At 37.7% G+C, this 288,358-nt stretch overlaps 1 protein-coding gene, 1 long non-coding RNA gene and 1 pseudogene across 5 annotated transcripts; 2 read left to right on the top strand and 1 right to left on the bottom strand.

Moving 5' to 3' along the window:
* Nucleotides 1-98,648: 98,648 nt before the first annotated feature.
* LOC119516801 lies at nucleotides 98,649-183,016 on the bottom strand. The gene is made up of 3 exons (XR_005213376.1): nucleotides 182,910-183,016; nucleotides 182,727-182,814; nucleotides 98,649-98,775 (listed from the first exon to the last, which is right to left on the bottom strand). It is a non-coding gene; the product is annotated as an uncharacterized LOC119516801 (long non-coding RNA).
* Nucleotides 183,017-183,282: 266 nt separating this feature from the next.
* FBXO25 (F-box protein 25) lies at nucleotides 183,283-260,343 on the top strand. 4 transcript variants are annotated; one of them, XM_037812596.1, is made up of 11 exons: nucleotides 183,283-183,363; nucleotides 190,906-191,046; nucleotides 201,614-201,717; nucleotides 202,742-202,791; nucleotides 206,441-206,533; nucleotides 227,164-227,257; nucleotides 227,966-228,150; nucleotides 236,980-237,162; nucleotides 243,573-243,716; nucleotides 254,582-254,608; nucleotides 255,947-260,343. In XM_037812596.1, the coding sequence occupies exons 2-11, from the start codon at nucleotides 190,913-190,915 to the stop codon at nucleotides 256,034-256,036; spliced, it is 1,104 nt and encodes a 367-aa protein (XP_037668524.1). In that variant the 5' UTR covers nucleotides 183,283-183,363; nucleotides 190,906-190,912; the 3' UTR covers nucleotides 256,037-260,343. The 4 variants fall into 4 exon arrangements, with proteins under 4 accessions (XP_037668524.1, XP_037668526.1, XP_037668525.1 ...); XM_037812597.1 differs by having other exon boundaries at nucleotides 183,287-183,309; XM_037812598.1 differs by lacking the exon at nucleotides 254,582-254,608.
* Nucleotides 260,344-262,757: 2,414 nt separating this feature from the next.
* Nucleotides 262,758-265,489, top strand: LOC119516663 (annotated as a pseudogene).
* The last annotated feature ends 22,869 nt before the right edge of the window (nucleotides 265,490-288,358 follow it).

Raw genomic sequence — 288,358 nt, 5'->3', positions numbered from 1 at the left:
ATATACATTTGCTTTTGAATCAGGACACACTCACATTACTACAAAAAGATGATCTCACCACATATTTAGCCAATATCCCCTAAAAAAGTGAACAACTTCATTCCACGAGAGGTACATCATGACGTCTAAAACGGAGGAAATCTTTCCAATGTCAAACCTCAATCCTTTCTGCTTCAGAGTAAGCCTTTTACTCTTGAACACGTATATTACGAACAACTAAAGGTTTTTGTTTTTGTTATTAGGTCAGAAAACAATGAGAGGACAGGCTGCCACACAGCTTTCTGTCTAGCTAAATGACCACAGCAGAACAGAGGGTTGACAGGGTCCTGGAGACGGGAAGTTCTACCCAAGTCTGACAGGTTACTTAATGCAGAACAATCTGCTCCCGACACCATTCTTCAAGAGCTTTGGCCTTAGGTTTTCTTGTCTCTGATCTCCCTTATACTTGAATTGCCGTAACAGCCATTTGGATCAAATTTGAGAGGTCACAGTTGTCGAAGATTCCAAAGACTTGCGACTTAAAGAAATCCTTACCTGAGGAACTAATCTAGTTCTATGAAAATACCTTTTAATTGTGACTTAACACTAAAAAAAGGAGTATTTTCTTCCTAACTTTTAACTTGAAAATAACTCAGCATGAGTACAATGACAGATCTGGGATAACTGCCATGTTGACATGGTGAATGTGTTGCTCAAACATATGTAGATCTACAAGAATATGTCAAGGAACGTCATGGGTCCTGAGACTTCAGTTTAAGAAATGTATTTTCACATGATTATTCTTGTATCCAGGTTCATTTCTCTCCAAATAATTCTACTTCCATTCATTAATGTATCATTTCTTTTATGGAATAAATTCTGAATGCCAACCATTATCCATAGCATTCTCGAGCTAATCTGCCTTGAACTCACCTTTCTTCATTTTCTTTCATGACTCCTTGTTGTATACAGAATCAAACCTAAACTCCTATACTTGGATTTCATAATTATCCAAGAGTATTTCCTACAAATTCCCAATTCTTACCCATTGATCTAGATCAGCCTGGTGCTAAAATCCCAAGAAAACTCCATTAGCATGGAGTTCCCTTCATTTACTTGATTTATTCATTTCTTCAATAATCCCTGTTGAGTTCTATTTTCTGCAAGGTACTGTGCCAGCCCCCTCATAGGTTCGGAAAAATGTCCAACAAAGTCCTACTTCATGCCAGATGCTTCCATTGACACTGAAAATGTTCCCTCAAAGAACTTATTGTCTGATATAACATCATGGTTAAGATCACAGGCTTTGAATCAGAGGTGCATGAATTTGCATTTTGGTTTCACCACTTAATGAGGAGTCAGGCAGATCACTTAACAATAACTGGACCTCAATGCCCTGAGTATAATAAACTCCACAGTGTTATCTCAAGAATTATAACATATGTACTTGCAGGTCATAGTGCCTATCTCATGTTAGGTACTCAAATAAAGGATGCTACTAAAGGTAATAAAACATGGAAATAACTAACTTCAGGATAAGGCAACAATGGATACTAATAGAAGTGAGGTGTTACTTAAAAAGAAATGGAAATATTCATGAACTTTTCTTTTACTTGGTTCGTCCTTCCTTCTTCCCAGCCATTCAAATTCCATAAGGGCCCAGCCCATGTACCTCACACCCATAAAAACCTTCTTGACTCTTCCAGACCTCAGTTCAATTTACACTGATTACTCAGAGTTCTACCTTGTGGCAGACCCTGACATTGACACTGGATATCTATAAACATGATCCATCTATTCCTTTGAAAAGCTCAAAGTCTCTTTTTACATCCATTCATGTAACTGTCCTCCAGTCTCCCACAGATTTAGTCTGTGCCAAACTTTCTCCATCTCTGTTCCACTGATGGTGGAGAAAAGTGTTACTGCCTTGAGCTCACCACTCCCTTCTTCACCTGCATCCTCCCTGGGAACATAGTCCTTTCTCCCTAACCTCTTCTACTCTGGAGCCACAGCTAGGCTCCAAATAATTTATTAGTCAATGCCATTTGATTTAGCACTTAATTCTGGACACGCTTAGTGTGTTCCAAGGAGCACTAATCTCACAAAATGTTTCTCCAAGATACTGATTCTATGGCCAAATAATTATGGGAAACATTGTTCACTACATTTTCCCCTTGGAGAATTAAAATGCATATTAACTCAAAAAATCTTGCAGTAAGGAAGTCCATCGATTTTTGTGTTCATTTACACATTTCCCAAATTTATTTGACCACTGAAGCCTTTTACAAGTAACAGTTATGCACAACAATCTGAACTAGTGGTCAATGGTAACATGTTTTGGGAGATGTTCCCATACATACACACACACACACACACATACATTAGTTCTGTTTCTCATTATTTTATTAGTCTTGACTGCAGCAAGACTGAAGGTACCTTGAGAGCAGTGACTTTGTCTTTGAATTATTTAGTAGTGATAATAGCTAATGAGCATTTTTAAGCAGAAGAACATAGAGTAGGTGCTTAAAAGTGCCCTCAGATGGCTCAACCTCCCTAGAATGATCATTTTTCATATCTGAAACTTACCTGAGTCATAAAAATATCAATTTGCTTTGGATTTATGGGCTTCTGGACATATCGCTTTGATCCATTTTTGATAAGTTCTCTTAAAAAATGCATTAGAGAGAGCGGGGCAAGATGGCAGACTGGTGAGCTGTATGTTTTAGTTACTCCTCCAGGAAAGTAGGTAGAAAGCCAGGAACTGCGTGGACTGGACACCACAGAGCAATCTGACTTTGGGCATACTTCATACAACACTCATGAAAACGTGGAACTGCTGAGATCAGCGAAATCTGTAAGTTTTTGCGGCCAGGGGACCCGCGCCCCTCCCTGCCAGGCTCAGTCCCGGGGGAGGAGGGGCTGTCAGCTCCGGGAAGGAGAAGGGAGAACTGCAGTGGCAGCTCTTATCGGAAACTCATTCTACTGATTCAAACTCCAACCATAGATAGACTGAGACCAGACACCAGACAATCTGAGAGCAGCCAGCCCAGCAGAGACGAGACATCCATAGAAAAAAAACAACACGAAAAACTCCAAAATAAAAGCGGAGGATTTTTGGAGTTCTGGTGAACATAGAAAGGGGAAGGGCCCTGAGGCGCATATGCAAATCCCGAAGAAAAGCTGATCTCTCTGCCCTGTGGGCCTTTCCTTAATGGCCCTGGTTGCTTTGTCTCTTAGCATTTCAATAACCCTTTAGATCTCTGAGGAGGGCCCGTTTTTTTTTGTTTTTTTTTGTTTTTTTAATCCTTTTTTCTTTTTCTAAAACAATTACTCTAAGAAGCCCAATACAGAAAGCTTCAAAGACTTACTATTTGGGCAGGTCAAGTCAAGAGCAGAACTAGGAGAGCTCTGAGACAAAACGCAATAATCCAGTGGCTGAGAAAATTCACTAAATACCACAACTTCCCAAGAAAAGGGGGGTGTCCGCTCACAGCCATCATCCTGGTGGACAGGAAACACTCCTGCCCATCGCCAGCCCCATAGCCCAGAACTGCCCCAGACAACCCAGTGTGACGGAAGTGCTTCAAATAACAGGCACACACCACAAAACTGGGCGTGGACATTAGCCTTCCCTGCAACCTCAGCTGATTGTCCCAGAGTTGGGAAGGTAGAGCAGTGTGAATTAACAAAGCCCCATTCAGCCATCATTTCAGCAGACTGGGAGCCTCCCTACACAGCCCAGCAGCCCAGAACTGCCCTGGGGGGACGGCACTCACCCGTGACATAGCACAGTCATCCCTCAACAGAGGACCCGGGGTGCACGGCCTAGAAGAGGGGCCCACTTGCAAGTCTCAGGAGCCATACGCCAATACCAAGGACTTGTGGGTCAGCGGCAGAGACAAACTGTGGCAGGACTGAACTGAAGGATTAGACTATTGCAGCAGCTTTAAAACTCTAGGACCACCAGGGAGATTTGATTGTTAGAGCCACCCCCCCCCTCCCTGACTGCCCAGAAACACGCCCCATATACAGGGCAGGCAACACCAACTACACACGCAAGCTTGGTACACCAATTGGACCCCACAAGACTCACTCCCCCACTCACCAAAAAGGCTAAGCAGGGGAGAACTGGCTTGTGGAGAACAGGTGGCTCGTGGACGCCACCTGCTGGTTAGTTAGAGAAAGTGTACTCCACGAAGCTGTAGATCTGATAAATTAGAGATAAGGGCTTCAATTGGTCTACAAATCCTAAAAGAACCCTATGAAGTTCCGCAAATGCCAAGAGGCCAAAAACAACAGAAAATTATAAAGCATATGAAAAAACCAGACGATATGGATAACCCAAGCCCAAGCACCCAAATCAAAAGACCAGAAGAGACACAGCACCTAGAGCAGCTACTCAAAGAACTAAAGATGAACAATGAGACCATAGTACGGGAGATAAAGGAAATCAAGAAGACCCTAGAAGAGCATAAAGAAGACATTGCAAGACTAAATAAAAAAATGGATGATCTTATGGAAATTAAAGAAACTGTTGACCAAATTAAAAAAATTCTGGACACTCATAGTACAAGACTAGAGGAAGTTGAACAACGAATCAGTGACCTCGAAGATGACAGAATGGAAAATGAAAGCATAAAAGAAAGAATGGGGAAAAAAATTGAAAAAATCGAAATGGACCTCAGGGATATGATAGATAATATGAAACGTCCAAATATAAGACTCATTGGTGTCCCAGAAGGAGAAGAAAAGGGTAAAGGTCTAGGAAGAGTATTCAAAGAAATTGTTGGGGAAAACTTCCCAAATCTTCTAAACAACATAAATACACAAATCATAAATGCTCAGCGAACTCCAAATAGAATAAATCCAAATAAACCCACTCCGAGACATATACTGATCACACTATCAAACACAGAAGAGAAGGAACAAGTTCTGAAAGCAGCAAGAGAAAAGCAATTCACCACATACAAAGGAAACAGCATAAGACTAAGTAGTGACTACTCAGCAGCCACCATAGAGGCAAGAAGGCAGAGGCACGATATATTTAAAATTCTGAGTGAGAAAAATTTCCAGCCAAGAATACTTTATCCAGCAAAGCTCTCCTTCAAATTTGAGGGAGAGCTTAAATTTTTCACAGACAAACAAATGCTGAGAGAATTTGCTAACAAGAGACCTGCCCTACTGGAGATACTCAAGGGAGCCCTACAGACAGAGAAACAAAGAAAGGACAGAGAGACTTGGAGAAAGGTTCAGTACTAAAGAGATTCGGTATGGGTACAATAAAGGATATTAATAGACAGAGGGGAAAAATATGACAAACATAAACCAAAGGATAAGATGGCTGATTCAAGAAATGCCTTCACGGTTATAACGTTGAATGTAAATGGATTAAACTCCCCAATTAAAAGATATAGATTCGCAGAATGGATCAAAAAAAATGAACCATCAATATGTTGCATACAAGAGACTCATCTTAGACACAGGGACACAAAGAAACTGAAAGTGAAAGGATGGAAAAAAATATTCCATGCAAGCTACAGCCAAAAGAAAGCAGGTGTAGCAATATTAATCTCAGATAAAATAGACTTCAAATGCAGGGATGTTTTGAGAGACAAAGAAGGCCACTACATACTAATAAAAGGGGCAATTCAGCAAGAAGAAATAACAATCGTAAATGTCTATGCACCCAACCAAGTTGCCACAAAATACATGAGAGAAACACTGGCAAAACTAAAGGAAGCAATTGATGTTTCCACAATAATTGTGGGAGACTTCAACACATCACTCTCTCCTATAGATAGATCAACCAGACAGAAGACCAATAAGGAAATTGAAAACCTAAACAATCTGATAAATGAATTAGATTTAACAGACATATACAGGACATTACATCCCAAATCACCAGGATACACATACTTTTCTAGTGCTCATGGAACTTTCTCCAGAATAGATCATATGCTGGGACATAAAACAAGCCTCAATAAATTTAAAAAGATTGAAGTTATTCAAAGCACATTCTCTGACCACAATGGAATACAATTAGAAGTCAATAACCATCAGAGACTTAGAAAATTCACAAATACCTGGAGGTTAAACAACACACTCCTAAACAATCAGTGGGTTAAAGAAGAAATAGCAAGAGAAATTGCTAAATATATAGAGACGAATGAAAATGAGAACACAACATACCAAAACCTATGGGATGCAGCAAAAGCAGTGCTAAGGGGGAAATTTATAGCACTAAACGCATATATTAAAAAGGAAGAAAGAGCCAAAATCAAAGAACTAATGGATCAACTGAAGAAGCTAGAAAATGAACAGCAAACCAATCCTAAACCAAGTACAAGAAAAGAAATAACAAGGATTAAAGCAGAAATAAATGACATAGAGAACAAAGAAACAATAGAGAGGATAAATATCACCAAAAGTTGGTTCTTTGAGAAGATCAACAAGATTGACAAGCCCCTCGCTAGACTGACAAAATCAAAAAGAGAGAAGACCCATATCAACAAAATAATGAATGAAAAAGGTGACATAACTGCAGATCCTGAAGAAATTAAAAAAATTATAAGAGGATACTATGAACAACTGTATGGCAACAAACTGGATAATGTAGAGGAAATGGACAATTTCCTGGAAACATATGAACAACCTAGACTGACCAGAGAAGAAACAGAAGACCTCAACCAACCCATCACAAGCAAAGAGATCCAATCAGTCATCAAAAATCTTCCCGCAAATAAATGCCCAGGGCCCGATGGCTTCACAGGGGAATTCTACCAAACTTTCCAGAAAGAACTGACACCAATCTTACTCAAACTCTTTCAAAACATTGAAGAAAATGGAACACTACCTAACTCATTTTATGAAGCTAACATCAATCTAATACCAAAACCAGGCAAAGATGCTACAAAAAAGGAAAACTACCGGCCAATCTCCCTAATGAATATACATGCAAAAATCCTCAACAAAATACTTGCAAATCGAATCCAAAAACACATTAAAAAAATCATACACCATGACCAAGTGGGGTTCATTCCAGGCATGCAAGGATGGTTCAAAATAAGAAAATCAATCAATGTATTACAACACATGAACAAGTCAAAAGGGAAAAATCAATTGATCATCTCAATAGATGCTGAAAAAGCGTTTGACAAAATCCAACATCCCTTTTTGATAAAAACACTTCAAAAGGCAGGAATTGAAGGAAACTTCCTCAACATGATAAAGAGCATATACGAAAAACCCACAGCCAGCATAGTACTCAATGGTGAGAGACTGAAAGCCTTCCCTCTAAGATCAGGAACAAGACAAGGATGCCCGCTGTCACCAGTGTTATTCAACATTGTGCTGGAAGTGCTAGCCAGGGCAATCCGGCAAGACAAAGAAATAAAAGGCATCCAAATTGGAAAAGAAGAAGTAAAACTGTCATTGTTTGCAGATGATATGATCTTATATCTAGAAAACCCTGAGAAATCGACGATACAGCTACTAGAGCTAATAAACAAATTTAGCAAAGTAGCGGGATACAAGGTTAATGCACATAAGTCAGTAATGTTTCTATATGCTAGAAATGAACAAACTGAAGAGACACTCAAGAAAAAGATACCATTTTCAACAGCAACTAAAAAAATCAAGTACCTAGGAATAAACTTAACCAAAGATGTAAAAGACCTATACAAAGAAAACTACATAACTCTACTAAAAGAAATAGAAGGGGACCTTAAAAGATGGAAAAATATTCCATGTTCATGGATAGGAAGGCTAAATGTCATTAAGATGTCCATTCTACCCAAACTCATCTACAGATTCAATGCAATCCCAATCAAAATTCCAACAACCTACTTTGCAGACTTGGAAAAGCTAGTTATCAAATTTATTTGGAAAGGGAAGATGCCTCGAATTGCTAAAGACACTCTAAAAAAGAAAAACGAAGTGGGAGGACTTACACTCCCTGACTTTGAAGCTTATTATAAAGCCACAGTTGCCAAAACAGCATGGTACTGGCACAAAGATAGACATATAGATCAATGGAATCGAATTGAGAATTCGGAGACAGACCCTCAGATCTATGGCCGACTGATCTTCGATAAGGCCCCCAAAGTCACTGAACTGAGTCATAATGGTCTTTTCAACAAATGGGGCTGGGAGAGTTGGATATCCATATCCAAAAGAATGAAAGAGGACCCCTACCTCACCCCCTACACAAAAATTAACTCAAAATGGACCAAAGATCTCAATATAAAAGAAAGTACCATAAAACTCCTAGAAGATAATGTAGGAAAACATCTTCAAGACCTTGTATTAGGCGGCCACTTCCTAGACTTTACACCCAAAGCACAAGCAACAAAAGAGAAAATAGATAAATGGGAACTCCTCAAGCTTAGAAGTTTCTGCACCTCAAAGGAATTTCTCAAAAAGGTAAAGAGGCAGCCAACTCAATGGGAAAAAATTTTTGGAAACCATGTATCTGACAAAAGACTGATATCTTGCATATATAAAGAAATCCTACAACTCAATGACAATAGTACCGTCGGCCCAATTATAAAATGGGCAAAAGATATGAAAAGACAGTTCTCTGAAGAGGAAATACAAATGGCCAAGAAACACATGAAAAAATGTTCAGCTTCACTAGCTATTAGAGAGATGCAAATTAAGACCACAATGAGATACCATCTAACACCGGTTAGAATGGCTGCCATTAAGCAAACAGGAAACTACAAATGCTGGAGGGGATGTGGAGAAATTGGAACTCTTATTCACTGTTGGTGGGACTGTATAATGGTTCAGCCACTCTGGAAGTCAGTCTGGCAGTTCCTTAGAAAACTAGATATAGAGTTACCATACGATCCAGCGATTGCACTTCTCGGTATATACCCGGAAGATCGGAAAGCAGTGACACGAACAGATATCTGCACGCCAATGTTCATAGCAGCATTATTCACAATTGCCAAAAGATGGAAACAACCCAAATGTCCTCCAACAGATGAGTGGATAAATAAAATGTGGTATATACACACGATGGAATACTACGCGGCAGTAAGAAGGAACGATCTCGTGAAACATATGACAACATGGATGAACCTTGAGGACATAATGCTAAGCGAAATAAGCCAGGCACAAAAAGAGAAATATTATATGCTACCACTAATGTGAACTTTGAAAAATGTAAAACAAATGGCTTATAATGTAGAATGTAGGGGAACTAGCAGTAGAGAGCAATTAAGGAAGGGGGAACAATAATCCAAGAAGAACAGATAAGCTATTTAACGTTCTGGGGATGCCCAGGAATGACTATGGTCTGTTAATTTCTGATGGATATAGTAGGAGCAAGTTCACAGAAATGTTGCTATATTAGGTAACTTTCTTGGGGTAAAGTAGGAACATGTTGGAAGTTAAGCAGTTATCTTAGGTTAGTTGTCTTTTTCTTACTCCCTTGTTATGGTCTCTTTGAAATGTTCTTTTATTGTATGTTTGTTTTCTTTTTAACTTTTTTTTCATACAGTTGATTTAAAAAAGAAGGGAAAGTTAAAAAATAAAAAAATAAAAAAATAAAAAACAAGGAAAAAAAAAAAAGATGTAGTGCCCCCTTGAGGAGCCTGTGGAGAATGCAGGGGTATTCGCCTACCCCACCTCCATGGTTGCTAACATGACCACAGACATAGGGGACTGGTGGTTTGATGGGTTGGGCCCTATACCACAGGTTTTACCCTTGGGAAGACGGTTGCTGCAAAGGAGAGGCTAGGCCTCCGTATGGTTGTGCCTAAGAGCCTCCTCCTGAATGCCTCTTTGTTGCTTAGATGTGGCCCTCTCTCTCTAGCTAAGCCAACTTGAAAGGTGAAATCACTGCCCTCCCCCCTACGTGGGATCAGACACCCAGGGGAGTGAATCTCCCTGGCAACGAGGAATATGACTCCCGGGGAGGAATGTAGACCTGGCATCGTGGGACGGAGAACATCTTCTTGACCAAAAGGTGGATGTGAAAGGAAACGAAATAAGCTTCATTGGCAGAGAGAATCCAAAAGGAGCTGAGAGGTCACTCTGGTGGGCACTCTTACGCACACTTTAGACAACCCTTTTTAGGTTCTAAAGAATTGGGGTGGCTGGTGGTGGATACCTGAAACTATCAAACTACAACCCAGAACCCATGAATCTCGAAGACAATTGTATAAAAATGTAGCTTATGAGGGGTGACAAGGGGATTGGGAAAGCCATAAGGACCACACTCCACTTCGTCTAGTTTATGGATGGATGAGTAGAAAAATAGGGGAAGGAAACAAACAGACAAAGGTACCCAGTGTTCTTTTTTACTTCAATTGCTCTTTTTCACTCTAATTATTATTCTTGTTATTCTTGTGTGTGTGCTAATGAAGGTGTCAGGGATTGATTTGGGTGATGAATGTACAACTATGTAATGGTACTGTGAACAATCGAAAGTACGATTTGTTTTGTATGACTGCGTGGTATATGAATATATCTCAATAAAATGAAGATTAAAAAAAAAAAAAAAAAAAAAAAAGACATAATGCTGAGCAAAATAAGCCAGGCACAAAAAGAGAGATATTGTATGTTACCACTAATGTGAATTCTGTGAAAAATGTACAATGTTTTATACTGTAGAATGTAGGGGACCTAGAGATACCAATTAGTGGAGGGGGAATGATAATCTAATAAGAACAGATAAACTATGGAGGGTAATCTCAATGTTACGGGAATGCTCAGGAATGATTATGGTTTGTAAACTTTCTTGGATATAGTAAGATCATGTTGGAAGCAATAGAGTTATTTTAGGTTTTTTTTTTCTCTTATTCCTTTGTTTTCTTAGGGGTTGTTAATTTTCTTGGGGTATGGTAGGAACATGTTGGAAGCAATGTAGTTATTTTAGATTATTTGTTTTTCTTACTCCTCTGTTTGGACATGGTTTATTAATTTTCTTGGGGTATGGTAGGAACATATTGGAAGCAAAGTAGTTATTTTAGGTTATTTGTTTTCCTTAATCCATTGCTTTGTTTGAAATGTGGGGTTTTTTTGGTTGTTGTTTGCCTGTTTGTTTTTAATTTTTTGATAAACAAAGTTAAAAAATTGAAAAAAAATCAGTAGAAAAATGGGAGTAAAAACTAAATGACAAATAGGGTGGGATGGGGGGATGGTTTGGGTATTCTCTTTTCACTTTTATTTTTTATTCTTATTCTGATTCTTTCTGATGTAAGGAAAATGTTCAGAAATAGATTGTGGTGATGAACGCATAACTATATGATCATACTGTGAACAGTTGATTGTATACCATGGATGACTGTATGGTTTGTGAATATATTTCAATAAAACTGAATTAAAAAATAAAAAAAAAATGCATTAGTAGATTATCTGAACAAAGAATTAAAAGGGGGGCATTGAATGTGAGCACTAACCTACCTCCTAACTTGCTGGTTGACACTGAAAGAGTACTTTAATTTCCTTATGCCTCAGTAACATTACTTCTAAAATGAGGCTTCTGAGGAAACCGTTTGATCCAGATGCTGGGTGAATTATCTAATTCATGACTTTTAAGTAGTCTGAATGTACAGAGAGACACAAATAGGCAACTAACATTTTGCTTAATGGTATGAAATCTTAGCATATGTATTTCGAGTATATTAAGAGAAAAGGTGGTTTTGTGTGTGTTTCTTTAAACAACTCTCCAAAGATTACAAACTTTCATGAAAATACGGGAATTTTCAGGTTCAAAGAATGCAGTTCAAATTTGTTCTGCTTTGTAGGCTACTTGATCCAAGCTGAACAGAAATGGAATGGAGTTGGAAGGATGCCAACTTAAGGGATGACTTGAATTGAATTGAGAAATTTGGGTGTTGGCATTAGAGAGGTGTGAATAGCTGTCCCATAAACCATTCTGAATCTGTCCGAGTCAAGTCCTTCAGCCAAGGACTGTCCTTGACTTAGTTGGTTCCTGGCCAGATACCTATTACAATGCTTTCAGGGAAAATAGTTTTGGGTTCCGAATGACTTCTGAAGTAACTTATCAGTTTCACTGGCATCTTGTAGAGCCTCTATTTTTTCCCATTCTAAAATGAATCTCATGTGTGACTGAGGTGAAAAAGCAAGCAGGTTCCCAGCAGACTAATTAACATAAAACGTCCAAAACAGGATTCAACCAAATCACTTTCAGAAAAGTTGTTGGAAGCATTGAAAAAAAATAAAATAAAATAAAGAGGCAGCTTAGTGCATCATTTAGTACAAAGTACAGAAAAGCTGGAGGTTTGTGTTAAATTTGGCTCTATGATCTGATGCTAGAAGCTGTAATTCAAAATTTTCTTATATGTTTATATGAAGCTAGTAATAATGTTTGCTCTTCCAAATTCACAGTGTAATTATGAGAACTGAATAAGGCCCTGTATAATAAAGAGTTCTGTCAACTTCAAACTATATCATTGCAATCACCATCTGTCACCATTACAGTTATAAAATGCCAATTCCTGGCATCTAGATTTACCTACAGTATTTCTTGAAGCCATTCATACAATATTTTGGCTCTTCTCATCCTGACCATCACCACATCTAGGAATGTCTATCTACCTATTAGCTTTCAATTAGATAGTAACATTCCAAAGGGCAGGAAATATGAGTTCTTAATTTCTGTATCCTCATTGCCTAACAGATTGCTTAGAACATAGTAAATACTTGAACAGTGTTTACTGCTTAAGTGACTGTTGGCTTTCAGTGGAATTTAGAATAAAATCTAATCTTATCATAGCTGTCAGTCCCCTCCTATCTCTTCAATACTATTTCTTCCCATGAGATTTGAGGTCTGGTCTGTTTTATTCATCACAGTGTCTTCATCATCAAGAGTGATAGTCAGGGGCTTCCGTGGCTCCATCCCTGGGGAGACTGGGCAAGGCTGGCAGAGGAGCATCCGTCGGAGACTCTTCTTGGCAGGGCTCCTCTGCAGGTCACGTGGATAAGACTGACTCTCCCACCAGAGGAGGTAGGACATCCTGTGTCCAGGGGCCACTTCCTGACCCTTGAAATTCCACGCATATCGCGATTGAAGCAAGAGTTTCTGGACCACTGACCACCTTGAGTCTGGCAAACAAGGTCCTGCAGCTGTCTGCACACTGGGCCTGTGTCATGTCCATTTCACTGCTGGCTGCCCAAGGGCCAGACATTGAGCCCTCCAGTGTCCGTCTGGCCTACATGCACCCCATGCCCTGGGTTGAGTGAGGGCTGGACGCAGCTACAGAATAGCCCCCATTTCCCCACCCATGATCAGCTCTAGGCCTAAATCTTTGAAGAAATGATGCTTCTCCCAATTTATTCTGCAAGTTAGCCATTAAAAAGAAAACAAATTAAGCATTTGTGCTGCCTTTTTATAGAAATAATATTTCAAGGTAACTATCTACAATTGATGGAGAAGACTTCTAATTTACAGAAGAAATCTGCTAATAAATGTGGAAGGAATGTGGAATTAGAAAAATCACCATTTTCAAATGATTGATCAATTGAAGCAAGAATCATCAATGGACAAAGCCAGGATGATGGCTGATGGAGAACTTCACAATGGAGAAATCAAGCCATCATCACCTGACTCCACTGAGGAATCTCAGCACCATTAAAAGGGGCACAACTGGACACTGTGTAGCTCCAGATGTGATACCATCTGAAGCAGTTAGCACCACCTATGAGGGATTCTTGCCAAATAAAGAAACAAACAAACAAAAATGAACATGACTCTAAGCAAGCCTCTAAAGCCAACTTGAACAGGAAATACAGGGGATGGAGGGACAAATTAAGGGACACAACAAGGAAGCAATCAGACATATCCAGAAGATGAGACATTCAGGGAAAACTGACCCAGTTTCTTCAGTTACTCAATGACTAGGCAAAACAGTGAGAGAGGACTTAAAAAGACATATCTACTAAATGGAATATGTGGACGTCATTTGGTTCCTGATTTGGACAACCTAAATTGTAAAAAGACATTTTGAGATAGATGGGGACATTTAATTATAGATTGGGTATTTCTGATGCCAAGGAATCAGTGTTAATATTGTTAGATATGAAAATGGCTTTGGGGTTATGTAAGAAAAGTCTCATTTCCTAGAGATGCATGCTGAACTATGGAGCGAAATGACATTTTTAATTTTAAATATCTCAGCAAAGGGAAAAAGACAGAAAGAAAGGAGTACAATGAGCAAAGGTGGCAAAATCTTAATAATTGATGAATCTGCATCATGAGTTTATGGGGGTTAACAGAACAATGCTCTATACCTTTGTTTATATTTTAACATCTTCCTAATAAAAGTTTTACATGATAAAAAAAAAAAAAAAAAAAAAAAAAAAAAAAAAGTGTGATAGTCATTAATTACATGAAGCTACTGAAATTAATTAAAAATAAATAAAATTTAAAATTCGGTTTCTCAGTAACACAGGCCCTATTTCAAGTGCTCCACAGCTACCTATGGCTACCATATTGGAAAACACAGACATAGAAAACTTCCACCATTACGGAAAGTTCTACTGGATGGTGCTAGTCTAAAAGAGTGCCTGGCACATAATAAACACTCAATATATAATAATTGAGTGAATGAGTAAAGCAGGAAGAAAACAGCCCCTAACCTCACTCAAAACTCTAACCTCACTCAAAATGGTTGCTCTAGCTCTTTTGAGCTTTCCTTCCATTAGGTTATTCAAGATATATAAAGTCCAGCAACTTCGCTACATATTCAGAGCTACTACAGCCCTTACAGATCATGCAAGATACATGGGCAAATTTTCTGTTTGCCATCATTTTGTTAGCCTTAACTGCAACTAGACTGAAGGTACCTTGAGAGCAGTAACTTTGTCTTTGAATTAATAGTCATAGCTAATCACTATTAAATAAATTCCATGAGATCCAGGGCCTGGAGTTGAAAGAGCATACTGAGTGTCACAAACAAATGAAAGAACCAACCCCCTACTAGGTCCAGTTTTCTACTTTATAAACTTATAGAGACTGCTATAGCTCTTTACAATACTCTATTTAGTTTTTCTTTTTATTAAAACCTTCGAAACTTACATGATTCCCCACTTACTTAAAAATCAGTGTCCTAAGTTAATGTATAATCATTATTCACCAGTGTCTGGCCTGAAACGGAAAGCAATTTCCATTCCAAATTAAGAAGTCACTATCTACCAGCTGCCTCCACTTCTCTATACCAAAGATGTCCCTGAACCGTGGAGGGCCAGAAAAGGTTGTTTTAAGGCTAACCTTTGTTTGGAGGCCCTAAATTTCATCTATATTTGAAGAATTACTTGGAAATTTCATATTATGGAGGGTTATGGCCTTGGGTTTTCAGGATGCAATTTTACCTCTGACTTCAATTCACCTTTATGGAGCGTCTCTAATGTGCTGGGCCATCTTGCGGCTGCAGCTGCAGAGATGAATGTTGAATGGGGGAATGTTTTTGTATTAATGGAGCTCAATGATATATACAGTAACTATTACAACAGACAGACCAGGAATAAAGAGAGTCATGGCGTCTTCTAGGATCATGGGTGTTGCGCAGCAAACCCAGGCTGTAAGAATCTAGGTGGAGGAGGCTGGTGGAGGAGTTGAAGCCTAAGCTGCATTTTATTAAATAAATACATTTGTAGGGCAAAGAAAATAAGAGGTGAGACTGGGAGTGGGAAGGGGCTCCAGGGAAAGGGAACACAGTGTTGAAAGCACAAGGATGAGAGAAAGTGTGTGGATGGAAGGTAGGATGCACAGGGGCCAGTGGGACAAATGAAGCCACATTAGCCAGGGATCAGATCCTGAAGGAAACCAGCCAATTGCAGCAAATGACCGAAATGAAGCAATGAAATTAAGGTTATGATGAATAATTAGAGGTGGAAAAGCAGAAAAGTTAACAAATTATGAAGTTGCCATCTATGCAGGGGGATAATACAGAATATAGGTGCAAAATGGACACCCCTCCCCTCTTTCTGATTTCAACTCCTCTACCTTAGGAGAGTTAGTTATCAGTGATCTCACTTGGTGAAATGATGGAATCTGATTAATCTCATTTTAGATCTATACCAATATGTTCAAATAACTTGTGCAAAATTGAGGCATCACAATCTCTTAAGCAGGGGGCCATTGTGCTTCTTATTTGTATAGATAATGGAACATTCTTCAGGTTCTTGTCTTAGAATCACACAAGTATCCCTGAGTAGAACCTGCTGCTAACAGTTGGGACTGTACCTAAACAGTACAGTCATCACCTTAAGAATAACATACTAGAAGATCTTAAATTGTTCACTGCCTGGTATCACCCACGCTGGAGTCCGATTTAGTCATTGTTGGCCTTCAACATTTTTCCTATTCATGTTTGTTATTCTCTGTTTATTGATTCACGTAGGAAGACATCTATCTAAGTTTTCTGTTTTAATGATACATTTACATAAGCCTGATATCATTTCAAGCACCTTTTAAAAATAATCTACTTAATCCTCAAAAACCAAATATGTGGAGAAATGGGCAATACTCTCTTTATAGATGAGAGAATGAGACTCAGCTGCAATAGCATAACAAAGTCAGTGAGTGATTAAGATGACAACATACAACTTCCCGGTGGCCAAGATAACCCCCAGATGCATTATCTCATTCTGTTTTTCAATAATAAGGATGCAAGTCACCCTTTCCTCCAGCCCCAATGTATAAACAGGTTTAGAAAAATCATGCTTTTTAATCCTAAACTCCTCAGATCACTTTCAACAAAGGAAGCTCTGAAAAAGGAAACTCTAATCTGCCAACCAGGAAAGAAAATAACTACTCATTTATACAAAATTGTCTCCACAGTGACTGTGCAGGTCATTGTGCCAGGGCAAAATATAGCTGCCTGTTTTCATGTGCCAGCCTGCCTAAAAATTTGGCAGAAAAAGCGCCCCATTAGTTGGAACATCATTACTAGTAAAAAGGAAATCATATGATAAGTTATCTGGCCACGCAATTGTTAGAAATGGTTATGGTTACTGGGCAGCCCAGAGTTTTCTGGAAAGCCCAGGTTTTAATTATTCTATCACATCCTCGGATCCTATATAAAAATTTGTGCATTTGTTGTACAATGTGAAGAGAAGTAGTCAGCAGCTGCTGAAGTTTCTCCTATGCATTTGTTATGTTCATCAAATATGTTTTGGATATTGATTATGGGGAAATTGTAGGGCTGATTATGGTGAGAGACCCAAATCTGAAACAGGCACACATTATGCACTTAAGGAGGTATAGTCAAGGAGGATGATCAGAGATACACTTTAATCACTGGAAGTCAAAATTGGAAAAGAAAGGTGTGGAAGGAGAAGTAAAGATGAAGGACTCTGGTGCCCCTACAAGGGAAGAGCTATAAGGTGGCTGGCATTTTGGATAAGATTTGAAGGATGCATTTGATTGGGGCATGGAGCACTGGGGGAGTAGGTGAGGGACTCCCTGGTTATTGTAGACCCTGGCATTGGCCTCTTGCACCCACTGACCTTTAATGCACTTCAAGCCATAAAGCAAAATGTTGGCCAGTTTTTAAAGCCTCTTCTAGGAGCTTCATGAGCAAAATCCACTGTCACATTCAAATATTTGACAAACACTTCCTGTTTTCATGACACTTAGGATTTGACACCAACCACTTGGCAGTGGATAATCATCATTTGCACAGTTGCTCACTTTCCTATCACTTTAAATTGTGAATACCTAAGAGAGTGAGGTATGAATGCTGTTTCTCTTTTCTAACAGGCTTGGGATGATACTCCTTCATCTGGTCCTACAAAGGCACTTTGAGTTCCCTGCCATCATACATTCCTTATTTGCTTTCTGCCCACTGCCTCTCCCAGACTTCCTCACCCTTTGTTCTGTTGCCAAGCAAGAAGTTGAACAGATTTTTCAAATTGGGAGCAGACATCTTTCATGTGCAGAACAGCTAGTGGAATATAGTTTCTTTCTCTTCTCCCACTTTCAGGGAAATGGAATTGGAGTAAGTAAAGCATTAGGTTTAGTGTACCAAATGTATGAGAAAAGATATATTCCTTTCCTGGGAGAAATAGCATTCTTTCATTCAGAAAGTATTACTTAAGCTTCAAGTATGTTCCCAGTACTTTCAACAAAAAAATTACAGAGGTCATTCCATACATAGGGAAAAAATGTTTAAGTAAAAAGAAATACAATCCAAAGGTCTCATTTTAAAATGAAGAAACTCAAGTCCAGAAAGGATAAATGAATTATCCATGGTTTTAAGTTACTTGGCTAAGTCCCCTGATTCCTAGTCCGAGGTTTGTTGCATACTATTTCTTTGTTTAGTGTACATTAAGCATGTACTACATTCAAGTATTTCTGGGGTGCTTCTGATACGTTAGTTTTTTAGCTCTCATGGCAAATCTGTGATGTAGGTATTAATGTCCCCTTTACAGAATGGAAAATAGAGGTTCATCGAGTTAAGTGTCTTTCCCAAGGCTGTGCTCTAAACCAGTATTTCTCAAACTTTGATGTGTGCTTGAATCACCTGGGATTATTATAAGAAGATCTGGATATGGCAGACTGGTTTGGGAACTGAGATTCTACATTTGGAACAAATTCCCAGGTGATGCTGACATGGTTGGTTCCCAGACTGTATTTTGAATAGCCAAGCTCTGAACCAGCATCCTCTGCCTGTGTCCCTAGATGCTCACAGGAAAATACAGCTGGTCCTCTCTTGACTACATGATGGCTTTGGTACGTAGGTACAAAGATGCAAAACACAATGCCTATAACTGGTAAGATCTCCACAACATGGATGAAAGCAACTTGCATGATCTTTCCCGAAACTGACCCCATTACACAAAGACTAACAAAAGAATGAAGAAACTGTGACATGTTCTACTACCATCCCCTTAGGGACAGCTGAGGATCTCTCTGCTCTAAGGCCTCCCTCTCACCCTAGGCAGAACTACATCACTTCCCTGGGGCTGGAGAAGGGTCAATGGTCCACCTCTAACAGAATGACACCCTGCTCTATGAGCTGGCACTGGGTGGGAATGGTAACCCATAGTCTTCTCAACTTACCCCACCAGGCATGAAATCTCCACCTTTTGAGCATGCTGGAGTGGGGGCAACTCAGATCCAGTATTCTCAGCCTGCAACACTGGAGTTAAGGCTTCTCCATTGCAGGCCTGGGCTGGGTGGGGAAGGGAGAAGTGAGCCCTAGTCCTCTTGGCAGCCAATACTTGAATGCAGCTTCAGCATTATAAGTTGTGAGGAATGAGAGATACTGGTTACCTGTCCTTCTAGGGTAAAACCATAACCCTAGTCTAGGATCTGAGTTTGGGCACCATTTTCTTGCCCACAATTTCCTGGAGTACAACTTTCATCACATGGAGCTTTGCGTGGGGAGGGAACGGAAGCAGGTCATGACTCAAATACCACAGACACCTGCTGTTCTTATCATGGACTCTTGCTTTTTTTACTGAGATTTCATATATTTTCTTTAATAAATATTTCTCCATTTGCTGTATGACTTTATGACAATTTCTAGCATTTTTAAGTGTTTTTTTTAAAAAATAATTTTCAAGGAAAAGTTGTTTCACTAGGTAGTGTGTCTTCTAAGTTTCTCACACAATCATTCCAGAAGCTCTTTCCCTGCCACCTCTTCTCGTAAATAAAGTCTTATTGGAACATAGCCACACTCATTTGTTTCAGAATGTTTAGGTCTTCTTTCATACTGCAACAGCAGAGTTAGTAATTGTGACAGAGAATGAATGACCCGCAAAGCCTAAAATTCTGATTATCTGGTCCTTTACAGAAAAAGTTTGCCAATCCCTGTCCCAGATCAAAATTTGACACAAAATATGTACTCATTTTTAAATTTGAAATTTCATAACTATTTACATGCTGGTATGAACCCAAAACAGACAAATTTCCATCCCTCATGGAACTTCTAAGCTAGCAGGAAAGATAATCATTAATCAAATTGGCCCATGAGTACAAGTAAGATTACAACTATGATAGTTACTGCATGAGAGATACATGAAGCAAGCAAACCATATAACCAGGGACTGTATCTACTTTGGGATAAAAAGAAGGCTTCCCCAAGTAAATACACATGGAGGCTAAAATCTTAAGGATGAGCAGGAATTAACTTAGGCTAAGAAAACATGTTAGTTTGAGGTCCCTCAGGAGCTGACCCTAAGATAAAGATCTGAGTGTGGGTGATCTGTTTGGAAGGTGAAAGGGTCTAGCAGTGAGGATATGAGACAAGAAAGGTCAGATAGCCATTAAAGTGTGGGTTTTAAACCAGTTACCACTGTGGTAGTAAAACATAAGCCACTATGGACTGAAGCCAATGTAAAAAGAAAAAAAGTTCCTCGGATTTATGCAGCCGAAAGTGGGAGAAGCTGGGACAGCTAAATCTAGTCAGTGGAGGGCTACTCTGAGAGGCATTAATTCCCCAAAACTTGTCCTGGGGGTGGTGTGGATTTGCAGCAAATTGGCTCCAGCTGCAAGACAAAGGACTCAGGCAAAGAAATGCAGGCACTGGAAGTTGAAAGTTGGCCTGTGGACACTGCACTGTTAAGCACTAGAGAATATGGGCAAGGCCCCAACTGGGTCTGCTACCAAGGATCTTTCAGGGGAGGGAAATAGCATGAGCAAAGGCCCTGTGGTAAGAGGAAGCCTGACATATTCAAGGGTCTGAAAGCATAGAGGGTGGGGAAGGCTGGGGTACAATGCTTGTGCAGAGCTGTAAGGCCTTGTCAAATATCTGCCACTCCTTTCTTGGCACATAAGGATGTCTTCCCCATTACGTTTTCATCCTGCCTTAGAATATACTTAAAGTTCCCATAGCACTTTCTATTTATGTCTGACATACCCCTTAGCTATATTGGACACCGACCTGATACAGGGTCCTAACTGTGAAATAATCAAGGGGGCAAAGGAAGCATCTCTTCTTTTGGGGAACCACCTCAGTTACTCCATGTGGTACTGACGTGGAGCCCTGCTCCCTGATCAGGGGCGAGGATGGGTGGTCCAGAGTGAACAATCAAATTATTCCATCACCTGGCATGTGATTTGTTCAAATGTTGGCAGGTGACCCAAACTGGGCCAAATAAAATTTTCCCTGAGAATTTATGAACATTGGGAGATAATTTATCTTTCTTCCTGTTGGTATCATGTTATCTTTCCTAGCTGCTTGCAGGAAGCCATATGAGCAGAGAATAATGTGAGCAATATACACAGAGAAGCAGAGACAAGAAGAATGAGAAGTGGATGATGGATGGATGGATGAATGGATGGAAAGCAAACGATCTTTGACAACATTGTTTAAATTCCTAATCTAGCTATGACTGATGGTACTTCTCCCCTCTGGGTTTTTAGTATATGTGAGCAAACACATTCCCTTTTTGATTAAGCTAGTTTTCATTAGTTTTTCTGTCACTTGCCCCCTGCACGCCCCCCCCCCCACATACACTAAGTGGTATAATATATCTTCCTCTCACTTTTGAATTCCCTTCACTATCAAAATCCACTTTCTGCCTGCTCAAATTATATCTAGGACCTTCTTGCTCACTCCTAAATATCCAACATCCTATGCTTTTCTTTAGTCTCCATGATCCATATCACTCTTTCCCTATAAAAACTGTCTTTTTTTTAGGTTCCATTTTCTTGAGGCTATGCTAGGTAATATGAGCAGATCCAAAACTTATTCACAGCACAGAAGATTTATGTACTGTAACAGGAACATTCCGTACCTTAATTAAAAGAAGTGACTAATGGTTTGCTTACTTTAGCTACATATGATTCCATTCTTCCTACTCTTGCCCTTTAAATGTCAGTCTTCTCCCGGATCTCCATATTTATCTCCATCTCCTCATTACTCTACACACTCCCCCTGGTGGATCTTTTCCATATCCATGACTTCAACAGGCAGGCACACACTGATGATTCCCAAACGTTTGCCACTAGCTCTTCTCTTATTCCTTAAATGTATTTCCAGCTATACCAAGATTTCACTGACTTGTTTCACAGGTAATTCATTATGACCTACCTGACTTTATCATCTGTCTCCTTGACATGCGTCTCTTCCTGTATTATTTAATATAATTAATAACACCACCATTTTACCAGGCACCCAATCCAGAAATCCTTTCTCCCCTTCAGCCATTGTCTCACACCTGTCCCTTATCAATTCTTTCTTGAGTCACAGTGATCATCTCTTAACTTATATTCTCATATCCTGGCCTCCCATTTTATCTCTTTCACACTGTTGCAAACTGATTTTCTCTAACAAATCTGATCACCTCACCCCCCCATCCTTAAAGTCATAGAGGTTCCCCATTTCTTTAATGATAAAGTCCAAACTCTTTATTTTGGCATACAAAGCTCTTCCTGATCTTCTCCTGACTACTTATCAAATCTTATCTCCCAGTATATTTCCCAGACACTTTTCATCCTTCAGCCATATAGCTTCTCAATCAAGGCAAAGAGTTTTATATCTTTAATATTATCCCATAGGCAACTCTGCCCCAAATGAAGCTGTATGCCTAGGAGCAGTCAGTTAACTTCTGTGATCCTGTTTCCTCATCTATAAGATGAGAAAGTTAGACAAGATCAGCTTTATGGAGCCTTGCTCCTTTGCCCCATCATTTCTTTTCAATGTATTTAATGATATTTAAAACATACTTAAAGGCACAAATTCTGGGAGGGGGAAAGAAATGGCAAAATGCAAATCCTGCTGGTTCACTAAACACAATTTAAATCTCCTTCAGTAGCAGGATGTAGTTATCTTCCACCCTAGGCTTCCCAAGAGCCTACTTGCAGAGCATAATATACAACAGTAAAGTGATTAATTATACACAAATGCACTCAGGTGAAGCAGGAATCCTGGCACCCTGAGGAAGCCAGAAAAAACCTGTTGGAGTCAATCAAGTGAAAAGCTAAGACAGGAATGATGTTTTGTTAGGTTAGGAAAACCAATAAAACACTCATGAAACATAGAAAATTATTACCAAGTTGCTAGTAAGTGGTGAATGGTTTCTGAAAAATATATAACATTTTCCTTAATGAAACAGTCATAATAGGTAGTACTTTAGCATTGTTTTTATTTTGACCCACGATATCTCCTAAAAGAAATTAGAATAATAAAAATCATGTATGTTATAGACAGTATGTAAATGGCTTTAAAAAATTATGGAGAGCTGAAAAGAACTTGGACAGGACACTGAGTCCATCCTGACACCTGTGTGCAATTGGAATCCCACTTAAGGGTCAGCTGTCTTCTCATTCTCAACTACTACTCTGACGGAAACAAGGGATCATGAGAAAATAGCAATAAAAAAGCAGAAGAGGAAAATTGGAGAAGTGAGAAAAGAAAAAAATGAGAAAGGAAGAAATAGAGAGGAAAGAACCATTCTCACCTCTCAATACCCTATACCAGATACACAATGAATTAATATTTGTGGAATGTAGGAGTAAAGCAACAGTGTATGCTGAGAAGGGGTGGAATGGGTTTGTGATGGTTTGGAGGTTTTATGGATCCCAGAAAAGATCATGTTCTTAAAGCTAATCCATTCATGTGAGTTTAGACCTATTGTGGGTGGGAGTGGGACCTTTCAATTAGGTTATTTCAGTTGAGGTGTGCCCCAGGTGAGTCTTAATGCTCAAATTGGAGTCTTTTATAAGATGATGAAACAGAAAGAAACAAGCTGAGAAGGACACATTCAGAAACTGAGAGAAAAAGACACAGAAGCTCAGAAAGAAAGCCACAGATGGAGAAGCCAGGAGCTGAAAACAATGAAACCTGAGAGAGAAGGACCAGCAGATGCTGCCATGTGCCTTGTCATGTGACAAAGGAGTCCAGGATCAGTGTATCTCCTGTTGTTGACTTGATTTGGACATTTTCACAGCTTTAGAACTGTAAGCTTATAAACTAACAAATATCCATTGTTAAAAAAGCTAGTCCATCTCTGGTATATTACATTTTGGCAGCTTTAGCTAACTTTAATAGATTTTGGTACCAGAAGTGGGGTTCTGAGATTGTGAATACCAAAAATGCTGGAACAGCTTTATAAATGGGTAAGGGGAAGATTCTGGAATACTTATGAGGTGCTTGACAGAAAATGTTCTGAAGAGACTTGTGCTGGTTTGAATGTATTATGTCCCTTCAAATGCCATTATCTTTAATGTAATCTTGTGTGGGTAGAACTATCAGTGTTAATTAGATTGTAATTCTTTGAGTGTTCTCTGGAGATGTGACCCACCCAACTATGGGTGATGACTCTGATTGGATAATTTCCATGGAGGTGTTGGCCCACCCATTCAGGTGGATCTGAATTAAATTACTGGAGCCATATAAATGAGCTGACAAACAGAAGGAACTCAGTGCAGCTGAGAGTGACATTTTGAAGAGGAGCTACAATCAAGAGGGACACTTTGAAGAATGCAAAGAAGCTGAGAGAGTAGCTGCAGATGAGAGACAGTTTGAAGACAGCTGTTGAAAGCAGACTTTTGCTCCAGAGAAGCTAAGAGAGGAAAAATGCCCCAAGAGCAACTGAGAGTGGCATTTTTGAGGAACCGCAGCCTAGAGAGGAACATCCTGGGAGAAAGCCATTTTGAACCCAGAACTTCGGAACAGATGCCAGCCATGTCCTTCCCAGCTAACAGAGGTTTTCCGGACACCATTGGCCATCCTCCAGTGAAGGTATTGCTGATGTGTTACCTTGGACACCTTATGGCCTTAAGACTGTGACTGTGTAACCACATAAACCCCTTTTATAAAAGCCAATCCATCTCTGATGTTTTGCATTCTGGCAGCATTAGCAAACTAGAACAAGACTGTTGGTAGAAATATGGATGTTAAAGGTACTTCTGATGAGGCCTTAGACAGAAATAATGAATGAATCATTGCCAACTGGAAGAAAGGTATTTCTTGCTTTAAAGTGACAAAGAACCTGGCAAAATTGGTGCCTGATGTCAGATGGAAGGCAGAATATGAAAGTGACAAGCTTAAATTTGGCTTAGGAGATCCCCAAATTGAATGTGAAAAGTGCAGCTTGGCTTCTCTTTGCAGCTTACAGGAAAATATGAGAAGAAAGGAATAAGCTGAGAACTGAACTCTTGGGTACAAGGAAACCAGAAATTGAAGGTTTGAAAAATTCTGAGTTTCTGGAAAACAAGTCCCCAGAAAATAGTGCTCTATGTGAGGATTTAACTGAACATGGAATGAGTCAGTCATTTCGGTACAAGTCAGGATTGGAAATGCAATTATCCAGAAAGGATTTCTAGATGGTTCTACTGTCTGATGGTTTCAACCCCTGTGTACTGCATGTGAAACTGACATGTTTTTTGTGAGGTATGTATGAATGGAACCACTGCCACCCTGGACTAAAAGGGACAGTAAAAGGACAGACTGAAGGAAACATGACTTCAAAGGCAGAACCATGGAAGCTGAGGTCTAGAGTGAAGACACCTCGGGCCAGCAGGGTGGACCCATCCATGTACAGGGAAAGGGTGAGTTTGCCCCAGAGCTTTCAGAGGGTGGGTCTTCCACCCCATTGTTCAGGAAGAGTGTTACCACCCTAGGGCTCTCAGATGCCCGGGGGATTGAGGAGAGCTGGACTTCCCCATTGTTCAGGAAGATTGCTGCTGCCCCAGTCTTCAGAGAGGGTGGAGCACATTCCCCAGGGATTGGGGAGAGTGTGGCCACCACCCCACTGTTCTAAGGGGGTTAAGCCTGTGCCCCAGAGATGGGAGAGAGTCTGGCTACCACCCCACTGTTCTGAGGGGGTTTTTGAGCCTATGCCCCAAAGTTTGCAGAGAGTCCTGCTGCCACCCCATTGCTTAAGGAGAGTGGGGCCTAGGTTCTGGCCATTGCTTCAGTGCTTGGAGATGATGGAGTACTCACTTCAGTGTTTGGGGAAAGCATGGCCACTGTGCAAACCTTTGGAAATGGTAGGGCTGCCACTATTTCAAGGCCTGAGGACAAAACATCATTCTATAGATGACTCTCAGACCTTGAAATCTAATGGAGAATACCCTACACATTTTTGAAACTGGGACCCGTAACCTGTTTTCCTTCCAATTTCTCCCTATGGAAATGGAACATTTATCCTATGACTGTCCCTCCTTTGTATATTGGAAGCAGATAACTTGTTCTAAGTTTTACAGATTCACAGCCAGAGGGGAATTTTGCCCCAGGACAGACCAGACCTGAAACTGATTTTGATGAGATATTGTATTAATATTGTTATGGAAATGATTTAAGGCTTTTGGGATATTGTGATGGAATGAATATATTTTGCATATGGAAAGAACATGTCTTTTTGAGGTCCACAGGATGGAGTGTGCTGGTTTGAATTTGTTACCTATCCCAGAAAAGATCACGTTCTTAAAGTGAATCCATTCCTGTGGGTGTGGACCTATTGTAGATGGAATCTTTTGATTAGGTTATTTCAGCTGAGGCATGCCCCAGGTGGGCCTTAATCCTCTTCTGGAGTCCTTTAAAAGAGGATGAAATAGAGAGAAAAAAAAAAAAGAAGCTGAGAAAGAAGGACTGTTACGGTTTGCTAAAGCCACTGGAATGCAAAATACCAGAAACGGATTGACTTCTCAATGGTAGTTTATTAGTTCACAAATTTACAGTTCTAAGGCCATAAAAGTGTCCAAACTAAGGCATCAACAAGAGGATACCTTCACTGAAGAAAGGCTGATGGCATCTGAAACACATATGTCAACTGGGAAGGCACATGGGTGGCATCTCCTGGTCCTTTGCTCCTGCGTGGCATTGCTTTCAGCTTCTGATTCCAGTGGCCTTTTCTTTACGCATCTGTGGGCTCTCACTTAGCTTCTCTGGGGCAAACTCTGGATTTTGCCTCTTAGCTTCTCTCCTGGTTCTGGTTTCAATGGCTGTCTCCAAAACGTCTCTGAGCATTTCCTCTCTAAGCATCACTGAGCTCTCTTCAAAATACCTCTGCCTTTTATTCTCTCATACAGGATGCCAATAAACTAATTAACACCAACCTTGAATGGGTTGGGTCACATCTCCATGGAAACCACCTAATCAAAAGATCCCACCCACAATAAGTCTGCACCCATTAAAAGAATATGGCTTTTCTGGGGTACATAATACATTCAAACCAGCACAAGGACACACACAGAAGCTGAGAGAAAAAGACATAGAAACTCAGAAAGAAAGTCACAGATGGAGCAGCCAGAAGCTGAAAGCAACAAAACCCAGAGAAAAGGACAAACCAGCAGATGCCACCATGTGCCTTCCCATGAGACAGAGTCCAGAATCGGTGGATTACCTATGAATGCCCTGATTTGGACATTTTCACAGCTTCAGAACCGTAAGCTTGTAAACTAATAAATCCCCATCATTACAAACCAGCCCATTTCTGGTATATTGCATTTTGGCAGCTTTAGCTGACTAAAACAAGGTTTAACAAGTAATAGAATCCCCCTACAATTCTCAACACCCACCTAAATCATCCTGGGGACCCGGTCTCTTCTGTTATGAAGACCCTTTGAGATAGACTTTTATAACCTCTCCTCAGATAGACACTTTCTTCTGGTACATGTACTTATATAGCAACCAAATCATTGAAACTTCATTTAAGGTGCTTTCATCTTCATAGCCTATAATTAGTTACATAATTTAATATTTATATAATACTTTAAACTTTTCAAAACAGTTTTAATTTTATCACTTTATTCTTCTCAAAAAAAAAACAAGGGAGGCATTTTATTGCTGAAGAAACTGAGAACAAAATGGAGAAGTGATCTGCCAAATTCACAGAATGTGTCAGTGAGAAGAAGGGGAAAAGCACTTAGTGTCCTAACTCCCACCCCTTCTTACTTCAACATACTTTGCCTCTTCTATCAGAACATGTTTAAATGCAGTCCTTGAATGATTGTCCAAAATTAATGTGTCAGTTATGTTTAAAAATTCATTTTAAAAATAATTATCCAGTTGGGAATCCTTTTTTATATAAAACAAATTCATATTCTAGGAAACTCTTAAAATTTAAATGCCTGAAAATATGGAGATATCCAAAAAACAACCCCACATAATAGCTGGATGGTTCTGTAACTAAACCCTAGATAAATCTTTGGAGGTAAGGGGAGAGCTTGCCCACTTAGCATGTCCTCGCCAGATGTCCTCATCAGTTTCATTAACAACACCCAATTGAAGTAAGTCAACTAATCAATGACAAGTTGCTGTTTATGTAATGAAACCCACAAATCTTTCTGGCTCACTGCTTCAACATAGATTTATTTCATTCATTTATGTCTTCTCAAGAAAGATAGAGATCAAGTGAAATATTGTGGTTATTATTGTAGAAATAGTCAATACTTTACATTTGGGCAGTGCTTCCCTTGATAAAATACTTTGACACCTATCACTTAATTTAACTATGTCACTGAAGTTTCAACAACCTCTCAGAGGTTAACTGTTTATGTCACCACTTTCCCTGCCTCATTATCTATGATCATATCTCATTGTAAAAGATACATGTTTGCAGATCATAAGATCCCAGGTATGATGGAGCTAAATATGCACCTGAATCTCTAGAGGACAACCCCCCAAAGCTGAGTTCAGCCTATCCATCATTGTGGCATTACACACTACAATTACTACAGAGATTGTCTTTCAGTCACCTCTTTAAATATTTAGGAGATGGTTGAAATGGATAATGATGGGATGTAAACTAAGATCATCCTTTTCAAATTAAGAGAAAAATGTTCTCCCTGACCTAACAGGTATTATCATGGGGAACATCCTACCAGCACCCTGTATTCCTGTAATCAATCTATTCATCTGTGCTGAGCAGATTAAATACTGCAATTGCATCCACAAAAAATTAAGTAGCATTCAACCCCGGTACATTAGCACTGCCTTGCAAAGAAAAAGTTTTGTGGGATTAAAAAAAAATCTTTCAGCAGCTTGTAAAGCTCCTCAGCCAACCATGTGTTTTCCAACTTATCCTGCACTTAGAGTGGGAAAATATTAGAAGTGGTTGTTGGAGATTGTCTTAACCAATGCTCTCATTTTACTGCTGGGTAAACTGAGGCCCAGAGAGGCAAAACATCTGGTCTATACACTCACAGTGTAATGACAGAACACAGATTAGAATTTCAGGTCTTTGGATGTCTATAGCAAGGCTCTTCTCTCTACCCATGGTTTTCACAGTGTGCCGGTTTGAAACTGCTACAGATTCCAGAAGAATCATGATCTTTTAATCCAATCTTGTTGGGTAGAACATTTGATTGAGTGTTTTCATGGAGATGTGACTCACTCAACTGTGGGCGACCTTGCCCATTCAGAGTGGGTCTTCATTAGATCACTGGAGTACTTAAGGGAGCTCAAGAGCCAACATCGACACTGGCACTTACAGAGGCTTGGAGATGCAGACAGAAGGATGTTTGAAGATGCTAAGCTAAGAGATGAAGCCCAAAGTTTGCCCCGGAGAAGCTAAGAGAGGACCCCCAGACACTTGGAGAGAAACGCTATGAGAGAAAGAAGCAAGGAAAAACTGGAGCTGAGAGAGAGGAACTAAGAGAGGAGCTGAGAGACACATTTTGGAGAAAGCCATTTTGAAATGCAACCTGGAAGCAAAGGGGCCAGCAGATGCCAGCCACATGCCTTCCCAGCTGACAGAGGTGTTCCTGGGGCCATTGCCTTTCTTCAGTGAAGGTATCCTCTTGTTGATGCCTTAGTTTGGACACTTTTATGCCTTAGAACTACAAATATGTGACCTAACAAAACCCCTTTATAAAAGCCAATCCATTCCTGGTGTTTTGCATAATGGCAGCTCTAGCAAACCAGAACACATGGTTAGAAAGTTGTCTAACTTTCTAACTTGTCTGGAGAAGATATGTTTACACAAAACATATTGCAAAATCCCGACCATGTACAGAGTAGAGCATTTTCTTATACTCTATCTTTGAACCTACAAGTAAAAGCAAGGCCCTGAGCAGTCAGTGAGTGAACATTGTGCTATACTGTAATTGCACAATTGTAATGACCCTCACATGAACAAAGCAACAAAATGTGGAACCATAAAATAGGGAGACATCTATTTACCCCGCATCTTCCCCTCAACTGATTAGTGTGAGGACAGCTAGGAACAAGGGTTCTGAGCTCTGCAGCGGAGAAGGAGATGGCCTATCCAGAGTGCCATGTTCCTTGGCTATATTAGGACCTGTTTTCCCCAAATTGACCCAATTTTAGCATAGAAAGTCCCGTGTCCCAGGAAACCTCTCAGTCCCAAGGAAACCAGAATGGTTGGTTACCCTAATCATGAAGTAAATGCAACAGAAGTTTATTGTTGCCTGAGTAGGGGAAGACAACGGATCAAAGTATCACCAATTGTATGTGCCTGATGTGCTGAGACATTTTTTAAAACTTCAATTAAACAGTAAATGACCCCATATTGAAGTCAACACAAGTTGTTCGTGCTTCGACTAGAGTGTCAGAATTGATAATTCCATGATCCATCAAAGAGAAATTTTAATTTAATTTAATTTCAAAAGGACTGAATTTTATGTATGTTCTTGAAGACTCCCAGTAGGAGAATTCTGAGGTTCCCCAGACTTTAACTGTAAGTATCCTCAATTGTTAGTTATTATTCATAATGAGAATGCTTTTCAGACCTTTTTTTATTTTTAGTATTTTTTTACACTTTCCTTTTTTCCTTTTTAAAGCAGAGCCCACAGGAACATTTATCAGGGAATATGGCATCAGATCAGCAGCAATGACTCAGGAAAAGCCCTCTCGGGGAGAAAGGCAGGGGAACATTCCCAGAGCTCCTGCGTAGTAACAGTCAACATAAAACAAGCAGCGTAATCCTCTCAGAATCTAAAGCATCCGTGGTGCAGCCCCTCCACAGCCTGTGCTGCCTGACAGACCCCCACAGGCTGGCCTGAAAATTATGATGCTCCTAAACCGCTCCCCACATCCTTTTGCATGGATTTACTAGGAAATAGAATTATATGAACAAAATCAGATCGTACATGCAAAGGCTGACAATGTGCATATGTATACAATGTAATTGCAATAATTTATTATGAATGTCCTTTGTACAGAGATTCTTTCATATCAGCCTGCATTTATAATGACAGTCAATGAGAACATTGTCACATTTCTTTGGTTAATAATGGTCGTATATTTGAAGTTTCCAACCTTTTTACTTCTCACAAATTCTTCTTTACTGTGTACAAAGTGTGACAGATTAACCCAAATTGTATGAGTTAATCACAAATGTGAATAAGACATAACTCTACTTCAAGAATATTTATAATCACCAAGGGTCCTATTTCTCACCTGCATCCTAAAAAGGTGTATTTTCTAAATAAAGCAGAATAAAACTCCTCCTGGGTTTCCCTTCCTGATACTTTCCCAAGATTTAGGAGAAATTTACTGTTGTGGCCAAATGGTCCTCCCTGGATGATGAGCTATGGGTTGAAGCATTGCTGTGTACAGCTGGTCCTGAGCAACCAGCAGGGAGCACATGTGTGTTTCAAGTACATGTGCAGCAGGATAAACGAGCCAACAACATCCCAACCCACTTCAATCGAAGGGAAAATTTTTGACTTTTCCTATCTCCAATTAAACTTCTAAGATTCCCTTTGACATTTTATCTTAACCCCAGGCTTTAGCAGACTGTTCAAAGATTGGTCTAATACGCAGAACTGTGCTTCAGAAGAATCGAATCAGAGTTTAATTCCTAACACTGTCTCATCAACCCAATCCTGGGGTTGGTGTCACAGTGAAAATCTTCTGTGGGTCAAGAAACCAATACTATTTAGCACAAATGCCCCCCTCTGCAGAGAACCGTCTGTGTCTCTCCCCACACTCCCAACCTACCTCTATGATCCCGTAATACTCTGCAAATGCCTTTATCATAGGACTTATCAGAACATATTTTAATTATCTGCTTGTCTCAGCCACTGTGGGAAGTTTCTTAAAGGCAAGAATTGCCTTATTTTATTTTCACAAATTCCTGGGTATTAAAGAAAGACTAACCATAAAGATGAAGGCATGCTCATTATTTAAGACAAAGCTAAAAGGTCTACCTTCTCCAAGAAGACTTCTGGGACTCCCTCCTCCACTGTAGTCCCTTAACACTAATTAAGTGTATTACAATCATCTGTTTGTCTAAGTTCTCTTCGTTAGAGTGTGAGCTTCTGGGAGCCTGGACCACATCTTAAATACCTTTGAATGTCTGGGTGAATATTTACTGAATAAATGTCAACTCTGATGAATTACTTGCTTTTTCTTTGCCTTTAGTATTCCACTTCTAATACAGAGTTGATGGTAACTTCTTGCATCCACTTATTTTCTAACCATGAAAAAAGTAAAATGTGTTAAAGGACCTGAGGTTCTTGGATGTAGTGGTTTGGAGCTATTAACCCCAGAAAAACATGTTCTTAAACTTAATCCATTCCTGTGGGTGTGAATCCTTGAGAAATAGGACCTTTGGATGAGGTTAGTTTGGATAAGGTGTGGCCCAGGATGAGTCTTAATCCTATCACCTATAGGAAGGGTCAAAAAGAGAGAAAAAAGCCACAGAGGAAGCAGCCAGAAGGTGGAAGTCAAAAGAACCTTTAGGAGAGGTCAGAAGGAGATGGTGGCATAGAGAGGAGTGGAAACTAGTTAGTTGCCCCTGGAACAACTAATAAACAACCAGAACAACTAATAAATAATCTGGAATAACTGCTGGGGACAAACGTGACGCCAACACATCATACACCAACCTGGATTGGGAAGAATGATGGAGATAACAGCATAAAATCTGTAAGTAAAAACTGTGGACCTCAGCCGAGAGCCCCACCGCTACGACAGCCCAAACTGCAAAGCCTCACTGTGCTACAGAGCAGCACTCTCTGAACAAGTGAATATACCTCAGCCCAGCTCAACTCAGGCTTTAATTAACAAATGTTGACTGCTCAATACAAGCTACAAATCCCCATCAAACAGATAGAGGATTTTGGTGACGACTGAACTTGGAGAGCCAGAGGACCTCTCTGGGAGGGAGGGGGAGCCCAGAGGACCAGGTGCTATCTCTGGCCAATGGATGAAACTGAGGGTGGCCATGGACTGGCCCTGAAGGAGGCTTTCTGTTCCTTTTTCAGCTCAGTGGAGAAAGCCTCAGCCATGTTCAGTTTGCAGCTCTCTGACCCAGACAAGGGTGGAGATAGCAGAGTCAGAGAGACTACTATTCAAATGCAAATGATATCTCCCCAGGGGGTGTATCTTCCCTAAGAGGAAGAAGGTAGGGCCCAGCTCTACTATCTACCTTCCATTCAAAACCAGACCCCAGAGCCTGGGGGAAAACAGTCATGGGTCACATCTCCTTACACCAGTCTGGAGTGACACACTGACAGGCACCACCTGCTGGGCAGAAAAGCACAGTGGCTTGAGGCCTCAAAGGGTGTATGACTTGTCTAAGACACACCCTCGGGGAGACCTGATACTGAATATAGCCCCCTTCTGAGATCTGAGCCCATTCTGGTCTGGGAAAACCTGATTGGGGTAACCAAGGAAACTAGATCCCTAGACAACAGAAAACTACAACCTACACTAAGAAAAATGAAGTTATGGCCTAGTCAAAGGAACAAACTTACACTTCAACTGAAGAAGTGGGGTGATATATTTAAGACACTGAAAGAGAAAAACCACCAATCAAGAATCCTAGATCTGGAAAAACTGTCCTTCAAATATGAGGGCAACTGAAGAAGTGGGGTGATATATTTAAGATACTGAAAGAGAAAAACCACCAATCAAGAATCCTAGATCTGGCAAAACTGTCCTTCAAATATGAGGGAGAGCTTAAAATATTCTCTGACAAACAGACAATGAAAGAGTTTGTGAACAAGATATCTGCTCTACAGGAAACATTAAAGGGAGCACTACAGGAGAAAGGAAAAGACAGGAGTGAGAGGTTTGGAACACAGTTTTGGGAGATAGTAGCACAGCAATATAAGTATACCAAACAAAGATGAATGTGAGTATGTTAGAAAGTGGAAGGTTAGGAGCATGTGGGGCACCAGAAGGAAAGAGGAAAGATAAAGACTGGGACTGTATAAATCAGTGAAATCTCGCGTGCTCAATGATTGTGATAAAAGGTACAAATATGTTTTTACATGAGGCAGAACAAATGAACTTCAACATTGCAAGGTGTTAAAAATAGGGTGGGATTAGGGGAAAAATACAATCAATGCAAACTAGAGACTATAATTAACAGAAACATTTCATTATCCTTCATTTATTGTAACAAAGGCAATATACCAAAGCTAAATTCATAAGGGGGGGTCATAGGGGAGGGGTAAGGAACTCTTGGCATTGGTGATGTTGTCTGACTCTTTATTCTATTTTAGTTTAATGCTATTTTTCCTTTTCTTGCTTCCTAGCTGTCATTTTTTTTTCTCTTTCTTTTTTTTCTTTGCCTCTCTATCTTCTTTGACTCTTCCCCCTTCTTTGTGGAAGAAATGGAGATATCCTTATATAGATAGTGGTGATGGTGGTGAATACATAAATATGTGACTATACAGGGAACCATCAATTGGTTACTTAGGAAGGAACGTATGGTGTGTGAACAAAACTGTCTTAAAAAAAAATGGGTTGATGAAGAAACCTTGAGGGCACTATATTGAGTGAAATAAGACAGACACACAAGGACAAATATTGCAGGGTCTCACTGATTTGAACTAGTTATAATATGTAAACTCATAGACATGAAATATAAGTTACCAGGATATAGAATGGAGCTAAAGAATGGGGAGTGGTTGTTTATTATGAGCAGAATGTTCAACTAGGGGGAACTTAAACATTTGGAAGTGGACAGAGGTGACGACAGCATGTTGTGAAAATGTCTAACAGTGCTAAATGGTGTAGGAAGGTGGTGGAAAGGATAAGCTCAGGGTCACATATGTCATCAGAAGGAAAGCTGGAGGTTAAAAGATAGGAATGTATAAAACAGTGAACCTTGTGGTGGACAATGTCCGTGATTAACTATACAAATATTAGAAATCTCACTCATGAACTAGAGCAAATAATGATGCTATAACTAGAAGTTAATAACAGAGGGGCATATAGGACAAAATATGTACCTATTGCAAACTATATATTACAGTTAGTAGTATTTTAACATTCTTTCATCAACAGTAACAAATGTACTATACCAAAACTATGAATCAATAATGGAGGGGGAGCGGTGGTTAGGGATATGGGAGGATTTGAGGTTCCTTTTTTTGTCTTTATTTCTTTTCTGGAGTAATGAAAATATTCTAAAAATTGAAAAAAAATAATTGTGGTGATGGGTGTACAGCTGTATGATGGTACAATGGGCAATTGATTGTATACTTTGGATCTTTGGATATTTGCATGGTTTGTGAACATTCTTAATTTTAAAAAAATTACAAAAAAAAAAAGAACCCTTAGGAGAAGGGAGAGGGAAGGAGAGGCTGCCATATGTACTGCCATATGACAGAGGAGCCAAGGACAAAGGATCACCAGCAACGAGCCTCAGAATGCCAATCTTTGGGAAGAAAGCATCACCTTGATGACATCTTGATTTTGACATCTCCTAGCCTCCAAACTATGAGCCAATAAAATCCCATTGTTCATGCCAGCCCACTGAATGGCATTTGAGGGAGTGAAGGGTGATTGTTTGTACCTTGCAGTCAAAGCAGCTTCTTACACATGTTTATAATCTACCCACTGTACCTAGTAAAAGAGCTTGCACATTGTTGGCAATCAATAAATTGTTGTTTAGTCAATTCAAATAAGGTGGTGCATATAATTTTGATATTTTGATCTAAGTATGAACATTACATGTTTTTGCATACCCACTACAATTAACATTACAATTACAGAACCCTTAGAAATATTTTCCAATTGCTTAAACAGATTCGTTGGATAAATTTAAGAGTCATCTCCTCTTTTTTGCTGCGTGTGCCTCAAATTTCTGCTGCAAAAAATAACTAGGATGAAAAATGGGCCAAATAATAAATAACTATAGAAGACAGCATCTTATGAAGCTGCAAAATAAATCTGCTATCGGTTTGTTGTCATGTCCTATACTTCATCCTCTTTTGCTTCTGTGCGTGTAACACTGAGTATTAACTGCTTTTTTTCTAGTTTTCATTGTCTATTAAATTTTATTAATCTGGAACATAGCATAAAGCTATGAATACGCATAATAATTTTTTCAGTTTATACTGCGAATGTCTGCTTTAGAAAAATCAGCTAAGTACAGTTGTATATATTATTGTCATTTTAATTTTAAATTTATCAATCTGAAGAAATCACACTTCATTTATTCTAAGAAAATTGTACTTCATTATTCATCATCAGAATCTCTTTATTTCCCTTGCTTGAGGGATTGTTAATTTCTGACAATAATGGATGATGAAATGCGACACCATTCTCACAGCAGAATATGTAAATATTTCATTCTCCTATTCCAGTTTTGATTGCCATCTTGAGATAAAATAGCAAGAAAAGAAATATGTTTCAAGAAATGGAAGAAAACTGTGGGTAAGGGAATACATCCTTGTAATTAAGGAAACTAATTATACAAGGGATTTAATCTTAATTATGCCAAACTAAAATCAGAATAAAATTTCCATTTAAGTTCACACATGCTTTTAACTTTATAGTGGGTACTATATTCATACTACTGTGGAACTTTGGATGATTCAAGCATTTTCTCTATTTCTAATCACCATGTGTGTGTGTGTGTGTGTCTGTGTGTGTGTTTAATTTCTCAATGTCCTTGCAGTTAACAGAAAGAGCATGAGAACAATATAATAGAGTCAACAGACCTAACGCTAAATAGTTGGGAGGGCTTTATAAGTCACTTACACTCTTCTGGGCCTCAGTATTCACATCTTTAAGGTGATGGGGTTGGTCAGCAGGCAATCAGAACCCACAGTCCATTAGAGCTCTAGCATGCTTTGTAATATTTATGATGTGTGCTCAACCACATTTCATAACTGGTGTCTCATCATTCACACTTCAGACTGAGCTTCCCTCATCCCACACTCTCATGCAAGCCCCAAGTTTCATATACATAATCCAAATCAATTATAAAATAGTTTTGCCAAATACTGGTATGGTTTTCATACTCCATTTGCACAATTATAGCTTTGAGAAACTAATGGGGAAGGGAAGTAAAAAATATATATATATGAATAGAACAGGGGAAGGCAATAAAGAGAGAAGTATTGATAGACAACAAGCTACCCAAGAGGAAAAAGCAGAGCAGTGATGAGAAGGAGAACAGGAGGTTTGGGGGGTGGGGCGGTGGAGTCCCTGAGATATCCCCAGGCTGTGACAACTTGCCAACAGAGCTGTGAAAACTGAAGTGATGCAGAGGGTAGTTAAAGCACATCTACTCTCTATAAAGTTAAAAATCTGGTAATTTTACCATTTAAAGGGACCTAAAGATAATCTGCTTTGAATCTAACGGAGAGAAAAATGGGATAGGGTTTAAGTGGCTTGTCCAAGGTCATGCAGCGGGTGAGAGGATTCACTTCTCCATATGTGAGCCATTCCATGCCTTCACAGTCCCTCAGCAGAAGCTTTTTAATACCCTATTGTGTGACAATCCACCGGTAGATTGTCCTCAGTCATTCATTACAAAAGACAACATGCTTTAATTCATAAATGATTTATTTTTAATAACAACTGATTAAAGAGTATCCTTATTATGTCACGCTTATGCACCTGTATCCCAATAGGCAATTTTTTTTTAGTGTGGAAAGAAAAAAGGAGGTTATAGCATGCCTACACCTAATCCAGCCTTTTTCATCTGTGCCTCTGCCATCATCTGGTTTTATATATACCCCTCAACCAGCATGTGTTTCACAGCATAAATAAAGTTTGAAAATTTCTGGCCTATATACTACTATATAAAATTTGAAAATAAAAGGTACTTCCAAAAATCAAATTATATCTAAGGGCAAAAAGAAGAGAAATATCAAGATTCTGTTCAGAATAAGAAAAGAACTTTTTGTTCCTTCTGGGGAAATCATTTGAAGAGAGCTTCATCCACATTAGAGTGTTTGCTGCATGAATATCAGAACTGCATCATGAACTCCTACAGGAATGGTAGACTTGCAGGTCTGGTAAAGACCTTGGAGATCACCTTGACTAACCCTTATTGGACAAATGTGGAAGCATTTCTAGTGAGTGTGGCTCAAACTGATAGCACTGATTGACATATAAGCAAACTCCAGACATCTAGTTCAGGCAAGCTTCCATTGTACTTCTGTGAATTTATAGCACTAGTTTCCAAAGATTCTGAAATACACCCCACCTCTCCCCCCCCACCAAAGCCCCTGGACCCGAGACCAGGTCAGATTTAGAGGCAACATTATTGAAAGCAGATGCGGTAGGTTTTGCCCCTTGTTAAATAAACGGATTCCTGTTCTGTCTTCCTAATCCATGTCCCAGAATCTTCAATTCCCATAAAACACTAATTCTTGGCTTTGTTTTAAAACCTAACACCCTCAAGCATGATGAGGAATTTTTCCATTTCCCCTTGTTGACTATCTTCTTTCTAAGTAATGTTCATGGATTTCTGGCTAGGTCTAATGTAGCTTCAAGAAAGCTGCCTTTTTCTGAGCAGAGCTAGCAGAGCAGACTACATAGTCCAGCCATACGATCAGATAGAACTAACCTCATGTTTCTAGGATTACATTTAAGCAAATCTGAGGCGCTCTTGTTGGGTCTAGTGAAGCAGAAAATAGCCTCTATGGCCATTGGCCCATAACCTTTATTCAATTTCCCAACTCACAGCTGGAAGGGTCCCCAGCCAGCCTTGGCTCTTCCTGCAAGAGATGGGCCTGCTGTGGAGTTAATGTCTGTGAGGTATGGAGGCTTACACAGCTGAGAGCCATGGGCTATTTTCAGCCAGAGCAGATCTTTTGTTTTGGGATGAGGTTCATTTCCAATCAGAAGGAATCATTCCTGCATCAGTTAATGAACCCTCCGGCAAGCTCAAATTTTCCATAGACTAAATCAGGACTTCAGAGCTCCACCTTTCCTATATCCGTTTGGCTTAGTGTATTTCTCAGTCTCATGCTGTTTTTGTGAATGTTTGACATCCCACATCTCTGAAATGCTTTTAGTCATGAAAATAGAAATGTTTCCATCTAAAAATAAGGATATTAAGAATACAAAGTTCATTTAAAAGGATGAGGAAGTCACTTTAAGGTCATCAAATCCATCTCCCTACCTTTAAAAATATTTTCCAATAAAATTCATACAATGATTTTTTCCCCTAACAAACTCTGAACATTTTACAAATATTTATGGAGAACTAGGTTCACACAGAATACAACATAAAGTGATAGATGTAACTCTGGCTTGGGAATACATATAAATCTATATACCTAATGTAAATAACTGTAAAAGAAATACTGATTGAAGATCTGAGTCAAGCGCTATTGCATTTCAGAGAAATATAAATCACCTTGAAGTAGCCCTTGTCTTCCCCAGCTAGAAAAGCTGATGCTTTCTAATGTGGCCCCACCAAATCCCCATCAACCCTTACTTGGCCAAGAAGTATAACAGCAGTCTAAGTCCTGGAAATCTGGAATTATTCTTGCTGTCCTAGACCTCATGTCTTGGGCCTGGATGTTCATGATCCCACGGAATCAGCTTCCCCTCCCAGCTCCTCCCACACTACTTGTCCCAACAGTCAGATTCCCCTTCTAGGACCCCAATTCCCTGTCAGGACTAGAGTTGAGCTGAGGTTAGTCCACTTGACTAGGGCCTTGAATCTGAACCCAGCACTTTCATGTCCCTTCCCTAATGAACCTACAGTTGCTGTGAGCAGACTGATTGCCTGGAGTCAGGATGACAGCACTTGCCTGTATTTGAATATCATCTTTTCCTGGAGCACTGTCACAGTGGCTCCCTTCTGAGATTTGACCTTACTGAGTAAGGATGCCCAACCAAACCTGGTCCAAGTCATCCTCTCTGCTTAGTTGTGCTCTCCCAGGAGACGGACTCTTTGATTGGCTAATTTTCCCAATATTTCCTCCAGTTTTTGCTTCCTCGTTGTCATCACCAGATCGCCTCATGTTGAAGCCTGGGCTCTGGAAAGTGGGCTCAAGTGCAAAAAAACGAAAACAGAAACAAAAACAAAAAAACTTGCCAAAGACCTGAGGCTTGATACGAGTTTTGAAGGATGGATAGATTTGGGGACAAGGGCAAGGGAATGAGAGTGTCTCAGTAAGAAAACAAGGTGTTGGGACAAGCTCAGAGGCAGGAGTGAAATCACAGTTTTTGGAAGAGCGATAAGTAGGTGTATATGAAACATCCATGTCATCTAATTTCAGCACACCTCTAAGCACTGCAGAAGATGCAAGCTACACACTGCATTTCCCAGACTCCCTTCCACTATGGTTTCTGATTAGATTTAGGTTCTACCAACTAAATGGATTCATGCAAGTCATCAATTCAGAACTGAGTTAAATGAGGGGAGAGTAATGGGAGGAGGCCTTCATTGACTGGTGTCAATCATATAAAATGCAGTGTGATTCTACAGATGACAGAGGAAGTGGTCACTTCCTAGTTTTGTGGACTGCTTCCTTATTGCAGCAGGAACATCATATCCTTTAGTAGCCCTGTTCTGTGGTGAAGCTTTGGGAATTATTCCTGGATGCTAACCACAGTCTTTATCTTCAACCCTCTCAATAATTTTATTAGCCTATTAATATTCTGTAAAACACCCCTTTCTGCTTAAATTAGCTGGGTGGATTCCATTCTCAACAAATGGACCCTCACTAATACTGTAATTTTGATTGATATGTTATTTTCCCAGAGGGCAGCTGTGGGGCCCAAGGGTGGAAAGACAGACCAGAGTCAGATTTTTGCAACAATATGAATGTCAGGATAAGAAGATTGGAGTTTTTCTAGAGAAAATGGAGAGCAATTAAAGATATTTGACTAACTGAATAGCATTATGAAAACACTATTTAATAAATACCACTGGGCACTGATAAGGCAGGGTGAAGTGGTGGGAGACATGACTGAGGTGAGAACACAGTCTATGCAATGAAACAAGAACAGAATAGTACCAGGGAGGCAATAAAGAACGAGTGGACAATTTTTATTATGGCTATTATCACTGATGTAGTTGAAAGATGTTGGCCACTTTAATCAGGAAATTACCATTCTGAGGAGCAGAGTCTTCTTCTAAATACCAAGACTGTAAAAAAGACTCTTCTGACCAAAAAGTGCTAGATTAGTATTAGGATCGTGGAGGAGGAAGCACAGAATGGCCTTTCTCTTCTAGGATCCTTTGTTCTCAGTGACTAGGACCATGTTACCTAATATGGTAGCCACTAGCCACACGTGGCTCTTTAAAGTTAATTTTAAATTAATTAAACTGAAATAAAATGAAGAATTCAGTTTCTCAGTCACACAAGCCCCCATCCAAGTGCTCAAGAGTCAAAATGGCTAGTGGTTACCATATTGGACAAAATGGGTATATAACATTTCCATCATCACAGAAAGTTTGGAGACCACAGATCTAGTAATTAATAATGATGGCACCCTCCAGAATCAGGCCAAGACTCAAACATGAAGACAATCCAACAAGGGATTCTGACTTCCCATATAGGGACAGAATTTAGGAAGAGAAGAGAACCCCACCCTCCCTTCTTTATTCCTCTCCATTGCTTGTGATTTAATATTTGTAATATGTACAATTCTATTAATTAAGTTATTGTCAATAAGCTTGATGTGCTAGCAAATGAATTGCTCCTTGATGTTTTCTATTCTTCATAGCAAATTTGTCCATGGGTGCCGAGTGAGTGTGTCTGTGTGTGCGTACACATGCAATGAGTGTGTTTTGGTGAGTGGGAGTTGGCGAGTGAGAGATGAAGCAGGGAAAGAGAATATATTCCTAAATTGGTGGCCAGAAATTGTATGGGAAATGTACACCTGACACAAATATGTAATGATAAGGGCCTGGTTTAGCACCTGGTCAGAGAAACCCGCAAAACATAACACAAAATAATAGCTTACAGAATTTAGAGATTGAGTATTAAAGGTAAAGGAATTAGGACTTCATAGATGACCCAAAGACTTTGAATATTTTGGTTAGGAAATGAAGGTATCAGTGAGAGAAATGGGAAGTGCCATGGGATCAGATTTGTGAAAAAAGATATTCAGTTTGATTTTATGTAAGTTGAGTTTTAAGTGAAAGCGAGAAAGATAAGTGGAAATATCCAGTATACATGTATAAAAAAGTCAAGAAAGGAGTCAAAACCAGAGATACAGATGTGAGAGTTATATCCATAAAAATTCTAGTTCAAGTTATAATAGTAGGTTTTTCTATAAAGCAAAAAATGTGAAGAATTTTCAGAGCTGAGTATTGCACTCTGAGAAATAAAAAAAAAAAGTTAGAGATAGAAATGGGCACTATTAATTAAATCAGAGAGAAATAAGTAAACATGGGGAACTAGAGAAATTAAAAATTTTTTTTTGAATATCTGTATGTATGAAACACTGTTATGTACTGAGAAATGTGATGACGAAAAATGATCAAATTTTCTGTTAAACATGGTAGATTGAACAGAAGCATTTACTTCTGCTTCCTCTCCAAACCTCACTAAAATGAGAATACAAGAATTTCTTAAGCATGTAACACTTTAAGGATAAAAGTGACACAGCACCAGCAACAGAATTTTGGAAACTAACAAGCAGATGGAGGAATACTAACTGACTTAGCTGATGAGAGAAAGCTGAAACATAAGCAACAAGTGGGAGTAACACAGAAAAAAGTCTGATGAATACTAGAAGGCTTACAAATTGGAGTCACAATACTTTTAAACATGGATAGTGCAGGGTAAAGGAGGAGGAATAATTGGAAGTTTCTCTAAGAAGCAAGGTTCTCTCCCATATCCAATCTACCTAGGCATTTGTCCTACTCCATTTCAGCAGCAGAAAAAGACCTATGGCTTTCTGTCTAGAGACGATAAACAATAGAGATGCTAGAACTAGAGATCTCAGCATACTGGAAAGTAGGGCATCTACTTAACTCATATTAAAATGGGACTCTCCTGTCTCAACTTTGGTGCAAGACTTCCTTGCAAAGGAGATGTACAAAAGCTGCTACATGACTTTTGAGCTACTCACTCAAGTAAGAGTATATAATGATCAGCAGTGGGAGGTTATTTTAAAGAAGATTTCTTTGGGGAGAGGCAAACTGTTAGTTACACCCCACAAGAAATTCCAACCTACTGAGAATGAGTTTAAGAAAATGATTCAGAGAGGTTATGAATCCCTGGAAGCTAGGGTCCAGAGCGCTGATGTATGAAACATGCTTGAGTAACCTAAGCTGTCAATATGGCTTACAGAACGGCACAGAAAGAAAAAAAAAAAAAATTAAAAATTCCTGGGTCATTATTTTACCAATAGCAAAGCCAAAGATTAGTGAATATTCCCCATGGATAGATGTGGGCCATTTAGGAGAAAAAGGCAGAGGGCAGCCACTATAAATTCTGAAGTAGGGAAATTATTCAAACAGGGGTACTACCAGATGCCCAGGATAAAAGAGGAATAAATACTCAGAAGAAAATGTCTTGCCTACTATATAGAAAGTGCAGGTGAATATTACCAGTGCAGGCTCTGAAGGACATGTGGAGCTGTTCAGGTGAGATTCAGCTTTAAACAGCTGCCTTGTTTAGAAAGACTGAAGTCAGTCTGCAAGAGACCCGGTAAGTAAAGTCTGTCTTGGTCAGCATATCACTCCTCCCTCCCTCTCTGACTCAAAAGGAGTCAGAAAGAGCAGCTAATGAATTGAAAGAGGCAATGTGCAAGGAAAAAAGAAGTTGACCATGTACAGAGCCCTACAGCAGGCTCTGACTGGAGGAAATGAGAAGTTTAAAATTAAAATCAAATTCAGAGTATTATTTATTGTAAAGAATTGAATAATTTTAATCACTGAACCATATTTGTGACTTAAAGTTGCTGAAGAACATTTTTTTAATATAAGAGATAGATGAAATGTCCTAGGCCTGCTCATGTTTTTAACCTTGGAAAGAGAATTCTCTCCCCCACAAAGCAAATTCAAATGGGCAAAAATAAATTTGCTTTCTAATTATATCTTATAAATCAAGCTTGCCAAGGAGATGTCCCAAACCAGTCATAGGAGTCTTAAACCAATTAACCATATGAAGAGTTTATATAATACCAAACACAAGGAAGTTAGTATGTGCACCTCCCAATTAGATTCTGATTTAGCTGACAGCTAGCTAGGTAACCCACCTCACCTGTATCACAGTCTAGAGAATGGAGAACTCATCTCTGCGAAAACTGACCAGCCTAAGAGCAAATATCTGCAGATATTTAAGAGAAATAGCTCTGCCAGATCACCACACAATAAAGCCCATCTCATAATGCCATGCACACAGAGCTTGCAGCCAGTTTGAGAGTGTTTCACTCTGAAATTTGAACAGACATTCAAGAATCAACAGGTATTTTAAGAAACTTTAACATGAATGGCAGAGACTTAAACAACAAAAAAGAAAAGAAAAGAGAGAACAAACTGGATGAAGACATACAGAGAGCAGAAAGGAATTCAAATAACTATAATTATTATCCTCAGAGAGAGAAAAAAGGATAATACATTTATGAAACAAGAACAGGAGGTTATAAAAAATGAACATTCAGTTAACACAAAAAAGGAGTAGTTGGAAATTTAAAATAAGATACAAATTTTTAAATTCCATAAAAGTTGTACTAGATGAAGTTTATAAAATTCATGGAAAGTAAAGCAACACACACAAAAAAAAGACTGTAAAAGATGGAAATTAGGAGAAAACTATATGAAAAGTAAAGAATCAGTCTAAAAGTTTCAACATCAAAGTAATGAGTTCAAGAAAAACTGAAAACTGTGAGAAAAAAATTATCAATCAAATAATTCAAGAAAATTTCCCAGAATGAAAAAACCATGTTTCTAAATTGAGGCAGCACAAGAGAAGGAAAACAGGCCTACAACATATTTTAGAAATCTAAGAAGACTATGAATGAAGAACAGATCTTAAATGCTTCATTCAGGAAATGAAAAGAAAGAGAATAAAAAAGAAAAAAAAGGATGGGGGATCAGATGAGCATTGAACTTCTGAAGAGCAATGCAGGAAGCAAGGAGACAATGGAGTAGTACCTTTAAAATCTTGAGGGAAAATTAAATTCCAAAATTATCTTCTATAACCAGTGAAACCTTTAATCAAGTAAAAGGTAAAGAAAAAAACTTTTTTCTTGTGCATTCCTTCTGCTGAAGGACTTACAACAAGAAAGAAAGATAGAATCCAGGAAACAGCACTCCTACACAGGAGAGGGGTGAATGGAATTTCTAAAATAAAGGTAAAGACAGATGGCAGATCTGTACAGTAGTCCTGGGAAGCTAACTGTCACTATTGGAACAGGACAGAAAACTCAGGAAGGCTATCTCCTAGAAAATAATAAGACAGATACATTATCTGATGTGTTTGCCATTGCAAGATTATGTTTACATATGAGGCAAAGAGTTCAGGAATAAATTAGTGATGGATATATAATACATTAAACCCTCCCATAAGAAAAAGATTACTTACCTGTAAAGTAAAATGTTGTAAAAGAAAGGAAATATAAGAATATTTGACTGAATTTGTGGCTCAGTTGTAAATAGTATTTATAAAGTAGTTGTAAGTTAAATATTCATCAAAAAATTATGATATAGTTACATTTGGAGGATGGGGGTAGGTATATGTGTGACAGCAAAGAAGGGAGCAGCTATAAGAAAACTAAATTTTTATAGCTTAGAAAGCCATAGACTATATCTAATATGCAAAGACAAAAAAAGAAATCAAAGAGTAGTAGAGCCATGTTCTTTAAAAATTTGGAAGTAAATACTGAAAAACAGCTAAAAGTTAAACATGGCTGCCTTTGGGGAAAAGTATTAGGCAGTAGTGTGGAAGGGTGGGTTGTTTTCTATGTTTTTATTATAAGCTTTATACATTTGACTTACCAAACTACACAGATGTATAATTAATAAAACTAAATATTAATTTTAAAGCATTATGGAAGCAATTATGACTAATTTATAAGAATGTGTTAAACTGAGGAAGGAGCTGAACGTTTCAAGGAGTTGGGAGAATAAGAGCTACATTTATGGAGCATATACCATGTTGCAGAAAGTCTCCTAAGTTTGGGCTTAAGTCATATTAATCTTCATTATGATCCTAATGAGGTAAGAACTATAATTATCCCTGCTTTGCAGGTGAAGAAAACAGGCCAGAAAGATTATATAATTTGGCCAAGATCATAGCTACTGTGTGACAGAGCTAAATCAATCTGCACAGTCGGGTTTGAAAGCCCATCCTTTCATCACTGCTAATATTCAAACAGTCCACACTGGCACTGCACACCAGCTGACAATCTGATTGACATATGTTCTGATTCTCTAGATACTGCCTGGTTCTGTTATTAAATATTGTGGATATCTTCCCTAGCTATACTATGTTGAGTGCTACCAGAAAGGTGAGAAGAAATGAAGGCTGAGAAACAGATACAATTATTGCCATGCAATGAGACTCCATACTGTCTTAATAAGTTGTTTGTGTACCTCACAGTTATCCCTTTATATAATCTAAACTATTTTTGCTACAATTCAAGCCAGTGTTTTCTTGCTCATTTCTCATGAAGACAGAAAATAATTGCCCACAACCTCCTGCAACATTTCTTTATATAATGCAGAGAGAAACCAAAAAAAAAAAAAATTTTTTTTCTTTAAGATAAATAATCTTTTTGTAAACTCTAAACTTTAAGTCAATCAGAAACTATCTACCGAATGCCTCCTTTGTGCTCAGCAAACTTTAGGTCTGTGGATGGTAGGCATGTATCTCTTACCTCTCCTGACCTCAGTTAGCTTGTAGTCCAGGATGGAGGGGAAAAAAAATTACACTGTCAGAGAAAACTAAGAATCTATGACAATACTGACCAAGAATCCAGGGGGAAGGTTGGAGCTGGGGGAGGACTGAGAGAACGGTTATAGCCACGACTAGAGCTGATCAGAAGAAAGAGGGGTTAATAAGGAAAGCCTTCAAAGAGGTCAAGTGCAAGCCCATCCTTAAAGAAAGAACAGGAATCCACAGAGGAGGTGAAAAGGCAGAGCGGATCAGGCAAGGGGGGTAGAAGTGACTGCCCAAAGTGGGGATCAAGGAGGAGGGCAGCCAAGCCAGAGAGGAGAGTTTGTGTCAGGGGATAGAGGTAAGGCTGGATCATTAAATTGAGGATGATGATGGCAGAAAGGCCCTCAAAGCCAGAAGAGGGGCTTAAACATCGAGTACTTTTCCTCATAGGCTTTACTTCCCAGTGTCTTTATGATTGTTATGACCCTTCTCTGAGCCCCTTGCAAGTTCTCAGCATTTACGTCAACCTGTGGTGCTTAGTTCCAACAAGGCTGAGTCAAACAAAAGTGAAATGAAAGGCATGCTTCATTGCTGCTACAGTTCCACATAAAGCTTGTGTTTCAATATAGCTATGTTAACACAAAATTGCTGGTTTCAGATCAGTTTCTCTTGGGACTGAATTCAACATAATTTCCTATGTATAAATCTAATGGCAACACCATATTCTATCTTCCAGGTATTGATTAAGATGAACGTTAATTATAATCTAGGTGCTGATTACATGGGTATGTTTAGTTTGTTAAAAATTCATTGAGCCATACCATGCACACACACACACACACACACACACACACACACACACACTCCTTTTTACATGTATAAATGCTTCAATGAAAAGTTTCTAAAAATACTAATTAAAGTGACTTCCGTGTGTAAGTATCTATTAAGTGCCCAGCTCAGTGGCCGGCATTTTCCATGGAGAGTAGGTGTTGTGGGGTGCCCTGCATACTCCAAAAGACGTGCCCACATCCCAACCCCTGGAACCTGTGAACGTGACCTTTTTGGATATGAGAGAACATCCTGGACTATCCAGTTGGGCCCTGAGACACACACAGGTTAGACCACAGGGAGAAGCAGAGAAGGCCATGAGAAGGTGGGTTGGAGACTGGAGTTACAGAGCCACTAGCTGAGGACCGCCTGGAGCCACTGGAAGCTGGAGGAGACTGGCAGGGGTCTCCCCAGAAGCTCTGCTGGGACCACCACCTGCTGACACCTTGATTTCTGACTTCTGGCCCCCAGAACTGTGAGAGAATAAATGTCTGTTGTTTTACCTGCCAAGTTTATGGTAATTTACTCTGGCAGCCCCAGGAAACTAATGGAGTAAATATTTTTTACAGAAAGACCATGGAACCTGAGAGAATTTAGACGATTCTAATGGCTAGAAAGTGGCAGAGAAGGGAGTCTAACCTGGGACTCTCTAATTCCTAAACCTGCCCTATTTTCACTACACTGTGCTGTGTCTAACACTAAATAATTCCTCTTGCCACTGGGCCCAGAGACTGATGTTGCACTTCTTTGAATGACCTTCCTAGCAATATACAAATTGGTTGATTGATTGCTTGGCTTCTCATAAAAGTTTTTCTAGGTAAGAAACATACACCATAGCAGTATGATGACATTATCTTGCAAAAGATGACACTTGGTGATGCTGTAATATTTCATCATGCTTATTATTTCAATGTTATATAATAAAAAGCTTTTCCTATGGGAGAACTTCAAAATCTTTTCACAGGATATTTTTTTAATGTACAAGTAAATGCTACAGTGTGTAATGGGATAAACGCCATGATCACACGTGGGTCAAACCAAAGTGCAGTGATGCTTATGCTTGAGGATTAACATAAAACAGTCTCTCTTCACTGCTGATGTCATGCTTAATTAAACTACAGTCCTCCTCCTACAATTTTCCTGACAAGCTTTACAGTTCTCATTAATCATGAAGTTCAGATATCAGCAATGGATGTTCCACGGGCATGCTCATGGGCATGAGATACTTCCATGACCTTGGCTTCAGAGATGCTTGGCCATGAGCCCAAACAGAGGCCAATGACCATCACTATCACCATGAGATTATTTCAGGTCAGAGTCTGGGCCAAGGAGAAAAGGCATACCATGGAAGATGCACATTTATAATCAAGTTAATGATTTACTTTGGTTCAGCTTGTTATAAACCAGATTATACAGAAGTATATAACGTTACTGTTTCTACTACTACATTTTACTGCTGCAAATAGGAAAAGGAGGTCAGTATTGGAGAAGTTTCCCTACATCTTCACTTGTCTATCAAAAAAGATTTCCCAGACCTACTACGAGAAGCTCTGTAGGTAAATCAAGCAAATAAATAGTTATTACTCATGAGTATCCTTTAGGTAAGCAAAGTAAAGAGATCAACACATGCTAAGTACTGGATACTTAGTGTGTATTCACCAATGTTAAGCACTGTGGGATTTTTGAAATATGGACCCTACCACAAAAAGCTGACTGGCTTTTTAAGGAGTGCATAAGTCTATTTATAAACTTACTTAACTAAAATTTTAGGAAAAAAGGTCTAGATTCCTTTATGAAACTTAAATATCCTCTAGAGCTATCAGGTAAGGGGCTGCTGAACACAACACTGGTAAAGGGTGACTTAATTTTGTGAATCTTCTGCAGCCAGGTTGAGGGAGTTCCAGAAAACATGTTAGGCTAGAGCCTGGGGACCATAGAAGCTCACGTGGAAAAATAAACTTGAAACAAAAAGCCAGCAAAATACTAAAAGAGAAAAGCTTCAAAGGAAGATGAGCCCTATAAGATATTAAAACAATATAAAGCCTCTATTAAAACAGTGTGATAGTTACTGGCCCAATCACAGGTACACAAGTAGAATATAACAGAAAGCCAAGAAAATGACACAAGTTGTTCTAGTTTGCTAATGCTGCGGAATGCAAAACACCAGAGATGGATAGGCTTTTATAAAACGGGGGTTTATTTTGCTACACAGTTACAGTCTTAAGGCCACAAAACGTCCAAGGTAACACATCAGCAATCGGGTACCTTCACTGGAAGATGGCCAATGGTATCCGGAAAACCTCTGTTAGCTGGGAAGGCACGTGGCTGGCATCTGCTCCAAAGTTCTGGTTTCAAAATGGCTTTCTCCCAGGACGGTCCTCTCTAGCAAGCTTGCTCCTCTTCAAAACGTCACTCACAGCTGCACTCCGTTTCCTCTCCTTGAGCCAGCTCATTTATATGGCTCCACTGATCAAGGCCCACCCCGAATGGGTGGGGCCATGCCTCCACAGAAATATCCCATCAGTTATCCTCCACAGTTGGGTGGGGCGCATCTCCATGCAAACAACCTAATCCCCACTATTATGTCTGCCCCACAAGATTGCATCAAGAATATGGCTTTTTCTGGGGGACATAATACATTCAAACCGGCACACAAGTACATATGGAAATACAGTCTATGATAATGACGGCATCTCAAATAACTTATAAAAATGGAATTTAATAAGGGGCAATGGGCAAATGGATAATATTTTAGAAAATTTAAAATAAAATAAAAATAAAATAAGAATAGAGTAGTAGTCTACACATCATGCCATGTATAGGAACAAATTCTAAATGGATCAGAAACCTTAAAGAAAATAATGAAATCAGAGTAATGACAGAGTAACACTGTAGAATTAACCTGCCTGAAGATTACAATTATAAAATCTGGGCAGAATATTTTAAAAGTAATATTTTAAAATATTAAAATATTTTAAAAGTAATCCAAGAGGCAGCAAAAACTAGAGTGAAGTCTTCCCTTCAAAGACAGAAAATGCACTCGGTGAGACTTCTAAATCTGTGGCTTTTTGTCTGAAGGTACTCCAAAATTTGTATATAGCTGGAGGAGACAGAAAGCTACTGCCATACCAGCTGGAAGTGCCATAGGGCAGAGGAAAGGGCTGGAAAAGCAGTCAAACTTGAGGGAGAAAACCTTGGAAGAGAGGGAGCTGCAGAGGGGGAAAACTCACAAATCTACATACAGCTTCCCAAATCCTAGCTGATCTCTCAAGTGTACATGAGTGAGACTCCAAAGGGCCCAGTGAACGAGCTGCAGCTAAACACTAAAAGAACTGAGCAGAGACTGTAGCTGCTGCTGACCATTAGGAAGGGTTTGAAGCCAAGCCAAATGATTTAGAAAAAAATCAATTATGTTAACCATGCACACACACATATGAGAGAGAAAATTGTAAAGTAAATATGATAAATTAACAATTTGGGAATACAGGAGCTCTTAGTATTATTTTTGCAACATTTCTGTGCACTTGACATTGTTTAAAGGTAAAAAGTTATGAAGAAGAAGAAGGAGAAGGAAGACATGGAACATAGGCTTGGAACTCTGAAAATTTAAATAAAGAATATGAGAATACCTTAATTAATAAGCAAAAAAAATTGCATGAATATTACAGAAAAATATGTTCTTAAATTTAATCCATTCCTGTGGGTGTGAACCCATTTTAAGTAGGATCTTTTGATGAGATTACTTCAGTTAAGGTGTGGCCCACCTCAATCAGGATGGGCTTAATCCTATTACTGGAGTCCTTTACAAGCGGAATGAAATTCAGACATAGACTCTTCCTAGCTTCCAAACCATGAGCCAATAAATTCTCACTGTTTAAGCCAACCCATTGTGTGATATCTTCTTTCACACCAAGGAAACTAACCACACATTATTTTCAGATGCATAAATATATTGTAAAAATTTAAGAGATACTTGGGAACAATATGTGCATGTATATGTATATATATTATGTATGTAAATATATGTGTTTGTATATAATTTTTAAAAAAAATCTCTAACATAAAAGGGCTCTCTCAGTCTACCTAAGTATTTTCTGGACCAAAGCTAAAGTTCAGCGTTTCCAGTCAGAATAAAAGTATTTAGGCAACTCTGGTTCACTGGAAACCAAATAAGAGATAATATGTCAGAGTATAGTACAGTTAATAATTTGGGGAGTATTTGGGTTATTCCAAGGTTTTATTTTCTCTTTATCAAAATAGGCTTTAAGGCTACATGCTATGTTAAAATGAAAATTCCATTTGAATCAAAAGCTCCCCCTGTCCCCCCATCTCTCAGCTTTTGATCATCCCTCCTTCTTCCCAGAAAAATTGAGGCCAAAAGTAGTAGCAACTTCAAATAGCCACCAGCCCTCCCCATCTTCAAACTCCTCCACAAGTATCTTTCCACATACTCTTCCTTCCAGTTTCATGGTTCCTATGCTTTCTAAAGAAAAGCTACTTCCTGTGTTCTAGATTCCCATTCCTTTGTGACTTTGGGTTGGCACAATGGGCACATAGATGAGGTAATCATAGTGAAAGCAAAGATTGAGCTTATGCTTGGACTTCTCAAAATTGGCTCTCATTTACCAAGACTAATCTTGCAATTGTTACAACCTAACCTGCTAAAATGAGGTCAATGTTGAGTCCCCAGTATGGTACCATCCCTCAAGAAGACTAATAGGTTATTTGGTGGCAAGTTGACTAAACTGAATTCCTTCCAGCTTGGGAGTGTCCACAATTTATTTTGACAGGAATAGACACATCTTCAATGTATGAGCTTGCTTTTCCTGCCTGTAGGGCTTTAGTCAGGATTGCTCTCCAAGAATATCTGGCACAAGATCCCATATATTACAGAATATTTGACCCACTGGCACAAGATCCCATATAACATTGTGTCAGATCAAAGGACTCACTTTATGCAAAGGAAGTAAAGAAGTTGGTCCATCACAGTGATTTCATGGAGTATATCACAAATCACATATCCAGAAGCTGCTAGCCTGAGAAAGCACTGGAATAGCCTGCTGAAGACACAGCTAAAGCACCTGCTTAGAGGTGATACTTTATGAGGATGGGAGCCATCTTTCAGGACATTGTATACAGTTGGGATCAAAGAACTTCATATGGTGCTGTGCCCCCAAAAGAAAGAATGCATGAGTCCAGGAACCAAGGAGCAGAAGCAGGAGTGGCTCTCCTTTACCATCACTCCTTGGAACCCTCTTGGGGAGTTTGTGCTTCCCTGAAATTGTGGGCACTACATGTTTGGAGGTCCTGTTTCCCAAAGAGTGAATGCTTCAGCCAGGGGTAACATCAAGAGTTGCTTTGATTTATAGGCAATGGCTGTCACCTGGATACTTTGGGCTCCTTGCAACATGTGACTAGCAGGCAAAAAGAAGAGTCACCATATTGGCAGAGGTTGACCCTGATCATCAGGAGGAAGTAAGGCTGCTGTTAGACAATAAGGATATAGCCACTGTGACAGTGCTTGCTACTCCCTTACTCAATTTTTTTTTGAGAGTGCCAAGTGTTGGGGTTGTGGGTAAATTGCCTAACTAAGTGGTCAGAATAAGTCTGTGAGATTTGTGCAAAGATTTGCAGGATATGATGAAATTAGCCAAGTGGATATGTGGGGAAAGAGCATTCCAGGCAAGGCCTTGAACAAAGGCATGCATAAAGACCAGTGTACCTGGAGCAAAGTGAGTGAGGGAGGGGGGAGAGTAGAAGGAGAAAAGGTCAGAAAGGATCCCTTACTCAATTTTGATGGTAAATAGACAAGTGCAGCAAACTGGCTGGAGAATAGTACAGTGGCCACCTCCACTGCCAAGAACAAGGGCCTGGATCAGGCCAGCACATAAGCCATGAAGATCAAATGAGGGGGCTAGCTGAAGGTGAGTGTAGTGGCTTGGAGTTAGGTACCCAAGAAAAACATGTTCTTAAATTTAATCCATTTTAAATAAGATCTTTTGATGAGGTTACTTCAGTTAAGGTACAGCCCAGGATGGGTCTCAATCCAATTACTAGAGTCCTTTAAAAGCAGAATGAAATTTAGACACACAGAGAGAAAGAAACAGGGAGCAGACAGAAGCTAGAAGTCAATCGAGCCCAGAGAAGCCAGGAGAGGCCACCATGTGCATTGCCATGTGATAGAAAAGCCAAGGACCAAGGATTGCCAGCAGCCAGCCCCAGAACACCACAGTCTTCTGGGAGAAAGCTTTGATGACGCCTTGATTTTAGACTTCTCCTAGACTCAAAACAGTGAGCCAATAAATTTCCATTGTTTAAGGCACCCCATTGCATAGTATTTGTTTTAGCAGTCAGGAAACTAAAACAGTGAGGGATTCTAAAATAGGCAGCAGAGGAGGGAGAATCTACAACCAACTGCAGTGGTGAGGGTGACAGTCAATTCCACTAATCCTCCTCTTCTCAGTTTCCCCCATAAAGAGAAGCCCATGGATATCCTGGAGGAGCTGCTCCCAGAATTTATATGAAGAAGAGTACACAAGGGGTTCAAGGAGAGGGTTGTATTGGTTGTTGTGATGCACTCTTCACAGACTCTTTCAGTAAATGCTGGGGGGTTACCTCAGCTGAGGAAGGCTGCTTTGTTTCCATCCAAGGATAGATGAAAAGCCCTCTGTTCCAGGTCAAGAAAGTTCTGAAGGGTCATCCCATCTTCAGAACGCCTAACAGGACTAACTACAGCTTCTGTTGTAATTGGATCAGAGCTAAATTCCTCCCTCAGCCCAGCCCTGCCTGCTTCTTTTTCTTCTCATGGGTGTTGATCTCAAGAACACTCCCTAATAAACTCCTACAGACTATTCTCTATTTCAGAGTCTGCTTCCAGGAAATGCAACCCTGGAAGGCTTTTGAGATAAACATACCCTCTCTACATTATCATCATCCCCACACCTCTATTGGTTCTTTCCCTTTGGCCCATAAAATTTTCCTATTTGTCCAATTATTTATTGAAAAACTTTTATGTACACATAAAAGTTAAAATACATTGGATTATATATGTAACTAAATTTCTTTATTGAGGAGAATAAAATTATATGAACATAGAAATGTCCCAGAAAATCTGTGATACATCATCACCACTTATGCCATCAGGAGTAATGTTTTCAAAGCTGAAGTTAAATTAATTTAACAGAACCAATTTACAGTCAACCATATAAAGTTTGCTAACATGATATCCTAAAACAATTTTTCTCTGTATAAAACCAGCTTTAGTTTAACTGCAAAAGATTGGATAGCAAAACTATGTCATCAGAATCATGAGATTTGGAGGTTCTTTAAAGAGATTTTGTTATATGCTACTGTGTCAAAACTTTGGTAGAGATTCAGAATGAATTACTGATATACTCAACAATAGGGGATGAATCTCACACTAATTATGTTGACTGAAAGAAGCCAGGCAAAAAAAGAGTACATGCTATATGATTCCATTTATACAGAGTTCTAAATAATGCCAACCAATCCAATGTAACAATAGGCAGATCAGTGGTTGTCTAGGGACAGGGGTGGAGAAGAAGTGATTAAAAAGGGACATTCTTAAAAAGATGATGGAGTGTGATGCTTCAGTCTCCATACCCCCATAGAAGCTTTGAACAACCAGCAAGAACTGGCAGAAATATCTTTCTCAAAGCTCCATAAAATAGTTAATGGCTGCAGTAACAGAATGAACACCAAATCAAGAAAAGGTTACTTTCTTGAGTTGAATCACCTGGCACCCTGGGTTGCTCCTCCCCACCACTCATGGGCTCAGGGCAGAGCTGGTCACATTCCCAGTCGTGGATCCCTGGTCCCAGTTCCAGAAGGAGCAGAGTAACTGTAATGCACATACTGAGAGCATGTATGTCTGTCCTAATCTGTCTGGTTCCAATCTGTCATAACACTAGCCTGATACATGCTTAAAGAACAGATGCCCCAGAGTCTAAATTCCATTGATAACATATTAAAATATCAAAATGTCCACATTTCAACAAAAGGTTGCAAAACATATGAAGAAACAAGAAGTGATGTCCCAGGCAAAGGAGAGGGTTAAAGCATTGGAAACCATCAGTGAGGAGGACCAGACCTGGGACTTAACAAAGACTTTTTTTAAAAATGGTCCTAAATATGCTCAAACAGCTAAAGAAAAACATGGACAAAGAACTAAATGAAATTGGAAAACACTAGATGAACATGAAGAGAATATCAACAGAGATGGAAATTATGAAAAGGAACTTAAAAGAGCTGAAGTTCACAAGTAACATAAATTAAAAATTCTAAAAATCTCCTAGAAGGTTTCAACAGCAGCCTGGAACGGGCAGAAGAAAGAATCAGAGAACTTGAAGAAAAGACAATTGAAATTATTTAGCCTGAGGAGCAGAGAGAAGAAAGAATGAATAAAGTGAACAGAACCTGAGGAACCTGTGGGCCACCATCAAGTATACCAATATATGCATCATGGGAGTCCCAGATAGAGAAGAGAGAAGGGGGCAGAGGGAATATTCAAAGAAATAATGGCCGAAAACATTCCAATAATGGCTGAAAACACTGAAAGATGTGACCAAACGCATCCAAGATGCTCAACAAACTCCAAACAGGATAAACTCAATAAACTCACATAGAACCACACCGCAGAATATTATAATCAAACTGTCAATGCCAAAGATAAAAAGAGGATTCTAAAACCTGCAAGAGAGAAGCAATATGTCATGTACAAGGGAGCCTCAGTAAGATTAAGTGTCAATTTCTCATCAGAAACCATGGAGACAAGAAGGCAATGGGAAGATATATTTAAAGGGCTGGAAGCTAAAAATTGCCAACCAAGAATTCTATATCCAGTAAAATTGTCTTTCAAAAATGAGAGGGGGGTTAAGACATTCCTAGATAAGCAAAAGTTGACGGGGTTCGTCACCACTAGATGGACCCTACAAAAGATACTAAAGAGAATTCTGCAAGTTGAAAGGAAAAGTCAAAATGTAATAGATCAAAGCCACACGAAGAAAATAAAGATCTCCATGGAGGGTAACAACATGGGTAAATACAAATGCCAGTAGTATTGTATTTTTGGTTTAGTTCCATTTCTTATTTCCTACAGGATTTAAAAGGCAAATCCTGAAAATGTAATGATAAATCAGTGATTTTGGACTCATCATGTCTAAACGTATAATTTGAGACAAGAAATAAATAATGGTGGAGGACAGAGCAGTATAGAAATAGTTTACATATACCATTGAAGTTAAGTTGGTATCAAAGCAAACAGGATTGTTACAGATTTAGGATGTTAAATTTAACCCCATGGTAACTACAAAGAAAATATCAGAGAATATTCAAGCTCACAGACACAGAAATTAGAGTACAGGTTACCAGGGCAAGGGGGCAGGGAGAATGTGGAGTTAATGCATAAGGAGTATAGGGTTTCTTTTTGGGGAGAAGACAAAATTTTGGTAATGGGAGTTGATGATGGTACCACAATATTGTGAATGTGATTAATCCCACTGAATGGTATCCATGGGAGTGGTTGAGGGGGCAAAGATTACGTTGTATGTATGTTCCCACAATTAAAAAAAAAGAAAGAGCAACTAAACAGATGATGACAATTACATGCAATACATGACCCTGGATGTGATCTAGAAGGGCAGTAAAAAAGGCTCAAAGGAACATTACTGGAACAGATGAATAAATTGGAATGTAGACTATAAACTTCAAATTCCTTGAATTAAAAAGTTCACTCAAGAATGTTACATAGGTGAATAGTCTTGTTCTTTGGAAACATGCATGGCAGTATTAAGTGTTCAAGGATCATGATGTATACAACCTGCACTCAAGTGTCCAGAAAATGGATTGATTAGATAGATGATAGATAGATAGATAGATAGACAGATAGATAGATAAATAACAGAATGACATGGCAAATGCGGCAGAAGTTAAAATTGGTAGATCTGGATATGTGGGGCAGTAGAGATATATTGGAGTTCTCTCCATGGAGTTTGTATTATTTTTGTAACTGTCCTGTAACTTCATAAGTATTTCAAAATAGAAAGTTTCAAAAAAAAATTATAAAGAGACACAAGGAAACCTGGGAGGTGATGGATGTGTTCATTATATGACCATGATGATAGTTTCACATGCGTATACATATGTCAAAGCTTATAACACTGTATATGTTAAATATGTGCAGTTTATTCCATCTCAATTATACCTCAATAAATCTATTTTAAAAATAAAGCCTAGAAAACAAGCAAATTATCTGAGGTTACACTCTAGTAAGAAACAGACAGGATGAAAAACGGCACCTCCAGAGTCCTACTCAGTGACTCAAGGATCTTTCCAGCCCATCAAAGTGATAATATTTCTGGAGAAGGAATGATCAGTTTACCTCTATAGATGAAAAAACTAAGCCTCCAACTTACATGACTAAGAATTGGCAGTGTTGTATCGTCCTTTCTAATGCTCACAATACACAAATAATATATGTGATACAGTAGGTACTAGGACCTAAAAACTAGAAAATATGTATATGATTAGAAAGAAATAGTGCTGGGTATTAATAAGTTTTGGATAATTTTTCTTTCATCTCAACAAAAGTGGATCTCTGCAATATCTACCATTTAGTGGAAAGGTTGCAATTATTACTTAGGCAGTTTTATCATTTTGGTTTTGTTTTAAATGCTAGATAAAAAAAACAAAAGACTAACATTTTATTTTGCTAACACTTTGATATCTTAACTTGAAAGGTAGTTTGTACCTTAAAATTGGAGGTATTTTTCAGTACCCAACTTCTGTGAATAGTGATGGTAGTTTCTTAATTGGATATTAATTGGATATTTCCTACGGCACTGCTAGTTTTCCTGAAAGGATTCACAGTAGTCATTAAGTAAGGCAAATCTCAATTATTTTAAAATATGAAAAGATCACACACAACCTGAGATTATAAATCTGTGGGACACCAGGTTTATCAAAAATAGTTAGTCTTTTAAGTTACATCATTATTGCAGCACAGCCAATTTCATCCTAAACTGGTCACGTGTTTCTTTAAGGCTGCTAGCTGAAAGACCTAAAGCTCACTCCAATTCATGCCATCACATGCTCACCCAGGAAACACAATTTATCCAGGCAAATGTAAAAATGCACACTGTTTACTTTCAAGCTGCCTCAGGAGAAATTTTCAAATAACAAGGAAGTAGCTTCATTATAAATGAGTATGTCAGCTTTTCATTGGTGTTAGCTTCAACTAGAGCAACTAAAAAAGAAACTAGGTTCTTACAGGGTATAGAAAAATAATCCTGTTTTCTGTTACACAATGCAGATTGGAAATCTGAGCAATGTGATAAAAAATGATATGAAAAAAACATGAGTTTCACGTTGCAATATTTCCCAAGAATGGTATGGCAGGAAGAGCCCTAGGCTTGGAGTTAGGAAGTTTACATCCTAGCGAAATTCAATTCAACAAATATTTTTTAATGCAATATCTTTGCAATGTAAATGACGAGTAAGCCACAGTCCCTTCCTAAGGGACTTTATAGCTTAGTAAAGGAATAATGTAAGCATAGAAATTATTATCATGCAAAGTATATTGCAGCAAGCACGAAAGAGAAAAGTACACGAGAGTTCAAAAAGAGAAAGAGCTAAAGTCCAAATATGGGGGCTGGGGCAAGATCATGCAGAGCTTTTACAGAGAAGACGGTGTTTAAAGTGGACCTTGAAGGTACTGTGTGTATTCTTATGAATTGCCAGTGTTTCATCATTTTTGACCCACCAAAAAAAGGGGAGCAATTTCATAAAGTTCAAAGTATGTGCTAGGCAGCAGGGTAAGAAGGTGGGGATACTGAACAGGAGGGGCATGAGGAAAGATTGGACATGGGAAAGTAGAGGTGGGCCTGAGGGACAGAGAGTCATCAGGGAGAGAAAAATGGAAAAAACAGGGAGAGAAAAATGATGAAAGCATATGAGGCACATTACTGTGAAGAAGTTGAGTGTTAGGGTTTGATTTAATATTCCACAGTTTCCTCATAAGGATATGATAAGTCCAGAGCTATATCTTATTAAAACCAATCTGGCAATCTAGTGTATTACTGTACGGATGGCTAAGGAGATAATTTGAAATCTACTACAACAGCCTGGGCTTGAGGGACCAAACTAGGTTCGTAGCAGCAAGAAAAGGAAGGAGGTGATTGCAGGAAAAAGGAAGAGGTAGGATTCAGGTTGTCTGGCAATTAATTGGATATATGATTTAATGAGAAAGAAGTGTAAACACAACTCCCACACTTGGAGCACAGGTGATTAATGGAAGTCGGGAAGGGAAAAGGAGGTGCTGTGTTTCCTAGAAAGGTGGTGATCTTGGGTTTAGACACGTAGAGTTTAAACTGTTGGCAGGATATCCTAGGGAAATTGGTGAAAAAAGAGATCTGAGCTAAATACAGAATTTAGGAAGTGGTGCATTTATTCAATTGATATTTGTTGGGCACCAAAATTTATCAGTTGCTGAGCAACTTGCTAAAATTTAGCAGTGAACAGATGTTAAGATTACAGTACAGGAACATGAATGTGATCATGAGAATCACAGGAGATAGTGCCATCTCAAAGTGAGAAGAATGAGAACACAGCATTAAGAATAAGAGTAGAATGAAAACACAGCATTATGTTCAGGATAAATCCTTGGAGAACAATGATTTTTACATGGTGGTAGGAAAAGAAGTAGTCATCCAAAGAGAAAGGTAAGAGTGGAACAATGATTGTATTATGCCTCAGAAACCAAGAAGGAGATTCAAGTAGGAAACTGTAGCAACACTACATAGATATATTAAGACGAGAATTTAGAATCATTACTGGTTCTGATATTAACTAGTTACATAACCTGGAAGAGTCCCCTAATCTCTCCTGGGCCTCACTTGTTTTCCTTATATGTAAAATTATCTGATTGTAAGTTCTAAGCACACTTTGCCTTAAACTTCTAGATCTCTATATGAACATTAACACAAATAGATGTGGGATTAAATTTTTATCCAAATGAACCTGTGCAACTGGCTCATTCAATTTTTACACAAGAGTATGTTGGAGGCTTCAAGAGCTAACTCACCCTAAAGCATGTTATTTTTTTATATCAATTAGTCTCCCTGAATTCCTTTTGTGCACCCCTTAATCTTTAAAATGTTCTTTATTTTAGAATCTTCCTGGGGTGGCTGGAACTGGACAGGCCACTACTTTTTCAGCAGGACCTTGGAAATGGCAAGTGGACCCAGTCTACTAGCTGGATTTTAAAACTTGATTCCACTTCTCCAGCCATCCTATATGAGTATATTGCCCTAAAGTTCCGCCACCCTGCCTCCTGGAAACTGGCTGTACTATCCCACAGATTCAGCAGACAAGGAAACTAGGAAGTCAATAATTAGTGTTTATGTGAGATCAACCCTAGGGATTAAGGTATTATGGGGTTGTATGGATAGATCATGTAACAATAACTATCAGGTGTTTTATCTTAAGTACCAATTGCATACTAAAGACTATAGGGGTTGGAGGAGCATAGGGGAAAAGCAACTCCGGCATACAAAGTTCAAAGGTGTTCAGAGCTAAATGCTGGCCATATTTAAATGCTCTGTGAAGGAATTTTCCCTTTATCTCATAGATAACAGGGAGCTATTAGAAGTTTTGGATCACTGCCTTCTTTAAACTAAATAAAGTAAAGATTAGCAAGTCTCCTACCCTAGCCATCTTTGAAAAGATGAATGATTCATAGTCCTATGTGTCCCGTCTATAAGTATTTTCTCAGATCCAGCCTCTACTCTTCCAACTAAGTCGTCAGGTCAGAGCCCCCCCTCCCGATTCTGCTTTCTCTATGAGGCTTCGAGGTCTCTGCTCAGTGGTGACCCTCCCTAACCCTGTCTATAGCATTTCTAGCTTGGGGCTCTTATAAGTACAGAGTTTATCAGCACCTTTGGTAATGTTTAGCTTGGAAAGCTGACCAGCTTGCTTACATTATTGCTATGGGAAAAAGTATCCTGATCTGCAAGAAAATGATTTACAAGGAAACTTTTGGAACAACCTGTTCCTAAATTGGGCACTAGCTACACGCAATATAATCAAGTCCTAAGTGGAAAGCATAACCTTGCCCAAAATATGCCCCCTTCCCATTCATCCTTTATATGTAACTAAAAGCTTCTAAATATATCAGGTTTTAGAGAAGACAAAGGCTTTCGTTTTTGGTAACATAAATATGTTCTACTGAAGTATTTGGTAGACACCATCCATCCTCACAATAAAAAAGTATTTATTTTTGGAACAGTATTTATACCTTCACTCCTTCCCAAATTGGAAGCACATCCTATGTAACCTGTTGGGGCTTCCAGGACAAAACTCTCTTCTCCCTCCTCTGAAGTGAGAACCCATAAAAATAAGAAGGCAGATAAAAGGAGATAGTAATGTAAGCCTTATTGCTGATAAGATTGAATTAGACCCCAGGAAAATGGGCTTTCTATTACTCCCCTTGTTTCCAAATGCAGACTGACTTACTCTTACCATGATAACCGCAGATTCATTCCAGAAGAGTTAGACCCTACCCTGACGAGCTTACCTTATGGAGAGAAGACTACACAATCTCAGAAAGCAGGCGGATCTGCCATAGACAGAGGAAAGGGCTAAGCCACACCTACCAAGTCCCTTTTCCCAAATGCACCCACTGGGAGAGTTAGGTTTTCTCCCTTGATGAAGTGTGAGTGAGGAATGGAGAGAGGCTGGAGGTGTTTCCTCCATACCCTCACCACTGGGAAGAAAGGAAGAAAAATCTCCCCTCTTTGAAAATAAGAAGAGTAGGGAATAACTGTTTCTCCTTAACAAATTCATTTAGTTTTACCTTAAAAGATAAATTCCAGTCTCAAATAAATGCTCAGGATTCATCTTATCATCAATGTTTCTTAGTTCCCTTTAATTCATAGAATGGAACTAAAACTACAAGTCAGAATTAGGAATTTTTCATTTCATAAAAATGGCTGCTCATAATGGGGTGCCATTTTGAAATAGCCACAATAAGACAAGAACAAAAGATACTTAGGGCCAAATGACTATCTTTCTTCTGGTTTTCAAAGCAGTGGAAAGATATTTTTCTAAAATTTCCCTGAATCTACTAGAATCTGAGTGATCATAAGGCAATTATGCATTGGATGAGCTCTTAACTGATGATATTCAAAAGTGTTCCTACTATGTGATCGCTCTGAGTCTTGTGCATTTCAAGGGGAGCAGAACTTTCGGGGAGAGACTTGGGAAGGGAGTGGGTGCGGAAGAGGAAACAGGAGGTTGCACAGCTATTTAAACAGGTCTCACCAAAGCAACGAATGCAGGACCAAGACTGGTCACCAAGCCACAGTGTACCTCCTTCTACGTACTCTCGATTGTAGGCTGCCCTTTTGTGAAATGTACTTTTTTTTTTCCTTTTGGGTTGTCTTGGTGCTTTTGAATCTGACTTCACCTGTATAAAATGTCATAAACAAAATAAGAGGGGTTAATTTGCCCTATAACCACGTCTTCTTCCTTGACAAGATCTTGGTTTTAATGGAGTTCCCAGAGGATTGAGCCAAATGCTATTCAAAAAGGACTTTTAATCTTTGTAATTCCATAATTTCAGGACAGTTTTTAAAAAAATTCGATATCAAAATCCAGTCAGTCCCAGTCTTTGTTTCAGGCAGAAAGACTGGGAAATGAGCAGTTAGAACTCAGAGCTAATGGAATCCAATCCATTCCAACTATGACATCATGACATTCCTGATGCAAGTAAGATATACTGAGAACCTTGTTGTATTGCCCCAAAGCAAAGGAAAGGAGCCAAATGAGAATCGGGTTTTGGATGAATCTTCACTATTGAGGATATAATGTTAAGAAGTGGCCTGGCTCTGTGACGGTTTCCTAAATGAAGAGAAAGTGATTTAATCGAATCACTCTTTATTTTGATTCTTCAGCTACTCAGTGATAAATATCTAGAATGTTCTTTAACTGAGAATGCTTTACAAGTGCAAACCTTCCATTCTCTGCCTCATTTTTCAGTCATATCTGCTGTCATTAAATGTGCCACATTTCTAAATAATCTCAAAAAAATAAAAATGCCAACCACATGGTTTTAGGCAAGGTAGGCCACTTATCCATTATTCTTCCACTTCCGGCCGGTTTGAAAAAAGGATTTTCTGAGACTTTTTATTTGCAGTTGTCCAGACTGATTTTGATACAGGCTTAAGAATTACTAACGCCAGAAAATTTTGTCAAGTAATTCTGGCATCCCCTAGATATGGTTTCATCAAACTCTAAAAGGGCAGTATCAAGTTTAAAAGTCTTTAAATTTGATATTGGTTCACTTAACTTTTACTGGAAAAACTATCTACTTCCCTTGGCCTATGAACAATTTACAAACACATGTATGACACGTTCTTTTACCTTCCCAGAGGGATGAAGTGTCCCTTTGCTCTGTGGTCTCATAATTCTCTGTGAATAACTCTGTAACAGTTCTGCCTACTTAGTAATAATATTAATAGGAGAATGAAGACATCAACTTGAACCTAAGCACTGTCTGCCCTAGGACTCAGGCATGTCTGGAGAATGGTGAAATGGATATTATGGGGTCTACAAATGTGATAGATCAAGGAGATTTCTTGGAAAGAATTCAACCTCCTCGTAGAAAATGAATGAAGAGCACAAATGAGGTGCATAAACAACAGGCCTACATCAGTGGGGATCAGGCGATGATTCCAAATAGAGAACAATAAAAAATATTCCTATCATCTAATACTGGGGTCCTGGTACAAAGCAGCAGTAATAAATATAGTAAGTAAAAACTCTTAAAAAGGACAAATACGTCACATCAAATTGACATTTTGAAAAAATATTTCCAATTCTAATAACCAATAATGGGTTAATAGCAATAATATCAATGATATAAAAGACATCTTAATACAGAAAGAAAATTAAATTGACAAGAAACAGACAAGAGATAAATGTGTAAAGCTTAAAAAGAGGTTATTCACAGAAGAAAAATACAAATAACCAATAATCATATAAAAACATATCAACAGATGCCCATCCCATATAGAATTTAGGGAAAATTAAAATTAAAATAATACCTAGCTGGTTGAAAAATATTTAAAAAGTGTTATAAACATCTGCTGCTGCCAGGCATGAAGGGAAAGGGAGTCCTTACACATTCCTAGTGAAAATATAAATCTTTATGGTCTTTTGAAAGCTGTGTGGCAAGATATACTTAAATAATAAATGCACATACCTTTCATACCAGTAACCTGATCCCTGGGAATTTATCCCAAAGGAATAAAAGTACATAAGGATATGGGTACCAGAGTATCAAGTAGCTAAGAGTACCAAACTAGTTAGCTGTAGAACTTCTAAGACTAGAATTTGAGTCTGGATGAGTAATTCTAAGACAAAGATAAGTCATTTTGTCATGATCACCAGAATAGTTCGTGGCTGAAACTTCTAGAACTAGAACTTGGGTCTCCTGATTTCCAGTCCCACAGCGGTTCCACTATACCAAGGAGTCTTAGTGTCAAATGGTAACATTCCTCTATTCGGCCTTGGGAGAATGGCTTAAGGTAAAGGCATGGCAGTGACAAAGCACAGGTGTGTCCAGGAATAGTGAGTGCCACCAACTGGCTAGCGGCGCACACATAAACAGCATTCTCTGAACAGAGAAGATTCTTTGGATTTCGGCTTGTTTCAACAATAAGTTTGACCCACAATAGCTCTATAAATCCACAGTCCTGTGAAAGTCATAATGCCACCAATTTATTTATCTCAATAGATTGTAGACAGAACAGGTCACCTACTCCATCCCTCTCACTAAGCAAGATTATTCACACTAATATATATCCTGTCATTGCAGGCCATCAGCAAGGTGCATGTAATATGCTGCATCCCCTAGGGAGAATAAAAATAATGACAGTTGTCAGCACTTCCTTCCTTCCTGAGCCCAAGATGCAGCAGCCAATGTCAATCCCAATGACAGCAGGAGACACCAACATTTACGGTGGCACAGCCCATTATTCTAGACTGCCTCTCTCTCTCTCTCTCTCTCTCTGTGAGCTACACAATTAAATTTCTGTGACTCAATTTCCTCTTTAGAAATCCTATAACTCATACTTCATGAAGAGAAGAATGAATTTGTGTGAATCACATCAAAAGAAGATGAAAGTTATGTAAAGAGAAAATCATACATTTTTTTAGAATGCTATCTGAAATTTTCTCCTCCCTGTTTCTCCTCCTCTCTTGTAACACCAGATATTAGCTTTTACAAATCACTGGCTTTATTCAATGGCATCCTGGTGTTAGGAGCTGAGAACTCCCTTAAAGAGAGAGAATGTGGGGTTTGGGAATTCTTCCCCCAGCTGCAGCACTGATCTGCTGTGTGACCTCAGACAAGTTTCTATGAGAAACTTAGAGAAGATGCTCTCTGAGGTTACTATAGTGTTAAAATTCTATGGGCATCCCTCCCCTCTACATGAGACCCTGACTTCCAGGGGTGGAAATCTCCCTGGCAACGCAGAATATGACTCCCAAGGATGAATCTGTACCCAACATCGTGGGATTGAGAACATCTTCTTGAGCAAAAGGGGAATGTGAAATGAAACAAAATAAAGCTTCAGTGGCTGAGAGATTTCAAATGGAGCTGAGAAGTCACTCTGGTGGATGTTCTTATGCACTATATAGATAACTCTTTAGGTTTTAATGCACTGGAATAGCTAGAAGTAAATACCTGAAATTATCAAATTCCAACCCAGTAGCCTTGACTCTTGAAGACAATTGTTTAACAATGTAGCTTACAAGGGGTGACAGTGTGATTGTGAAAACCTTGTGGATCACACTCCCTTTATACAGCGTATGGATGGATGAGTAGAAAAATGGGGACAAAAACTAAATGAAAAATAGGGGGGAGGGATGATTTGGGTGTTCTTTTTTACTTTTATTTTTTACTCTTATTTTTACTTTTTCTGATATGAAGAAAATGTTCAAAAAAATAGATTGGGGTGATGAATGCACAACTACATAATGGTACTATGAACAGCTGATTGTACACCTCAGATGACTGTATGATATGTGAATATATCTCAATAAAACTGAATTTAAAAAATTCTCTGGCATTAATTTAATGGGCTGAGCCCTCGATTAGGGGGCTTTTCCCTGTGAAGCTAGTTGCTGCAAGAGAGACTAAGCCCACTTAAAACTGAGCCTAGGAGTGCCCCCCAGAGAGTCTCTTTGTTGCTCAGATGTGGCCCCCACTCTCTCTAAGCCCTCTCGGCAGGAGAACTCACTACCCTCCCCTCTATGAGGGACATGACACCCAGGGGTGTAAATCCCCCTGGCAACACGGGAAATGGCTCCTGTTGACGAGTCTGTACCCAGCACTGTGTGATCGAGAGGATCTTCTTGACCACAAGGGGGACGAGAGATGAAACCAAATAAGGTTCCGGTGGCTGAGAGATTTCAAACGGATTTGAGAGGTCACTCTAGAGGCTATTCTTATGTGCTATATAGCTATCACCTTTTAGTCTTCAGTATATTAGAATGGCTAGAGGGAAATACCTGAAGCTGTCAAACTGCAACCCGGTGACCGTGATTCCTTCAAGACGAATTGTTTAACTACGTAGCTTGCACAGTGTGACTGTGTGGTTGTGAAAATCTTACGGCTCACACTCCCTTTATCCAGCGTATGGACAGACGGAAAAATGGGGACAAAAATTAAATGAAGAATACGGTGGTATAGAGGGGATGGAAAGAGTTAAGGGTTCTTTTTTGCTTTTATTTTTATTTTGGAGTAAGGAAAAGGTTCAAAAATTCATTCTGGTGATGAACGCACAACTGTATGACAGGGATGTGAATGACTGTACACTGTGGATGACTGTAGGGTGTGTGACTATATCTCAATTGAACTGTATTAAAAAAAAGTAAATGAGCAGTGGGGGAGGAGGAGAATGGGATGTTTTGGATGTTCTTTTTAATTTTAATTTTAATTTTATTTTTTGGAGTAATGAAAATGTTCAAAGTTTGATTATGGTGATGAAAGCACAACTATATGATGATACTGTGAATAAATGGTTGTACAATTTGAATGACTGTATGTTATGTGATTATATCTCAATAAAATTGCATTTCAAAAAAAGAACAACAAAAATTCTATGGGCATCATCTTCTGTCCATTCTCCTTCACTGTTCCACTTTCTATCACTTAGTCCTAAAACAACACATCACTTTAAACCACAAGGACAGGTGCCACATATACATGAAAGTATTTTTCTTAATTTGGTGGGATAATGTTTTTTAATATGAACCCCTGTTTTCTACCCTGGCTTTTCTTCCTCTCCTCCCACTTTGACCCTCCTCACCATTTAGTCAGCTAGATCATTCTGAGTTCACTAGCTCAGAGTAAAGATATGTCTGTTGAGAGAGACTGAAAAAAAATATGAGCATCTTCCTGGCTTTTGGAGTTCAGAATCCCAGGGGCTCAGAAGAACAGGAAAGCTTCAGAGCATAGGGAAAGACTTGGGAGGATATCTGAGGAGTTAGACTTCCCACTCCTCCACCCTCAGATTAGAACAGAAGTGCCCAGCTACTTAGAAGAGGGGAATAGAGGGAGTAAGAAAGAAGTAATATAAGGTTAGAGATCCCCAGAAACTCATGTGCTCCAGGTGCCATGCTGTAGACATCAGGAGCTTCAGAACGATACCTGTGCAACAAAGTCAGAGGCAGCAAACAGCTACTGGGACCAAACATGCTTCTTCAGATGGGTGAGAAACATCTCCCAGATGCCACAGGTGACCAAGCCCCAGATAAGGAAAAGTGGACACCTCAGGGGATATGTTCATGTCCAGGTCACATAACAAACCAGATGGGACCACCTGCTATTGCCCTGATGTTATGTAAGCCCCTCAGAATGTAACCCCAGGGAAAGTACAGGAGGGTATAACTTACTGAGATATAAGTTTCCAGCACCCTCCTGTACATGGGTGCTCAAGAGGGAAATCAAGTTGAATTTCATAAAAGTAAAGCCATATTTGTTGTACACCTGCATTTGTCCACTGAAGTTTGTATTCATCACTAGATATTTCTAAAGGCTGTGCTTTTCTTAACAGTACTATTCAAATGAGCTGATAAAAGATATTACTTTCCAAAAATGCTACTGTTTCATGATCAAAAATGTTTAAGAAACTGCTGGGTAAATAAAGTAAACAGATATCTTTACCATAGAGTTTATCACAAATTGTAATAAGGTTTTATACGGCGTAACTCTAAAATAGGGATATGGTGTGATGGTTAAGTTCATGTGTTAACCTGATCAGGTGATGGTGCACGGTTGTCTGGTCAAGCAAGCAATGGCCTATTTGTTGCTGTGAGGACATTTCATGGACTTAAATCATCAGTACATCAATTGCATTTTTGGCTGATTACATCTGTAGTCGGTTAAGGGGATTGTCTTAATCTAGTCAGTTGAAGGCTTTTAAGGGGGAGGTGATGACTTCAGCAATCAGAAGAGAGAACTTTTGTCTCTACTTCAGCCAGCCAGCCTCTCTTGAGGAATTCATCGAAGACCTTGATGGGAGTGCCAGCTTGCAGCATGCCCTACAGAATTTAGACTCATGCATCCCACTCAGTTGCATGATTTTATAAAATCTCATGCTATTTACAAATATCTCCTGTTGGTTCTGTTTCCCTAGAGAACCCTAACTAATACACACGATATACAAGGTGTTTCAAATTTATGGAATACTTTTTAAGAATTACCCATTAATGTGTTTTCCATAAGGCATAATTTGAGAAACATTAATCAACTTAAAATTCCTCATTTTATAGATATGGACAGCCAGACATAGTAAGATACTTGCACAATGTCATACAATAGCAGAGGTAGGACTAAAACTTTCTATTTCTTTTTTCCATGTCATGTAAACTAAAGTTTTACAAGGGAGAAAAAACTACTTTAAGACTGGCTCCCTAAACAATACAAATATTCTACTAAAATATATCTCTAATCCCACAGCCTGTAGAGTTGATGAACTGTTGGGTCAGAGTTCCAAAATAAATCCAACTGCGCTTTTTTTTTCCCTTTAGCATTTCTGTCACTCAAATGATCCCAGTGCACTTACTGCACTGTGAATTAATTAGATTGTGGGTTTGCAAGGACACTTGACTGGCTCATCTACTTGGTGATAAATAGTATACAGCCAGCAAGAAGTTTTAAATTCAGGTTTGTTGTTTGGATACTAGACAGATGCCTCAGGCCAATTCCCCAAGAAACAGAGCTAGAGACTTGGATACAGGAAGTTTGCTGGCATGTGCTGTTAGGAACAACCCAGGGAGAGAGCAGGGATGCAGGGAAAAGTTGAATTGCAATGCACTCACACAGTAGTTTCAGCCAATGTGGGATGGCTCTTCTGTGATGTGATGAGATGGTGAAAGGGGACCAAGCCATTTACCCCTTTATTGACCATTCATTGGCTACTGGTTGCTCTGGGGAGGAATTGTGTCTTTTGGGGAGGCAGCTCCACTCCTCCAAGGGACATTCCTGGAGACTCACCTGTGAGCAATCATCGGGCAACATTCCCAGTATCTGGTGAATAAATGCCTTGGTCTTGACAAGGCATGTGAATGGCACATCACAGCATCCACTACATTAGGGGGAAAAAAAAAAAAAAAAAAATATATATATATATATATATATATATATATATAGAGAGAGAGAGAGAGAGAGAGAGAGAGAGAGAGAAATAATTTATTCCCCTTGCCCCATTCCTTCAAACTAAGACTCTTGTACTCTCGCTTTGTCCTGCTGTCTTAATTGACTAATGTCCTTGGCATTCTTTCCACACCTTGTTTTTTTTTTTGTTTTTTGGGGGAGTTTTTTTGGTTGTTGTTTTTTTTTCCCTTCCTGTATTTTGTAATCTTTCTGTGTTTTTACCTCAGTGCTTTCCTACAATATTTGATCTTTGCAGCACGAATGTATTTCAATTTCTATATCCTTTCCAGTTGCCTTTGAGGAGCCTATTAGAAAACAGAATTTCACAGAGATGACAGTTGTGATGGAAGTCAGTCTGGGAATCAGGCCAGACTTAACGAACACTTGTTCTTGCTAATTTGGACAAATTTTCATAACTTCTCTAGACTTTGGACTTCTTGTTTTTACAACAAAGATTCTGGATTGGTTAATTGCTTGGGTTGCTTCCATTTGAAAATTTTGTAAAATTTTACAACGCCATCTCTCTTAACCTGAATTTCTTGTATGAATATTTGGTCTCCTTTTCTTGGTTTTCTTTTTCCAACACCTGATTTATCTGTAGTGATCAATGCCATCACACCTTATTTGTGTTCAATTCTAAATCCCAAATCTCATATAATCAAAATTACATTTGAAAGCCCCTGAAATCACCCATAAATGCAGTGATAATCTCCCACCCTAGGAGGAAATCTCTTACATCTCCCATAAATGCAATGGGAACTGACTGTGAGATGAGCTGAGTCTCCCCTCCCCTCTCACACTCACCCTGCAGCAAGCACTCACTAAAGGTAATGGCTAGAAGAAACACCCGCACTACTTACATTACTTTTTTTCTCTCTCTCTTTTTTTAACCAACCAAGTATAATCAATTTTGTGACTATTAAACTTTCCTTTTAATATCACCCTTAAAACCACTAGTTTCCATATTATTCAAAGAAAATAATAGCTACTTTTATTAGGCATGTATTAGCATGAGTAAGAATATATAGTGTGTTGTGAATTATAATGGAATTGAGATCTCTTGAAATATAGACTGATGTCTTTTGGGAAGAGTGATTCAGTAAAGACTGATACAATGTGAAATCATCTGATGACTAGATTAGTATATTAAATAATTTTATGTGTTTGCCAATAATCATTTCTTTAAAAATACGGATAGAGAATCAGGAAGGATAGGAATAAATAATAGAAAGTAAAAATCTACAGAGAAGATTTGGATTGGCCAGAGTTTTACAGAAGAAGCCTTATGGAGAAAAAGAGAGAACACAGTCTATAGCAAGGATTTACAATGATTTCAACATAGATTGTATAGCATGTGAAGGGCCTGTATTCTTGGTTAGGGAGAAACTTTATATTGGGCCAAGGAATAGTCTTCCCAAGAATAATCTCTTCATGAAATAAACTCTAAAAAATGAGAGCAAAAGATAAAAACATATTTCACAAAGAAAAAATACAATTGTGCAATAAAAACATTGAACAATATTTCAAATCATTAGTAATAAAAAAGGAAATGAGAAAAAAACTAGATGCCATTTTTTCAGCATGACATTTTAAAAATTATTGTAACAGCCTGAAAAATAATGGCCACTCTCATACATTTCATACACTCCACATTCTAGGTAGTGAATAAATTGATACAGAATTTCTTGAGTTCTCTTAGGTAGTTATATCAAGAGTCATAAAAATATGCACAGTGGTTTTTGGGTTGGTGGAAATGTGTGATTGTTCTTTTTTTCTACTTTCTTTATATTTCAAATTTTCTAAAGTGACCACATTTTGCTTTTATAATCAGAAAAAAAACATTTTTTTTTTACTATTTGAAAATTTCAGAAAAAAACTTGAAAGCCTGAGTCTTTTAAGTAGAAGTTACTGCAAACTATAAGATACTGGAATTGCAGATTGACTATAGAAGGGATGTGATTTATTGCTAAATAATTTCTTAGAAAAAAAGGGGTTAGTGAGGCTCAACCATACAAGAGAAAACAAAACCTAGCCTTCCTGTATTTTGCTGCTGGTTATTCATATCCAAAATGGAACGATTGGGTTCAACATGGGAAAAAGTCTAGGCATCACTTGCTAGCACCAAGTTTTCTTACTTTTCTGCTGAAGCAATCAATAAAAAGACTGATGGGAAGACTTTTATAGCCAAACTACATCAAGAAATAAAAGGTTAAAAGCTATTTGCAGGTACTGGTTAAAGAAGTTTTCAAAAACTGCCTAATTAAGAAAATCAATCCAGGTTCATGTAAAACAGGTTGAAAAGTATTTTTCTAATATTTTAATGGGATAGTATAGTCAAGGTCTAATGATCATCTGGTCTACCTAATCATACTACACAGGAGAAAACTGAAACCCAGAAATGTTAGGTAACTGGCTTAAAATCACAAAGCCAATTTATAGCAGAGCTGAGATGCTAACCAAGTCACTAGATCCCAGAACACCTCTCCATCCCACATTCCTGCGATTCAATCCTCTTTTATAGTTGTCCCAGTTTCCTCCAGATACCCACATCCAATCCATCATCAAATGAACACCACCTCCAAAATATGTTCTGAATTTGCTCCCTTTTCTCCATCTCTACTGTGAACACCTTTGCCGGCTTGCAATGCTCTTAATAGCCTCCTAAGTGGTTTTCCCACTTCCATTTATTGCCCTCCACCAATCCATTCTCCAAACAGCAGGTAGTCCGTTCAATACATAGTGTTACCTGGCTGTTTAAAACTTTTAAAAGACTTCACATTGTGCTTAAAATAAAAACAAAACTCATTGACCTGGACAAACTTGTCCTGTGTGATCTAGACTCCCTGCAAACTGGTCCCATCCTAATGCTCACACCTCATCTTGCACCCCACTCCTCAGGGCTCACTGATGACACACACCTTTCCCTCCTGCCTTTGAGCATTCTATGCCTTTTCCCGGGAATTCTCTTCTTCCTACTATCCTCATTCTTTAGGTTCCGAGAAGCACGGCCAGCCCACTTTACATGAAGTGGGTCTTTATTCTTCTCATAGGACCAATCTTTGTCTTCCCATCAGTAATCTCAACTTGAAAATTGGGAAGACAGCACCTCAAAGTGATTGCAAGACAGACTACCGGGGTTCCCAAATCTGGCTCTGCCATTTATTGGTTGCATGGCCTGGGACAAGTTAATCTCCCTCTGACCCAGTCCTCATCTGTAAAATGAGGATTAAATGGGTTAATATTTATGAAGACTAGAACAATGCCTAGCCCATAATAAGTACTATACACATTTGCTTAACTAAAAACACGTTAAATAAGAATATGTGTTTGCGTTTAATATTTCTCTCTCACACTTAACAGTTGATTGATAGTTCATAGGTAGAATTATAGATTCTAAATCATTTTCCCTTGTGAGATTATTTTTCTCCATTGTTTTCTAGCTTTCATTGCTACTGTTGGGAATTCTGATTCCATTTGATGACTCAGGCTATGTAGGTAGGCCACATAGAATATTGCAAGCATTAGTAATTTAGGTTCTACAAGTATTCTGAGGCCCTTCTATGTAAACAGAAACTTCATGCCTCACTTAATTCAAAGACCAACTCTGTCGATTGTTATTCTCACTTTACAGAGAGGTGACTGCCTGCCCCAAAGTCCCTCAGATTCAGAAAACTAGAGTCAAAATCAAGCACTGGTGCTCTAATTCCAAAGTGCACTGTCATTTCATAGGTTTTTATAGGGTTCCAGTGGCCCTGAGTGTAACAGCAGGAAAAAGCTTCAGTGTCACTGAGCAATCATGGTAGGAAGAGGCTTAGGGCGATCCACCAGGAAATGTTGAGGAATGTCATGTATCAGTGACAAAGGAGGTCTTCAACTAAAGGGGTTATCAATAGCAGACCATGCTCAATAAATTATTAGTAGAATGACAACATGAAAATTAAACATATGGCAGTTGAAGTAAAAATACAGTAGAAGGGTTAGAAGATAAAGTTGAGAAAATCTCCCAGAGAATAGACCATAAAGACAAAGAGATAGAGACAAGGAGATAAAAGATAATTTCCCAGTTTTATAAGGCTGTTATCTTCCATTAAGTGCCACATAACAAGGATTCTGATAACCACAGTGACCACGGGCTCAATCAAAAAAATGTGGTTTGGCTACAAATTGGCACAATTAACAGAGAACCAAGGGCTTAGGGTCAACAGAGAGGGCTGACACATGAACAAACCACTATGACATTATAAAGGATCTCTGAATCAATTCCTGTGGGACGAACAAGAGAGACTGGCTAAATCTCATAACGAAGCCAGCCTCAGAAAAGAGGCAGGATTGGAGCTGAATCTTAATTATTCCGTGGTGTAAATGAACCCTCCCAAGGCTGTCTGTCAATTTCCTTACGCATACATTAGCAATGCTTAAAGATCAGTTTATGTTTTATTGCTCCTCTCCTTGTGTCAACTACTCAGAGACCTGTATTTTCAATCAACTCATCAGGTCTTCGCAAATCAAATCATCTTCCTTCAGTGTGCCAAATAAAAAAATGGTAGTGGCAAGTTGATTTATCTTTACTTCCCATATTAAATTGTATTAACCATGAATGTTCTCCTCTGCATAGATTATCTGTTTTATGTGCTCTCTGTTATTGGTGGCTTCAATGTGATAGCTTTCAATTTCAGTAGAAATCAAATGAAATGAAATTGAAGACGTAGTTCATGTTACATTAGGTCACAAGCGGCATCGGCTTGAGTACTCCTAGAAGAGAGGATTCAGCAGCCATAGACAAGGGAGCAGAGCCATATGTGGAATTCCAAAGTCTACGTGATGTAACATTTCTAGAAGGCATGGAATCAAGTAGGGAATTTATAGAACTAAAAAGGCTTTCAGGTACAACTGTAGCAATTGGAATAGTATCTGCAGATTTTAGACATTAGGATATTCACATAGTTGGGAATAGGAGAAAATGCAGGTTCTGTGGCACCTGTAGCTCAGGCAGTTCAGGGAGCCCTCTTCAAGAGAAAGAATTCAAAATACAATACACAATTAGGTATAGGTGCCCATGAAAGTGAGAGACCATGAAGCTTCAGCTAATTAGCTTCACAGGAAATCCACTTCTGGACAGGAGAATAAGAGAAAACTCTTGAATGGGGAGCCTGAAAAGAGGAACATCATGTTTCTGTAACTGAATTGCCATTGGATTTTTAATTTTTTTTTTAAATAAAACTTTCTTCCACCTCATTATAGTCTATGTGCTTATAAATTCAGCAGTTGTGCTAGCTAAAATCATTCAAAGGAACACTGAATTCAAGTTTCTTGATAGAAGCTCAGACAAGAGAATAGTGGTACCTCCCCCAAATAACCCTGGCTGTCTTACATAAGCGTCTCTGACACCTGGTAACATGCAGAAATGTCAGAGGGGAATGACAGTGATTCTGTTTTTCATTAAAGCCTGGCCTTCCCCATTAGGGAAGGAACTCTCAAATCTCTTCAGAGATTTTCTTGGTGTATGTAACTAGAAGAACTTCCATCTAAGAAATGGAAATAAATCTATGAAGCAAACAAGGGATACAGTTGGAAGGATGGGACATTGGGCTGAAAAATCAGGGGCAAATTTCCACCAGGGCTATTAACTCAAGGCAGGTAAGCCTTTTTTTGTAGAAGTTCTCTGAAAGAAATATTTCAAAATTCAAATGGAATATAGGTACATATTGTTTATACAGCTGTAGCATGTTTAGGCTTTGTATTTTATAGTCAGACTTCTTTTAAAGAAAAAAAATTATTTAACATTTACATGACTCCACTAAATGTATATGAAAATCCAAAATCCAAAACCCTTGGAAAGTAAAAAAAAAAAAAAAAAAAAAATGCCTTTCATTGCAGTCAATCATTCCCTACTTAGTGAGAACTTTTTCATTCATATGTTTTTCAATCTTATTTGAGAATCCAAAGCATTTGGGTAGACAAAAATCTTTCTGAAAGGAACACAGATTAACATGAACATCAAAACATATATCTGTACATATTCTCTTAAGCTGCATGATATCATAACTCACTGATTTTACATGAACTCCAAGGAAAAAACGATAACCACAATTATGCATCAAAATCAGTGTCTGTGCAGGAAACCGGAGACACCCCACAGCTGATACCTGGGATGACACTGAGCGATCCTACTGGAAAAGGATGACATTGGTTCTTGGGGACTACGGGGACAGGCTTCTGGCCAGGGCTGAGACTACACTCCAACTGTTAATGTAGATGGCAACTGCAAAAATAATGGAAGAGATAGTGCACGAGCAGGACTTGGGGTCTACCGGGGCCCTGACAATCCTCTAAATGTAAGTGAGAGAGTTTCTGGATGGCAAACAAACCAGAGAGCTGAACTGCAGGCAGCCCACACAGCAATCGAACAAGCAAGGAGCCAAAACCTGGATAAACTCATTTTTGAAACTGATAACAAGTTTGTCATCAAAGGAATGACAGAATGGATTGATAAATGGAAAGAAAATGGATGCAAAACGGCCTCCAGAAGGGATGTTGTCAACAGAGCAGATTTTGAGAAGATTGATCAGGCTTCCCAAGGAATGGATATTCAATGGAAGTATATTCCTGGTCGTTCTGGCATCAGAGGCAATGAAGAAGCTGATAGATTGGCCAAAGAAAGATCTAGAAAATAAGAGTTCTCTTCATAGGAGTTACTGTCCTCTTGGAGAGCTATATCTGCTGACACCCATTTCCAAAACCATCTTCCCATGAGCATCTCTATGTGTAGAACTTTTCTCACTCTTACTTGTTTCTACCTTTTTCTTTCACTGATATTACCAAGATATTACCAACTTCTTTGTCAAGTATAGTATAATAAAAGCAAACTTCCTGCTCAAAAAAAAAAAAAAAAAAAAAAAAAAAAAAAAAAAATTCAGTGCCTATGCATAAAAATGTGCCTGTATAAAATTAGTTTTGTATCTATCAATCATGTTAGGCAACAGAAAAGCTTTAGTTACCTGGCCGTTAAAATAAATACCATACAATGGGTTGGCTTAACAACAGGAATTTATTGGCTCACCATTTCAGAGGCTAGAAGCCTTGCTTCCTCCTGTGGTCATTACCTTCTAGCTAGCCATCAATTCCTGGGGTTCCTGGCTTTTCAGTCCCATGTTGTACCGGTTTGGACGGCTAGAAGCCTTGCTTCCTCCTGTGGTCATTACCTTCTAGCTAGCCATCAATTCCTGGGGTTCCTGGCTTTTCAGTCCCATGTTGTACCGGTTTGGACGTATTATGTCCCCCAAAACTCCATGTACTTTGATGCAATCTTGTGTGGGCAGACATATTAGTGTTGATTAGATTGGAATTCTTTGATCGAGTGTTTCCATGGTGATGTGACTCAATCAACCGAGTGAAAATGTGTGATTGGATAATTTCCATGGAGGTGTTACCCCACCCATTCAGGGTGGGTGTTAATTAGGTCACTAGAGTCATATAAAGGAGTTCACAAACAGAAGGACTTCAGAGCAGCTAAGAGTGACATTTTGGAGAGCAATTGAGAGTGACATTTTGGAGAAGAGCTGTAGCCTAGAGAAGAACATCCTGGGAGAAAGCCATTTTGAAACCACAACTCCAGAGCAGATGCCAGCCATGTGCCTTCCCAGCTAACAGAGGTTTTCCAGATGCCATTGGCCATCCTCCAGTGAAGGTACCCAAATGTTAATGTCTTACCTTGGACACTTTATGACCTTAAGACTGTAACTGTGTAACCAAATAAACCCTCTTTTATAAAAGCCAATCCATTTCTGGTGTTTTGCATTCTGGCAGCATTAGCAAACCGGAACACACATCAATACACATGGCAGTATCTTCTCCTTCCTCTTCCGGGTTACAGTGACTTCAGCTTCTGGCTGCTCCTTGTGGCTTCTTTTTCCTGTATCCAATTTCCTTGGCTTATAAGGACTTCAGCCATATTGGATTAATGCCCACCCTCCTTCAGTCTGGGCACACCTTAAATAGCAATATTCTAAATGGTCCTATTTACAAATGGTTCCATACCCACAGGACCACAGTTGGGACCTGGACATGCCTTTTGTGGGGGACATGATTCAATCCCCAACACATCTCTCTAGGAACAAAATAATTCTTTCAAATATACTAAATAATATTCTCATTAATTTTTCAGGATCTGGTACACTAATATCTCATGAAATATTTACTATTATTATCATCACTATATGAGAGTGATTGAGAGGCAATTTTTTTCTAGAAAAAAAGAATGCATCATAGTTCAAAAAACATGGATTTCAGTCCTAAGTACATTAATTTCTAGCCATGAGAAATTAAAAACATAATAAAACAGGGGTAGCTTGGGTGTGTTCCATTTTTAATGTCCCTACAATTTTTAACTAGAGCGTCTGTCATTTGATCCCTACAACTGTTCCAATTTGGATTTATAGTTTATGATAGCTCTCATTTGTTTTGGCTCTTTTCTACCATTGCACTGAATGAAACATTTTTAGCTACTCATCTGTATGGTACAATCTGAAAATGAAGCACCCATTCTGAACCTTGCCAGTTAACTGTGTTGCCAAATTTATATAAAAAGTGTAAGCTTTTATGAAGAATTCAGTTGTGTCCAAATGTGTTGTATTTATGTTAAATTGTCTAAAAACATCCATTATATTTATAATGGATAAACTGAGGGAGGAGAGGGAATTTCAGCTTGAACCTCAAGTTCGCTCACTGTGGATTTAAGACATTTCTGGGTTTGTCCAGAGTCTACTTGCATAAGGAAACAAAAATTGGTTTTTGAGTGATGAAATCACCTTAAGGACCAGGTCAAGAAAGCAAGCATTCTCCCCACTTCAGAACATAGAACAAAGTAACTATTGAGGATACTGCACCTCAAGGACTCAAGCAAATCAGCAGCACCTCCTGGTGGTGATTTCAGTCCAGTTCAAGACAGCAATGCAAAGAAGACCCTAAACTAATAACGCTCAAGGGCAAGAAAGAGGGCATCCAACTGAAGAAGACAGCTTTGGCAGCTTTGGAGGCATCCAGAAGATGAGCCTTTGAAGGAGATATCATTCCCTCAGTCGATGCAGAAGTGGTGAATTCACTGTGCCACAGCACCTTCAGATAACAGAATCATTGAGGTAAACATCCTCAAGAGAGGCTTTAAAAGAGTAGAAGGAAATGATAGCTGCTGTTGCGTAGCTTGAGAAGTTCCTGTGAAACACTCAGATGTAATTGAAATGAAGGAGGTCTTAGCAGGAAGCTGGAAGTCTGAAAATAGCAGACAGGTACTAGTTAAAGAAATATTCTACATCACAGTCAATATTTTCCTATTTTAGAGGCACTCTGCCTCTTTCAACCCAATATCCTGCAGCCTGAGTGGCATGTGGAAATGGGTAAAATAGCAAATTTAACCAAGAAATGAAAGTCTATGCAGAGCCTTTTAAGTTATGTCAGTTTAGAATGGGAGGTATTGTATGCAGGAACTCAAGAGAAGTGATACACTGACGGGGTTTTGAGAAGAAATGATACATTCTTTAAGAGAAACTATACTTAGGCAGTATTTCCCCATGTTAATTGAGCAGTGGTATACCTATAAATTAGTTCAGTTAACAGACAGATCACGAAATATACCCAAGTACATATGAGAACAGAGTCTGTGACAAAAATGCATTTCAAATAATTGGGGAAAAGATGGATTGCTCCACAGTTTGGGGACATTTGGTTAGTCATTTGGACACAAAATAAGCTGAATCATATTTCACTACTTACACCAAATTAACTTATGATACATAAAGTTTTAAACAAATAAATGAAATAGTAAAAAATATATTAAGAAAACACAAAGGAACTGATTTTATAATCTAGAATTAGAAAAACATTTTCTAAACATTCCTAACCTATGGAAATTAAAAAGGAAAATATTTGATCTTCCAGAAATTTTAAATTTCTATATGGCCTTTTAAAATACCATAAACAAAGCTAAAATAAAATTGGCAAAAACTATTTTTAAGATATATGACAGAAAAATGATGAATTATGTTAATATGCTGTCTCAGTTTGCTAAAGCTGCCAGAACGCAATATACCAGAAATGAGTTGGCTTTTTGAATTGAGTTTTATCAGGTTACAAATTTACAGTTCTAAGGCCATGGAAATGTCCAAATTAAGGCATCAAGAGGAAGATACCTTCTCTGAGGAAAGGCTGCTGGCCCCTGGGGGTTCCTCTGTCACATGGGAGGACATATGGAGACATCTGCTGGTCCTTCTCTCCTGGGCCCTGCTTTCAAAATTGCTCTCTCAGTTTCTGTGGGTCCTTTTTACTTCTCCCAGGGCACTTTCTTTCTAGGCTTTCTCTTTCGGTGAGCTCACTTAAGGGACTCCAGTAAAGGATCAACACCCACCTTGAACTGAAAACAACCTAATCAAAAGGTCCCACCCACAACAGGTCTGCATCCACAAGAATGGATTAAAAGAACATAGCATTTTCTGGGTTACATAACAGCTCCAAACCAGCACATAGGCAAAGAGCTTTTTAAAAATCAACATGAAAAAGAAAAACAAAAAAATGAGCAAAGGGCAGGAAGGATAAATTCATTGGAAAAACGTCAAATGCAAATGACGGTTAAGCATATGAAAAGATGATGAAATTTAAATGTTTAATAAAGGTGGAATATAATTTTTCATCAATAAATTGTTGCTATAAATGAGGTTGTAGACAAATAACCTCTCTTACCTATTGGAAATACTAGAAATGTCCATAAAAAGAATGTTTGTCAAATAAGATATTTCTATAAAATGGAATAGGGAACAGTTATTACAAAGAATGAAGTAGATCTTTGTGCATGAATATAAAAAGATTTCCAGAATCAATTGTTACATTTTTAAAGTCAAGATAGTAAATACAGAATGAACCCATTTTGATTTTTTAAACAAATAATGAATAAAAATAAGTATGTGAATGTGTGTGTGTGTGTACAAACATAAATATGCTTGGAAGGGCTGATAGTCATGGTGTCCACAAGTAAGGCCATAAAAGTGGCTTACTGCCAGTGTCCACTCCCAATGGTCACTGATGCATTCTGGTTACTCAGTGCCGTTATTAAAAATGTTTAATATCACTCATAGTGCTTGGGGCATGATAAATGATAATGCTTGGGGCGCGATAAATGAAAGTGAAGAGGTTGAGATTGAGATTGAGATTGAGAGAGAGAGACAGAGAGTAAGAGAAAGAGAAGACGACTGCAAAAGCATCAGTTGTTACCTGTGGGGACTGGAATCGAAGCTCATAGGGTGGAAAGAACTTTTACTATTCAGTTTCTATCATTCTGTTCTTTATTAAATTTATTGCCATGACCATATGTTCCTTTCTTGACTGAAAAATACTTTTAGAAGTCATACTAAAGTGTTTAGGGATGATATGTTTGAGATTTGCTTTAAAATATTTCACTAAATAAAGGATGGGGGAGGAAGAGATAAACATGACAAAACAATGAGAGTTGTTGAAGCTGGATAATGGATGGTAACATAGAGATTCTTTATGCTTTCCACATTTGTGAATGTCTGGAAATTTTTCAAAGTTAAAAACCAATTTAACAAAAATTTGTAAGACTACAATTTAGGTCAACTAATAAAGAGTTAAAAGAATGTATTGTTGTTTTGGAGAGTATATTTAACACTGGGCAAAATTCATTCTAACAGGACAGTGACAGGTTGGCTTTGAGTGTTGGATTGATTAGGCTAATACCTGAGAAAGCACTTCTTAGAATCAATTAAATGAAGTAGCTACCATAGCTAATTAATAATTAATTGATTGATTTGCAATTTGTATGCCAACTACTCCCATAGAGAAATTGAGACAGTCTTATGAGACTTATGTACACAAGATGGTCAAACTGCATATGTAAATGTGAATGCTTTTACTGCAGGATTAATATTACTTTACTTTGTCATGTTTTCATTTTAGTTGCTAGCATTTCCACTAATTTTCTTATTTTTTACTTAAATTTTTATTTGTATGAAATCATAAAAATATCCAGAGCCTGATTTATATTGCATTTGTTTCTTTTAATTTAACTGTGGTAGGTACTTTGGACCTTAATAAGTGACTAGTGAGGAATCACAACTGCGTATTTAAGTATTAAGTTAGGAAAGGTGATACTAAGCTCATATCTAGAAAAAAAAAATCATGATAAAATAAAATACTGTTCAGCACCATAAACAAAAACGTTTGCTGAGGTTGACTTCTTGTGATGGATGTACCCTCTTAATTACTCTGTTTTTTTTTGAGATTAACAAGTGTTTGAAATATAATTGAAAAGAAGGTATTGTAAATCAAGACTGGCAGGTTTTAGCAGACTGCCAATCATTCACCTAGCCATCACCAGTGATGTGGCTGTTGTAGTAGGCCCAGAATGGGTACGGCCCATCTTAAGGATAAAAAAGAATCACTACAACCCACGAAAGTTCAGTTCATATATAAAAAAAGATGTTAATTGTTGGCGAAAGTTTTATTTAAAATTGTTAGTATGGCTAAATTGCAGTTTAAATAAAAATTCATGTTTTTTACAGATTGAGAAATCCATATTGTATCTATCAGCAGAAAAGATATATGTATGTCCATTTTAGGGAAGTGGGGGAATTTCTGACACATTCTATCCTCTCCTTGCTAAAATGTTTTCTACCTGTTAAAAACATAAAATCCCAAGAAATGTAAATGGCAATAGTGAATATAAGGCAATATAAAATGTTTCCTTTAAAAAAGCATTTTCTGCTTTCACCTGCTTTTAATTAATCATTTAGTAGCTTCATTTTATTTTAATCTAAGATCAATTAACCATATCCTGGAAATGCAGAAAGCAGTAATCTTTATGAATATCTGAAATATATATGCACATATGATATAAAGCACATGTGTGAGGCACCCCAGACCATCCCCCCTCCCCCCAAGTAACCACAGAACTTGGGCTCTTGGAAAAAAACTCACCGATGACATCCACACAATTCTGAATTGTCCAGAATTTCCGAATATGCTCCAAACCAGGAGGCCAAGCCAAGAGATGGTATTGCAGATATACCAATTAAAGGACTGCTGTACACCATAGCTTGAAAGGAGGAAATCTTGAAAGAACCTGAAGATTTGGCTGGAGCTGCAAGGGGATTTATCTGCAGAAATTGCAGTTAGAGTCATGGAGAAGAAGAACTTCCTAGTCTCCTCATGGAAATAAAAAGAGTCCTTTTTATCAGCCCTTCACCCTCACTCCACCCCTGCTAGCCTCTGGGAAGGAAAAGAGGAAGAAATGATAGCCAGGCTCTAGACTACTAGTAAGTCTCTCAGACTTAGAGGGAAGGCAAAGCATGCCCCAGCCTCTAAGGGAGTGTCTCCTGGTGAGCAAAGAATTCACCTTAGTCGGGAACAAACAAAGCTTGAACTGCATTCTGGGATATTGTTCACTTTGGCAGGTAAGCATAATTTTGAATGCAATGCTGGTTATTTTTCTATATCTTTCACCAACCTAATCCATAGAAGACATGTTCACATATTCCTACATAAAAGAGACGTTAGAATTTTAGAAAAAGTTATCTCTTGGAAGGTTAATGCAGAGCTGTTGTCAGTGACAAAGCAGATCTTCCAAGGTTTAGCCAAAGGGTTGTTCTCTGGCTGAAGCTGTGAGAACTCAGCAGTAAGTATCAAGATGGGAAAGCGATGCCTGACTAGGACAGCAAATCACAAGAACAAAGTTATGGCGATGGCTAAGAAAACACTGACAGTAGTGGTGGCAGTCATTTTTTTTCCATCCACAAGTCTGCAGGTGAGAGCCACCAATAGAGCAGCAATGACAAGGAGAGTGAGACAGTGGAAACCACTTTCCATCAGTGCAGGGGTCTCTTGAGACCTAATAAGAAAGGGAAGGGTATTAGAGATCCTGGGGGCTGGAGGGTGGCGTTTGCCAGTAGGGGAATGTCTAGTAATCTGAAGCAGTCATTAGTCCTGGGATCTGTGCACAATAATCTGGATCCTGTGGAGGCTAGAGTGCTCAAGTGAACACAACTGGCAGAGTGTATTGCATGCTTCATATTTGCTGACGGAAGTGAACAAAACAGACAAAAACACCCATTTAACATCCTCGTATAGTCTTTTATAATTAAATTCCAAAATTCAGAGCAATAATGATCCACAGTACAGCATAAAAGATAAGTAGACTGATTCTTTACTTAATTTAGAATTAAATAAATGCCAACCTGTAGGTGCCTAGGGAGGGTAAGTTTATGTAACTTGTGAAAAACAGTTCTCTTATTCAATCGTGTGTCCTGTAACATCTTTGCTACATTTAACAACGCAAATGGAAATCTATCAGCCCTGTTAATAGCAGTTGACACAGATGGGATGGAGGAAAGTCAAAGCCAAGAAGAATATTAAGGTTGCTTATTTAGGAATTGATCATTCTGACCATAACACCATGAATAGCCAGGCTTCAACTACCAACAGGAAAAAAAAAAAAAAAAAATTAGCATTTTGGTCCAATACAAAAATGATCATGATCTAGTTCAAACTATCTTTTAGCCAAAATATTCAATGTTCTAGGAGTACTCACTCAAAATTACACTACCTGCTACAGAAAGAGTATATTGTAACTGCTAAGGCAAAATTTTTCTTGCTTTGTAATAAATATGCCTACTTCTGTAGCTGAAATGGACTTCTGGAAGGAGCAATGGACCAAAAGTTGGAAGATGCTGTGCAAACCCAACTTCAATCATTTTCAAACTCAGTATTCGTGGGTGAATCATTTCACCTCCCAGTTTCCTGGGAATAATAAGAACTGTCATTTCTACCTTTGAGGGCTGTTGCTAGGATCATTTGATATAATGTAAAATGAAAGAACTCTGAAGATGTTAAAATTATCTACAAGTGAAAACTGTTATCCTCATAATCGTAATTTAAAACACTCTGTGAATGAGTGCTCTGTAAAAGCAGAGGCACTCTGCTGAAACATTTTTATTTTACATTTTTAAAAGACTTTATTCATAGACAGTGTATGCGGAAGATACTTTTGCCTGCATTAATGTCTCATTATGAACATACCTTCTTATGGTTAAAAATGCAGATGTAGATGGCATAAGGAAAAGAATGATTAAATAGAAGCCTTCTAACTCTCGATCATCCTCAACTACCCTACCAGCAGTAGCCCCAGAACTTGCTTTATTGTAAGCAATCATTGTTTTCAGCTGGTTGGAGTCATCGTAGCATGGCTCACTTAGGGTTAAATTGCTTTGGCCTCTTTTTTTTTTTAATTGGATTATCATTCTTCTCACAAATACTTTTATCATTGTCCAGAAAAGTATCTTTTTTCACTGTTACTCTCAGTATACTGAGACTTAGCAGCAGCATTAAAAGATTATCATCGCTGCATGACCAATACAATGGCTTTCAGACATCCCCTTATTATCGTGCATCTGGTCTCCTATTTCTTCTATACTGCAAGTTGAAGGGAGTGAAGGAACAGTTATACACCTCACTATTTTAAAATTTTCAGCTAAGGTGGAAAACCCAGAATAAATAAAAGTACCAGTGGTGTCATTGTTTGCAAAAATTGTCCACCTGTATTTAAACTCATAGTCAGTTGCTATACAACATAGAAATTGGCCAGCATAGCCACTATATACTTTTTAGAAGACAAGTTACGTTCAGAAAATATTTATCTGAAAAATCCTGTTTGGATGTTATTTGGCAGATCTAAGGCTGTATGTTTTATATGTATATATTTCAATAAATAGCAATTTCTCATTGAGAACAACCATCTAAAACAGTTAACATTGGACCAGAAACAAAGGCATGCTCTGTGGTCCTTACTGCAATTAGTTGTCTAAGTCCAGGTTCTCTAATTTAATTAAATACAGGGGACCACTCTGCTGTGTGGCTTTATCTGACACAGAGTCTGAAAGGAAATTGAACAGCTGTCCATCTCAGCCTGGCACCAATTTACATCTTTTGGGTCAGGGCTCAAAGAGAACTTCCTAGATGACCCTAACTAAAACGGCTACCACACTCCCCCAACACAGTCACTTCCTGTCCCCACATCTGTTTTCTTTTCCTCCAAAGAGTTTGCTAATAACTGAAAGTACATTACCTGCTTAATTGTTTATTATCTATCTCCCCCCACAAGCATAGGACTTAGTATATAGTGAGTGCACCTATAATAATTTGCCTATGATGACTATCAGTGCTGATTATGCTAATGCCTCATGCATAGTAATTAATACTCTGCACTGGTTGCTCCTAAATACAGATCCTTTACTGGAATGGGAACAGCTGCATAATAATAAACTGATAACTTTTTAAACACACACACATAACAGATTCTAACCCTACTTATCCACCCCCTCCATCCCCTATCTCCTTTACCACACTACTGTGATTCAGCTAGTGTAAGCCAGAAGCTGAGAACCTGCATCTTAATAAGCTCTTCAAGTGATTATGCCATGTAGTCAGGCTGGGAGAATACATGCTACATTGTTCTGGGATTTATACCAAAACAAACAAACAAAACAAAACAAAAAAAAAAAAAGGAAAAAAACAAACAAGAATCCTTTTACTGTTTGTTTTTCCAAAATTTGATTCTAAGTGTTGCTTGGTGGGTAGACTTGGTGGAATGCTGTATTTATTTCCTTTTCTGAAATGCCCATGGCTGCTGTGCTTTAGAATATTTTAATTAATGGACCTGGTTGGACTAATAACCAGGGTGTTTTTAAATAGTGGGTACAATACTCTCAATCTCCCAACAAAAGGAGAATAAATAAGTATTATTGGAAGGTAATTAAGATATTTCCATAGCCTTGTATATGCTCTTACAAAGCTTTGCAGGTAATTTCTCTCTCCAGCAACTGACCATTTCTGTCAGTCAAACCTGTGATTTATTTATAATCAGGGAAATAAACAGCTAAACTACTACTCAAGAATCTAAGTTCCCACTGTAATCTCTTCCCAATAAGCCTAGGCCTGTTACACAGATTTAAAGGCAAGACATGGCATCTTCATTTGCTACCTATTTGGTTCAACAGCTACTTTCAGTAAATTTTTACTTTTGGTGAAACAAAAGTTGACTTTTTGAGAAAATGCTATTTTGAAGTCCAAATCGCCTCCCATGCACAGTATTCGTTGTCAGTATAATTATGTCCCAGGAAGAAATTTATATGAAACATGAGTCACTGTTTAAATTAGGAAAGTTGGCAAATTAATAAAAGAGAGGTTTCCAGGAGAAACTTTCTGCAAATTATTCACAATTGCTGCCAAAACCCTTGCCAACCTGTTTGATTCTGAAATACCATTAAATATCTTGCTTTTCATACAGCAAGATACACAAGGCCCGTACTTCAGTCATTATGTGGGATCTAATGTATGTAAGTGTGGGGTGAGGGAAGGGAGCACGGCCTTCGCTCTAAATAAGTGAAATGAGGGTCTCCATGCACTTCCCAATTCAGAGAACAACAAATTAACTAAAAACATAGTATGAACACATTTAAAATGGGTGAGTCACTTCATATTTTTATAATGGTGAAAGTTGAATTATTTCACAGCTAGAGGCATGCATGCTAAATAGGTGCCTTTACAGACTGGGGCAATCCTTTTATGGCAACAACTTTTTAAATGTACCTGGGGCATTGTTTGCTTTGGTCGGATGACTGAGCTCTCGTTAAGAACAACTGTCAAAAAGCATGTTCATTTTTCAAGGCAAACTTTAAAACGCACTGGAACCTTTCTGAAGCAGCCTGGACTCACATACAAATTTACAGATGAGTACTCCTATTGGGCAAAGGCCAGCTAAGACTTGAATACAGAGAAATATTCAAGGCCATTCAAAAATATTTGAAGGAGCAAAATATTTTGAAAGATTCTGTTTATAATGCAAATGTCAAGTTATTCTAAGTTTGATGAGCACAATACACAAAATCATAAACCACTTGAAGGTATGGTTCTTGAAGGTGTTCTAGCTTTAAAGATATTTGAGAGATGGTGTATGAGTGGGGGTAGGATGGGGGTGGGGGGTGACTGTGTTTTTGTTTCCCAGAGGTTGCCAAAAGAAGCAGGCAGAAGCAGCAACTATTGAGTAGAATATAAAAGGCCTCCTATTTGCCCCTCCAGGTCCTCCTATCAATTCTCAAAGCAATCTACTTTGTTCCCTGGTATTCTGCTTGGCAGTGGTTCCCCATCCCCCTCTCCTTTGCCCTCCCAAGGACTTTAGCTTTCTGCCTAATGTCTGGCAGCTTACCATTTCCATCCTGTTCATACCCACCAGGAACTGTTTCTACCAAGTTTCAATCCACATAAGATGCTAACTTAGATATTAAAAGTGAAGGGAAACTTGAAGACATAATTATTTCAAGTCCTAATAGGAAAAGGATGGAAGAACAGAGTAGCTGGTCCATATTAATTCAGCTACTGGGTTGTAGACCTTGGATTTAATTCCAAATATCCTAAATTCTAGTTGAATACTGACTCCATTACAACAGTCATCTTCTCTGGGATTCAATAATTTGCCTAACACTTTCAAAAAATAGCAAACAAAACAAATATTTAGCTTAATGATTTATTTATAAGGGTAATTCCTTCGCAGTGATATCACCAGCCCTTCCAAGTACCAGTTACAGTCCCAACACCCTCCCTCCCTTGAAAAGTAAACACTATCCTGACTATTATGGTAATTGTTCCTTTGTGTTTTTGATAGGTTTACTACTCAAATATTCAGTCTAGACATTGTACTTTAATTCTACCTGTTCCTATTTTTTACTTTGATATGTCTTCAAGTCTCTTTGAATCTGCAATTCTGTTGTCGTCTGTGCTGGCTGGAGCTGTCATGTACCCCAGAAAAGACACGTTCTTTTAATCCATTCTTGTGGCTGGGACCTCTTGATTAGGTTGTTTCATTTGAGATGTGACCCAGCCCATCAAGGTGGGTCTTAATCCTTTACTGGAGTCCTCTATGAGAGGGTAAAAGGCAGGGACATTTGGAAAGAACTTAGAGAGAGAGATGCCCCGAAGACGCTGAGAGAACCCACAGATACTCAGAGAGAAAGCCACTGGAATCAAAAGCTGAAAGCAACAAAACCTGGGAGAAAAGGACCAGGAGACACCAAACTGAACACTAGCCCTTTCTTTCTTTCTTTTTTTTTTTTTTTTCTTTGCAATTATCCATTGAAGACTTGAAGACTCAGGCCATTTGACCTCTTGAGTTTTCCACAGCCTAGATTTTGCTGATTGCCCACTCCGGGCGGCTGTAATTCAAGTCAGCCAGTGAATACAGCAGTTTCATTGGACTCACGAACAATCTCTGACAAGACCATAAGTGGTGCTGTGTTCTTTCATCAGGATGCACATAAAGCCCTCTTATCTCTTTTGAGGATGTTAACCACTATTGAGGGTCAATTACTACATCCATCAGTTCATTCAAAATGCTGATAGAGTGGTCCCTCACTAATCATTGTTAATTGGTTCTAGGAGGTATGAAGAGTACCAAAAATGACAAGTACCAAACAAAATTTTCCCATAAGAAATAACATAAATAAATTTAATGCATTCCTAAACCAAAGACAATGCACATTTTTAAGGCGATATGTAAAAAGATATGGTTGTATATCATTAGTTTACATGAGAATTAAACCTAAAAATTAATAAATACTTAGATTAAATCAAATAAAAACTTCACTTTACCTGTACTGAGAAGAGTCCATGCCTAATGGGATGGTGAGAGGAGAGGGGTGAGGAGGAGAGGGTAACATGGAGTGCTGCTTGGAAGGAGAGTCCCCCTCCGATAGAACATGGGGCACTTGCACTTCAGGTGTTCTTTCTCTTTTCTGCCTTTTTTCAACTTGCACAACAGGCTCTGACACACTCTATGTCACCTTCACTAAAAATTTATCCAATGAGGATTGCTTCTGTCTTCTTTTCAGAATTCCTCAAAAATGTGAAATTCTTTGCTCATTCACTAAATTAACATTTCTGCTTGTCAGAGCTTGTCTGGATGGTACTTCTCCACAAAGTTTTGAACTTCTGCCTATTTTGCACACATTTCTTTTATCAAGGAACTGGGGACATCCTCCCTTATCTCCTCCTCACCTGAAGAACCCTTTTCAGCCACCTCTTGTTGCTGCTCCTTCTGCAGTTCCTGCAGCTCCTCAATGCTGGGCTCTTCGCGATGTTCCTCCACTAACTCCTCATCAGCCTTTTTTATCGCTTCTTTATTCTTAGTGATAGTGACTGTTGTTCTAGGCATACCATATTTCCTAGCAGGATCAGTAATGCAAATACTGCTCTCCTATTTGTCTATTATCATTTTTTTTTTCTCAACTGTGGTGTGAAGTAATTTTCTTTTCTGCTCAGCACTCTCACAGCTCATTTTCTTAGGACCCATGATGAGAAATAAAAGGGCAAAAATGCACAAAATGACCACAGAAGCTAAGATAAGAACACAAGGGGCTGTGCCCAGGGCAAGAGCTAATGCATAACTGACGCATGACCCTTTCTTTTGGCTGGAAAGGGTAACGACTCGTGAGGCAACAGATGCCTGTGCATTGAGTACTAAACAAATGACGAGTACCAGGACAAAATTTTCATATCAAAATGCATTGAGTACCAAATTCCAAGAGTTTCAAAGCAGTCAAGTACCGAGGTGCATTAGTTAGGGTTCTTTAGGGAGACAGAATCAACAACAGATATCTGTAAATATAAGAGTTTATTAAAAGCATCTCACACAACTGTGGGAATGCATGAGTCTAGATTTCGTATGGCAGGCAGCAAACTGGCAACTCCAACGAAGGTGTTCAGTGAACTCCTCAGGAACTGCTTTGCTGGCCAGCCTAAGAAGAAGTGAAGGTCCTCTCTCTTTCTTCCTTAAAAGTCTTCAACTGACTGGGTTAAATCCAGCTGATTGAATTCTCTCATTGAGGAAGACACGCCCTTCGGTGATATAATCAGTCACAGGTGCAGTCAATTGAATAATGATTTAATAAACCAGCCTTCTGGTTTATTAACCAACCATAAATGTCCTTGCAGTAACAGTTGGGACAGTGCTTGATTAACCAGATACCTGGATACCATCACCTGGCCAAGGTGACACATGAACTTAACCATCACAGTCCACCCCTTTTCAACTTGGCAGTTACACACATCACCTTAAACCATACTTTATCTCTAAGTAGAGCACAATAACAGACAAACACTTCACCTAACAATACTCAGTTGTCCTGCATACAACTGGAAATGCACTAAATCTCTCCAGAGTAGGGTGCAAATCCTTGGGTGACATTAACTCTTAAAATTGATTTCCTTTAACTTAAATATCATAACAAAACAAGGAGAAAATATTCATAGTCCTCATTTCTGTAACTGGTCACATGGCCATAGTTCAAACTTATCAGTACCTTCTTTCACTACCCATTCCATGTTCCCTTTACCCTCAGTAAGCACTTCAGCTGGCCGTGGTTCTTTGCCTTGGTGGGGTGACCCAAACCTTCATTCCTGAAGTTTCTTGGCCATTGGTAGTCCTGCTTGGATTGGGTTGTTGCAGTTTTCCATTGACTTTAATCACAGGGCATGGTAGTACTAAGAGATGCCCTAGGGAATCTATTGTATTCCAGGAAAACTCTTCATTACCTCCAATGTGTAGCTGCAGTGCTATTTCTCCTTGATAGTCAGAATCAGTCACCCCAGCCAGTACAGTAATCCCCTTCCTTGCCTTTTGATTCAGAGGCATGAGAACTCCAAAGTGGCCAGGTGACAGTCTGAACTTCCAGTTCAGTGGGATTACTGCTGTGTTTCCTGGTGGAAGCACTCCTCCTTTTGGAAGTAAGACTTTTAGACCAACAGAGCTTAAGGTTTCAGGGACAGGAAGCAAAAATTTTCCTAGTGTATCACTAGGAGTGATAGTGAGTGGTGCCACTCCTGTTTCCACCCCTTGATTCCTGGACCCATGAATCCTGGCCATGAGAGAAACAGCCCCATAGAGTGGACGCTGATTCAGAGCATACACAGCCTCCTGGAGAACACTGCCCCAGCCCTGCAAAGTATTGCCACCTAGTTGCCACCATAATTGAATCTTCAACAGGCCATTCCACTATTCTATCAATCCTGCTGCCTCTGGATGATGGGAACATGGTAAGACCAGAAAATCCCATGAGCATGTGCCCATTCCCTCACTTCATTTGCTGTGAAGTGGGTTCCTTGGTCAGAAGTAATGCTATGTGAAATACCATGATGGTGGGTAAGGCATTCTGTAAGTCCACGGATGGTAGTTTTGACAGAAGCATTGCATGCAGGGAAGGCAAATCCATATCTGGAGTATGTGTCTATTCCAGTGAGAACAAATCGCTGCCCCTTCCATGACGGAAGTGGTCCAGTGTAATCAACCTGCCACAAGATAGCAGACTGATCACCTTGGGGAATGGGGGAATGGTGCCATATTGGGGACTGAGTGTGGGTCTCTGCTGCTGGCAGACTGGGCACTCAGCAGTGGCTGTGGTCAGGTCGGCCTTGGTGAGTGGAAGTCCACATTGCTGAGCCCATGCATAACCTCCATCCCTTTCTCTAGTAAAATTCCCCTCTAGCTGTGGACCTGTGAAACTTACAAGTTATCTGCTTCCACTATAAAAGGAGGGACAGTCATAGGATAAACATTCCCACTGCCACAAGGAGAAACTGAAAGGAAAACAGGGTTCACAGGACCAAAACAGTTCCTAAAACCTGCAAGGAAAACTCCATTAGATTTCAAAATCTGAGAGTCACTTAGAGAACGATGTTGTGTCCTTGGGGCTTGAGAGAGCAGGAGTCCAACCCTTTCCAAGGGCCTTCATGGCAGCCCTTTTCTCTCCAAATGCTGGGGTGAGTGCTCTGACACATCCACACATTGGGGTCACCAACTTCTCAGCCCCACCCTTCTCAAACACTGGAGCAGCACCTGGACTCTCCTCCATCTCCAGGGCACACATTCAACCCCTTCAGAACAGTGGGGTGGTGGCAAGGCTCTCCCCAGTCCCCAGGGAATGTGTTTTACCCTCTCTAAGGCCTGGGGTGGCAGCACACTTCCTGAGCATCCAGGCGGAAGGCCCACCCTCTGCCTCTGGGGCAAACTCACCCTTTCCACATGCATGGGCCTCTCTGTTCTCCATGCTGGAGACCTCTTGACTCCAGATCACAACTCCATGGCTCTGTCCTTGAAGAAATAATTCCTTCAATTTGTCCCTTCTCTGTCCCCTCCAATCCAGACCAGCAGCAGTTCCATTTATATAGATCTCACAAAAATTCTGTAGGCTTGGCATGCAGTTTATGGGTCAAAACCATCAGAAAATAGGACTTTTGAAAAGTCCTTTCTGGATAACTCCACCTCCAATCCTGGCTTGTACTGAAATGGCAGTTGGGTTCCATGTTTGGTTAAATTCTCATGTGGGGCTGTAGCTTCTATGGTCTCACTTTTGGAAGTCCAAAATTTTCCAAACTATCAGTTCCTGGTTTCTTTGTATCCAAAAGTTCAATTCTCAGCTTATTTCTGTTCTCTTGCATCTTACTATAAGCTGCAAGTAGAAGCCAGGCTACATCCTTCACACATAGGCTACATCCTCCACACACAGTCTGGAGATCTCCTAAGATAAGTATCCCAGCTCATCACTTTCAAATTCTGCCTTCCATCCAACCCCAGGACACAATTTTGCCAAATTCTCTGCCACTTTAAAACAAGGATTCCCTTTCTTCCAGTTTGCAATGACACATTAATCATTTCTGTTCAAGGCCTCATCAGGGTGATCTGTAGAGTCCATATTTCTACCAACAGTCTCTTCAAAGCAACCTAGCCCTTTTCTATCAAACTCTTCCCAATTCTTCCAGAATCTTCTCCTTATCTCTTTAAAAAGCCATTCCAACATATTTGGTATTTGCAAGCTCAGCAGCACCCCACTCCTGGCACCAAGATCTGTTCCGGTTTGCTAATGCTGCCATTTTGCAAAACACCAGACATGGATTGGCTTTTATAAAGGGGGGTTATTTGGTTACGAAGTTACAGTCTTAAGGCCATAGTGCCCAAGGTAACATCAACAATAGGGTACCTTCACTGGAGTAAGGCCATTGGCATCCGGAAAACCTCTGTTAGATTGGAAGGCACATGGCTGGCTTCTGCTTACTCCCAGGTTGCATTTCAAAATGGCATTCTCCAAAATGTCAGTGTCAGTTTTCAATGGCCAACTTCAAAATGTCTCTCAGCTGCAGCATTAAGCTCCTTCTGTCTTTGTGCTCTTACAGGACTCCAGAGATTTAATTAAGACCCACACTGAATGGGTGGGGCCACACCTCCATGGAGATAATCTTATCAAAGGTATTACCCAAAGTTGGGTGGGTTATGTCTCCATGGAAACAACCAATCCAAAGATTCTAACATAATCAACACTAATAAGTCTGTCCCCACAAGACTGCATTAAAGAACATGGCATTTTGGGGGACATACTACATCCACACTGGCACATGAGATACTATTATATATCTTTTTTTTCAGGTATTAGTTGGAACTTTTTTTTAAAAAGAGATACTGTCCCTCATTTCCTAATGGTATAGTTCATATAGGAAAGAGGATGGGTTCATGATGACTCTTTTCCTTTATTTTCAGTTTTGAAGATAATGAATTCATACTTGATTCTTTTATCGTGACCAAATACCACTTTTAATATCATTTTGAAGTCATGGATTTAAATATATTTAATGAATTTCAATCAATTGCAATTATTACCTTTTTTGAATCTTAAATTGTCCCAACTTGGCTGGTGAGCCCCTTAAATTTTGGTCCTGGATCCTTTTAATATGACTAGAAAAGACTTTGCTAGTATATGATGTGACAAAATGTTCCATGTCATCTTACTATTGCAAAATCACAAATCTGGGCACTAAAGGTACTCATTACTTGTGGGTTAGTCATTGTTTCTGGGCTTATACAGTAAAAAAATATTTCATGAATTTACACTGACACTTCCAAATCAAATTTTACTTATCCTCTTCTGTACTACATCTATATCTCCCTCCTTCCACACAAAGAATCCAGTTTTCAAGGACACAGAGATGACAGAATATCTCACAATTACTCACTTACTTTACCACACATTACATACACAGTACTCTCAGAATAACAATAAAATACTACTATCACCAATATAATTATTTTGAACAGTTAAAATTGAACATACTCTTAGCAATCTCCCTCCATTTTTACAGTTGTAGTATATCTCTATTTTCTGAGCATACAGCTATCACATACTATATTCTCTTTCTTTAACACTCATTTGTCTTAGTTCTACAAGTAGTTACAGCTTTAACGTTCACCACCAATCTTTAAATTTATATATCTCTTGTCATTTTGGATGTCTGAAATGGGTTCTCTAGAAGATTCCTCAGGAAGTGTTTATGAGAACAATATTCCCTGAGTTATTGTGGGCTGATAGCAGTTTTCTGTGTCCTCTATACTTGAAAGAAAAAGAAAAAAAAAAAAAAAAAAAAAAAATATATATATATATATATATATATATATCTCCTTGCTTTATATGTTCTTGTTAAACTAATTTTTCTAATCCCGATTTATTTCTTCTTTAGTCTTCTATCATTTTCTTAATGTATTTTAGCTCGTTCTGAGATAATACGTTACATTTTTGATCTGCTCTGTGGGCACTGTCTATAGGGATTTTATATTGTTCTCTCTTCTCTATTTTTTATATTAACTTTGTGTGAGATTTGACTGCATACTTTTCTAATGTTCACTTTTATGTGAAACTAGTTTTCTTGAACTTTTAGAAGAGGTGGGATTCTGAGTAGATTTTTATAACTTCAGAGAAGTACCTCTTCAGTTGCTTTCCTACAATGTTCACAAATATGAAAGCTTGATTTCGGAGATTCTTGACTCTATTACTTTCCTCCACTTTTTTTTCTGGACCTTCTCTTCACTTATCCTATATTGTCGCTAAGCTGCCCATTTTTTATTCCACCTCCAAGAATTTCTCCTCATTCATAGATGGGAGCTCTGTCTAGTCAATAATGAGAATCTATAGGAGTTAAACTGCCCTTTCTGCAGATCCATTTTTACTCACTGGCTAGTGAATGAACAAACCTCACCCAGTTTACTCTGCAGTTCTCAAACTGCCCCATTGTGCTTTCCAGTGAATAACAGTTGCATATTTGGGGGTATTCCTGTTTTAAAGCTCCATGTCTTCCCTCTGCTTTCCCCTACTCGCACAGATGCCATGTGGTCTTACGGCTGTTAGTGATTTTTCTTCACCTGCCTATAGTTTATGGCTTATAAAGATCCCTAGTCACTTAACATCATTGAAAATGTTTTTGTTTTTCTATCTAGCTGCTGTCTGTTTTTATTTGGCAATTAGAAGAGATTAAAAACTATGCTGTTACTATTCCCCCAGAATCCCACAGCTTTGAGAATTTTGAAAGATCACAGGATTTTTATTTTGCTTATCTTAAATCGAACCCACTTAATTTGAACAGCTTTAAGAGACCTCCCACAAACTTAGGAAGACCCTCACGCAAATGAGGCAAGTGGCCTTCACCCACTCCTCTACACCCCCCCACACACACACAATACACACACACCCATATACACACAATTCACCATTGTCTCTTAAGTACTCGACCTTAAGAGCAAGGGAAAGGACATCCTTGACCTTCCCTGAACACCTAAAATTTCTCCTCTGAAGGTGTTTATGCCAAATCTGATTTTCAGAGGTAATCTGAACACTTGTTTGCCCTCACAGAGACCCTATTTTATACACAAGCAATAATGAGACTGTCTTATAATTTTCCTCCTTCTTCCCAGGTGGGTGAGGATTATCAGGTCTGAGCCAAGTGAAACCATCTTATGCTACCAATAATAATTCTTCACCCAAGTGCCGAGCTCTTGCTTTATGTCATCCATACATCTTGTTAATAGCTCTCATGCTGCCACCCACCTCATCACTTTTCGAGGTAGGCAATTTTCCTGCTTTCCAAGCACATACCTAACTACCCAATTTATACTGCCTTGGACTGTTGACACTGGCTTCTTTTTAGTCATTTTCTTTTATTACTCAGATATTCATCATTCACTGGTACTATCTTATGAGAATGAGAAAGATTTCAGTTTACAATTTTTTTCTAAAATTTGGTGGTTTTTTTTTCACTGACTTTGTAAATGTACTTCCTTTCAACATTTTACCATTCACTGAATATGAATGAATATATTGTGGAGGAAGTCCTGAAGTTGTGACTTCCAACATCAATTTTATCCCCCACTATAAAAGCTGGTAGAAATCTAGAATCAGAAAGAACTTTAGAAATCATCTATTTCATATCTCTTAGTTTGGAGATGAGAGAACTAAGCACTAAAGAGATAAAGCTCCCCAGCTGATTATAGGATCAGAAACTATAACTCCTTGTTGTCCAGTCCCAAACATTTTCAATGGGCTATTTCTCAAAGTTGTCATATGAACTCAACAAATTATATCCCATTTCTGTTTTCACCTTTATTAATTGAGTATCTTTAGGAGTTACATTAGCCTTTAAGGTCATAGAACTATTATAAGGACAGTACAACAAATAGAGATATGGAATCTATAAATGACACATGAAGGACTAGCCTAATCTTGAGAATAAGGTAAATATAATTATTTAAACAGAAGATTCTCATGGAAGAATAAAAAGGAATTAAGATTGGTATTAATAACAAAACCATGATTACTATATAAAAACAGAAATTTTTAAAAAAAGGAGAAGCATGACAGAATTTGCCAAAAACTTTAGCATCAAATCTGAAAATAAAGTCTCCTTGAATCAAAGGCTCTAGCACTCAACTTCTAAAACATAGAATTGATGTCCTCCTAAAATGCAAATTTAATTTATTGATTTAACTATACAGGTACAAGCTGCTCTACATATAAAGATACTCTTAATCTCTGATTTTCCTGGAAACTAGAGTCTAAAAAGTCATGAAAAATGACCCTGTTAAGAATCTGAGTATTATTTGTTGAAATTTCTTAAATCTAACTCTTTATACACTATGCAACAGGTGTTAGACTGATATATCTGTACTAATCTTTCACCATGGTATTATTTTTAATGGAAATATTTGCTAAGTTAGGATTCCCTGGCTACAAAACCCCAGAACTGTTAAGGGAAAAGCCACTAGGTCAAAGCAGAGGGTTTTCAGCTTACCAGTGTCCACTCCAGCGTTGGCAAGCAAACCAAATATTCTGAGTCATGCAGGATGATTTCCACTCCCAGGTTTCCCTTCCCATATCTTACAGGAATTCAGTCTGCAATGTTTTTTAGAGTGACAGCAGCAGGTGCTGACCTACACATGAAAAAGCAAACAGTTGGGTCATTAATATATCCCCAAAAAGAAGAGGATCCAAATGTTAGCATTCTACTTGCAAAAGCTTCTGAGCCTTGCATTCAGAAGTTGATAGGACTGTTGTTACCTGTCCACTTGACACTGAACTTTTCTGCCAGCTGGACCAATCAGCTCACCAAGTGTTCAAAGATCAATAAAGCCAAGCTATCCATACTCCTGCTCTGTCTACAATAATCACTCATGACCTGCCTCATTATCATCTATATTTACATCAGAACCCTGACCTTCTAGCTTTGTTTCCCAGTTTCTTCCCTGTTCTTGCCCCCCTTGACTTGGTTTTGATCCTTGGTGCTCACAGATTCCTTTGGCTCTAAATTCATCTGCCTATTCTGTTTCCAAGCTATGTTAGAGAAGAAGTTATTTGGACTGAATCAGCCTGCTTTGACAGATGTAGAACCTTTGGAAAGTCAAATTTTTAATATACCCAAGCCTCTGTTTCCTTATCTGAAAAATAAGGATTAAGAAAGAAAACTTCATGTGATTTTGTGATATTTGGATAAGAAAATGCAAGAAAAGATTTTAGCACAGTGGCAGATACATAGTAAACTCTCAACAAATATTAGCCATTTCATTATACATTATCGTATGAGAAATTCAGTAAAAGATAGAAGGTAGCTCACTGAATCTCTGGGAAGGCCAATACAATCAGGCTTTAAGGATACAGAGTGAAGAACAAAGCCCAAATCATATCCTTAAAGCTCTGACTGCTTTCACCACTGGGGACAGGAACAACAGCTCTCTACAAAACTGGACTCTTCCCTGTAGCCTCTGAAAGCTGGACGTGTCTCCTTCCCCATGGCACTGTCTTCTTCTCATCACATCACTCTTTTTAGAACTGAGTTCTCAAATAGGTGTATATAAATGGAAGCAGCTAGCTCATACCTAGATCCAAGGTGCCAAGAAAAGCTTGGAAAATAGTTACTGACTTCTGTCTGGGGGAGGCCACATTCATCAAGTGGGAAAGTCCCCAAACTAATAACGATTTTCAGATGTTAACAGGTAACCAGAAAGCATTATGAATGTCTACTACACCATGGAGAGTTAGGAAGATCTTTCTCTGTGCCTCATAACAATTCAGCACTGTGCACATTACTCAACTGGACCCTTAATAACATTACCTCAGTTATTTAGTTACTATGACTGTTTCTTATCATTAGACTTTGATTCTGTCAAGAAATAGATTTAAGTTCTAATAATTTTTTTTTTTAATCCCCTGTATCTAGGGTGGTGCCTCGTACATGGAAAGTACTTAATAAATGATTACTGAACTGTTGGTTGAAAACATGCATTCCTAGAGGCAGGACTGCCTCCGCTGGTTTTGTTCTGTCTCCATTGTCATGCACCTCGTGGAATTCACTAAGTGCTTGTTGATTACCTTACTGAACTCAACTCTCATATCTTCTCAATTTAAGGGACTTTTTGTTACTGTTGTTGTTATACAAGAATGTTTATGTTGCATGTCACACCAACAATGGATTCACAATATATTTAAGAATATTATTTGTGCACTAACTGTCTTGCCACATTAATGAATACAGTATCAGAAAATGTTCTTTTCTTGGAAAATTTGACAGCTGGGAAGCATTCAAAGCACTATCTGTTCTGTGCCTGGATTTCGAAGGAGACCACAAATGGGTTAGCAATTCTTAAAATACCACTACATGTGATTTTGCACCTTGAGTGAAAGCTCTTCAGACAGATTATAAGAACTCAGCACAAATGTGTTAAGAATGCAAATGCATCACAAATTTCTCTGCATTTCTACTTTGTTACCCTGAAAATGTGAAATCTTTCACTATTTTGAACCCCATAAAACAACTTAATTCACCTTTATAATTGGAAGAGCTACTAACAGAAGAGTAGTTTTGAAATGAGGCCTATAAAATGGCATAGCTGTTATGTACAATTGATGATATAATACCAATCTCAAATATATTTATCATTCATATTTAATGCAAAAAAATGTTTTAGAGATCTCTGCATAGATTTTTTAGGACTTTACAGTAACCCAAATTTCCAAACATAATGACAATAGAAGGTAAATCTTTCTATTTCATGGAAAATAATTTCTCCAGAAATAGGAGTGCCCTAGATTTGACACATTTAAGAATGTATAACTTACTTAAGGAAACCTTTCATCTCTATCTTGTATAATAGAGAAAACTAAGTCATTATTCTGGAAGAATATTTGAAATATTTTACATAAAGACTGATTTAATTAACCTACATTTCAATTTACTCTGTAGCCATTCAGTTTCCAGACAAACCTGAATGTGGGATTTAGAGTCATCAGTACCTTAAAATCCAACATATTTACAATCTGCTTTCATTTCTATGTCATTTTTCATAATTTGCCTTTTAAGATGTGCCTCCTCACAATTTTTGGAGGCCTCTGTCTACGTGATCTTTCCAGTTAATTTACATTTTCACAGTCACTTGAAACACCCAACACTTGGTATGAGAAAATAAGAATAGTTAAACTGATTCTGACCCAAGTTCTTTCCATATATGTGTTCTATTAACAAAGAATCCTCTGTGGAGGCTTGGTTGTCCTCCTTGGGGTCAATACAAAAGCTGGAGATTACTTGTAGGGGATATTATAGAAGAGATTGAACTGGATTCAATTACTTTTAAGTCCCTTCCAACACTGAAATTCTAAGATTCTCTCATGGATAGAGTCTGAATATTAGTGGTTTAATTACTTACAATTTATTACCACACCCAACCTACTCTAAAATTGTTTGTTGGATTGCATTATGAGGCTATTACCTGTATATTAAGCTAAGACAGTTACTGCAATTGAGCCCTAAACTTTACAGCTTTTTGCATTTGAAAACAATGCAAAAGTAGAAGTGGGGTAAAATTATTCCAAATTTTTAAAAAGTTTAGAGACAAGTGATGTTAGCAAGATGGCAGGGTAAGACACTCCTGGAAAACACACCTCCTCCCTCCCCCAAGAAACACTGTCAGAACCAACTTCCCCAGAACTCTGGAAAACAATCAAGGGTTAAAATGAAAAAAAAAAAAAAAAAAACAAGAAAATTCTGAATCAGGAAAGAAAACAAAAAATGGTAGGTAATCTGTGGTATGCTGTCACTTGCCTGGTCCCTCCTTCTCCACTGGCTCAGCATGACAATCTCTGGGAATGATGGTGGCTCGGTGGCCCACATTCCCAGTGTGGCAGCTGGCATTCCTAGTGTAGGTTCCTGATATCCAGTTATTAGCACACCTAATGTGAACATTTAATGTGTGTGGATGTCTGCTCCAGCTCACTACCTGAAAAACTGACTCAACGTGCTCATTTGGGTCACTTAACCCAGAAATCACCTGGGATGGAGAAGTGGTACAGAGAAATAGCATGGAGCCAAGCATGCTGCAGCCACGTGGGGTAAAAGACTGTGGCTGAGAAATCTTTTTTTTTTTTGGAGGGGAATCTGGGACACCCAGGAGCACCACACACATTGGGGAATGTTTGAAAGCTACCAAGCGTGCACAGAGGAATATGCATGCTCATAAAGACTTGAGAAGAATCTAACTGCTCAGAGTGGGCTGATTTATAGGTTCAGTATAAACTGGGCTGAATGTTGAAGGGGAGTGAATCCACACTATAGCCTTAACAATCAAAAGATAAAATCAAAGCAAACTTTTGTGAAAGGGGATAATTTGACTTCCAGAGTCAGCATACCAAAATATTAAAACGTCCAGATTTTAACAAAAAATTACAAGGCAAACAAAGAAAAAGGAAGAGATGGCCTTTTCAAAGGAACAAAATAAAGGAATAGAAATTATATCTGAAAAATCCTAGATACTGGAATAACTAATCAAAATGTTAAGTTAATCTTCCTAAATAAGTTCACTGAACTAAAGGAAAATATAGAGAAGTGACTAAATGAAATCAGGAAAAATGATACACAAAAAGAAGGAGGAATTAGAAATTTAACAAAAAAACAGGTAGAAATGAAAAGCATAACTGAAATTAAAAATTAATTAGAGGGGTTCAACAGAAGATTTCAGCAGGCAGGAGAAATAATTAATGACAATGTATATAGGAATAACTGAAATCATTCAATCTGAGGAGCAAAAAGAAAAAAAAGAAAAAAAATTGACCAGAGCCTTACAGACCTATGGGACACCATCAAGTGTACCAAAATCCACATTACAGGAGTTGCAGATGGAGAAGAAAAAGAGAAATGAGTAAAAGTAATATCTGAAAAAATAATGTCCAAAAACTATCAAAATTTGATAAAAGAAATGACTATACACATCCAGGAAGCTCAATGAACTCCAAATACAATAAACTCTAAAATATACACGCCGAGATTATTTGTAGTCAAACTGCTGAAGGCCAAAGATAAAGAGAGAATTGTAAAAGCATCAAAAGAAAAGCACTGTGTAACATATAAAGAGTACTTAATAGGATTTATAACCATGAAGACCAGAAGGCAATGAGATGATATATTTAATGTGCTGAAAGAAAAAAATTGTCAACCAAGAATAACGTACCCACCAAACTGCCCCTCAAAAATGAAGGAGCTATTAAAATATTTCCACACACACAAAAAAGGTGCAGGAACTCATTACCACTGTGTCTTCCTGACAGAAAGTGCTAAAGGGAATCATTCATGTCAAAAGAAAAGAACACCACACGGTAAATCAAAGTTACATGAAGAATAAAGACCTCAAGTATAGTTAACCATAAGTGTAAATAGGAATCCCTGTATTTTGCATTGTTCATTTGTATTGCCATCTTTACTTCTTATATGGCTTAAAATTCTAATGCATAAAGATATTCATAAACCACTGATACTGGGCACCCAATGTATAAAGTTGCAATTTGTGACCAAAAAAAAAAAAAAAAAAACAACATAAAGAGGAGAGATGAGGGATATAGGAACAGAGTGTGTGCAGGTTATCGAAGTTAACTTGGTATCAATATAAACTAAACTGTAATTGATTTAGGATGATAAATGTAATCCTAATGGTAACCACAAAGAAAAAAAAATCTACAAATCCACACCAAAGAAAATGGGATGTGATACAAAATGGCTCACTAAAACAGACTAAACAAAATAAAGGCAGTAATGGAGGACAGGAGACACCAAAAAAAAAAAAAAAAAAAAAAAAAGGGGGGCAAGGCAAAAAAATTACCAAACTGGAGTAATTAAGTCTTGCCTTATTAGTAATTATATTAAATTTAAATGGATTAAACTCTAGAATCAAAAGGCAGACATTGGCAGAATGGATAAAAAATCATCATCAAACTATATACTGTTTACAAAAAAGTCATCTTAGATTCACAGAGATAGGTTGAAAGTGAAAAGATGGGGAAAAAACATTCAATACAAATAGCAACAAAAGAGAGACTTAGTGTCAGAAAAAATAGACTTCAAGTAAAAACTGGTTACAAGAGACAATGAAGGACATTACATATTGATAAAAAAGACCAATTCAATAAGAATACATAATAATTATAAACATATATGCCCCTGCCAACAGGGCCCAGGAACAATGAAGCAAACATTGACAGAATTCAAGGAAGAAATAGACAGTTCTACAGTAAAACTTGGAGATTTCAATATAACACTTTCAATACTGGGTAGAACATCTAGACATATGATCAACAAGGAAATATAGGACTTGAATTACACTATAAACTAACTGAATCAAGCAGATATGTACAGAATATGAATCCTTTTCAAATACAAATGGATCATTCTCTTGGATAAACCATATATTAGGGCATAATACATGTCTCAATAAATTTTAAAATACTGACATAATACAAAAGAAATTCTCTGACTACAATGGGATGTAGCTAGGAATCTATAAACGAAGGAAAAATGGGAAATTCATAAATAAATGGAAATTAAACAACACACTCTTAATCAATCAATGGGTTAAAGAAGAAATCTCAAGGAAATAAGAAAACACTCAGAGACTTAAGAAAACAAAAATACAACATACCAAAATTTATGGGATGCAGCAAAGGCAGTGCTCAGAATGAAAATTTATAACTAAGAACACCAATATTAAAAAATGAAGAAAGATCTCAAATCAATAACCTAACTTGACATCTTAAGGAACTAGAAAAAGAAGAGCAAAATAAACCCAAAGTTAATAGAAGGATAGAAATAATTAAGTTTTAAGCAGAGATAAATGGAATAGCAAACATAAAAATGATTGAGAGAATCAACAAAATTAAAAGTTGGTTCTTTTATTTAAAAAGCAATAAAATTGTTAAACCTTTAGCTAACCTGACAAGGAAAATAAGAAAAGCACAAATAACTAAAATCTGAAATGTGACATCAATAATGAATTTATAGAAATAAAAATGATTATGGGGAAATACTATGAAAAATCATATACCAACAAACTAGAGAGTTTAGATGAAATGGAAAAATTCCTAGAAACACACAAATTACCTAACTGACTCAAGAAGAAATAGAAAACCTTAGCAGACCTTAACAACTAGAGATTGAATTGCTAATGAAAAACATTCCACCAAAGAAAACTCCAAAACTAAATGGCTTCACTGATGAATTCTAATAAATATTTAAAGAACTAACACCAATTCTTCTCAAACTTCTTCAAAAATTCAAGAAGAGTTAACATTTCCTAATTCATTCCATAAACCAGCATTACCCTGACACCAATGCCCAATAAAGGCATCACAAGGAAAGAAAATTACAGATCCATATCACTAATGAATATGGATTTGAAAAGCCTTAACAAAACACTAGCAGACCAAACCCAAAGGCATATTAAAAAGATAATACATCATGATTAAGTGGAATTTGCCACAGGTATGCAAGGGTGGTTCAACATACAAAAATCAATCAATACAATACACCACATGAATAATAAGAGGGGGGTAATACATGATCATTTCAATTGATACAGGAAAGGCATTTGACAAAATCCAGCACCCTTTCTTGTTAAAAACATTCAGAAAACTCAAAATAGAATGGACCTTTCTCAACAGATAAAGGGCATTTATGGAAAACCCACAGCTAACATTATATTCAATGGTGAAAGACTGAAAGCATTTCCCCTAAGATCAGGAGCAAGATAAGGATGCCCACTTTCATCGCTACTATTCAAGATTGTACAGGAAGTTCTAGCCAAAGCAATTAGGCAAGAAAAAGAAATAAACAGTATAAAATTTGGAAAGGAAGAAGTAAAAATATTTCTATTTGCATTTTATATAACACTATATGTAGAAAATCCAAAAGAATCCATAAGAAAACTGTTAAGAGCTAATAAATGAATTCAGCCAAGTTTCAGGGTACAAGATTAACTTACAAAACTCAATTGTGTTTCTATATATTAGAAATGCACAATACAAAGGAAAAATTAAGAAAACAATTCCGTTTACATTAACATCTAAAATCTTTTAAATCTAGGAATAAATTTAACTAAAGATGTGTAAGTAAGACTTGTACACTAAAAGCTACAAATCACCACTGACAGAAATTAAAGAAGACCTAAATAGGTGGCCAGACATCCCATGTTCATAGATTGCAAAATAATAATTGTTAAGATGTCACTATTATCCAAAGCAGTGTACAGATTCAATATAATCCTCAGCAAAATTCCAACAGCCTTTTTTGCATAAATGGAAAAGACAATCCTCAAATACATGTACAAGTGCAAGGGGCCTTGATATGCCAAATGTGTGTTGAAAGAAGAACAAAGATGGAGGTCTTGTGCTTCTTGATTTCAAAACTTACTACAAAGCCACAGTAATCAAAACAGTGTGGCACTGGAATAAAGATAATGTATAGACCAATGGAACAGAATTGAGAGTACAGATTTGAAAATCTGTACAGAGAGTACAGAGTTGAAAATCAGCTGGCCCACATGTCTATGGCCGACTGCTTTCCAACAAGAGTGTCAAGTAAATGTAATGGAGAAAGAATAGTCTCTTTAACAAATGGTACTGGGCAAACTGGATATCCACATATGTAAAGGAATTAAGTTGGACTCCTGCCTCACAACACATACAAATATCAACTCAAAATGGATCAATGACCTACAAATAAAAGCTAAATCCATAAAATTCTTAGAAGAAAGCATAAGGTAAATCTTCATGACCTTGGATTTAGCAATGATTTCTTAGCTATGACACCAAAACAGTGGGCCACAAAAGAAAAAATAATACATAAAATGAACTTTATCAAAATTAAAAACTTTTGTACATCAAAGGACATTAATACAATAGTCAAAAGGAAATACACAGAATGGGAGAAAATAGTTGCAAATCATATATCTGATAAGGGCTTACTCAGAATATATAAAGAACTACCAGAATTCAACAAGACAAACAACCATATTTTAAAATGAAGAAAGGATTTGAACAGTTCTCCAAAGAAATACGAATGACCAATATGCACACAAAAAGATGCTCAACATCAACAGTCATCCGGCAAATGCAAATCAAAATCACAATGATATCACATCATACTCAGCAGGTAGGCTATTATCTGAAAAATGCAAAATAACAAGTATTGGCAAGGATGCAGAGAAATAGGAACCCTAGTACATTGTTGGTGGGAATGTAAAACAGTACAGCCACTGTAGAAAACAGCTAGATGGTTCCTCAAAAAGTTGAACATAGAATTACCTATATGACCCATCAATCCCACTTCTAGAATTAAAAACAGGTCCTGGAACAGACATTTGTACACCCCAATGTTCATAGCAGCATTATTCACAATAGCCAAAAGGTGGAAACAACCTAAGTGCCCATCAACAGATGAATCTATAAACAAGATGTGCTATATCCTTGCAAGGAAATACTCTTCAGCTATAAAAAAGGATGAAGTTCTGATACATTCCATGTGCTGGACGAACCTTGAAGTTATGTTGAGTGAAATGAGCCAGATACAAAAGAACAAATATCGTTATGGTTCCACTTATGTGAAATACCCAGAATGTGCAAATTCATAGAGACAGAAATTAGATTACAGGGCATGAGGGGCTTGAGGAGTTTGGGGGAAGAGGAGTTATTGCCTAGGGGATACAGTTTCTTCATGGGGTGACATAAAAGTTGCAGTAATGGATTGTGGTACCGGCAGCACAACATTGTGAATGTAATTAACACCATGGACTTAACACCATGGACTTAACACTTGAAAGTGGTTTAAATGGTAGAGTTTGAGCCATACATATATCACCTCAACAAAAAATTATTAAAAAAATTTTTTTAAGTCATCTCAAATTCTTGTCTTCTACAGAGCACTTAGAGGAACTTCCTATGCAAAGGGTCTTGCATTTGTGTTTCAGACACAAAGCTGCTTTATTTCCCTCCAGGGAAGAACCTATATGTTCCTCTCTGATTTTCCTCTTTAAGTCAGTGTTTTGTTCTTGTTTTTAAATCTTAGGTAGACCACAAAAGAAAACCATCCCTTTTATTTATATATACTTACATGCCCTGGAAAATCTAGGGTGATCAGGCTGCAGTCCTCCAACAGCAACAACATTGCCATCTCTCCACTCATTTGCTTTTCAGTTATCCCACCTTGTGGAAGAAACCACTTAAGAGAATGAGACTCACCAATACGTAATTCCCCAAATTCTCTCAGGAATGTTTCAAAGATCTACTATTTATTGCAGGTACGGAGAGATCCTTGGCAATGCCTGTTCTTGGTATTCAGTGCTGTAGTCTGTTCTGATCTGTATCTGCCTGCATCCATTGCCTCCCTGTGCTCTGAGCATCTTAATGTCAGGAATCAAACTTTATTCATCTTATTGCCATGTTTGCTGAAATAATAGTTGATGAATGAGCGAACAAATGAATGAATGGATACCCTCCATTGCCATACCTAGGGCAAGCTCTGCCACTGACTTTTCTTGATGACTGTATCACACAGGATAGGCTAAGTTTTACCATGGTAACAAACAACCTCAAAATCTCTGTGGCTTAAAAAAACAAGCTTTATTATTTTTTCATGCTACTCATCCATCATGGGTCACTGCAGCTCTGCTTCACATCAATTTCATCCTCAGGCCCAAGATGAAAGACTATTCTATGTCTAGAACATAGCCAGTCTCCCAGCAGAGAGTAAAGATGATGCAACATTGCAATGGCTGTTAAAGTTACTGAGTGTAAGTGATATACTCACGTCTACTCTTATTCCATTGGCCCAAGGCAGATCACACAGCCAGGCCTGACATCAAGAGGGCAGGAGGCTGTGAACAACTGAATGTACGCTTTGTATGACTGCATGGTATGTGAATATATCTCAATAAAAATGATTTTTTTTAAAAAATGGGAAAAAAAATAAAATAAAATAAAATAAAATAAATAAAAAAAAAAGAGGGCAGGAGGTATATAACCTTCCCAATAAGGATAATCAGAGAATATTTTGAACAATAATACAATCTATCATACGAATACTAAATACTGGAGTTAAGCCTAGAAATTCATAAATACTAAGAAACGAGTGTCTAACTAGGTTTCTTTTTCTAGACAGAATCATAGAATCTATTGCTGGAATACACTCTTATGGATTGAATTGTGTCCCCAAAAGACATATTCAGGTCCTAAACTCTGGTCTCGTTAATGTGAAGTCATTTGTAAATAGGATCTTTGAAAATGTAATTGGTTAGGATGAGGCCAAACTGGATTAGGGCGGGCCTCAATCCAGTATCATTGGCTTCCTTATAAGGAGAGGAAATTTGGACACAGACAGGGAGACAAAGACAGGGAGAGAGATGGCCATCTGATGGAAGCAGAGACTGGGTTATGCCACCACAAGCCAGGGAGCACCATGCATGGCCAGCCACCCACTAGAAGCCCGGGGAGGGGTAGGGAATGGATTCTCCCGTTTAAGAAGAAGCATGGCCCTGCGAACTCCTTGATTTTGGACTTCTCCTCTCCAGAACTGAGATGATAAATTTCTGTTATTTAAGCCAAGTTGTGTACGGTTCATCGCTGCAGCAGCCTCGGGCAAACTAAGACAGAGACCTTGTAGATTAGGCAGTTCAGGGGACACAAAATTAGAAGCTTGGGGTGCTAGCAGATAATATAAAAGAGTGCAGTGGGCCTGGTGAATACAATAGAGAATGGTGGGGGCTGTGGTGACCCCTAAGGCACTGTTCCATCTAAAGGGAGGAGCTATTCCTCATTCCAGCAACTATTGCCTTAGAGAAGTGAATACAGGCTCAGTGTTGGCATATATACCAATCTGAAAGCAACCAGAAATCCAAATTTTTATGTAAAAGTATTCTAATTTTTAAAACATTACTCAACTAGAAAAAAAATGTCTACAGTCCAAAGACCACCTATTTTTACAAAAATTTATTCCAAACCCCGACTGTATGCAAGTTTGTGAGAATTTATCAAAGCTAGGAATACTACTTAAAGCTTCAGACATGCTTGCATTTTAGCAGGGGTCTTCAACTTCACTAACTATAGGTACTATACTTTGAAAAATCGAGCTATCATCCCAGGTCAGTGAAGTAAATATTTTTGTTGTGTGACCCACTTTGTACCCCAAAAGCATGTTTTGTAGTCAAATAGTTTGTTTCAAATAGTTCCAGTTAACAAATTGAATTCAAACCACCTGTCCTGCTAAACTTTGAATTCCTTGAGTCTTTCATCATTCTCCTCACATCACTAAGCATGATGCCTGTGCGGGTTGAACAGAATTAAATGATATTTAAAATCTCTAGACCAGAGATCAGCAAGTTATGGCCCACAGGTCAAATCCAGCTGACCATCTGTTTTGTAAATAAAGTTTTATTAGAACATGGCCACACCCATTCATTTATGAATTGTCTATGGTTGATTTCCTGTTACAACCGCAGAGTTGAATAGTGTCCAGAGTCTGCTTGGCCTGAAAGAACTTCCATCCAAATATAACATCACCATGCCTGGGTCTAAATCTTGAAGAACACACTAGATTCCCCTTGTTAGTTTTCTTCACATAAATTTTGATGAAACTGGATTTTTATAACTAAAAAACAGATCATACAAAGCTGTTCTTCAACACCTTTATACAATTACCATTGCAATTTCCTGTGCATCAGTGAATAGAAAGCAGCAATCAAAAAGATGCATTTCTAATTGCATTAGCTTCCTAGGGCCTCTGGAACAAATTTCCACAAACTAGGTATCTTGAAACTACAGGTATCTCTGGTGTCACAGTTCTGGAAGCCAGAAGTCTGAACCCAAGGTGTCGGCAGATCCATGTGCCCTCTGAAACTGGCAGGGAGAGTCCTTCCTTGTTTCTTCTTAGCTTCTGGTGGCTTCCTGGCCGTCTGTGGCCTTCCTTGACTTGCAGCTGCAGCATTTCAGTCTCTGCCTCTGTCATCACATTGCTGTCTTCTCCCCTATCATATCTGTCTCTTCCACCTCCTTATAAGGAAAAAACTGTCTATCTCCTTATAAGGAAACAAGTCATACTGGATATGGGCCTATCCTACTCCAGGATGACCTCATCTTAACTTAGGTAATTTTATCTGTAATGACTCTATTCTAACTAAGGTCACTTTCTGAGGTACTGGGGATTTGAATTTCAACATATCTTTTTTGGGGACACAATTCAAACCCATAACGCTGATACATATTTTATGTACCTTCTCAGAATTGAGGATTAGGATCCTCATTCTGAGAAAAAAACAATCACAGCTTTTCAAGATTAGCATTTTTCTATGTAACAAGGCCAATTTTGAGGTTTAATTTTGTTTGATACTAAGGATAGTAACTACCAACATGTCTTTCCAGACCCGGAATATTGTCAGTGACTAAATTTTGAAAATTATAAGGATTGATATTCAGTTTCTAACTGTAATTGCATGCTTTATAATTGCAGCCCATAATCATTGAGTCATAGGAAGGTACAGTCAAGGCTCTATGCCAGATCCTGAGTGATACAGAGGAAATTCTCAGACTCAGTTTGTGCCCTTATAAAGTTTATCTTCTGGTTGACAAAGATCACTCATTGCATCAGCAGGAAGATTCAAACACCAAATAAGTGGTGTACACTGTCAGTGCAATAGGACTGGGGGAAGGGTTCAATCCAAAGTGGAATGGTCAAGGAAAAAAACAAGTTAGAATTTGACCAGGGACTGGAAAGCAGGCTGGAATGTGAGTGATTAGAAAGGAAGTACAGAATTAAAGAATTTAAAGAAGGAAGAACACAAAGGTCCAGATGGTTCAAAAACCAAGAGATTGAAGAAGTCTTGCCCAAGAGCCTCTAATGAACCAAAGAGCTTCAACCAGAATTTATTAGATATCAACGTTCAAGTCACGAGCAAAACAAATGACTCTGTCTTGCTGTATTATTCCATCTATTCCTAGAGCCTCAAGGACGTTGTTTCTCCATGAAACTAGTGATTTTTCCTTTAGAAATCCAGTTCACTTACTCTAGGGTTTGTGTCACTTTCTGGCCATTGATTCTTTTATGCTTGAAGAGTACGTACCCTTACTTGCATTGTTTCTAATGTAGGCAAATTTCACAGTATAAGTAAAAAAGAAAAAAAAAATCTTCGCATATATTAGGTACTTAATAATTATAAGTTGAATGAAAATTTAATGAACAACTGACTCTCTACATCTTAGCAATACAGAATTAAGGAATATTCTGAAGTTGTTTATAGCTAGCTCATTTGAGATCCTGGAAAGGGCTTCTGAATTCTCTGAGTTTTAGTTTCTTCATCTAGAAAAGGTGGACTTGACCATTAATCTCCCTTCTAAATCAAAGATTCTCTGAGATTCCATGAGTCTACCCTATTCCTTGCTAGCTGAATATCTTTATAAAGAGTAAACCACCCTCACCCCATTCCTAAACTTTATATATGCCCCAAACTCCAAAAGACACATAACTAAGAGGATAGAGAAACAGTAAGCTTCAGCTTCAGCACACAAAGGCATACTAAACAGCTAGGCTTGGAGTATGAATGACTGGAGGAGGAGATATTCGCTAGTTCTAATTAGCTGCTCAAATTGTGCACAAAGTGGCAAACAGGAAAAATTCTTTAGTATCACTGGTCTCTGCAACTCATTATCTCTCCATATGATGTATCAATGGGACCCCTAAATCTCTTGTTCACATTATCACCGTTATAAGTTACTCTGGTCAGAACCACTTTTATTTTCTCAAACTGTTTTCTAAAATATTCACAAATTTGAGAAAAAGAACCATTTTGAGCAATTCTTGCTATAACTAACATCTACGTTAGCATTTCAGCTTTACAAAACATTTTACAGTTACATTATCTCATTTAATCATCCCAACAGCCCCTTGAAATAGCTATTCATCCATTTCATAGAATCTAAGACATCATATTTTAAAAATCACAGCATTTTTTTTGACATTGAGAAAAATAATAACTCTACTGTTTGAGCTATGATTCACTGTGACTTAGAATTGATGGAAAGCAGTATTTCCCACATTTTTCAAATGAGGAAATTGAAGTGGCAAAGGTCACTTAGATAACAGAGGCAAAGCTGGGATTTTAACCTTGATCTTCCAACTGTAAATTATGCACACTTTACACTATACAGCAAGGTCCTTTTAATGCACACAGCAAAGTACACGCAGTATCTTTTTGCACACCATGATGTGTCAATGACGTCATACACCACAGAGCTTCTGAGCTACAAACTGTTAATTCCCAGTTGTGGGAAGAAGAAAACTCTTCCCTTCCCTTTCTTCTGCATCCACCCAGACCTCAAACTCCCTCCTGTCACCCGTCTTCCCACATGTCACCACCAAAGAAATATCCTTTCCCATGGTGTTTCCAGGAGTTGACAGCAGTCTATTCCCTAGGAGAACAACAGGCAAAGATTTGAAATTCTCAAAATTTCTAGCACAGTAGAGTCTCCTATTTAAAGGCTCTTAGAGAGGGGTAGGGGGACGGAATCTTCTGCATTTGAATTGTTGATTTCCTGGACCACACTGAGGTAGGCAGTCTCTTTAGACAGACTGGTAGACACTGTTGTACAATATATTCTGTCTTGTGAGTGTGATTCACACCCTGGCTTGGGAATGGGTAGAGGGAGTCAAATCATATTAAGGGTGATGCTGAGAAATCAGCAGTGCCCTCAAAGTCAGCCACTCAGTCTGCCTACTCTCACAAAGGGATGTTGGTGTCATTCAATTCTCTGAGAAAATGAGGAATTGATTGTGGTCATTATTCATATAGCCCATCAGATGTTTCCAGTTCTCCATCCCTTCAGGGCACAGGGTGGAACTGCATTTTCCTGCCCTGTATCTGTCCATGAGACTTCGTTCAGCCAATGAAATGTAAACAGAAATCACACAGGCGTCACTTCCAAGTGGAAACTTAAGAATCAGTGAATGACTTGCCAGGTCCATTTTGTACTGCCCTCAGCATAAAGGAACACAGAAATCAAGCCCAGGGGTTCAGGGTCCTTCAGTGAGGATGCTATAGCATAGAACCCTCCAGTTGAAACATAATTCATATGTGGCAAGAGCAAAAAATAATCATTTTTGCTTCAAATCACTGAGATTTGAGTTGTTTATTACCACAGCATAACCTAGCCTAACTTGACTCATACTTTGATCACCCGTGCCAAGAAATACCATCACTTTTCTGCGTGAAAATTTCAAAATCTGCACTTGAGCCTTTGGACATGTTTCAATTAGCCTACAAAGACAATAAGAGCAAAAACAAGCATTTGGGATCATGCAAAAATATTTAAACAGAAAATGTGTATGATGCCCATGCTGCTACATGCAATAAAAATAATGATGATAACAGCTAACACCTATATATTACTATTATCTCCAAAATATGAACCTGAATGATTTACATATATTAACTTATTTAATCCTCACAGAAACCCTATTACAACTTTTATTTTTAGCATTTCATGAGGAAACTGTAGCACAATGAGGAGAGGGATTTGCCCAGGTTACACAGCAAGTAGGGTTGCAGAGTGTGAATTTAATACCCAGGTAGGCTAGATCCAGAATATAGCTCCTAAAACAACCTCTGCGTATCACAAATGGGTACAATGGGAATAAAATACCTCCAGGAGAAGCTATTAGGAAAATCTTGGACCTATCGTTTGTACATATGCTACAGTGTGTTTTTCAGTTACTGAATAGCAACCAGTGTACATATTTCATTGTCATTTTATTTATTGATCTGCTGAGAGCATTACAGGATTAAATGTTCCCCAACGACTCTTCACATCTGCTAATTAATTCAATAAAACATTTATTGGTGACTTCATATGGCTAATTGTGGTAATAACTTAATATGATTAAACTTAATCAAATACCATGTCAGTAAATGAAGCAATGTCTTTTTCACTAATGAAATTCATAAATAAGACATCATTGCCCACATGTTCACTTTAAGTAACTTTCCAACATACTTCTATTGATGTTTCCATAAAGTTACATAATTGGGAAAATTAATTGCCTGGCATGTTCAACAATTTTGAAAAAATCATCAACTTGTGAACTGAAAGGCAATTGCAACCACTAGACTTGATCAACACATGTGCAGGAGCTGCCTGTTACTCTACAGTCACCTTCTGTCACAGAGATTATAGATGAAACATAGGCTGCTTCCTTTTGCTATTCTTATATTAACTTGTTAATTCAACCTCCAAAATAGCTTTCAAATCCCAAGTCCAGTCCAGGCATCATTTTCTCTTGCATTGCTATTGCCTTGTTCTACAACAATAATACAGTAACAATTGGTCTTGACTTACAGTAAAAGACACATATATGATAAGTATGACTAAAATAAGAATAAATGCTAAGTAGTGATATGGGGTGAGGCAGAAGGTTATATCAAAAACCTAGACTGAGTAAATTTACAGATATTAGTACAAACTTTAATTCTGAGTTTCTGGAAGCAAAAAATAAATGTAAACATCAGAGAACACTGTGTGTTATAGTTTCATTATCTAAGAAAGCATACTCATTCCTTTGGAGAGAGTTTTTATCTGGCACAAAATCCTAAAGATTATATCACGTGTCTTTTTTAAGGAAGGAATAGTGAACATTATAATGGGCAGTATGTTCAAAACCAGATTCACTTTCCTGTCCAGTGTATCTGAGAATATGTCCATTCTCCCTTTGACCCCTTGCACCCAATGCTAGTATAAGTGCTGCCTTGAAAACTGTGAACAGAGTTTACCACGTTAAAATTAGGCAAAAGTTATGATTTTGTACTCCGAAAGCACTTGTTTCAGTGTTTCTCCAAACCCAAGGATTCCCTAAAACTTTGCTGCCCTTTCCGGGATGTACCTCCCACCTAGAGGAAATCTAGCCTTGTTCTCATTATTTTTCAAGCTCATTGCAACTGGAGAATCTCACTCAAAAGAATCTAGAATTGTACCTGCCTCTGAGATATCCTCTGGGACCCAGTGGGAAGGTACTTCCTGCTTTCCTTCCTCACAGAGTGTCTCTGTCCGTAAACGTTACAGTCCCTCAGCTTCCACAGGTCTCTAACCATGGTTAATATACTCTAGTCTGATAACAGAATCACTACTTTTCTCTGTGGTAAGAGCTGACACATAAAGTTACAAGAGATTAAAACACATGAATTCTCCAAATAATCCATGTTTTTTATGCTTGACTTCAATATTTCTACCTCCGTAAGTCACATGAACACCGCAAGGATTCCCTCTCCACCTTAAATTCCAAATTTATCCTCTTTGTACCCTCTCCTCCACTCACCCCACCCAGATTTTCCCAGAGGACAAGGAATCTCCCAAGAACAAAGTTACCCGCCCAGCCCAAGGACACCATCACACTACCACCAGCTTCATAACTCCCCACAACACTACAACATAAAATATTTTTCCTGAAAGTGCTGGGAGAAAGAGGCATTCAGACAGAGAAAGAGAAATGGAGAGACAGACACAGAGCAAGAAGGCAGAAAATGCCTCTTCTGTGCTCCATTCCCCCTCCTGAGATAGGACATTTTCCCAAATTTTTCTTTTTTTGGGTGGAAATTCATCATCACTATCTCCACTGTCAGTTTCTGATGCATGCCCTGGTATTCCTCCCCCAAAGAACAGACAGTGGGGAGAGAAAGAGAGAAGACACTATTTACTGGCTGATAGAAAGAACTTAGCAAGATAGAGAAACCATAAGCAGGCCCTAGTGGGCAACTTTATATGCCACTTAGAAGATGAACCTAATAGTAAATATTGAGCTAAAGAATGACAAAGCTTGCATATACATTATGACTCAGAAATTCCCATTCCCAGATATTTACCCTAGAAGATTTCTTACTTAGGTGCACTAAGACACATGTACAAGAATATTCATGAATATCAGCATCGACTGCATTAGCAAAACTGGAAATGATTCATGTATCTACAAACAAGAGAAGGGATAGATAAATTAAATGAATGAACTACAGTTAAATATAGCAACATGGTGGAATCTTAGAAATAGAAGGCTGAGTGAAAAAAAAAAGCAAGTCACAGAACAATACACAGAGTATGATAACATCTTTATGAATTTTTAAAGCTCTAAAAAATACATCACATAGGGCATTTAAACTATTTTTTAAAATAAGGGAATAATTTTAAAAAATGACAGAAAGTGTGTACATTGGGCAGGAAAACAGATGCATACAATCAGAGAAGAGCACACAGGTAGCTTCAAAGATATTGGGGATATTTTATACAATAAGATAAGTGATATCTTCACAGATGCATGTTTCATCAGTACGCATAATAATTTCCATATAATATTATAGTACTTACCAAATACTTCATAATAAAAAAAAAAGTAATAAAAGTTACTTTTAAGGTTAATATTACCAACACCGTAGATTTATGTAACATCCTAATAAGCTCAATGGGGCATTATTATCATCAGATCATCAAATTATATTCAGAAAGTAGCTTCCACTTAAAATCAAAGAGGCCCTGGATTAGCACACAGATGGGATGAGAATCAAGGGTCCTGGGAAACCAAGGTAGTTCTTCTAATTCCAAACCAGTGGAATCTTATACGATCTTTCAGAAGCTATTAATAAGTAGAATGGCCTCCTCTGTAGAACCTATCCAAGGACTCACCCTGCCTCCACTGGGAAGGGTCAGCCCTTGAAAATTCAAAAGGAGCTTGATACACTATGATTTAGGAGAGTTCAATTCTCATTAGCACCCAGCTTCCCAAAGCTGGTAGTTGTGACTGGATTATCCATCCAAAAGAGGGTCTGTCAAACTCCAAGGAAACCAGCTGGTTTTCTTTGTAAAACCAAGCCTGAATCATTCAAAGTTAGCAATACATAGCAAATCCTATGTATTAGTCAACTTTGCTGTGGTAACTTACAACCCGAACATTTCGGTGACTTACAAAGGCTTATTTGACATTGACACTGAACACAGATGACCGTGGTTGGTTGTGGCCCTGTTCCATATGTCTTCTTGTTCCAGGGCCCAGGCAGAAGGAGTAGCCCCTATCTGGAAGATGCAATTCTTGCAGCAGAAGGAAAAAGCAAGAGCCAAGCACAAAAGGGCTCTTAAAGGTTCTGCTCAGTTATGGCATATGACATGTTGGTTCACTTCCAACTGGTCGAGTCCAAAGGTCAGTTGACCGTTAATGGGGCAGAAAATTATACTCCCCTCACAGAAAAGGTGGGGAGTCCTTTGCTTACTGAGATGGGTAGTAAATAATTGGGGATAATAATATAGTCTGCCACACCCTCATACTCTAACTCTGCTGTTAGCATTTAGGATAATTTTGATCACATATAAGATTCATCAGATGCTGAGAGCCTTCTAAATAATAGACATCTAGCATCAAAATTTAACAGCCTCAGTTCAAATCCCAGCACAGGCAATTGCTAATTGCATGCCCTCAACCAATTATTTAACTTTTTAAGGCTGTTTCCTCATATATAAAATGGGGATGATAATAATAATAATGATAATAATGACGAAGAGCCTTGTAAAGTGTTGAGAGGAATCCTTAAATAAACAATATAAGGTGCTTAGCCAGTAAATGCTGGCTATTATTATTATTGGCTTCTTAGTTGAAACTGTTCATCCACATCTAAGAGAGATTGCAAAGCAGATGAATTTGACTATATTAAGATACCCAATGGATTTCTTTACACAATGTTAGCTGTGAAAAGTCAATTTCTACTTTCCCTGTTATCATCTGTATAACTTGTGGTACTTGCTGGCAGTATCTTTCCTTTCTAGTGTCCTGACTTCATTTTTTTTTTTTTTTTTTATGTCTCATAATGACATTTGGAAATGTGGCTGGCTTTCCATCAAAAGACTTCCTTAAATAAATATGTACACTTATCTCCCCCCACAGTATATCCATAAGAGATTTTGGTTTTCAGGAGGTTCAACTAATTGGAATGTTCTATGATCACTGGGAGAGATGCACCATTTAAAAGGATTAAACAGGGTTTGTTTTAAGTCTCTTTTATATATTGCTTAAATACTCCTTTGTATTTACTTTAGATTTCACAACATCTCTCTTGCGTGTTTAAACAGATGATAGTCAAATAGGTAGTTTCAGATGCCAGCTGCTTCCTGCTTTTAGATCCAAGCTCCACAGAGTTTATTTATATAAGATGTTTTCTAAACCTATGAAACACAATTCTGAATTCACACAAGAAAAGTGACATTGACTCTTCATTTAAGTTTGTGTATAGCCAATTTATTCTACAGGAGTTGAGCTACAGGAAGAAATTTTCTAATAAATGCCACCATTCTTGTGATATATGGGGATTAATATTGTCAAATGAAAAAAATACTAGAGGCTTGAAGGAGAAAAAAAGTTAGTTACTTTAATTTTGTATGAAAAAGAAACAAATCATAAATAAGAAAATAAAAATTCAGTTTCATCACCAATGGAAATATTCTAACCCAATAAAGTAGGCTGAGAAAGATCATCAGGGATATGTGGAAACTGTGATTTCTGACATTTTATAGAAGAAGGATGAAACAGATCCAAAAGTCCTTCAGGGAACACTCCAGCAATGAGGGCTCAACTGAATAATTCCTCTGGCAATTGTTTGCTGACACTAACTTTTAGTAAAATATATAGATTTTTAAATGGAGAAAAACATGAATATTAGATTGTTGAACTTTGCAACAAATAATACTATATTAGAAGTCCAAAAGAAAGTAAACTAGATTTGAGGTCTCGCTCTTTCTCTAGTCAGCTGTGAAATGCTGGAGAAATGAGTTAAACCTCCTGCTCCAATCTTGTAGGTAAAATGAAAGACTGGGTCTGCTGATCTCTAAAGTTCCTTCCAGCTTTTTCATTCTGATTCATTCTCATCCAATGGAGAATGTGCAGAAGTATAATCAAGCTACTCAAAAAGCAAATTCTGCCCGATCTGCCAAGTCAGCTACCTTTATTTGATTCCTTCTAAATGAATCACCTCTATTTTCCTAACTGAGGCCCATGATAACCAACCTGCCCACTCTGGGTATCAGGCCACAAGCAGACTATAAAGGATTCCCTCTCTCCACCTGGTATCACCTCAGGCTATCATCCCTGTTTCTGGCTTCCAAAGAAAACGTCCTTCCCATCTTGTCCACCTCTGCTGCAGACCCTCCACTTCAGACCCTGGTCTTGAATCTCTGCCCAGGGATTTCTACTTGATGCTTCAGAATGTTCTTCAGTTCTTGAGCCCAAAGCTCAGAAACTGGCTTGATTATTTTTGCTTTTTCCTGGGACTGGTTCCCAACACAAACCTGCTGACCTGAGAACAGAGTTTAGACATGTAGAACACAGTTTATGTGGAGACCAAAAGAGTCAATCAAAATACATTTTTCTCCTATAATGATAAAAATATAAAAAAAAGAAGAAAGAATATGTTCAGCTGTAATCCCCACTAAAAATATACTTGGTTTTGCTACGCCACTGCTCAAATAAGGGTAAATTAAAAAATAAAATAAAAAGGAAAAGTCATAGTAAAATAGATGTACCCTTCAAAGGACTTTATAATAAAAGTAGAAAGATAATCTACTCAGTGACAGAGAATATTTGAAACCACATATCTGACAAGAGTTTAATATCCAGAATATATAAAGAAATCCTACAAACCAACAATAAAAAGACAAACAACCTATTTAAAAATTGACAACAGACTTGAATAGATATTTCTCCAAAGAAGATATGCAAATGGCCAAAAAGCACATGAAAAAATGCTCAACATCATTAGCTATTAGGGAAATGCAAATCAAAACCGAAGTGAGATACCATTTCACACCCACTAGAATAGCTACTATTTAAAAAACAAAATTACAAGTGTTGGAGAGGATGTGGAGAAATAGGAACACACATTTACTGTTAGGAATGCAAAGTGGTGTGGCCACTGTAGAAGACAGTTTGATGGGTTCTCAGAAAGTTAAGTACAGAATTATCATGATCTGGCAATTCCACTGCTAAGTATATAGCCAAAAGAATTAGAATCAGGGACTTGAACAGATATTTGCAACTGATGTTCATAGTGGCATAATTCACAATTACCAAAGGATGGAAGCAACCCAAGTGTCCATCGCTGTTGAATGGATAAATAAAATGTGGTATATCCATAGAAGGGACTATTTTTCAGCAATAAAAAAGGAATAAAGTCCTGATACATGCAACAACATGGATGAACCTTGAAGACATCATGTTGAGTGAAACAGGCCAGATGCAAAAGGACAAATACTTTATGATCTCACTGATATGAAATAATTAGAATAAGTAAACTCACAGAGTCAGAATCTAGAATATAGGTTACCAGGGGCTGGGGTAGCTGTGAGAATGGGGAAGTAATGCTTAAAGAATACAGAGTTCCTATGGAGTTGATGGAAAAGTTTTGGTAATGGATGGTGGGATGGTAGCACAACATTATTAACATAATTAACAGCACCTAATTACACATTTGAATGTGGTTAAAAGGAGAAATTTTAGGTTGTATACATGTTACTAGAATAATACTTAAAAAACCATAGGACTGTACAAACAGTGAACTCTATTGTAAATGATGTATATAGTTAATAGTACAACTATAAAAATGTTCTTTCATGAAGTGTAACCAATGCATCACACTAATGCAAGGTGTTAATAATAGAGTGGTGTATGGGAACTCTGTATTTTATGCACAATTTTTCTGTAAACCTACAAGTTCTCTAATAAAAAAAACAGATGCACCCTAAGAACAAAATAATAACTCAGGGAGTTTGAGAGAAAAATAAACCATATTTGAAAAACATAGAAATTCATTAAATGTTCCACTATATTAGTTTTATTCTAAACAATGTCTAGTACAATAAATATACATGGTGAGATTACTCTGTGAAATTTAGTTTGGAAAAAGTAGAATACCCAGAACTAAAAAGCATACCTAAACAGAAATACAAATTCCTGCACTTAAATAAAATACTGAAAATAAAATTTAGCAGAAAATCAAGCTGTTACAAATGTCTTTTGTGATGCATTTTGGCATGCAACAAGATGCCAAAAATAAATAAAATTTTAAAAAAGAAAATCCAGCGACTGTGATATTTTATCTACTTAGTATCTATTATGAGAGCATATGTAAAAAAATAATTTTCTGTTAGACCCAATGATTTCATGTGCTCTCAGAAGTCAATTCAGTCATTTCCAGATGTGCTACTTAAAAACAGACTGATTGGCTCAAAGCTCTTAGTGAGGCTGTCCAAAGCCAAGAGTTTGGAAGAAAGAAAATATGGTAATAATAATAGTAGATACTTATTGAGCATTGTGCTATGTGCCAAGAACTGTTTTAGGAGTTCTTATATGTATCATCATACTTAATAGTCACAAGAACCCTATGAAATAGGTGTTGTTAATACATTCATTTTACAGACAAGGAGAGGAGATGCAGTAAAGTTAAGTAACTTGCCCAAGGTTTCACACGGTACTATTTTCCAGTATTAAGCTGTAGAGGATTTCGGCATTTTATTTATATTAGTAAAGAATTTCTCTCATCACTCAAATCACATTCACAATCTATAACCAACAGGCTTCAGAGCCATCCCCCAACTTATCTATCCAGTGTTTCCCAAATATGTACCTCTGTTCCAGCCCAGTATAATTATTTAGGAAAGAAAAAGGAATTGCCCTAAATAAGAAGAAACACAAGCAGAGGCAAGAAGCTCTTCCTGAAGTAAAGCCCTCATAAACCTAATCTGAGGGCAATCGTAGGTCTTATCTAAAACTATTATAGGCAGAGGCTCAAACAATTTCCTAGAAGTAAGGCTTAGTGGAAGAGATAATAACAGATCTCTGTCAAGATTACTGTTTGAATGTCTTCCAGGAGGAAGGGTGATGAATTAACCAATAAAATGATGCCTTGGAATAAAGGCTTTTTTTCCTAGTTGCTTGTGTATGTCCTCAACTGGCCTGGTTTTCACTTCACAAACTAATAATTTATCTGTTGAGATAAGCCTTCCCCTTCCTGCCTGTCAAAGTCCTCCCAGAATTGGCACAGCCTGTTTCTCAACTATTCTAATGAATTCCAACAGGCACCTTCTACTCTGAGTCCCAGCAGCAGGCTCTGGAGATTCCCACCTCATTGTCTTTATCAGGCTGCTCTGTTAGCCTGTAATTCTTTAGTCTAAACATTCTCACTCATAGGCAAGGCCAGAGAGCTGCATAAAAGTCCCTAAATGTATGCTCCAGCACTTTAGGAAATCTCCCTAAGTTCTACTTCCTAGACACTGTTCCAGGGGTTCCAAACCCCAGTGTCCTAGCCCATGAATCTGGTATCCAGCACCCACCACATAATTCTACAGGGATTCAGAAGTCGGGGCTTTTAAAAACCAGGCTGCTTGGGTTAAATCCTGGTTTCATCACTTACTATGGGTATTACACTGGGCAGATTACCTCATCATCCTGGGCCTCAGTTTCCTCATTTGTGAAATAGGAAAAAAAATAATGATCATCATACCTACCTCTTAAGATTGTTGTGAGGATTAAATGAGTTAATATACCTGGAAAACTTAGAACAGTGCCTGGCAAATGGTAAGCACTGAGGCACCATTAGCTATCATTAATTTGACTCAAATTTTCCCCTCAATTCAGCTCTCTCAGATCGCATGCCTCACTTGGGCTATATTCTAGACTTTCTGGATTGAACTTACTCCCTGACCTACTATTTAGAACTTCTTTGGCTCTGCATGCTACAGCTTAAAGGCCAGCTTCAACTCCTGATCAAGCTCACACTCATTGCAACTTCACTGCCCTGGCCCCACACTTGCCACCAAAGAGTTCAAATCCCTCTCCTCTCTACTCCATTTATCCAAATTTTATCCAGCTATCCAAGTTCAACTGAAGTCCAACCTTCTCCATGAAGCCATCTTACTCTTTATGACTTAAATTCCAAAACACGTTGAGGACATATCATGAAACTTTGTATTTAGTCATCTCCTAAGTTTCATTGGCACATCTTATTTGTGTATTTAAGTTTATCTCCCCAAGAGGCTGTTAATTTTTTGTAAGCATTGACTCTGTTTCTTCTGCAACTTCTTCCAGTACCCAATGTCTCATGAGCCCAGCACTGGTGCCTAACACAGACTGGAACATAAAAAAAATAAGGCAAACCTTGTTAGTTGCCTGCCCAACAGCCATTCTCCCCTTCCTCATTGCTACTAGAACCCCACTTTGTTCTGGGAAGCAGTCATGTTGAGACTGAGCGAATCCTACCAGTCTGTTTCCCCTTGCAGGATAGTCCTTCATGTGCAGGGGTTCCTATATAAACTACTTCTGGCCAATAAACACAAGGAAATTCTACTTTCAAGCATTCTAGGAAACATTTTCTCCCTTTTAGGGCCTATACATCTTCCTGCCTTGAAAATGGTTGTGTGATAACATGATGCTTGGAACTATGGCAGCCAAAAGCTCACTTGTTGAGTATGACAGCAGAAAAATGGACAGAACCTGGTTCCTTGTTAACATGATGACTCAGTACTCCAAACCTGGAACACATACCTCCAGACATGTTGTTATGTCTTCATAGCTTAAGCTATGTCAGGTTAACTGCAGCAGATGCAATCTAACTCTAACTCAGCAGCCTTTAGTAAGGATATAAATGACTATAACATCCTTGAAGAACAGGCTAGTTAGTCCTCTTCATCTCGTATACTCAGGGTACTAGCTCAGTGCCCAAGTGGGCATATTTTAAAGGATTGTTTGATTGAATTGAATTTGTCTTTCTGTATTTCTTAGAATTGGCTTTAGTTTGAATTTGCGCACTAAATTTTCCTATTTAAAAAATTTTCAAATACAGTAAAATTAAGTTGTTTTTATTAATAATTATTTATTAATACGATGTCAAGTTTATTCTTTCCTTACTTGTGCTGCAGAGTGGCATCAATGCACAGTATGCTTTTCCAATTAAAATGTTTATAATAGTCTTTCACTATTTTGAATGAATAACTGCTTTTTTGCATAAATGATACATTCTTATTATTTTAAGAAGTCAACTGTTATAAATGTACTGAAATGTTTTAAAATCACCCAGAATCTCACCCTATAAGATTTAAGCTTTATTAGCAATTAGAGAACAACAGCATTCAAGACATTTTCAGAAAGAGGGAAAGAACTTCTTTAAATGCCATAATATGTGCATAATTATATTAAACATAACTTACTTGTATTTAACAAAAGAAAAAAGCACTTGAAAAATTCCTGAATTGTAATACATGTTTCCTTTCAAGAAAATATAATGGTTCCTCAACAATCCCTACAAAGTTAAAAAAAAATTGAAAACCTTTAAAAGACTAGGGTCAAATTTTTTAATTTCATGTTTCAAATCTATGTTTCAAATAGATAAAATCTATTGACCTCCTGCTATTAAAAAAAAAGTACACTTATTCTCCTTCTACCTTCTCTACCACCATCACATGAGAGTTTAAAAATTATCTTATGTAGGGTGTTTTCTGGTGCAGTTAGAGTTTACAACTTAAGGTAGCAAAATCAGTTCATTCTGTAACTCAACCATGTCAGTTTCTCTGCAATTGTCTCGGCTTTCCCTCAGAGTCTTCAGCTCCATCTATCATGTCCTCATACAACAGTGGTTAAGGTGAGAAGTAAATGGAGGGTTTCTCTTCATATGACTAGCAGGGAAGAAAATCTTTCCCAGAATCCCCAGAGATTCCACTTCTATCTCATTGGCCAGATCATGAAAGGAGTAACTAAGACTGGTTTAGAACAATCATGATTCATGTCCTGGAACTGGCCTTTCCACATTGAGTTTATATCTGAATAGATTCAGGATTCATGGGGCAAGGAAGAAAGTGGAAATGGCTGTTGGATAAAGAAGGAACAATACCTTCATTCAGTCAAATTCCAATTTTTAATTCTCAAGTTTCATAACATTTACATTCTATTTTTCTACGAGAGACATTTATATTTGTTTAGTCCTATTTCTGTCTAAGTGAATTTTAGTCTCACCACCAGTTGTTCTACCTTGGCTTTTTCATCCCTGATTTCTTTACTTTACCTGTTTTTCTTTTGTTTGGATGGATTTTCCTTGGGTTTTTTGATTGCTTATGAAATTTTATCTGTTACTTTTAGACTTACAGGAAATCTTGTCTGGTTAAAGGTCAAACATGCTTTGTTTCCCTAAAAACCTTAGAGATATTGTTCCCCAGTCTTCTGGCTTTGAGTTTTGCTGTGAGGTCTATAGCCAGCATAATTTTCCCTCACCTTGTGTGTGCTATGCTTTTTATTTCTAGATCCCAGAAGGTTTCTTTCTTTAACCTTGAAGTTGAGTTACCTATTTTATGCTATTAGTCTTTCTGTAGTAATTTGTTTCTTGGAACAGAAAAATCAAAAGACACAAATTTTCATTTTTTAAAGATACCTTTATGTTATTATATCTTTGAGTTTTTACCCTTCTATTTCTTTCTTAAGAGCACCAATTATACATGTATTATTTTTCCATTGTCTTCATAGTTATCATCATCTCTCTAATTACTTTTATTAGTTGGCTGTTTTGCATGTTATGATGTGTGATTTATTCAGATCTATCTCACATGTCAGGGACTGTATTTTCCATCAAATTTATTCTACTTTTGATTGCTTCTATTTTAGCGTAGAGCTCCATAATGTTTCTCTTCCATTTATTTCCTAAGAAATAGTGGCTTGCTCTTTATCTCTTTGTTTTACAATCTCCTCTTTGAACCCCTGTATCTCTTCTTCCAAGTTTTTTCTTGAGAACTTATCTTGACTAATTTTTTGCGTGATTCTGTTGTTTCTTTCAGTGATTTCTTATTTCTTTATCCTTTCCAATTTTGAAAAACTTAAAAGGTACAGAAAAAGTACAATGAATTTTATTTTTTAAAAAACAGTCTTGAGAAACCGGCTGGGATTCCGAGGCATAGAGCCGGGTTTTGTAGTCCTGAAGCCTCTGTTTCCTCCTTTGGAAAATGGGTTTGATGACCAGAATCCGCCTCTCAGTCTTGTGAAACTGCAATGGCACCCAGATAGGTTTGTGAAAGGTACCAGGAGAGAGGCGGGGCAAGATGGCAGACTGGTGAGCTGTATGTTTTAGTTACTCCTCCAGGAAAGTAGGTAAAAAGCCAGGAACTGCGTGGACTGGACACCACAGAGCAATCTGTCTTTGGGCATACTTCATACAACACTCATGAAAACGTGGAACTGCTGAGATCAGCGAAATCTGTAAGTTTCTGCGGCCAGGGGACCCGCGCCCCTCCCTGCCAGGCTCAGTCCCGGGGGAGGAGGGGCTGTCAGCTCCAGGAAGGAGAAGGGAGAATTGCAGTGGCTGCTCTTACCGGAAACTCATTCTACTGATTCAAACTCCAACCATAGATAGACTGAGGCCAGACACCAGAGACTCTGAGAGCAGCCAGCCCAGCAGAGAGGAGACAGGCATAGAACAAAAACAACACGAAAAACTCCAAAATAAAAGCAGAGGATTTTTGGAGTTCTGGTGAACACAGAAAGGGGAAGGGCGGAGATCAGGCCTTGAGGCGCATATGCAAATCCCGAAGCAAGGCTGATCTCTCTGCCCTGGGCACCTTTCCTTAATGGCCCTGGTTGCTTTGTCTATTAGCATTTCAATAACCCATTAAATCTCTGAGGAGGACCGTTTTTTTTTTTTTTTTTTTTTTTTTTTTTTTTTTTTTTTTTTTAAATCCTTTTTGCTTTTTCTAAAACAATTACTCTAAGAAGCTCAATACAGAAAGCTTCAAAGAATTGAAATTTGGGCACGTCAAGTCAAGAGCAGAACTAAGAGAGCTCTGAGACAAAAGGCAATAATCCAGTGGCTGAGAAAATTCACTAAACAACACAACTTCCCAAGAAAAGGGGGGTGTCCGCTCACAGCCACCATCCTGGTGGACAGGAAACACTCCTGCCCATCGCCAGCCCCATAGCCCAGAGCTGTCCCAGACAACCCAGTGTGACGGAAGTGCTTCAAATAACAGGCACACACCACAAAACTGGGCGTGGACATTAGCCTTCCCTGCAACCTCAGCTGAATGTCCCAGAGCTGGGAAGGGGGAGCAGTGTGAATTAACAGAGCCCCATTCAGCCATCATTTGAGCAGACTGGGAGCCTCCCAACACAGCCCAGCAGCCCAGAACTGCCCTGGGGGGACGGCACTCACCTGTGACATAGCACAGTCATCCCTCAACAGAGGACCCGGGGTGCACAGCCTGGAAGAGGGGCCCACTTGCAAGTCTCAGGAGCCATACGCCAATACCAAAGACTTGTGGGTCAGTGGCAGAGACAAACTGTGGCAGGACTGAACTGAAGGATTAGACTATTGCAGTAGCTTTAAAACTCTAGGATCATCAGGGAGATTTGATTGTTAGGGCCACCCCCCCTCCCCGACTGCCCAGAAACACGCCCCACATACAGGGCAGGCAACACCAACTACACACGCAAGCTTGGGACACCAATTGGGCCCCACAAGACTCACTCCCCCACTCACCAAAAAGGCTAAGCAGGGGAGATCTGGCTTGTGGAGAACAGGTGGCTCGTGGACGCCACCTGCTGGTTAGTTAGAGAAAGTGTACTCCACGAAGCTGTAGATCTGACAAATTAGAGATAAGGACTTCAACTGGTCTACAAACCCTAAAAGAACCCTATCAAGGTCAGCAAATGCCACGAGGCCAAAAACAACAGAAAATTATAAAGCATATGAAAAAACCAGACGATATGGATAACCCAAGCCCAAGCACCCAAATCAAAAGACCAGAAGAGACACACCTAGAGCAGCTACTCAAAGAACTAAAGATGAACAATGAGACCCTAGTACGGGATATGAAGGAAATCAAGAAGACCCTAGAAGAGCATAAAGAAGACATTGCAAGACTAAATAAAAAAATGGATGATCTTATGGAAATTAAAGAAACTGTTGACCAAATTAAAACGATTCTGGACACTCATAGTACAAGACTAGAGGAAGTTGAACAACGAATCAGTGACCTGGAAGATGACAGAATGGAAAATGAAAACATAAAAGAAAGAATGGGGAAAAAAATTGAAAAACTCGAAATGGACCTCAGGGATATGATAGATAATATGAAACGTCCGAATATAAGACTCATTGGTGTCCCAGAAGGGGAAGAAAAGGGTAAAGGTCTAGGAAGTATATTCAAAGAAATTGTTGGGGAAAACTTCCCAAATCTTCTAAACAACATAAATACACAAATCATAAATGCTCAGCGAACTCCAAATAGAATAAATCCAAAAAAACCCACTCCGAGACATATACTGATCACACTGTCAAACATAGAAGAGAAGGAGCAAGTTCTGAAAGCAGCAAGAGAAAAGCAATTCACCACATACAAAGGAAACAGCATAAGACTAAGTAGTGACTACTCAGCAGCCACCATGGAGGCGAGAAGGCAGTGGCACGATATATTTAAAATTCTGAGTGAGAGGAATTTCCAGCCAAGAATACTCTATCCAGCAAAGCTCTCCTTCAAATTTGAGGGAGAGCTTAAATTTTTCACAGACAAAGAAATGCTGAGAGAATTTGCTAACAAGAGACCTGCCCTACTGGAGATACTAAAGGGAGCCCTACAGACAGAGAAACAAAGACAGGACAGAGAGACTTGGAGAAAGGTTCAGTACTAAAGAGATTCGGTATGGGTACAATAAAGGATATTAATAGAGAGAGGGAAAAATATGGCAAACATAATCCAAAGGATAAGATGGCCGATTCAAGAAATGCCTTCACGGTTTTAACGTTGAATGTAAATGGATTAAACTCCCCAATTAAAAGATATAGATTCGCAGAATGGATCAAAAAAAATGAACCATCAATATGTTGCATACAAGAGACTCATCTTAGACACAGGGACACAAAGAAACTGAAAGTGAAAGGATGGAAAAAAATATTTCATGCAAGCTACAGCCAAAAGAAAGCAGGTGTAGCAATATTAATCTCAGATAAAATAGACTTCAAATGCAGGGATGTTTTGAGAGACAAAGAAGGCCACTACATACTAATAAAAGGGGCAATTCAGCAAGAAGAAATAACAATCGTAAATGTCTATGCACCCAATCAAGGTGCCACAAAATACATGAGAGAAACACTGGCAAAACTAAAGGAAGCAATTGATGTTTCCACAATAATTGTGGGAGACTTCAACACATCACTCTCTCCTATAGATAGATCAACCAGACAGAAGACCAATAAGGAAATTGAAAACCTAAACAATCTGATAAATGAATTAGATTTAACAGACATCTACAGGACATTACATCCCAAATCAACAGGATACACATACTTTTCTAGTGCTCACGGAACTTTCTCCAGAATAGATCATATGCTGGGACATAAAACAAGCCTCAATAAATTTAAAAAGATTGAAATTATTCAAAGCACATTCTCTGACCACAATGGAATACAATTAGAAGTCAATAACCATCAGAGACTTAGAAAATTCACAAATACCTGGAGGTTAAACAACACACTCCTAAACAATCAGTGGGTTAAAGAAGAAATAGCAAGAGAAATTGCTAAATATATAGAGACGAATGAAAATGAGAACACAACATACCAAAACCTATGGGATGCAGCAAAAGCAGTGCTAAGGGGGAAATTTATAGCACTAAACGCATATATTAAAAAGGAAGAAAGAGCCAAAATCAAAGAACTAATGGATCAACTGAAGAAGCTAGAAAATGAACAGCAAACCAATCCTAAACCAAGTACAAGAAAAGAAATAACAAGGATTAAAGCAGAAATAAATGACATAGAGAACAAAAAAACAATAGAAAGGATAAATATCACCAAAAGTTGGTTCTTTGAGAAGATCAACAAGATTGACAAGCCCCTAGCTAGACTGACAAAATCAAAAAGAGAGAAGACCCATATAAACAAAATAATGAATGAAAAAGGTGACATAACTGCAGATCCTGAAGAAATTAAAAAAATTATAAGAGGATATTATGAACAACTGTATGGCAACAAACTGGATAATGTAGAAGAAATGGACAATTTCCTGGAAACATATGAACAACCTAGACTGACCAGAGAAGAAATAGAAGACCTCAACCAACCCATCACAAGCAAAGAGATCCAATCAGTCATCAAAAATCTTCCCACAAATAAATGCCCAGGGCCAGATGGCTTCACAGGGGAATTCTACCAAACTTTCCAGAAAGAACTGACACCAATCTTACTCAAACTCTTTCAAAACATTGAAAAAAATGGAACACTACCTAACTCATTTTATGAAGCTAACATCAATCTAATACCAAAACCAGGCAAAGATGCTACAAAAAAGGAAAACTACCGGCCAATCTCCCTAATGAATATAGATGCAAAAATCCTCAACAAAATACTTGCAAATCGAATCCAAAGACACATCAAAAAAATCATACACCATGACCAAGTGGGGTTCATTCCAGGCATGCAAGGATGGTTCAACATAAGAAAAACAATCAATGTATTACAACACATTAAAAACTCGAAAGGGAAAAATCAATTGATCATCTCAATAGATGCTGAAAAAGCATTTGACAAAATCCAACATCCGTTTTTGATAAAAACACTTCAAAAGGTAGGAATTGAAGGAAACTTCCTCAACATGATAAAGAGCATATATGAAAAACCCACAGCCAGCATAGTACTCAATGGTGAGAGACTGAAAGCCTTCCCTCTAAGATCAGGAACAAGACAAGGATGCCCGCTGTCACCACTGTTATTCAACATTGTGCTGGAAGTGCTAGCCAGGGCAATCCGGCAAGACAAAGAAATAAAAGGCATCCAAATTGGAAAAGAAGAAGTAAAACTGTCATTGTTTGCAGATGATATGATCTTATATCTAGAAAACCCTGAGAAATCAACGATACACCTACTAGAGCTAATAAACAAATTTAGCAAAGTAGCGGGATACAAGATTAATGCACATAAGTCAGTAATGTTTCTATATGCTAGAAATGAACAAACTGAAGAGACACTCAAGAAAAAGATACCATTTTCAATAGCAACTAAAAAAATCAAGTACCTAGGAATAAACTTAACCAAAGATGTAAAAGACCTATACAAAGAAAACTACATAACTCTACTAAAAGAAATAGAAGGGGACCTTAAAAGATGGAAAAATATTCCATGTTCATGGATAGGAAGGCTAAATGTCATTAAGATGTCAATTCTACCCAAACTCATCTACAGATTCAATGCAATCCCAATCAAAATTCCAACAACCTACTTTGCAGACTTGGAAAAGCTAGTTATCAAATTTATTTGGAAAGGGAAGATGCCTCGAATTGCTAAAGACACTTTAAAAAAGAAAAATGAAGTGGGAGGACTTACACTCCCTGACTTTGAAGCTTATTATAAAGCCACAGTTGCCAAAACAGCATGGTACTGGCACAAAGATAGACATATAGATCAATGGAATCGAATTGAGAATTCAGAGATAGACCCTCAGATCTATGGCCGACTGATCTTTGATAAGGCCCCCAAAGTCACCGAACTGAGCCATAATGGTCTTTTCAACAAATGGGGCTGGGAGAGTTGGATATCCATATCCAAAAGAATGAAAGAGGACCCCTACCTCACCCCCTACACAAAAATTAACTCAAAATGGACCAAAGATCTCAATATAAAAGAAAGTACCATTAAACTCCTAGAAGATAATGTAGGAAAACATCTTCAAGACCTTGTATTAGGAGGCCACTTCCTAGACTTTACACCCAAAGCACAAGCAACAAAAGAGAAAATAGATAAATGGGAACTCCTCAAGCTTAGAAGTTTCTGCACCTCAAAGGAATTTCTCAAAAAGGTAAAGAGGCAGCCAACTCAATGGGAAAAAATTTTTGGAAACCATGTATCTGACAAAAGACTGATATCTTGCATATACAAGGAAATCCTACAACTCAATGACAATAGTACAGACAGCCCAATTATAAAATGGGCAAAAGATATGAAAAGACAGTTCTCTGAAGAGGAAATACAAATGGCCAAGAAACACATGAAAAAATGTTCAGCTTCACTAGCTATTAGAGAGATGCAAATTAAGACCACAATGAGATACCATCTAACACCGGTTAGAATGGCTGCCATTAAACAAACAGGAAACTACAAATGCTGGAGGGGATGTGGAGAAATTGGAACTCTTATTCATTGTTGGTGGGACTGTATAATGGTTCAGCCACTCTGGAAGTCAGTCTGGCAGTTCCTTAGAAAACTAGAGATAGAGCTACCATTCGATCCAGCGATTGCACTTCTCGGGATATACCCGGAAGATCGGAAAGCAGTGACACGAACAGATATCTGCACGCCAATGTTCATAGCAGCATTATTCACAATTGCCAAGAGATGGAAACAACCCAAATGTCCATCAACAGATGAGTGGATAAATAAAATGTGGTATATACACACGATGGAATACTACGCGGCAGTAAGAAGGAACGATCTGGTGAAACATATGACAACATGGATGAACCTTGAAACATAATGCTGAGCGAAATAAGCCAGGCACAAAAAGAGAAATATTATATGCTACCACTAATGTGAACTTTGAAAAATGTAAAACAAATGGTTTATAATGTAGAATGTAGGGGAACTAGCAGTAGAGAGCAATTAAGGAAGGGCGAACAATAATCCAAGAAGAACAGATAAGCTATTTAACGTTCTGGGGATGCCCAGAAATGACTATGGTCTGTTAATTTCTGATGGATGTAGTAGGAACAAGTTCACTGAAATGTTGCTATAGTATGTAACTTTCTTGGGGTAAAGTAGGAACATGTTGGAAGTTAAGCAGTTATCTTAGGTTAGTTGTCTTTTTCTTACTCCCTTGCTATGGTCTCTTTGAAATGTTCTTTTATTGTATGTTTGTTTTCTTTTTAACTTTTTTTTTCATACAGTTGATTTCAAAAAAGAAGGGAAAGTTAAAAAAAAAAAAAAAAAGAAAGAAAAAAGACAAACAAGGAAAAAAAAAAGATGTAGTGCCCCCTTGAGGAGCCTGTGGAGAATGCAGGGGTATTCGCCTACCCCACCTCCATGGTTGCTAACATGACCACAGACATAGGGGACTGGTGGTTTGATGGGTTGAGCCCTCTACCATATGTTTTACCCTTGGGAAGACGGTTGCTGCAAAGGAGAGGCTAGGCCTCCCTGTATTTGTGCCTAAGAGTCTCCTCCTGAATGCCTCTTTGTTGCTCAGATGTGGCCCTCTCTCTCTGGCTAAGCCAACTTGAAAGGTGAAATCACTGCCCTCCCCCCTACGTGGGATCAGACACCCAGGGAAGTGAATCTCCCTGGCAACGTGGAATATGACTCCCGGGGAGGAATGTAGACCCGGCATCGTGGGATGGAGAACATCTTCTTGACCAAAAGGGGGATGTGAAAGGAAATGAAATAAGCTTCAGTGGCAGAGAGATTCCAAAACGAGCCGAGAGATCACTCTGGTGGGCACTCTTACGCACACTTTAGACAACCTTTTTTAGGTTCTAAAGAATTGGGGTAGCTGGTGGTGGATACCTGAAACTATTAAACTACAACCCAGAACCCATGAATCTCGAAGACAGTTGTATAAAAATGTAGCTTATGAGGGGTGACAGTGGGATTGGGAATGCCATAAGGACCAAACTCCACTTTGTCTAGTTTATGGATCGATGTGTAGAAAAGTAGGGGAAGCAAACAAACAGACAAAGGTACCTAGTGTTCTTTTTTACTTCAATTGCTCTTTTTCACTCTAATTATTATTCTTGTTATTTTTGTGTGTGTGTTAATGAAGGTGTCAGGGATTGATTTAGGTGATGAATGTACAACTATGTAATGGTACTGTAAACAATCGAAAGTACAATTTGTTTTCTATGACTGCGTGGTATGTGAATATATCTCAATAAAATGATGATTAAAAAAAAAAAAAAAAAAAAAAAACAGTCTTGTTCCCACAATCCACACACCCAGAATTAACTGTTAATATTTTGTCATGTTTGTTTCTAGTCACTTTTTCTTAAGAGTACATGACAGCTATAGCTAAAGAATATTTTAAAACAGTACACAGACCCATCTGCACCCATCCAGTGGCAACCAGTTTGGTGTGTTCAATTTTTAGTTTTCTATTCCTGTTTTGTTTTTTAATTTGACATATCTACATATTTGCATTTATCCATTATATGCAATCATTTATGAGAGTGTTATTTTTCATAAATGGCACATGCTGTATTTATTATTCTACCCTTTCCTTTCTTCATACAATGTTTACTATCACAAAATCATAAAGCTACAGCTGCATTTTATTCTACCAGTTCTTTGATCGTTCACCTTTAGGGTTTTGTTCATCTAAAGGATCTTTTTGAGGATAGCGTGAAGTAGGAATCATGTTTAATGGGTTTTCTTCCATCCACCATATACAGATTCACTCTCCATACATTATATATTGAATGTCCATTATCTCCCCCATTGACTTATAATACCACCTCTACCATATTACCAAATTCCTAAATATACATGGGTCTGTTTCTGAGCTCTTTATTCTTTTCCAATTGTTTCATTTTTCTACTCCAGCACTAATGTCACATTGTTTTAATTTCTGTACCTTTGGAATATATTTGCTTTCTTGTAAATTCTCCCAATTTGGCTCCACCCCCCCTGAAAAAAAAAACAAAAGATGTTTTACGCTATTTCTCCTCCTCAAACTTTTTTTAACCTTGTATTATAGAAAATTTAAGGCATAAAAAAAGTAAAGAAAATAGGATAGTGAACTCCCATGTGCCCATCCCCCAGTTTCAACAATTATCAATTCAAGTCCAATCTTCTTTCATCTACCCCTCTTAAATCCTACCCCACCCCGACTCCAGATTCTTTTGAAGAAAATTCCCAGTACTATGTCATTTCACCTGTGAACATTTCTTTACCTATTTCTGTACATACAGTCTTCCATATATGCTTTAGAATCAGTTTGCTAAGTTCCACATATATTTTGACGGAGTTTTTATCAAATTTCCATTGACTTTAAATTCACTTTCTTCAAATCTTTTCCATGGACAATGATGTTTCTCCCCATTTATTCAGTTCTTTTGTGTCTTTCATAAATGTTTACAGTTTTTTTCCATAAATGTCTTGCACATTTTTGCAACATTCCTCTGTGACTATCAATGCTACAGATTTTTCTGTAACTATGAATGACACACTTTTTAACTGTATTTCCCATGTGGTTATTGCTGGTATAAAAAATGCATTAATTTTGTACATTTCTCTTGTTCTCTATACTCTTGCTGAAATCTTGTATTAATTTTGATAGTTTACTTATAGATTCTCTTGGATAATATATGTAGACAAGCATATCATCTGCAATAAGATGGTACTTTTCCTCTGCTTTTTCATTCTTTATAACTCTTATTGTTTATTTTATTTTATTGCAAAGGCTTGGAACTCCAGTGCATGGTTGAATAAGAGTCGTAATAACTGGCAGCACTGTTTTGTTCTTAATTTTCATGAATAATGTGTGTTAAGTCTCTATCTAATGTCCTTTCTCCATTTAATTTTTTCCAGTATCTCCACATTGACCTATGCTGATTTACACCTGATTATTATTCATCTTTGAAGGAGAGTAGTTCTGCTGAGCCAGCTATGTCCTTAAGATTAGGAGGAGGGCCAGGGGAGTGAGCTGTGGAAAAGCTCAACACTGATTTGAGTTTGTTGTATTGTACACCCTCCCAACACACAGTTGTTATCCCCTCCACTCCAGTGGCATGTCCTTCTTCAGGCTTTGGTGTTCTGAGGTTCCTTAAGACAGAATCTCTCTAAAAGAAACTGGTATGGACTGCCTCTTCTTCATTCTATCCACCTCAACTCAGACAGCATCTCTTGGCTAAAAAGCTAAATCATGGGCGATAAAAGTAGCATGTAGTTTCACCTTCAATTTTACTTGCTGCCATTGGAGATTGGCCCATCCAGTTCTGGGTACCCATCTGCACCCCAACACTGGGATAGAAACTGTCTTTTGGGGCAGATGATCAGTATTCCACCAAATAGGTCAAATTGGGCTGGGGTATTCCAGGCAGAGTGACAGATGGGTTTGCCCCAACCTCCCCTCTTCTATGCTGCGTCAGGGGTTCCCAAGAACACCACAAAGGATGGGTCCCTCAGGTATCAGAGAAGAGAAGGCACTTACTTGGCTAAGCCTGTTCCATGTCACCTGCATGCCTCACTCTTCTTCTTTCTTTGCCCTGCCCTTGCTCTTTGTCTTGAGTCTGTACAGAGGTGAAGATTTGTGAGGGACAGAAAATGCACAGTGGAGGGGCAGGTGACTCTAGTTAAGAACAATGGGAAATGGAAGAAGATGGTGGAATAGACAGGAATGGAAGTTAGTTAGTCCCCCTGGAGCAACTAATAAACAACCAGGAATAACTAATAAATGATCTGGAATAACTGCTGGGGGACACTCGTGACTGTCCACACATCACGCACCAACCTAGATTGTGAGGAATGCCTGAGATCACAGTGTGGAATCTGTGAGTAGAAGCTCGGACCTGAGCCAGGAAACCCTCCCCCCATAGCAGCCCGAACTGCAAAGCCTCACTGAGATAAAGAGCAGCACTCTCTGAACAAGTGAATATACCTCAGTCCAGCTCCAACTGGGGTTTTAATTGGCAAACATGGACAGCTCAATTCAAGCTGCAAACCCCCAATAATCAAACAGAGTCTTTTCGTGATGACTGAACTTGAAGAGCCAGGGGACTTCTCTGTCCCGGGAGGGGGAGCCCAGAGGACCGGGTGCTATCTCTGGCCAACTGGTGAAAAACTGGGGGCTGTGGACTGGCCCTGAAAGGGGGCTTCCTGTCCCTTTTTCTCTCTCTCAACCTGAGCGGCTCAGTGGCGAAAGCCTCAGCCATTTTTAGTTCGCAGCGCTCTGCAGTAGAGAGCGCCTCAGCCATTTTCAGTTTGCAGTGCTCTGACCCAGACAAGCATGGAGATAGCAGAGTCAGAGAGACAAAGAACCTATTTAAATGCAAATGAAAACTCCCTACAGGATGTATCTTCCCTAAGAGGAAAGAGTTGGTGCCCATCTCAACTACCCGCCTTCCATTCAGAACCAGACCCCAGAGCCTGAGGGAAAACAGCCAAAACAGAAACGAAGGAAGCCACACCTCCTTACCAGTGAAGAGCTACAGGCTGACAGGCGCCAACTGCTGGGCAGGTTAGGAAAAGCACAGTGGCTTGAGGCATCACAGGGTGTGTCAATTTTCTAAAACACACCCTCTGGGAAATCTCATACTAAATATTTCCTCCTTCTGAGACGTGAGCGCCTTCTGGTCTGGGAAAACCTGATTGGGGTAACCAAGGAAATCAGATGCCTAGACAACAGAAAATTACAACCTACACTAAGAAAAATGAAGTTACGGCCCAGTCAAAGGAGCAAACATACACTTCAAGTGGAATACAGGAATTGAAACAACTAATGCTAAATCAATTCAAAAAGTTTAGGAAAGATATGGCAAAAGAAATGAAAGCTATAAAGAAAACACTGTGCATACGTAAGGTAGAAATCGAAAGTTCAAAAAAACAACTGGCAGAAATCTATGGAAATGAAAGACATAACACAAGAAATGAAAAACACAATGGAGACATACAATAGCTAAACTCAACAGGCAGAAGAAAACACTGAGGAATGGAGAACAAGACACCTGAAAGCCTTCACAGAAAACAACAGACAGGGAAAAGAATGGAAAAATATGAGCAACGTCTCAGGGAACTGAATGACAACATGAAATGCATGAATGTATGTGTCATGGTTGTCCCAGAAGGAGAAGAGAAGGGAAAAGGGTCAGAAGCAATAATAGAGGAAATAATCAATGAAAATTTCCCATGTCTTATGAAAGACATAAAATTACAGATCCAAGAAGTGCAGCATACCCCAAACAGAATAGATCTGAATAGGCCTACACCAAGACATGAAATAATCATATTATCAAAAGTCAAAAACAGAGAATCCTGAAAGTAGCAAGAGAAAAGCAATTCATCACATACAAAGGACACTTGATAAGACTAAGTGAGGATTTCTCAGTAGAAACCAAGGAGGCAAGAAGGAAGTGGTGTGATATATTTAAGATACTGAAAGAGAAAAACCACCAACCAAGAATCCTATATCCAGCAAAACTGTCCTTCAAATATGAGGGAGAATGTGGAATATGACTCCCGGGGAGGAATCTAGATCCGGCATCATGGGATGGAGAACATCTTCTTGACCAAAAGGGGGATGTGAAATGAAATGAAATAAGTTTCAGTGGCTGAGAGATTCCCAAAAGGAGCCGAGAGGTCACTCTGGTGGGCACTCTTATGCACAATATGGATAACCCTTTTTAAGTTCTAATGAATTGGAATAGCTAGTAGTAAATATCTGAGACTATCAAACTACAACCCAGAACCTTTGAATCTTGAAGACAGTTGTATAACAATGTAGCTTATGAGGGGTGACAATGTGATTAGCAAAGGCATGTGGATCACACTCCCTTTTGTCCAGTGTATGGATGGATGAGTAGAAAAATGGGGCAAAAAAAAAAAAAAAAAGGTACCCAGTGTTCTTTTTCACTTCAATTTTTATTCTTATTACTTTTGTGCATGTGGTAATGAAAATGTTCAAAAATTAATTTTCCTGATGAACACACAACTATACAATGGTACTGTGAACAAGTGATTGCACACTTTGTATGACTGCATGGTATGTGAATATATCTCAGTAAAATTGAATTAAAAAATATGAGGGAGAGCTTAAAATATTCTCTGACAAGCAGACAATGACAGAGTTTGTAAACAAGATACCTGCTCTACAGGAAATACTAAAGGGAGCACTACAGATAGATAGGAAAAGACAGGAGTGAGAGGTGTGGAACACAATTTTCGGTCATGGTAGCACAGCAATGTAAGTATGCTGAACACAGATGACTGTGAAAATGGTTGAAAGAGGAAGGTTAGGAGCATGTGGGACACCAGAAGGAAAGAGAAAAGATAAAGACTGGGACTGTATAACTCAGTGAAACCTAGAGTGCTCAACAATTGTGATAAAATGTACAAATATGTTTTTTAATGAGGGAGAACAAATGAATGTCAACCTTGCAAGGTGTTAAAAATAGGGAAGTATTGGGGGGAAAATACAATCAATGCAAACTAGAGACCATAATTAACAGAAACATTGCATTATGCTTCCTTTAATGTAACAAAGGCAATATACCAAAGCTAAGTGCATGTAAGAGGAGGACATAAGTGAGGGCATTGGGAATGTTGTCTGACTCTTTATTCTACTTTAGTTTAATGCTATCTTTACTTTTGTTGCTTCCTAGCTGTCATGTTTGTTTGTTTGTTTGTTTTCTTCTCTTTCTTTTTTCTTTTTCTTTTGTCTCTCTGCCTTCTTTGACTCTTACTCCTGCTTTGTGGCAAAAATGGATATGTCCTTATATAGATATTGGTGATGGTGCTGAATACATAAATACGTGACTATATAGGGAACCATCGATTGTTTACTTAGGACGGAATGTATGGTGTGTGAACAAAACCGTCTTAAAAGAAATGGGTTGATGGAAAACCTTGAGGGCACTATATTGAGTGAAATAAGTCAGACACATACGGACAAATATTGCAGGGTCTCACTGATATGAACTAATTATAATATGTATACCTATAGACATGAAATATAAGTTACCAGGATATAGAATGAGGCTAAGGAATGGGGAGTGTTTTCTTATTATGAGCAGAATGTTCAACCAGGTTGAACTTAAATGTTTGGAAAAGAACAAAGGTGATGGTAGCACGTTGTGGGAATAACTAACAGTGCTGAAGGGTGCATGAATAGGGTGGAAAGGGGAAACTCAGAGTCACGTATGTCACCAGAAGGAAAGCAAAAGATGGGAATGTATAAAACAGTGAACCCTGCGGAGGGCAATGTCCGTGATTAACTGTACAAATATTACAAATCTCTTTCATGAGCCAGAACAAATGTATGACACTATAACTAGAAGTTAATAATAGAGGGGCAAATAGGGAAAAAAATATACCTATTGCAAACTATATACTACAGTTAGTAGTATTTTAACGTTCTATCATCAACAGTAACAAATGTACTATACCAATACTATGAGTCAACCATGGAGGGCGAGTGGTTAGGGGTATGGGAGGATTTGAGTTTCTTTTTTTTTTGTCTTTATTTCTTTTCTGGAGTAATGAAAATGTTCTAAAAATTGAAAAAAAATGAATTGTGGTGATGAATGCACAACTGTATGATGGTACCATGGGCAACTGATTTTATATTTTGGATCTTTGGATAATTGTATGGTATGTGAACAATCTCAATTTAAAAAAAAAAATTAATCGAGAACTGAAAAAAAAAAAAGAAAAAAGAATGATGGTTAGAGGAGGGGAATGTTGGAAACCTTGCTCAGTTTATTCAGTATTAGCTTCTCCCCTATGCCTCATACTAACCCTATCTTGGTAAGAGAAAGCCATTGATTTCCAAGAGAGCAGTTTACATTTTACCTTCTCATTGTCTACACAGTTTAAGTCAAGAAAACCCAGTAGTCTACTTTTCTATGTTAACACCTCAGGACATTTAAACAATTAAGAATATGCCACCAACATAAGTAGTGAGTTTCTCAATTAAAAAGCAAGCAATGCAAGAAAAGATATTTTAAAAAGAAGAAGAAATAGTGGGTGGTTTGAGTTTGCTATCTTTCACCTGGTAAATTAATGACTGTATGTCATCACAGCAACAGGCTAATGTTTTCAAACACAAAGACATATGATTAAATCTCTTTTGATGTTTTCTGCAAATTGTTTCTCTAAGCTCTGCTTCCATAGGGTAGCTCTCTAATTACAGTCGGAGATTATAGTGGAGTTAGCAATCACTATCTCTTGCTTCTGCAGCTGATTTATTTTTCAAAGCACTAATTAGCCATAATATAGCAACTTGTATAGTATCTGACCTTCAACTTCTTGTTCTTTTCTAATTAGAATCATTTCTCCTCTTGCCTTTCCAATAAAATGAATAAATTGTTCTGAGGTTCTTCGCCCCTCCTTCAAAGTCCCCCTGTGATCCGCCACAAGCCAAGGGAAGAACTACAGCTACAGCTTTCGCAGTCTCCCAGCAATTCAGTCTTTTCTGAATATTGATGCTTCAATGATTTCACTTCAGCAAATTTACAAATACTTCTTTTAAAGTACAAGGTAGTTCACCGGCTGGCAATTTGTTGTTATTATTGAAAAGGACTTTAAATTAGGGTCAAGAATACCTCAGTTGATATCTAAGGGTCATTAGCGAGCAAAACTAAAGTGCAAAAAGTGAGGGAGTTGTACCTACTACATTTATACTTGGTAAGATCTGAATAGGAAGAGTGAAAGAACGTGGGCTCCATCAGTTGATATATTTAATAATTTATTTTGTTTTCTCCTCTCTCTTCTCATGTAATGTTCACATTTTTTAAAAGGGGGATTAATCAAGTGACATTTTATAAACCACATTGACATACTTATTCAAAATACAAAATTTCCTTCCCTCTCTTTTCCTAGTGTGCTCCACTTACTGGTTATTATGGACTGAATTGTGTACCCTGAAAAGATATGTTGAAGTGCTAATATGTAGTATCTCAGAATGTGACCTTATTAGAAATAGGATCATTACAAATGGAATTAGACAATTTTAAATGAGGTCATCCTGGAGCAGAGCAGGCCCTTAATCCAATATGACTGGTGTCCTTATAAAAAGAGGAAATTTGTTCACAGAGAGAGCGACAGACAGAAGAACGAACACCATGGACTGCCAGCAAGCCACGTCCAGAAGCCAAGAGAGAGGCATGGAACAGATTCTTCCCTACAGGTTTGAAGCGAACACTGCCCTGTCGATACATTTTGGACTTCTAGCCTCCAGAGCTGTGAGACAATAAATTTCTGTTTCTGTAAGCCACCCAGTTTATGGTATTTTGTTCCTAGCAAACTAAGACACTGGCCAAGAGCCTTAGGGTAACATTTGTGCCATGGAGAGCATCTGATAATAATGGTGACAAAAAGGATCAGATACAACTTTTACCAAATGCTCAGTATGCACTAGGCCCTGCTCTAAGTCTAAGAAAAATGCTCACATCTCACTTAGTCATCACAACATTGCTATGAGGTGAGTTACTATTATTATCCCTGTTTTACAAAAGAAGAAACTGAGGCATACAGTGGTTAAGGAACTTGCCTGTGGGAGAGGTGGGACTTGACTCTAGGGTCTGTGCTCTTTACCACTACATTATGAACAATCACTATTGATGAAAATATAGAAGTTGCTTGATCCTGCATCTTGATAACCTGTCAGCCATAAGTCATTAAAGTGGTGACAACATTGCCTGTGAGGACAAGTCTCCCACCTGACAGCTCTATCTCCTACTGTACATCATCTATTTGTAAGTCCTCCATTTCTGTCCAGACTTCATTTGCTGACTTGTTCATTTAATCACTCATTCCACAAATATTTATTATGTTCTAAGTGTAGATACTATATCAAAGCTTCAATGCAGAAGAAAACAGGGCTGCCCTTCCCCTATAGAGATTATAGTCTAATTTGGAGAGACAGACTTTAATTGAATAACTTGGTTAATAATAAAAAGTTATAACTGAGATGACTGCTAAAATGGAAAACTATAGGGAGCTAGAAGAGTCCATAGTAGGGGACCCTGGAAAATGCAAGAAAATGAATCCTCCCTTAGAACCTCCAAGAAAGAACACAGCCATTCCGAGACCCTTGATTTTAACCCAGAGAGACCTCATTCAGTCTTCTGACCTCCAGAACTTTAAGAAAATAAATTAGTGCTGTTTTAAGTTGTTACATTTGTGATCATTTGTTAAAGAGCGATAGAAAACTAATACACCACTAGTTTCCACGGATACATCACCAATGCACCAAAACACCAAAGATTTTCTCTCTGAATATTTCACTTATCACATATGATGTATGTGAAATAATAGGTTTGACTATTAAAATACTGCTGTTTTACCTAATTCTCCAGACTGTTATGTCTAAGTGCATTTCTAAATAATGTCCAATGTGATGTTTATCATTTTAAGTTTTTTAAAAAAGCTGCTATTAAAAAAGTATTAAAATTATGTTATTGTTTTTCCTTGGAATTTGGACAAAGATGTATAGGATTTAGCATCTCATTTTACGTTTCTCTGTTTTATGCAAGATGAAATATTCTCAAAGCTGTCAAAACCATAGAGACATTCTACTTTTTCTGTTATTTTTTAAGTCATGAAGTAAGCAGAAATCCTGGCACCTATGTTAATAAAGAAACAGTAGAAAATCATGTCTAGCATCAGGGGACCTAGTTTGATCATTTGGAGATCTTTGCTGGTTTGGTCATTGTTCGATTACATATCACCCAGGAATGACAGTTTGTAATCACTTCTTTACTATGGCCTTTTAAATAAAATTTTCTATATAAAAATTTTTATAAAAATACTAAGGTTCTTTTACATGATTTCTAAAGAGTAATAAGATCAATGTTGCCAGAGGAGAATAAATCATGGTTTCTTAAGAAAGACTATGGGCCATAATTTAAATTCTAGATCTCCGGTTATTCCAGTGACACATATTGTATGTCATCATCTCAAAGATGCTATTGATTGTAAGAAACACCACTATTTCAGGTAAACCAAGAAAGAAAAACAGTACTTCCAGTTAAACTATTATAAACCATGTAATTAAAGATATATTCTGCTTCTAGAAATGCTAAGATGTGAAAACAACATGTGTCCTAGAATCTTTAAAATATAAGTCTTTAGTAAACACATGCAGAGGAACCAACAACAGTGGGCTATTCTCCTAGCAGAATGGAATGAGAAGACATTTTGGACAGGCTGGTAAAGCTTTTAGAGCACAGGCTTTCTCTATGGGTTTGACAGTCCTGTGTCTGTCAAGTAAACAGAATTTTTATCAGTCAAACTTTTTAAGGCATTACAGGAGAATGAAGCTTAAAGAAATCTTCCTGTGCCCCAATACATGCCTAAATCTCCTTTCCTGGGCTCAAGGACATCCTCCTCCATCTTTCATTTCTTAAAAACATCTAGCAAACCTAAAACAAAAAAAACAGGTTGCATAGGTTGCATGTCATCACCCCATTCAAAACCTTCTCTAGTGAACCTTCCTATTGTTTTTGTAACAGTTCCCAATCTTTTCAGTATGAAAATCTATTTTGCCTGAATTTTTCATAAACCCATACTTGATATTATTTTATTTACAAAATATATTTATTGGGAAAGGACATAATGACAAAAAAGGTGCTATTTGTTCAGTAACATTTTAAACAAATTTGTATTTTATTCATTAAAAACATCTAAATGCATTAGCAAAATAGAAGCCATCCACGGAAGACTTTGTTTTTAGTTTTCAGACATCACTTAGAATGAGAGTCCTTATATTAGCTCTAATGTTCCCAAGGATCCCAAGATCCCACATCTCCAAAATGAAGCTTACAGCCCTCAGCTTGGTCTGCAAGGTCTTAACTTCTATGGCAACCTCCAAAATGGGAACCTTATTTAGAATGATCCTGTAACCTCCTTGAGTGTCTGACTCTGAACTTCCCCCAATAATTTATTGTACTGCTGTATAATATCCTTTTACTGTTCTTAAACTGATGTTTCAAACCTTCACAGTCATTTATTCTACTCATGTGTGTATGCTTGTGATCCCAATGATATTTAAAATTGCACTGAAGTAAATTTAATTCTACTTTACTTGAAGATTTGTTAAGAATCCTTTGCAAGGTATATTATTACCCCCCATTAATCTTCTGTATAAATCTAGATTTTATTTATCATCTTATTTATTTATTTAAACGACAGCAAGCCTGTATTGCAGTGTTTCTTTTTTGTTTTGTTTTGTTTCCCTCTATCTACTGTAGATTGGTAAAAAGATTAGCAGGAAGGAGTTTGCAGTAAAACAAATATTTTCCCTCCTCTCTAGGCTGTCTATATGGGCTGTCTTAACCTTATCTCTTGGCCAATAGTGAATTAATCAAAACCCAAAAGCTGCTCTGGAATAAGGATAAACAAAGCTAAGAAGCTGCTGATAATGCTCTGCTAGGTGACCCTATTTCTTTTTTAAAAACTACTTTGCTTTATTTGTTTCCACTGGATTTGTTTTTCTTCTAGGGGGACATTGCAGTGACGATTGGATAAGGGAAAGAGTAATATGATCACAAAGATGAATGCAAAGGCATCCCTTTTACCAGGTGCTTGTCATGCCAGTGTTAGAGTGGCAAGTAGGTGGCACAGGATTGAGTAGTGAGGGTTCTCTGCTGGGAAGTCTGCTAATTGAGAGAGGGGGCCATCAGTACAGGTAAAAACTCAATCCAGAGCTCAGGAAACTGTCAAAAACAAGAGGCATCAGTGGCTACCAGAAGGCTGAACAATTTATTACTGGGGTTTTTACCCTCCACTGAATGTAAACCAGTAAGATCTACTCTCTGCTATGTCCTTTTCTGCACACAACAAAAGGTATCTCTCTTCCACTGCACCACGATCCTCCTAAGGCTCCCAACTTCCTTGCCTCTACCCTAACCTTTTTTCCTTTGCTCCATCTCCCAAACTTTCCACTATGTCCTTTGATACTGCTACTCCATACTCAGCAAACTCTTTCACCCTACATTAGTTTCCTATTGCTGCTGGAACAAATTGCCACAAATTTTGCAACTTAAAACAATGCAAACTTATTATCTCATAGTTCTGGAGAACAGAAATCCTAAATCAAGGTGTCAGAAGGGCTGGTTTCTTCTAGAAGATCTAGGGGACAATACATTTCCTTATTCTTTCCAGCTTCTAGTGGTTGCTGGCGTTCCTTGGCTCATGGTCCCTTCCTCCATCTTCAAAGCCAGCAATGTAGCATCTCTCTCTCTCTCTCTCTCTCACCTGCGCTTCCATCACCACCTTTCCTTCTCTGCTTCTCACCCTCCTGTGTGCCTCTTATAAGGACCCTTGTGATGATATTGGGAAACCCAGGTAATAAAGGATAATATTCCCATCTCTTCAAGACCTTTAACTTAAGCACATCTGCAAAGTTCTTTTGCCATATGCAGTAACATATTCACAGATCCTAGGGATTAGGACCTCAATATCTTTGGGAATGGAGGGAAGACATCATTCTGCTTACCACACATAGTCTTTGCAATGGAATATCAGTTACCCTGCAGCCCTTCAAGGGGTGGAATTTATTACTAAGACCTTTATATATCAACCAGGGTCAGGAAGTGAGGTTGCCTTCCTCCTAGATCCCCACTGCCACTTCCAAATCATCACTGTCCCCTACACTTGTATGCAAATAACAGCCTGTTCCTTCTTCCACGGTATTCTGCTGTATCATTATCCTCCATACACACCCATTAGCTCTCAAGTACAGACCTCTCCTACACTCTTCATTAGTCAGAGACTTCAGCACCTGGCTCAAAGACGGGTGACTTCAGTAACCACATGAATGACCAGAACTTGACAGCTGCATCTCTAATGACATCTAATAACATCCTGCGCCTCTTCAGTTCCAATCCAATATCTCCACCCTGAAGTTTGCCACCACCTGAAACTGCTCTACCTAAAAGAAATTTTAAATATATTGAAAGAAATTTTAAATTCAAGAAACCCCCTTTCTGTCTGCAGCCATCTCACCTCCCAGCTTCTCACAGACCTCACCAGGGCAGCCCTCTGATCTCAAAGGAGCACCAATCCATTAGCCTTCTATCTTCCTGCTCCTCCTCATCCAACTTGGATTCTTAGTCCATCAGGTCAGTAACACTCTTGTAAATAGCATACATTCCCTTAACCTTTTCTCTTTCTATAATATAGAATATGAGCCCTTACCTGAGATACTGCCTTTAACTGTGTATGTCTACTGATTTTATTTAAAGCTCAGGAAAGTTCCTTTCTTTAGTTATATTTTTGCATATATTATCAGTATGGGTTGAGAAATGCTATAAAACATATACATACAAATCATTATTGCATTTTTGTAAGGATTCTACTAAGGACATTGTGCATTACCTTACTCAGAATTGCCTATGTAAGAATACATGTAAAAACATTTATTTCAGACTTAAATACCTTTGTTCTCTTAAGAAACAGTACACATTTGAACAAGAAGGAGGGAAGGAAGGAAGGGAGGGAGGGAAGGAGAGACGGAGGGAGGGAGGAAGGAAGGAAGGAAGGACAGAAGGAAGGAAGGGGTACACCTTGTGCCAGTTTGAATATATTATGTCCCCCAAAAAGCCATGTTCTTTAATGCAATCTTGTGGGGGCAGACTTGTCTTTTGATTGGGGTGGACACTTTTGATTTAGTCTTTCCATGGAGATGTGACTCACCCAACTGTGGGTGAGACCTTTGATTAAATTATCTCCATAGAGGTGTGGCCCCACCAATTCAGGGTGAGTCTTGACTAGTTCACTGGAGTACTTAAGAAAGCTCAAGAGTTGACACAGACACTGACACTTGAAGACGCTTGGAGATACAGACTGAAGGATGTTTGGAGATGCTAAGCTAAGAGATGAAGCCCACAGTTTGCCCCAGCGAAACTAAGAGAGGACCCCCAGAGGACTAGAGAGAAATACCCTGGGAGAAAGAAGCAAGGACACACAGGAGCTGAGAGATAGAAGAGCAAAAACAGACTCCCAGAGACATCTTGGAGAAAGCCATTTTGGAACACAACACAGGAGCAAAGGACCAACAGACGCCAGCCATGAGCCTTCCCAGCTGACAGAGGTGTTTTGGACGCCATTGGCCATTTTTCAGTGACGGTATCCTCTTGTTGATGCTTTAGTCTGGATAATTCTTTGGCCTTACAACTGTAACTTTGTAACCTAATAAATCCCCTTTATAAAAGCCAATCCATTTCTGTATGTCAGCAGCTCCAGCAAACTGGAACAGATTTTGGTACTAGAGAAGTGGGGTGCTACTACTGAATACGCAAATACCAAACATGTTGGAACTGCTTTTTAAATGAATAAGGGGAAGACTCTGGAAGAATTGTGAAGAGCTTGATAGAAAAGACATAGATTGCTTTGAAGAGACTCTTGGTAGAAATATGGACTCTAAAGATATTAGAGTCCTTAAACAGAAATGAGGCCTTAAACAGAAATTATGAATGTATCATTGCCAACTGGAATAAAGACAATGATTGTTTTGAAATAGCAGAGAATTTGGCAAAATTGAGTCCTGGCACCAGATGGAAGGCAGCATTTGAAAGTGATGAGCTGGGATACTTAGCTGAAGATATTTCAAAACTAAATATGGAAAATGCAGCCTGGCTTCTCCTTGCAGCCTATAGTAAAATCCAAGAGGAAAGAGATAAGCTGAGAGCTGAACTCTTGGGAACAAAGAAACCAGAAATTGATGGTCTAGAAAATTCTGGGCTTCCAGAAAGTGAAACCCCAGAGGCTACAACCCATGTCAGTATTTAATGAAACCTAGAACCCGACCGCCATTTCAGTATAAGCCAGGATTGGAGAAGCAGTTATCCAGAAAGGATTTGTGGAAAGTCTTACTATCTGAAGATTTTGACCCCTCTATGCCACATGCCAAGCCAACAAATTTTCTGCAAGATCTGTATAAACAGAACCACTGCCAGTCTGGAATGGAGGAGACAGAGAAGGAACAAATTGAGGGAAGGATGACTTCAAGAGCAGAACCATCAAAGTTAAGGTCTGGAATCAAGAAACCTCGGGCCAGAAGAATGGATCCATACAAGCACGTGGATAGGGTGCATTTAAGAGGGCCCCAGAGTTTGAGAGTGCTGCTGCCTAAGGGTTCTCAGATGCCTGTGGAATTGAGAAGAGCTTTGCCACTTTGTTGTTCAGGAAGAGTATTGGTGCCCCCCTGCCTCAGAGAGGGTGGAGTATATTCTCCGGGGACTGGGGAGAGCCTGGTCACCACCCCACTCTTTGGAGAGGGGAGAGCCTTTGCCCTGGAGATGCAGAGTATGGTGGCACCCCAATGCTCAAGGAGGATGGATCTGAGAAGAAGGTGGTCTCCCCAATGTGTGGACATTTTGGAGCACTCACCCAGCATTTGGAGAGAAAAGGGCTGTTGCCAAGGCCTTTTGAAAGGGTGGAACTACTGCTCTCTCAAGCCCCAAAGATAAAACATCATTTGTTAAATGACTCTCAGACTTTGAAATCTAATTAAGTATGCTGGGCGGGTTTTAGGAACTGTTTCTGTCCTGTGACCCCTATTTTCCTTTCAATTTATCCCTACGGCAATGGGAACATTTATCCTATGACTGTCTCTCCTTTATATATTGGCAGCAGATAACTTAGTCTGAGTTTCACAGGTCCACAGCCAGAGGAGAACATTAGGACTTTGTACTTATCTATATTGTGATGGAATGGATGTAGTTTTGCATCTGGAAAGAACATGACTTTTGGAGGTCCAGGGCATGGAATGTGCCAGTCTGGATATATTTTGTCATTTTGGAGAATTATGACATTTTGGAGAAAGCTATTTTGAAATACAACCCAAGAGCAAAGGACCAACAGACACCAGTCACTTGCCTTCCCAGCTGACAGAGGTGTTCCAGACCCCATCGGCCATTCTTCAGTGAAAGTATCTATCATCTTGTTGATGCCTTAGTCTGAACACTTCTATGGTCTTAGAACTGTTATTTTATAACCTAATAATCCCCTTTATAAATGTCAATCCATTTCTGGTATTTTGCATAATGGCAGCTCTAGCAAACTGGACATACCTTTTGCTAATGGACAATGGAAATCATGAGTTCATGGTTCAGTTCTCCTTTCTTCTTTAGCTATCAAATCTCAGTCAAATTTATGACTTAACTTCATTAACAATGTAGAAGCCTATGGGGTACTTGTGTGCATATGTGCATCTGTGTGTATTTCCATGCTTTTCCTTCATTTGCTCTTCTCTTCCATTAATTCTCCTCAATTCTGACTTTTATGTGTTTATATTTCTTAACTGTTGTACCAGTTTGTATACATTATGTCCCCGAGAAAAAGCCATGTTCTTTGATGCAATCTTGTGTGGGTAAACATATTAGTGTTGATTAAGGTGGAACGTCTAGATTATGTTGTTCCCACGGAGATGCGCCCCACCCAACTGTGGGTGATAACTCTGATTGGATAATTTCCATGGAGGTGCGGCCCTGCCCATTCAGCATGGGCCTTGATTAGTTTCCTGGGGCACTGCATAAGCTCAGACAGAAGGAGCTAGCTTGCTACAGCCAAGAGGGACACTTTGAAGAATGCACAGGAGCTGAGAGAGGAGCTGCAGCTGAGAGACAGTTTGAAGACTGCCACTAAAAGCAGACTTTTGCTCCAGAGAAGCCAAGAGAGGAAAAACACCCCCAGAGCAACTAAGAGTGACAATTTTGAGGAATTGCAGCCTAGAGAGGACGTCCTGGGAGAAAGCCATTTTGAAACCAGAACTCTGGAGCAGATGCCAGCCACATCCCTTCCTAGCTAACAGGTTTTCCGGACACCACTGGTCATCCTCCAGTGAAGGTACCCGATTGCTGATGACTTACCTTAGACACTTTATGGCCTTAAGACTGTAACTTTGTAACCAAATAAACCCCCTTATAAAAGCTAATCCATTTCTCATGTTTTGCAATAAGGCAGCATTAGCAAACTAGAACAATTGTGTTACATATATTCTTAATGTTGTCTCCAATCCTTTGTGGGATGTGATAAAATATTAATAGATTCTCCGAAGATGTTCATTCCTTCTCTCCCTCTCCCTGCTCCCCTCCCAGTGGGAATGTGCTATTTTCTGCACAGCAGTCATTGCATTCTTCACTCACTGCCTCTTTTCTGCCCTACATTTCCCCAACACACTATGACAACAAAAAAGGATGAGGGTAGAACTATATTTATCTCCTTTGGGCATAGAAAAGCAGCATTTTAATTGGAATTTCAGTAGTAAGTGGACCTCCCTTTGGGCAACAACATTAATTTCAAGACACTTTCTGAACATCCACTTTAATTGTAACAAGTATCTCAATGGCCAAACGAGATCTAGTAGGAGGTTTTAAAATTATTGTTATCTGTATCTTAATTATACAGTGCTTTACCAAACTCTATCAAGCAGGATAACTTGATAACAGAATGTGCTTAAAATATCAACAGAAATATTATCATGAACATCAAAATTCATGGAAAGTATCAATATTTAAATGTTTCATTCATGAAACAGCACTACAAACTCTGGTTAGAAGTCTGGGAGAAATTTACGATGGCCATTTAAATTTCTAGCTGTATATGTACTGAATGATTCATTTATATGACATTCGGGAACATAAAAAACTAATCAATGGTGATAGAAATCAGGACAATAGTTGTCAAGAAGGCTGGGAATTGACCAGAGAGGATCACATGGGAAGTTTCTGGGGTGATGAGAGTGTTCTATATCCTGTCTGAGTGTTTGTTACATGGCAGAATACATTTATCAAAACTCATTGAATTTTTCACTTAGGATCTGCTACTTTTCTAACAGGTGTTGAAGAGGATGTGGAGAAATAGGAACATTTGTTCATTGTTATTGGGAATGTAAAATGGTGCAGCTGCTGTGGAAAATAGTTTGGCAGTTCCTTAGAAAGTTAAGCATAGAATTACCATATGTCCCCGCAATCCCACTTCTAGGTATATAACCAAAAGAACTGAAAGCAGGGACTTGAACAGATATTTGCATACAATGTACACAGTGGCATTATGCCCAATGGCCAAATGATGGAAACAACCTAAGTGTCCATCAACTGATGAATGGATGAATAAAATGTGGTATACACATATAATGAAATATTATTCAGCTGCAAAAAGGAGTTACATTATATTCAGTAAAAGAAAAACTGGAATACAGGGTACCAGGGTTGGGGGTAGGGAATGGGGAGTTAATTCTTAATTGGTGCAGAGTTTCTGCTTGGGATGATGGAAGAGTTTTGGTGATGGCAGCACAACATTGTGAATGTAATTAACACCACTGAATTATAGATCTAAATGTGGCTAAAAGGGGAAATTTTAGGCAGTATGTATGTTGCTGAAATAAAAATTCATAAAAACAACCACAGGACTGTACAACACAGTGAACCCTCATGTAAACTAGATTATTGTTAATAGTACAATTCTAATAATATTCTTGCATCATTTGTAACAAAGGCAGCACACTAGTGCAAAATATTAAAAATGGGGATGGGTATTTGGGAACTGTATTTTCTGTATCGTCTTTCTATAAACGAGCAACTTCTCTAATTAAAAAAAAAAGATGTAATTTTTCAGAAAGTAGACTAGAAGGCAATCAGTAGTATTTAACAAGTGATGTAATAATATAGTTTCTGGAGACTCTGGTAGATCTTCAAACTCTTCATGTTACAAAAAGCACATTCCCTCTGATATTAGCAGTCTGCTAGCATGTGATGGTTGAGCTGCAACCTCTGTCACCCCAGTACCACTGTGACAGTGCCTCCCCCTACCCCACCACCACATATATATCCATTCTAAAATTTCACACTCAAAGAGGATAATCTTCCTGGAAAGCGAATTGAGAAAATTGTCCTTCTAACAGAATAAGAAAGTTTCCCTTCTAAAATTTTCAGTCAAGATTCCAAGGCTTAAAAGCAAATGGTCCAGGTGTGCATGTTATTTATTTGCATTCATATTCTTTCCTTAAAAGTTAAAAAATTACAAACATGTCTAACTCTTTATATCCATAAGACATTTACATTTACATTTACTCCTTTTATTGTTCCTACATCAGAGTTTGGGCTTTGAACAATTTGGGTTCAAATCCCAACTCCATACTGTGACAGGCTGAAAAATGGCCTACCCAAAGTCACCTATTTTCTAATCCCTGAAACCTGTTGTTCTGGTTTCTGCAAAACACCAGAAATGGATTGGCTTTTATAAAGGGTTTATTTGGTTACAAAGTTACAGTCTTAAGGCCATAAAGTGTCCAAGTTAAGGCATCAGCAATCAGGTACCTTCACTGAAGGATAACCACTGGCGTCTGGAAAACCTCTGTTAGCTGGGAAAGTATGTGGCTGGCGTCTGCTTGCTCCTGGGCTGCATTTCAAAATGGTGTTCTCCAAAATGTCTGCAGCAGATTCCAATGGTTGTCTTCCAAATGTCTGTCTCAGCTGCAGCTCCTCTTCAAAATGTCAGTGTGATGGTTAGGTTCATGTGCCAACTTGGCCAGGTGATAGTACCCAGCTGTCTGGTCCAGCAAACACTGGCCTAACAATTGCTGCAAGGACGTGTGTGGCTGGTTAATAAACCAACAGGCTGGTTTATTAAATTATCAGTCAACTGGCTGCAGCTGTGACTGATGACGCACCGAAGGGCATGTCTTCTGCAATGAGCAAATGCAATCAGCTGGATTTAATCCAATTAATCAGTTGAAGACTTATAAGTGAGACAGATAGAGGACCTTCATTTCTTTCGGTGCCCAGTGAAGCATTTCCTGAGGAGTTCTTCGAAGTTGCCGGTTTGTTTCCTGAGGAGTTCATCGGACATCTTCCTCAGAGTTGACAGTTTGCTGACTGCCCTACAGAATTTGGACTCGTGCATACCACAGATACATGAGTCACTTTTATAAATTTCATAGCCACAGATAGCTCTCATTGATTCTGTTTCCCTAGAGAACCCTAACTAATACAGTCAGTCTCAGTTGCTTTGAACTCCTTCTGCCTATGAACTCTTTATATGGCTCCAGTGATTTAATTCAGACCCATCCTAATAGTGTGGGGTAACATCTCCATGGAAATTATCCAATTAAAATTCTTGCCTATAGTTGATTGAGTCACATCTCCATGGAAACACTCAATCAACAGGTTCCAACCTAATCAACACTAATATGTCTGCCCCCACAAGATTGCATTAAAGAATATGGCTTTTTCTGGGGGACATAATATATACAAACCAGCACACCTGTAACTATTACCTTAATACCTCCCTTGCCCATGCAAAAAAAAAAAAAAAAAAAATAGTCTTTGTAGGAGTGATTAAGAAGTGACTAAGCTAAGGATCTTGAGATGGAAAGAAGATTTGATGATTCTTCATTATTTGGATGGACAATCAAAAGTTTCCATACAAAAGAGAGGCAGATTGTACACAAATAGAAAAAGGAGATGGCAATGTGAAGAGAAAGGCAGAAACTGAAGTCATGTAGCCACAAGCCAAGGAATTCCAAGAGCCACCAGAAGCTAGAAGAGGCCAGGAAAAGATTCTCCCTAGAGCCTCCAGAGGAACTGCATCCTTGCCAACACCTTGATTTTGGTCCAGTGATACATATTCTGGACTTCCGGCCTCCCAAACTATAAGAGAATAAATTTCTATTGCTGTGAGCCACTAAGGTTGTGGTAATTTGTTACAGCAGCCACAGGTCATTAATACAACTTTCTTGTATCCACTTGCTCAATTATTAAGCTTCTCTAAGCCTTATTTCTACATCTATGACATAAGAGGACAATAACAGTAGGATTCACTTAGAATTAAATGAGATGGTGTATAAACGACATCTTGCATGGTTGACTTGTATATAATTGCACAATACATATTAGCTATTGTCTTAGTCTGCCAGAGCTGCTATCAGTAATACCACACAATGTGTTGGTGTGAACAACGGGAATTTACTGGCTCATGGTTTTGAGGCTAGCAGAAGTCCAAAGTCAAGTTATCAGCAAGACTTGCTTTCTCCCCAGAGACTACTGTTCTGGTGCTGGCTGCCAGCAATCCTTGGAGTTCCTTGGCTTGTATTTCTGCCTCTTGTCACATGGCAATGTCCTCTCCTTTCCTGGCTTCTGTGACTTCTAGGTTGTTTTCTTTTTTACAAGACCTTCAGTAATCTGGATTAAGGGCCACTCTGCTTCAGTCAGTTCACACCTTAACTAAAAATAATATCTTCAAGAGGTTCTATTTACATGGGTTCATACCCACAGGAATGCAGATAAAGATTAAGAATAAGTCTAAGTTGTGGTATATAATTCAGTCAAGCACAGCTATGTTAATAAGGAGGAGGAAAAGAATTTATCTTTGATTCCTCTCTTAATCTCACTCCCCTACAATCAATCCTTCAGTGATTCTGGTTGACTGCATATCTAAAACATATTCCAAATCCTTAATTTTTTTCAGTTTCATTACTATCATCCTGGACTAGGCTACCCATCACCCTTCACCTGGCACACTGTGATAACATAGCTGGTCTCTCTACAATACACATAGCAGCCACAGAAAACTGATCACACTGTTATTGGTTATCTATTGCTGCATAACAACTTTCTGCAAAACTTAGCGGCTTAAAGCAGTAATCATTTGTTATCTTGTGGTTTCTGCAAGTCAGGAATTCAGGAAGAGGGTACTATGCAAGCTATGGCATGGGATATTTTGTGGGGTGTCATTTAAGGTATTGGCCAGGGCTGCAGTCTAGATGGACTATCACAAGTTTCCTTACAAAAGAGAGGCAGATTGCACACAAACAGAAAAAGAGACAGCAATGTAAAGAGAAAGGCAGAGATTGAAGTGATGTAGTCACAAGCCAAGGAATGCCAAGAGCCACCAGAACCTAGGGGAGGCCAGGAAGAGATTTTCCCCAGAGCCTCCAGAGGAAGGGCATCCTTGCCAACACCTTGATTTTGGTCCAGTGATACGATCAGACCACTTGACTGAGGCTGAAGGATCCACTCCCAAGGTAGCTCTCTCATATAATCAGCAACTGACTGTTGGCGAGAGACTTCATTTCCTTGCCACATGAACTTCTGTATAATGCAGTTGGTCCCTCCCAGAGCATGTGAACCAAGAGAGCAAGGCAGATACATCTGTATTTTTCATGACCTAGCCTTGATAGTCTCATACTATCACTTCAGTTTTAACTAACATTGATAGGCGAGTCAATTCTCCATAAGCTTGATTTAGTCATAGCTGATTTGAAAGTCTCTGCTGAATAAATACAGGAAAAAAATAACAGTGGTGAGATTTGAATCATGGATTTTCTCTCCTAGAATATCCAGCAGCTGCCACTTTATCATCCGCATCCTCCTGGCCTTCCAGCAGCCCTGCAAAACTACTGCCCATACAGACCAGGGCTTGCCCGAGTAACCTGCCCAGGACAGATACAATATCAGTGGGAGTGGAAGGGGCAGCCAGTCACATATCCCCAGTGAGCCACTGAAAGTTCATACATTCATTCAGCCACTTAGTCATTCGACAGTTATTATTCAACACCTACTTTAAACGGACCAGCATGAGGATGCAGGGATGAACACAGTTCTATCCCTCCATGAGCTCATGGTATTCTGGAGGAACACAGAGAATCACAATTCAGTATGTAAATAAAATGATACACAGATGCCTAAGTTCAGGGAAAATACAACAAAAACTTGGATGCTGCCATTATGTTGACTAATTATAAAGAATAAAAAGTTGAAGGAAATATTAATAAGCATAAGGCTGGTAACCATCAACTGTAAACCTTGGCACACAACTGGTTGTTATTAGAGTTATACGGTCTCTTCAATAGTTTTTACCATGGATTGAAAAAAGGAAAACCATTTCCCTTTAGTGATACTTCCCCCAAAGAAAAATCTAAATCAAACATCAATCTACTGCTTAAATTGCCTAAGTAGTTCTTCCATCGTGGTACCCAGAGGAGGCACTAATAGAACATGCTATGTCTTTTGAGCTCCCATTCTATCAAGCAGGAGTGGGGAAGTAAGGAAATTTGCCTTCTTGAGCTCATTTTCATGACTAAATTTTCTGGTGGGAGACACAGTTTGGCCACTAAGATATAACTGAACTTCATGGAGAACTGCCTTGCTATGTTAGGGTTACAGAGGGCTCAAAGGTCTCTAAACTCTAAATTAAATTGTTTAGTTATACATTTAACAAGTCACCCTCATGACAGCCCTAAAAAGAACCAAAGTTCACATGCAAAGAAACTGTAAGCAAACTCCTATCTTTACTCATCATCAATGAGGAAATGTGGCCATGTTTCCATAATATTCATAAACTTGTTTTCCTGGATTATCAGTAAGTTTTCTCTTTCACAATGAGGGTATGGTAATTCAGACCGTCCATATCCTGCTTATGTATCCCTTTGAATTGTTTCTGATTACTAGTGCCAACACAGAACTCATCTCTCCCTATTATCAGCCCCGGTACTATACTATCCTCTGTTGTTTCTGTAAACCCTGCTCCTACCTTGGCAAACAGTCCCAAATTTAAATTTTCCATCAGCTTCCTATTGAGATCCTGACTGATACATTGGGAAGGCAGACAAGGATCAAGTATGTAACACAGACCTCTTTCCATTCCCTTTGTTATAATAAATATGCTGTGTAGTTCTTCAAATAAGCATTTGGCATTCTATATCTTAATCTGGATGGTAGTTTCATTGAGCTCTCCTTCATCTCCCCTTGGGAGAAAGCTAGAAGATAGAAGAACAATTAGAACCCCCAGGAAGCTGGAAGACCTGGGAGGATTCTGCTTTGTCACACTTTTGGCATAACTCTACCATAGAGTGTGAATTTTTAATTATTATTTCTGCACTTTTGCAACCAAGAATACAGTCTGAAATACTTTTATCAATTTTTCTGTTGCCACCATGTAAAGTACTGTTTGGAAATTGACCTTGGGTCAAGCATATAAAATAATGAATATTTAGTTTTGTCTCAAAAATTATGGTCATTGTTTGTTTATACCCTTTAAACAAACATTGTTACTAGGATGTCAAGAAAATGTTTTCCATGCACACAAGATGTTTATATAGTAGAGTCATTAGCATTTTGATTTGTCCTTTTGGTGTACAGATTTTGTAATCCACCTTGGGGCAAGTTCAAGAACTCAGTGAACATCTGAGTGTATGGTTTTGCTCCTCTTATACTTCATTTGTTCCATGTTTATGGATATGTTTATGGAATGTTTATGACATAATTACTACATGTCAGACTCTCTGCTATGTTCCCTGTTTAAGGTGAAGAAAGTGAATACAATTTGGTCCTGTATTTGAAAAGTCAGTCGGACTATAAATGTGGATCTAGACCATGTTGGACCTGGGGATTAGGTCCTAAGACACATCACCTACAGAAGTCACCATTTTACCAGGTAGTGGTTTTTAAGCTATGACCTGTGGAGAACCCGTTAGTACTAGTGTGGGGATTGAGGGAAACAGAAGCCCAAATATCTCTGCTCTGTTTACTCTGATTCAAACGGAACTGTGTTTTCATTTGTTTTACATATTAATTAAAAGTCCAGTCATTGTTACAAAGGGTCTAGCGCTTAAAAATATAAGAAAACCTCTGTTCTCAAGCAAGGGTTCCCAAACCTGTCTACCCATCAAAATCAACTGGAAAGAGTTTAACTGAAGAAGTATACAGGTTTTATCGTAATTAAATTGAACAAAATCTCCCAAGGATGGGACCTAGGATTCTATATTTTTAACAAGCTCTTCAGATAATTATCACGCATATAAGCTGGAAACCATTCATGTAGACTATAGGCTGAAAACAATATAAGCATTAGAATCACTGGAGTAACTTTTTATAGTTACACTTACATGCCCAGAAATTCTGATCAAGTAGGTCTGCAATGAGGCCTGGACATCTGCAATTCAATTAAGCAATACAGATTTTTCTAATACAAGTATTCTGAGGACCACATTTAGAGAAATACTTAACCAGAGGATCCCTGAAATACATGTGCAGTTATAGCATATGTGCCTCAGCGCCTGGAGTTGTGAGATTGATGGCTGTCTACTTTCACAGGTGATAATTTCCTTCACAACAATCTGAAGCTTAAAAATGGGACTGTACTTACAAAGAACTGTGGGGATTTCTGACTGGTGGAATTATGAGTGATTTTTAAATGTTTCTTCCTCATGCTTCTCCGCATTTTCCATTTTTTCTATCTTCATTATTCATTAAAAATTATGTATTAAGCATCTAGTATATGTCACTTTCTATACTGTTTCAGTAATAAAATAATAGAGTTTGAAAATTTAATAATATGCTAATTAAAATAGGAATGCAACTGAGAAATCTGTCTCCTTTTTAAGGAACAATTTTAGAAAGGCATTCTTTCTCTTTTTATTATAGTCTGGTTCTTGGCCTCCTCTTTCATAGAAAACATATTAAATATACTTCCCAGGAGCTCATCAAAGTCTATTTAATCAACAGCAAACTGACATAAATTTATTTTCTATCTCTGAGTTGAGCCATCTAATTTATCGATTGACAGGGTATATCTTCCTTCTCATCCTTTTGTCCTGTCCTTTTCCTTCTTCTCTTCTTTTAACTTTTTGCCACATCTTACTGTTCATGCTCATCTTTCTCTTGTGCCTCATCCCTGACAATCTGGCTAATTAGGGAAAGCTTCTTGTAAAGTATAGACTATGGGAGCAAATTAATATCTTAACATTCTACAGCAGTATAAGAGAAACTCAGGAGAATGTCAAACTTTAGCAAGTAAATTAACAACCGAATCTGAAAAATCACCATTTACTAGTATACTCTTTCAGTTATATTGTGGGATCAGCAGAATCTTCTGGCTTAGAGCAATTAACAACATGTTTAGATAACATTGTTTATATGAGAAATGTGCTCCATTTATTTGTTTATTCATTCATTTACATCTGGCTAAGTTTCTACTATGTACCAGGCACTGTTCTAGGAGGTTGAGAAACATCAATGAACAAAACTGACAAAAATTTCTACCTTGGTGAAGTTTATGTCCTGGAGGTGGATAGAACAATAAATAAGTAGAATATATAGTATATTAAAAGGCAGAAAAATGGATCAGTATGAGGGGATTCATGAGTTGGGAGTAGGGTGCAATTTTAACTTCAGTAGTAAGGGTAGGTCTAATGAAAAGGTGACATTTGAGCAAAGACTTGGTAAGTTGAGGAAGCCATTCATATGCAAATGAAATATGCAAATTAAGGGGACTTCAATTGAGAAGTGTCTGTTCTCATACCAATTTTTCCATTCAAAAGGTACAGCTTTTGCAAGACACTGCAGAAACACTGTCTACTGGGCAAGTTCCTTCCATATCGGTAGGATAAAAGGAAAAGCAAGAGGGCACTTCACTAGTAACAGCAGGAATCACAGTAAATCTGTGTTTCCTTTTCATTATTGCCCTTTTAAAGTCTGATAGCTCTAACAAGTATTGTAGACAGCACAATTGTCCTTCAGTCAAAGAAGAAACATCTGTACAAAGTACGTTATTTATTATCGTCTCACAATTTTTCTTGAAACACATGCCATTTTCCATGGCCTTCTGAGACTTCATGTTTCATAATGCTAGCAGTATTTTCTATCAGTGCAATTTTTCTCCTGGTAGAGCAAGATAATATCTTGAAATATTAATATTCCTGATTTTCTTTTATCTACTTTCTTGTACATGACCATGACTTTGTACTAGTTGGATAAATATCCACATTACCTTGAAAAGAAGCGGGATTTTTAGAGCTGGAATGAAAAGAGGAAAAAAGGGTAAATGTTCAGTTTCTTTTGCTTCCTAGACAGGGAACAAGTCAACATGAGAAAATGGAATCAACACACAAAGAAACAAAGTTAATGTCTTCAGACTTTGCTACAACATTTGAGTAGCTTGGCTGAGTTGTTCAGAAGAGTCACTTCAGTTGTTCCTCTCCTTTCCATGAGCTGTGGAATTTCCATCAATAGCTGCTTACATGTTACCCATGGATAATAAAGCAGAAAGACTGTAAAAAGCCTGTGCCTAAGACTTCAGCAGATCCCAATCAAATAGTTACATATGGAGCCTTCCATTTACCTTGGGCCAGAACACATGGAAAGCCCTTCTCAATAAGAGAGGATGGGACATTTGACAACCTGGTGAGTAAAGGTGATTTAGAAGGAAGGCCTAGGCAGTAGTACTCAGATGAGACTAGACAATGTTGAAGCACATGCCTGATATACTATAAAATATCCATCTATAGTTTAATTTGAGAAAGAAATAATTTCAGTTTCTAAACTCCTCTGCATTTAAAAATCGTCACAGGCAGGTTCACTGAAAATTCTATTAAGTTCATGTTGAAACATTCACATTTTATTTATTATTCATCCTCTTTTCAGGTGGATTTTAGAAAGCCTGAGATTATATTACAATTGCTCTGCCACGGTTCTCTCCTAGATGTTTAGAGAATAAACTTCCTCACAGGTGGATTGCAACATTATTGCTGAGCAGAATAAATTGTGTGTGCTTGCTTTCCTCAAACAGATTTCCTAAACATGAATTAATATGGTTTAATTTGCCAAAGGGGGTGGGAAATAAAATCAAGAATCTGAAAACATTTCCATAGCTGAACTGTTAATAGCTGGGCAGCTGACCTCATTTCTACATGTCCAGAGGGAAACCTTCACTTATTAATTAACATTGTATGTGAATAGCTTTATATAGCACTGAGAATAAACAGTATTATTATTATTATTATTATTAAACCAGAGAAATGCATCTGATCATGTGCCTGGACAGAGTCTCTCTGGCCATTTGAGAACCAGAAAAAAAGATTTATATGCAAAAAATAAACTTATATTGTCTTTTATATTTATCTATGTAGTTACTTTTATTACATATTTTTTATTTCTTCATATGCATTCAAGTTACTGTCTAATATTCTTTCCTTTCAGCCTGAAGGACTGTCTTTAGTAGAGCATATTTAGTAGAGCATATTTGCCAGTGATAAATTCTCTCCATTTTTGTTTATGTGGAAACATCTAAAATCCTCTTTCATTTTTGAAGGATTTTATTAGAAACAGAATTCTTGGTTGACAGTCTTTTTCTTTTAGCACTGTGAATGTCACACTGTCTTTTGGCCTCCATTGTTTCTGATAAGCAATCAGCTGTTATTCTTATTGGGGATCACTTGTAAATGATGAGTTGCTTCTCTCTTGGTGCTGTGAAGAATCTCTTTATCTTTTGGCACTTTGATTATAATGTATTTAGGTAAGGTTCTCTTTGAGTTTATCCCACTTGGGGATAAAACTTGGATATGTTGAGCTTCTTGGATGTATAGATTAATGTTTTCCATCAAATTTGGGAAGCCATCAACCAATGTTTATTCAAATACTCTTTCTGCCTCTTTCTCTCTCTCCCTCTTTCTGGGATTCCCATTATGCATGTTAATATGTGTGATGGTTTGGTACCCCAGAAAAACATGTTCTTAATCCATGAAGTGAAGTGTTTGGATGTGAAGATATTGTAAGCAGGATCTTTTGATGAGGTTACTTCAGTTAAGGTGTGGCCCAGCCCAATCAGGATAGGTCTAAATCCTGTTACTGGAGTCCTTTATTAGCAGAATGAAACTCAGACAGATGGAAAGAAAGCCACAGAAGCTGAAACTGATGGAACCCTAAAGAGAAGGAGGAAGCCAGGAAAGGCTGCCACATGTGTTGTCATGTGACAGAGAAGCAAAGGATCAAGGATCACCGGCAGCCAGTCCCAGAATGCCAGTCTTCAGGAACACAGTATCACCTTGATCATGCTTTGATTGGACTTTGTCTCAAAACCCTGAGCTAATAAATTTCAATTATTTCAGCTGACCCATTGCATGGCATTTGCTTGAGCAGCCAAGGAAAACTAAACAAAACTAAATGAAAACAAAATGCTTAATAATGCCCTGGGTCTCTGAGACTCTGCTCATATATCTTCATTTCCTCCTCCTTTTGAAGCAAAGTATGAGCACAGGAATGAAATGTAAATGGAAGTATAGTGTGGGACTTTCAGAAAATCTTAAGAATGAGGAAATACGTCCTTCTTCTCTTCTTTCTTCCTGCTGCCTGGAAAGGTTACAATCACTAGAGTTCCAGCAAGTACCTTGGGCATTAGTTGACTTTGAGGATGAAGATCATTTATGGCAGGTGTCTGAGGCCTGATAAGTTTTTGGAGCTTCCATCCTTTTGAACTGCCATCCTCTGGACTTTCTATCTCTTGTACTTCTTTTATGTGTGAGAGAAATAAACTTTTATATGGTTGAAGATATTCTTATTTTGGGTTTCCTGTGATAGAAAAATCTATTCCTAATTAATATGTCATGTAAGCAATAAAATAGAGTTTCATACAAGTAAGTGAGACCCACTCATCACAGAAATTTAAGTGTTAAATTTTTGAGGGAACTGTGATGACAGAAAAATAGTCCGTGGCTTCCAGTTTATCTCAAAGAGACAAATAAAATTGCTATTCCCACATATTGGCCTATAGAAACTACAATCCAGTTATCTGCAAATATTGGAAAGCAACAGTGCTTCATAATCTTCTCTTGGACATGATAATCTGACTTGTTTTTCAAGAAGATTTTCCAGGAGATTCACCAAATTTTTAGTAAGTTCAGATCACTACCTCTAATTATTACTCTGTACAAATAATGATGTCCATCAATGGAGATCCTTCACAGAGCTGCAGCTAATTATTATATCCCCCTAGTAATTACTTGACTGAGCTATGCCTAATTAGCTTCTCTAATCTAATGGTGTAACTCAGTTTCTGAAGTCCCCTCCTCATTTTAGTTATGCCTCAAAGTTTTTCCATGAAATCTGTAATATATGCAGCCAGGATTGTGCTCCCTGCCTAAAGATGTTTCTTACTTTGCCATTTCCTCTCCTTTATTTCATTCCACTAAGACATAGCGGAAAAGTTCTTCAAGGAAGAATATTTTCAATAGAGAAATTGCAAGCCATTGTTTATTATTCTCTTGTACATAGTCCCAAAATATTAGGCATTCAGCAATTTTTACACCCACTGCTGGCTGTCATTTATATCGCCCCAGGTGTTACATTGGAATAAAAATAAAGGAAATTTGTGAAGAGAATGAGGCAAAATTGTTGCTCTTTTTTTGTTTCTCTTTGCTTTTTCTACCCATGGAGGCAGATCAAGACACCTAGAAAGTGGACTCTGGCTGGGCAGGTAAAGTAAAGGCGAAGATGTTACCAAGCCAGGAAGTGCCTCCCTCGTTTATTATTAACCAGGGTGCACTGAACTCAGCTGTCCCTATGAGTTTTGGTCCTGTCATATTCAAAAATAAATTCTGTTGTTTGTCAATGGGATTGTAAGTATCAGAGCTGTACTGAAGGTGAATAGGAATGAAAGGGGTTGTTTAAAGGCATGTTTCCCATAGATCAGCACTGCAAATATAGATAGGTGCTTGCATGATATACTTCTAAGGTATGGCACTGGCACAGAGAATTGACAATAGAAGCGTACATGGGAAAAATCTACATACTAAGGACCATAATTAATAGGAATACCATACTCTGTAAAAGTTTCACTCACTAAGTTTATTCATCAGAAACTTAAATTCTTCAGAGTGCCCCTATGCGAGCTAAGCCCCAAATCCCAGAGGCAACAGCGTCTTCAGAAACATCAACCAGATGTGTTTCCTTTGTTCATAAAGTTGACACCCCTTTTCAACATGAATAGGTTAGGGTGGTCACTGCCTAGATATCCCTGAAGATTGGGAAAATGATTAAACTAGAGGAATGGGTAGCAAAAGACAAGATGGAATTTAACAAAGGATTATGAATACTGAATTTTTATACATTTTTCTTTTCCTTAGTTGCTAGGGTATTAGAATACTTGGAAGGAAAATATCGAAATGATAGACCCGTAACCCATAGTATCCTTTGAAATTTATTATATAGCTACTTGTTAAATTGTAATTTGAAAGCTCTACCTTTTGTGTATGTATGTTAGATTTCACAATAAGGAAATGACTGAAACTATGGTACAATAACTTATAATCACTTTGGAAATACCCTATATATCTTACTAGCTAAATCATACTTTGAAAGATATTACCTTTTTGTATATATGTTATATTTCATAATAAGGAAACAACTGAAACTGTGGAATTGTAACCCATAATATTATTTGAAATTTGCTCTCTAATTACTACTTAAACACTTAGAAAGTTATCACTTTTATGTACATAGGTTATATTCTACAATAAAAAACATAATAAAAAAATAAATTATGGACCTTCTACAAAGTTTTTCTACAAGCCATGGTTGGCTTTCATTGGTTCTGAAGACTGGGACCTCCAGATGGCATGAATCCAGTTCTTCTTGTCTTGCTGCTTCAGATCAAGCTGAGATTTTTATCTGAACAAAGTTCCATGTTCTGATCTTATCTTTTCTATTAAAAAAAATGTGTACATTAGGCATTTTGAGTTTGTGTTGATGTTTTATCCATTCAATTCCACTTCTCTTTTCTCACTTAGTAAGGATCCCTGCTAGCTTGGTTTCCCTTAACTTTTCTCTCAAAAATTATTAGAAAATGTGGATATTTACCTTACATTCAAAGATGTTTGATTTCTACTCCATTATTCAGAATAATGAATATTAAAAAGAGTTCAAAACTCAACTTGCAGGATTCAACAAGAATGGTTAATGCAGCCTATTAATCATTTCATTATTTTATTGTTCACAACCAAATCACAATTGATTTTCCAAAATTATACAGCATGTTATCATAATGATTACCAAATCATTACCATAATGATTTACTAAAAGCCAGATTCATTAAAAATACGCCTTCCTATCATCATTGAAATTTCTGATTATAAGAACAATAAACTTCTGTGGACAAATTGCTTGGAAAAATACCCAGGCTGTTTAACGCACAATTTTGCTGTCTTCTATTTTTTGGGTTTTTTATTGTAACCCTGATGAATAATATCTGTGGCAGGTTGTCATCATCTGTTAGACTAGTAACCCTAATAAAAACTTAGAAAATTCCTACCACTGGACAATCTGATGCTTAGAAACACTTTTATCAAAATGTGTTAGAATGAGGTCTTATTAAGAAATGGAAAATATCAGCAGTATCATAGTTTCCAACAGAGGTAGGCACTTTGGTCTGCTGGAGCCGACTGAATTAGCTTGATTAAGTGCATCTCTTCCAAGCTCATCATTCAGTGACATCACATTAGCAGCTTGAAATTGGTCATGTTGAGAGTATTTATACCATAAAAATTCCCCTGTCCTCCTCTGAAGAGCTTGATTATCAGCACAACACTGAACATATCCCAATTGGCTACGTGTGCCATGATTTCTCAGAACTTGATAACCTTTGCCCTCTCATAAGGACTACTACTTAATACTCTCAATTCCTACTGGTCAGTCCCTAGGGTTCATCCCCATGTAGGCGTGGAGAGAATCACTGCTACAGTGATCCATTTCCGACATTATCCCATGTAGTGGATTTTCTCTCCTGGCTTCCCTGAGGCCTACCACCTGAATCTCTAACCAGTGGCATGGCCTCTTCACTCCTCTCTATTCAAATACTTGCATTTCTCCTAGCTTCTGGCTCTGCCACCCAAAGCCCCTCAGCTCTACTCATGCTTTCCTGGGACTCTCCCCCACAAATAAGGTTCCCGTTAGGAGACTCTGCTTATTCATCTCCCAGCGGCTGGGTATTTGTGCTCCCTTCCAGAAGGATATGATTGATCATCCCTTAGTGAAGCAGTGGGATAGACTGACAGAAGGCCAAGAAACAAGGGTTACCTAAGGTGACAGGAAGTTAGGGACTGTCTCAAGGGCCAACCCAATAGGTGCCCCAGAGATTGTATTGCATGTTGAAAGGCTGCAGATACCTTAGTTACCAAGTCCAAAGCATTTGGTGAAGATAGGGAGAATGATCTAAGAATTCAAGGCTCAGATGACAACAGAGACAGAAAAACATCTGCAGTGTTAGGAAAAGAAAATTACATTTGAAGTCAGGAGGCTTGGCTTTGATCCAAGTTCTGCTAACTGTACTAGCCGCAAGCCAATCATTAAGGCATGGGCTTTATATATTATGAGGGGATTAGTCTATAGTGCAAAGGTCCCTTTTACTTATAACCATCACTGCTAGCTTTTTTTTTTTTTTCATTGCTTATATCTCACATAAAGCAATCAAGAAGCAAAATTAGCATGCCATCATGGAAATAACCATAAATATTATGCTAACATTGACTCCATATCTGAAATGACTCGGAGGCTGGACTTATTCCCAGCATTTCAGTAAAGGTTGTGTTATTTAGATTAAATATTTTCAGCTAGGATAGGCAGCCAGTCTGTTGCACCTCTATCTCTTTACCTTCCCCACAGTTAGAGATTTAGAATTTCAGGACTCCAAAAAGTATAAGACTTAGTCCCTTCATTTAAGGAGATTCAGAAAATAGAAGGCAAGGCTGGGCTGAGATTTAGGTAACTAAAAGAAGTCACAAGATACTGCAATTTTCTAATGAATGGTAAGGACGATAAGTGCACTGGAGGCTGAGAAAAAGAGAAAACACTTAAAATAGGCCTGGTCTGTGAAGAGCTTCACAGGGACAGCAGAAGAGCAGGGCTGAAAGGGCAGAGTCTGGGTTGGATCGGCTAGGGGCCACCCCTGTACCCAATACCACCTACCTCTGTGGTCTGAGAAAAAGTTATTTAGCTTCTCTGAGACTCCAGTGCCTCATCTGAAAAAACACAGGATTATTTTCAAGTATAAATCAAGCAGAGCATTTAGCACAATACCTGGCACGTAGTGAACACTGAGTAAATATCAGCTCTGGTTATGGATTAAATTGTGTCCCCAACAAAGTCATGTTCAAGCCCTAACCCCATCTGTAAATAGGATCTTTGAAGATGTTATTTATAAAATGAGGCCAAGTTGCATTAGAGTAGGCAGAGGAAATTTGGACACAGTCATTAGGAGACAGATGGGGAGAGAGACAGCTATGTGATGGAGGCAGAGATTGAGCTATGGATTGCCACCACCAAAACACTACAGACTTTGGAGAAAGCATGAACCTGTCAACACCTTGATTTTGGACTTCTAGCCTCCAAAACTGTGAGACAATAAATTCTTGTTATTTAACCCAACCATTCTTTGGCACTTGTTATAGCAGCTCTGGCAAACTAAGATAGTTTGGGGTACCTTATGTGGGGTGCTGCTATAACAAATACCTGAAAATGTGGAAGTGGCTTTGGAATTGGGTAATGAGTAGAGGCTGGACGAATTTTGAGGTGCTTGATAATAAAAGCCTAGACTGCTTTGAAGGAACTGATGGTAGAAATATGGATGAGGTGATTCTGGCGACAACTTGGAAGGGATTTTGCCTCAAGACTATCCCTTTCTGCCTCGCCTTCAAACTCGGACTACAGGGTTTAACACCACTTCTCCCAGAATTTCTAATCTCCGGTCTGCCATATAGAATTTGAACTTGCCATCCCCATAATCATGTGAGCCAATTCCTTATTAGAAAAGTCATATACATATGCATATCCTGTTGGTTCTGTTTCTCTGGAGAACCCTGATAAATACACCTACTAATATTGCTATTCTTATTATCAATGTTATTGTTATTATAATTATATAAATAGGTGGGAATTTATCTGAATCTTCAAGAACAGGGTAATTTGAATAGGCTAAGAATGCATCAGCTAGTACAAGTTTGAACCCCATAAAGATGCTCCCTTGTAGTTGTGGGGGGAATTTCAGGCCACTAGAATTTGGAAATACCTTGGAGATCTCCCATTCTTATTATTTCTAGGATGGAATACCTGTTACCTAGTATTTATCATTAGATAAAAGTGAATGTGGCTCCAGGAGGTGTTCCAAAAATATCTGCTCTGTTAGGTGTCATACTAAATTATGAAACTATGCCTTTAATCTCTTAGCTCCCAAAATGAATTTTAATATCTTCCTATGACTACCCCAACATAAAGTGATTTCTTCACACCAATGACCTTCTATAATAATTATTACAACTTGTGCCACTGATTTGGCACTTAATTTTTTTTTTTGAATTGTTATTTAAATCTTTGATTGCTCTTTAATAGTTCTTAAATATAATTCCTGGCTCCTGAATCATAGAGTGCAAACTCCTGGAGGTTAAGGATGGTTTCCCTTCAACATTTCCTACACCTCTGAATATAATTCTGGTGCGGCGTAAGCACTTATTATACACTTGTTGGTATTAAACATTGCTAAAACTTGACTAGGAAAATTTCAAGTAGAAAAGAATTTCTCCAAAGGAGAAAAATGTATATTGATTTATTTAGGAATAATTTACATAGAGTGAAGTGTTCAGATCTCAATGGCACTTCTTAGTCCATTTTGACACATCGGCTCACGTAACACAAACTATACAGAACATTTATTTGCATGCTTGTTTGTTTGCTTGTTTATCCACACAACTTCACAGAAAAACATAATTAAAGTAACTTTAGAAGAGAGAATTATAACTGTACACATACAGTAGGATATATGTCCTAAGGACCAAAAGAAGTTCAAAGAAATCTTAAACTTTACCTAGACAGCATTTATTTGTGGTATTTATAGTAATACTCAAACTATTTTGTGTATTTTTATAAGATGGTCTAAATGAGTAAATAAAACAGAGGTAGTGGGAATTTGAATTCCTACTGAGAGAGAAGGAAGATGCAAGTATAAAATGGAAGGTGAGAAAGCAAGGTGTGGTGTTGGATTTAAATTTAAGTTGTTAACATGAACCCACATTAAAAATACTTTTTTGTTCTCTCTGGGTATTGAAAGACCCTAGAAGCAATGACACCCCAGTAGAAATAGGGACACCTAACACTCAGAACATGGTTCTAAATAAATTCCCCACTACTAAAAAAAAAAAACAAAACAAAACAAACAAAAAAAAAAAAAAACAAAAGCCAAGGAGTTTGGAAGAAGTGGCTAATTCCATGTCTGAAACAGGAGAAATACAAACAAAGAAAGCTGGAACATCTTATACCAGAAAGCAAGTAAGTGTTCAAAGACTAATTAAGACATGCCCTAAGGAAGGCCCCTATTGGCTAAATCTGGGACAACTGAAGCATCAAAAATAATATTGATGATGATGGTAATGTATCATAGCACCAAATAAAACAAAAACTTCCAGAGTCCAGAGTAATACTCAGAAAGAAATTAACAAAATAAAAAGAGAAAGGAATGAGAAAATATACCAGATAATAAATGTAGAAGAGATTGTAGAATAGGAAAGTCACTGTTTTGCAATCACTAATGGGATAATTCAGTCAAGGATCATCAAAAGATGCTAAGCCATTGGGTAAAAGATTGGTAGGTCCCTATAATTGTGCCTAAGAGCCTCCTCCCGAATGCCTCTTTGTTGCTCAGATGTGGCCCTCTCTCTCTAGCTAAGCCAACTTGAAAAGCGAAATCACTGCCCTGCCCCCCTACGTGGGATCAGACACCCAGGGGAGTCAATCTCCCTGGCAACGTGGATTATGACTCCCGGGGAGGAATGCAGACCTGGCATTGTGGGACGGAGAACATCTTCTTGACCAAAAGGGGGATGTGAACAGAAATGAAATAAGCTTCAGTAGCAGAGAGATTCCAAAAGGAGCCGAGAGGTCACTCTGGTGGGCACTCTTACGCACAATTTAGACAACCCTTTTTATGTTCTAAAGAATTGGGGTAGCTGGTGGTGGATACCTGAAACTATCAAACTACAACCCAGAACCCATGAATCTGGAAGACAATTGTATAAAAATGTAGCTTATGAGGGGTGACAATGGGATTGCGAAAACCGTAAGGATCACACTCCCCTTTGTCTAGTTTATGGATGGATGAGTAGAAAAATAGGGGAAGGAAACAAACAAACAAACAGACAAAGGTACCCAGTGTTCTTTTTTACTTCAATTGCTCTTTTTCACTTTAATTATTATTATTATTTTTGTGTGTGTGCTAATGAAGGTGTCAGGGATTGATTTAGGTGATGAATGTACAACTACGTAAGGATACTGTGAACAATCGAATGTACGATTTGTTTTGTATGACTGCGTGGTATGTGAATATATCTCAATAAAATGAAGATTAAAAAAAAAGATTGGTAGGGATCAGGACAGTTACACAGTCACAATGTTTGCTGTGAATCTAATCAAGAGAAATCAGACAAATCCACATTTTGGGGGGATTCTAGAAGAATTCTGGTCTGCACTTTTTAAAAATATCAATATCATGAAATTTCTTTTGAAGGCAGTGAGACAGTTCTAGGTTTTAGGAAGCTAAAGAGACATGTGTTACTTTTCTTTTGCTGTGTAAAAAATTACCATAAACTTAGTCGTATTAAAGAACATGAATTTATTATCTCACAAGTCTTTGGTTCAGGAGTCTCACAGTTTATCTGGGTATTCTGTGCAGGGTTCCCTAAAGCTAAAACCAAGGTGCTTCCCAGGCCAAGTTCTTGTCTGGAGTCTCTGAGGAAGAATCCACTTCCAAGCTGCTGCTTCTTGTTGACGAGTTCGGTTCCTTCAGTTTTAGGACCAAGGTCCCCATCCCTCTATCTCTTAGTGGCCACTCTCAGGCCTTTTCTACATAGTCCCCTCCATCATCAAGCCAGCAACATGTCAAGTCGCTCTTGAGCTCCAAATATCTGACTTTATTTTCTGAGCCCGAGAGGCTGGATTGACTTCTGGGTTCCCCTGATGTTCACACCACAAGAAAAGGAAGGGCTTTGACTCTTGGCTACTTGGGAGTATCTGGGTCCTGATGACCCATCTGGATTGCAGTCAGATGCTCAAATCTACTGACTCCAACACATTAAAACTTTCCAACCTCAAATTGCCCAGGAAACAATCTGGGTTTCAGGAACATAGCTTAGGTCTGCTCTCAAACCTTTTGTGCATCTAATTAATCCATCAACAAGCTATATATAGTGTCAGTGACTGATCCAGGTGACAACTGACTTGAAAACACTGACTTTTTTTCAATTAAAGGTATCCTTTATACTTAGCTTTAAGGCTCAAATAGTTTATATTTATAAACAATTTAGATATTGTTCAAATCTTTCTAGAATGTTAGAAATGCCCTGGAGAATTGAGTTTCAACATTGTGGGTTTTTTCTCAATTAGGAAAACAAGAATGAGGAAGTTAGGGGATGAGAGGGGAGGAGCAGGTTGACAGATCAGAGTAAAGAAAACAGTGGGTAAGAGCCCAAATTCTCCAGCCAGAATTCTGGGGTTTGAATCTAGAAACTGCTATTGATTAGGTGTGTGAATTGGGCAAGTCCTTAATCACTCTATGCCCCAGTTTCTTCAGTGGTAAAATGTAGACATTAATGGTACTCACTTTGTGGGGTTTTTATTATAAGAATCAAAAATGAGTTAACATAACTAAAATATTTAAAACAATGCCTGGTATATACTAAGCACTATATCAGTATTTGATCTTAGTATATTTCTTTTTAAAATGTCTGTTCTTATAGTTGGAATACAATGTAGAAGCAGATAGTAGTTTTTCATATTTTGGAAAAAATATTTTGCAAATTCCCTTTGATGTGCTTATTATAATAGTGTTAATACTTGATATTAAAATAATCTTAAAGAGAGGCTAGGTCTCCCTATAATTGTGCCTAAGAGCCTCCTCCCGAATGCCTCTTTGTTGCTCAGATGTGGCCCTCTCTCTCTAGCTAAGCCAACTTGGCAGGTGAAATCACTGCCCTCCCCCCATGTGGGATCAGACACCCAGGGGAGTGAATCTCCCTGGCAACGTGGAATATGACTCCCGGGGAGGAATGTAGACCCGGCATCGTGGGATGGAGAACATCTTCTTGACCAAAAAGGGGATGTGAAAGGAAATGAAATAAGCTTCAGTGGCAGAGAGATTCCAAAAGGAGCCGAGAGGTCACTCTGGTGGGCACTCTCATGCACAATATAGACAACCCTTTTTAGGTTCTAATGAACTGGGGTAGCTGGTGGTGGATACCTGAAACTATCAAACTGCAACCCAGAACCCATGAATCTCGAAGACAGTTGTATAAAAATGTAGCTTATGAGGGGTGACAGTGGGATTGGGAAAGCCATAAGGACCACACTCCACTTTGTCTAGTTTATGGATGGATGAGTAGAAAAATAGGGGAAGGAAACAAACAGACAAAGGTACCCAGTGTTCTGTTTTACTTCAATTGCTCTTTTTCACTCTAATTATTATTCTTCTTATTTTTGTGTGTGTGCTAATGAAGGTGTCAGGGATTGATTTAGGTGATGAATGTACAACTATGTAATGGTACTGTAAACAATCAAAAGTACGATTTGTTTTGTATGACTGCGTGGTATGTGAATATATCTCAATAAAATGATGATTAAAAAAATGTTAATTTAAAAAAAAAAAAATGTAGCTTATGAGGGGTGACAATGGGATTGGGAAAGCCATAAGGACCACACTCCCGTTTGTCTAGTTTATGGATCAATGAGTAGAAAAATAGGGGAAAGAAACAAATAAACAAACAAACAGACAAAGGCACCCAGTGTTCTTTTTTACTTTAATTGCTCTTTTTCACTTTAATTATTATTCTTGTTATTTTTGTGTGTGTGGTAATGAAGGTATCAGGGATTGATTTTGGTGATGAATGTACAACTATGTAACGGTACTGTGAACAATCGAATGTACGATTTGTTTTGTATGACTGCATGGTATGTGAATATATCTCAATAAAATGAATATTAAAAAAAACTTAAAGTAATTATGGACTAAGGTAGGCAATATTACTTGCATACCCACAAATTAAGCATTCCTTCTTCTTTTTTCAGAGAAACTCAAATTTATTGAAATATACATGCTGCACATAACTCTAGGTGAGTCCTCATTTCCTTGTTATGTGGGACTCTGAAATATGGCAACTTTGTTTCATCAAAACCAGTATGGAAGAGTCTGCAAAATGGAAGTCGTAATCTTATGTGGCCTAATCAAAGATATGACATCCCATCACCTTCACCACATACTATTGATTAGAAGCAAGTCACAAAGCCGACCCACATTCAAGGGGAGGGAATTACACAAAGGCATGAATACCAAGAAGCAGGGACAACTGAGGCCATCTTAGAGTCCGCCTGTCACACCAATCATGGCAATCTCATTTCTATTTATAATGTTTGATTTAGGGACGGGTATAAAATGCAACTGCGGACAACATAACACAGAGAGATTTCTTCCAGGATGTTCTGGTAAAGAGCTGCCCTGATTAAGAAAACACACTTCCTTGATTAAGGAAACCCAACTTCCTCTCCTATCAAATATTATCAAGCTTGTAAATGATGTCTGGATGTGTGGCAGCCGTCTTGGTCCTCAATAGGAGCAAACAGATGGATAGAACATGAATCTGATATCATGAGCTGATGAATTAACCAATACTTGGACTGCCCTATTTTAGGAATCAAATGATAGACTTTTCCTCACTGTTCAAGCTTCTTGAGTCAATGGTTCCAATACTACCAAAAAACAAAAGGCATTCTGAGAGATAAATATAGAATTTTTAGGCCATTAGTTCAAGTAAGGAAAGTTATACTTCATCAGAACCTGCTACCATTTTGGAAAGAAGGCATAAATTGTAGAGAATTTTTAGCAGCATTTAGCAATTTCTAGTCAAGTTCCCAAGTATACTGCTTTGGCCATAAACTAGCATCTCTGGAGGCAAAGACAAAGGGAGAAAAGAAAGGTCACTGTCTTCTGTCCATGTGAATATTCTGTAAAATGGATTCTAGCCTAATTTTTACATTGTGAAATGATAACATGGTCATCAATAACTATAATTGAATAAGCAGAATAAAAAGAGTTCATTAAAATGTCACTGCAGGACCTCTGGGGAAGATGGTGGAAGAACTTCCAGGGAAGATGGTGGATTAGGGAGCTCCAGAACTCACTCCTCCTCCAAAAACTGCTAGTGGACAAGCAAGAACTCTCTGAAACAATGGTTCTGGGACTCCAGGGGCCAGGGGAGCACTGGACAGCATCCAGGAAAGAACAGGACAAAGAGACTGAGAAACTACAGTAAAGAACTATGAGTAGCTTGCCCCGCAGTGGTGGTCAGTGCCCATCTCCGACTCTTGAGGCAGGCCACTTCACGGTCTGGTTCCTGGCTGGCTGCTGTGGATGGAGAAGGACATGGAAGTCCTCTTCCCCAAGGAACAGGGTGGGCATGGTCGAGCACTGATGACAACTTGTAATCAGCATATTTGGATTGGGGGTGGGGGTGGGTACCAGCTCTGAGCTGCTGTTTTAGCCCACCCTTGACAGGGACCGCAAAAGCCATCGTTTCAATCCTGCCCTTGACAGGGGAAGAGCTGGTGGAGGTTTAAAGGCACAGTACCTCCTTGGGGCTGCACAGTACATTTTGTTGAAGGATACAATCTGCTAGGCAGTACAGTAAAGCACAGCTTTGGGGAGCCATCAAAAGCTTCTTGGCGTCTTTCCTGAACCTCTCCCCCGGGCTCTTTGGAGATGGTCTGTGCCCCATTCACGGGTCCCTGGCCCTGTTTTGGGTGGGAAATACTGATTTGGGTAAGTCCTCTCTGGGATAACCCTCCTCCAAAATCTGCCCTCCAGGCAAAAGCGGCTAGAGGCAATGAAAGGAGTGTAAAAAATCTGTAAAAGCAAAACAAAAACAAACAGAACAGAACAAGATTTCTGCAGAAGGAACACAGGAAAGGGAACTTTTTCTTGGAGGTGAAACAATTGCACAAATAGTACAATCTTAAAAATTGTACTGCATATCCAGGAAACAATCAGATGAAAAAGAGTTCAAAAAAAAAAAAAATCTGATCAGTTAAACACAGGCCATTGTCAAGGCCTACAATAAATTGAACAAAGGGTCAGAGAAGAGCCTCAACACAAAGCCAATCAACAATACAACTCTAGGCAAGAGAGAGGAACTGACCTTCAGAGTAAACTCATTAAGGTACTCAGATGCTTAGAAATCAGCAAAAAATTACAAGCCATACTAAGAAACAGGAAGATATTGCCCAGTCAAAGGAAAAATTAAAACTTTGAGGAGACACAGAATTTGGAACAACTAATCAAAGATGTTCAAATAAATCTCCTAAATCAATTCAAGGAAATGAAAGAATATATGGCTAAAGAGATAAAGGATATTAAGAAGATATATGGTGGGCATAAAGAAGAATTTGAAAGTAAGAAAAGAAACATAACAGAAATTATGGGAATGAAAGGCATAATGGAAGAGATTAAAAATATACCAGAGGCATACAACAGTAAACAGAATCAGCAAACTAGAAGATAGCACAATCTAAATCTTACAGATAGAAGAACAGATAGAGAAAAGTATGGAAAAAAATTGAGTAGGGTCTCAGAGATTTGAAAGACAACATGAAGCATGCAAACATACAGATCATGAGTGTCCCAGAAGAAGAAGAGAAGGGAAAAGGGGCAGAAAGAATATTTGAGGAAATAATGGCCCCAAATTTCCCAACTCTCAGGAAAGACATAAATATACATATCCAAGAAGCACAACGTACTCCGAACAGAATAAATCCCATGAGACCTACTCCAAGACACACACTAATCAGAATGTGAAATGACAAAGATAAAAAAAAAGAGAATCCTGAAAGCAACAAGAGAACAGTAATTCATCACATACAAGAGAACAACCGTAAGACTAAGTGCCAATTTCTCTTCAGAAACCATGGAGTTGAGAAGACAGTAGTATGATATATTTAAGGTACTGAAAGAGAAAAACTAACAGCCAAGAATTCTTTATCCAGCAAAACTATCATTCAAAAATGAGGGAGAGCAGCCCCGAGGATCTGGGGGAAGGTGCGGATGTGTTGGACATCCTCACCTGGACTGGTGTTGATGTTGTCACAAACATTGGGACTGGCGGTTTGATGTGCTGAGCCCTCGAGCATGGGACTTGCCCTTATGAAGCTCATTACCACAAAGGAGAGTCTGAAGTTGTATGTAATGGTGCCTAAGAGTCTCCCCCTGAGTACCTCTTTGTTGCTCAGATGTGGCCCTCTCTCTCTCTCTAACTGAGCCATCTCGACAGGTGAACTCGCTGCCCTCCCCTCTATGTGGGACCCGACTCCCAGGGGTGTAAATCTCCCTGGCAACGCAGAGTATGACTCCCAGGGATGAATGTGGACCCGGCATCGTGGGACTGAGAGTATCTTCTTGACCAAAAGGGGGATGCAAAATGAGACGAAATAGTTTCAGTGGCTGAGAGATTCCAAATGGAGTCGAGAGGTCACTCTGGTGGACATTCTTATGCACTATATAGATAACACCTCTTAGGCTTTAATGTATTGGAATAGCTAGAAGTAAATACTGAAACTACCAAACTCCAACCCAGCAGTCTGGACTCCTGAAGACAATTATATAATAATGTAGATTACAAGGGGTGACAGTGTGATTGTGAAGACCTTGTGGATCACACCCCCTTTATCTACTGTATGGATGAGTAGAGGAATGGGGATAAAAACTAAAGGACAAATGGGGTGGGATGGGGGGATGATTTGGGTGTTCTTTTTTCACTTTTATTTTTTATTCTTGTTCTGGTTCTTTCTGATGTAAGGAAAATGTTCAGAGATAGATTGTGGTGATGAACGCATAACTATGTTATCATACTGTGGACAGTGGATTGTATATCATGGATGATTGTATGGTGTGAATGTATTTCAATAAAACTGAATTTAATAAAAAAAAAATGAGGGAGAGTTTAAAATATTCACAGATAAACAGAAACTGAGAGAGTTCGTCAATAAGATGCCTGCCCTATAAGAAACACCAAAGGGAGTTCTGAAGGTTGAAAGGCTTGCAGTAGAGTGTAGAAATTAAGATTATCAGAAGGGTAAAAAGAGAGACAAAAAAAATGATATGACATATAAAATCAAAGGAGAACATCGGTGAAGTGAGTATTGCCTTACAATAATAACTATCAATGTTAATGGATTAAACTAACCAATCAAAAGACACAGATTGGTAGAACGGATTTTAAAAAATATGATCCATCTATATGCTGTCTACAGGAGACTGACCTTAGACCCAAGGATACAAATAGGTTGAATGCAAAAGACTGGAAAAAGATATTTCATGCAAACAGTAACCAAAAACAAGAGCTGGGATAGCTATACTAACATCAGAAAAAAATAGACTTTATATTCAGAACTGTTATAAGAGACAAAAAGGGTACCACATATTAATAAAAGAGTCAATCCACCAAAAATAAATAACAATTTTAAATATTTATGCACCTAAACACAGCACGTCAAAACGAGACAAACACTAGCAAAACTGAAGTCAGAAATAGTCACTGCTACAATAATAGTTGAAGACTTCAGTACACCACTTACATCAACAGACAGAACATATAGACAGAAGATCAATAAGGAAAAAGAAAACTTTGAATAATATGATAAATGAACTAGATCTAACAGAGATATAGAGAACATTGCACCCCAAAATAGTAGGATATACCTTTTTCTGAAGTGCACATGGATCATTCTCTAGGATAGATCACATGTCAGGTCACAAAACAAGTCTCAGTGAATTTAAAAAGACTGACATTATACAAAGCATCTTCTCTGAGTATGATGGAATGAAGCTTGAAATCAGTAACAGGTTGAGAACGGGAAAATTCACAAATGTATGGAAGTTAAACAACACGCTCTTAATCAAATCAGTGGGTTAAAGAAGACACTGCAAGAGAAATGAGTAAATACCTTGAGACAAATGAAAATGAGGACACAACATATCAAAACTTACGGGATGCAGCAAAGGCAGTGCTGAAAGGGAAATTTATAGCCCTAAATGCTTATGTTAAGAAAGAAGAAAAAGCTAAAATCTAAGACCTAAATGCACACCTGAAAAACTAAAAAAAGAAGAGCAATCCATATCGAAAGCAAGCAGAAGGAAATAATTAACAGAGTAGAGCAGAAATAAATGCATAAGAGACATAGCAAATGTAGTGAAAAGGTCTAATATAAGTGTAATTAGAGTCCCAGACTGAAAAGAGAAAGAAACAAGAACAATAATTGAAGATATAATAACTGATAAATTTCCAAAACTGATGATGACATTAAGTCCCAGATTCTGGAAGCACAGAAGCAGGTCCATGCCTACAAATATAAGTGCTGTCAGAAAAGCAGCCAGAAAAAAAAAAAAAAAAAAAAAGATATACTACTTTCAAAGGAACAACAAGATTAGTAATCTATGTGAAATGATTGGGAAAGTTAAAAAAGCTCTATAAATATTCTTTATACAACATAAAATTTTTAGCATCTAACTATATACCTACTATATACCAGATACCATGCTAGGCACTGGCAATTTTATTTTTATTCCTGCAAAGGTTGGTCAGTAAAAGTTAGACATTCTGGTTCATTCAAGAACGTCAAATTTCGCTAAAACCCCTGCACTGGCGTTGACTTCCTCTTACCCTCTACAGGTCTATTTCTTTGTCCTGTATCCCTAAATAACCCTTCAGTAAAATATTCTGTGTTGCTCAGAAACTGCCTGGGACTGGCTGTTAGCCATGGCTCTTGATAGCAGTGTTCCTCAGACAGGAATGAAAATTCACTGAATGTGGTATTGGGAAAATAAACTGGGATGAAAGTGAGAAACGCAAGGTTTTAATCCTTCTGAGCTTCAATTTCTTTAACTATAATATGGTACATCTTCTCATATGTCCTGTACATATGATGATTTTGTGCAAATTTAAAAAATTTTCCTAAGTGGATGCATTCCTAAGTCTTGACCAACAGAGTGCTGGCTGAATTTCAAAGCCCACTACCTCATTTATTCATCCTGGCTGAATGTAATCAACATGCTTTGCCAGCTTCCTCTCCTTCCAAATGCCACCATTTGAACTTAATTTTATACATATTTTGGGAGGGGGAGAAAAAATATCTAAGTCTTTCTTCAATCTTTCAGTTTTTGGTTATTAAAAAACAATACATCACTGGGAGAAAGCCACAGAAGCAAGAAGCTGAAAGCAACAAAACAGGAAGAGAAGGGAGAGACCAGCAGATGCCATCATGTGCCCTGCCATGTGACACAGAAGGCCAGGATCACCAGCAACTGTTCTTCGGGAAGAAAGTATCAGCTTGATTCCTTGATTTGGGCATTTTCATGGCCTCAAAACTGCAGAGTCAGGACTGCTACCTCATTCCTACTTCTTCAGCACACTTGGACCAGGGCACACTTCAACTTTAAGAGCCATGCCTCATGGCCCAACTGTCTCTGCAGATAAAGCATATAAAACGAGGCACAAACTCAGATTCTCCAGCAAGGAACTCAGTCTCTGCTACTCTAGAAGAGGGCTTAACAACCACCAATGGAATCAAAAAAAATGAAGATTCTGCTGGTAACTCTTGTACTCAGTCTGGTTTGTGCTGACCAGTACGACCCACCTGAGAAACAGGTGATTAAGATTACAGGAGAATGGAACACCATTTACGTAGCATCCAATAACATAAACAAGATAGCTTATAATGGCCCACTTTGGGTAGGATGGATACTGATAATAGAAGCAAAACTCTCCTCTTCACTTTTTACATCAAGGTTAATGGTTAATACCAAAAGGACACTGCAAAGGGAGTGAGAACAGAAGACCAAAAATACAAACTTGACTTCGATGGAAAAAATTCTCAAAAATTGTTTATTCAAGTAGTTCGTACCTGATATTTTATATTGTCAATGTGAATGAGAGCAGTAAAACCATGCATATGACTATCCTCAAGGTAAGAGGCAATGATGTCAGTGCCCAAGAATATAAGAAGTTTGCTGAAGATACTATCAAAATGGGTATTTCAATAGAAAATATCTTAAAAGTCATTGATACATATACCTGCCCTAAAAACACTGATCAGAAGATAATGACATGAAGAATAGAAGCTACACCATCTTCTGAATAGCATCACAATCATCAATGAGAACATATACAGCCTTTGCTTTCAAATCATATATTATTCTATCCAAGGAAGCCATGATATTTACCCCATGGCCTTCTTCCACTCAATTATTAAGCTCTGTTTTGTTACTTCTAAGTGAATAAATAAACCGATTTAATGCATATACCAAAAAAATAATACATCACCGTAAAATATTCAAATAACAGAGATGTGTTTGAACAATGAAGACTCAAAACTACATAAGTAGAGAGAACAATGTGTAAAGATGTTAGGTTATATTATTATACATATTTCCTATGACTATACAAACACATAGATTGTTGCTATTATTTCACAAAAGTAGGATTGTACTATGCATACTGTTCTGCAACTTTCTTTGTTTTCCTTCCAATATATCTTCTACATCCTTCCATGTTTGTACATATGTATATACCTCATTCTTTTTCATGTGGTAGTCCGTTGTATGGAATATACCATATGTTTACTTAAAATATACCAGAATTTATTTAATCATTCCCTTGTTGATGGACACTTGTTTTATTTCTAACTTTTCACTAGCAAACATTTTATTATCACTATCAAAAACAGTACATCCTTGTACTCTATTTTTGTGCACTCATATGCATATTTTCCAACCATAAATTCCTAGATGTGAAATGCTGGTTTCCAAGGGTTTGAACACCAAAGAACAGACACCAGCAAAATGTTCTTCAAAGAATTCTATCAATATACACTATTCATACAGTATTTCTTTAAATTCTATAGATAGATGGGGGGTGGGGATGGCCTTTAAGGATCTTAAGTCAGTATAGATCCACAAAGACTGTAAATGGTGTTATTATGCATTGTGAGACTCACCAGAACAATAACGAATGTAAGAGCAGGAAATACAGCACACCTTCAGCAGTATCAGATTTAAGGGTCATATTTCACGACTTCCCTCAAACTGTTAAAACATAAAGGATAAATGTAAGGGCTTCTATTTTGGTCACTCTCTAAGTAATGATAAATTTCATCAGCATTATTAATCATGAACCTGACCTCTTAGAATACATGAAAAAGGACAATCCTGGGTGTGAACCAGCAGCTTGGCCATGTACCTCACTGTTGGACACAGACAAGCATTCCAACCCGGAATTTCATTCCTGCCTACTCCCAGGAAAGTCCCAAGTCCAACCTCAACCCCGCGCCCCAACCCCGCCCGGAATGATCCCAATGTCTGCCTACTCCCGCTTTTCCTCCCCTGAGCAATCAGGGCACGCTCAGAGCTGAGGCGGGGCAGCGATCACTGAGCATGCGCCCAACGCGCAGGCCGGCCTCCGTGACAGAAGTAGCGAGCCTCTCGTATTCCTCTGCCGGGGTAGCAACACAGCCACGCGGAGGCCGCGCCGGCCAATCAGCGCGGTGCGGGGGCGGGGATTTCCCTCTCGGCGCTCCCAGGGTAAGAGCTGGTGACTTCCGGCAATAATCCCGCGACGCGGTGGCCGCCTGTCAGGTAGGGACTTAGGCTGCCTCGCTGCTGGAGAACGCGGGGCCTCTGCAACCTACCCTCGGGCGCTCGCTTTATGGCCTCTGCCTCCGCCAGTAGCCGCATCTCCTGCGCGTCCTCGGCCGCCTCTGGCTCTCCGTATCATGCTGGGAGACCCCTCGCCATCCACCCCCTCCCGTCTGGGTCTGGGTCCCCACCCCCTCCCTCTGCCCCTACGCTGCGCCTCCATCCCCTGCCTACTTTCCCGGGACCCCACCTCCACCCACCCCTCCGGGGCCATCTTCCTCCCGGTGCTCTCCACCCGCGCTTCCATCTTTGTGTTCGCCCACTTCTGTTAGTGACTCCCTTTGGGCAGCTCCGGGGCGTTTCCTCCCTTCCCTCTACCCGGCGACCTTCCCGGCTGCTGTGCCCGGGCCCATCTCTGCCGGCTCCTTTACGTCCTCCGCCCACCCTTCGCCCCTTTCTTGTCTTCTCTTTCTCCCGTGGATACCTGACTCGTTACTCCCGCCCCCTGCCCTCTTCCAGTCCACTTTGTCCCTCGTCTGTTTTTTAAAATCAATCTCTATTTCTCGACTCCTTTTCTGCAGTTCCAGCGTCGTCTTCTTCCTTAAATTTTCTCTCTTGTTTTTATTGAAACTGACACTTCGAATTTTGCCTCTTTCCCCTAACACGAAGCTCAGTTTTGGCCTTTACTCCAGTTAGATTCCATCTCTACCCTTGGGCCGATTGAAACACGTCTTGAAAACCCAGAAATCTAGACAACTGTTTACTGCCCTGTAAAGCTCCCTCTTTGCTTGCCTTTCCAAATCCTTACCATACAGCCCTCATTAAAATACAGATTTCTCTTACTCTTTCATATTTCATTTTTTCCTCTCCTTTGTGTGTTCTCCATTTCCATAAAGCATCTGCGATTATCTCTCAGGCCTTCTTACAAGAGATCCCTTTCCCAAGTCTCAGCCCTAAATTTGCCATGTCTTAATTTCTGTGCAAGGGACTAGCCTTTCTGATCAATAAACAATTGATCCTAAATTGTTTGACCCTAACTTGCTTGGAAATATTGTTAGGAAAAGAAAGAAAAATTAAATGCTTCTCTAATTGAGGACCATTCTTTATTATCCCAGAATGATGAAAATTATTTTCTCAAAATCTATATTGAAAAAATATGAAATAAAGGGGAAAATAAACTCATCTGAATATGAAATTGCCTTGCTATAATATTACATTGTAACTTTAAAAATTTATGTTATGTATAGCTCATGCTCTATACCTATAGCTATTACTGTTTTGATGACCAATTTATTAACTGCCATAAGCAGTGGTTACTCCATTTCCTTTCCATCTACCTTAAAAACAAATAGCAAAACACATGTTGCCTTTAAAAATGTATTAGTTATGTTTCCTGTCATGTTTTCCTTGTCTTAGTGCTTTTATATTGAGTGATTATTACTTTAAATCATATCTAGTGATATGTGTAATATATGTGAAAAATTTTAAAAACTATAATTTTATGGCATCTCTTTTCATCAGGTGTTAAACAATTATTTTTATAAAAATATGGTGGTTAAGAGCATAGACCCTGTAATGACAATGCATGATTTTAAATCCCAGCTCCACCACACTCTTCATCTCAGTTTCCTCGTACATAAAATAAAGAATTGAACCTGTAAAATGGGATATTTCCTACCTTATAGGTTAATGTGTTTGAGGACTAAATGAGATAATACATGTAAATTGTTCAGAGTAATGCCTAGCCTACTGTAAGCTCTAGTAAAAGTTTGCCATTATTATTATCATTATTTAAGAAAAAGTAAGCCTGTTGAAGGAAGGACATTCCTTAGTTCTGATTCTTTCATGCCAGGGGTTTCCACTGGCCGATAACTTCATAAGTCCTGTTCTGCCCCAGTACCTCACCCCAATGTCCTGCCATATGAAATAGAGAATAGGGAAGATTTAAGATAATTCAGCCTTATATGATATCTGTCATCAGTTGTCGTAAAATGTGCTTAAAAATGGGAAATTATACAAGCTGTTTCACAATTGAATAGATACCCTTTGAGTGGTAGCTCTTACACATTTAATAATTTTTGGGAGTAATTTCTAGTTTTTATTTTTGTATTTGGGAATTCTCAAAACAAAAGTTTTTTTTTTTTTTTTTTTTTTTTTTTTTTTTAATAATCATTTTATTGAGATATATTCACATACCACGCAGTCATACAAAACAAATTGTACTTTCGATTGTTTACAGTACCATTACATAGTTGTACATTCATCACCTAAATCAATCCCTGACACCTTCATTAGCACACACACAAAAATAACAAGAATAATAATTAGAGTGAAAAAGAGCAATTGAAGTAAAAAAGAACACTGGGTACCTTTGTCTGTTTGTTTCCTTCCCCTACTTTTCTACACATCCATCCATAAACTAGACAAAGTGGTGTTTGGTCCTTATGGCTTTCCCAATCCCATTGTCACCCCTCATAAGCTACATTTTTATACAACTGTCTTCGAGATTCATGGGTTCTGGGTTGTAGTTTGATAGTTTCAGGTATCCACCACCAGCTACCCCAATTCTTTAGAACCTAAAAAGGGTTGTCTAAAGTGTGCATAAGAGTGCCCACCAGAGTGACCTCTCGGCTCCTTTTGGAATCTCTCTGCCACTGAAGCTTATTTCATTTCCTTTCACATCCCCCTTTTGGTCAAGAAGATGTTCTCCGTCCCACGGTGCCAGGTCTACATTCCTCCCTGGGAGTCATATTCCACGTTGCCAGGGAGATTCACTTCCCTGGGTGTCTGATCCCACGTAGGGGGGAGGGCAGTGATTTCACCTTTCAAGTTGGCTTAGCCAGAGAGAGAGGGCCACATCTGAGCAACAAAGAGGCATTCAGGAGGAGACTCTTAGGCACAAATACAGGGAGGCCTAGCCTCTCCTTTGCAGCAACAGTCTTCCCAAGGGTAAAACTTATGGTAGAGGGCTCAACCCATCAAACCACCAGTCCCCTATGTCTGTGGTCATGTTAGCAACCATGGAGGTGGGGTAGGCGAATACCCCTGCATTCTCCACAGGCTCCTCAAGGGGGCACTACATCTTTTTTTTTTTTTACAAAAGTATTTTAATTAAAATAAATAAATAAAACCCTAGCAGTTCAGGTCTTTAGCAAACAGATAAATTTTCATAAAAAGTGATGGGTTGTCATTATTCCAGAATGATGTAACATTGTTGTCTTACTTACAAAATAAGATGCCTCAGATTGGGAGTAGTTTTGGAAAGTTGAGACCCAGGCCTTTTAAAGTGTCTTTTTAAATTTTTTATATTTTTGGCTTTTATTAATGGTTTTTTGTTTTGTTTACCAAATCATCTTCTAGTCTGTGCTTTAAACTGTATAAATTATATACTTTAAAGTAAAACTTCATTGTGATGCAAAGAACATAACTTTTGTTCTTTGTCATGTTATGACATATCTGGGAGATACACAACATCTACGTAGATGCAGATCTTCTATGTTGAAAATAAAACCTTGCAGATGAACTGGTGTCATATACCCCCTACCCATATCGTGGCCCATTAACTGCATTTTGCACCTTCAAACCCATAGAAATACAGCTGAAAATTTCAGTTCAAACTTATTTCTTCCCAAGTTGTTAAAGTCAAAATGAGTTATCTGTAGAGTTTTGGTACTTGTAAAAGAATTGGTTATTTTAACTGGAAACACCAAGCTGGTTTTTAATTTTACAATGGAAACTGTAAATGGTGAGTGGGTGTAGAGGCAAATATATAGATATGCTGTGTGCCACCTGGTTTTAAGATATTTGTTAGCTTAGGGTACAGGGATGGTCATTGGGCAGTCATTTAGATAGGAGAACGTCAGCAAGAAGTTTCTGTTGCCTAATTAGTTGTTTTTTTCTGTCTCCATTCTCCTACTCAATCTATCCTACAGGCCCTGACAAATTATTATTCTCAAAACAGTAGAATTATATGTGAATGTGGTTAAACGGTAAATTTTAGGTTGTATACATGTTAATAGCATAAAAAATTTCAAAAAAAAAAAACAACATAGGACTGTACAACACAAACATTGAACCCTATTGTTAATTGTGGACTATAATTAATAGTATAATTTAAAAATGTTCTTTCATGAATTATAACAAATGTACCATACTAATGTGAGGTGTTTAGAATAGATTGGTAAATGGGAACTCTGTATTTTGTGCATGATTTTTCTGTAAACCCACAATTTCTCTAATTAAAAAAATGGGTGTGCATGGGGGTAACCAGTGCTCTGCTTGTGTCAATATATTATTCAAAAACTTTTAATTACTTAGAGAATAAAGTTCAAACACCTTGGATATTCAGAGTTCTCCATGATCTAGCTTCTAGTCATTTCCTCCCATAAGATTTCTCCATTTCAGCCAACCTGTTGTGCTTAGTTTTCTCAGATGTGTCACAGGCATTCTCTCCATACTTTTTCATCCACTATTCCTATGATTAGTATTTTTTTTCCTTGCCTTTTCATTTTCTTAAGATCTTACCATGCTTTAAAGCCAACCTTACTGTCCTAGTTTCTATTCAAAGCCTTCCCAGATAATTTGCTTTTTACTCTAAATTTCCTTTAGTTATTCTCTGTATCACTCATTCAGTACTTAATATTACAAGATTGCTATTATATTATATTATATTATATTATATTATATTATAAATATGTATGTATGGTATATGGTTTGGGGTTTTTTGTTTGTTTAGCTACTGTTACTTTTATAGTTCCTCATCTAGATTGTATACCCTTGAGGGTAGGACACATAGCATAATAATACATTTATTAGGTGCTCAAATGTCTATCACTGAAGTAATCCTGTATTTGTTCTGTCAGCAGTATTTTTCAGGGTTGCCACTTGATTTTTTTAACACAGAATTCTGAAGCCACAGTTTCGATAGGATACTGAGAAATACTTTAGCAATTGTCAGAGATGGTCCTTAATAGCCATTTTTCCATTGCTTGTGTTTTGAGAGACTAAAGTTGCCATTTAAACATCATCTGCTATATCACTGTCATTGCCTTCTTTCCTAGGAATCTTTTCTGGTTTATAACTGAACCTTCATGAAAAGTAGAAAATCAGATTCATACAATTAGAGACAACCTTAGATAATTCTGTGGATTGACTGAATATGGGTGGTGGCTTTTGCATTTTAGGATGATCAGTAGTTTTGAGAAAGGTCTTCTAGGGCTTATTGTAATTCTGCTGAGATTTAAGGAACATTTTAAAATTATCTTCCAAAGCAGGAATTTAAATTAATCAATATATGACTGAAAAAGATGTGTTCTGATTATAAATTAGTTTAGCAAAGTTTTTGAGATCATCTTGGTATAAAATTACTTTTGTTGAAGTCTACCTAATTTCCTTCCTAAACATTTTTTATCTCCTTGTAAGACAACTTAATAGCCTCTTTAATAGCCTGCTTTTTGTTAGTCAGATTAAATATAGTTCATAACTAATATTTGAACACTTCCATTACCACTATACTCTCTGTGGTGTAAATATTCCACATTAATGAAATACCCCAAGTCTGTTTTGGACATGAAATTAATATAACACCTTACTCTATTGAAACTATTTTTGCTTGAGTCACCAGCTATGTTTCTATAGCTAAATTGAATGTAAACTATTTAATTCTCTTTATATATGACTTTATTTTAAATAACAGTTCCTCTCTGTTGATCATTTCTTTCTTAAAATACATTCTTCTCTTGGCTTCCAACTTTCCCCCACCACCACTTTGGTCCTTTTCAGTTTCCTTTCTTGGCTTATCTGCTTGTCCTTAAATGTTGGTGTTCCTTAGATCTTTTCCTCAGCTCTCTTCTTTTCCCACTCTACAGTCTCTCTGTCTGTAATATCATTCCCATGGCTTTGATTACTGTCTTAACTGCTGATGATTTTTACATCTTTCTCTTCCATCCAACTGTCTTCTGAGTGATGGATTCTTATATTCATTCATGCATTCAATACATATTTATTAAGCACCTGTTGTTTGCCTGATATTGTTTGAGGTAATTGGCATACAGAATTGAAGAGGACATTGCATTCTCTTGGAGGGAAATAGTAAACACATAACTAAGAATTTCCAACAGCACTTCTTACTATAGAATTATAAGAAAACAGCAGAGAGACTGCTACCTGTGGGGCAGAGGGGCAGAGGAAGGGAGCTCTTTGGACAAGGTAGTCAGCAAAGGTCTTTCTGGGAAGGTGGCATTTTGAATCAGCAATGTGAACATGTAAGGCAGTTCTTAGCCCTCATTGTCCATAAGAATCATCTGTGGAGCTCAAAAAAAAAACTTATACTTGGTCCCCATCCCTAAATGTTCAGATTTATTTGATCTGGGATGGGGCTAAGTATTTGTATTAAAAAAAAAAAAAAAACCTTCCCAGACTGCGATGTTAGTGCACAGCATGGGTTGAGAACCTCTGAACAAGAGGAAGAGAGTTCCAAGCAGTAGGAAATATTTGATGTCTCACTACCCATAGAATTGTAAGCTTTGTAAAGGTAAATTTATTTTAAGTCATAATTTTTAGACCTAGAGCCTAGTATAGTGCCTATCACCACAGTTTATTATTTATCTTTTCTTGGTTGTCTCACAAGCATATCAAACTTAACAGGCATGTCCAAAATGGAAATCAGCATTTCTTTTACCTCCCTTCCCTAGACAAAACACTTCCTGTTCCTTCTGTAATTCTTATCTCAGAGCCAGGTGCCAAAAATCAAAACCTGGGTATCTTTGGTTTCTCCCTCACAAAATCAGTCTTCAAGCACTATTTGATTCTACCTCCTACATATTTCTAGAATCTCTGCTCTTCTCTCAAATCCTTTTGCCACCATACTCTCTCACCTTTTTAACGCCAACATTTATTAGCCACCCACCCTAACTCTTCTTTGATCCAGGTGCTCCCCCCACCCCCATCTGTCCATTCTCTGCACTGTAACCCAGAGTTCTTAGCATAGCTCAAATCTAATCAGATCACCTACCTGCTTAAATTCCTTTATTGGCCCCTCATTGCCCTCAGAATAAGGTCCAACCTCTTTGAATTGATTAGGCCCTTAATTAGTTCTGTATTCTAGCCACTCCTTACTTCTAAACACACCCCACTCCCTCTCTTGTATTCTAAACTTTATCCTAATTGAACTTCTCACAGTTGCTGATCATGAATACATTTAACATCATGTTGCTTCTAACTTCTGGCAAAGAGTTTACTGTATGAAATAAAAACTCATATTCCTCCCCCCCCCCCCGTGACTTCTACTCCTTCAGGTGTAAACTTAAATGTCACTTTTGATAACCTTTCATGACATATCAGCATTGGACTAGTAAATCCATCTATACTTACCCGCTTATTACTTTAGTACAACCAAGATACCATATTATTTTCACTATTTTGTCACTGTATAGACATTTAAATATTAAGTAGGAACTTTATTCTTTAATAAATTTTAAATGAAAAGAAACTTTTTTAAATTATACATATACTTATAACATAAATTAACTGTTTTTTTTGTAGGAGAACAATGCCATTTTTGGGTCAGGACTGGAGATCTCCTGGATGGAGTTGGATTAAAACAGAAGATGGCTGGAAAAGATGTGAATCATGTAGTCAGGAACTTGAAAGAGAGAATGATCAGTGTAACATCAATCACAACATGTAAGTTATAGCTAAGCAGATCCATATCATTTATCAGCTTAATATTTATGGTCTTATCTATTTTTCAAGTTACTACAAAGTTCCATAAATTGTAATTTTTCTGAGAATTGCTCATACACTAGGCTGGTATGAAGAAACAAGTGATTTAGCTGGAGAGCAAGCCTAATAGATTACCTAGTATCCACACATAGATGCAGCCTTCTTCTATTTATTTAAAACATTTAATATGATAATCTGAGAGGTAAATATTATTATTATTAACCCCACATTACAAGAGGAACCTGTGGAAATTAAAAGATACAGGTTTGGTGACATGTATCAGAGACTCTTTGTAATAGTGGCATATTAAATATATTTTTCTATCTTGAAAGCATGAGTTAGTACAGTGATTTTTGCTCCAGTTATCTGGGGGCGTCTGCCATCCAAGAATATAGTCACGTATGCATGGCCTAAAGTAGCTTATTGCTACATCTACATTCCAGTCAGCAGAGTAGAAGAAAAGGAGGACCCACCCTGCTCTTTAATAACAAAACCCCAAAGTTGCCGGTATCTTTTGTGCTCACTTCTTACTCGCTGAAATACTAGCTACAGAGGAGGCTGGGGGCGGTAGTCTTTCTTCTGGATAGCCATGTGTCCAGATAAAAATCAGAAATTCATTAACATGGAAGCAGGATAGAGTACCTACTGTGTGATAAATAGCAGTCTTTACCACAAGTGATATTTGAGAATTCAGAGGATTGGGAAGATCTCAAGACCTCTTCCACCAGAATGACATAAGCTTAGTCATTGATTTTATTGTATATTTTTATTTGACATATACATATTCATCATGTGCATTTTGAAATGATGTCACATTGGTTTTTCTGATAGAAGTTCAGCAGCTTTTGACCAGAGACTAGTTTTTGCTGTATGTGAAGGAGAAATTAATTTATATTTCAGGTTATAGTGAAGATAACAAGTAATATTTGTTGAATTTGTGTTATGAAATTTCTTTAACATTGATGACTGTGAAATTTATTTAAGGTTGATAATAACACGCTGTTGGTATTAAATGAGATAATTACAGTTATGAATTTTCAAGGTTATTTTTATTGTCTTATAATTTTTATAGCAAATTATTTAAATTTAAAATTAAATATATCCAAAAATGTTAGGTATCTAGATTTACTCCCATTATCCACTGTTAAATGTCCTAATGTCACCATGTTAGATTGGGTAAATAGATTATAAATAGTCAGTAAAGATAAGCTGTAATGCTGGAAATGCAGTGCTATTGCTGTTCTACGTTAAAGAATTTTCACCAGTTTCCATTTGTTTTTCCTCATGTATTTTACCCTCATCCCAAGTACATTTTAAATGTCCAAGAATTAATTTATTCCTATATACATATAGAATTTGAGAATACAATTAAGACGTTTTCTTTATACTTCATGTCCACAGGTCTCTCATACCCCCTTCCTCTTAAACACATGCACTCACCCATCCTACCCCCATTCGAATTTATTTAAATAATCCTTTGAAATAGTAAGCATTAATGACAGACACACGGGGTAAATAAGGTCCAAATGCCTTTACTAAGACAAAAGGTTTCACTATAGTAAACATGGACCATTTCATCATTGGGTAAAGTGAAAGGAAAATTAGTCTGCATTCACTCACTCCTTTACCCCAAACAGTTGCCTCTCAAATCTGGGTACCCTCTCTTTTTCTTACTTTACCTTTTTCATTGTTTTCTTCCTACTTCTACCAATTCCTACTAACATGCATATCCAAACCTGCGTGGGGAGGCCATGGGTGACCTAGAACTGCAGCAGATGCCTGATTCTTCCTCCTTTCTCTGGAAGAATAGACAACTTAACTTTGAACCTAAAATTTTGATAACGAAGATAAAGCTATACTTAATCACCATTTTTAGTCACTATTATCTTCCTCCAAATGTCTTTATGAAACATAACACTCCTGAATTTTTTGGAGTAGTCTTTCTTGAAAATTTTTCTTTGAAAACAATTTATATGATCAAAATTAATTTTCCTTTTCATAAATAGGCATGAAAATAAAAGACCCTTAAATATTCCCCTGCTTATTTTTCACTTTGTTTTAGGATTAAAAGTTCAGAGGAAATAGGTAAGAAATTATGCACTCAACATGGTCAGTTTAAAAGCAACCAACCAATTCATTCTTTGATTCTTGATTAAGCTACTCTTCCAAGCAACTTCAGGATTTTATTGAGGTTAATATTGATGGGTCAAATACTAAACCTTATTTGAATGCTTAATTTTTCATTTAGAATATGTCATATTAGAACTTACAAAGTATTTTACTATACAGTGCAGTTTGACATAGAGAGGATTCATCTTGAAACTTATCACAGGAAGTTTATTCACTAAACTATAGAAACAGAGTAGAAGGTAGAAGATTGGATAGTCTACTGATTGTAGAGAGGAAGACCAATTTGAGATTCTAGTAGATCAGGTAAGAAATGTTGAGTATTTCCTTAAGGCAAAATCAGTGCAATTAGACAGAAGGGGCAGAATCAATCAAGGGACTAGTTAACAAATTGGATATAGAAAAAGGGAAGCCACAAGAATGACTCTGAGGTTTGGCTTGGGGAAAATGGTACTAAGTAAGTAATAAGACTTGCTCTTCTGTTATAGTGTTGTTGTCACTCAGTTTTGTGCTTGATGACTTAGAAATTGTATGATTTTTATAAAGGAAAAGTATTGAAGACTAGTGTCTAGATGCTACATATCTTGAAGGAATTCCATCAGATTTAAATTTTATTAGCATCTGTAGGTACTGTAGAGGATGTACAAAGAATTTAGTGGTTGTTATCAATGAAGCTGAAATGTGATAAAGAAGATTGTAGTCAAATATATCAGAGTTTAACTCTGCTATAACACTAATGTTATCTCATTATTTTTATATACATCTCTTTAAACTTTGTATTTCCAATCTAAATTTTAATATTTTAAGGTTTATTAATGTTATTTTGTTCCAATGGACATAGCAATAGAGGTCATCATAAATTAGGGACTCTAGGAAAATTATCTTCAACTCCAGCAGTTTCAGAGATATCCCAAGATAGTTGAATTCTGTAAAAAAGCATTTTTAAAATTATGGTTCTCCCAAGGAACAAGATAAAAGAAGCCTACAGTTTTGGTTTCCTTATGAGAATATGAAAATGGTCTCTGAACACTGTGAGTGATAGAGAATTCATGGATCCTTATGGCCCTTGAAGTAAGAACTGGGCTTCCTAGAGCCATGGCACCTTAATGAAGAGACCGTCTGATTTCCATTTATTTAGTTAAATAAATACCCTTGTTGTCAATTTGGTGTTTTTCCCTTAGGATCCTCAGAATTATCTTACAGGTTTCAATAAAGACCCAGATGGTCTTCCTTCTATTTTTTCTTTAGTGACTATAAAGGAAAATGAAAGTAAGTGATTCAGAAAGTTAGTTCCAATGTTGGACCCAGCATTTAAGTGTTGTGGGTAGTGTTTGTTGTTACTGCCTTTTTAATTAATGATTTCATTTCAATTGCTAACTGCTGACTTTGTTTCAATACTACCTCTCCTTCATAATTGTGTGTATCAGTCATAGAGTAAGGATTTTGGCTTTTACTCAGAACGATAAGGGGAGTCAAAGGTTTTGAACAGAGAACCAGTATATTCAGTTTATGTTTTAACAGAATCATTCTGGCTAGTGTGTCAAAAATAGACTACAGAGAGGCAAAGGCAGAAGCAGTTAGACTGGTTCTAAAGAGGCAATTGTAACAATCCAAGTGAGAAGTGATTGTGGCTTGGAGAAGGATGGAGGTGGTAGAATGATGAAAAGTTCAAATTTAGGGGATATTTTGAAGGTATAGCTGACAGGATTTTCTGACAGATTGAATGTATAGAGTATAGTGAAAGAGAGAAATCAAGGATGACACTAAGGTTTTTGACCTGAGCATTTGAAAGGATGGAGTTCCAATAACCACAATAATATTTTAATACATATCTTCTATGTGCACAGGATTCTCAAGGGTATGTACCTAGGAGTGGAATTGCTGAGCCACATCTTTAACTTTCCTAGATTATGCAAAATTACTTTCCAATGAGGTTGCATCAATTTATGTTCCACTTACCAATATATATATACCCGACCACATCATTCTTTTTTTCATCCTATTTTTCTCCTACTTATTATTTCTTGCAAATATTTCCTTGCCTAGGCATGTAGATTTACCTCATTGTCTGTAATGCTGATATTTCATTGTATGGGCATTCTGTAGCTTACTTACCAAAGCTTCAGCTGACAGCATTTTGGTTATTTCCCATTTTTCTCTATTTCAAACAATGTAGCACTGATTATCTGTGTGTATCTTTGTATACTTGTGTGAGTATTTATGAAGTCTCAATTACTAGTCTAAATTGCATATGTAAAATTTTACTATTACCAAAATGCCCTCTAAAAATTTTGCACCAGTTGATAACCTTCAACAGTGTACAAAAATTACAATTACCTCATACTTTACCCATGATGCCATGTATGTTTGTGCAGTTTATGCACTGCACTAGGGTGGCCAGTGATAGGAGAGAATGATGGTAATCATGTGCCATGGTGAAGGCTACATATGCACAAAGGAAGGGCTATTGCCTCTATATAAAGGTTTTATCAACTCACCATGCCATGTGCATGTGTGGAGGGAGCTGCTTTTTCTAATATGCACAAGATGTTTATGGGCTATTGGCAGTCCTATGTTTTGTACTATTTTAACATTTCTTGATTTTTAACAGTTTGGTGGAGAAAAAAACATTAAAAGTTGTATTTTTTTGTTTTAATTTTTATGTAAGAATGAGTCTTGAAAGAATATTTTAAAAGAAATTTCATTTCCTCTGTCAGTTCAAACTTAAGAAAAATAATTGAAAAGATAAGAATAGTTCATTTGCAAAATATTGAAATGGTCACAGTTTGCATTGTGCCTTCTACAGGGAATTAATGTATTCTAATTAAAGTTTCTTAAATTGCGTTATCTATAATTTAAATTATATATTTGGACCTTAAGCATGATTTACTTTTTTTCATCCATTCCTTCCATATGTCTCTTATTTCAAAAGGCATACTTAAAAATTAAAGGATGGATAAGATGGCAGAGTAAGATGCTTCAGGGCTCTGTCCCCACACAGAAGCTTTGAACAATCAGCAAGAACTGGCAGAAACCTCTTCCTCAGGGCTCTGAAAACAGTTAAAGGACTGCAGTAACAGGGTAAATCCTGAATAAAGAAAAAATATTTTTAAAACCTGTCAGATTTCAAGGCACCGGTTTCATCATTCTCAATTTTAAATTAAGTGGAAAAGAATTTAAAGATCAGTAACCATGTGATTATCATTTTTATGAGTTTGGGTAAGATTCTGCCTGTCCGGATAAGATAGGTAGTTGGAAAATAGAATGGTCAGTATTGTGAACATAGGAATTTAATAGAAATATAAAAGGATGGAAACTCTCAATGACATTTTATGTTCTGTACTATTCTTGGATGGATTTGCAGCCACTACTGGTGAACTTTCTGACATAACCCTTCTCTAAGAAAGCTACGTTTTGAAACAGTGTTTACCTTCTGCTAAATTGCATGGTATTTATGGTGCAATTGCTTTTCCCTGCTGAGTGATGCATGAGACTGATACTGCTATTTTACTTCAGCCCTAAGTATTCTGTTTTGCTGTCTGCTGTGGTGTTCCCTTCATATTAACAAATATGTGCATTTGTGTTAGAGCCTTCAAAGTGTGTCATGTGAAATATTTAGGAAAGAAATATTAATCCTAAAAACAGGTTTCACAATTTTTTTCTTTTTTCTTTTTTTACTAATATCAAACCAACTGGATTTTTTCTTTTGTAGTATCTTTTTGTAATAGAGACTAATAATACATTGCTGTAAAAGTAACTTTATATGAGAAAAATGAATACACAGAAACATTTGCTCAGCAAGAGAAAATAATAGAACCCCTATTTTTTGGAAAAGGTGGATAAAAAACTAAGTTTAATATGCATCCATTGATAAATAGGATAACAATAATCAGGGATTTTTAAAGCAGAAATTTTACTACCATTTGGGGAAGGATCTAAAATGCAATCCAGCTTCTGCTTTAAACAGAATGTATAGCCAAAATGATTCTGAAAGAAATGTCAGAGGATATCAACTTAGAAAGTATTTATCAACATGTTTGAGGTTTTTGTTTTATTTTGTCTTTGGTAAGATGACCATATTTTGTATATATCATATTTACTTTGGTATATAAAATCTCTCAGACAAGTCATCACATTTATGCTAAGTTTCTCTCTCCCTAAAATCTCCCCTATTGGAATGCTAGAATTGATACCACATATGTAGCTTTCAAGATCAAGATCAAACTGAAGTAATTTTAAAAGACAGATAATGAACATAACTGGATTTATACAGATTACAAGATTCTGATTTGAAAAATTTGGATGGGGCATAGGTTACATACAGCTTTTCCCTCCATAAATACCCTAGAATTGACTAAAAAGATAAACATTATCTTAAATATTCTAAATGTATACTGTACTCAGGGAAACAAAGGGGGAAGTAGGAAAACTCTCCTTGTCTCAGTGGACCCAGAGAATAAGGAATCTGTAAGATTCTGACACATACAATATTTGATTGAAGGAAAAAAAAACTAATTGCTAGCAGTGTGAATGGGGTAGTATTGCCACAGAAGGTGGGCGACACTGATGGGTTCTACTTCCAGCAGTGGCAGGAAATGCTATTAGGAAGGTATCCAGGGACAACCATTAAAGTAATTAATTGATATATGCAATAGGAATTAATAATAGTAATTAACTGATATTAATTACTATTAATTGGTCATTAGTTATTAATAATAGTAATTGATATATGCATCCAACAAAACAACTCTTGTGCATCCCTCCATCCCCCAGCCCTTGTAGGTCCTGAAGCAGTGACTGGGGTGTCTGGCTCCAGGTATGGAGCCGTGATGAGGGACATGTGAGAGAAGAGTCAGGGTAACGCATTGGATGGCTGATAGTACCTATGAGTAATAGGATCACCCATGTCCAGAAGTCCAGACACCAAGATTACACCATCTAGCCACGTATCCCATCTGTCCTCTACTCTCATGAAAACAGAGACAGGAGGAAACTCAGGAAACAGTGCACGTCCCTTCCCGAGTCAGGCTGAGCAAGAAGGTAGTGAATAGTCTAGCAAGGAATCTCCCCTCTTATTTGGGTACCTTTACAAGACATCAGATATATGAAGAGAATGTACGACATGATTGGGAGGTTACCAGCTCAGCCACAGAAGAACTTATACATGAAGAAAAAGTAAATATACTAATAATAACAGAACTTCTAAGTATAATCCTCAGACATTTGCAATGAAATGATAGGATGTCTGGGATTTATTTCAGAATAATAGAGGTTGGAAGGGGAACAAAGAAATGGGTAGGGAGAGAGGTGAAATAAGATTGGTCATAAGTTGATAATTGTTGAATGATAAACTCAGCCAATATTGAGAGAAGTGTAGTGACAAGGAAAATTCCTTACCTTTTATAGACAACTCAAGAAACAGATGTACATGTTTTTCAGAATTCTAGAATTAGCAACCAAAACAAATAAAAACAAATGGTAAAAATTGGCTGAGAGGTGAGATTGGCTAGTGGTTTTTCATTTTATATTCTTGTATTGTTTGATTTTTAAATTATTATATGTAATGTGTTACTTTTACAGTTGTTAAAATGAAAATCATTCACAAGCTCTGGTAATTTTTCTTACTATAATAAAATTTCTGTGACATGTCTTACAGTGGATCACAGCACTACAGTTATGAACTGCCACTCTTGATTAATGATTTTGAAAACTAGAGACTTATCCTAGCCTGTCTTATTTTCCTAGAATTGTGTGAAAATGATTTGAAGATGATAGTCCATAATAGCACATTACATTAAAGATTATACTGAGATCCAAGAATGGTTGGGGAAATGAAGCTTAAGACCAAGTTATCTGACTCTTCAGGAAAATGTCATCAGAGGAAAATATAGAATTTTTAATAGGTCATCATTAGAATGAGGATTATAATTTAGGGAAATGAGTTGGATAATGTTAAAACAGCATTCTAGCTTCTGGAGTTAATTTTAAGAAAAGAATAATTTATGTGTTTGATCCCAGGTTATTTTCTATTTTGAGTTGTTTTGGTGATTCTTCTCTACACTCTTCTGTTCCTTTTCTTGTTTGGAAATGGCAGTAGGGGGAAAGTCATGCATTGTCGGATGGCTTTCATTGATTGCCTTTTATTCACTTTCCCTAGAAAGAGGTGACTCGTGGTGGTGGTGCACTTAGCTCTGGATACAGAGAGCAATAAACTGTCTACTTTTATAATTGAGAAAAATTTTTAAGTTATAGCTACTCTATGGTTCTTGTAGTACATCTGTCTTCTATTTTCAACTTCTTATATAAGGTTCCATTGTTTTGTTTTGTTTTGTTTTAAGTGACTTAAAACAAAATAATCATAAAATGAAGTATATTCTCTGAAATTTGGTTGATCATTAAATGAAGTATATTCTTTGAAATTTGATTGATCCACAGTTGTATATATGTGAAATGGAAAGATTTATACAACAATAAATATTACTTTATTAGCATTTTATATGTTGGATTTAATTTTGAAATTATTTCTTTTTCTTCCCTACTTTTACATTTTCTACCTGACAGTATAACAACCACCACCAAAAATATGACTTTTTTTTTCTCTTTAAAATACTTCAGAAACTAAGTCTATAGTTTCCGTGAAATAGCCATTTTCTCTTTATTATTGTTTGCAGAACCCAGGTTTGGTGCTCGTGTTTAACATGGACATCTTCTGGAGCCATAAGGTCAAAAGTCCAGTGCAATTCCTTTACTGCTCATTGGGCCCAGTAAGAGTCTTGGCTATGCCCAAATAGGTTGGACTCAACCTTAGGTATCTCCTAGTTTGGGGACTCCCATGAGAGCCAAGATCAACACTATCTATATAATACATTTGCTAGAAAAGATGCTGTTACTGCAGCCAACCTGTGCATGTCCCAAGTAAAATGAGACTTTTTTCCTCCCTTCAGATATAGAAGAATCTGAAACTGGCCCAGCCATCCAAGGGCAAACTCTGGGATCAGATTAAATGTGTACAGTGGGTATTTACCCAAGTTAATTTTCTTTTCTGCTCCACAATTTAATATAACTGAGGTATATTAGTATTTGTCCTTCCTTTTCTTGAAATAATCTCCAGTTCTCTCTTCTTTATCCTGTTTCTCTCTATATAATACCATTTCTCAAGAACAATGAATTTCTGCTTTTCCTTTGATATGTTTGTGATTTTAGTTGGAAAGGTTTTCAAATTTGAAAGTTTCTGTGTTCAGTATTTGAAGCAATGATAATGAAACACTGTAAGATTAAATATAAGATTCAACCAAGATCTACAAATTTCCATGAATTGGGGTTATTTAATATCTGCCATTGAACGTTAAGTTTGTATGTTTTTCTAAATGCACTTTTGCTCGTCTTGATAATTTACAACTTTTGCTAGTGCTGTTTAAGTCTGTTCTGACAATGATAAATTGATTAATTAGGTAAATTCAGTTGTTATAAAATTGAACACTGGTGAGTAGAAAGGGTTTTGTATACAATTTTCTTGTCAAAGAATGATAATGGGGAAATAAAACAATTTTACTTCCTTGATTTTGAGCATCAGTTCCACATACCTTAAGTTACCCAGTTTATCTTCACAAAGCTCTTTCCTTGCTTTCAAACTGAAAACAATCTTAGTTATCAGTGTGTTGAAAAATTAAAATTTTATTTATCTTTATTTGCTGTTTAACAGTTTTTTTGCTATAAGGGAGGATTTTTTAAAAAGAATGTTTTCAGGTTGTTTAGTTATTGATTTATGATTTTCTTTCCTTTTTTCATCAAAGAAAAGAAGAATAAAAATTGGGAAAGCTTTTAATGACGTGTATTTAAGTGGAAAAAAATTCCTGTTGTTCTTCATCTGGCTTTAGTTAAGTGCCTTAACAGCATACTTGGCTGATGCTTAATAAGAAATTTAGCTACCGTTAAATCTTTGAAAATATAGTAGATAAACAGAAAACATTGAATGTTTAGTCAGTGTTGGATCAGGGATACAACAAGTTATTAGTCAGTATTGTGTATCATGCAATCACATTTGTTTAAAGCTCCATGTCTTAAAGCATTTTGATGTCTGAAACTACCTTAGTTGGTCATATCAAAATCCTTGGGAGGGTCTAAAACATGTTCATCACTTCCTGGTATAATATTCTCAAAGGGACCAGGATAAATCCCCGACTTCTTGAAATGAAAAAATATATATTAGGCATTAGCCTTGTAATTTCAAGCCCGTTATCTATTGCTTTGAAAATTAACTAGTTGCTTGCAGAATTTAACATGATTTTTATTTTGGTGTCCTAAATTGCAAATCAAATATTTGTTATATTCTCTTACAAAAGAAAAGCCAAATGAAGATCTCCCTGAAAAAATATTTTAATAAAATATATCTTTATTTCAGTATCTTAAATAGTGAAGATGAGGAAATATTCAATAACGAAGAGTGTGAATATGCATCCAAAAAAAGGAAAAAGGACCATTTTAGAAATGATACAAATGCTCAATGTAAGATAATTTTCATTTATAATACTATATGATTCTAGTTGTTGAATACTTTGATATACTAAATTGTTTTGACAATGAAAAAAGATATATAGATATATAAATACAGCAGTTTATCCAGTATTGCCCACTGACTTAGTGATCACACTTTTTGTACTCAACCATTTTAGTTAATAAAGTATGCAAAATCAGAAAAAAGATAGCAGAAACCACAAAACAAAAATGTCTGAATAACCTAATACCAGTCATGAATTCAGTCCATCAGAATCTTTTGTGTTTACTCCGAAGCACTGAGGCCAAATTGTTCAATCCAGGAGTCACTGAAGATTCTGAGGTTTCTGAGCAGGAGGTAGATAGACATGATCAGAGCTGAATTTTAGGAATAGCTATAGAGAGTGTATAGTCTAGATGGGATTAGGGAAAACCTGAAGGCATGAAGACTGGTTGGAAGCTGTTGCAGTAACTAATCCATGTGAAAGGGATTGTGGGCTTATATTAGGGAACTGCATTATAGCACGATCATGAGGCATTATGAAATTTCTAAATGTATTCAGTACACTATATTGAAGATGATAGGGTCATATGCAAAATATGGTAATAATGTTTGTTGAAGTTTGGCTATTTGAGTTATATGAAAAACTTATTTATAAGGAATACCATATAAGGGTAATGAGGGGAGAAAAGGAATTTTTTATTAGAGTACATAAGAATTTATTAATAATTTAATTGAATTTTAACAATATTTATATTTTGATATTACTGCATTCAGTAATAATACTAATTTTATGCTAAGTTACTAAGACCTGGTACTATCTTAATTAATTTTTCATGTGAAGATACTTCAGCACCTCTTAAAGTGATATTAGAAAGCAAAGCAATTATGTTCACATTTAACCAAGGAAAAGAATTTGTTATTTATTAGAGTAAGTCAGATAATTTGGTTAGCATGTACAATTGAAGTTCCTTTAAAATCTTCAAGTGGTAATGATTTACCAAATTTTAAAAACAAGGTTAATTTTTATTCCAGGTTTTTATCGTGAAAAATGGATCTATGTCCATAAAGAAAGCACAAGAGAGGTAAGTATTCTAAGTAAGACTGTAACTATTCTATATTGTTTCTGTTGACTATATAATGTCATATTAAATAAATTATTTTTTTTGAAATATCAGATCTCTGGTCCCCATTTTGTAACAGTTGAATGATTACACTGATATTTGAAGATATTTTGAAACTGATTCTTAATTGTGTGTGTGTGTGCGTGTGCACACATGCATGTACTTGTATGCATATATGGTATATGGTTACCTCCACTCCCACCCCCACCAAACAGCACATACCTAATCAATTGAAGGGCTATTTCAAACTAAGTATGGACCCTTAGAAATTTTAATATTTTATCTCCACTTCCCCAAAATAGCTGTTAATATTGAGCCACTGTTAGTAATAGGAATGTGTCATAGCTCTCATGTGTTTTGGGATGGTAGGGACATTTATGAGCCCCTCATTTAATGTGTAGAGTACTAATATGAAATGAGAAATCAAATTTGAATATGTATAGACCACCTTAAACCCTTTCCCTCCCGTTCCTTTATCAAGTTGATCAAAGCTTCTTATTAACTGTGAAACAGATCAGTTCATTTCAAGCACTATATGATTACTTCTTCTCTATTTAGTATTTGGGGGAAGCTTAGTTTCTTTTGCAGTCTGAGAACTCTGCATCTGCTGTATTTTGAAGCAATTATTTTGAAGAAATAATTTAGGAAGCAATTGTTTATTATATGTTAAATCAAGGTAGGTTAAATGTTCTGGAAATGTTTAATAATGGAAGTCTGAAAGTAGTATAGCTTCCTAGAAGTACAAGGATTAGATTTTGAGAAAAACAAAATTTGATGTATTTGATCATAGTTCAAATTGTTAAATGGATATAAAATTACCTTAATCTTTAAGATAAGTTCTAATATTCCATTAGAAGATTTTATGATAAAATCTAACCTAGTTTATAAAAAACAAAATTTAGAGCTTATGAAAACTACTAAATGTATCCTTTGCTCTGTGTTAACACACCGATTACAGAAAAGAGAATATAACTTAAGCTACCGGAAAAAACAAAAGAGGAATTTAATGTGAGGCAGGGATGTTACATGGATTTAAGAACAGGGATATAACGAAGCCTCAAGAAGGGACTAGATCTAGGAACTGGAAAGGTGGCACATCTCTCTCAATTCCCTTCCCTCCAACTCATTATGCATCTTTATTCTTCTCACTTGACACAGATGAGGTATCTCTGCTGCTTGTCCACATGGCAGAATATGGCTTCTAAGTAAATGTTACGGTTCCTATTCCTCTACAAGAGTGGGCAAGGTCATGTGGTTCAGACATGCTATTTGTGGTCCACTCTGGGAATCAAATTTAATTCCCAAAGAAAGAAGAGGCCTTTGTCATATGGGAAGATACTTTGAAAAGATATCTATTATGCAATCAGTTAGAATTCTGTAGGTTGAGAAGGAGATTAAAGTAGAAATGTCAACTATGATTGATTTCAGATTATAATCTACTTCTAATTAATCTTTAGCTACCCCATAGCTCCCAGGAAAATGTTTTGCACATAGTAAACAAATACTGTTGTAAAAACAATGTATTGAATGTTTTAAATTAATGAATTTCATTGATTTGTCCCCGCATTAAGACTGTTCTTGGGTTGTTGCACAAAACAATATTAGCCTTTATAGTAAATCTTTTATCTGAAGCTAAGATATTAACTACTCTTTACTACTTTCTCTAAACCATCTCATGTCATCTGCTTGAAATTTGAGGGATAGACAGTCTGTCATCTCCTGTTTCTATTATTATTCTCCAGTTTATCCCCACAACTCTGAACTAACAATACTTTTTTTTTATTAAATTCAGTTTTATTGAAATACATTCACACACCATACAATCATCCATGGTATACAATCCACTGTCCACAGTATGATAACATAGTTATGCGTTCATCACCACAATCTATCTCTGAACATTTTCCTTACATCAGAAAGAACCAGAACAAGAATAAAAAATAAAAGTGAAAAAAGAACACCCAAATCATCCCCCCATCCCACCCCATTTGTCCTTTAGTTTTTATCCCCATTCCTCCACTCATCCATACAGTAGATAAAGGGGGTGTGATCCACAAGGTCTTCACAATCACACTGTCACCCCTTGTAATCTACATTATTATATAATTGTCTTCAGGAGTCCAGACTGCTGGGTTGGAGTTTGGTAGTTTCAGGTATTTACTTCTAGCTATTCCAATACATTAAAGCCTAAGAGGTGTTATCTATATAGTGCATAAGAATGTCCACCAGAGTGACCTCTTGACTCCATTTGGAATCTCTCAGTCACTGAAACTATTTGATCTCATTTTGCATCCCCCTTTTGGTCAAGAAGATACTCTCAGTCCCATGATGCCGGGTCCACATTCATCCCCGGGAGTCATACTCTGCGTTGCCAGGGAGATTTACACCCCTGGGAGTCGGGTCCCACGTAGGGGGGAGGGCAGTGAGTTCACCTGTCAAGATGGCACAGTTAGAGAGAGAGAGGGCCACATCTGAGCAACAAAGAGGTACTCAGGGGGAGACTCTTAGGCACCATTACATACACCTTTAGACTCTCCTTTGTGGTAATGAGCTTCATAAGGGCAAGTCCCATGCTCGAGGGCTCAGCACATCAAACCGCCAGTCCCAATGTTTGTGACAACATCAACACCAGTCCAGGTGAGGATGTCCAACACATCCGCACCTTCCCCCAGATCCTCGGGGCTGGGGAGGGGGAGGCTGTAAATATATTTTTTATTATCTGCCCAAATTACTCTAGGATGTGTCACTATTTCACAGCCTATACTAACGTACCGTATCTCACTTCCTATTCAAAGGTCCATGCAACTAACAATACTTTTTATATTTCACAGTATGGAGTTTATAATGACTCCTGAAAGATAATGTGCAAATCTATGCAAAGCAATATAGAATATAGGATATCTCATTAATGAAAACTGTCTAAAGTACAATAGCAGTATTCAAGGTGCTGAAAAGAATTACTCAAGTCTCATTTGTTTTCTTTGATTTGGAGACCTGCGGGTCTAATTACCACTTTGATTTTGGAGTGCTAGGCATCACATGTTCTACAGCCTGGCAACCACCAATAGTTAACATCAAAGCAGTTCCATTGCCTTCATCCTTCTCCACCTGAAAGTTGTTTTTCAGAGCATAAGAGGTTCTACTCCTGAGACAGTAACTCCATCACAGATAAACTGCTGTGTTTCAACTTACACATTTATAACAGATGCATTTAAAACATATAATTATATATTTTTATCCACATGACCTAGAGTACATCCAGTTATTTTGTGGTCTTAGCCTTAATTTTTGCTGCCCCCCCCCCCAACTTGTCCCCAACAAAAGAAACCTGCAAGATATTTAATAAATATTTTTCTTTATTACATAAGCAATAGTTTAAAAATGCTCTCAATTAACTCAAATTGTCCTGATTACACATAAATTGTTTAAACTTAGCATGACTATTATTTTACTCTATTTTCATCTAAATATGGAATCTTCAGAATAAAAACAAAATACCCTTTGCTAATTTTCGTTAATATCTCCACAGACTAACTGACTTAACTTTCCCTTGGTTTTCAATAATAGACTAAATTGACTACTTTTAGCTGTTTTGTATTTGTTTTTCCAGAGGCATGGCTATTGTACTTTGGGAGAAGCTTTTAACCGCTTAGACTTCTCAAGTGCAATTCAGGATATCCGAAGGTTCAATTATGTGGTCAAAGTAAGTGTTTTTCTTCAAAAGCTATTTTAATGAATTTTGGAATAACTGTGTTTTCAAGATTGTAAGTATAAAATGTTTAAGATGCTTTTGTCACCTGCATAAAGTTGCACTTATTATCTCTGTAGAAAATAAATGAGTTTAGAAGAAAACCATAATAAAGAATTTCAGTCATCTTGGTGTCATAAGGTTGAAAAGGCCTTCAGCAGAGGTGAAACCCTCATCTGCTTTTTTCAGGATCACATGTGAACTGATGGTTTTTCCACTTGCTTTCTTTGAGAGATTGCCTTATGCTGCAGGATGGTCTTTGTGTGTGATGATTGTAATCTCTCATAAACATTGTAGCTGTTAGTGATATCAAGAAAAGAGGTAGATCTTTCTTCATGGGAATTTTTTACCTGATGATTTAATATGCATTTTCTACTTCATTTTTTTTTTACACAAAGGAATGAACCTTATTTAATAGAGGAAGAACTGGCTAATAGAGAAAAGGAATTTTGTACAAAATACAACTCCACAAAAGCTTTATTGTGTAAATTATATATTTTTGAAGAGACTTTTATATTGGGCTACATTCAAAAAGAAAAACTTTTTTGATATGTTCCTTTTAGGGCTTGGTATGGCTAAAGATTAATTGCTATGCAGTTTATTCACTTTTGTTCAATTCTAGATAAAGTATAAGTAATAGTTGATGAAACTATTAATTCTGTATTTTTTAACAGTGCTATGAGACATTGGAAAGAGTTTTGCTTTAATGGCTCTTAGGCATATAAAAATGTTACTGGAAGGTTAAAAAAAAAAATGCAGGGGAGCTAGTAAATAGCTTTTAGCCTAAGGTATTTTTATCTGTTTTGTTTGATTCCAGTCTAAATTTGCTGGGGCATCTGATGTAACTTGATCTCTTCTGGTTCCTTTTGTGCCACATGATTCACTGAAGCCTGTCCACCATTTCAAGTTTATTTAGGCTAAATTTGTCTACTCTTTTCTGAGTTCTTATTATAAATATTTACATACTGGCTATTAGGGTATCTCCTTTTAGTTACCTCTTTTACAGATGATGAACCTGAGATTTAACTCACTCTTGTCAGAATCTTTGGGATTTGAGTGGCCAGGAAAATTTTATGTGGCAAAGAGGTCTATTTTACAATAAATATTTCTCCAAGTAGGTCTTTTGTATTTCATATAATATTTATCATTGTTTTATAGTAGAAATTTTGACCATCTGTCTACATAAAGGAATTTAATTCTTGGAGTAGGTGAAAATCTAGAGTAGAACAGAGACGTGGGATAAAGAAACCTGGATACTAGTAGATACTACCTCATCCTTGTTTGTCCATGTTCTTCATTTGCTGACCTCTGGAGAAGGAGCAGAGTGTTCTTGACATTGTATGCGAGAGAATATATTGGCCAGGGTCAGTGTTTTACAAATTTCAGTCATTTGAACTACTTTCATAATTTTTTGTTATGTCTACATACCCTGCTACTATTATTTGCTGAATAGCTTTTCTTCAAATTGATTTTTTTAAAAACAAAAATACTTTAGCCTCATCCAAAACAACAATACCTATAACATTGTAAATTTTCTGAGCAACTTGTTTTTCTAATGTACACAAATACACAGAAACACTTAATATACACAAAATAAATACATACCTATAAAAATTAAAATGTATTGTCCATCCATGTAGGGAACAGAATTATCTTGCAACACCTTGACAAACACTGCTTTTCTCTATATCACCTCCCAGAGATGAAGTGTGAGGGAATTGATGAATTCAGAAAGCATGTTGAGGTCCAAATATTATAGGTTTACTGACATTCTTTAATCTTTTCATGGGATCAGTATATTACATGTTTTATAAGGTCTCTCACATCCATCACTTCCGTATGATTATTTATTGCTGCTGCCATGGTGGACCCCTTAGCCTAAGCAAAATAATAGCCTAACAAGAATCTATGCCCCTTCACGCCCTGCTCAGTCCATTTTCTCATAGTCCTTGCAAACCATCCTTCACAAGACCAGCAGTTATCTTCTAAAAACTGATTTGCTTATGCTTTCCTTCTCCTAAAAATAAAAAATATTAAAAAAAAATTGTGAAGGTACCCAGTGTTCTTTTTTACTTCAATTGCTCTTTTTCACTTTAATTATTATTCTTGTTATTTTTGTGTGTGTGCTAATGAAGGTGTCAGGGATTGATTTAGGTGATGAATGTACAACTATGTAATGGTACTGTGAACAATCGAATGTACGATTTGTTTTGTATGACTGTGTGGTATGTGAATATATCTCAATAAAATGAAGATTAAAAAAAAAACAAAACCAACTAAAAACAACCTTCCATGATTCTTTTTAGTAAAGTTCGTATGTCTTAGCCTTGGATTATAACCCCTCCATAGTATAATATCCCAATCTTAATTTCTTGCCCTTTCCTGCTATTACCTGATCCCACCCACACTTGTATTTGGTCTCTTTCAGTTGTATTCTATTATTTTCTTAATAATAGATTTTATTTGGGGCAGTCTCCCCTCTTTCACTCACTGTCTCTTCCTCCCTGAAGACTCTTACCTCTCCTTCAAACCATCAATGTACTTTGGGCATAACATTTAAAATATGCTGCTTTACCTCAGTTATTGATATACTTTTCACACATTTTTTGTGTTTTTCTAGCATAGGCATTCAGTAAATATGTCTTGAATTGGATTTTTGTTCTCTTTACTAGCAGGATGAATATAGTTGATATTTTTATGCTGCTTTAAGTGTTTATAGCAACACTTAGAGAAACAATTGAGATGATGCTCATGCAGTTCTTCTAAATAATATGATTTCCTATAATTAATGCCAATGTATCCATAAATTCAGTTGTTGATATTAGAATTCCTGTAAACAAGAAAAGTAGGTGCAGTCTTACTTTTGAAATGACTGAAAAAAAGTTTTCTTGTATTGCTAATGGCCCTTAAAGAGCTTATATGAAACAAATTAACTAGTACTTATTTTTTAGTTAGCATTTTATATAAAAATCCTTTTGTTTATTTAAAATAGCAATTTTAAACTGAGACTAATGAATAATTATTATATAGAATGAATAAAAATTAGTATTAGAGTTTAGTATTCAGTTGCCAAAATAAAAACAAGTAGTATGGAATAGAAGTTTAGTCTTTTTTCTCATATACCTTGGCAGGAATGAAAATTTAAAGTCTTCTAAAAACAGAAATCCAAATTAAATTAAATTGTTTCTTCTACAATCCCATAAATAAAATAGTAAGCTGGGTTTTGTTGTTGTCTGTTAAAAAATGTTTGAAACATTTTCATATCTAGTTTGCTTTAATTAATGCTTCAAAATTTCAATCTAATATTAAGGAATAAATATTATGTTTCCAGCATGCATTTACTCATCTTTTTTGAAGAAAATAGAAAGCAAATTTTAATTACCATGTACTTCAATACACCTAGACCTAACTTGGAATCACTCCTTATTTAATTGCCTGCTGATTCAGCTAGGAATTATAATGAAACCCATACATTTGGGCTGAGTTGCACTTCTTAGAAATGTAGTACAGTTAGTGAATTATCTGTTATATTCTCCTTGTGCATTTGATGTGTTCTTAAATTTCATACACTTGGGCATTTTGGGCCATCTGCTTATGGCAGTGTAGTTTGGGAAACAGAAATACAAACTAACAGACACATAAACACATACACATATCCTCTACATGATTTAGCTTTGTTTGCACCCTTGTAAAATAACCATTTTTCAGTTACAGGAGTTTAACAGCTTACCAATGATGAGAATTATTTTTGTAAATATAATGCCGCATATTTTGTTTCATGCTAATTGGTTGGTTGTGATATCACTGTTCTGTTAAACTACTAATAAAACTTGTCTTTAATTCAATAGCAAGTTCTTATTGTTTTAATAGACTGTGAAAATTGTTCTGCTCAATAATGAAAGAATACCTAGTATAATTTATTGAGTTATCAAATTTACTAACTTCCAGAAAAGCAATAAAAAGCTAAGTACTTTTACTCACTAGTAAATTTTCTCACTAACTTTTATAATTATTTTTTCATAATCTGTCCTAAGAAACTTCTTTCTTGAAAAAAAAAAAAGACATGTCAAGGTAAAATTAAGATTTGATTCTTGGCTAGTTCATAATATCTGGTCCATAAATCAGCTTATTTCTTATTTATCCCATTTTTAGTAATATGTTTGGTCAGCCTTATTACCTTACTTTCTTTTAGATAAATCAAAAGAGTTAAATTTAGTGGAATTCTGAAAATTTTAATTAAGAAATTTAACCAAAGACTTGGAATTATTACCACATACTTAGCACATATGTAGTTATTTCACTGTAAAATAGGAGATTATTGTAGCTGGACTTGGAATGTTAAAAGACCTTTGAAGTAGATGTTCGGCTAGGTATAATATTTGGAACAAAATAAGTGGTTAATCATCTTTTATTTATTGTTCAGTTACAGATACCCTTTTTGGAGGCATGGTGGGGTGGAGGGTGGATGATCCTGTTATTGCCTTTATTTGCTAATCATCCTTATGCAAAAGTACATGGTTACATTTCTGTGCAAACTAAAACTTTCTGGAAATCTTTGAAGTCAAATTCTAATCATACTTTCACTATAAAAGTCTTATTTCATCTTTGTCAGTGAAACCACATTGAAAGTTCACCAGCAGAGGAAGGGAATTAGTTTTCAAGGATAATCACAGGGTTGTTGCAGTGTCAATTCATACTCAATTGACTGGGACTAAAGTATAGATATCATGGAACAGTTTCAGCCCTAGCTTTGTCTGATCTGCTATTTCTGAAAAAAGCTCTTCCTGACTGTATTATTTAAAACAGCACTGTCTCCCATTCCTTCAAATCACACCACTTGACAAACCAAGTGTGTATAGGTTTGTTTTTTTTGTTTAAATAATAATTTGTCTGACTCCCCCTCCCATAAGAGCTCCATGAGAGCAAGGACTTCATCTTTTCTTGTCATTGCTAAATTCCCCAAATCCAAAAATAATGCTTCCTTAGTAAAACCCTGTAAATATTTGTTGAATGAATGCCTGTTAAGCTATGGTTATATTCTACTTCTTTGAGCTATAAGACCACTGGCAAACCTAGGACAGCTGTAGATACAGAAATGGAGACAGTTATTTCAAAGTGGATTCATCTTTTTGTAGGAAGGAAGTAAAATTGGTCTTTCTTTTTAGGCATATAGGTTACATTTGACTTAATTTTTATGCATTTGTTTTTATTTCATTTCCCATGATGTCGTGGGCTATTGCCATAGCATTGAGAGAACAACAAACTTTGTTGGTCATCAGTTTCAAAACAGGATTTGTTGCAAGACCCATCTTGTTATGGAGGAACAAGGGGGGAAAATACCAGCAAGAATAGCCCAGCATTTAGGGAAATTTTATTAAAAAGGCAGTGTGCATATTTAAGAAATTTTTTGAAAGCAGCACATTGCATCAATTGAAATTTATCAAAGTGGTTAAATGTACTGTTTCCTAAAGTAGATGCATATATATTTTAAGAAAAAAACACTTTCAAAATTTTAAAGTTTGAATACCTTAATTTAGGTATTTGGAAAATAACTTGTCTGGACATACTTCATTCGCTGCCTGTGCCAGTTTGAATATATTGTGTCCCCCCAAATGCCATTATCTGTGATGTAATCTTGTGTGGGCAGACATTATCAGTGTTAATTAGATTGTAATTCTTTGAGCGTTTCCATGGAATGTGCCGCACCCAACTGGGGGTGATGACTCTGATTAGATATTTCCATGGAGGCATGGCCCCACCCATTCAGGGTAGGCCTTGATCAGTGGAGCCATATAAATGGGCTGACAAACAGAGGGAACTCAGTGCAGCTGTAGTGACATTTTGAAGAGGAGCTAAAGCCAAGAGGGACACTTTGAAGAAAGCACAGGATGCAGACGAGAGACAGTTTGAAGACGGCCATTGAAAGCAGACTCTTGCTCCGGAGAAGCTAAGAAAGGATAAATACCTCAGGTGCAACTAAGAGTGACATTTTTGAGGAACTGCAGTGTAGAGAGGAACGTCCTGGGAGAAAGCCATTTTGAAACCAGAACTTTGGAGCAGACGCCAGCCGTGTGCCTTCCCAGCTAACAGAGGTTTTCCAGATGCCATTGGCCATCCTCCAGTGAAGGTACCCAATTGCTGATGTGTTACCTTGGACACTTTATGGCCTTAAGACTGTAACTGTGTAATCAAATAAACCCCCTTTTGTAAAAGCCAATCCATCTCTGGTGTTTTGCATTCTGGCAGCATTAGCAAACTACAACACTGCCCATGGATGGATCAAAGAGATCTTGCTGTTATTTATAATAAATTATTCACTTTCTTTTTGCTTAAAATAGTAGTTTCTCTTTAATTTTTTAATTAATTGATTTTTATATTTTAGAACAGTTTTAGGTAGGTTTACCTTGTTGTAATGCCTTATTAGTTGTAGGAGGCTTTTGGTTTTTTGGTTGTTGTTTTTTTTTTTTTGGTGGGGGGGGAGCTGGTGCTTTCTGTTTTGGAAGATTTTTAGTTATAATAATCTTAGATTAAATTTTTAAAGAGATAGTCTGTTTCTCCTGCATGAGTTCTGGTAACATATGTCTTTCAAGATATTATCCATTTTATCTAAATTCTGAAATTTGTGGGTATTAAAAAAGCTCTTTTAATATTCCTTTTTAATATTCTTTTTAATATTCCTTTTATTCTTTTAATGTCCATAGAATCAGTAGTGATGATCTTCTCTTTTATTTGTGATATTAGTAATTTGTGTCTTCTCTCTTTTTTTCTTGGTTACCTTGAATGGCAGTTTATCAATTTTATTGGTCTTTCTTTTCAAAGAAAGAGCTTTTAGTTTCATTGATTTTTCTCTGTTGATTTCCTGTTTTCAATTTCATAGAACTTCTAATTTTTTCTTTTTTCTTTTTAATGTTTTTATTCTTTTAATTTTTGTTTTTAAATTTTATTCTTTTTATTTATATTCTTTTTTTATACTATTTTAAAATTTTTATTCTTTCTTTTCTTCTGCTTACTTTAGGTTTATATTGCTCTTCCTTCTCTAGTTTCCTAAGGTGGAAGATTAGGTTCTTGATTTGGGAACTTTCTTCTTTTCTAATATTATATATTAAATTTTGTAAATTTCCCTCTACGACCTGCAGGAAAAGCAGTTCTCAGAGGGACATACTGCTTCCTGCAGATGCTTTGTTGTTAGATGCATAATTAAGGACTGTCATGTCTTCTTGGAGAATGACCACTTTATCATTATGTAAAGCCCCTCTATATCACTGATAATTTTCCTTGTTCTGAAGTTCTGCTTTGTCTGAAATCAATATGCATACTCCAGCTTTCTTCAGATTTGTGTTAACATACTACATCTTTCCCCTCCCTTTACTTTTATCTGTGTGTTTATATTTGAAGTTAATTTCTCATAGACAACATATGATTCAGTCTTGTTTTTTAATCCACTCCGACAGTTAGTTGGTGTATTTAGACCAATAACATTTAAAGTGATTATCTATATAGTTCTGTTTATATCTACCATGTTTGTAACTTCTATATTCATTATTGGTTTTATGTTTCTTTTTTTATCTTCCCCTCTTTTTCTGGGAATTACCTAGTATTCCCAGTTCTTCCCTCCCATCCTTTATAATAGTGGTTTCATTCATGCCAGTTATCCATAAGCTATAATCATCCAATACATTGTTGCTATTATAATTTTTAAATAAACAATTATCTATTAGATCAATTAAGGAAAATAAAGGTTTAATTTACCTTCATTTATACCTCCTCTAATATTCTTCCTTTTCCTCTGGTGTCTTTGTTTTTGCCTCCTCTGTTGTCTCTGGATTTTCCTAGAAACTCCTTCTTAAATAGAGTCTGTGTCTTGCAGTTCTCTCAGTTGTAATCTACTCTATTATATTGGAACCCTAGGGATATGGTGGTAAGGTACTGGGGAGAAGAGTTCTGTAATCTTAAAATTAAATCTCTGTTTTCTGGGTAGGGCCAGAATCCCTGGGCTGCGACCTTCAGACCTTCGCCCTTTTTTTTTTCTCCCCTTGTGTGAAACAGGAAGGTCAGAAGGGGCTCCGGCAGGCCAAACTGCACTGCTCCTAGGTCAGAGAAGACTCAAGCAAAGTAGTTGCCCCTGAGGAAACCACTGAGACAGAATGCTCTGGACTTATTTCAAAATGGCTACTTCCCCCCAGGGTGTATTTCAAAATGGTGGACTTTTCCCCTCCCCCTGCCAGAAGCCTCAGGGAATTTTTCTCCATTCTTTAACATGAGGATTTGTCAGGCTCTGAAAGGTAAAACTCATGAAATTGTGTGAGTACCCCTAAGATTGTGACCTCAGGAGTTTTGAACTTTTAAGCTAGTCTACACTAAGCCTCAAGAATCTGCCGATTTCTGTTTAAGTTTCCCTACCTTTTGCCAGCTCCAGTGTTGGCTTCTGCTCTCAGTTACACTGTGAATCTCGGTACTCACGTCTCTCCAATTTCTGGTTGCTTTAAGAAGAATTATTGAATTTCAGTTGGTTGAGCTTTTTTCTTACTGTGAGGTTGGGAGTGACATTCCAAGCTCTTTGTAGGTCAGCGCAGAAACCTGATATTTTTTATTGGTAGATTTTTTAATTAGCAAATAATACATGTTCATGAAAGAAATTAAACCATACCACAGAGAATAAGGAGACATATAAATTTTCCCTCTATTCCATTCCAAACTCCTTGTTGTGACCCCTCCCCCATGTGTTAGCAGTGTCAGTGATTTCTTGGTTATTCCTAAGGAAACTTTCTCTCTATATAGACAAATATATGTATTTTTAAATTTATAATTATTTGGGTATGTATAGAATTGTTTTTTGATTGGGCAGAGTTCATGATACAACAGTTGGTGTACACAGTGAGGAGAGGATCTTGAAACATGTTTTCATAAGTAAACTTTTTTTTTTAATAATTAGAGAAGTTGTGGGTTTACAGAACAATCTTGCATAAAATACAGGATTCCCATATACCACCCTTTTATTAACACCTTACATTGTTGTGGAACATTTGTTATAATTGATGATAGCACATTTTTATAATTGTACTATTAACTATAATCCATGGATTAAGTTAGGGTTCATTGTTTATATAGCGTAGTTGCATGGATTTTTAAAAATTTTTTATTGTTACCATATATATAATCAACATTTCCCCTTTTAATCACATTCAGATATATATATCTATATATATATAGATATATATATATATCAGTGCTGTTAGTTACGTTCACAATGTTGTGTTACCATCATTGCCATCCATTACCAAAAACATTACCATTATTCCAAAACCCAGATGGGATCATACCATATAATATATTCTTCTTTAATTTTATTCTGTAATTTATTACATTATGACATTGAAAATGTATCTTGGGTATCTTTCCATATGAGTGCAGACAACGTTACCTCATTTGTTTTAACAGATGCTTACTATTTATTGTCTAATGATATAATTGCTAAAGTCAAATATAATTGTTCGTTTTAACTTCCTTAATAATCTGTATATGTTTTATTTGTTGGCATTTGGGTTTATTTGAGCTTTATTTAAAACTCATCATAGGAAAATCCATTGCTTTGATTATTCTTTCAACTTATATTAGCCTATAATTTCTAGCCTAATTAAGCCATGTCTTAAAAATTATGAAATTGCTCCCTGAGCTTATTGGTTGCACATCCCCTATAAAGCAATTTAATAATGTTTAATACGTGTTGTACTTACATTATTATATTTATATATTTTAAGAAAATTACAAGTGCCCTCTATAATTTAATTGTAAAACTATTTTAGTAAATATCAAATACACACTGCCAGCATTCATATTCAGAGAATAGGTACTTAACTGACAGGATGGCAGGATAGGATTTGTAATATTTTAATAATTCAGGCCTTTCTAGCAGTATTGGTAAACATACCATCTATTACTTTAGTGAGATCTTAAATGTATTTCTTCACTCCCTACTTGTACTTGGGGTTGTATAAAAAGAATTCACTCATCCCTTAGTTACAGTAGGGATATTAGAAAATATAAATAAATACATGGATATACTTATATATGGTTAACAAATGCATTTATTAGTCTGATGAGAAATGAGTCATGAAGATTCATGTTTAAACAGAATGGGATCATAAATAATATTATTTCTTTATTCAAAAACATTTCATTATAGGGGTAGGATTTTCCAGAAGCATGTATGATATTCTGAAAAAAATTTTCAATAATTTTTTAACTTAGAAAATAGTTTAGAGGTGGAAATAAGATTTCTAATATGGATTGTTGAATAATTTTACTAGGAGTATATAGCATGTCAGGGTTCCTGGTTTCAAGTTGCATGAATTGACTGTACTCTCTAAATAAGATAAAGGTATTAATAGAAGGCTGGAGATTGGACAGTGAACTTGGAAACCACACAAATACTAAGGTAGTTCTAAAAGGCCGAAACATAGGGAATCTAACAACCACCTTTTAGCGAGAACTACCTAATCACAATATGCCCACCATTTCTTCCACTGAACACTGCTCCAGCTGTAAAGGGTAAATCCCTCTGTCTTTGCTTCACAAAATCCCCTTGTAGGATTTAGGTCTCTTGTCCATGCCTTGGTTGCCAGAGATTAAGGAGAAGAAGGATCTCCCTGGTTCTCTGTCCATAGGCATTTTGTCCCATACTTCTGCAGACTTTGGGGAATTCTCCACAGCTAGTAAGGAAGGTTGAATACTTAGTAGCCAAACAAAGATGGGGTTAACTTTAGAGGAGGAATATAGGAATTGAACAATAAGAGAAAAAGTAAAAAGTAGGAAAGAGTCACCTGAACTAATCTGGTGACATAAAGATGCCAAGTATAGATATGTAACTTTAGATCTGTCTCACAATAAATAGACCACAAGTTTCTAGCTCTTCTTCCAAATGACCCATCTTTTTGTAACAGAGTCCATTTTTGTCCTGTGTCAGGCAAAAATGTGCTGGGGAATAATTGGGATAAATGAGACCAAGCTTCTACTCTCATGGAGTTCACAGTCTAGTTGTGGCAACAGAAACTTTAACAAGGAATTATGCAGGTAGAGTACAAATTATGGTTGGGACTATCAAGGAAAAGTACACAGTAACATTAGTGCCGTAATAGAAGGACCTGAGCCAGTCTAAAGGGTCTTTCCTTGAGAAAGACATCTGAATTGAGATCTGAAGGGGAGTTTAATTGGGTGAGTAGAGAGGGGGTGAACATTCCCAGCAGAGGGAATGAGCGAAGGCCCTGTGTTAGGAGGGAACATGACCTTTGCTAGTGTTGCTTAGTGTCATTTTCAAGTCCTTTATAGTACATCCTTTCACTCTGGAAAACAGTGACAATTGCCACTTATATATTCCTTAACAGTTTATATGGCACCTTCACTGCTTCACCTAATTCAGTACCCATACCAGCTTGATAAGGTATTGTTATCCAAGTATTACAGATATGGAGACTGAGAAATAGAGAAGTTAACCATCTTGCTCCTGGTTACCCATATGAAAGTTGAAGAGTTTTAGAGTTTTGCTTAGGTCCTTTACTGGTAGATTATTAACTTTCACTCTTCCACATTACTATATATAGTGGCAGTAAAAGAATTATCCCGTATTTCCAGGGAATATTTTTAAGTAGTGGGTTTACTTTAATTATAGCATGCCATATGGGCCAAAGGTTTTCTGTCCTTGAGAGTAGCAATGATATTTTATTTATATTTTTGTATTCCCTAAAGGACACATTGTAGTTATTCAGTAGTAACTTTCTGAATGAATGTTTAACCTACAGAGGTAGCCTATAGAGGTCTTTTAATATTCTCTTGCCCGTTGCACTTTGAAACGTGTGAAAATGAATCCATGATAATGATAGATTTGAAGACATGATTACAAACTAATAAGAATGAAAAAAAAATTACTGGTAGAACCTAGGAACACTTTTTTGGGAGGGGGCAAAGGTTAGACAAAGACTTTCTAATGCCAAAAGAGTGAGTTTAATAATATGTCTTGCTGATGAATTCTTGAAACTGTTCTGACAGAGTGAAAATACTGGAAGGTCAAAATAGCATTCTCTCTCCCTTAGAGAAGCTGACAATACATTTATTGTCGTGTCAGATTATCTGACAGTACAGCAAAGTCAGCATATGAAATAAGAGATGACTTTAGAAGCAGTAATAAAACAAGTTACTGAAAAGTTCCTGCACAATTACTTCTACAGTGTAATAGAGGAGACTATATAATACACTTAGCAAATGACATAAATTGATGATCCTATAGTTCTGTCAGTTACAGGCCATCGTAAAGAAAGAAGCACCTTTCAATAGTTGTGTGGATATCCTGCAGACATAACAGGGGGTTGAAGTACAGATCATGATCACATGAATTGCTGCCATAACACTTGTAGCTTCAAAATACTTCCACTTACATGATTCTTTGATTATGTGGTTATTTCAAGAAAATATATCATCAAATAATTTTTGACTTAAAAATATACCTATTTTATGATTTTAGTAACAATTTTTCCTTCTGTTAGAAGTAGGTTTTTTGGTTTTTTTGTTTGTTTGTTTGCTGGTTTTTTTTAATATCACCCATCTTCTATTTTTATTTTATAAATTTCAAAAAAGAAGATTCTGTAACCCTCAGTAACAGGACATCCCAGTGTTTAATACTTTTAGTGATAGTATATTCTTTCTTGCTATCATTTATTTTTATTTTTTTTCTTTATCTCAGTCTAGGTAAATAGTTGATCACTCTTGTCTTTACACAAACTTTTCATGTACCTAAGAATTGCTCTTCCTTAGTCTCACTAGCCCTGGTCCCCTTTAACCCAAAAGTTTTATTTTCTAAATATTAGTCAATTGTGGAGATGAACTCCCCACTGTTTCCCAAGGATTTCATGGAGACATGGATACGACTAAGAAGACATCTCTGGACTAGAGTATCTAGTTTTATGAAGATTTTTTTCTTATTTTTTCATAATTTCAACTAAGCCTACTAAGATAATTAATTTACACAGCAGGACATTATGAGAAAATAAAAATGGTTAAGCACTGATACCATGATGACCCCAGAGATCTTTAACATGAAGTCAATCCCACATTTGATTAGCAGCATGGATTAGTGGTTAACAAGTTGACTATGTTGACTGTCTTTTTACTTATTTATTTACCAGGGCATCTCAGACAAATTACTTAACCTCCTCATCCATAATATCTGATAAATATTACCTCAGACGACCATACTGAGGATTAAATTAGTTAAATCATATACAGCTCTTAGAACATACTATATGCTTTATAAAATATTAGCTACTATTTTGATTATCTTTTGAGGATGATTCAGGCAAAGGGGTAATGTTTGCACATAGATTCATTTATGTTCCAAGATTTAAAGATGAGAAAACTGAAGCACAGAGAGGTGTGCAGGAAGTTGCAATAGAAACAAGGAAAGAGTTAAAAATATATAGCTGTCCTTTTGCCTTTTTATAATAATGCCATTTTAATCTAAAGTTTCACCTTGTCAGCTATTAATCCTGCCACTCTTGATTTCCTAGTGTATGCATATGCCAATATAGTCTTTTTGATGAGTATCCATCATCTTTTCCTCTGTGGCTAATTAGTCTAAGCTAAACATGGTACTCCTGTTCCTTCTGCTAATGATTTCAGTCATTTTTTTAAGGGATTTTCTTCACATGATATTAAAATGTGTATTTTATGTCAGTGGTGGGAGGAGGAGATAGTTAGGAAGACTTACTTCCAAAGGGACACTTATTCCCCATTCATGATTATTTCTTTCCATGTGAAAAACATTCATTAGACCAGCTGTTCTTAAATTTTTTTTGGTCTCAGGGCTCCTTTTCACTCTTAAAAATTACTGAGGATCTCAAAGAGATTTTACTCATGTGGGTTATATCTATTAATATTTACCATATTTGAAATTAAGGCAATTTTTTTCAAAATTTATTTTTAATAGAATAAATAAATCCATTATATGTTTACATAACACATTTTTATGAAAAACAACTATTTGCAAAACAAAACAATTTAGTGGGAAGAGTGGCTTTGTTTTACATCTTTGCAAATGTTAGTGTCTGGTGTAATAGAAGATAGATGAATTCTCACATCTGATTATAAATTGTCACAGTGTCACATCATAAAGCCTGTGGAACACTTTACTGTATACTTGTTGAGAGTATGAGAATGAAAAAGGAAAGCTGCAACTTAGTAATGTCATGGAAATAATTTTGACATTGTGGGGCCCCTAAAAAGGGTCTTGGGGACCTCCGGAGATTCCTGATCAACATTTTGAGAACCATTACATTAGTGTAACAACCTGGCCTCTCAGTGCCTCCTCACTTGTATTATTGGTGAGAAGTAGAGCCTGTGTAAACTTCCTCTTCTTTCTTTTGTCTTTGGGGAATAAAAGAAAAATATATTTATATATTATTGTCTGCTTCTTTCTTGTACAAGTGTTACAGAGGCAAGAAGCCTATTTGGGGAGGTTTTGATTGTTAAACAATGTTTGTGGCTGGATGGGTAGGTCTCATTCTAGAATGAGGTGTTAGGAAGTCCATTGTTACTGCATGTCTAAGTCACATCCTCCAAACCAGATTTATTAGCAATAAAGCTGATATCTTAATCTCTGTTGGCCTGACTTCTTTGTTTCTAAATTGGTTCTAAACTCAGGGAAAAGGGTGTGTTATTTAACAATAAAATAGTACTATTCTGATGATGGGTAAAACAAGGAAGAAGAAGGAAAGCTAGAGGTTTAAATATGAGATTGTATAACACAGTGAACCTTGAGGTGGATGTTTTTTAAGATTAAGACTACATGTAAATGAGTTTTGAACTAGTACGAATGTATGACACTTGTATAAAGAGTTAATAATGAATTGGTATATGGGAAAAGTGCCTATTGCAAGCTGCAGACTACACTTAACAGTAATATTTTAATATCCTTTCATCAACAGGTACAAGTGTACCACACCAATACTAGGGGTCAGTAATAGGGGGGTATATGGGGTTTGGGGTGTTTGGGGTTTTCTTTTTTTTTATGTCTGTTATGCTTCTTTTTGGAGCAGTGAAAATGGTTTAAAATTAAATGTGATGATGATTGCACAACTAGGTGACAACATTGTGAGACACTATACTTTGGATGGATTATATGGTGTGTGAATATATCTCAATAAAATTTGCACTTAAAAAAGAAATATAATATTTAGCTAATATGTTTTGAAAAGATAAAGAGAGGATTGAAATTTTAGCAATGGGTTTTCAAGTACATTTGATCTGATTTAGTCTGATCCCTGGCCAAGGCCTGAAGAATTGTTTCTGTAATCACTTCACTATAGGATACATTTTATGTAAATATGTTAGAAGTTGCAGATTGATATTTTTCTTGCAATTATTGTGTGATGTCATGTTTATAAAGTTTATTTTTGGCGTTCTGTCAGTATGGCTACATGAGTTAGTATTTTCTCATTTTTCCCTTAGAAATCAACAAAGGCATCAAGGAAAATTGGAAGGAAGGGATGAAAAATTCCATTTTCAGAGATATGAGGCAGATGTGATTTGCAGACTCTAAAATATGTGTATGGTAAATAGTGCAGGAAGAAGTGAATAGAAATATAGAGGTTGGCAAAAAGACTCAGTAGGGTTAGATCTAGACAATAACAGCAGACGTACACGTTGTAAAAATGAGAACACTGACATCAAAGGCAACAGTTATGTAAGCTATATTCCCTGCTTACAGTAAATAAGGAGAGTACTGGGAAGAGGGCTGACAGCAAAAGATTTCTTGGATCCAGTTTTATTCAGAAAGGTAGGCCTGTGATTCTTTTTTACTCAAATAATCACACAGATGAGCCATATTTTGTGAAAAACAGACTTTCCCTGTAATAGCAGAGGAGAGTAGGAAAAGACCATTTGGATTGAGAAGCCTGGAAAGCTACCCTGGCCTTCCCCTCTTGGAACCCCCTGCAAAATAGACAATCTAGGAAATTCTGCCTCATTCAAAAATGAGTATTACAGCAGTGGTTTAAAAAAGCTGAAAAAGAGTTCAGTCTTAAATTAGAGATATGAATGAAGCTCATTGGTTAGGACTAAGGCAAATCAGACTGAGGGGTAAAGGATGATATTGATGGTGTTTTAAGACTTCAACTTCTGTTTGAGACCAAAAGAAGAGATGTTTATTTGGTGCAAAATTTATATTTTCTGTAGCACACTATATAATTTAACTTATATGGTTAGCTTATTCAAACACCATAATTACATGGAACTTTGAATAGGGAGTGAGATCTGGTTGGTATGTACAGGTTAGTGTGAAGCCCAGTACATCCCAGATTAATTCTGGCAGAGAATAAAAATGTATTTGCAAAGCCCCCTTAAGGGACTGGGGAAAAATGAGGAATTAAACTTCCCCACCTGGGGAATTACTGATATTCTCACAAGCATTGGGGACTACCAATTTAGAAGGCCAAGCCTTCAGTCTTGGGGCTTGCCCTTATGAAGCTTGTTACTACAAAGGAGAAGGTAGGCTATTTTCAATTACGCCTAAGAGTCACCCACAGAGAACCTCTTTTGTGGCTCAGATGTGGCCTCTCTAAGCCAACTCAGCAGGTAAACTCATTGCCTTCCCCACTATGTCTGACATGACTCCCAAGGGTGTAAATCTCCCTGGCAATGTAGGACATGACTCTGAGAGATGAACCTGGACCTGGTGTCGTGGGATTGAGAAAGCCTTCTTGACCAAAACGGGGAAGAGAAATGAAACAAAATAAAGTTTCAGTGGCTGAGAGATTTCAGATGGAGTTGAGCAGTCAGGTTATTCGTATATGTTATATAGATATCCCTTTTTAGTTTTTAGTGTATTGGGATAACTGGAAGGAAATACCTGAAACTGTTGAACTGCAATCCAGTAGCCGTGATTTTCGAAGATGATTGTATAATTATATACCTTACATGGTGTGACCGTGTGATTGTGAAAATCTTGTGGTTCATATTATCTAGTGTATGGACGATAAGTAGACAAAGGGAGACAAAAATTAAATGAATAATAGCAGGGGGGATAGGATGTTTTGAGTGTTCTTTTTCACTTGTATTTTTATTTATTTATTTTTTTTGGAGTAATGAAAATGTTCAAAAATTCATTGTGATAAATACACAACTATATGATGGTACTGTGAACAGTTGTGCACTATGGATGATTGTATGTTATATGTGTATACCTCCATAAAACTGAATTTAAAAATAAAAATAAATTAAAAATAAAAAATGAATATTAAAAAAGTAACTGTTACATCATCAATATATTGAAGAAAAACAAGTGGAAAAGAGCAGCAAATGTTACCAAAAGATGAACTCCAGAAAATGTGTCAGTAAAGCAGGATGGAAATCGTGACCAAACATTTTATAGGGAAAAATTAATTGTGGATGAAAAACAAAAACAAAAAAGCTAATGAAACAGTTCTGTGAAGGAAGATCCCAGTGCACAAATTCTAGAAATAAGAAAAGAAATGTTAATATAACAGGTGAGACAATAGGGGGAGATAAAATGTGAATTGGCAGAACTAAGGAAAGAGATAGGAAAAAGAAACATTGTAGAAATGAAGGTAGAACTGAAGGGCTCAAAACAAAACAGATACTTTAGAAAATACAATGAGACAGATGTAATAGAACTGAGGGAATTAAGAAAACTGAAACAGTAAAAGTAAGTTTAAAAGAAGTACAAAGAAAGTTGTGGTTGTAGAGGATAGGAAAAAGGACATCCAGTATATTTATATTTGGAATCTTTCAAGAAGAAAAAAATCAGTGGTACTGACCAGACATTTAAATGTAACATTCAAGAAAACTTCCTGAAATAAAAGTAGACTTGAATCTACATTTCAAAAGGGTAAATTATGTGCCAAGAAAAACTGACCTAAAACAATCATCAGTATGTCATATCTTAGAAATATTATTAAACTTAAAGGAGTAAGGATTCTTTTGACAGACAAACAAACATAGTCTCTTATAAAGAGGAAAAATTCAGGGTGACCTCAAATTTTTCCTCTGCGGGCATTCAACTGCCTTTAGACAGTGAAGTAATCCTTGAAAGATCCGCAAAAGAAGAAAGGAAGACCCATGAATTTTATGTCCAGCCAAACTGTCTTTTGTCTAACACTCCAAACAAACCCTATTGAATGTGTAAGAACTCAGAGAATATTTTCTCATGAGTATTTTTTGAGGGAACTAACTTCAGCCAATCAAGAGATGTCTGGAGACTGACAGCTTGATGTGCTGAGCCCTCTGTCTTGGGGCTGGCCCCTATGAAGCTTGTTGCTGCAAGGAGAGTCTAAACCTGCTTATAATTGTGCCTAAGAGTCTCCCCCTGAGTGCCTCTTTGTTGCTCAGATGTGGCCCTCTCTCTCTAACTAAGCCACCTTGGCGGGTTATCTCGCTTCCCTCCCCCCTACATGGGACCTGACTCCCAGGAGTGTAAATCTCCCTGGCAATGCGGGATATGACTCCTGGGGAGGAATCTAGACCCAGCATCGTGGGATTGAGAACATCTTCTTGACCAAAGGGGGGATGCAAAATGAGACAAAATAGTATCAGCGGCTGAGAGATTTCAAATAGAGTCGAGAGGTCACTCTGGTGGACATTCTTATGCACTATATAGATAACACCTCTTAGGTGTTAATGTATTGGAATAGCTAGAAGTAAATATGAAACTATCAAACTCCAACCCAGTAGTCTTGACTCTGGAAGACGATTGTATAGCAATGTAGCTTACAAGGGGTGACAGTGTGATTGTGAAAACCTTGTGGATCACACTCCCTTTATCTAGTGTTTGGATGGATGAGTAGAAAAATGGGGACAAAAACTAAATGAAAAATAGGGTGGGATGGGGGTGGGATGATTTGGGTGTTCTTTTTTACTTTTATTTTTTATTCTTAGTCTGATTCTTTCTGATGTAAGGAAAATGTTCAGAAATAGATTGTGGTGATGAATGTATATCTATATGATCATACTGTGAACAGTTGATTGTACACCATGGAAGATTGTATGGTGTGTAAATATAGCTCAATAAAACTTAAATTTTTAAAAAAAGAGATGTCTGGAGAAACTATGACAATAGGACTGTCAGTGATTACCCAATGTATTAAACTGTAGAACTAAGACTAGAGAAAACGAGTGGCTTAGGGTGACAGAGCAGAATATAAATGCCTTGACAAGGAAGAAATGTAAAACTAAGAAAACGTGGGAGCAGAAGAAGGTAGGGAGAGAAAAGATAGGTGGTGATTCACTTGTAACTGCAAGGGAAGTACTAAGATAATGTTATTCACAAAATTTGAGATGAGCCTAGAGGAAAGGAAAAAAGGAAGAATAAGCTGAATGTCCATTTTATCACTACCCAGAGTAGGAAATTAAGATGACTAAAATGTATTGTCTTAAGGATATAGGAGGCTTATATACAGACTTATAATTACAAAAGTAACCTCTGGAGCAAAACAGTAAAAATAGTTCAAACTTTCCTAAATTTGAAAAGAACCAGAGAGAGACAGAGACAAAGAGAACGCATGCTCAAAGACTTACAAAAAACCATAAAGACAAAAACATGTCATGAAGTGACAGAATTAAGACCAAACATGTTGAATCAATAAATGTAAAGACTGTTTAAAGTAAAAGATTTTCAGGCTTGATCAAAAAAAGCATAACCCAACTCCAAGCTGTATATAAGAAGCACACCTAAAATGCAGCGATTCAGAAAAGCTGAAAATAAAAGAATGGAAAAGGTATACTAGGCAAATATAAACAAAAATAAAGTGGGGCAAAAATCATTAAGGGAAAGAAGAGTACTTTATAATGCCAAAAGATGCACTTCAGAGTGAAAGGGTATAACAGGAATGAATATCTATACCAAATAACATACCATTCCAAGAGATGCAAGCAGAACTAGAAGCACTCTATTGGAAGATTTTATCATTCTCACAAAAAAGATTGTCTCACTGATTCTGTTATAGTGTTGTATTATTGTTGTTTTCTGGGTGTTCTACAATTTCTTAAGATATTTTTTGCCTGAAGTGTATTTAAAAAGGACTTTTGTGTTTTCTTTTGTTTTTCCTTTTTAATTTCAGAGGGAAGGGCCTTTTGATTTTCTGATTGGTCAGCAAACAACATTGAACCTGAGTGTGTAGTCTTTTAAAAATATTTGTTACCGACCAAGATGGATTGGCACGCATCTTTCATTCTAGCATGTCCTTCTTCTGTAGAAGTAGGAAAACCAAAAAGTAATATTTCGCAGACTCCCTTTCCAGCGAGAGTTCTGGCTGTAAATTAGCTTCCACTAACTAGATGCCCTTTTGCAAGACTGGGAGGTAGAAGCATCTGTTCCCTCAACACTTGTATTACATCCTCTTTAGCTTAACATAAGTAGTTGGTGACTGTTTCCTATGACCAAACTAGGACTGGTGTGGTGACTTAATTTTGAATGCCTCATGCTAGCAAATCTTCATACTATATTTGTTATGTATCACTATGTTTATATTTCCTTGTTAAGTAGATTTTACAACTTTCTTAGTTTTTTTCCTTTTTCTTTTAAGCTATTGCAGCTAATTGCAAAATCCCAATTAACTTCATTGAGTGGTGTGGCACAAAAGAACTACTTCAACATTTTGGATAAAATCGTTCAAAAGGGTAAGATGATCGCTGATATGTTAACAATCTAAAGCTTACTAAGAAATTTGGTGCAAGAAGATGGGATTTTTCTTTTCTCCTCTATGCCCCCCAAGTAGATATGTTATCAAAAGCAATATCAATTAATGGGCTAGTGTTAGACAGGAATACAGGTTAGTCTCTCCAGTTCTTCATGTTCTATGGTACTATTTTTTACTTATCTTTAAGTTGCTTTTCATGCAAAGGGGATATATTAAGACAGATAATTTAATTCCTGAGTTTTAAAAATATATTCTACCTTTTCATAGCTAAACAACTACTGTTCATTTTAGAGGTATAATGTTCTGATAAGTAGTGAAGTTGTGGCTTAACTCAGGCATCAAACAAGCCAATAATTTCTTTTTAATTTAATGACATGTACCTTGATTAATTAGTGGCTTTTAATAAATGGAACTTTAAATTTCATACCAAGAGTTGATGCTTATATAAAAACTTATGACTATATGTATAAGCCCTTTTTAATATTCTTTATGATAAATATAAAAGTAAGAATAGATTAGGAATTTTAAAGGCAAAATTATAGACCTAACTGAAAATATACTATCAGGCAAAGTAAAGTTTTTAAAAATCTCTTCACCCTCGGATACCTCAAAAATGGTAATTAGAATAATTTTTAAAAGTGGGTTAATTCCAACAATCAATCCATAGTTTTGTTTTTGTTTATTCCAGTTCTCGATGACCACCAAAATCCTCGCCTAATCAAAGATCTTCTCCAAGACCTAAGCTCTACACTTTGTATTCTTATTAGAGGAGTAGGAAAGTCTGTATTGGTAGGAAATATCAATATTTGGATTTGCAGATTAGAAACTATCCTCACCTGGCAACAACAGCTACAGAATCTTCAGATGACTAAGGTATAAATTTCTTGACCTAAAATTATTATATTCTGTTTTTATATTACAAAAAAGTCATTATTTCTAAGCATATGTGAAAGACATTACAGGTTTTTGAAAGAATTTTTTATCCTTGCAAGTATTAATTAAATTATTTTAAGATGAATTGGTACCAAAAGAACCTTCAATGGCTTATAGTTGTTATTGGAACAGTGGGGCTGGTAATCATTAAGCAGAGCTGATCCTATGGTGATTAGGTGGTAAATTAATTTACCTTTGGAGGAAATTTAGTGTTTCAGGCTGCTAAAATAACTTCCAATAAATTAAGGCTAAATTCTATTGCTAGTAATTCTCCATGATCCGCTTGTTGCTACTTCAGGGTTAGTTTTTTGTTTTTGTTTTTTTCCCCCTTGCTTGCTGTCTTTTCTGTGTGTGTGTTATAGTTCTTTGGCAATAGTGAACATGGGAAAAAGAAGGTACCATTCATGTCAGTTGTTTGTGCTGTGTTTTATTTATTCTGGCAACTAGTTTGATAAGAAAAATGTTAAGAACTTTAACCAAAGTTAGTGTTTTACATTGTGTTGTATCTATCTCTGGTATTATCTAGGAGAAAGAATAAACTGTATAAATATCTTGGTGAGCTAAAAGTGTAAAATTTCCTCCAAATTTTATTTCTGATAAGGTTAGAATTACCTTTTATCACTGACATCCTAGGTTCCATGTAAAGGCAGTTTTTTTTCAAAACTGATCCTGTGGGTTTACACAGAATGTAGTGATTCCCTAATTACTAGGAGGAAATTATCACTAATATTCTAACATTCAGTGTCACTAAGAGCTGACAGATTTGATAGAAACATTGGGTTGTTCAGTTACCTTCCAAGTGAGACTACAAATAATTCCGAGCTCTCTGTAAACTGACTCCAACCTGTCTTACCTCATTCCCCATGTATAAGTGTGTTGTATTATGAAAGTTCATTTGTAAGTTATTTAAAGCATGCAACATAGTTTGTTATAGACTCATGGATATGATGTACCTAATCTGTAGTACTGATAATATCTCAGCTAATGGGCCTCTAGGGAGAGAGTGAGGTATGAAATTGTCAGCAGTGGAGTTTTAGTAGTCAGCATCTCTGAGAAAGGGAATGTTTGGGAAAAACCAGGAAGCAGCCTTTCTGGTCTGTCTGGGAAGTTTCAGGCAGGGCTTAGATACTCTGCATTATTTAGAGGGAAATAGAGATTAATGACAACCTTAGACCAGTGGGGATAGCAAAAAAACTCCAAGGATAGGGACTAGCATATATCACAAAGGGAAGAGAAAGACAAAAAAGTCAAATCTTTCATCTTTGCCTAGGTATACTGTGGCAGAGCAAGAAAGAGGCATATGTGTAATAGACCAGAAAGCTTCTTTTTGGATTGTCACTTTCATTTACACTAACTTGGAAGAAAAGCAGACAGAGGGATTTATCCCAAGTGGCCTGAATTCTAGCCATGTTCAAAGTGACTACCACTATAATTAGAAGAAAATGGCTAGGAAGAATGTCTGCTGTTTTTAGCCTAGGGTACATAACTAGACTCTGACAGAGCACACTTATGTAGCATTACCTTTCTGCTGCCAGCTAGAAATGACTGGTGTCACTGTACTATCATTTTGACCAAGTAAGAAAAATATGGTACAAAAATGAAAATAATGTTGATGCTTTACCTGAGGTATAGAAAATATTAATTGCACCACCAAAGTACTGTTTTTTTCATGTCTACTCAAATCTTATCATCTGAGACCTTCAAATAATTTCTTCTGTTACTTGCATGGCTTATGGTTGCTTTAAGTTCTTCTTATTACACTCTCTGAATGCTCATCTTCTGTTCTCCCTGGTTGATATAGTAGGGGAGGAAATGGGTGGAAGCACATTTGGCTGTCACATGTTTCAAGTTTCTTTTTGATGAGTCTGACATTTCTGAACCCAGTTCCCTGCTTCTAGTCTTGTTTTGTATTATTCACTTGTATGAGTTGGTCAGAGGACTTTTACTTTTCTGTAAGTATTATATGAAACCAATTGGAAGAGCTCTTTACAGTGTCAAATCATTCAGCTGCATTTTGTAGGTACTAGATATAATGATTAACTTCTTGTGTCAGTGTGGCCAGGTTATGGTGTCCAGTGTTTGGTCGAGCAAGTACTGGCCTGATTATTACTGTGAGGGATATTTCATGGATTTAAATCATTAGTCAGTTGATTGCATCTATGACTGATCAACAAAGGAGATTGCCTTCAGCAATGAGAGAAGTATCACCCAATCAGTTGAAGGCCTTAAAGGGAGAACTGATGATTTCGATAGTCAGAAAGAATTTCTATCTTTATTTCAGTCAGCCAGATTCTTCTGGAGAATTCATTGAAACCTTCATCAGAGTTCCCAACTTGCAGCCTGCCCTACATAAGTCAGACTTGCCAATCGCCATGGTCTTATGAGCTAATTCCTATAATAAATTAGTCCAAGGCTGCTTAATATTATAAGTCTTGGTCTATAAATTGCTGCCTAATGGTGAATTGCTGCCTTATGTTTATTCATAGCCAATTTTAAGGTGACACCAGCAGTCACAGGGTAGGATAGTAATAGCCAAGAGCTTCCATAGATCACTGACAGTCAGAAGTATAAGAGCATTTTCTGCAATGAAATTCAACTCAATCTCATAGAATATAGTTGCCAGTTTTCTCCAATGAACCAACATTCTTATTTCTCTTCTAAATTCTTCTAATAAAAAATACCTTGCTAACCCTTAAGTCTCAATTCTCATACTCCCACAAGTAAGTAGAAACTTAATATATTTTAGTGTGAAGAATTTCTAAGAACATAGAAATCCTTCTCATAGTCATACTCCAAAATTTTATCAGCTCTGACAGTTTAATGAGATTTACTGTTATTCATACCTATGGGGACTTCATTTACTTGTATGCACACGATTAGGGAATAAAACCTATCACTACTCATTAAAAAGCTCTACACTACCCTGATATCATTACCATATGAAACAATAAATAATGTTTTGCTACAGTGTACAGAAATAGTGTCTCTCATTACCAAGATACCAGTTTTTCTTTTAAAAAAATTTCTTCTGAAAAAATATTTAGGAGTTTTCCTTTTGGTTTCTCAGTGGTTTGTTAGAAATATAATTAAGATTTACTTTGTGCCATCAGACTACTGGGTTTAAAATACCTTTAAACTTTTCATAGATGTTATACATACCTTATATTCATTGACATGAGAGAATGTCTTGGCTACTTTCTTTTGCTAACTGTCCATTATCACACCTTTAAGTCTGGCAGTACCTGAATTTGCAAGTTGTTGGTGTGCTACTCACACAGTCTCTAAAGTGAAAAATACCATAGAACTACCTCAAATCCAGTCAGAAGTATATAGGGTATTAACCACCGATAGGAAGATGGGCAAAAAAGAAAATTAAAAATAAAGTCAAATAATTTTGCACTTTTTTTATTGAGACCAAGGGAAGAGATGTTTATTTGGTGCAGGATCTATATTTTCTGTAGTACACTAAATAATTTAATTTGTACAGTTTATTCAAATACCATAAATACATGGAACTTTGAATAGGAAGTGAGATCTGGTAGGTTTGTACAGGTTAGTGTGAAATAGCAATACATCCCAAAGTAATTTCGGCAGACGATAATAATATATATGCAGGGCTCCCTCAGGAGCTGGGGGAGGGGGGCGGGAAATGCAGAAATGTTGGACGTCCCCACCTGGGTTATTACCGATAAAAATTTTGTATGTGTATTTATAAGGAACTTCTCTAATTGAGAAGCTTCTTTTTTTTTTTTATTAAATTCAGTTTTATTGAAATACATTCACACACCATACAATCATCCATGATATACAATCCACTGTCCACAGTATGATAACATAGTTATGCATTCATCACCACAATCTATCTCTGAACATTTTCCTTACATCAGAAAGAACCAGAACAAAAATAAAGGTGAAAAAAGAACACCCAAATCATCCCCCCATCCCACCCCATTTGTTCTTTAGTTTTTATCCCCATTTTTCTACTCATCCATACAGTAGATAAAGGGGGTGTGATCCACAAGGTCTTCACAATCACACTGTCACCCCTTGTAATCTACATTATTATATAATTGTCTTCAGGAGTCCAGACTGCTGGGTTGGAGTTTGGTAGTTTCAGGTATTTACTTCTAGCTATTCTAATACATTAAAGCCTAAGAGGTGTTATCTATATAGTGCATAAGAATGTCCACCAGAGTGACCTCTCGACTCCATTTGGAATCTCTCAGTCACTGAAACTATTTGATCTCATTTTGCATCCCCCTTTTGGTCAAGAAGATACTCTCAGTCCCATGATGCCGGGTCCACATTCATCCCCGGGAGTCATACTCTGCGTTGCCAGGGAGATTTACACCCCTGGGAGTCGGGTCCCACGTAGGGGGGAGGGCAGCGAGTTCACCTGTCAAGATGGCACAGTTAGAGAGAGAGAGGGCCACATCTGAGCAACAAAGAGGTACTCAGGGGGAGACTCTTAGGCACCATTACATACACCTTTAGACTCTCCTTTGTGGTAATGAGCTTCATAAGGGCAAGTCCCATGCTCGTGAGAAGCTTCATTTTTATGAATTATTCTTATAAAAAGGTAAATGAGAAGCTAAAAGATAAGTTTTTAATCCTCCAAAACAAGTGTTGTGCTTCACTGAAAAATGGAAACCTAGTATTACTGGTTGACTGGTTGATAGGATTGATTAACACCCCCCAGTTTCTCCAAATGTTAGAAGTGATACATGAATTTGAAAATAAAAGTTACATACCATAGTACATATTAAAAACTCACCCCCTGAATTATTTAGACTTGTTATTTCTCTTAAGACTTTGTTTTGTAAATATAAGTAGTCTGTGTATGTATGAAAAAGAAATCATAGACCTCTTTTCCCTTTCTACTCTTTTAAACAAACATACTTTGCTTTTCAAGTTACATTTGAAGGTATAGTAATGCTGATAAAGTTGAAGTGCTCTCATATTTTTATCTCCCTTTATCTTCTCTGTGACCCAATTGGGGTAGACAATGCAAATATTTACTCATTTGTTACCTTCCTAAGTAAATATTTATTAGTTAAATTTCATATGTCAGGTCCAAAAGGGGATACATAGATTAATACATGTGGCCTTTACCATACAGGAGCTTACAGTACCCAAGGGAAATATACATGGAGTGAATATGATAATTCAGGATTGGGATTTGGATATTATAATAAAGATATGTACACAGTGCTGTTGAAGAGTTACATTGTTTCACAAAGGACATAAAATATTAGGTGGAGCTTCAAGAATGAGTAAAATTTATCCAGGTGATGGTGTACTGTTGTGTTTTACAACTGGCTCTGTGTGCAAACACAAAAGCCTGATTTGTAGCATTTGAGTTTCCCACCATGGATGATTTCAAGCTACCACCAAGTCACTGACTCACAAAATTCCTGAAAATTTCAAAATTGACTCTTGTGAGCCAGCACAGGCTGGTTCCAGCATGCCATCACTACAAAACTAGAGTGTATACAGGCCTTTCAGGCAAAGAAAACTGCATGGCCAGAGGCATGGGAAACTGTTTTGCATTTAAGAAATATCACAGAGTTTGGGGTACCTAATGATTAGACTGCTTGTAAGAAGGTACAAAAGATGAGGAAAGAGAGAGATCTTAAGGCCAGATTGCAGGGCATCTCATGTGCCTCAGAGTTTAGACTTCAGCTTGTGAGCATTAGAAGAGCCTTTGCTATTTTAAGCAGAAGGGTCACATGAGACATCTGGGTTTTAGAATGATACCTTAGGTGCCCATATGGAACATAGATTGGGAGAGGACTAGCCTGATTGGAGGGAAGCAAACCATTGTACTTGAACTATCCTGAGGAAGTAACAGGGAGAAAAGGGCAGGATGAATTTAGATGTTTTAGAAAAAAATTAAAGTGGGCATAAGGGGAAAGAAAAATCAAAGACAAGTTCAAATTTTCTGTCTTAAATAAAGAAGTAGCATGGCAGAGTAGTTTACGCAGACTCAGGGTCAAGACAGCTTGACTTGGAATACTAGATCCATCACTCTCTTAGCTGAGTGACCTTGGGCAAGTCACTTAATTTACCTGTATCTCTGTTTTCTTATTTGTAAAAAGGAACAATTATAATACATTGCTATCTTAGTTTTCCAGGTCTACTATGACGAATACCACACAGTGGGTTGAACAAGAATTTATTGGCTCATAGTTTGGAGGCTAGAAGTCCAAAATCAAGATAACAGCAAACAAAAAGTTGTCCCTTATTACATTTCAGTCAGTTACTTATCAAGAGATATCATGACAGTGAAAATCATTTAGCTAATCAGTGGCATAGGCTGAGCTAAAAATGTAGTGTGATATCTTACATATTGTCTGGCAAAAGATTTTTGTGCCACTTCACGTCTGAATGGCAAAATATAGTTTAGATTTAAAATATTGACATTTCTGCTATATTCTCTTATTTATAGTCATAACAGAACTGAAAATCTGGACTTGATCAGAAAAGTCAGATGCCAATTTGTCATACCAAAATCTGTAATTCCTACAAAAGGCAAGGATTTTTCTACTGCTTCTTACCACCTTAAGCTTTCTGATTTTAGCAGCAGAATTTTATAAACTCCTGTCTGGTATAGAAATTTCTCTCAATATGAAGAGAAATGAAGCACCTGTCATAATAATAATATTTAATTCTTGCAGTCATGTTATAACTATTAGATGGAGGTAAATTTATATGCATATTATCTTTTATATGGATTCTCTGCCATATGCTAGACAATGAAGATGAAATTACTGGATAAATCTTGAATAAACCACGCTTAGACTAGTCAGTAGTGACCGTACATTCATCTGTTCATTCAGACTATTTGCTGAGTGCCTGCAGGCACTGTGCGACATTCTGAGGATGTGATGCCTCTTGGATTTGTGCAGCAGAGTAGCCCACATGAAGACCTAATTGCTGCCCTAAGAGTGATTGGCAGTCTAGTTGTGGAGACAGAGATAAACAAGTGTAATGAAATGAACAGTGAAGGGACTTTCTATTATAGAGATTAAAGGGCCATGGAAGCACTGATATATTTTACAGAAACTACACAATTACGTTCAAATTGTTAGATTCTTTTATAAATAGTCATCAAATTTTGAGGCCCTACTGGGGATCTAACAGCATGCTTAATACACATAGAAATGTAATTCAAAATTAGCCATCAGTATTAGTCTGTCCTTTCTGTTGCCTGAATTGAAAGCACGTAAGTGTCCTCCAGAGGTTTACATTTTCTTATACTAATAAAGTATTTCCATCCTGTAATAGGAAAGCAGTAGGAAGAAAACAGGTACATGGCAAGGCACATGGTACTTCCCTATTCAGTCACCTCTCAGTGCACCCCACTTGTTCCAGGTTTGCCCCCATAGACATCAGACAGTCTCTAGGACCAAACTCAAGGAATTCATTCTAGACAGAAATATATCATAGATGTCCATTGTATCTAGTGGCACCAGGGTTATAGACGAGGACAAAAAATCAAAAGGACAGCCCTAGCCACCTTATACCAAAAAATCATCAAATACATATCAGAAGCATGCAGATGTGTACACAGGTACCAAGAATTACCTCAGAATAAAAGGGATGTCGAAGTGCTGTATGGTTAGACCCTAAGCTGGGGTTGAGCAATCTCATCAAAAACCTACCCTCTGCCCTCCTGCTGAATCATTTAAACACTCCAGTCTGTTAGTAAGAGGTTCTACTGAGAATTAAGGCATGTGTTTGGAGACCACTTAATGAGGACTGAAAAAGCTAAGATGGGTTTGTACCCAGACTAGATCCAGGACTGCCCTAGCTCAGACTTGAGAGCAGAGTTAACTAATTTAGTCTCCAAATAAGGGACTGGTGCCCATCTCAGGACCAAAATACAGTTATACCTGCTTTCTCTTCCATTTTACAGCAGTCAGTTTTTAATTTTGCTCAAGAATGTATATAAATAAGGGTCTTCATTTTTATTAGCCTTTCTGAGAAATAAACTCACTATTTATTCTCAGGCTTATGCGAGGGATATGGTTTATAAATTTTAAATCGTAGAGATTTAAAGCTAGAAAGGACCTTAAACACAATTTAGTTTACTTCCCCTAGTCATTGAGTTGAAAAAACTGTGGCTAGTTAATGCTGGCACTGCCCAGGGCCACCCAGACAGTGACTGAGGTGTAAAACTAGAGCCTGTGTCTCCTACCTCATACGCTAGAAGGCTTTCCACTGTATTGGATGACCACTTAAAATGTCTGTCTTTGTTGCCCTCATGAACATTAGGTTGATTCCTTCAACAATCCTATAGTCTTAGAACCTACCATTCAGGTTTTTTTTTTTTTTTTAATAAAGAAGTCTAATATTTTTCTCCTAGTGTTCAAAATATATCTGGCACATGTAGTAATAGAGTAACAGAAGCCATCAGAAAAACGGATTAGTACCGAGAAGACCTGGGTTTCATTTCTAGTTCCTTTTTTTCTGGCTATGTGACTTAGGACAAATCACATTATCTGCTTTGTGTATCAGTTTCCTCATTTGTAAAATAGAAACCTCTGCTCTGTCTGCCTCAAGTTATTATGAGGATGAAATGCAGTCATGTATACAAGCTCTATAAACTGTGAAGTGCTAAGTGATGTGATATTTTAAAGTATAGTGCTTCTTTTGTATTACCATATTTTGAAGTATTTATTCTATCTTGGACATTATATTTCAGTGTAAATAAATGCAGCTGTTTCTTGTTTTCTCAATAAAATGCCCTCAATATTTTCTTTTCAGCAAGTGAACAATGGCCTTACACTTAGTGATCTTCCTTTACACATGCTGAACAATATATTATACAGATTTTCAGATGGCTGGGACATCATAACTTTAGGTCAGGTGACTCCAACGTTGTATATGCTCAGTGAAGACAGACAGTTGTGGAAGAAACTTTGTCAGTACCATTTTGCTGAAAAGCAGGTAAGTATGATGGCAGAGATGTCATCCTCTAGATTTCATGAGTTTAGTAGATACTTCCTGAGGATCCCACAGTACTTAAATATACTCACTTGCAAAGATTGATAGTGGATGTTTTCCCATGCACTATACTTCTGGTACATTTTTTTTTCAGGTACATTTTTACAGAATCAGAAGAAATCAGAAATCTGGATTTTCCGAATTTGTTGGAATGGTTATAATTTCTCTTTTATAGATTGTAAAGTTTATTTTTCATATTCCGAAAGAACCATAATTCTAAAAATAGCCCAAAACAACACAACAAGGCAAGATGAGGTCTTTTGTTACCTCTTATAATAGCAATGGTATATCAAAGTCTCCGGTTGATTTTATTTTCTTCTAAATTTGATGAATCAATTTCCAGTTCAGCCTTTTACCATACTCTGTATCCTTTAAGAAGTCATTTAACCTCTTTGAGCATTCATTTTCTGTTATCAGTTGGTAACACTCGACTCTTCATTTTCCAAGAATAACTCTTTCACCTTCCTGTATTTCCTGTTGCCTTCAAGAGCCAGTTGTGGGCACCAGCACAAAGCATATGTTTACATACAGCTTGCTAGGAGTCTTTCCCCCATGTAGTTTGCTTATTCATCATTCAAGGTTAAATCCTCTTGTTACTGATTCCAGATAACTGCAGAACTCATTCCTTTATTGCACAAATATTTAGTAACTGCTATGTGTAAGGAAGTAGGAAAGGCAAGGGGGATATAGTCATGAACAAGGCAGATACGATCCCTACTCTTAAGGAGATCACTGTGTGGGGAAGGACCGGGGCAGAGACATATATTAGACATCTCATTAGATAGATGTTAATTAAAATTGTGATAAATGCAACAAAATAGTAGTATGGACTTACTTAAGCATTTCACAGGTAAACATTGTCAACTCTTAAAGGACAGGGCAGGGGTAAGGGAAATTCCTTGAGACAGTTAAGGTAATCTAGGCAAGAAGCAGGGATAAGAAGGTTCTAGGCAGAGAAAACAATATGTCTAACTGCCCTGAATTGGAGAGGAGCTTTGCATGTTTGAGGAAGTGAAAGGAGCCACTGTGGCACGTACATAGAGGGTGAGGAGGAAAGTGACACAAGATGAAGTTAGTGCTGTACCCAGGGGCCAGATCATACATTAAGGATCTTAGTCTTTATCCAAATATCTTAGAAAAGCCATTGGAGGATTTTGACTAAATTGCATTTTTTTAGAAGAGCCGTCTTACTTTTGTTTAGGAATAGATTGAAGTGGAACGCAAGGAAACCCATTTAAGAGACTATCCCAAGAAAAACTAACAGACTGCCACAAGAAAGAAAGGGTTGTGGCCAGAGAAATGCAGAAGTGGACAGATTTGAAATATATTTAGGAGATAAAATTGATAGAATTTGATGCTTGATTGGATATGAGAGTGAAGATGAGGGGGAGGTGTTACAGAAAGGTTTCTGTCTTGCATGCCATGGTGGATGACAGTGAATTTCACATTGGTGCAGAACACAGGACAGGAAGGTCAGGAATGGGGATAAGATGATGAGTGACAGTTTTGGACATGGTGAGTTTGAGGTGCCTTTCCAATATCATAATGAAAAATGCTGCATAGGCAGTCGGATATTCCGAGGAACTATCAGGCCTTAACTGTTTACCAGAGTACCAATGAGAATACCTGACAGTTATTTTTATAAATATAAATATATAAAAATATTTTTAAGAATATCTGTTAACCATTTGTGACCCTTGCATTGCCTTACATGTACCACATTAAAGAAGTTAAATGTCTCTTGTACACCTATTTAATGTCATACAATAGGCTATAATTAGCAGTTAGCACCTATAGGTATGTCTTGTTTGCACACATTTTCTTGACTAAATTATAAAAACACAGCAGCAGAAAGAATTAGCTTTTCTTTAGTGCTCAGTAATACAATAAGACCCTGAAAAAAGATAAGCATATTAGAAATAACTTTATGAAAATGGCATAGGTTAAGAAGCATCCTCTGAGTGAAATGTTGAGTGCTGTGTAAAGGTTGAACTGATACATACTATCAATCTAAAATAATGTTGGAAGGAAAAATTGACTAAACTTGACTTGAGCATCTTATATGGATGTTGGGTTTGAGTTCACAAAAATTACACTTTGTTTTAGGAGAAAACAATATACAGCGTGAGAAAATTCTCCATTTGGCTGGAAGTGCATGTTGGTGTAGTATAGAATTAGTGAGCAGTAAAACTAAGACCCAGATAGTTGTTTTTACTCTCTAGTAATTATTTTTTTAGACAGGCTTAGAGGATACGGAAATTAAGATAATTAGGCCCTGTAATTACTTTTCCTTATTTTCAAACTGTCCTCTTTAAATTTTACTAGAAACAACAATTTCTTCATTGACTGTATCATAATTTCAAAAACAAAGTACTCAAAAAGCCATGATTGAAGTATGAGTAATATTATCCAAGTGATTTTTTTTCAAATATAAAAAGTAAAATATGCTCATTGCAACAACAAACAAATCATAAAGACTAGTACAATGTTAAAATTTTTAAAAAAGAGTGAAAGACACCTACCACTTCCCAAGGATAGCCAGCCACTGTTAATACTTTAGTGCATATTATTTCAGGCTTTCAGACATGCACAAACATAAAATTTATCTATCTATACACTTTCATTTTTCCAGTTTAAATCATTCCATTCTTTAACTTCCTTTCTATATAACAGCTTTATTGAGATAACATTCACATACCATATGTTTCACCAAAGTATACAATTCAGTGGTTTTAGTATACACAAAGTTGTGCAACCATCACTACAGTCAGTTTTAGAATATTTTCCTCACCTCAATAAGAAATCCCCTGCCCTTTAGCTGTCATCCCTCCTATGCTCCCATCCTTCCCCATCCTCACCCCAGCTCTAAAGAACTACTAATCTTCTTTCGGTCTCTCTATATTTGCCTATTCTGGACATTTCATGTCTATGAAATCATATAATATGTGATCTTCTGTGACTGGCTTCTTTCACTCAGCATAATGTTTTCAAGGTTTGTCCAGGTACTAGATGTCAGTACTTCCTTCCTTTTAATGGCCAAATAATATTCTGTTGTTTGAATATACAACATTTTGTTTATCTATTCATCAATTTATAGATATATGGGTCATTTTCACCTTTTGACTATAGTGAATATTGATGGTATGAGCATTCATGTACAAGTTTTTGTGTGAACATGTTTTTATTTCTCTTTGGAATTATTGGGCCATATGGTAACTCTGTGTTTAAATTTGTGAGGATCTGCCAGACTGTTTTCCAAAGTGGGTGCACCATTTTACATTCCCACCAGCAGAATATGAAGGTTCTGATTTCTCCACATTCTTGCCAATACTTGTTATTATGTGACTTTTAAATTATAACCACTATAGTGGGCATGAAGTGGTGTCTCATTGCATTTCCTTGATGGCTAATGAAGTTGAGCATCTTTTCATGTGCTTAGCATTTGTATATCTTTGGAGAAATGTCTATTCGAGTCCTTTGCCCATTTTTTAAATTGGGTTGTTTGCCTTTTTTAATATATCATGGACGTCTTTCCAGATCAGGATATTTAAACCAATCACAAGTAAAGAGATCCAATCAGTTATCAGAAAGCTAACTACAAATGAAACCCCTGGCCCAGATGGCTTCGCAGGGGAAGTCTACCAAACTTTCCAGAAAGAACTGACACCATTTCTACTTAAACTCTTTGAAAAACTTGAAAAAAATGGAACACTACCTAATTCATTCTATGAAGCCAACATCACTCTAATACTAAAACCAGATGAAGATGCTACATGAAAGGAAAACTACAGCCCAATTTCTCTAATGAATATAGATGCAAAAATTCTCAACAAAATACTTGCAAATCAAAGTCAAAGGCACATTAAAAAATTATATACCCTGACCAAGTGGGTTTCATCCCAGTCATGCAAGGGTGGTTCAACATAAGAAAATCAGTCAACATAATATAACACATTAACAAATCAGAAGGGAAAAATCAAATGATCATCTCAAGAGATACTGAAAAAGCATTCGACAAAATCCAGCATCCATTTATGATAAAAACACTTCAAAAGTTAGGAATTGAAGGAAACTTCCTCAATATGATAAAGGGCATATATGAAAAACCCACAGCCACTATAGTACTCAGTGGTGAGAGGCTGAAAGCTTTCCCTCTAAGATCAGGAATGAGACAAGGATGTCTGTTGTCACCACTGTTATTCAACATTGTGCTAGAAGTTCTAGCCAGAGCAGTACGGCAAGAAAAAGAAATAAACAGCATCCAAATTGGAAAGGAGGAAGCAAAATTCCCATTATTTGCACGATATGAACTTATACTTGGAAAACTCTGAGAAATCAACAACACACCTGCTTGAGCTAATAAACAAATTCAGCAAAGTGGCTGAATTAAGTACCTAGGAATAAACTTAACCAAGGATGTAAAAGACCTCTAAACAGAAAATTATATAACTCTACTACAAGAAATAGAAGGCAACCCAAAGAGATGGAGAAATATTCCATGTTTATGGATAGGAAGAAACATAATTAAGATGGTCAGTTCTGCCCAAACTGATCTACAGATCTAATGCAATTCCCATCAAGATTCCAGCAATCTAATTTGCACACTTGGAAAAGCTAATCATCAAATTTATTTGGAAGGGAAAGATGCCTTGAATTGCTAAAAATATTCTAAAAAGAAAAACGAAGTGGGAAGACTTACATTGCCTACTGTAAAGCCACAGTAGTCAAAACAGCATGGTATTGGTACAAAGATAGACATATTGATCAACGGAATTGAATTGAGAATTTGGAAATAGACCCCCATATCTATGGTCAACTGATTTTTGATAAGGCCCCAAAATCCACTGAATTGGGATATAACAGCCTCTCCAACAAATGGGGCTGGGACAATTGGATATCTACATCTAAAAGAATTAAAGAGGATCCCTACCTCACACGCCATACAAAAATTAATTCATCATGGGTCAGAGATCTCAATATAAGAGACTGCACCATAAAACTCCTAGAAGATAATGTAGGGAAACATCTTTAAGACCTAGTATTAGGAGGTCGTTTCTTAAACCTAAAGCACAAGGAACTAAAGAAAAAATAGATAAATGGGAACTCCTCAGAATTAAAAGCTTCTGTACCTCAAAGGAATTTGTCAAAAAGGTAAAGAGACAGCCAACTCAATGGGAGAAAATATTTGGAAGCCATATATCTGATATGAGACTGCTATCGTATATATTAAAGAAATCTTAAAACTCAACAATAGCAGTACAAATAGCACAATTACAAAATGGGCAAAAGATATGAAAAGACATTTCTCTGAAGAGGAATTACAAATGGCTAAAAAACACATGAAAAAAATGTTAATCTTTGCTAATTATTAGGAGATGCAAATCAGGACCAATAAGGTATTATCTCACACCAGTAAGAATGGCTGCCAGTAAACAAACAGGAAACTACAAATGCTGGAGAGGATGTGGAGAAATTGGAACTCTTATTCACTGCTGGTGGGACTGTATAATGGTTCAGCCACTCTGGAAGACAGTTTGACGGTTCCTTAGGAAACCAGGTATTGAGTTACCTTATGATCCAGCAATTTCACTTCTTGGTATTTAACCAGAGGACCTGAAAGCAGTGACACAGACAGATATTTGCACACCGATGTTTATAGTGGCATGTTCACAGTTGCCAAGAGATGGAAACAACCTAAATGTCCTACATCAGAAGAGTGGGTAAACAAAATGTACATTCATACAATGGAATACGATACAGCAGTGAGAAGGAACGAGGTTGTGAAGCATATGACAACATGGATGAACCTTGAGGACATAATGTTGAATGAAATAAGTCAGTTACAAAAGGAGAGATATTGTATGTTTCCACTAATGTGAACTCTGTGAAAAGTATAAAACGAGTGATAGCACCTAGTGAAAGGGGAATGATAATCTAATAAGAACAGATAAGATATTGGGGGTAATCATAATGATATAGGAATGCTCAGGAATGACTGGTTCGTTAATTTTCTTGTGGTTTGATAGGAGCATATTGGAAGTAATGAAGTTATTTTAGGATATTTGTTTTTATTCCTTTGCTTTTTTTGTTTCAAAATGTTTTTTGTATTTTTTGATAAATAAACTTTATTTTTAAAAAAGAATATTTAAATCTTTCTAATGGCTACATGGCATTCCATTGTATAGACATACTATGATTTATTTTAGTATTCCCTTACCAGTTTAACCCAAGTAAGTTTAATTTCAAATAATTAAATGTTTCATGTCCTGCTGTCTTTTAAAATTAACTTTGTACCTAATATTATGCTTTGAAAATCATCTACTGGTTCTGAACAGAATTTTGCTTATGTCTAGTTTTGTAGACATTTGATCCTTTCAGAAAAAGGTCATATCGAATGGAAGCTGATGTATTTTGCACTTCAGAAATATTACCCAACTAAAGAGCAGTATGGAGACACTTTACATTTTTGTCGGCACTGCAGTATTCTCTTTTGGAAGGTAATAATTTCAAATATACTCTTGGGATTTGAGATTTAAAATTTGAATAATTATAGTAATCATTTATATTTTAACAGTAAAGATAAAATTTAAAAATGGGAAATACTGTTTGTGTTAAGTAAGTTAATGAGATACATCTCACCAGGTATTGGGGCAGGGGAACAGGTAAAAAGAACAACTTGTGGTTTGTATCAGCAATGTCAAAACTCTGTTTTGTCACCTTTTTTTTCCTCTTGGTTAATTCTGTGTCTTCTTGTAATAGACATTAATATATAATAGGTTTATCTCAGAGAGCAAATGAGAGTGAGAAAGATTTCTGGCTTCCACTCCAATGTTTCTAGTCTTAGGCAGGAATTGTGTTTCGAAGGCTGATGGCATTTGTTCTTTACTCTGGAATGCCCCTGCCAATCCTCAGTCTGAGAATAAAGAGATTTAAGACTTTTCCCTCCCTCTTTTATAAAACTAAGGAAAGAATTCTCCTTACCTTTTTCCCTAAACTTGGCCTTGAGCCTAGAACTCTAATAATCAGATCCTTCGTTCATTTAGTTGTTTTCAGAGATAATCACCCACCAGTGTCTTCATGGGGCACTTTACTAGTTCTCAGAGATGCTTTTTATCAAAGCCAAAATTTTATAACATAGAGGTCAATAAAGAAATTGATCCACTGGTATTCTGTAGTCACAGACTTTAAAATAAACATGTAGTTTTGTCATTTATTTGATAAAAACTTAATACTACATTACTTATCTGCAAGGCTAATCCTTTAATGAAAAACTTAAATTTATAAACATCATCTTCAGCAATTTCAGCATCTAAAGAATAAGTGAGGAATCCTTGATCCTGTTTTCCTATTATTTGCTCTATTTTTTATTATCCAGACTGTATCTTGGATAAAAATGTGTTTTCCATAGTTAGAGGTAGAGACTTCTGTATACCACTTCTTCAGTGCAATTTTATTTTCTTAACATGTTGAGAAAATATGTTGTTTCATCGTGGAATGCATTTCTGTAGTTTGTCGTGAGTCTGAATGTATTTAATAGTGTGAGATTTCACTGGTTGAGAGGGAGGGAGGCTACACAAGAAAAGCCTTGCCCAAAGAGGGACGGGTATCCCAAGCAGATTCCCTGTCCTGACCCTGCTCAGTCCCTTAATCCCCAAGGAGGAGCATCACCTTCGAGACAGGTCCATAGACCCAGCTGAGGCTCAGGAGTTACTCTAAATGTGAACGTTTCTGCTGCTCACCTTCTTTGGTATAGGAGAAAATGAAATTTGTTTGATAAACATCATAACCTGTTTTATTTCTTTTGCTTTACATTTAACTATAGTTTGTTATAAGATGGATCTTAGCAAGCTCTAGATTGTTGAAAAAGAGGCAACTATTTTAATTTTTTTTCATTTCAAATTACATTGATAATAATTGTGTGGCATGCTTTTTTTTTAAGTTACCACCCATGGTTGAACAGAGATCAAAAGATGTTGAGTTTTTCTTATTTTAATAAACCTTTATTTACTATAGTCAAGGTAAGCAGCTTCTTGAATAATTACTGAAGTCTCTATGCATGAATAACTTATGAGGTTTTGTTATTTCTAATTTGTTATTTTATATTTTGGTGTAACTACCCTCTTTCTTGAAATTAAAAAGGTGGAAAATATGATGTGTATTTTTTGCCAGTAGTATAATGGTTTTGTAGACCATTGTCCCTCCAGAGCAAGGAGCATTTTATGTTCAGATCTATTCTCATTTTGGTGCTGGCCACATACTACTAGGTACTTAGTAAACATCTGGCCAGGTACATCCTACTGGGTACTTAGTAAATGTCTGATGAATGAATTAATCAATCAATCAGTTACTCACTGTGATTATAAATCTACAGAAAAGAGCCCTATTTTGTTCTCTTCTCCATAGTTACAGGACACATGAAAACAGTATGGTAGGTGAGTTGTGTGAAGCAAAAATCATATGCAGATGCTGGTGGATAGAAAAAAAAAAAGTGACAGACTATTTATTAGGAGTCTTGGATTCTCACCCTGGCTCTGATGCTTGACCCTGAAGGAGTCTAGACTAACCCTTCTCTTTGGTTCCTTCTAGGACTGATACCCTGTACTTCTCTAAAAAGTATGATACTGACTGAAAACACACCAAGTTATGTGCTCAAGTGCTATATAGCGTAAGAGTAGATGAGATATTATGACTTTTTAGTTTGAATTAATACTTCTGGTGTTTTCTTGTTTCTCCTGAGCAGACTGTTTTATACTCTAGAAATATGAGAAGCAATGATACTTTATGTGGGCTATAAAAAAAGGGAAAATGAGTGTTCATGGGATAGAAGTCTTTTCAGTCTTGCATGTGGTAGTCAGTATTTTTCTAAGAACAATGTTTAATTATAGTGAAACTCTCCTATCTGTCAAGGATTGAAAAAAGTTATCTTCTTAGTTTCTGTATTGTTAAGCAGTACAAGAATATGCTGTTTAAATATCTTGGAATAAGGAAATTCTGATTTTTAGAAAATTGAGAGAGAATTTTTGCCTTCCCAAGAGAATTTGCCTACAAACTCTTTTATTTATTGAACCTTCCTCCTATACCCAAGCATGTCAGAACAAGTCTTTCCTAAAAAGAAGTCTGCTTGCATTTTCAGTTCTGAACTAGTATTTTGTTCTTGGAGGGTTGTATGATATCACACTTCACCATAGCGTCAGGTTTAAAGGATTGGCCTCAGTTAATTTTGGGTAAAGTTTTCATCACATTGCAGCTTTTTCTGCCTATATCATTCTAAAAGGTATTGGTTACTATCAACTTTGTTATTTCTGTGTCTGTGCGTGAAAGTATTAAAAAACAAAAAATCAGTCTCTGGAATTTCTTAATTTAATGCCTAAAGAAGCCAGATACTTTTTACTTTGCTTCAAAGTCTGCTCCACCAATGTTTTGCCCAATGTAGCTTGTTGAGAGGCAACTTAGCATTGTGGTAAATGCACAGATTTTGAAGTCAGGCAGTCCTGGATCTGTCCCATGGCTCTAACATTTATTATTTTGTGGCCATGTGCAAATTGACAATCCTGTAGCCTCAATTTTGATAATTTAATTTACCATGTAGAATAGTTGTGAGGATTAAATTATACTGTATCCAAGCACATACATGGTTGGTGCTCTTAAATAGTACCTACTATTATTACTCATTTTCTTTTAACATCCCAATAAATACTTTTTATTGGGAAACTAAAAGTAATATTAAACCTGTTTTAAAAGGAAGGATCTGGGGGTTTGGTGAATCTAAATTATTGCTAGGGCACTTGGACTTAATCAGGAGCTGGCACCATGGTTGTGCATCCATTTCTGTTTTGTATCAGATATTTTATCATTTTTCACAGTATATAAATTTGGAGTTCTCTGACAAGCAGTTGCCATGCAGTCTTTTCATCTGCTCTCAAGCTGGTTTTCCATCTGTTCTGGCTTAACTATATTGGAGTTTTTTTGTGTGTGTGTTTGTTTTTTAATTTTCCACCTGCCTTTATCAGACTGCCTTGAAAGTGAAAGGAAGGAAAATAATATTTGTCATTTTAAAAATATGAAACATTGTCTCTAAATAATTTTGTGGAGTTCTGCATGTCATTTTCTGTCTCAGCATACAGTTACTCAACACTAGATAATGTAGTGTTAACATCGCTAGGTCCTGTGGAGGGTATCAGAAGCAAAGTTGTAGTCAGAATAATTGTAGCCAGAAGACAAGGGAGTAACTGCCAGATACAAAATCTGACGGTCTCAGCCTTGCTGGCAAGCTGTTTCTATATAACTATCATTAACCAGCCAACCCCAGATCTCTTGAACAAGGATAAGGCAGAAAACTCCTCTAAGTCAAAGAGCTAGAGATAGCAGAGTACTAGAGAAAAAGCCAGGAGACCTTATTTGCCAGAACTACTCAGCAAATCATTTAACTCATCTGAGCTTCCGTTTCTTCTTCTATATATTAACAAGCTTAGATGGGAAGACATCCTCTTGTCAAATCCACAGGCAGCTTAATGATACAAAATTAAGGTATTAAGAACAAAATGAAGGTGAATGGAAGCTATTTATTGAATACAGCTTTCTAAATTGGTTTGGATTAGATGTCCTGGGGCTAGCCCCATTCCCAGGTCTGGCAGGAAGCTCCACCATAAACCCTCCTCTAGGCATTCATTTGATGCCCGAAGGCTTTGTGGTTGCCCAAAACACCTCCTGTTCTTGGCCCACATAGAGCTTGTCCAGGTCTCTCTGTGCTGGCCTTGGTCCCCAACCCGTTACATGAGGAAGGCAACCTGCTCCTAATGGTTCCCACCTTGGGCTCTAGCTGCCCTGCACTGATTTTCATGGCTTCTCCCCCTTCTTAGCAGTCAGTGCCATTAAGACCCCTGAATTACATTCTGTAACATTTTATTAAGACTGGCTCTGGACACCATCCGTCCCCTCCAGAGCATGTATGCCTTCTATCAGCATCTCCTAATATTGTGTTTCAGGCTCTCAAGGTCTATTAAGTGCCCACATTCCCTTTTATACATCCACATCATTATGGTTTTCCATGAGTGGTCTCCCTTTCAGTGAGTATAGAGTAAGGATGATGTATTTGCTAGGCTCAAGGATATATAACCTTGTGTGGCTCAGGTTATCTGCTCCGTCCATACCATTCAACTGCCTGCTTAGTAGTTCTGCGGTACTTCCTGAACATTCTTAACTACAACCTTACATGTATCCATTTTAACCTACAAGCATTAGGCATTTAGCATGTGCACTGTAATGGTGTTTGGCTATTAACAACACATTATAGATAATTCTGTTAAGCCCATAGCTCACAGTAAAAAGGAGGAGGAGAAACAACAGAAGAGGGTGGGGATAGATAAGAATGGTAGATGCTGGTTATTGTTGAAACTAGGTAATTAGTGCATGCAAGTTTGTTATACTAGTCTCTCTCTTCTTCATTGTACATTTGAAATTTTCCATTAGAAAAGGTTTTTTAAAAACATGTTTAAATGTATATTACCTAAGATCAAAATTTGAGTGATTCGTTATCTTTTGATTCCTCCATATGAGAAAGAAAGAAGCATGTTTTATTTTCTTCTGTTTCTTACTCAGGCTGAGTGTTTTTCATTATAATCTGAAATTTTAAATCCAAATAATGAAAATGTGTTCTTTTTAATAATATATTTTTTCAAAAAAATTATATTCAGATTTGTAACCATGATTAAAATTATCTGGACTTCACCATCACTCCTTTTATATCACTTTATTAAACAAATGTGAGTGCAAATAAAAGGGGAGCAGGGAAATGTTTTGTCACCACACCTGATAGAATCCGAGGGATAACAACCCTTCGAGAATGAGTTGAATTATGACATGTTCATCTTTTACTCTGGCAAGTCCAGAGCTGCTCCCAGTCCTCCAGATGCCCCATAACACTCCAGAGACCCAGACTGCCAGCTCCTCTTTTCACCTCTTCTCATTTTTTCCCTTACCCTTCCATATACCCTCCAAGGTCTTGCTGTGGTGACTGTCCTGCCTTTGGCTACACACTTACATTTCAGCTCTAGATCTGCTGACAAACTAATTCCTGCTTTCAAAATGGACATTTCAGGGACACTGTCACAGCAACCACCCTCATAACAGCAGCCTTCAGGCCCCACCTATATAGAATATAGGTTGCATTCTACATCAAAAATTAAAACCCATACTCCTTAAAGACATCAGATTTAGTTAATATCTAACCCTATATTCACAAACAGTAACTGTAAATTAATACTGTACTACAGACAACTAAAGTTGTTAAATGGACAAAGACTTAAAAAATGATTACATTGGATTTTTCACTGAACATAATCATTAATAAATAGAATTTCCTCTAGACTATCAGCGAAGTTTGGCTGCTGGCCAATATTTAGAAATTCATCCAGTCACACTAAAGTGATAGAGTGGTGCTAATTAAACAGAATAGCAGTGTTGATACAATCATGAACTTCATATTTATTAATTCAGTTCATTCACTCAGAAAATAAAAGTTGAGTGTCTCCTTTGGGCAAGATACTGGAGTGTGGAGCAGTTAGGTAACAGTGCTTTTCCCTGCCGTCATGAAGCTAACAGTGTAGCCTATTTATGGAGGGCTGAAGAGCCAGCTCTCCGTTTGAAAAAATAGCTACTCTAACATCATTAGGAGCACTTTTTCTTATATCTGAGATAAAATCTTCAGAACTGGCTACTAGAAGGAGTATTTTTTCCCTGAAACCAGATCACATGGCAGGTTTGCATATCAAGACTACCGGAGTTCTCTAGCAGATTCGCCTGTCCATACCTAGTTCACCAGATTTCATATCCTAACAATTTTATATCTATACTAAAATTATCTCTGGAAAATACATGACACATATCCTTCATTTCATGGACATTTTGTTGGCCATTTCATTTGAATATAAACATATCTATTTCAGTAGTACCTATGTATGAATTACATGATAAACCTAAAGTTTAATAAGTGACTCTCAGTACTTCTGATTACATGGAAGGAAAATATTTTACAAATTAATTGTAAAAACTTGGATAAAGGCACCAGTGTGAATTAAAGAAAGGATGTGAGAATATGTTTTGGACTCTTTTTTTTTTTTTTAATGTACAAAGAAGATACTTAGAAGTCAACCATAAAAGTTACCTAAGGAACCAAACTCATTTCTGGTATATCTCGCTGTAAATAAACCCACCATTGAAATTCTAAAATTGCATTAAGCACTCTACCAAAGGGGTTGCCTTAAGGACCAACCATCCTTACAATTCCCAAGAAAATATAGATGGTATAAGATCCAGTTGCAAAATTGGCAAGGACTAAAGCTGTCCTTTAACTAGAATACCTCCAATCAGAATTGAGTGACTGGACATGGGAGAATGAGGACAAAGATGTAACTGCAGACGTACTTTGTGGGCCATCTCCAAACCACTGAATTGACTGAAGGGTACTTAGCTGTCTGCTACCCTTCTCTAATGAAAAAAAAAAAGCAAGAGGAAAATGCAATTCAACTGTCATTAACATGATTTTACCATACCTGAGCTGGAGCTGATATTATTGTCAACATAGTCTTTTATTGTGTCCATTTGAGCAGCAATAGTTTGTTTTATATTTGTTTGTTTTGGTTTGGGTGATCATTGTTTTGTTTTGTTTTTTAAATTCAGTTTTACTGAAATACATTCACACACCATACAGTCATCCATGGTATACAATCAACTGTCCACAGTATGATAACATAGTTATGCGTTCATCACCACAATCTATCTCTGAACATTTTCCTTACATCCGAAAGAACCAGAAAAAGAATAAAAAATAAAAGTGAAAAAAGAACACCCAAACCATCCCCCCCATCCCACACCATTTGTCCTTTAGTTTTTATCCCCATTTTTCTACTCATCCATACACTAGATAAAGGGGGTGTGATCCACAAAGTCTTCACAATCACACTGTCACCCCTTGTAATCTACATTATTATATAATCATCTTTAGAGTCCAGACTGCTGGGTTGGAGTTTGGTAGTTTCAGGTATTTACTTCTAGCTATTCCAATACGTTAAAACCTAAGAGGTGTTATCTATATAGTGCTTCAGAATGTCCACCAGAGTGACCTCTCGACTCCATTTGAAATCTCTCAGCCACTGAAACTATTTCGTCTCATTTTGCATCCCCCTTTTGGTCACGAAGGTACTCTCAGTCCCACAATGCTGGTTCCAGATTCATCCCGGGGAGTCATATTCTGCATTGCCAGGGAGATTTACACCCTTGGGAGTCGGGTGGGTGATCACTGTTTTTTAATGCCCAAAATAGAACTGCCCTAGATGCTTTGAGAAGACACACAACTAACACAGAGGAGCACGAAGATAGGGCTTTTACAACCAACTTCAAGGCAGAAGGCACCCTCAGTTTAGGATTCTGGTGGAATTGGGGCATTTAGAATTCTCTAGAGTGGGACTTAGACACGTCCTTTTTCCACAGACCTCTGCCTGTCATTTGCCTTCTGGTTTGCTAGGGTAATAAATTGTAAATGGATTATATTGCAAATTATTTTTAAAATTATTTGTCCTTAAATAATTTACATATTAGTAGGAAGCCATGAAACATTAAAAATTGAAGCTGATTTTTATTCTGTCTTTTAAGGCCAAATAAAGGACTAATGAGTTTTCTTCTCATTGAAATGTAAGATTACAAAGAGGAAGCCATATGTGTTCTGTCAGAGCTATACGTGTTGTGTCACATTCACAAATTTAAGTTCTGTATTCCAAGATATGTCTTCATTTATTCTGTGATTAATTCTTTTATTGAATATTCAGAGTTTCTCACATGTGCCTGAACAAACAAAGCACATAGTTTTGCCCTCAAAGAGCTAATATGAGTATGGGATATTCGTTCATTCAACCAGTATTCATTAAGTGCCCCACTAGTGCCAGGCACTGTTCTGGGAACGGGAGTCTATGAGCCAATAAAAGAGACAAGAATCCATGCCCTCATGGAGCTTACTTGGAGATAAACAATAAAGAAAAGTTAAATAATATGGTATGCTGGGTGGTGAAAAGTGCTATGGAAGAAAGTAAAGCAGAGTTAGAGTGATGGTGAAGCCCAGGTTGATAGGGAGGAGGGTGGTTATGTGGTTTGGTCAGGAAAAGCATCATGAATAGTGATATTTACACAGAGATGTTTATACAGCAACCTTACACAGATCTGGATGCAAGAGTAAGCCATGGCAGTCACATCTATTCCTGAGTTTTAACTGTTATTTCTAAATTCTGAGATGCTGAGCTCTTTGTGTATAACCTGGTAGTTCCGTGGAAATTTAGGAATCTGTGTGATACCTGAGATACAAGAGTTCAAGTACTGCAGCTCTGAAAGTCAGCATTACTGCATACAGCAACTGTTAAAGAAGCTGAAAAAGAAATCAGACTGCAATCAGAGATATGAATGAAATGGACTTGGTTAGGAGTAAAGTAAATTAGAATATAGGGTTAAAGGATGATATTGACTGTATTTTAAAACTTGAACTTATGAGACCAAAGGAAGAGAGGTTTATTTGGTACAAAATTTATATTTTCTGTGGCACACTATGTAATTTACCTGTCTGGTCAGTTTATTTAAACAGTGTAATTCCAGGTAGAATAGGGAATGAGATCTTGTTATTCTGTACAGGCTAATGTACAGAGTAACAATAGATCCCAGAATATTTGGGGCAGAAAATCAAAAATATTTGCCAAGTCCCCTTGAGGGACTGGGGAAAAAATGTGCAACTATTAAATTTCCCCACCTGGGGAATTCCTAAGTCTCTTAAGCAATAGGGGCTCCTAATTTAATAAGCTCCCGACTTAATAAGCCAAGCCCTTGAGCTACAGGCTTGCCCTTACGAAACTTATCTCTCCAATGGCGAAGCTAAGCCTACTTACAACTATGCCTAAGAGTCACCCCCAGAGAAGCTCTTCTGTTGCTCATATGTGGCCTCTCCCGGTCAACTCTGCAAATAAACTCATACCCCACCCCTTACATGGGACATGACTCCCAGGGGTGTAAATCTCTCTGGCCTGAGTAGGACATGCCTCCCAGGGATGAGCCTGGCCCTGGCATCGTGGGATTGACAGTGCCTTCTTGATCAAAAAGGAGGAAAACAAATGAAACAAAATAAAGTTTCAGTGGCTAAGAGATTTCAAATAGAGTCAAGAGGTCATTCTGGAGATTATTCTTATACATTAATACACATATTCCTTTTTAGTTTCTAGTGTATTAGAAAGAAATATGTGAATCTGTTGAACTGTAATCCAGTAAACTTGATTCTTGATGATGATCGTATGAGTATATAGCTTTTATCGTGGGACCATGTTATTGTGAAAACCTTGTGACTGACCTCCCTGGAACCAGTGTACGGGCAGATGAGTAATTAAAAAAAAAAAAAAAAAAAAAAAAGTGAACCATGAAGATATCTCAAGAAAGAATATTCCAAGCAGTGAAGCAGTGAGAACAGCAAGTAAAAAATTCCCAAGGAAGAAACCTGATTGGCAAGTTTGAGGAACAGCAGAAGGCCAGGTGTCAGGAGGGTAGTGAGGCAGAGAAGTGTGGAGAACTCTGGCTGCTTATTCCATGTAAGATAACATGGGCAGATGCAGGGAGAAAAGTTAGGAGACTACTATAATGGTCCAGGCAAGCAGGGGAAGCAGTGAGAAGTGGTTGGGTTCTGGATACATTCTGAAGGAAGAGCTGATGGATAGACTGAGAGATTGATGATGGAGTATAGTGTATGGCCTGGGTCAAGAAAGCAGCAGATTGATGCTAATGTTGTATTCGGAAACAATGAAAAAGTAGAAACAAAAGCGTCAAAAAAGATGGAGTTTGGCTGCATGTCTTCTTGGCATACATGGACTCTAGTTAATGCACATTATGTAGCACAGAGACCCTCAGAACATTAAATAAAGAATAAATGGCTTTTCCAAAAAAAAATCTATTACAATTTTTTCAGTATAAACTATACATGGAAATATCAGCATTGCTTTACATATTTTTCAATGAACAATTTTGAAGATATGATAGCACTGCAGCCTCATTAGTTACTAATTTGAGAGGTTTATAAAGAAATGGAAATATTTATCATTCTATTAGTGTCTTCAAGTTGTGTGGGTCTTTGGGATATTTGATGATGTCTTGTATGCTTACTTGTTGTAATATTCTGTATTACCCAAATTCAGTTACCTTTCGTTTTTACTTATTTTTGTAAATAATGTGCATCAAACCTAAATGCCTAAATAGTCTCTTTCTAATCTTAAATTTTCCTTTTCTTTTTTTCCCCCTTCCCTTTACTGCATTCCTTCCTGATTCTTTCTTCATGATCTCAAAGGACTACCATCTTGCTTTATTATTCAAGGTACTTCCCTATTTTACCACATGTGCGGTTTGGAATTAAAAGACAGTGAGTTATGTCGCATTTCACATGCATGACCCTTGCTATTACATAGTAAACCAGTTAAACTTAAATTACAACTAAGGCTGATTTAAGCTTTGAATCTCAGAATTATCACCTAAAGACACAGCATATGTATGTGAGTGAAGGTTAATGAAAAACTGCAACCAGTGAAATAAAATTGTGATGCTCGTGCTTGTTTCAGCAAGAACCAAAGTGTTTTAATGAAATCTTTTTTAGACTTAACACTCGAGGGATGAAGGCTAAGGCTTAAGGGGAAAATATAGACTTGTTAATAAGTCTTTCAGTCAGATAAACCACAGTGTCTTAGGATTGGTAATGTTGTCATAAGTGAACACTTGGAAACGAAACCATTTACTTCTCAAACATGGCTTCCACTTCCCATTTGCCTGTATTCTTTAGGCTCCTTGTTCTCTTGAGGTATAGTCAATTTTCTTCCACAAAACTTTAATTTTTCTTGCCATTTTTCCTATTAAATATAATTCTGGATCTTAATAGCTGAGAGAAAGCTCCCAGCTCCCTTGTACCTCCGCTTGCTGGAGCAAATGTTCAATTCCTTGCTCCCATCTGTAACAGAATCAGCTTGCACCAGGTCATGTAGTAGCTTCAGAGTATGACTGAGGCCTTCACTCCACCACTCACTTGGATTGACTTCTCATTCCCAGCACAGAGAACCATGCACAGCCTGCTCCCAGCCTGCTTAAGGAGCCTGTGCGCTGCTTCTGCAATACTGGCAGTGTACAACCAGGCAGTAGTTTAGGGGGAAAATGGAGGTAGAGGGAAATCTGGATAACAAAGAAAAACAGGAACAAGGGAGGATGAGAACAGAAGACTGGAATAAAAAGAGTAAAATGTCAGAATATATTCTAATGGAAAAAATAATGGCCAGTACTAGAGTGGGAGGAAAAAAAAAACCAGTGGTTTTATACTTTTTGCTATGTTTGTGGGTTCTGGTGCAGCAAGATGCAATGATTAGCAGTCACTTTCTTTTAAACTTAGGGCATTGTGCCGTTTTCAAGGATGTCCTCCCAGAGTCACCTGTCTTTTAATCTACTTAAGCAGAAATTCCTAAAGGAAATCTCTCCATTGAAAAACTACTGTTGCTGCCTTTGATTTAATAATTCTAATCAAAACTATTTTTCACATACTTTTGAGATGGGGTCCAGCATCCATTTAACAGACAGCTGATGACTTTGAGAAGAGGGTAGTCTCCAGAAATGTTGCTGACAGTGGCGGTGAATGATCTGTTGACATAACCTCATCTCCCCTCTCCCACTGCAGGACTCAGGCCACCCCTGCACTGCAGCTGACCCGGATAGCTGCTTCATGCCCGTGTCTCCTCAGCACTTCATTGATCTCTTCAAATTTTAAATGCAGCCCTCACATTCTGTCCCTGTTGCTCTCTGTAAAAGGTTGTACATTGTGCTTTTTGGTGCAATAGCTGGTAGTAAATGTTGTGATTAAAACTTATAACTGGGATGGGTGGCCCATCTTGTGAGGCCTATGCTTGCTGGAAAGAATATGAAAAATTGTCCTTCTACAGCTATAGGGTAGAAATGTATTGTTGTATATTTTGATCTTTGAATAGGGTCAGGGGCATTACACAAAATCATTTTTGTTTTCCTCCTTTAAAAGTTTTATCTTCTAAGCATATTGAAATTTGCAATTTTTCATATTTATAAATATAGTTCAGAAAAGATTTTGGATGTTCAGAATCACACTCTGTGCTCAGCTGACACTAACTGCCAGGAATATGCTTCCTAATTGTCAAATTAGTTTCCCAATTTTATAGTAATTGGAGGTGGGAGGGGGGCAAAACGATTGATCCTTGTAAATACATTGTGCAGAATATTTATTTTTCTTAAAATGTATTTTAACAACTGAATTGGCTGCGTCCAAATGAGTTCTTTTTAAATACAAAATGAATCTAGGGAAATACTAGCCATATTCTGTTTTAGTGTTTACCAGTTGGGTTGTGAATTGTGCAAAATGTCTGTAGCCTAAGAGAGACGTGAGTGATATTATTGTGCTCCCAGGTGCTCAAAGACAGACACTCACAGCCAAGGCACCGTGGCTTTTGCAGAGCAATTCTGTGTATTTGAAACTGAAGTGTGGGGACCAAACACTGAAGAAATAGTCAGCACTTGCCAAGACTGAGTCATAAATAGTCCAAATGTATTCTAAACTCGACTTGTATTGAAAGTACTTTTATAGAGAAAGTAATAAATCATGTTTATCTATTGATTTAACTTTGTCAGTTTTGCAATGTTAGTGATTTTGATATCATTTAACCTTTTTAAAAGGATTGCTTTATTTTTAAAACAATACATGTTCATTTCAAAAATTTTTTAAATAAAAGTGTATGCAAGAAAATAAAAATCACCCATAATTCCACCACTCAAAGATAACTATGTATATCCCCCCAGATAGGATGTAAATACTCAGAACCTCTGTGTTATATATATTAGATAAGGGTTTTCCATAAGACCATAAACATCCTATATACCATTTTCATTTTATAACTAGCCTTTTTTCCCAGAAGCATGTATTTGTATCCTTATCTTTTGAAAATATGGTTTTTATTGGCTACATAGGATTGCATCACACAGATGGAACAGTCTTTACCATGACAGCATTCAGGTTTCTGATTTTTACTGTTCATATAAGGAACTCTGTGATAAGCATCATTGTACGTAAGTTTTTGTCCATCTGATTATCTCCTTATAAATTCTTAGAAGTGGAATCCAAGATAATGAGTAAAACATTTTGAAGGCTTTTTAATGTATAGTCCCAGATTTCTCGAGACAATAGAAATTGTTATCATCTTTTTAAGAGAAGGAATATTTAAGTGCCCATTATCCCTGTAGCATGTATATTATTGAATGTTGTCATTTTTTTTTTCTGTCTTTGCTGTTCTAATAAGAATGGGGTCTGTGATTTAATATGAAATTGAACATTTCTTCTATACATTTATTAGTCCTTTTTTTTTCAGTATATTACCTGTGCGTTCTTTGTCCATTTTTCTTTGGTCTTCATAATTTCTTCTCAGAAGGATATTAACCTCTTGAAGTTGAAGTTCTTTTCCCCAATTTGTCATATTCATTTTAATTTTGTTTCTGATGCTATTTTGCTGTGTTGTGGAATCACATATACATACATACATTTAACAAGTAAACATTAAGCAATACCTACTCAGAAAAAAATAATTGTAACAGTGTAGGAAAAGGATTCTAACCATTCAACTCTATTAGCATATTTCCACAAGCAGTAGATGCAGTTAAACCCAAAACAGTAAATGCATATTGGCAAAACCTCTTAAAAGTGTGCACAAGGGACGTTTAAGGGTTCCCTAACCACTAACAACAGTGATGGGATTCAGACAAGCAAGCATAGATGGCTTCCTCAAAGCTTTTGCAGAAGAAACTGAAGAATTGAGAGCAGAGACAAATACAGGATACAGAAAATTTTGAGGCACTGATAAATTATTTACAGTAGATCATACAACATCAAACAGGAAGAAATGACAAGTGGAGTCATCATAAATTTACACATTTGTATGATATTTTCTGTTACAGGGACTGCCCAAAATAGAGATGCCATTTCTCATTGGATTTAACTACTTTGATTCATTTAATTGCAATGAAAAGGTGATATCAGGACACCAAAAGACAGACTAGTCAGTAAGTTTCACACGCCATTTATTCCCTAATAAAGCAATGGCAGACACTCTCCACAGATCATATGAGAGTGAGTATTTCCAGTCACTGAAACAGTGTATGTTCCACAGTGCATGCTCATTTTGTGACTGGGTAGCAGACCACAGAGGATTTTGCCCAGAGCCTACCCAGCTGAGCCCAGCAGGAACTACCAGGGCCAGAAACTTATCATCTGCGTTTACATCCAATTGCAACTTTCCTTTGCCTATTTTGAGAAACAAAAAGCAATGTTTCTCATCTAATCTATGAATACATACAAATCAGAAAGACAAAAGCCACAGCATTTCTGTAGCAGATCAAGGTGCAACTCTTTAATAAATCAGAATTTATTTATAATAAATTTAATAATAAATTACAGAATTATACACTGTATTTGTATAAATGTAATACTGTGTAATTACTGTACAGGGCTGTATACAGAAAATTATGTCTATTTTATGGGCAATTTTTTCATCTCCCAAAAGATTTGACTGGGTACAACTTTTGTCTTAAATGCTGCTTTTAGAATCAAACCCCATGTAAAATTTTTTCATATTGATTATGTATTCTGAAAACTTGCTGAACTCATTTATTAGTTCTAACAGTCTTTGTGAATTCCTTAGGATTTTGTATATACAAGATCATGTCATCTGCAGATACAGTTTTTCTTATTTTCCATGCTGTTTGCCTTTTTCTTTTACTTGCCTAATTGCCTTGGCTAAATCCTCCAGCAAACGTTGGATAAAAGTGGCAAGAGCAGACACACTTGTCTTGCTTCTGATCTTAGGGAGAAAGCTTTCAATCTTTCTCACCATCAAGTATGTTACTGTAGGTATTTCATAGGTGCCCTCTATCAGGTTAAGGAGGTTCTTTCTATTCCTAGTTTGTTGAGTGTTTTTATCATGAAAGGGTGTTAGTTCAAATGCTTTTTCTGAGTCTGCTGAGATGATCATGGGGTTTTGTGGCCTGAGCAAAAACAGGTTAGTAGGCCAAATTTGGCCAGCAAGCTCTAGTTTTACCAACCCTGATTAATAGTGTTTTCTCTACTTTTGTATATGTTTGATAATTTCCATTTGAAAAGCTACAAAATGTCATTTTTTATGTCTGTTGCCGTTTTCCTGATTGCAAAAGTAATGTAGGTTCACTGTAGAAAAAATTTTTAAAACCAAAACACACAAAAAAATTTAATGTTACCCATAATTCTACTTTGAGATCATTTATATTTTGTCATTCTTTCCAATATTTTCTCTCATATTGTTTTTTGAAGATATAACTTATTTTCAAATATAAAATGCAAGAAACAAATATTAGGATACAATGCCCTTCTATCAGCTCTGATTAAGAAACCCATATTATTTATATGGAATTGTATGTGCCCCAAGGAATGGTGACTCCAGAAGGGACCCAACTCAATCTGACTTTTCAAAGCCTGAATTCCACTCATTTGATTACCAAGGGAAACTGTTTTTCTTACGTATTTCTGCATTTTAAGCTTTGAAGATTTCTTATAGAATAAAAATTCTTGGCCTCTCCTGCTATCTTACAGCCCCAGTTCAAAAAAAAGTTTCCAGGGAGATGAGAGCTTTGAGACACTAGTCTCTTAAAAAAAAAAAAAAAAAAAAAAAAAAAAATCACAAAAAAAATTTCAAATAAAACAAAATGGTATTTCCCATCACCGCCACTCTTCACCCCTTCCGGATTTGTTCACCTTTCTTGAAAATAGTTAAATTATCTAAGCTTTGCAATTTTTAAAATCATATAAATATTTCCCTCAAAATCTGACACTAATTTTCACTTAGTAAAAAAGTGAATTTAAACAGAAGTAACTCCAAAGGAATCAATCTAATCAATTGTTTTGAAAGCTAGAACTGTACACAACTTTTATCACTGAATGAAAATATTTCATCTGCAATTCTAAAAAAAAACACGCTGAGACTAACTTCTAAATACATACATTTATCCATACAAATTGAGAGCATTATAGTATAAGACCACTATTATTACTGAGATAGACATGCCAGAAAGATTAGTCTGTTCACAGACAGTGACAAGAAAATGGTTAACAAAAGACAGCAGCACAATTCCGGTGGCCTTGAAACATCAGAAACTTAACAAGAAACAGCAGGTAGTGGAGACCTATCAACCAAAACCCAGAGAATGAGCTGAGTTTCAGAACCCTGTATAAAGGGATGGTTGGCAAAGAAGTGTGGGAAATTTGTGCAGTAACATGTAAAAATGATCACCACTTCAGTAGTTTTGGCACCAATGTTGGATAAAAAAGTTATAAAAAAAAGCAGCATTATTTCCCCAGGGACACTCCATGAGAAAACAATTCCACTAGCAATGCAGATCTTTCCTTCAACATTTCACCTACTGATACGTAAGAAAGGAATTTATCAACCCCAACTTTCCATATTTATCATTTCATTTAATATCACTATCATTTAATAAGGATTGAGCCTCTACAACAGGCCTGGCACAGTTCACATACCTTATAAGTTACCCGCCTTATCTTCAAATACTAGCCTCTTCCCCAAGGTCTGCGTAATAGCTGCAGAGAACTCATAACTAGAGAAAAATCTCTTCACTGGAATGTCACACCCACAAGACTCAAATCTTAGGTGGGCTTGCTCCCTACTTTCCCATCCTTCACACAAGATACTGAAATATTTCCACAAAATTACCATATTTCCCCTCTTAAAACTCATAAGAATTATGTTATGAAACACTACTGTTTTTTTTTTTTTCTCAGTTACTTTTTCTGTGCTTAATCCAGAACAGGCATCTTCCCTTTCTACATCTTCTCCCTTTCACATCTACATAAAGTTGGAGCACCAGTTCTAGACTTGTGATCTAACTGATGATTTTCCGAAGCCAAGACCCTATCACTGTGCCAAAACAACCTGCCATCCTTAGCTGGTACCATTACCTTTAAATAGCAGTTACAAAATTTGTGATTTTGTCCCTGGGTATGTTACTACCTTTATAATCAGAGGTCACATCATCAAATTTCAGTAGTGAGAAAAGCAAGAGGGCTCTATGACTTCTTGGCTGTTTTTATACAGGTGATTTGTACATATGCACCTCCCCATTTCAAGCTCTCCTCACCTTCCTCCTCATCCCAGGATATAAATTAGAGTAAGGTGGTGGGGCAGTGATGCTAGAACAAACACAAACAGAACAGGCCTTACGGCATGTAAACACAAGGAAGCAGTGGGTGGCAAACCATCTTTCCTGTGTCTTCATGTCTTCAAGATGATTGTATGTTTGTAATCACCACTGGAATTTTTTATGAAAAATGCACAATAGCCTACCCCTAAAACTAGTTACTTTGTGGGAGAAACAAAATAGTTTAAGCAGCATTTTAAATTGCTGCTCCCCCTTTGCTAGGACTTAACTGGAAGGATGAGTCTAGAGGGTATGCAGCTGGTACCTGACTAGGGCCCTTGTGTTCAGCAGCCTCTAGTGGGAATTCTGCTGCAGAGAATGCCAGGGTAGAATCCTGAGGACACCAGTCAAGAGGACTCAACCAGAAGATGCTTTAAAAAGAGCTGCATTATCGTAGGATTGAGAACATCTTGAACAAAAGGGGAATGCGAAATAAAAAGAAAGTTTCACTGGCTGAGACATTTCAAATGGAGTCGAGTCACTCTGGTGGACATTCTTATGCACTATATAGATAACTCTTTTTAGGTTTTAATGTACTGTTATAGCTAGAAATACCTGAAACTACCAAACTCCAAACCAGTAGCCTTGACTCTTGAAGACAATTGTATAATAATGTAGATTACAAGGGGTAACAATGTGATTGTGAAAACCTTGTGGATCACACCCCCTTTATCCAGTGTATGGATGGATGAGTAGAAAAATGGGGAACAAAAACTAAATGAAAAATAGGGTGGGATGGGGGGGATGACTTGGATTTCTTTTTTATTTTTTATTCTTATTCTTTCTGTTGTAAGGAAAATGTTCAAAAATAGATTGGGGTGATGAATGCACAATTATATGATGGTACTGTGAACAGTTTATTATACACCATGGATGACTGTACGGTATGTGAATATATCTCAATAAAACTGAATTTTTAAAAAAAATCAACATGGGAGATGAATAAAAAATAAAAATGAACCACATAATTCCACCATTACTATCATACAGTGACAGGCTATAAGTAACAATTAACAGCACTCTCAGATGAGTAATAAAGACAAAAAAATATATAAATAATAGGGAGGAAGAAGGGGTATATGTGTTCTTTTTTATTTTTATCTTCATTTGGAGTAATGAAATGTTCTAAAATTGATAGATGATGAATGCACAATTATATGATGATACTCTGAGCTACTGATTGTATACTTCATATAGATTATATGGTGTGTGAATGAATATATCTCAATAAAATTGCATTAAAAAAACTAGATTGGGGTGATGAATGCATGACTATATGATGGTACTGTGAACAGCTGATTGTACACCATGGATGATTGTATGGTATGTGAATATATCTCTGAAATAAATAGTTAAACTGAGTTTAATTGAAAAAAAAAAAAGCTGCATTAAAGATCTAGTTGTCACCACCTTGGCCTAATTTTAGTAGCACTAATAGGACAATCAGGCATTATGTAGCTTCTGATGTGAAGCAAATGAAGTACACAGAAGCATCAAAGAATATTCATACCAAAAATATTTAACTTGAATCAAATCAAGCTTTTAGATCTTCTAGTTTGTAAGAAATATACAAAATAGAAAAATATATGCCAAAAAGAAATAACAAAAATTCCAGAATGTAGGACCTTCTATAGGACAACTGGTGTGGGTCTCTATTATATGGCAATGCATTACAGAAAAATTGGGAGGAGGAGGAAGGCAGCCGATTCCTGTTTCCAATTTTGAAAGATATAAGAAATATAACCATCACATAATGCGTGGTTCTTGATCAGATCCTGGCTTTGCGGGAAGAAAATAAAAGCAGCTAAAACGACTTCTTCTGGACATTTGGGGAAAATGGAATATATCTGCGTATTAGATAAAATTGGGGAATTATTACTTTTGTTAAGTGTGCTAATATCATTGTGGTTATTTATGGGCATATCCTTTTTTGGAAATGCATTATGGGTAAAATGTCACATCTGTAATTTACTTTTAAATAGTTCATCAAAAAATACACATTTTGAAATGGTCCATCGTGTGTGTGTGTGTGTGTGTACCTATGAATTCAAATACAACAGATTCAGTAATTGAGTCGAGGTGGCTGAGAATTTGGCTATTAATTGCACTATTCTTTCTACTTTTGCACAGATTTGATTCTTTCCTAATAAAGTTTTTTAGAACTTGAAGTAATTGCCCCACTCAAAATGAGCCAAATTGAAATAGGCCAGATTAACTATGCAAATTCACCAGAATTCAGAGGCTTAAGTTTAGTTTGTCCCTCTTTACCTCCCTCCCACTGCTACTGCTCCTTTTCTTTTCCAATTCAGTACACATTTGCTACTTCCCTCAGGAATGGAATGTGCTTGTGCTTCCAACACAGGCTGTGCTCTGCCTGTGTCACCATGGGAGAGACCCAGCACCTAAACGTGCTTTTGAGGGGCTTTAAATACACCAAGCCACTGATGGCAGAAATAACTAAAGTGTTTACAAATTTGTAAGATACAGCGGGCGAGTTTTCAGTGTCTGGGTCCAGCTTCTGGGGACAGCGAACCAGAGAGACGCCATGGGCCGGATCACAGAAGATCTTATTAGACAGAATGCCAAACACAGTGATTGTGTAATTTTCTCCCTGGAGGAACTCTTCTTGCATTAGCAAGAAACAGAAAGACTAGAACATATTGACAAATGGTGCTGGGATTTAAAAATCCTCTATCTTCAAAATAATCTCATTGGAAAAACTGAAAATGTTAGCAAACTCAAAAGGCTTTAATATTTGAATTTAGCTTTAAACAACATTGAAAAAAATTGAAAATTTAGAAGGATATGAAGGGCTAACAAAACTTGACAGTAAATTTCATTGGAGAGCTGAGCAGCATAAAACCCTGCAGCACAATATTCATCTGAAGGAGCTCTTTCTCATGGGTAACCCATGTACTGACTTTGAGGACTATCTGCAGTTTGTGGTGACAACTCTTCAACAGTTCAAATGGTTGAATGGTAAAGAAATAAAGCGTTCAGAAAGAATTCAGGCACTGCAGAACTACTCATTAATTGAATAACAAATCAGAGAGCAGGAAAAAGCTTACTGCTTCAAACAAGCCTAAGACAAAGAAGAGGGAACTTCAAGAAAAGCATGAAAATGAAGACAAGAGGAAGAGAAGTAACCCAGGCTTTGACAGATGTTGGTACACAGACATCAGTGCTACTCTCCCGTCTTCATGAGAAAGCAAAGACCACCTCCAGGCACCAGAAACTCTAAAAAGAGGAACACAGCAAAAAGAAATTAGATGAAAGGGAAGACGACGACCTGGCATTCTGGAATAAGCCTTCTTTGTTTACTCGTGAATCTAGACTGGAAACTCTTAGACATGTGGAAAACAATGGAAAGACCAAGAAAAATTAAGTGAAAAAAAAGAAGAAAGTGAAACCTCCCAGGGCTTTGATCACTGAAGACAGAAAAGCCCTGAATATAAATAAGCCCAAACTTGACTTCTCTTTGAAAGATGACGAAAAACATAACCAGCTCACCTTGGACTTGCTGTCTATAGGTTCATGAATACCTCTTTAATCAATGTTGATGTGCAACCAACTTACGTGTGAGTAATGGTCAAAGGAAAGCCCTTTCACCTTGTCCTTTCTGTGGAAGTCAAACCTGATAGCAGTTCTGCCAGAAGTCTCAGACAACGGGACATTTAGTAATCTGCATACCCAAGGTAGGAGAAGCAATCACAGGTAGTAGAAAAGCATACAAGTCTGTGAAAACTACCTTGGACAGCAACAGAGAGCTGACAGACAAAAGAAGCAAGCAAATTTGAGAAACTAGAAGACCCTAGCAAACATTCATTCCCTGATGTGGCTAACATAGTTCAAGAGGAAAAAAAAAAGCATGCCCAGAAGAGTTAGATTTGAACCAAAAATTATACCAATTGATGAAGATCCACACTATGAAGATAACCCCAACGTGCCTCCGTTGATTTGAAACATCAAGCTGAACTGTCATTTACCGTGACCCTCCCGGCTGTTTGCTTGGTGCAGTGTGTGCATATCATAAAGGTATAAACCCAGAGCTATTCATCATTACTACTCCAATGTTTTAATCTCACCTACTTTGTATCATGTTATTCTTTAAGTATTTTAAACATAAAATATGTAACTTAAAAAAAAAGATAAAGCAGGAGACCAATTTTCATGTTCATTTGAGGTTAGGCATTTCCTTTTGTTAAAATGAGAATAACTGTTTTGCTCAGGTTGCATTCATATCCCAGATGGGACTGATATAAATTCTGGGAGCCCAAGTTATAGGCCTGCACTGCTTTCCTTAACTTGGGGGGAGGAAGAGAGAGCCAACACATGGAATCTAAGGAACAGACTTTGGAAGAGAGCACGCATCACCTGTTCACTTTACACTATGAAGGCGTGACCTAGTGTTTCTTTCTAAGCAAAGTACAGAACTAAGGTATCCTTTGACCTCAAGGTCCTTGTTTACCAACAGTTCTCTTTGGATAAAATTATAACTCTGTAGTATATTGGATGAGTCCATACATAAACCTAGGACAGATTATAGCTTTTTTTTTAAACTACAAGCACAAACTTTAAAAAAAAAAAAAAATTGCATTTAGGTTATTAACATTTTACTGTAACTTTCCACGCATTTTAACAGGCATAGACCGAGTTCCTAAAGATATCAATGTTGCCATAGAAATGTCTACAAAAAACTTTATAATCCACTACCATTTCCCCACCCAGCCCACACTTTTAGCTCCCACCTCTACTACTAGTTAAATCACTTCATCTTTCTATCATCTAATCCCACTCCCCAAGCAAAGAAATAAAATGGCACATATTTCTTTTTTATGAAAATATTTGCAAATATTACAAAAACCCTCTAGACTTTAATCAAGAAAAGTTCATGGGCAGCACGGCTGAAAAACCAATATGAGGCTGCCCTGTAAAACCGAGGCTGGCCGGGCTTGCGGCCTGCCTTCTCTCCATAACAGGCCTGCAGTTCACCAGGACACAGCACCCTCGGGGAGGGAAAATACAGATCTGAATAACAGCAGTGAACACTTCCTGAGGGCTGACTGTGTTAGGAACTGTGCTAAAACTTAGCACTACATAATCTTGTTTAATATCCTCATTACAAATGAGATATGAAGTGTTATCCCTACCTTCAAAGTAGGCTCTGTTTTTCTCTCCAAGACACTGGGCAAATTATTTATCCTGTTGTCTTAGTTTGCCAAGGCTACTATGACAAATACCACACACTGGTTGCCTTAAGCAACTGGAATTTATGGTCTCAGTTTTTGGAGGCTTAGAAGTCCAAAATCAAGATGTCAACAGGCCCTGCTCTCTCCCAGCACCTGTGGAGTTTTGGTGCTGGCTTGCTGCAATCCTTGGGGTTCCCTGACTTGGATATCTGCCTCCGTCACAAAGCAATCAATCTCCTCCATTCTCGGGCTGCTTCTGACTGCCCGAATTTCCTCTGCCTTGAAAGGTCAAGTCCTATGGATTACAGCCCATCCCGAATGAACTGGGCCTGATCTAAATAGGATCTTCAAATCACAAATGATTCCACACCTTAACTAACAACATTTTCAAAGGTCCTGCTTACAAATAGATTCACACCCAGAGAAATGCAGATTGAGACTTGAACATGTCTTTATGGGGGACATGGTTCAATCTCCAACACCTGTCTAGGCTTCAGAGCTAACATTTAAAACCAGGTCTGTGTGATTCTTCAACCACTGTCCTACCCAGCTTGCTGGAGCCACCTAATCTATTCACTATTCATGGAGTCTGCGCTAATGCTTGACACATATGACCTCAGTAAATGTCGCAACTAAAAAACTGCCCAAGAGCTTAAATAATTCAGCAACAATCGGCACAAAGCATCTGCAACCAGAGTTTTCACCACAGTAGGGAGAAAAAGACAAGCAAGAAAAAATTACCAAATACTACAACAAAAGGCAGTGATTCGTAGAAAGGGGAAACTATTATAGAAAAGAAAAAAGGCCTCTGTGAGGAATGACATACGTACAGAGACCTGAAAGAGCAAGCCTTTCAAAGAGCTAGGGAAGGAGAGATGCAGAGGACACAGCAAATATAAAGGCCAGGAGTGGGTGTCAGGAGCTCTGAAGTATGCGGGGGGCAAACAGCTCATCCAGATCGGGCAAGCACACTCGGGTGGGACAGGTCCAGGACCCACGCCCAGAGCTCCCTGAAGCATGGCAGACACACCGCTGTGGTCTGCAAGAAAACGATCCTGGCACAAGAACTGCACATGCCCTCACCCTCATTCAAGGCTGGTCACAGATAAGGCTGCTCAGCAAAGACAACTGGGGCCTGGACCTGCTTCCTGCTTCCACAGGGACAGCCCACGGGCCTGGCCCATTGTTACTTGCCCCCCACCCCAACTTCAGTCTCCACCCTCATTGCCTCTGTCCCCAGGATCGACCTACCTTTTCCCTCCTGAGGGGAGGGCCCTTACTTCCCTGCTGGCTCTGGGTGCTTCTCCACAGCCCTAAGCTCCTCGCTACCCTCGGGCACTTCCCCAACATCTCCCTGCAGCTCTTCCTCTAGGGTCAGAATCCTCCCTACCTTTCATCACCTCCTTTGTCCTTGCCCACCAGCATCCTTCTTAAATATAAATTTAAGTGTGTGATCCTAGAGTAATTTGGGCAGATAATAAAAAATATATTTACAGCCTCCCCCTCCCCAGCCCCGAGGATCTGGGGGAAGGTGCGGATGTGTTGGACATCCTCACTTGGACTGGTGTTGATGTTGTCACAAACATTGGGACTGGCGGTTTGATGTGCTGTGCCCTTGAGTATGGGACTTGCCCTTATGAAGCTCGTTACCACAAAGGAGAGTCTAAAGTTGTATGTAATGGTGCCTAGAGTCTCCCCGAGTACCTCTTTGTTGCTCAGATGTGGCCCTCTCTCTCTAACTGAGCCATCTCGACAGGTGAACTCGCTGCCCTCCCCTCTACGTGGGACCCAACTCCCAGGGTTGTAAATCTCCCTGGCAACGCAGAGTATGACTCCTGGGGCTGAATGCGGACCCAGCATCGTGAGACTGAGAGTATCTTCTTGACCAAAAGGGGGATGCAAAATGAGACAAAGTAGTTTCAGTGGCTGGGAGATTCCAAATGGAGTCGAGAGGTCACTCTGGTGGACATTCTTATGCACTATATAGATAACACCTCTTAGGCTTTAATGTATTGGAATAGCTAGAAGTAAATACCTGAAACTACCAAACTCCAACCCAGCAGTCTGGACTCCTGAAGACAATTATATAATAATGTAGATTACAAGGGGTGACAGTGTGATTGTGAAGTCCTTGTGGATCACATCCCCTTTATCTAGTGTATGGATGAATGGAGGAATGGGGAAAAACTAAAGGACAAATGGGGTGGAATGGGGGGATGATTTGGGTGTTCTTTTTTCACTTTTATTTTTTATTCTTGTTCTGGTTCTTTCTGATGTAAGGAAAATGTTCAGAGATAGATTGTGGTGATGAACGCATAACTATGTTATCATACTGTGGACAGTGGATTGTATACCATGGATGATTGTATGGTGTGTGAATGTATTTCAATAAAACTGAATTAAAAAAAAAAATTTTTAAGTGTGTGATTTAAAGAATAGTAAGTAAATGATAGTATAGATAGTTACTCACGTATGACAGAAATTTGAAGGTATTACTCCAGTAACTGAAGTTTGGAAAGCACAGCTCTATACTCCCAAAATTTACTAATGTAAATGCAACATTTTCAGAATCTCTGACTAGAAAAGGCTTGTGGGGAAGTACAGGCAAGAGATGCTACCAATGTAAAAACTGCCTTTTCTCCGCCTTATAGAGCCTTCTATTCACCTTTAGGGGATTGCTCCACTTGGGAAAAGTCAAAAGAAATGACCCTGGTTTTTGACTGAAAACTAAAGTGCTTGAAAAGTTACACTCTGTCTGGTAATCTGAATGGCTGCAGAGTTAAATCAGAGCTCCCTTACGACTTCCCGGTGTCCCTTTGTTGTTGTCTATGTTGGACACAGACAGCCAAGTATTTGGCTCTGAATGTACTGAGTGGACTGCTCCACAAGTCCATGGCTTGTTCCGGGCGAGTTGTGCATGTCCTTACTGAAGAGTCGATTAGCAGGGTCCATAAGGACCTCAGGGAGGTCTAGCAGGTACAGACCCTCCCTAACACGGCAAGGGATCCAGTCTAGGCCTGACATCACCAGCCCCCGAGAGACTGTCAATGCCTTTCCCTCAGTATCATTAAGGTGGAATTAGTGACTTTGGGTGACTGCACACTGGTGTAACTGTCCTGTCTGGGGCCCTGTGACATGACCACATCCCTGGAGGAAAAGGGTGAGGCTCCCCTTGAAGGAAATACATACGTCCACTGTGGATCACCCTTGGCCAGGATGCTGAAAACATAAAGAAAGCTTCAGCAAGGAGCCTCAGACTGGGATGAAGCAGAAACTTTTTCCTCCCTGGCTCCTGGTAACTGGGCCTGCGCTCCTGGTGGGTGCTACGCATGGAAACACAGGAAGCCGGCCTGTAAGGAATGGGGGGAGGGCTGGGGCAGGCTGTGGGCTGGAACCAACTACACCTTGTGGCACTTGAGACTCACTTTTCTGTTGGAGACATGACCCCGCCCTCCCATCCCACCCCATGCACTGAGTTCCCACTGGACCATGGAGAACACCTTGCTAACTACGCTGGCTCTGCACTGAAGAAGTAGAATGAAGAATCAAGGGGAACGCAGGGAAGGCGAGAATGAAGATAGTCTTTTACTAGGGAAGGAAGCTACGGCAGAACACGGGCTCATTAGGGGCAGCTGGGTGACTGGCCCGTGTGACCAGCCCGTGTGACCCTCGGCAATAACGAGGAGAAGGGGGAGCCATCCTTGAAGTCAGTCTTATTTTGAGAATCTATTAAAATGTGACCTTGTTGTTCAGGCTTAGGCTGGACACACCAATGAAATGCATATAAAAGCAAAGCTCAGATACAGATCCTCAGTGCAGCAAGAGAACTGATCCAGACACTCAAAATGAGCAAGCTGGGAGAGGACGGCCCAGAGAAATGGCTTGTGCAAGACCACAAGCTAGTGAGTAAGTCAGATATGGAAGGATGGGTCCTTCCTCCAGAGCCCTGGACCACCCACACTATCCCAAGGTGTCTCTACACCTGAGAGACTTGTCACAGGCCATTAACAACCTAAAACACAGCTCACAAGGGCCACAGTCCCACCTACCATGGGACAGCATCCAAAGCAGCTGATGAGATTCAGATCTGAGAGCGAAGTGCACAGAACTAGACAGCATTGATAATGCTATTATAAAGGGGAAAAAAAAAAAAACAAAAACAGTGGGCATGTGGGTGCATAAAAGTGTGCTGCCCTGGCAAGGAGGCTGGAGACAGAACAGGTGACCAGTGTTTATGAGCAGCCACTCTGGCTGACAGTCCCAGCAATCAATCTTGGGACAACTGTCAGCCCTATTCCAGATGGCTGCCCAAGGTCAAACAGCTGATCAATGATGGAACAGGGACCCAAACTCCAACCCATCTTAATCTTTCGACAGGGACCCTCCTTAATAAATGTAGGAAATCAAAGAACCATTCTTCTAGAAGCAAGTACTAAAATTCCTACTTACGTTAAGAGAACTACTCAGAGACCTGGTAAACATTCAACTTTTCATTCCATCCTAGATTGTCCTAGGACAAGGACTTGATGTTCAAATCATACTAGAAGAAAATGGAGATGTATCTGGACATAATCTACCATGACAATTTTTTCTGCTCCTAGAATACATTAAACTGTTCTTCGGAAACAACCACAGCATAAATGCAAATGACTGAGTAAAAATGTTTCCAGAAGTCACCTCCTATGTTTTTCACCTACCTAAGCCCACCTCAAATTTCAAATCATCACTTGATATTATTAAAACTTGCAGTGTACGCCAACATAATGTGTTCTAGGTATTCAAGAGTTAAATTCTCTGAGCCTCAACGTTGGTCAACCAGAAAAGGGGAACAGTAAGACTAACCCTCACAGAAGTGTGTGCAGATGAAATGAGAGGCTAGAGTGAAAATACCCTGCCCGGGCCTGACACAAAACCAGGTGAAAATACGAGTGGACTTCTGGCTGTCTCTCCTCCACTCGCAACAGAAGCCTGGGAGTCAGTGTCCATACAGAGCACACACCTACCACTGAACTCAACTAGGCCAGGGAAACAGAGAACTTCACCTCTGCCCCCAAGAGGCTCACCATCTGGAGGGGAAAGGCTGGATATGTCAGTCTCGAAGGAATGGACAAGCAGAGCAGAAACTAGAAGCCAGGCATATGATGGGCTTTAAACTCCGACCATCCGTCCTCTCAGTAAAACAGTTAAGTAAAATTGTGAAAGGTCTTGCCAGTGAGGCTAAAAGGTCCTGTTCCATAGCTATGCAAGTGACAAGGTGAACATAATAAAAGCCCACTTGCTTGTGTGGATGGTAACAGAGCATGTAGGGAAGGGCCCGGCTGACCATCCAAAACAGACCAACAGGCCCCACGGACAGGCCCACAGAAGACTTTAACTCTCTCCAGTTTCCTCCTCCTAACATCTTCCTTTTCTGACCAAGATCTAGATAATGTTAAAGCCAAAATGTTGAGAACAAAATTTAAACCTGCCATTTTACTTGTTTTGTTTCTTGAAGTTTTCATTTGTTTTGTTTTTTCATTTGTAGCTTTGTTCTTAGGCAGAGTTTGCAGAAAGTCTAGTTGAATCCTTAAATATGGTGGCTAGTTCTGCGGGAGTTTGCCACTTCAGGGAAATGAAACATAGTAACTCGATCAAAAAAAAAAAAAAAAAGTTTACTTCTTCATGGGAGTAAACAGATTTGTTTTGTTTCTTTACCTCTCCCCCACGCGCTACCCCATCATTTCACTGTGCCAATTCATTGACTAAATTTAAAATACGTAAACAAATTCCAGGAGGGAACTGACTTTAACCCTGACGGAAGGAGTCGGGAGCCCAGGACAGCCACTGGAAAGATGAGAGGAAGTAAACAAGGATGCAAGTTTTATATAAACACATTCTAAAATTGAGACTGAAAGGAAACAGATTCCAAATCTTTTGTAAGACTTTCCAACAAGTAAAAAAGCCCCAGTCCGTAACTCACCATCTTTTTAGACCACTACAATTAAAATCTGTCCAAAGACCATGTAGTTCAAAGATGATATGGAAGACTGAATCTGTGTGTCAGGCAACATGTGCCTAATTAAAAATGTGTGTCTTGGAAGTTATTTTCTTTATAATGGAATTACTCTCAGCTGTCTGTATCTTTAGGTAAACATGGTTCTGTATGTTTTACGAATTGGGTAAATCACTGTTTTTCTGCAATGCTCTGTTAACACTGAATATACATAATAGACCATTCCTCTGAACAGTGAACAAATACATTATGCACAAAATGTGAGCAAGAAACTAAGGATGACACAGGATAAAGAAATGGAGTCCAACAGGCTGACCTTTTCTAACAGAACTTTACAATTACTAACAAAATCCTCCCAGCCCTCAATTCCTTAGGAGAATATAATGTAGAACTGATAATACTGACTGTACCCTTTTCTAACTAATTTTTTTGATTTATTATGGAAAGATTAAAAAAGGTGAAAGTTATCCCATAATTCCTTCATCTTAACAAAACGATCAGAATGTTAAAAACATATTTTGACATATGGCCTTATGTGTTTCTTCATTCTCCTTGTGGGTTAGAGGACAAGTGGGAAAAGGGGCACAAAATTCTAATCCTCCTCCTGACAAAGGGGGTCCCCACTGTTACTAGGCTAACCAGAGTGAGTGACATTGAAGCAAAAGGTAAAATTTGCCTGATCAAAAGCCACCAAATCAGTGATTTACAAATACCGATCTCAAACTAGCTAAGTCAGATTATTTTGTAATTCTAAAAATACAGATTGCCAAGAAATCAATTAAACTGGCTTTTGTAATAAATGCTTTAAAAATTTCACATTCTGAGTAACCAACATGCTGGAGAAATAAAAGTACAATGTATTGACAGCAGAGAGATAAATAATACTGATTTCCAAGATCCCTTCCCCACAGACTATGATTCAGGAGACACAGTCTAGAATTCACAAATCTAAACCTTTATGAAGCCTCCCCCAGGTGTCTGGAGCCTCAGTTATCTGTGCATATTTATGCAAACCAGTCACTCATTGCCTTGTAACTTTATGGAGATGATATAATAAAGCACATGACCTACATCTCATTTTATTAATATTTGCAAATAGCTAGTCATCCCCAGTCCTACAGCCATCAATGGGCTTTGCTTTCTGTTCCCCTTGCTGATGATCCACCCATCTAATGCCATAAGGTCACATTAAAAAGTTAAACCTTTGCAAAGATTCATATTATGAATGGATAATGCATGACCAATACCGACTTAAAGATTTTAGCCATCAGGAGGAATTTTCCAGTAGCCCATGCTGCCAAGAAAGCCTATTTCCACAAGTGAGGTAGAATTACTGTCACTAAATGCTATGAATATTTAACAGTGTAAATATTTTTGTAAATGTATAACCTATATGAAATAATACTGGAATCAAGCTTCAAAGGGTATGTTATCAAATTTGCACAATAATCACTCTTAAAAATAATTTATCTTTTTGTTCCTATCCTGTAATACTGGAAAAAAGGGTGTGAAAATGCTGATAAACCTGAGAAGTGAATATAAATAAATAAATCCTCACTGTCATTAAAACCAAAAATACTCTCAGTGAAACCTGAGGAAACTGCACAACAGCAAACACTTCAGTGAACAGTTTTTAGAGGAAGTTAAGGGGAAAAAAAACTTTTCATGCCTGCTAACACTGCATCTGTGATCTTAAAATAAGGTCTTTTTCACTAAAAGGCACCTCTCTCATCATCTACATTTCTAGTCCTATCCTTTCCCAGTCAGGCAAAACTTAGTTTAGGAAAAGCTCAATGTCAATCCTGCTTCTTTCTTCCCTTCTAATGAATAAAGGAAAAGAATAATCACGACACAATGCAATCTGCTGTTTTCACGAGAATGCTCAGGATAACCGGGATAAGCCAAGGGGAGTAACGGTTAACAAAGCAGGGGAACAAAAATAAAATGAGCTCTTGCCCATGAAAAATACAAACACTGAAAGCTTTAAAATGAACTGAGCCAACAATAAAAAAAATAAAATAAAATAAAATGGACTGAGCCCTGAAAATGACAAATAAGCTTACACTTACTGACCAATCAGATCTTTTCCTCATTTATCATTTATTCCCCATTATAAAGAATGAATTCAGGGAAAAAAAAAAAAAAAAAAAAGCAACTGTTATTAAAATCAAGTCTGTACAACAGAAAAATACCTTACCCATTGTGCTTTTAAATGAGGAAGTAAGAGCACAGCTGCCACGTTCTCTGTTCAGGATCCGAGCAACTGTGATCTGATCAGCAATCTATTTTAGAGAAAAAAGCACCAAGGACTGTAAACAGGAGAAAGTGACTTCAGCCCCAATTCTTAAAAGGGAACATTTAAAGATTACTCAGTCCCTGCATAATACAGAGAATTCACATTTATAACAACATGGTCAACCAGCACCAAGCACTTACATTGTCAGAAACTGTTTGATAAAAACTTTAAATGGATTATCTCAGTTATTCCTTACAACAATCCCGTAAGTCATATTATCCCCATTTTGCATGAAGAAACTGGGTCTCCCCAAGTGAAACTGCAGAAGTCCACATGGTAATCAGTGGTAGGTAGAGATGGGCTTTAAACCCAGGCTGCTCTGAGTCTGCAGCCTGTCACCATAAACCATGACACCTTGCCTCGAAATGGGCAGAGAGGAGAAACACTTGGAATAAAGTTCCAGGGTCCTTTCTAGGTAAGTGCTCTATGCACTCTCTAGATACCAAATCTCAGTTACCAAATACCACACCCGTCTAGCTGTTACAATCATGCTAGCAATTCTAGTAAAGATCTTCAATTCAAGGGCATTCATTCACGAGTCATTTCATCCAACAAAATTTACTGCACACCTGCTATGTGTGAGGCACTGGCTAGGTACAGTGTCCCTGCTCTCTTGGATTTGTCAGTCTAGCATAGAAACAGATATTAAATAATTACATGGTGAAAATGTATAGGTATAATACCAAGGGCATAATAAAGGGAAAAACAAATTATTATGAAAGCATTTGAAAGTCTAGGCCATAAAGGAAGACACCTCTAAGGAAGGGATGTGAAATTGACTCCTAAAACAGAAAAGAGGATTACAGATAAAGTAAGATCAAATTTACTAATATGGAAAATTCCAAAGCCATACAAAGTTGTTAGTGAAACATACAATGCCAGTTTCCTAGGTAAGAACATAATGTTCAGTGACTGCTGAGTACCACAGTACGTGTCATTTGCCACTAAATTCTCTAATGAGCTTTAAAATAATTGCATGGCAGGTAATTACAAAGCCAAGGATGAAATGACAGACCCATTCTGTGAGCAAGGTGCCATCTGGAAGACCGCAAACATACAACACGGAGAGGAAATGAGTCCAAAAACATCCCAGAGACTCCTCAAAAAGCAGCTAAGATTTGGGAAATAACACCGAATGACTTGATCTTTGATAATGATCTTGATCTTTGATAATGACTGTATAACTATATAGCTTTTATTTTGTGTCTGTGTGATTGTAAAAACCTTGTGACTGACACCCCTTTATCCAGTGTGTGGTTAGATGAGTAATAAAATAAAGACATGCATAGAAAAAAGCAAACAAACAAACAACAAAAAAAATAACAAACAAAAAAGACCTAATGAGAACAGACGAATACCTGCTCTTTACAAGCACTGTATTTTCTTCCCTGAACCTGTAAGCCATTTTGCTAATTTCCTCTTAAGGAGATAAGTCACTTTACCAATCATGCAAAAGTTATAATTCTGTCTTCTGTAGCAGTTTAAAGAGGTGTTCATTCAGTGGCAACTGTAACATTTATGTCACATGAAAACAAAACTAAACTATTTCATTCATAACATCAGGTCAAAGATTGACAAGCATCAACCTTATATGGCTCAATCCCCGTGGCTCCATCCTAATCCAGCAGCTGCCTACCTTTAGTTCTTTCTATTTAAGGGTCTTAAATATACAAGAGTCACTTCAGTGTCCTTTCCACATGCCGTTTGGTTATAATTACTCAAGACTAAGATGAGGAAAACACAATCCGTAATAGAGAAACTATGCCTTTCTTGTATTCAGGATTTTAGAGCTTTGCCAACAGCCTTCAGGTTTAACTGATTTCACTCTCACAATCCCCTGAGAATATACCATTTTATAAATAAGAAAACTAAAGCTCAGGGAGCTCACAATGCTAGTAACTGGCAGTGCTGGGACTCTCAAGCCTACCAGTCTTCCCCAACACCCACGCCATCCCTACTGCATTCCAAGACCTAAGATATTAATATGAGTAGGTCTTTCCTTGAAAGAGCAAAGCTGAACTGAAGGGAAACAGCCAAGGATGAAAGTCACCTCCAACATGTACTCTGAGAACTAGCAAGCTGGCTCTACCGTTCTATTTACTAAATAACACGGCTCAAATATTTTCAAAATACTGACAAGTCTTCTGTTATGGATTGAATGACGACCCCCACAAAGACATGTTCAAGTCTGAACCCCCAGTCCTGGGGATGTGACCTCCTTTGTAAATAGGATCTTTGAAGTTATTAGTGAAAGTGAGGCGAGGGTGGGCCTTACTCCAGTATGACTGGTGTCCTTATTTATAAACAGAGGAATATGGACATGGTAGGAGGAGACAGATGGGGAGAAAGTCAGCCACGTGATGGAGGCTGAGACCGAGTTACGGACTGCCAGCAAGCCACACCGAAACGCTGCAGGCTTCCCAGGAAGCGTGATTCAGCATGATTCAGCCAACACCTTGATTTTGACTTCCAGCCTCCAAAACTATGGAAAAAATTCCTGTTGTTTAAGCCAGTCTGTGTGTATGGTATTTGTTACAGTAGAACTGGCAACCAGGACATCTTCCAGTAAAGATTTTACATTATTCAACAACCGGCCAAAAGCTAGTTTGTCACTATTCTGTTATTAGCTAAAATTATTATTTTTCATTTCAACATGATTCTTACTCCCATAATATGAATCAAAAGGCATTCGGTTAGCAAAGCAGCACCCTTTCTTAACACTTAAAATAGGTGTACTCAACTTGCTGAACTTGCAGCTTCTCTTAATAACTAAACATGAGACAAAAAGGCAAGTTGAACTACATGGTTGTGAGGTCTTCTAAAAAGATGTTACACTGCTCTTCACCTCACTGTGTCTGTCTCACCCTGCCACTCTCAGGGGCTGTGACTAATGTGAAGTGCTTTGCAAATATAAAAGGTCATAGACAGAAAGACAGAGCCATGGAGGTTGAGGTCTGGAGTTGAGAGGTCTCGGGCTGAGAGAGCCAAGTGGCCCACATGCATGGAAAGGTTACTCCTCCAGGAAAGTAGGTAGAAAGCAAGGAACTGCGTGGACTGGACACCACAGAGCAATCTGACTTTGGGCATACTTCACACAACACTCATGAAAACGCTGAACAGCTGAGATCAGCGAAATCTGTAAGTTTTTGCAGCCAGGGGACCCGCGCCCCTCCCTGCCAGGCTCAGTCCCGTGGGAGGAGGGGCCGTCAGCTCCGGGAAGGAGAAGGGAGAACTGCAGTGGCAGCTCTTATCGGAAACTCATTCTACTGATCCAAATTCCAACCATAGATAGACTGAGACCAGACACCAGAGAATCTGAGAGCAGCCAGCCCAGCAGACAGGAGATAGGCATAGAGAAAAACAGCACGAAAAACTCCAAAATGAAAGCGGAGGATTTTTGGAGTTCTGGTGAACATAGAAAGGGGAAGGGCAGAGCTCAGGCCCTGAGGCTCATATGCAAATCCCGAAGAAAAGTTGATCTCTCTGCCCTGTGGACCTTTCCTTAATGGCCCTAATTGCTTTCTCTCTTAGCATTTCAATAACCCATTAGATCTGTGAGGAGGGTTTTTTTTTTTTTTTTTAATCCTTTCTTCTTTTTTCTAAAACAATTACTCTAAGAAGCCCAATACAGAAAGCTTCAAAGACTTGCAATTTGGGCAGGTCAAGACAAGAGCAGAACTAAGAGAGCTCTGAGACAAAAGGCAATAATCCAGTGGCTGAGAAAATTCACTAAACACCACAACTTCCCAAGAAAGGGGGGGGGGTTTCCGCTCACAGCCATCATCCTGGTGGACAGGAAACACTCCTGCCCATCGCCAGCCCCATAGCCCAGAGCTGCCCCAGACAACCCAGAGTGACGGAAGTGCTTCAAATAACGGGCACACACCACAAAACTGGCGTGGACATTAGCCTTCCCTGCAACCTCAGCTGATTGTCCCAGAGTTCGGAAGATGGAGCAGTGGGAATTAACAAGCCCCATTCAGCCATCATTTCAGCAGACTGGGAGCCTCCCTACACAGCCCAGCAGCCCAGAACCGCCCTGGGGGGACGGCACTCACCTGTGACATAGCACAGTCATCCCTCAACAGAGGACCAGGGGGTGCACGGCCTGGAAGAGGGACCCAATTGCAAGTCTCAGGAGGCATGAGCCAATACCAAGGACTTGTGGGTCAGTGGCAGAGACAAACTGTGGCAGGACTGAACTGAAGGATTAGACTATTGCAGCAGCTTTAAAACTCCAGGATCACCAGGGAGATTTGATTGTTAGAGCCACCCCCACTCCCTCACTGCCCAGAAACACGACCCATATACAGGGCGGGCAACACCTACTACACACGCAAGCTTGGTACACCAATTGGACCCCACAAGACTCACTCCCCCACTCACCACAAAGGCAAAGCAGGGGAGAACTGGCTTGCGGAGAACAGGTGGGTCGCGGACGCCACCTGCTGGTTAGTTAGAGAACGTGTACTCCATGAAGCTGTAGATCTGATAAATTACAGATAAGGACTTCAATTAGTCTACAAATCCTAAAAGAACCCTATCAAGTTCAGCAAATGCCAAGAGGCCAAAAACAACAGAAAATTATAAAGCATATGAAAAAAACAGACGATATGGATAACCCAAGCCCAAGTACCCAAATCAAAAGATCAGAGGAGACAAAGCACCTAGAGCAGCTACTCAAAGAACTAAAGATGAACAATGAGACCATAGTACGGGATACAAAGGATATCAAGAAGACCCTAGAAGAGCATAAAGAAGACATTGCAAGACTAAATAAAAAAATGGATGATCTTATGGAAATTAAAGAAACTGTTGACCAAATTAAAAAGATTCTGGACACTCATAGTACAAGACTAGAGGAACTTGAACAACGAATCAGTGACCTGGAAGATGACAGAATGGAAAATGAAAGCATAAAAGAAAGAATGGGGAAAAAAATTGAAAAAATCAAAACGGACCTCAAGGATATGATAGATAATATAAAACGTCCGAATATAAGACTCATTGGTGTTCCAGAAGGGGAAGAAAAGGGTAAAGGACTAGGAAGAGTATTCAAAGAAATTGTTAGGGAAAACTTCCCCAATCTTCTAAACAACATGAATACACAAATCATAAATGCTCAGCGAACTCCAAATGGAACAAATCCAAATAAACCTACTATGAGACATATTCTGATCACACTGTCAAAAACGGAAGAGAAGGAGCAAGTTCTGAAAGCAGAAAGAGAAAAGCAATTCACCACGTACAAAGGAAACAGCATAAGACTAAGTAGTGACTACTCAGCTGCCACCATGGAGGCAAGAAGGCAGTGGCACGATATATTTAAAATTCTGAGTGAGAAAAATTTCCAGCCAAGAATACTTTATCCAGCAAAGCTCTCCTTCAAATTTGAGGGAGAGCTTAAATTTTTCACAGACAAATGCTGAGAGAATTTGCTAACAAGAGACCTGCCCTACTGGAGATACGAAAGGGAGCCCTACAGACAGAGAAACAAAGAAAGGAGAGAGAGACTTGGAGAAAGGTTCAGTACTAAAGAGATTCGGTATGGGTGCAATAAAGGATATTAATAGAGAGAGGGGAAAAATATATATGACAAACATAAACCAAAGGATAAGATGGCTGATTCAAGAAATGCCTTCACGGTTATAACGTTGAATGCAAATAGATTAAACTCCCCAATTAAAAGATACAGATTCGCAGAATGGATCAAAAAATATGAACCATCAATATGTTGCATACAAGAGACTCATCTTAGACACAGGGACACAAAGAAATTGAAAGTGAAAGGATGGAAAAAAATATTTCATGCAAGCTACAGCCAAAAGAAAGCAGGTGTAGCAATATTAATCTCAGATAAAATAGACTTTAAATGCAGGGATGTTTTGAGAGACAAAGAAGGCCACTACATACTAATAAAAGGGGCAATTCAACAAGAAGAAATAACAATCGTAAATGTCTATGCACCCAATCAAGGTGCCACAAAATACATGAGAGAAACACTGGCAAAACTAAAGGAAGCAATTGATGTTTCCACAATAATTGTGGGAGACTTCAACACATCACTCTCTCCGATAGATAGATCAACCAGACAGAGGACCAATAAGGAAACTGAAAACCTAAACAATCTGATAAATGAATTAGATTTAACAGACATATACAGAACATTACATCCCAAATCACCAGGATACACATACTTTTCTAGTGCTCACGGAACTTTCTCCAGAATAGATCATATGCTGGGACATAAAACAAGCCTCAGTAAATTTAAAAAGATTGAAATTATTCAAAGCACATTCTCTGACCACAGTGGAATAGAATTAGAAGTCAATAACCATCAGAGACTTAGAAAATTCACAAATACCTGGAGGTTAAACAACACACTCCTAAACAATCAGTGGGTTAAAGAAGAAATAGCAAGAGAAATTGCTAAATATACAGAGACGAATAAAAATGAGAACACAACATACCAAAACCTATGGGATGCAGCAAAAGCAGTGCTGAGGGGGAAATTTATAGCACTAAACACATATATTAAAAAGGAAGAAAGAGCCAAAATCAAAGAACTAATGGATCAACTGAAGAAGCTAGAAAATGAACAGCAAACCAATCCTAAACCAAGTACAAGAAAAGAAATAACAAGGATTAAAGCACAAATAAATGACATAGAGAACAAAAAAACAACAGAGAGGATAAATATCACCAACAGTTGGTTCTTTGAGAAGATCAACAAGATTGACAAGCCCCTAGCTAGACTGACAAAATCAAAAAGAGAGAAGACCCATATAAACAAAATAATGAATGAACAAGGCGACTTAACTGCAGATCCTGCAGAAATTTAAAAAATTATAAGAGGATACTATGAACAACTGTATGGCAACAAACTGGATGATGCAGAGGAAATGGACAATTTCCTGGAAACATATGAACAACCTAGACTGACCAGAGAAGAAACAGAAGACCACAATCAACCCATCACAAGCAAAGAGATCCAATCAGTCATCAAAAATCTTCGCACAAGTAAATGCCCAGGGCCAGATGGCTTCACAGGGGAATTCTACCAAACTTTCCAGAAAGAACTGACACCAATCTTACTCAAACTCTTTCAAAACATTGAAGAAAATGGAACACTACCTGACTCATTTTATGAAGCTAACATCAATCTAATACCAAAACCAGGCAAAGATGCTACAAAAAAGGAAAACTACCGGCCAATCTCCCTAATGAATATAGATGCAAAAATCCTCAACAAAATACCTGCAAATCGAATCCAAAGACACATTAAAAAAATCATAAACCATGACCAAGTGGGGTTCATTCCAGGCATGCAAGGATGGTTCAACATAAGAAAATCAATGTATTACAATACATTAAAAATTCGAAAGAGAAAAATCAAATGATCATCAAAATAGATGCTGAAAAAGCATTTGACAAAATCCAACATCCGTTTTTGATTAAAACACTTCAAAAGGTAGGAATTGAAGGAAACTTCCTCAATAGGATAAAGAGCATATATGAAAAACCCACAGCCAACATAGTACTCAATGCTGAGAGACTGAAAGCCTTCCCTCTAAGATCAGGAACAAGACAAGGATGCCCACTGTCACAACAGTTATTCAACATTGTGCTGGAAGTGCTAGCCAGGGCAATCCGGCAAGACAAAGAAATAAAAGGCATCCAAATTGGAAAGGAAGAAGTAAAACTGTCATTGTTTGCAGATGATATGATCTTGTATCTGGAAAACCCTGGGAAATCGACAATACAGCTACTAGAGCTAATAAACAAATTTAGCAAAGTAGCAAGATACAAGATTAATGCACATAAGTCAGTAATGTTTCTATATGCTAGAAATGAACAAACTGAAGAGACACTCAAGAAAAAGATACCATTTTCAATAGCAACTAAAAAAATTAAGTACCTAGGAATAATCTTAACCAAAGATGTAAAAGACCAATACAAAGAAAACTACCTAACTCTACTAAAAGAAATAGAAGGGGACCTCAAAAGATGGAAAAATATTCCATGTTCATGGATAGGAAGGCTAAACATCATTAAGATGTCAACTCTACCCAAACTCATCTACAGATTCAATGCAATCCCAATCAAAATGCCAACAACCTACTTTGCAGACTTGGAAAAGCTAGTTATCAAATTTATTTGGAAAGGGAAGATGCCTCGAATTGCTAAAGACACTCTAAAAAAGAAAAACCAAGTGGGAGGACTTACACTCCCTGACTTTGAAGCTTATTATAAAGCCACAGTTGTCAAAACAGCATGGTACTGGCACAAAGATAGACATATAGATCAATGGAATCGAATTAAGAATTCAGAGATAGACCCTCAGATCTATGGCCGACTGATCTTTGATAACGCCCCCAAAGTCAAAGAACTGAGTTATAATGGTCTTTTCAACAAATGGGGCTGGGAGAGTTGGATATCCATATCCAAAAGAATGAAAGAGGACCCCTACCTCACACCCCACAAAAAAATTAACTCAAAATGGACCAAAGATCTCAATATAAAAGAAAGTACCATAAAACTCCAAGAAGATAATGTAGGAAAACATCTTCAAGACCTTGTATTAGGCGGCCACTTCCTAGACTTTACACCCAAAGCACAAGGAACAGAAGAAAAAATAGATAAATCGGAACTCCTCAAGCTTAGAAGTTTCTGTACCTCAAAGGAATTTCTCAAAAAGGTAAAGAGGCAGCCAACTCAATGGGAAAAAATTTTTGGAAACCATGTATCTGACAAAAGACTGATATCTTGCATATATAAAGAAATCCTACAACTCAATGACAATAGTACAGACAGCCCAATTATAAAATGGGCAAAAGATATGAAGACAGTTCTCTGTAGAGGAAATACAAATGGCCAAGAAACACATGAAAAAATGTTCAGCTTCACTAGCTATTAGAGAGATGCAAATTAAGACCACAATGAGATACCATCTAACACCGATTAGAGTGGCTGCCATTAAACAAACAGGAAACTACAAATGCTGGAGGGGATGTGGAGAAATTGGAACTCTTATTCATTGTTGGTGGGACTGTATAATGGTTCAGACACTCTGGAAGTCAGTCTGGCAGTTCCTTAGAAAACTAGATATAGAGTTACTATTTGATCCAGCAATTGCACTTCTCGGTACATACCCGGAAGATCTGAAAGCATTGACATCAACAGATATCTGCAGGCCAATGTTCATAGCAGCATTATTCACAATTGGCAAGAGACGGAAACAACCCAAATGTCCTTCAACAGATGAGTAGATAAATAAAATGTGGTATATACACTCGATGGAATACTACATGGCAGTAAGAAGGAACAATGTCGTGAAACATATGACAACATGGGTGAACCTTGAAGACATAATGCTTAGCGAAATAAGCCAGGCACAAAAAGAGAAATATTATATGCTTCCACTAATGTGAACTTTGAAAAATGTAAAACAAATGGTTTATAATGTAGAATGTAGGGGAACTAGCAATAGAGAGCAATTAAGGAAGGGGGAACAATAATCCAAGAAGAACAGATAAGCTATTCAACATTCTGGGGATGCCAGGAATGACTATGGTCTGTTAATTTCTGATGGATATAGTAGGCACAAGTTCACAGAAATGTTGCTACATTAGGTAACTTTCTTGGGGTAAAGTAGGAACAGGTTGGAAGTAAAGCAGTTATCTTAGGTTAGTTGTCTTTTTCTTATTCCCTTGTTATGGTCTCTTTGAAATGTTCTTTTATTGTATGTTTGTTTGTTTGTTTGTTTTGTTTTTTTAATTTTTTTTTCATACAGTTGATTTAAAAAAGAAAAAAGTTTTAAAAAAAATTAAAGGTGTATTAAGAAAGAAAAAAAAATGGTCATAGATAGTAAAAATCATTACTGTATTCGCAGCTCATGGTGGATAATTATTAGATAATCTATCTAATAGAAAGCTACTGCAGCAGTTAGTGTTTGAAGAACTACAAAATAAATCATTTAAACATACAATTAAATTGAGCATAATTTAAGCTGATTCCGAACTCATTGCAGTGTCTCATAATCATGATTATAAACAATTATGGAATTATAAAACACCAAGACATGAGGAGAATCACATTCCAGCTGAATGCTGGAAGAACTAGCTATATCACAAATGTAAAAAATGTGTAAAACTACAAGCCCAGTCAAAAATTTTTACTTGAAGCGACAAATTATACTAGAAAAAGAAGAAACAATTCATATTTCCTCATTAGCACGATGTAAGCTGTAAAGGACCCATTCTGAGCGTATTACTGCCTCATATTCATCATGCTAAAACTGTTTTTCTACCAAAAAGAAAGAAAACATAGCAGCAGCAGCGAGTTTTCTTAGTTGGTCATTTAGCACTGCTTTAAAAGACCTCTGCACTGGATGGTCAAAGATGACAGCATAAAGAGGAGTGGAAACTAAGTAGTCCCCCTGGAACAACTACAAAAATCCAGAAACAACTAGTAAATAATCCAGAATAACTGCGGGGGGACAAACGAAACCATCCACTCATCATACACCAACCTGAATTGGGAGGAATGCCCGAGAACACAGCATAAAATCTGTAAATAAAACCTGCAGATACAAGTCGTGAGACCCCCTCCCCCATAGCCCAAGCTGCAAAGCCTCGTGTTGCCAGAGAGAAGCTCTCTCCCAGCAAGTGAATATAGCTCAGCTGAGCTCCAACTGGGGTTTTAAGTAGCGAGTGTGAACTGCTCACTACAGGTACACATCCCCAAAAAACAGAGGCTTTGGGTGACGACTGACCTTGGAAAGCCGGAGGGTCACCTTGGACTAGGTCTGAAGGGGACTATCTGTTTCTTTTTTGGCTCAGGGGAGAAAGCCCCAGTCATTTTCAGTTTCCAGGGCTTTGACTTGGGGAAGGGTGGAGACAGCACAAGCAGAGAGAGAGACTATTGAAATGCTAATGACCTCCACCTGGGGGGTCTGTCTTCTCTAGGAGGAAAGGGGTGGGGCCCTTTCCATTCAGAACCACACCCCAGAGACTGGGGAAACACAGCCATACCTCCTCACACCAGTCAAGAATTATAGGCTAACAGGCATCACCTACTGGGCAGAAAAGCACAGTGACCTGAGGCATCACAGGGTGGAGCAATTTTCTAAGACACACCCTCAGAGAAAACAGATACTGAATATTTCTTCCCTCTGGGACCTGAGCCTGTTCTGGTCTGGGAAAACCTGATTTGGATAACCAAGGAAACCACGCCTAGACAACAGAAAATTACAACCTACACTAAGAAAAACAAAGTTATGGCCCAGTCAAAGGAACAAACGTACACTTCAACTGAGATACAGGAATTTAAACAACCAATGCTAGATCAATTCAAAAAGTTTAGAGAAGATATTGCAAAAGAGATAGAGGCTGTAAAGGAAACACTGGTCATATATACGGCAGAAATCAAAAGTTCAAAAAAACAACTAGTAGAATCTATGGAAATGAAGGGCACAACACAGGAGATGAAAGACACAATGGAAACATACAACAGCAGATCTCAAGAGGCAGAAGAAAACACTCAGGAACTGGAGAACAAAACACCTGAAAGTCTACATGCAAAGGAGCAGATGGAGAAAAGAATGAAAAAATATGAGCAATGTCTCCGGGAACTCAAGGATGAAACAAAGTACAATAATGTACGTATCACTGGTGTCCCTAAAGGAGAAGAGACGGGAAAGGGGGCAGAAGCAATAATAGAGGAAATAATTAATGAAAATTTCCCATGTCTTATGAAAGACATAAAATTACAGATCCAAGAAACGCAGCATACTCCAAACAGAAGAGATCTGAATAGGCCTACGCCAAGACACTTAATCAGATTATCAAATGTCAAAGACAAAGAGAGAATCCTGAAAGCAGCAAGAGAAAAGCGATCCGTTACATACAAAGGAAGCTTAATAAGACTATGTGCGGATCTCTCAGCAGAAACCATGGAGGCAAGAAGGAAGTGGTGTGATATATTTAAGATACTGAAAGAGAAAAACCGCCAACCAAGAATCCTATATCCAGCAAGGCTGTCCTTCAAATATGAGGGAGAGCTCAAAATATTTTCTGACAAACAGACAATGAGAGACTTTGTGAACAAGGCACCTGCCCTACAGGAAATACTAAAGGGAGCACTACAGGGTGATAGAAGACAGGAGTGCGTGGTTTGGAGCACAATTTTGGGAGATGGTAGCACAACAATGTAAGTACACTGAACAAAGATAACTATGAATATGGTTGAGAGAGGAAGGTGGGGAGCATGTGAGACACCACAAGAAAGGAGGAAAGATAAAGACTAGGACTGTGTAACTTGGTGAAATCTAGAGTATTCAACAATTGTGGAAAAATGTACAAATATGTTCTTTTACAAGGGAGAACAAGCAAATGTCAACCTTGCAAGGTGTTAAAAATGGGGAGGCATTGGGGGAGGGATGCAATCAGCATAAACTAAAGACTGTAACTAATAGAATCATTGTATTATGCTTCCTTTAATGTAACAAAGGTGATATACCAAGGTAAATGCAGATGGGGGGATGGGGGAGGCATGTTGGACGCTTGACATTGGTGGTGGTGTCTGATTCTTTATTCTACTTTGATTTAGGGTTATTTTTCCTTTTGCTGCTTCCTAGCTGTCATTTTTTTTTCCTCTTTCTTTTGCCTCTCTGCCTTCTTTGACTCTCCCTCCTGCCTTGTGGAAGAAATGTAGATGCCCTTATATAGATAGTGGTGAAGATGGTGAACACATAAATGTATGACCATGCAGAGAACCATCGATTATTTACTTGGGATGGAATGTATGGTGAGTGAACAAAACCATATTGAAAAAAAAAAAAAATGGGTTGATGACAAAACCTTGAGGGCAATATACTGAGCAAAGTAAGCCAGACACATAAGGACAATTATTGCAGGGTCTCACTGATAGGAACTGTTCTAGTTTGCTAATGCCGCAGAATGCAAAACACCAGAGATGGATAGGCTTTTATAAAACGGGGGTTTATTTCACTACACAGTTACAGTCTTAAGGCCACAAAGCGTCCAAGGTAACACATCAGCAATCGGGTACCCTCACCGGAGGATGGCCAATGGTCTCCGGAAAACCTCTGTTAGCTAGGAAGGCAGCTGGCATCTGCTCCAAAGCTCTGGCCTCAAAACGGCTTTCTCCCAGGACGTGCCTTTCTAGCAAGCTTGCTTCTCTTCAAAACATCACTCCCAGCTGCACTCTCTTTCTTCCCCTCAAGTCAGCTCATTTATATAGCTCCACCGATAAAGGCCCACCCTGAATGGGTGGGGCCACGCCTCCATGGGAACATCTCATCAGAATCATCTCCCACAGCTGGGTGGGGCA

This window comes from Choloepus didactylus, chromosome 20 (genome assembly GCF_015220235.1).
Source record: "Choloepus didactylus isolate mChoDid1 chromosome 20, mChoDid1.pri, whole genome shotgun sequence".
In the NCBI taxonomy this organism is placed as follows: Eukaryota; Metazoa; Chordata; class Mammalia; order Pilosa; family Megalonychidae; genus Choloepus; species Choloepus didactylus.
Note: the sequence above shows the minus strand (reverse complement) of the source record. Positions and strands in the feature narration are given on the sequence as shown.

Excerpts from the sequence above, each read along its gene's own strand:
- FBXO25 (XM_037812596.1), top strand. The coding sequence starts at position 190,913 with ATGCCATTTTTGGGTCAGGACTGGAGATCTCCTGGATGGAGTTGGATT. Across the intron at positions 202,792-206,440 it reads ATAAAGAAAGCACAAGAGAG|AGGCATGGCTATTGTACTTT; the intron begins GTAAGTATTCTA and ends TTGTTTTTCCAG. Across the intron at positions 243,717-254,581 it reads GCAGTATTCTCTTTTGGAAG|GACTACCATCTTGCTTTATT; the intron begins GTAATAATTTCA and ends ATGATCTCAAAG.